This window comes from Hypanus sabinus, chromosome 25 (assembly GCF_030144855.1).
Source record: "Hypanus sabinus isolate sHypSab1 chromosome 25, sHypSab1.hap1, whole genome shotgun sequence".
In the NCBI taxonomy this organism is placed as follows: domain Eukaryota; kingdom Metazoa; phylum Chordata; class Chondrichthyes; order Myliobatiformes; family Dasyatidae; genus Hypanus; species Hypanus sabinus.
In genome coordinates, this window is record NC_082730.1 from 6,314,590 (window position 1) to 6,568,242 (window position 253,653).

Consider the following 253,653-nt stretch of genomic DNA (forward strand, 5'->3'; position numbering starts at 1 on the left):
TTCCGCTGCAAAACAAGTTTCGTGACATATGCCAGTGATGCTAAACCCAATTCTAAAAAAATGGAATATCACAACCATGTAAATTCATTTATTATCATGGCATGTACCGAGAACAAGGGATAGATCTGTATGGAAAACCATGGTCACCAACGTCCGCATCGGATATGGTACCTAGACAGTACTGAGATATGAAAACCTTTGTTTTGTATGCTATCCATACAGATCATTTCATTACAACAGTGCACTGAGAGAAAACAATAAGAGAGTGCAGAATAAAGTGTCACAGTTAGAGAGGAACTGCAGAGCAAGGCCACTACAGGTAGTTTGAGGTCACGGGTCCATTCTGTCAGTCAATAGTCAGTAACAATGGGGTAGTCGTTCTTGATGGAGGCACGTGCTTTCAGGCTTCTGTATATACTGACCGATGCAAGTGGGGGGAGAAGAGAGAATGTGGGTAGGGTCTTTGAATACAAGGCAGCGAGAAGTGTCGACAGAGTCCATGGAGGGGAGGCCAGTTTCTGTGTTGGACTGAGCTGTGCCCAGAGGTCTCTGCAGTTTGTTGTGTTTGCCATACCAAACCATGGTGTATCTGGATAGGAAAAGCTTTCTCCGGTCATCTTCTTCTTGGAAGTCCGTCAGTAATGACAACGGCGTCTCTGAGGAGACCAAAGCCCGAACTGGGAAGCGCAGATACATCCGCAGGTCGGGCGCGTTACAGTCATTGAAGGATTGGGTCATCCCTCCTGGTGGTCCTGGCGTTTTTGATTGAGGTCCTTCAGCCACTGCTCTTTGAATGTGCTGGTGCCTTTGTAGACTGCCAGGCACCAGGCGTTTCAGTCTTCGGCCAAGGCCTCCCAACCAGTCACAGGGATATTGCATGCCTTGAAGGACACTTTCACACAGTCTTTTTAGTACTTTGTGGGGCCTTCCTGCTTTCTAGTGCCATGTGCCAGCACAGAAAAGAACACCATGTTTGGAAGGCGGTTGTCTTCCATCTGGACAACATGTCAAGCACTTCGAAGTTGAACTTTCATAATCAGCACCTCCGTGCCGGGGCTCTCGGTCCTTCGTAGCACTTCTGTGGTGAGGGCTCTGTCTTACCACAAGATGCCCATGATCTTGCGAAGGCATTGCAGGTGGAACTGGTCAAGCATCTCGATGTCCACGTTTCACAGACGTACAGCAGAGAAGTCAAGGTGATTGTTCTGTAGACTGCCGTCTTGGGTCTTCAGCCAGATGCCATGTTCTCCCCACTCATGTGTTCATAGCCTGCCAAAGGATGCTCCAGCATTTGCAAGTCTGTTTGAGATCTCTCAATCTAAATTGCAGGAGGAGGTGAGGCAGATTCCCAGGTAGGTGAAGGCGTCAACATTGTTGAGCTGTGTGCCTTCAATCTCAATTCGTGGTTCCGCAGGGTTGGTATGAGGTGTAGGCTGAAGTAGAATTTCTGTCTTCTACAGGCTGATGGTTAGGCTGAATTTTCCTGCTGCCTTGCTTTCACTGTGCGCTGGAAGAGCACAGTCATCTGCCAAGAGGTCTCGTTCTATTGCTTCCAGCACTTTGGTCTTGGCTGTGAGGTGTCACAGATCAAAGAAGCATTCATCAGCCCTGTAGCGAATTGCTATTCCTGTTTCAGTCTGTGAGAGACCAGCAAACAGCAGACTGAACAGAGTAGGGACAAGGACACAGCCCTGCTTGACACCATTAGTTACTAGGAAGGGGTCAGAGGTGCAGCCGTTTTCAATGACCTTGGTCATTGGTCATCATACCTTTGTGGAATGACCTGACAATGCTGACCCGCCTTGGGTGGGGGGGGGGGGGGGTGGAGGCAGTCTAACTTGGTAAGGATGCGTCCAAAGGTCTATGCAGCTGACCGTATCAAATGCCTTTGACAAGTCCACAAGGAGGATGTAGAGATTCTGGTTCTGTTCCTGGCACTTCTCCTGCATCTGTCTCCTCATCATGGCCACTCTCCCTCTGTTGGATCTGAAACCACATTGGCTCTTGAGACAACGTTGCCAAGGAGGTGAGAGGTGACCCTGTTCAGTATGATATGGGCCATGATCTTCCCCACTATGCTCAGGGAAGTTATGCCTCTGTGGTTGTCAGAGGATGCCCTGTCTCTCTTGTTCCTGTACAGGTGGATGACGTTTGCATCCCTAAAGACCTGTGGTACACAGGCTTTCTCCCAGAACTGCTGCATGAGCTCTGAAGAAGGGTTTTGCCACCCTCTTTGCAGACTTCTGGTTTACCAATGTGGAAGTCATCAAGGGCCTCCAAGACTGGGCACTCGGGCATGTTTTCTATAGCCTGGTCCTCTATCTGGGATGGGCTGTTCAGCAGCTGGTTGAAATGGTCTGCCCAGTGTTGGACAATGTCTCCTTTGTCAGTGAGCAGCACTCAATCCAAGGAGCAGACTGGTGCCACGATGTTGCAGGAAGGTCCGTACACTGCCGTTAGACCATCAGAAACTTCTTTGTGTTGTTCTGATCAGCGTATTGCTGAAGTTCTACTGCTTTAGCTTCCCACCACTCATCTTTCATCTTCCACAGCTCAGCCTGGACCTTACCACGGAGGTGCTTCAAGCGGTCATGTTTGGAGGGTGACTGCATGTCATAGAGCCAGCTTGCAAAGGCTTCTTGCCTCTGCTTGATAAGGGTGATGACATCAGAGTTGCTCTCATCAAACCAACTCTGATGTTTATTCTTAGGGTGCCTGAGAATGCCACTTGCTGTGCTGTACAGGGCATCTCTGAAGACAGTTCTCGCTGGTTCTAGGTCTGCTTCCCCAGGCAGTTGCTCAAGTTGTTCCTCCAGTTTGCTGATCAGCTCTTTGTTGCTGGGGTCAGCGAGCCGTTGAATATTCAGCTTCCGCTTAGTGCCAGTCTGCTGATGCCTGTGCACCCTGGTTATCTGAAATGTCAGCTTGCTTCTCAGCAGCCTGCACCCCTCATCACTCTGGTGATGATCACATCCCTGATGTCCTGGCACCTTGTCATCACATAATCAATCTGGTGACAGTTCTTGGAGCACGGGTGTATCCACGTTGCTTAGGGGATGTTTGGAAACTGAAAGAGGGGGAGGGTGGTGATTGTCAGCCCATTTTCTGCACAGGGGAGTAGTAACTGCCCACTTGAATTCTCCTTTCCAAGGCCATGCTTGCCAATTATTTCTGGCCAAGACAGGTCACTGCCTCCTCGGGCATTATAGTTGCCAAGTAGCATGATCTAGTCAACTTTGGGGACAGAGTGTAGTAGCTAGCCGAGTTCAGGTAGGACAGTTCCTTCTGTTCACAGGTGCAGGTCATGTGGATGCATAGGCACTAATCAGAATCAGATGAGTCTTGGCTTTCAGAGGCACCTCATTACCATGAGGCGATCGTTGATGCCTCTGGGGAGGGACTCCAGGTTCCTGACTATTGTGGTCTGGACGGCAAAGCCAATTCCGGCTTCTCAAGCCTCATCCTTTCCCTTGGCACTCCAGAAAAACATGTAGCCAGCCCCTACTTCAGTGATTTCACCAGTCTCGGCCAGGTGTGCCTCACTGAGCTCTGCAATATCTACGTACTTCTGAAGCACGTGCCCTACAAGAGTAGTTCACCTCTCTGGTCTGTTACTGATCTTGTTCCCCATGAATGTCCTGACGTTCCAGGCTCCAACACAGAGTTTGCTCAGCTTTCTGGACGTTCTTTTTTTGTGGTTTTTGAGGTAGTTCAACCGCAAAATAGATGTCTAGTCAGCTGCGGTATGATAATGGGCCCCACCTGCCCAAAGCAACTGGTTTTAAGGCCTTCGTCCCTTCTCCTGTCAGTGTAAAGAGTTCCGCCACGTGAAGGCCAGTTGTTGGATTTGGTTATCAGAGGCTAATTTGATGCACACTATTGGGTGCACTTTATAGGTAGTGGGAGCTTCTTCCCACTACCACTCTGGCCATGACAACCATTTGGAACTATTTTTATGAATCATCAATAGACAATGGCAATGACCATAAGGGACACATTAATTTCTTTAGCCCAGGTAGAGGCTTTGGTGAACTTCCTTGGCCATGGCATCTACATTGTTGGACCAGAACAGGGTATTGATGATGTTCATTCTTCAGATCTTGAAGCTCTCCACCCTCTTGACCTCAACACCATTGATATAGACAGGAGTCTATTCATCAAGCTCCTTCCTGAGATCAATGACCAGTTTCTTTGTTTTGCTGACAATGAGGGAAACTTTATTGGCATACTGCCTTGTCACTGAGCTATCTCCTTCCTGTTCTCAGACTTATTGTTATCTGAGATTTGTCCCACTATAGTGGTGTCACCAACATAACATTAAGTCAAACTCACAACAGAGACACAGGCCTTTCTGCACTACCAGTCCACCTTAGTGTTTATGCTGTATTCACGCCTCTCCCCTATTTAAATCTGGAGAATATCTCATCAATTTCCCTCCCACAGCCTGCCCCTAAATCTCCCTGTGTTCTTCATGGCACTCCCTTCAACTTTCACACTTGTTTCTTCTTCCATATCCCACCACCCTCTGTGTGCTAAAGCTTGTTCCTTCAGTTCTCCTTCCTGTGCCCCTCTCACCACAAAAACCCAATTGTGGTGTCGTCCACAAACTGACGAACCGTGCCAACCCTCCAAACGAGAGAGGACCCAGCACCATTCCCTGCAGCATAACACTGGTCTCAGGCCTACAGTCCAAGAAGCAGCCTTCCTCTACCTTCCTGATAATCCTACCTCCACCTTCCATGCCAATTTTGTACCTAGAAGGCTGGCTCAAATTTGATCCCACGTGATCCAACTTTCCAGATCAGCCTATCACAGGGACCTTGCCAAAGTCCATGCATGTAACATCTACTGCCCTGCCTGCATCAATCCTCTTGGTCACCTGTTTAAATAAAGAAAATTATTGACATAATTTCCCATGCACAGATAGGCTGACTATCCCTAACCATCTTCCCAAATGCCAATAGATTCTGCATTCATTCCACATTGCTCAGTGATATTTTCTTTTAAGTCCCCATGCAGATACTTTAAGTCTTGCTACTGCTTCTGCCTCCACAACCTCCTCTGGTAGCTCATCCCAAACGATGGCTGTGTTAGTATTTTATCCATCAGGTCTTTGGTAACCTCTTCACTCTCACTTTAAACCCATTTCCTCTTGTTTTAGACATCCCTAGCATGGGAATTTGGACATACACCTTTTGGCCTAATTTCCCTCTAATGTACCTTTACACTTGAGAGTGGCAGGGTAGTTTAGTGGTCAGTGCAACACAATGCCAGTGATCGGGGTTCAATTTCTGCCTGTCAGTAAGCCTTACCATTTTACCCATAGAAACATAGAAGCTCTACAGCATAATACAGGCCCTTCAGCCCACAAAGCTGTGTCGAACATGTCCCTACCTTAGAACTACCTAGGCTTTACCCTTAGCCCTCTATTTTTCTAAGCTCCATGTAGCCATACAAGAGTCTCTTAAAAGGCCCTATTGTATAGGCCTCCACCACCATTGCCGGTAACCCATTCCATGCACTCACCACTCTGCGTAAAAAAACTTATCTGACATCTCCTCTGTACCTGCAAAGTTGTACTTCCAAGCACCTTAAAACTATGCTCTCTCATGCTAGCCAATTCAGCTCTGGGGAAAAGCCTTTTGACTATCCACATGATCAATGCCTCTCATTATCTTGTACACCTCTATCAGATCACCTCTCATCCTCCTTCACTCCAAGGAGAAAAGGCCAAGTTCACTCAACCTGTTTTCATAAGACATGCTCCCCAATCCAGGCAACAGACTTGTAAATCTCCTCTGCACCCTTTCTATAGTTTCCAAGTCCTTCCTATAATGAGGCGACCGGAGTACAGTACTCCAAGTCCTATCAGGGTCCTACATAGCTGCAACATTATCTCTCAGCTCTTAAACCAGAGTCAGCTTTGAGCGTCCTATGGGTTTGGACCCCAAGATCCCTCTGATCCTCCATACTGCCAAGATTCTTACCATTAATACTATATTCTGCCATCATATTTGACCTACCAAAAAGAACCACCTCACACTTATCTGGGTTGAACTCCATCTGCCACTTCTCAGCCCAGTTTTGCATCCTACCAATGTCTCGTTGTAAACTCTGACAGCCCTCCACACTATCCAGAACACACCCAACCTTTGTGTCATCAGCAAATTTACCAACCCAACCCTCCACTTCCTCATCCAGGTCATTTATAAAAGCCACAAAGAGTAGGGGTCCCAGAACAGATCCCTGAGGCACACCACTGGTCACTGGCCTCCTTGCAGAATATGACCCGTCTACAACCACTCTTTGCCTTCTGTGGGAAAGCCAGTTCTGGATCCACAAGGCAATGTCCCCTTGGATCCCATGCCTCCTTACTTTCTCAATAAGGGTAACTTATGAAATGCCTTGCTAAAATTCATATACATTGCATCTACTGCTCTTCCTTCATCAATGTGCTTAGTCACATCCTCAAAAAATTCAATCAGGCTCATAAGGCCTTTGACAAAATCATGTTGACTATTCCTAATCATATTATGTCTCTTCAGATGTTCATAAATCTGCCTCTCAGGATCTTCTCCATCAACTTACCAACCACCAAATTAAGACTCACTGGGCTATAATTTCCTGAGGTATCTCTACTCCCTTTCTTGAATAAGGGAACAACATTCGCAACACTCCAATCCTCCGGAACCTCTCCAGTCCTCATTGATGATGCAAAGATCATTGCCAGAGGCTCAGCAATCTCCTCCCTCACCTCCCACCATAGCCTGGGGTACATCCCATCTGGTCCTGGTGACTTACCCAACTTGATGCTTTCCAAAACCTCCTGCACATCCTTTCTTAATATCTACATTCTCAGGCTTTTCAGTCCACTGCAAGTCATCCATACAATTGCCAAGATCCTTTTCCAAAGTGCATACTGAAGCAAAGTATTCATTAAGTACCTCTGCTATTTCCTCCAGTTCCATACATACTTTTCCATTGTTGCACTTGATTGGCCCTATTCTCTTGTCTTATCCTCTTGCTCTTCACATACTTGTAGAATGCCTTGGGATTTTCCTTAATCCTGTCTGCCAAGGCCTTCTCATGGCTCCTTCTGGCTCTCCTAATTTCATTCTTAAACTCCTTCCTGCAAGCCTTATAATCTTCTAGATTCATATCATTACCTAGTTTTTTAAACCTTTCGTAAGCTCTTCTTCTTGACTAGATTTACAACAGCCTTCGTGCACCTTGGATCTTGTACCATACATCCTTTCCACATCTCATTGGAATGTACCTACTCAGAAACCCATGCAAATATCCCCTTGAACATTTACCACATTTCTTTGGTACATTTCCCTGAGAACATCAGTTTCCAAATTATGCTTCCAAGTTCCTGCCTGATAGCCTCATAGTTCCCCTTACACCAATTAAACGTTTCCCTAATTTGTTTGTTCCTATCCCTCTCCAATGCAATGGTAAAGGAGGTAGAATTGTGATCACTATTTCCAAAATGCTCTCCCACTGAGAGACCTGACACCTGACCAGGTTCATTTCCCAATACCAGATCAAGTACAGCCTCTCCTCTTGTAGTCTTACCTACATATTGTGCCAAGAAACCTTCCTGAAGACATCTAACAAACTCTCCCCTCTATCTAAACCCCTCACTCTAGGGAGATGCTAATCAATATTTGGGAAATTAAAATCTCCCACCACAACAACCCTATTATTATTACTCCTATGCAGAATCTGTCTCCCTATCTGCTCTTCAATATCCCTGTTACTATTGGGTGGTCTATAAAAAACATCCAGTAGAGTTATTGACCCATTCCTGTTCCTAATTTCCACCCACAGAGACTCCGTAGACAACCCCTCCATGATTTCCTCCTTTTCTGCAGCCGTGATGCCATCTCTGATCAAGAGTGCCACGTCCCCACCTCTTTTGCCTCCCTCACTATCCTTTCTGAAATATCTAAAGCCTGGCACTTGAAGCAGCCATTCCTACTCCTGCACCATCCAAACCTCTGTAATGGCCACAACATCATAGCTCTAAGTGCTGATCCACGCTCCAAGGTCATCCGCTTTATTCATGGTAATACTGACATTAAAATAGACACATCATTGAACAGCATGTCTTCCTCTGGGTGCTCCAGTTTCCCACATTCCAAAGACACATGAGTTATGATTCATAAGTTGGAGCAGGGCAACACTTGTGGGCTGCACATGACAATCCTCAGACTGTGTCAGTTATCAACATAAACAATACATTTCAGTTCAGTTTCCGCTACTCCAGAAGAAAACCTAACTTTATCCAACTTCTCTTTATAGCACATGCTCTCTCATTCAGGCAGTGTCCTGAATGAGTCTCTTCCACACCCTCTCCAAAGCCTCCACATTTTTTCTACAATGGGATATCTCCTTTTTCCTGACAACACCCTCAATATTCTTTGTTCACCAAAATTCCCCAATCTTGGCAGCCTTATCCTCCACTATAACAACAGCATGCTGAGCTTAAACACTCCCTAATCCCATGACTGTGTGGCTAGGTACAGTTTAAATGCCATCTATAAAATTTGCAGATGATACAACCATTGTTGGTAGAATCTCAGACAGTGATGAGAGGGCACACAGGAGCCAGATATGCCTATTAGTATAATGATGCCGCAGAAACAACTTAGCACTCAACGCCAGTAAGACGAAAGAGCTGATGGTGGACTTCAGGAAGGGTAAGATGAAGAAACACATACCAATCCTCATAGAGGGATCATAACCAGACAGAGTGAGCAGTTTCAAGTTCCTGGGTGTCAAGATCTCTGAGCACCTAACCTGAACCCAACAAATTGATGCAGCTATAAAGAAGGCAAGATAGCAGCTATACTTCATTAGGAGTTTTCTGAGATTTGGTACGTCAACAAATGCACTCAAAAACTTCTATAGATATAAGCATATAACAATAACAGCATGGAAACAGGACATCTTGGCCCTTCTAGTCCGTGCCGAACGCTTACTCTCATCTATTCCCATCGACCTGCACTCAGCCCAAAACCCTCCATTCCTTTCCTGTCCATATACCTATCCAATTATTTTTAATGACAATATCGAACCTGCCTCTACCAGCTACCACTCCGAGTAAAGAAGTTCCCCCTCGCGTTACCCCAAACACTTAAACTTTTGCCCCCTAACTCTCAACTCATGTCCTCTTGTTTGAATCTCCCCTTCTCTCAATGGAAAAACCCTATCCATGTCAACTCTATCTATCCCCCTCATAATTTTAACCACCTCTACCAAGTCCCCCCTCAACCTTCTATGCTCCAAAGAATAAAGACCCAACTTGTTCAACCTTTCTCTGTAACTTAGGTGCTGAAACCCAGGTAACATTCTAGTAAATCTCCTCTGTACTCTATTTTGTTGACACCTTTCCTATAATTCGGTGACCAGAACTGTACACAATACTCCAAATTCGGCCTTACCAATGCCTTGTACAATTTTAACATTACATCCCAACTCCTATACTCAATGCTCTGATTTATAAAGGCCAGCATACCAAAAGCTTTCTTCACCATCCTATCCACATTAGATTCCACCTTCAGGGAACTATGCACCATTATTCCTAGATCACTCTGTTATACTGCAATCCTCAATGCCCTACCATTTACCATGTATGTCCTATTCCGATTAGTCCTACTGAAATGCACCTCACACTTATCAGCATTAAACTCCATCTGCCATCTTCCAGCCCACTCTTCTAACTGGTCTAAATCTCTCTGCAAGCTTTGAAAACCTATTTCATTATCCACAACGCCAACTATCTTAGTATCATCTGCATACTTACTAATCCAATTTACCACCCCATCATTCAGATCATTAATGTATATGACAAACAACATTGGACCCAGTACAGATCCCTGAAGCACACCACTAGTCACCAGCCTCCAACCTGACAAACAATTATCCATCATTACTCCACCAGATGCCAGAATCTCCCATCCAGCCACTGTTGAATCCATTTTACTACTTCAATATTAATACCTAACGATTGAACCTTCCTAACATTCCGTGCGAAACCTTGTCAAAGGCCTTACTGAAGTCCATATAGACAACATCCACTGCTTTACCCTTGTCAACTTTCCTAGTAACCTCTTCAAAAAATTCAATAAGATTTGTCAAATATGACCTTCCACGCACAAATCCATGTTGACTGTTCCTAATCAGACCCTGTCTATCCAGATAATTATATATACCATCTCTAAGAATACTTTCCATTAATTTACCCACCACTGACATCAAACTTACAGACTGATAATTGCTAGATTTACTCTTAGAACCCTTTTTTAAACAATGGAACCACATGAGCAATATGCCAATCCTCTGACACCATCCCTGTTTCTAAAGACATTTGAAATATTTCTGTCAGAGCCCCTGCTACTTCTACACTAATTTCCCTCAAGGTCCAAGGGAATATTCTGTCAGGACCGTAGACTTATCCACTTTTATATATTTTTTTAAAGCGCCAGTACTTCCTCTTCTTTAATCATCATAGTTTCCATAACTATCCTACTTGTTTCCCTTACCTTACACAATTCAATATCCTTCTCCTTAGTATTTATTTTCATTCAATATCCTTCTCCTTGGATTTATTTTCACCTTACTTGCCAAAGCAACCTCGTATCTTCTTTTAGCTTTTCTAATTTCTTTCTTCAGATTCATTTTACATTCTTTATATTCCTCGAGCACCTCATTTACTCCATGCTGCCTAATTTATTGTAGATCTCTCTTTTTCTGAACCAAGTTTCCAATATCCCTTGAAAACCATGCCTCTCTCAAACTTCTAACCTTTCCTTTCAACCTAACAAGAACATAAAAATTCTGTACCTTCAAAATTTCACCTTTAAATGACATCCATTTCTCTATTACATCCTTCCCATAAAACAAATTGTCCCAATCCACTCTTTCTAAATCCTTTCCCATCTCCTCAAAGTTAGCCTTTCTCCAATCAAAAATCTCAACCCTGGGTCTAGTCCTATCCTTCTCCATAATTATGTTGAAACTAATGGCATTGTGATCACTGGACCTGAAGTGCTCCCCCACACATACCTCTGTCACCTGACCTATCTCATTCCCTAACAGGAGATCCAACACTGCCCCTTCTCTAGTTGGTACCTCTATGTATTGCTGCAAAAAACTATCCTGCACACATTTTACAAACTCCAAACCGTCCAGCCCTTTTACAGAATGGGTTTCCCAGTCTATGTGTGGAAAACTAAAATCTCCCACAATCACAACCTTATGCTTACTACAAATATCTACTATATCCTTACAAATTTGCTCCTCCAATTCTCGCTCCCCATTAGGTGGTCTATAATACACCCCTATAAGTGTTACTACATTTTTCCCATTCCTCAATTCCACCCAAATAGCCTCCCTAGACGAGCCCTCTGATCTATCCTGCCAGAGCACCGCTGTAATATTTTCTCTTGACAAGCAATGCAATACCTCTGCCTCTTGCCCTTCCGATTCTATCACACCTGAAGCAACGAAATCCAGGAATATTTAGTTGCCAATCACACCACTCCTGCAACCATGTTTCACTAATAGCTAAATCATCATATTTCCAAGTAGCAATCCATGCTCTAAGCTCATCCACCTTTCTTACAGTGCTCCTAGCATTAAAATAAATGCATTTAAGAAATTCTCCACCTTACTCTCTGTTTATCCCTAATGGTGCAAACAACTTTACTATCTTTTTCTTTCTTCTCCCCTATATCTTCGGTTTGAGCGCTCCCCTTCTCTATCACCTGCCTATCCTCCCTCACACACTGTCTACTAGCTTTCTCTATTTGTGAACTAACCTTCTCTCTCCTAGTCTCCTAGGGGATTGCCACCCCCCAACCATTCTAGTTTAAAGTCTCCCCAGCAGCCTTAGCAAATCTCCCCGCCAGGATATTGGTCCCCCTAGGATTCAAGTGCAACCCGTCCCTTTTGTACAGGTCACACCTGCCCCAAAATTAGTCCCAATGATCCAGAAACTTGAATCTCTGCCCCTTGCTCCAATCCCTCAGCCATGCATTTATCCTCCACCTCATTCCATTCCTACTCTCACTGTCGTGTGGCACAGACAGAAATCCCGAGATTACTACCTTTATGGTCCTTCTTCTCAACTGCCTTCCTAACTCCCTATATTCTCCTTTCAGGACTTCTTCCCTTTTCCTACCTATGTCATTGGTACCTATATGTACCACGATTTCTGGCTCCTCACCCTCCCATTTCAGGATATTGTGGATGCGAAACATCCCGGACTCTGGCACCAGGGAGGCAAACTACCATCCGGGTCTCCTGACTGTGTCCACAGAATCACCTATCTGACCCCTAACTATTGAGTCCCCTATTACTACTGCCTTCCTCTTCCTTTCCCTACCCTTCGGAGCTACAGGACAGACTGTGCTGGAGGCATGGCAACTGTTGCTTTCCCCAGGTAGCCTGTCCACCCCAACAGTGCTGAAACAGGAGTACTTATTGTCAAGGGGTACAGCCACTGGGGTACTCTCTAGTATCTTACTCTTCCCCTTCCCCCTCCTAACTGTGACCCACCTGTCTGCCTCCCGTGGTCCTGGTGTGACCACCTGCCTGTAACTCCTCTCGATCAACTCCTCACTCTCCCTGACCAGACAAAGGTCATCGAGCTAAAGCTCCAGTTCCCTAACACGGTCCCTTAGGAGCTGCAGATTGGTGCACCTGGTGCAGATGTGGACGTCCAGGAGGCTATGAGACTCCAGGACCTCCCACATCCGACACTGAGAACAACAAGCTGCCCTCACACTCATAATTCCCTTTCCTCAAATAACAGGAAAAATTGAAAACTAAACCTACCTTGCCTCTTCACTGCTTCTGGCTCACTCCGCTGCTCGCTGTATTAGGTTGTGTTCCTTTTAAATCTTCCGCACTTCACTGCCCAACGTCACACGCCTGCACAGTCCCGCCTCTCTTAACCCCGATGAGAAGAAAAAATCAAAATGGCTCCTGCATCACTCCTGTTCTGATTCTCAGACTTACTTCTCCATGTACCGTGGAGAACATATTGACAGGCTGCATCACTGTTTGGTATGGCGGGAGGGGCTACTGCACAGGACCGAAAGAATCTGCATTGGGTAGTAAATCTAGTTAGCTACATCTTGGGTACTAGCCTACAAAGTACCCATGACATCATCAGGGAGCAATGTCTCAGAAAGTGTCCATTATTAAGGATCTCCAGCACCCAGGGCATGCCCTTTTCTATTACCATCAGGAAGGAGGTCCCGAAGCCTGAAGGCACACACTCAGCGATTCAGGAACAGCTTCTTGCCTTCTGCCATCTGATTCTTAAATGGACATTGAACCCTTGGGCACTGCCTCACTTTTTAAAAATATATAGTATTTCTGTTTTTGCATGTTTTTAATCTATTCAATATGCATATTCTGTAATTGATTTATGTATTTATTTTTATCTTCTATACTATATATTGCATTGAACTGCTGTTGCTAACAAACTTCATGACACCTGTTGGTAATAATAAACCTGATTCCCCATCTCACCTTTAAAATTCTCTCAACTTGTATACAACATCCACTATTTACTTAATAACTATACAGCTTGGGAGGCCACAGAACCATTGCTAAAAGATTCCCAAATAAGTAAATATTTAGAGTCCTCATTAGGATACATCTAGAGCATTGATTTAATTTCTGATAATCCCATTGTAGGAAAGATGTGGAGACTTCAGAGAGGGTGCAGTAGAGATTTACCAGGATGCTGCCTGGTTTAGAGGGCATGTACTATAAAGATGCTGGAAGAACTCAGCAGGTCAGGCAGCACTAGGGAAGAGAGTGAACAGTCAACGGTTCCGGCTGACCCCCTTCTCCGATGACATCTTGTTGCCCATTAGAGCCAATGAACTGGCATTATAATCCTCTGAATTCGAGCTAGACACCATCACACTTTCAACAGTGAAGGTTTCTAGGATCTGGCCATAAGGGTGAGATCCCAATTAGAACAGTGACGACCGGTTTATTGTTCAAATGAACAGCCTGCAACAAAGGTATTCATTGGGCAGCATATAAGGTGGAAGAAAGAGAGAAATTAATTAGTGCAATGATTTTATTAACATGAGCAGTTGAGATAACAGCACTTGGAAACTATATTTAATGCTTGGACATTAGATCCAAAGCTGAACGGGCTCGTTTAGACAAAAACAAGTTAATCAACTTTCACTGTACTTTAAAAGTTAAACTGACAACTGGGTGGTACTTTGAGATTCAGAACTTACTAAGTCTTTGACATTAGGTCTATTTTATAATATACATGACCTTGATAAGCACTGCAAAATAAACAAGTAAACACCATATTCCAAAGTGAAGAAGAGCAACAGGATGAGCCCTGCCCATCAAAAACAAAAATGTTGTAACAACAGTGGATACAGGATGCATGCTATATCTTTCCCACTGGGAACGTGAACTTTGTGAACAGATGTGTTGAGTACATTCAAAAGTATATGGTAACTTCAACCATGATTTTACTAATAAATATCATCGGGCATATAACAAAAACACCAAATTTTAGGTATAAGGTGCCAATACTGTAACTTAAGTGCAAGAATTCTTCAGCACTTTATTTGGTTTACAATTATAAAGTGAAAAATTAAATCACAAGCCAAGAGCAATTCTATTGCACCTTGGAACTTCTAAATAAATAAGGCCACAATGTGCACTATTCGCACAATAAACGCGATCCTTAATACACTATGGACAAAACTTACTTGCTCATGTTATCTGTGCGACTCCCATCCGCTCAACAACTAAAATCGACAGGACTTCTCACCCAAGCTCTGGTTTCATCTGAAATTTTCCCTCCAGCTTAGTGTAATGTCTAGTCTGGCTTCAACCCTCTTCCCAGCAGGAGTCCCCTTATTGGATGTTTAGCTGTGTCTCAAGCTTTGCCTCTAAACTCCCACTCTGTTCCAGCTTCCTCACAACTCTCCATCTTCAGTTCTCTCTGACCCTCAGCTTCTACAAATCCCTAGCAACCCCTTCCCATAAAAACCCAGATCAACAGAAGCACCACCAGAAGCTACAAGGGCCTCATCCCTGGGAGAGCGAGGATCTTCGCCTAGAAGACGGGCCATACCTGGGGACAATTAGAAAGACGTGCGCAGGACAGAGGACTCTGGCGAGAAGCTGTCAGAGGCCTAGGTCCCAGTAGGGGTGAAGGGTTTAAGTAAGAATAGTGGTCTCACATCGGGTGACATGGGAAGATTCTGGCCTCTTCTGCAAAGGAGAGCGGTTCAGTTGCACCCCTCAAGCAACCACCTACTTGCTTGCGTTGTTCAGAACTGCATGCCTTTGGAGGGGTAATCCTACCCCAACTTTAGAAGAGGTATAAAGACTAACAACGCTTTGCCAGGAGCATCCTGAAAGCAGCACACAAGGAAAGAGAAACAAATCTACCTTTTGAGCTAAATTAGCAAAGAGCAAGTTACATTTCTGCTGTGCAGGACTTCAGTGAAATTAACCAGAAGTTCTAATTAGGTTTTAAAAACACAAGTTGACTTCTTTTGAAGCATTTGTTTTTTTTTGCATCTTCGATGGTGGAATGGTTTCGAACAAAATGTAATTAACCTCAGTAAGGTGGTTTATTACCAATGTCACTATCATCTGTCCAGATGTTTAAAACAGGTTACTGAAACAAAATGAGATCCTCTGAACAAGAATACTCTGGCACTGGTTTTGCTGATTTCAAAAGCACTCACAAATCAAAAAATCAGATTTAAATATTAAATAGCACTCAAACAGGCCCAATAATTATCTTCTCCTGGAAAAATCCTTATCAATTATTAATTTAGAAATACCAAGAAACAATCATACAACTTGTATCCTCCAGCAGAAACTGGGATCAGGTACTCCTTAGCTTCCAAATGGGAAATATTTTCAGGGAAATATTACAAAATATAAAGACGATCTTTGTTGTAATTTCTTTGCATCTGATCTGAAGTTTCATAAACATTCCTTTGCAAGAATGGGAACATTTCCAATTGTTCTGCTGCTTAGCAACTTTGTGAGCTGGCACACAAGTTCAAATGAGTTTCAATGACTGTGTATCCTCATCCATTTTTTTTTCAAAAGCACTATTAGGGAAATGCAGAGGATTTAGCAGGATTTGCTTAACCGAATGTCTATACGGGATACACTTGTTCGACACAGCAGGAGAAGCTCCAGTTCCACACCTCTGCCATGATTAACCAAATTCAAAATGATAACTTCATAGTACTGATCTGTAGAAGGAAAGAAAAAAAATTAGAAGTGTGTAATGTAGTGTAGAAAGAGTTTAGTTAAGAATGCAAACATGAAGAGATCTGCAGATGCTGGAAATTCAAGCAACACAAAATGCTGATGGAACGCAGCAGGCCAGGCACCAGTTATGGAAAGAAGTACAGGCGACATTTCGGGCCGAGACCCTTCGCCAGGACTAACTGAAAGAAGAGATAGTAAGAGATTTGAAAGTGGGAGGGGGAGGGGGAGATCCAAAATGATAGGAGAAGACTGGAGGGGGAGGGACAAAGCTAAGAGCTGGCTATAGTAATGGGTCTGGGTCAAATGTGGTAGAAAAGTTGAAGAGCCATAGAAATTATAGATGGGGAGCAGTGAGAGAGGGTTTCACAAAACTTCTTAAGAAAAGATTTAAACTTCTTCAGTGCATTTAATGGAATTTAATGTGTGATTCCACTAAGGAGCACCAGGCCACTGTCTCCCACACCATCACCAACCTTATCAGCTCTGGGGATCTCCCATCCACTGCCACCATCCTCACAGCTCCCACACTCTGCACTTCCCATTTCTACCTCTTACCCAATATCCACAAATATGCCTGTCCAGGTAGACAGACCCACTGTTTCAGCTTGCTCCTGCCCCACCGATCTCATTTCTGCATACCTCAACACTGTTTTATCCCCCTTGTTCAATCCTTTCCCACCTATGTTCATTACACTTCTCACACTTTGAATTTTTTCAATGATTTTAAGTTCCCTGGCCCCCACTATCTAATTTTCACCATGGATGTCCAGTCCCTATATACCTCCATCCCCCACCAGGAAGATCGCAAAGCTCTCCGCTTCTTTTTGGATTCCAGTCCTAACCAGTTCCCTTCTACCACCACTCTCCTCCATCTAGCGGAATTAGCCCTCACTCTTAATAACTTCTCCTTTGGCTCCTCCCACTTCCTCCAAACCAAAGGTGTAGCCATGGGCACCCGTATGGGTCCCAGCTATGTCTGCCTTTTTGTTGGCTTTTGTGGAACAGTCCATGTTCCAAGCCTATACTGGTATCCGACCCCCACTTTTCCTTCGCTACATCAACGGCTATATTGATGCCGTTTCCTGTACCCATGCTGCGCTCGTTGACTTTATTAACTTTGCCTCCAACTTTCACCCTACCATCAAATTTACCTGGTTCATTTTCAACACCCCTCTCCCCTTTCTTGATCTTTCTGTCTCTGGAGACGGCTTATTCAGATTCAGATTCAAATTCAGTTTATTGTCATTTATAAACCACAAATACAATGCAGTTAAAAAATTAGACAATGTTCTCCGGAATAATATCACGAAAAAGCACAAAACAGACCACACAAGAAAAACCACATAACATTTGGTAATCTCCAATCCAGAGTCCGGAGAGGCTGCTGTGTATTGGTAACGCGCTACCGCCTTAGCATGTTCTCCAGAAAGGAACTAAAAACCCATCAAATAAAACTAAAGCTACAAGACCGACACAAAACCACATAGTTACATATAGTTATAGTTAACATATAGTTTCAACAGTGAAGACAATAGCATAATTGATAAAAGACTAACTGACAAAGACCACATAATTATAACATAGTTTCAACAGTGCAAAGCAATACCGTAATCTGATAAAGAGCAGTCCATGGCACGGTTTAAAAGAAAGTTTCAAAGTCCCAACAGCCCATCATCTCACGCAGATGGTAGAAGGAAGAAAAACTCTTCCTGCCATGAACCTCCAGCGCCACAGCTTGCCGATACAGCACTTTGGGAGCTCTGACCACAGCCAACTCTGAGTCCGTCCGAAAACTTCGAGCCTCTGACACCGAGCACCATCTCTGCCAAGCGCTTCAACCCCGGCCCCGGCCGCCAAGCAACAGGCAAAGCCGAGGCGTCGGGGCCTTCCTCCCAGAGATTTTTCCGATCGCACAGTAGCAGCGGCAGCGAAACAGGCATTTCAAAAGTTTCACCAGATGTTCCTCCGTGCTTCACACGTCCACCTCCATCAAATCAGGATTGTACATGGCATCCTACATGCCAGATTACAGATATTCATTCCAAAGTGGCCGCTGCGCCGCGCCGCCATCTTGCAGATATCTACAAACCCCATTTCCAGAAAAGTTGGGATATTTTCCAAAATGCAATAAAATCAAAAATCTGCGATATGTTAATTCACGTGAACCTTTATTTAACTGACAAAACTACAAAGAAAAGATTTTCAATAGTTTTACTGACCAACTTAATTGTATTTTGTAAATATACACAAATTTAGAATTTGATGGCTGCAACACACTCAACAAAAGTTGGAACAGAGTTAAAATAAGATTGAAAAGTGCACAGAATATTCAATTAATACCGGTTTGGAAGACTCCACATCAAGCAGGCTAATTGGTAGCAGGTGAGATATCATGACTGGGTATAAAAGTAGCATCCATCAAAGGCTCAGTCTTTGCGAGCAAGGATGGGTCGTGGCTCACCCCTTTGTGCCAAAATTCGTGAGAGAATTGTTAGTCAGTTCAAAAGGAACATTTCCCAACGCAAGATTGCAGAGAATTTAGGTCTTTCAACATCTACAGTACATAATATTGTGAAAAGATTCAGAGAATTCAGAGACATCTTAGTGTGTAAAGGGCAAGGTCGGAAACCACTGTTGAATGCGCATGATCTTCGAGCCCTCAGGTGGCACTGCCTAAGAAACCGTCATGCTTCTGAGACAATTATAGCCACCTGGGCTTGGGAGTACTTCAGAAAACGATTGCCACTTAACACAGTCCGTCGCTGCATTCAGAAATGCAACTTGAAACTTTATTATGCAAGGAGGAAGCCATACATCAACTCTATGCAGAAACGCCGGCAAGTTCTCTGGGCTCGAGCTCATCTCAGATGGACCGAAAGACCGTGGAACCGTGTGCTGTGGTCAGATGAGTCCACATATCAGCTAGTTTTCGGAAAAACCGGGCATCGAGTTCTCCATGCCAAAGATGAAAATGATCATCCTGATTGTTATCAGCGAAAGGTGCAAAAGCCAGCATCTGTGATGGTATGGGGGTGCATCAGTGCCCACGGCATGGCTGAGTTGCATGTATGTGAAGGTACCATTGATTCTGAGGCGTGTATTAGGATTTTAGAGAGACATACGTTGCCATCAAGACGATGTCTGTTCCCGGGATGTCCAAGCTTATTTCAGCAGGACAATGCCAGACCACATTCTGCACGGGCTACAACAGCGTGGCTTTGTAGACACAGTGTGCATGTGCTTGACTGGCTTGCTGCCAGTCCAGATCTATCTCCTATTGAAAATGTATGGTGCATCATGAAGAGGAGAATCAGACAACGGAGACCATGGACTGTTGAGCAGCTGAAGTCTTATATCAAGCAAGAATGGACAAAATTTCCAATTGCAAATCTACTACAATTAGTATCCTCAGTTCCAAAACGATTAAAAAGTGTTATTAAAAGGAGAGGTGATGTAACATAATGAATGGTAAACATGCCTCTGTCCCAACTTTTATTGTGTTGCAGCCATCAAATTCTAAATTTGTGTATATTTACAAAATACAATTAAATTGGTCAGTAAAACTATTGAAAATCTTTTCTTTGTACTTTTGTCAGTTAAATAAAGGTTCACATGAATTAACATATCACAGATTTCTGTTTTTATTGCATTTTGGAAAATATCCCAACTTTTCTGGAAATGGGGTTTGTACTATAAGCCTACTGACTCTCACAGCTACCTGACTCCCTCCCTGTCTCTTGCAAAAATGCCATCCCCTTCTCATAATTCCTCCGCCTCTGCCACATCTGCTCTCAGGATAAGGTTTTTTATCCCAGGACAAAGATGTCTTCCTTTTTTAAAAGAAAGGGGCTTCCCTTCCTCCACCATCAACTCTGCTCTCACCCCACTAGGGATAGGGTTCCCCTTGTCCTCACCTACCACCTCACCAGCCTCCGGGTCCAACATATAATTCTCCATAATTTCCTCCAATGCCAACGGGATCCCACTACCAAGCACATCTTTCCCTCTCCCCCCTTTCTGCTTTCCGCAGGGATCGCTCCCTACGCGACTCCGTTGTCCATTTGTCCCCCCCATCCCTTCCCACCGATCTCCCTCCCAGCACTTACCCTTGTAAGCGGAACAAGTGCTACATCTGCCCTTACACTTCCTCCCTCACCACCATTCAAGGCCCCAGACAGTCCTTCCAGGTGAGGCGGCACTTCACCTGTGAGTCTGCTGGTGTGATATACTGTGTCCAGTGCTCCAAGTGTGGCCTTCTATATATTGGTGAAACCTGATGCAGACTGGGAGACTGTTTCGCTGAACATCTATGCTCTTGTCCGCCAGAGAAAGCAGGATCTCCCAGTGGCCGCACATTTTAATTCCACGTCCCATTCTGATATGTCTATCCATGGCCTGCTCTACTGTCAAGATGAAGCCACACTCAGGTTGGAGGAACACCACCTTATATTCCATCTAGGTAGCCTCCAACCTGATGGCATGAACATTGATTTATCTAACTTCTGTTAATACCCCCTCCCCTTCTCCCATCCCTTATTTATTAACCCCCCCTTTTCTCTTCTTTTCTCTCTCTGCCCCTCTCACAATCACTCCTTGCCTGCTATCCATCTCCCTCCGGTGCTCCCCTCCCCCTTTCTTTCTCCCTAGGCCTCCTATCCCATGATCCTTTCCCTTCTCCAGCTGTGTATCCCTTTTGTCAATCAACTTATCAGTTCTAGACTTCATCCCTCCCCTCCTGTCTTCTCCTATCATTTCAGAACTCCCCCTCCCACTTTTAAATCTCTTACTATCTCTTCTTTCAGTTAGTCCTGACGAAAGGTCTCAGGCCGAAACGTACACTGTACTTCTTCCTATAGATGCTGCCTGGCCTGCTGCATTCAACAGACAATAGGTGCAGGAGTAGGCCATTTGGCCCTTCTAGCCAGCACCGCCATTCACTGTGATCATGGCCGATCATACACAATCAGTACCCCGTTCCTGCCCTCTCCCCATATCCCTTCACTATCTATAAGAGCTCTATCTAACTCTGTCTTGAATGCATCCAGAGACTTGGCCTCCACTGCCTTCTGGAGCACAGCATTCCACATATCCACCACTCCCTGGGTGAAAAAGTTTTTCCGCATCTCAGTTCTAAACGGCCTACCCCTTATTCTTAAACTGTGGCCTCTAGTTCTGGACTCACCCATCAGCGGGAACATGCCTCCAGCATGTTCAATCCCTTAATAATCTTATATGTCTCAATCAGATCCCCTCTCATCCTAAATTCCAGTGTATACAAGCCGAGTCACTCCAATCTTTCAACATATGACAGTCCCGCCATTCCGGGAATTAACCTTGTGAACCTACGCTGCACTCCCTCAATAGCAAGAATGTCCTTCCTCAAATTTGGAGACCAAAACTGCACACAATACTCCAGGTGGGGTCTCACCAGGGCCCTGTACAGCTGCAGAAGGACCTCTTTACTCCTATACGCAATTCCTCTTGTTCTAAAAGCCAGCATGCCATTAGCTTTCTTCACTGCCTGCTGTACCTGCATGCTTGCTTTCATTGACTGATGTACAAGAACACCTGGATCTCGTTGTACTTCCCCTTTTCCTAACTTGACTCCATTTAGGTAGTAATCTGCCTTCCTGTTCTTGCCACCAAAGTGGATAACCTCACATTTATCCACATTAAACTGCATCTGCCATACATCTGCCCACCCACCCAACCTGTCCAAGGCACCCTGCATTCTCATAACATCTTCCTGACATTTCACACTGCCACCCAGCTTTGTGTCATCAGCAAATTTGCTAATATTACTTTTAATCCCTTCATCTAAATCATTAATGTATATTGTAAACAGCTGCAGTCCCAGCACCAAACCTTGTGGTATCCCACTGGTCACAGCCTGCCATTCCGAAAGGGACCCGTTAATCACTACTCTTTGTTTCCTGTCAGCCAGCCAATTTTCAATCCATGTCAGTACTCTGCCCCCAATACCACGTGGCCTAATTTTGCCCACTAATCTCCTATGTGGGACTTTATCAAAAGCTTTCTGGAAGTCCAGGTACACTATATTCCACCAGTATTTTGTGTGTGCTTAGTTAAGTAGCTTTCAAAAGTCTAAGCGGTGCTCTGATAGGGATTTATAAGATTATGCGAGACAAAAATAGAGTAGACAGACAGCATCTTTTCCCCAGGGTTGAAATGTCTAATACCAGAAAGTATACATTTATGCCATAGACCCCAGGTTGTGAACCTCTGATTTAGGGTGAGAGAGTCATTTCAAAGGAGGTGTGTGGGACAAGTTTCATTTAAAAACACACTGCTGAGCGCCTAGAATGTGCTACCTGTGATGGTGGTAGTGGCAGAAACTTTTAAGAGACATTTAGAAGGCACACGAATGTGAGGACAATGGAGGGATATCAAAATTGTGCAGGCAGGAGGGAGTAATTTAGTTGACCATTGACTATTAATTTAATTGGTTCAACACAACATTGTGAGCCAAAGGGCCTGTTCCTGTGCTGTACTGCACCGAGTTCTAAGTCACAGAGTCAACTAAAACTGGTAAAGCTAAGGAGTAATATCACTCATTTTCCACTAGGAAAATCAACTCTGCAAACCTAAATTATTTTAAATAAAAAGCAGAAATTCAACAATGACACTCCACAGTTGCAGTCTCAAGAGTTAAGTTTAATGTAATCTGTGAAATCCTGAAGTTGGTGAGGACTTCATTCCTTAGGACACAAGAAAATGAGGGGTGAGTTATAGAATTGTGATAGTCATAGATGAGGAGGATAGCAAGTCTTTTCCCCACACATATAGTTACTGTAATTTACAGTTTTTTATCATCATGTATTGTATTGTACTACTGGAGCATAACAACAAATTTCCTACTGTACGTTGGTGATATTAAACCTGACTCTGATGGAGTGGCAAGTATTTTGTTTAAATACACACAATGGTAGGTGCTGAAACCCATTTCCACGAGTGGTGGTAGGAGCAGATACAATAGATACAATGTTTAAGAGGCATTTAGTCACATGAGCAGACAGGGAATGGAAGGATATGGGCCATGTGCAGGCAGGTGGCATTAGATTAGTATCATGGTTGGCATAACTATTGTTCCACCTTCTAAACTTCTTATTTAACTAATTATCCAGTTCATAACCACCTTATGTTGCCTGCGACTTGAGCCAGAGAAAGGGTACTTTGCTACTGAGTCTGTGCCAGAAAGGGCTTCCCAGTGTTAACCCACCTTCCAACACTGGGCTCACATCACTTCAGGATACACTTTCTCACATATACATCCAAGTCCTGTTTAGGTACGGCAGGTGCTTCTTCCTATTACCCCTCCTGATCACTACTACCCTTTCAATGAAACTGGTTTTCCTTTGTCTCCCCCTTTATGCTTGGCCGATTGGCCACTCTACCCCGACCCAATGTCATTTTGTGCAATTCAATCAAATATTCTCTCCATCTTCTTCATTCCAAGGAAATTAACCATAAAAGGGAGAATTAGATTATTCAACCCATCGAATCTACTCCGCCATGTGATTGTGGATGATTTACTATCCCCTCAATCCTATTTTCCTGCCTTTTGACACCCTTACTAATCAAGAACCTATCAACCTCCTCTTAAAGTACACCAAACAACTTAGCCTGTACCGTCACCTGTGGCAATTTGATAAGATCCCTCCTTAATCTTCTAAACTCCAGCGAGTACAGGCCCATAGCCACCAAACTCTCTCCATATGTTAATCCTTTTAATCCTAGGATCATTCTTGTGAACTACATCTGGATCTTCTCCAATGCCAGCATGTCCTTTCTCAGATAAAGGGTGCAAAACTGCTCATAGCACTGCAAGAGCAGTCTGATCAATACCTTGAAGCATCAGCATACATCCTTGCTATAACATACTAGTCCTCTTGAATTGAATGCTAACACTGCATTTGCCTTCTTCACTACATACTCAACCTGCAACTTAACCTTTAGGGAATCCTGCACGAGGACCCACCAGTCTATCTTTATGTGCATCAGAAAAGGTTTTCCAGTACTGGCAATATTTCACTTTCACAACTCCAAATGTTTTTTAAAATATAAAAAAGGACCCAAGACCTCAACACATCAGAATGTTTCCTGTTGCCTTGAGGCATTGGCCCTAGTGTACTATCCTCAACCTCTGGATTAAATTCTCTTTCTGACCAGCAGGAAGGTGATCAGTATCTCACAAAGGAGGTGCAAGGTGCTCCCTCCTTTCCACTAGCTTGCAGGTCACCATTAAGCAAGGTGTAACACCTTCCTAGACCCTGATCAGTGTCACATGAAGCCATGGGTGCAGGAAGTGTATGATCGTATAAGCAGCTGGTGCAGATCACAAGTCCTGGTTCTGCGAATACTGACACCAGGCAGAGAATCTCTGAAGAGTACTGATAATGGCTGTGGCCACCTATCTTGTAAAAACACTGACTAGAAGGCAGCAGTGGCAAACCACTTCTGAGAAAAACTTTGCCAAGAACAATCATAGTCAAAGACCACGATCGCACAGTTGCTACATGATAACGATGATGATGATCAGACTTCTAGCCTTCTAGCCTGACTAACCTTCTTTGAACAAGTGCTTTTAAATTATTAAATTTTTCCCAAATCACTGATGGAGATATAAAATCAATACCTTTTAAAAAAAAAGTGTATTACTTTGCCCCTTCAGCAGCTGCAAGGGGCTTCATCTGATTGGAATGTGCCTCTCCACTTTCAGGGTCTCCTTTCTTGTTTTTTGTCAGGCAAGGAAAAACACTGCCGCTGTTAAGAATAGATGGAGAAGTGAGTCAGTTTATGAAAATTAAGAGAGGCGTAGACAAGGATGTGTTTTCTCCCTTGATTTGTTTAATGTGTACAGTCAATATTACAAAATAATAAGAGACATCTTGGGAATCAATGTTGGCGATGAAAACATCAATAATTTCAGATATGTGGATGACACTGTTAATTGCAAGTGCGGAGGAAAAACTACAAAACTTAATTTATACAATTGTTGAAGAAAGTGCAAAAATAGGTCTACAGGTGGCTGCCATTTTTCGAACATTCACTTTACGACAGCTTGCTGTTACAAAAGACCTACATTAGTACCCGTTTTCGCTAACCAAAGCTGATTTTCGCTTTTACGAAAAAAAGATGTCTGCTTTATACGTGTGTTTACCCTGAGAAAGACTACCATGACTGTGAAGCCTCGTGCGGGGAGTTGTGTGCGGATGCGTGTATGTGCTGATTTCTTTTTCTCCAAATCAATTTTGGCTCGCTGTCTTCCCTATCTGATAAGTGAAACTACACCGTACATACAATATTTCTACTTTATATAGGCTGTATATTTATCATATCATTCCTGCCTTTACTATATGTTTGTGTTATTTTAGGTTTTATGTGTTATTTGGAATGATTTGGTAGGTTATTTTTTGTGTCTGGGAACGCTCAAAAAATTTCCCCATATAAATTAATGGTAATTGCTTCTTCGCTTTACAACATTTCAGCTTACAAACGGTTTCATAGAAACGCTCTACCTTTGGATAGCGGGGGAAACCTGTATCTATCAATCGCAAAAGGACAGAATGTATGGTGATATCCAAGAAGGAAAATCCTCTCTGCAGGCTGAGAATAAACGGGGAAGACATAAAACAAGTACAGAACTTTTGCTACTTAGGAAGCTGGGTGACATCAGATGGCAGGTGCGACATGGACATCAAAAGAAGAATAGGGATGGTAAAAGATACCTTTACGACAATGAAGAGTACACTGACCAACACTAAACTAGGCATGAAAACCCGCCTCAGAGTTCTGAAATGTTGTGGTTATCCAGTTGTGTAATATGGCTCAAAATGTTGGACAATACCTAATAACATGAGGAAATGAATTGAAGCAGCAGAGATGTGGTTTTTGAGGAGGATGCAAAGGATATCATGGACTAAACAACTATCTAACAAGGATGTCATGAACAGAGCAAGCACAAAAAGAGAAATAATGTATGAGATCATGAAAAGTAACTTCACTGGACATGTGATTAGGAAAGAGGAGTTAGAATGCATGGTAATTATGGGAGAGACTTAAGGGAAGAAAGCAAGTGGAAGGCAAAGACAAATGATAATGGAGACAGCAGCCAGAGAACCTGAAATGAATACCAACAAATAGATCCACTGACCTGAAACAGGAGTGTGTGGGTCATGGCAGTCAGAGCTCAAACTGGGCATGGCACTTGATGATGATGAGAAAGAACTCAAGACAGACAGACATACTTTATTGATCCCAAGGGAAATTGGGTTTTGTTACAGTCGCACCAACAAAGAATAGTGTAGAAATATAGCAATATAAAACCATAAATAATTAAATAATAATAAGTAAATAATGCCAAGTGGAAATTAGTCCAGGACCAGACTATTGGTTCAGGGTGTCTGACACTCTGAAGGAGGAGTTGCAAAGTTTGATGGCCACAGGCAGGAATGACTTCCTATGACGCTCAATGTTGCATCTCGGTGGAATGAGTCTCTGGCTGAATGTACTCCTGTACCTAACCAGTACATTATGGAGTGGATGGGAGACATTGTCCAAGATAGCATGCAACTTGGACAGCATCCTCTTTTCAGACACCACCATCAGAGAGTCCAGTTCCACCCCTCAACATCACTGGCCTTACGAATGAGTTTGTTGATTCTGTTGGCGTCTGCTACCCTCAGCCTGCTGCCCCAGCACACAACAGCAAACATGATAGCACTGGTTACCAGACTCGTAGAACATCCTCAGCATCGTCCGGCAGATGTTAAAGGACCTCAGTCTCCTCAGGAAATACAGACGACTCTGACGCTTCTTGTAGACAGCCTCAGTGTTTTTTGACCAGTCCAGTTTATTGTCAATTCATATCCCCAGGTATTTGTAATCCTCCACCATGTCCACACTGACCCCTTGGATGGAAACTGGGGTCACCAGTGCCTAGGTCCTCCTCAGGTCCACCATCAGCTCCTTAGTCTTTTTCACATTAAGCTGCAGATGATTCTGCTCACACCATGTGACAAAGTTTCCCCATCTTAGCCCTGTACTCAGCCTCATCTCCCTTGCTGATGCATCCAACTATGGCAGAGTCATCAGAAAACTTCTGAAGATGGCAAGACTCTGCAGTAGTTGAAGAACCAAGGAACATGAGAAATCCACATTCAACCTTTCAAACATGCTCTGCCAAAAATGATATAGTGTTGTCCCAGCATATATGATGAATAAACTCTTCTCGGGCTTCCACTCGTTGTCTGTTCCTCCTGATTGGTTTGTCCTCATCCAAACAGGTTTCCTCTGTCCCACCTTGTTTACAATCAAATTATAATCCTTGCTTAGGGCAACACCTTTGTCTTTGTTAAAATTATTTTTCTCCAGTTTTACTTCAATGGCTTGCTTCACCAGGCGGTTCCAAAAGCCATTAGTGTGGCACAGTGGTATTGTGCAGTCAATTGTGAATACAGTGTTCCTCTACCGCCGATTTCTCTAGTTTACCTCCTGTGCTCCTTAATATGGGTTTCTACCGTGTGTCCTGTCTGGCAGATATACTCTGTTCTGTATTCAAGGAAATCCTGTAAATGTTCTGCCACTTGCACGCATTACTGCTGAATATTTGTCTCAAATACGTTTCCCTATATTGGGAGAGCCGAGGACCAGAGAGCACAGCCTTCGAATACAAGGCCTCCTCATCTTTGTCTCTTTAGAACAGAGATGGAGGATTCTTTAGTCAGAGTGGCGAATCTGTGGAATTCATTGTCACAGGCACCTATAGAGGTGAAGTCATTGGTTAATATTTAAAACGGAGGCTGATAATTCCTTGATCAGTGTGTGTAGGCCTCCGTTAGTCTCATGAGACCATGGATTTGCGCCTTGGAAAGTTTGAGTAGTAAAAGAGCATCAAAGGTTACAAGGAGAATGGGGCTGAGAGGGAAGATCATCAGCCATGATCAAGTGCAGAATAGACTAGATGGGCCAAATGGCTTTATTCTGCTCCTATGTCTTTGATCTTATGTTCCTTGATTCCGTTAATGGGCATTTCCAGCTAACTAAGCAGGTAGTGTCACAGAACCCCACAGTACTTTGGCCCATCTAGTCCATGACCGTCTGTTTCCTCCTAGCACCTGGACCACAGCCCGCCATGGCTCTCTCATCCATGTACCTACCAAATCTCCCTTAAATGTTGTAACTGAGTCTGCATCCATCATTTCCACTGGCAGCTCATTCCACACTCCCACTACTGAGTGAAGAATTTCCCCCTCAGGTTCCTCTTAAATATTCCACATTTCACCATAAAACTATGACCTCTAGCTCTGGTCTCACTCAACCTCAGCATTAATTCTGCCCTTCATATTTTTTGTAATTTTCTATCAAATCTTCTCTCATTCTTACACTCTGGGAAATAAAGTCCTACTAACCTATTCAGCCTTTCCCTATAACTCATGTCAAGTCCCAGCAAAGTTCTTGTAAATTTTCTCTCAAATGCCTCAATCCTATTGACATTTTTCCTGTTGGTAGGTGACCAAAACTACACAAAATAATCCAAATTTAGCCTCACCAGTATTTTATATAACTTCAACATCCCAACTTCTGCACTCAATACTTTAATTCAAAAAGCTGTCTTTATGGCCCTATGCAGCATTTTGAAGAAATTATGGATCAGTATTTCCAGATCCCCTGTCTTACTGCATAGCTCAGTGTCCCACCATTCACTGTGCAATGTCTACCCTTGTTTGCCTTCGTCAAGTGCAATAAATTATAATAAGTAAAAAACCGTGAACAAGGCATGAGCTGGCCGATGGGTATCCCTAATGCTGGACACTGCCTTTTTGAGGGGTCACTCCTTAAGATGTCCTGGATACAATGGAGGCTAGTGCCACTGATGGAGCTGGCTAAGTTTACAGATCTCTGCAGATTACTTTGATCCTGTGTAGTGGCTCCCCCCATACTAAACAATGACACAGTCAGTTAGAATTCTCTCCATGGTACAACTATAGAAATTTGCAAGAGTTTTAGATGACATACCAAATCTCCTCGAACTCCAAATAAAAAGTAGTCACATCAATTTGTTGGGTCCAGGCTAGATCCTCAGAGATACTGACATCCAGGAACTTGAAACTGCTCACTCTTCCCGCTCCTGATCCCTCTATGCAGACTGGTGTGTGTTCCCTTGCCTTACACTTTCTGAAGTCTACAATCAGTCCTTTGGCCTTACTGATATTGAGATTAAGATGCATGGGCTCCATGGTGCATTGGCCATTTGGATTCAAAATTTAGTCCACAGAAGGCAAAGTGTAGCAGTCAATAGGGCTTATTCTGGCTGGAGTCCTATAACTAATGGTGTTCTAGAGGGATCTGTACTGGGACAGATTTATTAGATATATCCCATCAGGTCCTAGGAACTTAATCAACAATGTTCTTGTATATGACCTGGATTTAAAGACATATGGGTGGATTTGTAAGTTTGCAAATGACTTGAAGTTTGGTTGTGCGGACAGTGTAGAAGACTGCTAAATGATATAATGGGATATAGATCAACTGTAGATATGGATTGAGAAATAGCAGATGAAGTTTAGCCCAGACAAATGTGAAGTGTTTCACTTTGGGAGATCAAATGTAAAGAATAATTTACATTTAATAATGGCAAGGCCATTATTGAGGAGTAGAGGGACATTAGGTTCATAACTCCCTGAAAGTGGCGACACAGGTTCATACAGTGATGAAGAAAGCACACAGCAAGCTTGTTTTTATTAATCAAGGAATGGAATTAGGAAGTTATGTTGCAGCCTTATTGAACTCATAAGGCTGCACCTGGAGTATTGCATTCAGTTCTGGTCGCCCCACAATATGACGTCGAGGCTTTGGAAAGGGTGCCGAAGAAGCTCACCAGGATGCAGCCTGGATTAGAGGGCATGTGCTACAAGGAGAGTTTGGACAAACTTTGTTTTTTTTCCCCTGGAGCAGCATGGCAGAGGGGATGTTGTCTACATGGACTTCAGTAAGGCCTTTGACAAGGTCCCACATGGGAGGTTAGTTAGGAAGATTCAGTCGCTAAGTATACATGGAGAGGTAGTAAACTGGATTAGACATTGGCTCAAAGGGAGAAGTCAGAGAGTGGTAGTGGAGGATTGCTTCTCTGAGTGGAGGCCTGTGACTAGTGGTGTGCCACAGGGATCAGTGCTGGGTCCATTGTTATTTGCCATCTATATCAATGATCTAGATGATAATGTGGTAAATTGGATCAGCAAATTTGCTGATGATACAAAGATTGGAGGTGTAGTGGACAGTGAGGAAGGTTTTCAAAGTTTGCAGAGGGATTTGGACCAGCTGGAAAAGTCAGCTGAAAAATGGCAGATGGAGTTTAATGCAGACAAGTGTGAGGTATTGCACTTTGGAAGGAAAAACCAAGGTAGGGCATACAAGGTAATGGTAGGGCACTGAGGAGTGCAGTAGAACAGAGGGATCTAGGAATACAGATACAAAATTCCCTAAAAGTGGCGTCACAGGTAGATAGGGTAGTAAAGAGAGCTTTTGGTACATTGACCTTTATATATCGAAGTATTGAGCATAAGAGTTGGAATGTTATGGTGAGGTTGTATAAGGCATTGGCAAGGCTGAATTTGAAGTATTGTGTGCGGTTTTGGTCACCAAATTACAGGAAGGATATTAATAAGGTTGAAAGAGTGCAGAGAAGGTCTACAAGGATGTTGCAGGGACTTGAGAAACTGAGTTACAGAGAAAAGTTGAATAGGTTAGGACTTCATTCCCTGGAGCGTAGAAGAATGAGGGGAGATTTGATAGAGGTGTATAAAATTATGATGGGTATAGATAGAGCGAATGCAAGCAGGCTTTTTCCACTGAGGCTAGGACAGAAGAAAGCCAGAGGACATGGATTAAGGATGAAGGGGGAAAAGTTTAAAGGGAACATTAGGGGGAGCTTCTTCACACAGAGAGTGGTGGGAGTGTGGAATGAGCTGCCAGATGAAGTGGTAAATGCGAGCTCACTTTTAACATTTAAGAAAAACTTGGACAGGTACATGGATGAGATATGGGCCAGGAGCAGATCAGTGGGACTAGGCAGAAAAATGGTTCGGCACAGCCAAGGAGGGCCAAAAGGCCTGTTTCTGTGATGTAATGTTCTATGGTTCTAAGGAGATCTCATAGAGGGATATAAGATGAAGCATATATAGAAAAGATAAGACAATATCTTTCGCTGAGGGTCAACAGCTCTAATACTAGAAGGCATACTTTTAAAGTGAGAAGGGACAAGGGGAAAGGACATGTGCAGGGGCAATTTTTTTTACTACCCAGATAGTTGGTACGGGCCTGGGATGGAGGTGAGGTGAATATGGTGGAGGCCATCAAGAGGCTCCAGATTGGCACATGAACATGCAGGAAAAAGAAAGAACGTGGACATTGCAGTAGACCGGAGGGTTTGTTCCTGTGCCCATGTTAGATGTAACCCAGGGCTATAGACTCAAAGGGAAGGTAATTCAGCAGGAAAAATGTTTAACCCAGAGAGTGGCAGATAACCCAAATGAAAGTCTTTACTCAAGAGGACTGCAGAGTCTCAATCTCCGAACCTGCCCATGTCCATCATGAACATTTTTGGATGTTAGGAGCCTCATTTCCTGCAGAAGATATTCTCCAACTACTCCTTTTTCAAATGGGGTCGCTTTACACAAAGAGAGGGGAGTGGCTTGCACGTCCACATACAATTCACTGTCTAAGGACACTGAACATTGTAGCCAGGGTTGACTTTGGCCCTATACAGAATCAAGGGGGTGATGGTGCTGAGCTTTAATATGATAAATGATGGGAGAACACAAGGTTACATCACAGCTTAAGGAAGTTAATCACGTCTGCAAGATGTCCTGTTATGTTGAGCAGAGTGCATAACAATGTGTGAACAATCACATCAATTCAAAGATTTTTCAAATATCAAAACCAGTTCAGACTCCCATTTCCAATTCTCCTTTCTGTAAATCTGAATGGAATTTTCAGCAGACAATTAAATCATTAAAAGGAGTGGACTGTGGTGAAATTAGAGCACAAGATAGAATTCAGCATCTAATATATAAATCAATAAAATATAAAACACAACTTACCTTCCACCTGAGCTATATCTTTTGTATAAACAGCCTATCACGAGTAGTATAATAATAACAACAACTACAGCAAGTACCCCTATAAAAGAAGATTAAACACAATGTTAGATTGGCATTATCAGTAAAGACTTGGACAAAATTCAACTCTCACCTTAGTAGCTGTGAGAGGTAATTAGAGTTTCTGCCAAGTCTGACAACAAACATAACTCTCCTTTCTCTTTGCTTGAAGGGGAACCACCGATTTCTCTCGTTAACCACGTTAGCCAAAAGTGCCTTGTCCATGAATCTCATTGCAATCGCTATACGACACAGAAACGGGTCCTCAGCCCCACCTGTCGGTGCCGAACAAAGTGCCAACCTCAGCTAATCCCATTTGCCAAAGTGAGGCCCATAGCAATACAAACCTATCATGTATGCAGATGTTCAAAGGTAATTGTAGCTGCCTCAATCAGGTATAATCCTCTAGCAGTTCAGCCCATATACCCACAGGCCTCTTAAGTATACCCACGGACTTGGCCTCCACCACAATCTGTTGCAGACCACTCAACAGATTCACTGCTCTGGACAAAAAAAAAATTCTCCTTACTTCTGTTCTAAAAGATAGCTCCTCAATTTTGAAGCTAAGACGTCCATTTCTGGATATACCCACCAAAGGAAACATCCACCCTATCCAGTCCTTTCAATATTTGATAGGACTCAATGAGAACACACACCCCCACCCTGGTATTCTTCTTTAAAACTTAACCCACTCATTTTAAATGCATGCCTTCTGGTATTAGGCATTTCAACACTGGGAAAAAGATACTGACTGGCTACTCCATCTATGCCTCTCCTAACCTTACAAACTTCTGTCAGATCTCCCCTCAACCTCTGCTGCTCTAGAGAAAACAGTCCAAGTTTGTCTAACTTCTCATTTCAGCTCAAACTTTCTAATCCAAGCAGCATCCTGGTAAATCTCTTCTGCTCCCTCTCAAACCTCAACATTCTTCCAAGAATCAGGTGTCCAGAACTGTATGCAGCACCCTGGCCGAACCAGTGTTTTCTGAAGCTGCAACACAACTTCCTGACTTTTGAACTGAATGCCTCGACTAATAAAGGCAAGCATGTTCATGTGCTTTCTTAACCATCCTACCAACCTGGACAGCCACTGTCAGAGAGCTATGAACTTGGATCCCGAGATCCTGATATGGTATCAGAATGTAAACTGTAGAGTATAGCAAAGATGTGGATCCTTTGGAGGTGAAGAGAATTTAGAGAATATTAGCTACAAGAGGTTGGACACACCTGGATTGCTTTCTCTGGAGCAGCAATGGTTTGGTTTGTAATGATGGTTTTGGGTAGAGAGAGGGGAGTTAGGGGTCAGGTTAGAGTTTAGAGGCCAGATTAAGTTTTGGGACAGGAATGTGAAGAGGTTAGAGGCCAAGCCTCCACAATGTTTGAAGGCCAGCAATATGGACATGGGATGAAAGACATTCAGAGTCCAGCAACATGATGGACGACGAAGGACATCTGTGGATGTTGGGCTGTCTCAGATCACCGAGACCAGATGTCTATGTGAGTAGAAGGGACGAGGAGGAACAAGGGACGGTCATCAGAATAAAATACTCACATTTATCACCAGAGCCCTCGATTCAAAAATACTCTCATTTACCACTACCCTCCCTTCTTCTTCTAGTCCCCACTTTGGCCACTTACCTCTTCTCACCTGCCTATCACCTCCCCCTTTCTCCTTTCCTTTCACCTATGGTCCACTCTCCTCTCCCATCAGATCCCTCCCTCTCCATCCCTTTACCTTTCCCACTCACCTGGCTTTACCTATTATCTCCTAGCTTGCCTGCCTTCCACTCCTCCCCACTTGTTTTATTCTGGTATCTTCCCCCTTCCTTTCCAGTCCTGATGATGGGTCTTGGCTCAAAGTGTCAACTATTTACTCCTCTCCATCAATGCTGCCTGACCCGCTGAGTTCCCCCAGCATTTTGTGTGTGTTGCTCAATTACTGCCATTGCCCTCTTCACAAAAAAAACCTCTCATTTACACCCTTAAAGGGTTTCAATTGTCATCATTTTCTGTAAATATTAGTGCATGTTTATTGCTGTCAATAAAAATGCACATAAGATAAAAGCATGAATTATTCAATTTTCTGACTTACCATAGAGTATTTTTTGATATAGAGGAATGGATTCAGGAGCTGTAAAGGAATAGTATTAAGGTTAACAAAACAGCAGTCAAAAAACACAAGAAAGTGAAAAATACAAAAAACTGCAGAAGCTGGAAATCTAAAATAAAAACAAGAAGTGCAGCATCTGTGGGAAGAGGATTACAGCTTGACATTTCAGATCTATGACACTTTGTCAGTACCCAGTCACCCTGGCATGCAAGACACAAAAAAAAAGCACAAGGCGTACAGACCATGTCTAGACGGGCCTGCAGAGAATGCTCTGCATTTTTCCTTTCTGAAGTTCTTTTGACTATTCCGTCATTGCCTCTCGAGTAATGCAATTCCAGCAAGGCAGTGAGATGACCGACCGTAAAGTATCTTGCAAAGGGATGAAAGATGCTATAAACATGCAGAATTAACCTTGTTGAAAGCACAGAATCGGAAGAGACGATGTACAGTAGCAGAGATCAGTGGAAAAGCTTTGGTATGTGAACAAAAACATTCAAAAACTTCTAAAGATATACCATGAAGAGCATTCTAACAGGCTGCATCACGATTTGGTATGAGGGGGGTGGTGCTACTATAAGCCTACAAAGTACCCAGGATATCTTTAGGAAGCGGTGTCTCAGAAAGGCAGCGTCCATTGTTAAGAACCTCCAGCACCCAGTACATGCCCTTTTCTCACTGGTTACATCAGGAAGGAAGTATAGAAATCTGAAGGCGCACACACAGCGATTAAGGAACAGCTTTTTCCCCTCTGCCATCCGATTCCTAAATGGACATTCAACCCGTGAACACTACCTCACATTTTAAAATATATATTCTGTTTTTGCATGAGTTTTAATCCATTCAGTATACACACACTGTAATTGATTTATTTACTTATTATATTATTTTTTCTTCATCTATTTTATGTATTGCATTGAACTGCTGCTGCTAAGTTAACAAATTTCATGACACATGCTGGTGATAATAAACATGATTCTGATTCTGAAGAGCAGGAAGTCAGCTTGAAGACGCAGTTGCAATATGCCGAGCAAACAGGTTCACTCCACTAAATGAACTGAGATGCTGGTGGAAAAACTACAAGGGACATTCAGGGAAAATAATGGTTCAAGGTGGTGGTGCAGGGGGTGTACAGGAAGGGGGAGCCGGGTAGTGATGCAGAAGTTGGGGGAGAATAAATACGACAAATGCCACATAGTCAATGTGTTAGGAACAACTTCTTCCCCACCAACTTAAAATTTCTGAATGACCACTACAGTTTTGTTCAAAAGTCTTAAGCAGGTAAAAAATTCTTTACAGTAAAAGCTGCTTTCAAAAATGATGAAATCAAAAAAATTACTATAAAGAACAGTAAATAGTTTACAAAAACTAAACTCTTTTAATGATAGCGGAATCGAGGGATATGGGGAGAAGGCAGGAACCGGGCACAGATTGTGGATGATCAGCCACAATCCCAGTGAATGGTGGTGCTGGCTCAAAAACCCAAATGGCCTACTCCCTACTCCTGCACCTATTGTCTAGAGTAAATCAAATCAATATTTGGTGTGACCACCCATTGCCTTTAAAACTGCATCAATTCTCCTAGGTACATGTTGTGCAGTTTTAGAAGAAAGTGGGCCGGTAGGTTGTTCCAAACATCTTGAGGAACTTGCCACAGTTCTTCTGCAGACTTTGGTTGCCTCACTCGGTAATCCCACAGAGATGATAGACCACAAGACAATGGAGCAGTTAAGCCTTTCAGCCCATCAACTCTGCTCTGCCATTTCATGATGACTGATCCATTTCCCTCTCAACCCCAATCTCCAGCCTTCTCCCCATAACCTTTCACACCCTGTCTTTATGTATATTTAATACAGAGGTTGATAGATTCTTGATTGGTCAGGGCATGAAGGGATACGGGGACAAAGGTAGGAGATTGGGGCCAAGAGGAAAATTGGATCAGTCATGATGAAATGGTGGAGCAGACTCAATGGGCCAAATGGCCCAATTCTGCTCCTGTATCTTGTGGACTCAGTTCAATTCTGATTGCCTCGTTATGGGAAGAATGCAGAGGAGCTTTCCCAAAACACTGCCTGGATTGGAGAACATGTCGTATGAATATAGGTTGAGGGAGCTAGGGCTTCTCTTCAGAAGATATGTCGATGAGAGCAACTTGATCAACACGTACAAGATGATTCATGCCTCTTATAGAGTGAATAGCCAGAGACTTTACTCAGAATGAAATGGCTAAAATTATACCAAGGTCATAATTTTTGAAGTGAGTGGACGCATCTTAAAACTAAATATCTGAGTGGCAAGAGATGGAGTTAAAAGTTCCCTACTGCAACATGCATCCTCTGTACGCTCTCCCAAAGTGGAAATCCTCACCCAATCTCAGTGGAAAAATCCTGCTTTCATTTATCCTATATATATGAGGGGAGATATATATATATATCTCCCCTCCTGCTCTCCAGTGCCGAAAGTCCTAACCAATTCCAACTTTTCCTGTAACTCAAATCCCCTATGAATTGCTAAATGCTGAAGTTTTGGCTAGATCCCCGTGACATATCACTATTTACACCTTGGTTACACGCTGCAAAACCTTGGTATTTCTTTCTTCACAGATACCACATGTATTTTGGATTTCCAGCATCTGTGGAACTTTCGTTATCAGTCTGCATTTTTGTGACATAAAAGCAATAATAGGTTTCATTTTGAAACATAACCTACTCATTTTATTCTTGAATCTCAGAAGCTGAATTTTTCAGTTTGTAGGAGTGAAGAGTAGCAGGTAAACTGTCACCAAAACACAATTGTTTAAAATCACACTGACTCTCAATTTTCATCCAGTTTTACCCACTGTTTTTGGACATGTGTACTCACGTTTTGTGCAGGTGGGTGGTGGGGGTGAAAAATTGCCGTCCTCTCCACATACAATGACATTATTGCCATTCAGCTCATAACCTTCTTTACACTGGAAACTGATTTGTTCCTTATAATTGTAAGTTAGGTTGCGTGTCGATACCAATTCAACATTGTCAGGAATATCCGGTAGTGGACATTTAACACCTGAAAAAATAAAGAACTTGTTGCAGTTAGGCATCCATATGCATTCAAAAGCATGTACAACATGAATAAAATAATAACATTAAAGTATTAATTTTAAATTCAAAGCACTTAAAGGCACAAAAACACTTTGGTAAACTAAAACAGATGAAAAAGCAGCATCTCATGCAGATGCAGACCGTTCAAGCAGAATGCCCACTGTAACTTTGTGCTCTGCTGCTGGACCTCACTGGCAGTCCTCAGAGCTGCTGAGAGGAAGTGCCACCCTTCCTCAGTCACGGACATGCTGCCTTTTCCCAAAAACCTAACCTGCTTCTAGTCAGTTCAATCTTCACCTCAACTACTCAGTGTATTGCCCTGACAATCAGATGCTCACCTTTCACCACTAATGTAAGACCATATGATATAGGAGCAGAAATAGGTTGAGTCTGCTCCAGCATTCCTGGCTGATTTAACATTTCTCTCTCAACTCCATTCTCATGCCTACTCCCCACAATCTGTGATGCCCTTACTAATCAAGAACCGATCAATCTCTGCTTTAAATATGCTCAGTGACTTGGCCTCCACTGCTGTCTGTGGCAACAAATTCCAGATTCACCGCTCCATAAGGAAATTCCTCCACACCTCTGTTCTAAAGGGATGTCTTTCTATTCTGTAGTTGTGCCCTCTGGTTGAATACCTCCCCATTTAAGAAACACCCTCTCCACAGCCACTCTTTCATTATAACCTGATAAGTGTCACCCTTCCCACTGATGTCTGACACAGGTTGTTTCTAGTTCTATTTCAGATTCCTAGCAACTGCAGTTCCTTCCTCTGATGGGGAAGTGGATATTAAACTAGTCAGAACTACATGAAACAGTAATACATACCACCTGGGAGATAGATCAGACTCCGGATGAGTGGGAAATCCACTCACTATAAAGGTGCGTGGATACATATTAAAACTAAACATCCGAGTGGCAAGAGAAAAAGTTCTGCACTGTAACATGCATCAACTGGTTTTAAGTTTTTATGGGGCTGTTTCATTGGTAAGAGGGGCAGCCTTCATACCCACATTCACCAACAGAAGAGTGCATTTTTAGAGCATTATCAATAATCTAAAGATCTGACCAATGATCAGAAAATGCTCAAATACCACTTGTCATCTTGAATAATTCATCACCATGAAACATTCTTAACTATGATAAATATGAAAAGAGAAGACTGTTCGCAAACAAAAGTACTGGTAATGAATATGTTTCCTTTATTTTGGAGTACTATCAGTTAATTTTGTCTGTAAATCAGAAAATACACAAAAATTATCAATAAGGAACCACACCTCCACTATATTGTAATGAATGGCAACACACAAGTCAGCTAAGAGCAATTACTTCAAGTGGAAACTAGTTCAACCATTGTAGGAATGAACACATATCGGAATATACTATATAATGGGTGCTCATATGAATGTAGAGGTCTCTGGATTCGGAAGTTTGTGATGTGTGCTGATTTTCAATGAAAGTACAATCTTACTTTCCTTTACAGATGTCCCTGAACAATCAAATACTATTATATTACAGCAACCACCAACTATTACAGGCAGTCCCCGAGTTACGAACATCTGACTGACGAACAACTCGTACTTATGGACGAAGGGAGGAGAACGCCGCCCATTTTAAGTCGGATCACAATGCCATCCGCCATTTTAAGTCGTTGCCGTTAACACAGTATTGAGTGTGTATTAGGCTTAAAAATTTCTCAGCAAGATTCTCCCTGACACCCCCTTTCCAGTCAGCACCGCCCCTACTCGTCCCATTTAACCTGTTGCAGTGCGGGTGGACTTTAGGACCCGGGGGAGCAGAGGACCCACCGTCCGCGGCTGCTGCTGAACCTGCAGTTTTCTGTTCCGTTGATGGAAAACGATCGCGATTGAAAATAAAGTGGAAATAATAAAGCGATCGGAAAGAGTTGAAACGCCATCAGTCATTGGAACAATGTTAGACTACAGTTGGTCAACGATTGGAACAATTTTAAAGGAAAAGGATAAAGTGAGAATAACAGAGCATGTGAAAGGCCCTGGCCCAATGAAAGCTACAATTATTACTAAGCAATGCAGTGGTTTAATTACTGAAATACATATGTTTCTTTAGTGTTTTATGTACATAGAAAGGTAAAATATATACTATATACTAAGACAGACATCTGACTGACGCTAAATAATACCAGATGTACCTGTTCTGACTTACGTACAAATCCATCTTAAAGATGGAATGGAACTCGCTTGTAACCTGGGGACTGCCTGTATTCCATAAGGACCACATACCTACCAGTTGTTGTGGTGGTAGTAACTTTGCTTATTGCGGAAGAATGGGAAAACTTCAGCTGAAATTAACATCTTTATCATAACATCACTTTAAAGAATTTAACTATTTAATTTTATTCTCCAGAAAATACTTTGTGAAACATTTCTCACTTGTGTGTCTCAAAATAATTATGACAATGAACTTTTTTTTTGCTGAACACCATGTTTCAGACACTACCGTTTCCAGTGTTAACAATACAACTTCATAGTCGGGTGACAGTTACCCTGCCACAGTCAACACAAACCACAAGAGGATTCCACATCAGGGTCATTGACACAAAACAAGCCCTTCAGCCCATCTAGTTCATGGTGAACTATTATTCTGCATAGTCTCATCAACCTGCACCTGGACCACAGATAGCTCTCCGTACACTACACATCCATGTACTTATCCAAACTTCTCTAAATGTTGAAATCAAACCCACATCCACCACTTCCACTGGGAGTTCATTACAAACCTCACCACCCTCTGAATGAAGAAGTTCCCCTGAGCTATTTCACTTTTCACCCTTAATCTACGACCTGTTCTGGTCTCATAGAACAGTACACCAGAGGAACGGAACTAACGCCATTTGTCCATATCCCTCATATTCATGCACCCATCTACACATCTCTTAAAGGCCCCTAATGTTTTTTCCTCTGCCAACACTCCAGACACCCACAACTGTGTAAAAATTGAAAAAACTTGACACTCACATCTCCTTTAAAATCAGCCCCTCTTGATCTAAATGTATGCTCTCTCATATCAGACATTTCAATCCTGGGAAAAAGATACTGTAACTGTGCCTCTCATAAACTTGTATATGTCTACCAGTCTCCGCCACTCCAAGAAAAAAAAACAATCCAAGATGATCCAACCTCTCATTATTTCAGATGCCCTCTATTCCAGGCAGTATTCTGTTACACCTCCACTGTATGCCCTCTCAAAGTAGAAAACCTTACTCAATCTCAGCAGAAAAATCCTGTTTTCATTTACCCTATCTATATCCTAGTCATTGTTTTATATATCTCTATCTCCCCTCATTCTCCTGGTCTCCAGTGTCGAAAGTCCTAACCGATTCAAACTTTTCTTGTAACTCAAATCCTCTATGAATTGCTAAATGCTGAAGTTCTGGCTAGATCCCTATGACATATCACTATTTAAAGCTTGGTTACAAGCTGCAAAACCTTGGTATTTCCTTCTTCACAGACACCACATGTATTTAGGATTTCCAGCATCTGTGGAACTTTGTTATCAGTCTGCATTTTTGTGACATAAAAGCAATAATAGGTTTCATTTTGAAAGATAACCTACACTCATTTTATTCTTTAATTTCAGAATCTGAATCTTTAAAAGTTTGTTGGAGTGAAGAGTAGCAGGTAAACTGTCACCAAATCACCTTTTTTTAAAATCATACTGCCTCTCAATTCAGATTCAGTTTTACCCACTATTTCTGGAAATGTTTACTCACGTTGTGTGCAGGTGGGTGGTGGGCGTGAAAAATTGCTGTCCTCTCCACATACAATGTGACCATCGCCCTTCATCACATAACCTTCTTCACACCGGAAACTGATTTGCTCCTGATATTTATAAGTAGGTTTGTATATCGATGTCATGTAGACATTGTTAGGAACATCAGGAGCCAGACACTTAACATCTGGTAAAATAAAGAACTTGTTGCTGTTAGGTATCCTAATGAATTCACAACACAAATAAAATAGTAAGAAAAGTTTTAATTTTAAATTCAAAGCACTTAAAGGCACAAAAACACTTTGCTAAACTAAAACAGACGAAAAAGCAGCATCTCATGCAGATGCAAACCGTTCAAGCAGAATGCCCACTGTAACTTTGTGCTCTGCTGCTGGACCTCACTGGCAGTCCTCAGAGCTGCTGAGAGGAAGTGTCACCCTTCCACATTCATGGACATGCTGCCCTTTCCCAAAAACCTAACCTGCTTCTAGTCAATTCAATCTTCACCTCAACTACTCAGTGCATTGCCCTGACAATCAGATGCTCACCTTTCACCACTAATGTAAGACCATATGATATAGGAGCAGAAATAGGTCGAGTCTGCTCTAGTACTCCTGGCTGATTTATTATCTCTCTCAACTCCATTCTCATGCCTACTCCCCATAACCTGTGTTGCCCTTACTAATCAAGAACCAATCAATCTCTGCTTTAAATATGCTCAGTGACTTGGCCTCCACTGCTGTCTGTGGCAACGAATTCCACAGATTCACCGCTCCGTAAGGAAATTCCTCCACACCTCTGTTCTAAAGGGATGTCTTTCTATTCTGTAGTCGTGCCCTCTGGTTGAATACTCCCCCTTTTAAGAAACACCCTCTCCACAGCCACTCTTTCATTATAACCTGATAAGTGTCACCCTTCCCACTGAAGCCTGACACAGGTTGTTTCTAGTTCTATTTCAGATTCCTAGCAACTGCAGTTCCTACCTCTGATGGGGAAGTCAGAACTACATGAAACAGTAACACATACTATGTGGGAGATAGATCAGAGTCCAGATGGGTGGGAAATCCACTCACTAAAAACCACTGAAGAAAACCACTCTAGAAACTCAGATTGTTGAAAGGTTGACCGAGCTAGTCTCCCTTCCTTTAGCCATGTGGTAACTTAATCTAACAGTGTAATGTGATGGGTTAGTTTACTTGTCAGTCAGAAGCTGCTTCTATCGCGCCAATCACTGGCCTGTTTGAAGGATGCAGCAGCTCTTTCCCATTGGTTGCCTTGTGTGACATGGCACTGGTGTCTGGTTTTGGGAACCTCTGCGGCTTTCCTTTGTCTCCAGGCACCATTCTTCACACTGAGGTCATACTCAGTGCTGAAGAACCACTGAGAAATTATGCTGTAGATAGAGAATTGCCTTGCCCACAGAAGACAAAGTGTGGTTGTAGATGGTTCATATTCTGCATGGAGGATAGTGAACAGTGGAGGTCTGCAAGAATGTGTTTTGGGACCCCTCTTCTTTTTGTGAGTTTTACAAATGACCCGAATGAGGAAGTAGAAGGGTGGGTTAGTAAGTTTGCTAATGACACAGTTGGGAGTGTTGTGGATAGTGTGGAAGGTTGTCATAGGTTACAGCAGGACATCGATAGGATGAACTGGGCTGAGAAGCGGCAGATGAAGTTCAACCCAGATATGTATGAAATCATTCATTTCAGTAGGTCTTATTTGAAGACAGAATATAATATTAACGGTAAAACTCTCGGCAGTGTGGAGGATCTGAGAGATCTTGGGGTCCATGTCCATAAAACACTCAAAGCTGCTGCACAGGTTGACAATGTTGTTAGGAAGGCACATGGTGTGATGGCCTTCATCAACTGTGCGATTGAGTTCAAGAGCCGTGAAGTAATGTTAAAGTTATTCAAGACTTAGGTAGACCCCACTTGGAGTACTGGGTTCAGTTCAGGTCACCTCACTACAGGAAGGATGTGGAGAGAGTGCACAAAGGAGATTGGAGAGCATGCCTTAGGAGACTAGGTCGGGTGAAGTTGGGCTTTTCTGCTTGGAGTGATGGAGGATGAAAGGATGAGAGGTAACCTGATAGAAGTGTATAAGTTGATGAAAGGCATTGATCATGTGGATAGCCAGAGGCTTTCTCCCAGGACTGAAACTGCTAACACGAGGAGGCATAGTTTTAAGGTGCTTGAAAGTAAGTACAAGGGGGATGACAGTTTTTCCACAAGTTTTTCCAACAGTGGTGGGTGCGTGGAATGCACTGCCAGCGACGGTGGTAGGGACGTTTAAGAGACTCTTAGATGGGTACGGGTAGCTTGGAAAAATATAGGACAACGCAATGGAGCAACTCTAGGCAGTTTCTACAGTAGGTTACATGGTCGGCACAACATTATGGGCCTAAGGGCCTGTAATCTGCTGTAGATTTCTATGTTCTGTGTTTTGTAGTTATGTAACTTGGAGACACTTAATGAAGTACTTGTTGAATTTGAAGTGTTACTGAATGTTTAGTGTCACAGTTTGTGTAGCTTAGGATGCCTTAAATGTTTGGTTGAATGGTTCAATGCTTGTAAATAAACGATTAATGTAATTCTTTGTAATCAGCATCTTCTGTCTCACTCAGCAAACCCATGAACCTACTTCTTCACAATAAACATTAGATTGTATGATGTTAATATCAGGAAAGGTGTGAACAACATGCCACAGTAAAACCAAATCTCAGACTGTCACTGCAACAGTCACCAGGAGATAAGAGGAAATGTGCGTTTGGTCGCAGGGACTACATGACTGTTGATCGAAATGAGATCAAGGTGAAGCAGTACATTCTGCACCTATGTCTTGTGCTCTAACTTTATGCTGGATTAGATGTTGGATAATGGGGGTGGGGTTGGGGGTAGATGGGCAGGGATATAAACTTGAGTACATCCGAATACCAGCACATACTCATTTTGTTTGTATGGCAGGTTCTGCAACCGAACATCGACAACTGTCAGCTCTTTGGAAGATTCTATAACTACCACTTCTCTGGAAATGTCTGCTGCTTGAAGTACAGTACATGGTATTATATCCTCAAAATTCAATTCAACTTTAACTTTGTCCACACTTTGTTTCAAGTTTAGTCTCAGTCCTCAATGAGGACAGTGAAGCTACCTATCACTTTAGTTCTCCACTCTACACCTATCCTGAACTCACTGGCCTCCTGATCCCGCTCAACAAAGATCAAAGAACAGCAAGTTATCTTGATGCAATGAGGCCTTTAGGACAAAAGCAATTTCAATGATTTCAGATAAGTATTCACTCTAGCCTTGTGCATTATCTTCAATATTTCAACTCCCCACCCCCACCAGCACATGCTCCATAGCTACTGCTTGGCCAAATTAATATTTCCAGTGCAACACACAAAATGCTGGAGGAACGCAGCAGGTCAGGCATCATCTATGGAATCAGCTGATCAGCCAAGCTGAGATCCTTCATTAGGACTGGAAATGAAGGGGAAAAATGCCTCAATAAGGAGATGGGGGTGGGGGAAAGGGAAAGAGGACAAGCTAGAAGGTGTTAGGTGAAGCCAGGCAGGTGGGGTGGAGGGATGAAGTAAGCTCTCAGGTGATAGGTGGAAAAGACAAAGCTCTCGAAGAGGGAATCTGATAGGAGACGACAAGATCATGGGAGAAAGACTGGTGCACCAAGGGGTGGAGAAGAGTTAAGAGACCAGAGTGGAGAATAGAAGTGGAAGGGGATATGAAAAAATTGCCAGAAGTTGGAGGAATCAGTGTTGATGCCATCAGGTTGGAGGATACCTTGACGGAATGTGAGATGTTGCTCATCCAGCCTGAGAGTGGCCTCATTGTGGCATGAGACACAACTATGGACTGATATGCTAGAACAGGAATTGGAATTAAAATGGCTCACCCCCAGGAAATGGGCAGGTGTAGCACTTGTGCTGCTTGCAAAGATAAGTGTGAGGAGGGAAATCAGTGGGGAGGGATGAATGGACAAGGAAATCATGGAGGGATTGACCCCTGTGGAGAGCAGCACATTGACTTTATTATTTTAACATGTGATTCACTTGCATTCTGCCCAACCAAAGCCCTTACCCGTCACCCCTGATGTTTTCATTTGAAGCCCGCTTACCTCTAGCTTTTCCCATTCTGGTGAAGCTATCAACCTAAAATGCTCAGATACCACCTGAGTTGCTGGCAATTCTTTTTGAAAATAAAATACTTTTAATATTGGAGATCTATAGAGGGTAACAAACAGTGTTCTTTGCTCCTCTCTGTAGATGCTGCCTCACCTTTTGAATTCCTCCACTATTTTGAGTGCCTTACTTTGGATTTCCAACATCTGCACTCTCATATTAGTGTTCTCTATTTTACTCTGACAGATCTCCAATGTTAACAGTAGCTTGGAGAAAAAGTTGTTTTAAACAAGCCAGAAGAAAACTGACTCGTTACACAGATCGGAAAATCATCATATAATTCCGTCAAGGAAGCAGAACTGACTGCATGCACAAATACAAAACTAAAACACTAAATATGTTTAAAATGGTAATTAAAACAGATTTCATTTTTAGTTCAGTACCTTTGCACTTTGGAAAGGGATGATTCCAATTTCCATCACTTTCACAGATAAGCTTGCGTTCACCGATCAATGAGTAGTCGCCATGGCATGAAACTTTGGCCACCATTCCGTATTCCCATGAGTCTGTAGAAAGCCTTGATATTTCGCCATTCTCAATGGCCGGAATGTCAGGACATTTAACAACTGGCAACAGATGTACTTTAGTTAATGCCCAGAGCAGACCATCACATCACACCTTTAACTTCATGGTTAAAAATCAAACTAGCTCAGTAAAAATTCAACAGCACTCTATTGTCAAGTCACTTTTATTGTCATTTTGACCATAACTGCTGGTACAGTAAATAGTAAAAATGAGACAATGTTTTTCAGGACCATAGTGTTACATGACACGTTACATGACACATTACCAAAACTAGACTGAACTATGTAAAAAACAACACAAAGGGGAAAAAAAACAAACAAACATACATATAACAACTAGACTACAGACCTACCCAGGACTGCATAAAGTGCGCAAAACAGTGCAGGCATTACAATAAATAACAAACAGGACAATAGGGCAAGGTGTCAGACTAGGTGCTGGGTATTGAGGAGTCTGATAGCTTGGGGGAAGAAACTGTTACGTAGTCTGGTTGTGAGAGCCCGAATGTTTCGGTGCCTAATCCCAGACGGCAGGAGGGAGAAGAGATTGTAAGAGGGGTGCATGGGGTCCTTCATAATGCTGTTTGCTTTGCGGATGCAGCATGTAGTGTAAATGTCTGTGATGGCGGGAAGAGAGACCCCGGTGATCTTCTCAGCTGACCTCACTACCCGCTGCAGGGTCTTGCGATCAGAGATAGTGCAATTTCCGAACCAGGCAGTGATGCAGCTGCTCAGGATGCTCTCAATACAGCCCCTGTAGAATGTGATGAGGTTGGGGGGTGGGAGATGGACTTTTCTCAGCCTTCGCAGAAAGTAGAGATGCTGCTGGGCTTTCTTTGCTATGGAGCTGGTGTCGAGGGACCAGGTGAGATTCTCTGCCAAGTGGACACCAAGAAATGAGGTGCTCTTTACAGTCTCTACCGAGGAGCCGCCGATGTTCAGCAGGGAGTGGTCGCTCCGTGCCCTCCCGAAGTCAACAACCATCTCTTTTGTTTTGTTCACATTCAGAGACAGGTTGTTGGCTCTGCACCAGTCCGTTAGCCGCTGCACCTCCTCTCTGTAAGCTGACTCGTCGTTCTTGCTGATGAGACTCACCACAGTCGTGCCATTGGCAAACTTGATGATGTGGTTCAAGCTGTGTGTTGCAGCAGTCGTGGTTCAGCAGAGTGAACACCAGTGGACAGAGCAAACAGCCCTGGGACTGTGTAGCACTTCAGAATAAAAGCAAATCTCATCCTCCCCAATACATATTCAAACCCCCATGACCACATATCCACCTTTCACAATCTAGGCACCCACTTTGAACTTAGACCAACTCATCCCCAGGGGAGAGACACATACACAGCAGCACAGTGCTCAATATAATACTTTACAACGTCAGCAATCGGGATTCAATTCTGACGCCGTCAGTAAAGAATTTGTTACGTTGTTCCTGTGACTGAATGGGTTTCCTCCAGATGTTAGTTTCCTCCCACAGTCCAGACATACAGATGCAAGAATAAGTTTGTGAATTCTTTGCAATTACTTACTTTTCTACATTAATTACTCATAAAACACAGGCGGATCATCTAAGTTACAACAGACAAAATAATCAGCTTAAACTAATAACACAAACAATTCTAATTTTCATGTCTTTATTGAACACATTGTTTAATCATTCAGTCTAGGCTGGAAAAAGTACGTGAACCCTTGTATTTCATAACTGGTAGAATCTCCTTCAGCAGCAATAATCTCCAACAAACTTTGCCTGTAGCTGCTGATAACAATGATGAGGAGGAATTTTACACCATTACACCATACAAAACTGTTTCAGTTCATCAATGTATCTTGAGTACCTTGCATGAACCGCCCTCTTTGTGATTCTCTACAATTCTTCTTCTCAAGTCCTCTGAAAGTTATTTTGATCGAGGCATGGTGCATATAAACAGATCTTTAAGAAGAGCAGGCTGCTGGTAACTTGATTTTGTGTAAGGCAAAACACATCTACAATCCACAGCTCCAATTTCACCTCATTGATGGAACACCTGACTCCAAGTAGCTTTTGTAGAAGGCATTACCCCAGAGGTTCACATACTTCTTTGAACCTTGTCTGTGATTTTTTAAATGGCGTACTTCTTATCAATACTGAGTGCAAGTGTTTTTGTTATTAGTTTAGGCAGATTGTGTTTGTCTATTATTGTGACTTGGATGAAGATCAGACCACATTTTATGAGTACCTAATGCAGGAAGCCAATAATTGCAAAGGCTCACAAACTTTTTCTTCGAACTGTATGTGTTGCATTAATGGCAAACTCAAGAGGTTCTGCAGATGCTGGAAATTCAGCAGAGTAACAGAGACAAAATGCTGGAGGAATTTAGCAGGTAAGACAATATGCATGAAGAGCAATGAACAGTTGACATTTCAGGATGACACCTTTCTTCAGGACTGTTAAAGGCTTCTTGCCCTTTCTTTCTGGTCCCTGATGAAGAATCCCATGAAGAGCCTCAGCTTGAAACATCAACTGTTTATTCCTCTTCATAGATGCTGCCTGACCTGTTGAGTTCCTCCAGCATCTACATTGCCCCGAAAGCATGGCGACATCTGTGGTCTGCTCCCAAGCACATTGGGCATTGTCACAAAATGATGCTTTACACTTTATGTTTCCAAGTCCATGTGACAAATAAAGCTAACCTTTGTTAGGATCTGGGAAAACTCCTTTGAAGTTATCTCAGATTATCACTTTGGTTCTGGATTCTCCCACTCTCCTCAAATCTTTTCTACAGCCAGAAAAGATCAAACTCATGCTGGCATACACTAAGCCCAGGGAAAGCAACCCAGCTACATTCACTGTACAACCACAAAGCCCCAGCAAAGCCTTAACTACAGTAGTGCATGCTTCTGATGATATTGGGTAACAGCAAGTGGGGAAGACATTACTGCCTGGTATGGAGTTCCCAATCACAGTCGGCTTCAGGATTCTGTTAACACACTCAACTGTTAACTTCAGCTTGCGTCTCTTGAGGTAGTCCAGTGGATGTTGAGGTGTGCTTAGGATCATTATCCTGTCGTAGAAGCCATCCTCTTTTCATCTTCAGCTCTTTCCCAGAATTTGCTGGTATTTAATTGAATTCATTCTTCCCTCTACCACTGAAATGTTCCCTGTGCCACTGGCTGCAACACAAGCCCAAAACATGATCAATCCAACCCCATGCTTAACAGATGGAGAGGTGTTCTTTTAACGAAATTCTGCATCCTTTGTTCTCCAAACATACCTTTGCTCATTGCGGCCAAAAAGTTCTATTTTAACTTCATCAGTCCACAGGCCTTGTTTCCAAAATGCATCAGACTTGTTTAGATGTTCCTTTGCAAACTTCTGATGCTGAATTTTGTGGTAAGGATGCAGGAAAGGTTTTCTTCTGATGACTCTTCCATGAAGGTCATATTTGTGCAGGTGTCGCTGCACCGTAGAACAGTGCACCACCACTCCAGAGTCTGCTAAATCTTCCTGAAGGTCTTTTGCAGTCAAACAGGGGTTTTGATTTGCCTTTCTAGCAATCCTACGAGCAGTTCTCTCAGAAAGTTTTCTTGGTCTTCCAGACCTCAACTTGACCTCCGCCGTTCCTGTTAACTGCCATTTCTTAATTACATTACAAACTGAGGAAACCGCTACCTGAAAACATTTTGCTATCTTCTTATAGCCTTCTCCTGCTTTGTGGGCATCATTTATTTTAATTTTCAGAGTGCTAGGCAGCTGCTTAGGGGAGCCCATGGCTGCTGATGGTTGGGACAAGGTTTGGGGTGTAAGGGTATTTATAAAGCTTTGAAATTTGTATCACCTGGCCTTTCCTAATCATGACTGTGAACAAACCATAGCCCTAACAAGCTAATTAAGGTCTGAGATCTTGGTAAAAGTTATCTGAGAGCTCAAATCTCTTGGGGTGCCCAAACTTCTGCATGGTGCTCCTTTCCTTTGTTTCCCCACTCTAAAATCGTACAAAACAAAAATAATACACTAATCTTGCTTAAAATGTTGAAAAGAATGTTTCATCTTTAACTTTAAGACTTTTGGAGATCAGTTCATCTTCTACTCACTTAACTATTCATAGTAACAGAAATTTTGACCAGAGTACTCAAACTTTTGCATGCATACATATATATTTCTTGCTATAATTAACATTTTAAACTAAGTATTACAATTTACTGTTACTGAAAAACATATTTCATGTCACATGCCGGTGACATTAAACCTGATTCTGAATCTCAGCTCACCTTCACATGTAGGTACCTGGCCACTCCATCCATCAACTTCACACAACCGGTAATTTCTACCCACCATCATATATCTAAAGAGGTGACAAAATTTTAAAAATTATCTCAGAGAAGTTAAAGTTAGAGCAATGATATCAGGAAGAGACTTGCAAATACATTCCATTAATTTGAAATTATTCATCACAGGACTTTATAAGAGGAAAATATGTAGCTACATTGCTAGATGGAAAAACATTAAATAAGTGATCTGCAACACTGCCATCCAAGATCAGAATTAATATTTCTCCTAATGTAGGAAAAATATAAGCATGAACTAAATGCTAACTTTTCATTTGTATTTTAAGGGACCATGTGACAAAACAAATTCAGATTAACATGGAACATGCTGGAGCAATTTCGCTAGCATCCGAGTAGATAAAAGCACTCCATTAGATCGAATAAAAAGACTCAGCCCAAAAGATCAACTGTTTGAATCAGACAACCAACTTCCCAATGGTAACAAATCCATGACATTTAAAAGCGTGGAGTGACCAAGATGGACAAATGTCACAAAGTGCAAGTGGAGACTCTCACACCGAGGTGCTCAACACTAAAGTGGAGAATGTCATTTATTTATTAATTTTATTTAAAGACACAGCACTGTAATGAGCCCTTGCCACTCAATTACAGCCATCTGTCCAATCAACCTACTAACCCGTACATCGTTGGAACACGGGAGGAAATCAGAACACCCGGAAGACATCCATGCAGTCCTGGGGAGAATGTACAAACTCCTTACAGACAGCAGTGAGAATTGAACCCAGGTTACCGATGTTTTAAGTATTACGCCAACCACAATTTCCCAATTATTGGACATTAGCAACTCTGGGAAGGTCAGTGTTTATTGCTTTTCTCCATTGTCTTTGAGAAAGTGATGGAGTTGTCATCCTTCAGGTGAAATTGTTCCCACAGCAGCACTGAATGGGGAGATAGGCCCAAGGAGTAAGGCCGATCAAAAACTCCCCTAACTAGACCACTCCACCAAACACCACTGCTTTATCATTTCCTGCCTGTCAGCTGATGTGCAGACACTGCTGTGCCTGCCATCACTCTACAGACACACTATCTACTTACATTTATTGTACTTTTTATTTTTGGGCTCTTAACATGTAATTTTTCATGCTGCTTCGGATCCGGAGAAACAACTATTTTGTTCTCCTTTACACTTGTACGCTGGAAATGACATTAAAAAACCTGGAATGCAGGCCCTTGGGCATAACTGGCTGATGCTGTTCAAGGTATCCAACTAATTTAATGTGTTTAGCCCATATCACTCTAAACCAAGGCTTCACAACCTTTATATCCCTTGGAAGAGGAATTCTTCTAAGAGGAATTTACCCATGAGGCAGTGCGGCACGGCAGCAGCGGCCTTTCAGACCTGGTGTTACTTTAATTTAATTTTCTATTTTAAATTTGATACACAATTTTCGATTAGGGCACATGGATAACAGAGTGGCTATCTACCATCGCCAGACACTACTATAATACAGAGATCGTCCAAAAACAAACCTCCACAAAGATCTGCTGGCTGAATTACGCGACGTCGGCTTGCTGAGGGGAACGGGCCTACAATCCTCAGACTTGCCTGATGTTGGGAGCCAGAGATGGTGTCATCAAAAGCGATGTGCGAGGAAGCAGAAGCGAGGCAAACAGGCAAGGGTCCGTGCCAGGCTAAAAGCAAACCCTAACCAGCCAGCTCTCCCGTCCATTCTGCTCTCCAATGTCCGCTCCCTGGACAATAAAATGGACTACATCCGACTCCAACGTAATACTCGGCGGGAGTACAGAGTTTGCTCCGCGTTTGACTTCACAGAGACGTGGCGCACTGATGGGATTTCGGACGCTGCCATCCAGCTAGACGGGCTAGCGTTTTTTCGTTCGGACAGAGATGCAGCTCTCTCCGGTAAGGTTCGCGGTGGCGGTGTCTGTATTTATATTGACATGGAATGGCGCTGCTGGTTTCCAGACACTGCTCATCACTAGTGGAGTTTGTGGCAATTCGATGCAGACCATTTAATTTGAAACGGGAATTCACCTCTGTCCTTATATTTGGCGTCTACATCCCCCCCAGCGCTAATGCTAAGGAGGCGCTCTGTGAACTGTACGTGGCTATTAGCGAACTGCAGAACGCACATCCTGATGATCTGTTTATTGTTGCCAGTGATTTTAACCATGCAAACCGTAAGTCAGTGCTCCCCAAATTCCATCAGTATGTGGACTTTGCAACAAGGGGGGAAAACGCATTGGACCTGGTTCACACAAACATCCCCGATGCGTACCGGGCAGAGCCTCGGTTACTCAGACCACATCTCTGTTATGCTAATCCCAGCATACAAACCGCTCGTCAGGCGCTCCAGACCAGTTCAGAAGCAGGTGAAAACCTGGCCAGCAGGAGCCATCTCTGCTCTTCAAGACAGCTTTGAGCACGCTGGCTGGCACATGTCAGGGAGGCTGCAACCGATGGCGGCTCTACCAGCTTAGAGGAGTACACAGCATCAGTGACCAGCTACATCAGCAAGTGCATTGATGATGTTACTCTGTCCAAGACCATCACTATGCGTGCCAACCAGAAGCCGTGGATGACCGTAGAGGTGCGTGCCCTGCTGAGGTCCCGCGACTCCACCTTCAAAGCAGGCGACAATGCAGCTTTAACAACAGCGAGGGCCAAACTGTCCCGAGCCATCAGAGAGGCAAAGCGTGCACACGCCCAGCTAATCCACAGTTACTTCCAGGACAGCGGCGACACACAGCACATGTGGAAGGGCATCCAGGACATCACCAATTACAAGACAATATCACCTGACTGTACAGGTGATGCCTCCCTCCCAAATGCGCTTAATAACTACTACGCCTGGTTTGAGGCGGAAAATGACATGGCGGTGAGGAAGTCCACCCCTCCTGCGACTGACCAGGTGTTGTGTCTCTCTGTGGCCAACGTGAGAAGAACCCTGTGCAGGGTCAACCCACGGAAGGCTGCTGGACCAGACAACATCCCTGGTAGAGTGCTGACGATGTGCAGACCAGCTAGCAGATGTTCTCACTGACATCTTCAACATCTCCCTGAGCAGTGCCACCATTCCAACGTGCTTCAAAGCCGCCACCATCCCTGCTGCCCCCTTCACTGGACCCCCTGCAGTTTGTATACCGTCCCAACCGCTCAACAGATGACGCCATTGTCACTACCCTACACCTGGACAAAAAAGACACATATGTTCAGATGCTGTTCATAGACTTTAGTTCAGCATTCAACACAATCATCCCTCAGGAACTGATTGGAAAGCTGAGCCTATTGGGCCTGAACACCTCCCTCTACAACTGGATCCTAGACTTCCTGACTGGGAGATCTCAGTCAGTCCGGATTGGGAGCAGCATCTCCAACACCATCGCACTGAGCACAGGGGCTCCCCAGGGTTGTGTATTCAGTCCACTGCTGTTCACTCTGCTGACCCACGACTGTGCTGCAACACACAGCTCGAACCACATCATCAAGTTCGCCGATGACACCATCGTGGTGGGTCTCATCAGCAAGAACGACGAGTCAGCTTACAGAGAGGAGGTGCAGCGGCTAATGGACTGGTGCAGAGCCAACAACCTGTCTCTTAATGTGAACAAAACAAAAGAGATGGTTGTTGACTTCAGGAGGGCATGGAGCGACCACTCCCTGCTGAACATCGACGGCTCCTCGGTACAGATCGTAAAGAACACCAAATTTCTTGGTGTTCACCTGATGGAGAATCTCACCTGGTCCCTCAGCACCAGCTGCATAGCAAAGAAAGCCCAGCAACGTCTCTACTTTCTGCGAAGGCTGAGGAAAGTCCATCTCTTACCCCTCATCCTCATCACATTTCTACAGGGGTTGTATTGAGAGCGTCCTGAGCAACCGTATAACTGCCTGGTTCGGAAATTGCACCATCTCGGATCGCAAGACCCTGCAGCGGATAGTGAGGTCAGCTGAGAAGATCATCGGGGGTCTCTCTTCCCGCCATCACGGACATCTACACTACATGCTGCATCCAAAAAGGAAACAGCATTATGAAGGACCCCATGCTCCCCTCATACAATCTCTTCTCCCTCCTGCCGTCTGGGAAAAGGCTCTGAAGCATTCAGGCTCTTACGACCAGATGATATAACAATTTCTTCCCCCAAGATATCAGACTCCTTAATATCCAAAGCCTGGTCTGACACCTTGCCCCACTGTCCTGTTTATTATTTATTGTAATGCCGGTACTGTTTTTGTGCACTTTATGCAGTCCAGTGTACGTCTGTAGTCTAGTGTAGCTTTCTCTGTGTTGTTATTTTATTACGTAGTTCAGTCTAGTTTTTTGTACTGTGTCATGTAAACCATGGTCCTGAAAAACACTCTTATTTTTACGATGCACTGTACCAGCAGTTATGGTCGAAATGACAATAAAAGTTGACTTGACTTGACTTGAAGAAGAAGAAGAATAGCCCTTAACTCGGCAATGGAGTTATCGGGGCACCGTCATGACAGTGATTGTTTAGCAAGCTATTCTTGTTTTTACGAGGCCGAGTTGCTAGTTCGACGCTCAACCCGACTCCTGCTCTTATCACGTAGCTGTCCAAGTACTCCCGTTATTGTACCACCCTTACCTACCCCTTTCCGACAGCTAATCCCATATGCTGTCCAGCTTCTCGGTTTTTCCACCACCTTCTCTTCTGTTCTGATGCTGACACTATTGCAATAATTTGTAAAACTGAAATATTAACTCAACTCTTTTCTTTCAGTCAAATATGTGAATACTCACCCTTCATTACAATAAAATGTAATCTTACTTCCAAAAGTATTGTCACCCTGGTAATACCCATTCATAATATCCCCTGGACTTCCACAGCTCTTTGCTGAATGAAAAAAGGAGAAAAAAAAAATCGGAATGTTACAAAATGTTGGTATGCCTTTCCAATACAATTCACTGAAATGTAAGAAAAACACTATACTGATGCACACTTTTTCCAGATCGTACTAAATATTAATTAATTTCAAAGTTCAGGGTGAGCAAGGTAATTTATTCAAGACATTAAACTCCTCAGGAAATTACAGTGGCATTTTACCCTTCATTAAATTAATCTTGACATTACTGTTCGTAAAATAAGCTCGTCCTTAAATTTCAGTTTGCTTTTTCTCACTGAGGCTCAGATTAGCAGATTTTCACTCGTGTCTAAAAGGCAGAGCAGTACACTGGAGAATCAGATTTGCGTCAGGAAGCGTCTGACTCCCATGAACCACACTCCAGCTAACTTACTTCAGACCTGGAGAGAATGGGGACTGAGAAAAGATGCAGATTGCAGAATGGGAGAAGTTATTGAGTGAGAAAGGATTAGTTATTCAGTACTTACGTGTACAGGTGGCTTGTAATGGTTCCCAAACACCTTCATTACAAGTAATAGATCTGCGATCGTTTTGAGAAAAAGTATAACCAGGGTTACATAGGTAAGAGACCCTGGATCCACTTGCAAATGATTCCGTCCCACGATACCTATCTTCTAGCATGCCATTTTCCAATTTTGGTGGCTTGCTACATTCCCCTTAAAAAAAAGAAAAGAATTAGTCTTTTTAATTTGCAACTAGCACAAGAGATGCATGCCTCGAAAAGACTCTCTTAAGCTATTTTGCTTCCATCCAGTTCAAAGCTTTTTGACAATGTTTTTGCCTTGGTGACGCCAAATATTGAAATGTACAATATGGGAAATTAAGTAAAATTAAACATAAATACAAGTACAGAAGCAACTAACAGTGTTTTCTCTGCAAACTCTGAGTTATCATTGATGTTAGGTCCATCACTGACTATAAAGTCCTCCTCCTCTACAACCAGCAACACCACACTAGCTGAGCAGCTAAACTTCTTTGCTCAGTTTGACAGGGACGACAACGAACCAGTCATGAAGACCTTCATACCGGAGGACACAGTGCTGAAACTGAACGTTAGGCTACACAAGCTGGACTCAATATATCAATTTGTAACTGCATTCTGGACTTTCCTACCAATCACACCAGTGAGACAAGGCAAGGATGCAAAATCTCCCTGACCCTGAACACCGGTGCACCACAGGAATGTGTACTAAGCATTCCTCTTTACATTCTTTTCACCCACTCCATCCTTAACTTCGCAGGCAACACCTAGTTGACTGGATTAATTACAAACAACAATGACACAGCATACAGAGAGGAGGGACAGAAACTGTTGGAGTGGTGCAATAACTATAACATTTCACTCAAAGTAAAAAACAAAAAGAAATGATTATTGATCTCAGGAAATCAAGAAGGTATGAGCAAGCTCCACTACTCATAAGCAGCGAAACAGTAGAAAGGGACTCCAGTTTTAAGTTCTTGGGAATGAACACCACAGAGCAGCTCCCTTGAACCACCAACATCTCCTTGATAATCAGAAAGGCTCAGCAATGCCTATACAGTCGGCCCTCCTTATCTGCTGATTCCGCATGCACGAATTCAACCAACCGCGAATCGCGAGAACCTGGAAGTGCTCTTCCAGCACTTGTTGTTCGAGCATGTGCAGACTTTTTTCCCTTGTTATTTTTCCCTAAACAATGCAGTATAACAACCACTTTACATAGCATTTGTATTATGAATGATCTAGAGATGATCTAAAGTACACGGGAGGATGGGTTATCGTGCATCTGGATCAAAAAAGATCGGAAGTTCTCTTACTAAGCAAGTCGGAACAGGTACATCTGGTATTATTTAGCATCAGTTAGTCAAACGTTTGTCTTAGTATATAGTATATATTTTACCTTTCTATGCATATAAAACACTTGTTTCAGCGCCGGGCTCGGGAACGGAATTTTTTGAGTTTGATCCAGTGACAGGCCACTTCTGAGTGCACTCTCCATCCATGGCAGGTTGATGTGGAGGATAAAAAACCCAAAACCCAATAATTAAACCACTGCGTTGCTTAGTAATAATTGTAGCTTTCATCGGGGCAGAGCCTTTCTCACTTTCTCCTTTAAAATTGTTCCGATCGTTGACCGACGTAGCCATGACCGATGGTGTTTCACTTCTTTCTGATCGCTTTATTATTTCCACTTTATTTTCAATTGTGATAGTGATTATATTCGTGAACAGAAATACTGTGCATTCAGAGTTCTGGCGCCGGGTCCTAATGTCCACCGCACTGAGACAGGGTAAATAAAGTCTGTGGTTCTGCTAGGTCCTAAGATCCACCGCACTGAGACAGGTTGAAAAAGGGACTTTGAGCATCCGTGAAGGGTCCCAGAACCAATCCCTTGCGGATAAGGAGGGCCGACTGTATTACCTTTCAGTTTAAAGTAGTGGTCACCAACCAGTCGATCATGATCGACCGGTCAATCTTTGAGACTTTCCTGGTAGATCCTGGAAATAAATGAAAAATGCGCACCAGGCAGAAAAGACGGGAAGTAAAACCCCGCAACCTGGAACCAACCTCTCCCCACAGACAGCTCTCCGCAGCGGGAGCACCGCTATATCACCATTATTCTAATCAGCATCGACCTCGCTTTACAATGCAGACATCCCACCTCTCCCGGAAATTGATAGCGGCTCCCTGTCACCCGCAAATTATATACAATATCCTGGAAGTCGATTTTTTTGAGAGAGCGAGAGACAGAAAGAGACAGCGAGTGCGCAAGAGGGCAACAGAGAGAGGGCGCGTGCGAAATAGAGCACCATGGCAGATTGTAGCAAGAAAAAAATATAAAACGCACTTCACACCAGATGGCACTAAAGTGTACCCCTGCTTAATAGGGGTAAAAAATAATGACAGTGTTGCTCACTGCTCTGTTTGCAACAGTGACTTTTCTATTGCCCTTGGTGGGTTAAAATGGAAAATACATGCTGAGGTGAGTTTTACAGGTGTCAGTCCTTCATTAGCATAGCTAATGTTATTTAAACTAGCTTGGAGCTGCTCTATTGCAGACATCCCACCTCTCCCGGGAGTCTCCCACAAATTGATTGTGCTACCTCCCTGAATTGAGTTTTTGCAGGGTGGGATGTCTGATAATGTTCACATTACAACACTTCTTCCCCCTTTAAATTCCAACATTCCCCAGATGTAAAAGAACTGGGAAACAAAAAAAAAGTGGTATCATTATCTTGCGTTCCTCTGAAACTTATACTAGCGTCTCAGTAACAGTTTACCAATACAAAACACCTGAAAAACGTGGCAGGTTCAACATTCAGTCTAACAAAGGAAACTGTCCATTCAAATATTCAGTCTGTGAGGAGGTTTGCCAGGGCACTGTGCTGCAACATATTAAAATTATGAAATCTAAGTACAGGAGCTGTCTTACTGACAGACACCTCAGAATGTCTCAGACTGGCTGTCTAGTCATGAGACAAATTTCAGTGATCTAGCAGAAAGTATTCAGCCCCAGTCATCACACTGAGTGCAACAGTCAATTTTTATTCATTTATTTTTTTATGTTGAAATATATTAAATAATGAAACATAGAATTAAAGGTATTGTAATGTGAGCATTATAAAAAACAAGTAATACCAATTTACAGAAAGCTGGCTGTAAAGAGAGACCGCTTCCAGAGCAACGGGGCTCCACTTCTGGTCCCTTCTGCCCGGTGCACATGCGTGTGTCTGAACAATTTAGTAGGTCGATCTTGCCTGTAATTCATTTGCTTATTTATTATTTATTATTTATTATTTAGATTACGTATTGCATTGAACTTCTGCTAAGTTAACAAATTTCACGTCACATGCCAGTGATGATAAACCTGATTCTGATCGTGTCGTTGAGAGTACATTGACCTACTTACTGCATGATAGTACAGCACACCAGCTGCAACAGGTTCGACCAAAAAGCACTTCAATGAGTCATCAGGACTAAACAGAACATCACTGGGACACAACTACCCGATATGGAAACCATCTACAAATAACGATATCTACGCTGTCATACAAAATCGTGATGGATTCGTCCCACCCCAGTACATCCTGCAGGAGATACAGAAACATCTCTGAGTGGACATTCAGACTGAAAAACAATTTTCCCCCTAGGGCTGTCATACAACTAAACAATGACACACCCACACATTGTCCACAGACACTATGGACAACCTTCAAGTGAAGTGGATGGGCATAATACTTGACCTGACTTTATACTTAGTCATTGTGTTTTGTAGGATGGGCATGTGCAAAACTTGAATGTGGCAGCCACTGATCCTCTTAATTTTAGAGTGGTTTGTTTTTATTTGCTAGTGGTTTGACTAGCTGGTAGAACAAAGAGATCTCGGAATACAGGTCCATAATTCATTGGAAGATACAGCACAGGTTTGTAAAGGAAGCTTTTGGCACAGTTTGCCATCATAAGTCAATGTACAAGTACAGGAGATGGGATGTTATGTTGAAGTTTTATAAGATGATGGTGAGGCCTAATTTGGAGTATTGTGTGCAGTTCTGGTCCCCTACATACAGTTAAGATGTAAATTATACCGAAAGCGTACAGAGAAAATTTCCAAGGATGTTGCTGGGCCTGGAGGATCTGGTTATACCGATTGACTAGGTTAGGACTTTGTTCCCTAGAATTCCCTGGAATGTAGAAGATTGAGAGGAGATTTGAAAGGTATAAAATATTACAAGGGGCACAGATAGTATTTTAAAATCTGAAGTTTGTAATGCAATAAATAAGAAGAAAGGAAAGGCAGCAGGTCCTGATGAATTAGCAATAGAACAAATTATCAACTTTACACATACTAGAACAGGTTACTAAGAACGGGACAGAGACAATTGTAGTGGGATTAGATGCCAAGAAAGCTTTTGATTCAATTAGATCGGGATCACCAACTTTTTTTTGCACCGCGGACTGGTTTAATATTGACAATATTCTTGCAGACTGGCTGACTGGGGGGGGGGCGGGGAGGAGAGATATTAATCATGACTGGAATATAGATAAGTCAACAATAAGTTACTTATAAGTGGCTAATACCTAAACCCTTTTAGAAACAAAATTGAGTGTAACAAATTTAATATTAAACACAGCACATATTTTCCTCGCATGAATATAGAGACGACAATTATAAGTCACTTATAAATCAATAGCATCATAACATTTTAAGTAACATTTGGATATTAAACACAGTGCATATTTTCCTCCCATAAATATATAAAACCATTGCAACACACCAATATCGCTGAATCAGTGGGAGACCTGGGCTTTTTTCCCCCTGCAACAAGACATCACCATTGAGGGGTGATGGGAGATAGCGATACTCGAAGGGGGTTCCTTATGTCCAGTCTATTCTGCAATTTAGTTTTCATTGCATTCATTGCAGAAAACCCCGCCTCACAGAGATATGATGTGGAAATGGAAGCAACGTTTTCAGTGCTTTTGCGGCTATCTCAGGATATTCAGTCTTGACTTTGATCCAGAATACCGGCAGAGATGTTATGTCAAACATATTTTTCATCCCACCATCATTTGCAAGCTCAAGGAGTTGATCTTCTGCCCGCACTGACATGGATGATTCACCGGGGACATTCACAAACGAGTCATGCACCCATTCCTTTGCAATTCTTGGGTAATTTGCGGTTGGGAAGTAACGCTCGAATTCTGTCGACAGCAAAGATAGGTGATTGCACACCAGCTGTGAGAAGGACAATGCAGCCTCAGTCTCTCCCAAAATCCCAACTAATGTTGGGAACATGTCAAATATACCCTTGTCCACTCGCAGTCCCCACAGTTCCAGTTTGGCTTTGAAAGCAGACACTTCATCTGCCAACTTGAAGACAGCTGTCATTCTCCCCTGAAGTGACAAATTAAGTTCACTGAACAGGCTGAAGATGTCACACAGATAAGCAAGTATTGCTATCAGACTTCAGATACACATTCAGACTACACATCAGACTTCCAATTTAACTCGGAGTCCTGCCATGTGCAGAAGTTCGCTGATGACATGGCCATAGTGGGGTGTGTCAGGAATGGTCAGGAGGAAGAGTATAGGAAACTGATACAGGACTTTGTGATATGGTGCAACTCAAACTACCTGCGTCTCAATATCACCAAGACCAAGGAGATGGTGGTGGACTTTAGAAAACCTAGGCCTCATATGGAGCCAATGATCATTAATGGAGAATGTGTGGAGCAGGTTAAGACATACAAGTATCTGGGAGTGCAGTTAGACGAGAAGCTAGACCGGACTGCCAACACAGATGCCCTGTGCAGGAAAGCACAGAGTCGACTGTACTTTCTCAGAAGGCTGGCGTCATTCAATGTTTGTAGTGAGATGCTGAAGATGTTCTATCGGTCAGTTGTGGAGAGTGCCCTCTTCTTTGTGGTGGTGTGCTGGGGAGGCAGCATTAAAAAGAGGGACGCCTCACGTCTTAATAAGCTGGTAAGGAAGGCGGGCTCTGTCGTGGGCACAGAACTCGAGAATATGACATCGGTGGCAGAGAGGAGGGCGCTGAGTAGGCTACGGTCAATCTTGGAAAACCCTGAACATCCTCTGCACAGCACCATCCAGAGACAGAGAAGCGGCTTCAGCGGCAGGTTGCTGTCAATGCAATGCTCCTCAGACAGGATGAAGAGATCATTACTCCCCAACGTCACTCGGCTCTACAATTCAACCACCAGGGGCAAGACATGTTAAAGTGCCGGGGTTAGGACTGAGCTTAAGTTACCACTCAATGCACTTTAGTAAACTATTTAAGAACTTTTTAAAAGCTATTTATTAATGCTTTTTGGGAGGGTGATTTTAGATGCATATCATATTTATACTGAGTTAAATACTGTATGTAATTAGTTTTGCTACAATAAGTGTATGGGACACTGGAAAAATGTTGAATTTCCCTTTGGGGATGAATAAAGTATCTATCTATCTATCATCTATCACTCCTTGTCACTGAAATGCACTGCCAGTGGTGACTTTTTTCCTGAAAGAAATCTCTGTAGCGGCTCTCTTAACTCAAAAACCCTGGCCAGGGCTCTCCCCCTTGATAGCCACCTGACTTCAGTGTGTAAGAGAAGCATTTGTGCTCTGCATCCATTTCCTCGCAAAGCTGCTCAAACAGACGTGAGTTAAGGGCTTCAATTTGATTGATAACTTCAACAATGTCACTCAATACGCTGTTAAGATCAGGTGACATTTTTTGGCTAGTCAGCATTTCCCTGTGTATGACACAGTGTGTAGACTGGCATTCAGGGGCAACCTCTTTGACTCAGGTAGTGAAACCAGACGGCCGTCCAGTCATAGCTGCAGCCCCGTCTGCGCACATTTCAACACAGAGTGACCAGTCCAATTTGCCTGACATGTAGTCATTTAAAAACTGGAATAGTTCTGCCCCAGTTGTGTTAGTTGGCAGCAGCAGTGCACAAACATATCCTCTTGCACATCGTTTTGAAATGTATTATCGCACATAAACCAGCAGTATTGCCTTGTTGTCGACATCGGTAGACTCGTTGACCTGGATAGCATATCATGGTGACATGTTAAGCCGTTCCAACAGCTGTGCTTCGATGTCCTCCGCTATGTCACCGACTCTCCTTGAAACTGTGGTAGCTGAAAGAGAAACCTGTGCCATCTTGTTAACTGCAGCTTCTTCCAACAGTTCACGGCACATGTCCTTGGCAGCAGGCCGAATCAATTCTTCACCAACAGTGAAAGGCTTCTTAGCCTTAGCAATACGGCTAGCCACTGAGTACGACGCTCTCAGAGCAGCAGCATTTGTGGAGGTGGTGGCTCTCAGCACTTGCTTCTGTCTCGCTTGCCCACATTTTTTCCACTCAAAAAAACTCAATGGGTTTGTCTTTAAGTGCAGGGTGCTTGGACTCAGGGTGCCATAGTAGTTTTGAGGGCTTCATTGCCTCATTAGACAGCTTGTCTCCACATATCAGACACAGGGGCTTGGAGCGTGCGAGTCACCAGTCGCATTAAAGCCATATTTTATGTATGACTCGTCTTATTTTCTGTTGAAGGAAGCTTTCCTTTTTTTTGCAGTCTCGGCCTGAGCTGTCTCTGTGTTATCATCATTGTTAGGCCCTTTATGTCCCTACCACCTCTTCCAAAGAAACTCTCAAGTGACATTTGTTTTTTAACTCATCAAGTAGTTGTCGGTCAATGACCGACTGATGACCTTGCATGCGTTCAAGTTCAACAGTGGGCGTGACAGGGAATGAGGAAAGGTGCAACTGACTCATATCGCCAAATCATATCGTTGCCTCGCGGCCTGGTAGCACATGCTTTGCGGCCCAGTGGTTGGGGCCCACTGAGTTAGATGGGTTAGATCCTATACAAGGTGTTAGGAAGATTCGGCTTTCAAGAAAAGTTTATTAAAGTAATCCAGACTTTATATGCCAGGCCTATAGCTCAAATTAAGATAAACAGGGACCTCTCTGACTTTTTTTTAATTTTAGAGAGAGGAATTAGACAGGGATGCCCAATTTCCCCTCTCCTCTTTGCAATATACATTAAACTTTTAGCCCAACCAGTAAGACAGAGTGAAATTGTAAAAGGTATCAAGGTGGCAGGGATTGACCAGAAGGTGGCGCTATTTGCAGAAGACATCTTAGTCTATTTGAGCGAACCAGAAAAACCATGCATCGGATTGTTTACACTATTGGACGAGTTCCAGAAAATATCAGGTTATAAAATTAATGTGAAGAAAATGCAGGTTATGTCCCTAAATTATACAGCATCCAAAAAACTGCAGGATACGTATGATCTTAAATGGGAAGCTAAATCATTAAAATATTTAGGAATAACACTACCAAAAGATCTTTCAACATTGTTACAGATAAATTATGGGCCATTAATTTCAGAGATAAAAACAGATATACATAGATGGAATCTTATCCCCTTTTTAAGTTTAAATTCAAGGATAAATACCATAAAAATGAATATTGTCCCTCGGTTACTTTACTTTTTCCAGACTTTACCTGTGGAGGTAGGTGATAATCAATTCAGGGAACGGGGCAATTGGATTTCCTGCTTTATCTGGCAAGGGAAGAAACCTAGAATCTGATTTAACACCTTACAGTTAGGAAAGGAAAGAGAAGGCATGGTACTTCCTTGCTTAAGAAACTATGTTTAGCTTCACAGATAACCCCTTTGTTGTATTGGTGTAACGGGCAATACAAGGCTAGATGGAAGGAAACAGAATTTGGATTGATTAAGTTTTCCTCCACAGGCCTCAACTGTGGACAAAGGATTGATGGCCCAGTTGGAAAAGATTAAAAACAGCTAGATAAATCTCACACTAAAAGCATGGCAGAAGGTGGCTAATTCATGTGGAATCTACAACATGCTAAAACTTTTCAGATGGTGTGCTTAAGATACCGAATTCCTGCCCAACAGAGGAGATTAAAAAACTTGAATTATGGACAAAGAAAGGCCTTACAACCTCTCATTCACACACAAAAGTGCATTACCAAGGTTTCAATACCTGAAGGACAAACACAGCCTAGAACACAACGACTTTTTTTTAAGGTACCTTCAAGTATGACACTACTTTAACCAGAATTGTAGTTATACAGACTTATCAACAGCAGAATTAGAATTTTTCAAGATTCTGAAATTGGCTGACAGCTCAATACTAAGTCAATCAATTTCTCAATTATATAATGCCCTCTCTCATGCCAAAAAGGAAAACACGTTTTATATTAAAGAGAAGTGGGAGAAAGAAGCTGGGTTGATACTCTAAGACTGTGGTTTTGTGAAAGACAAAGGTACAAGAAACACGATATTGATGTTAAGGATTCTATCAGAACGAGCTATTCAAGTGCAGAAAGATTAGTTTGTTTTATTGACTGCACAAAAGCATTTGATAAAGTGAAGCACAGTAAGTTATTTGAAATATTACAGGGAACTCTAGATCTAGATTCGAAAGACCTCCGCCTAATCAGAAATCTGTACTGGGAACAAACTGCCGCTGTAAGAATAGATGGAGAAGTGAGGCAGTCCCAAAAGAGGCGTTAGACAAGGGTGTGTTTTTTCCCTACTTGTTTAATGAGTACATTGAAACAATATTACAAAAAATAACAGACATCTTGGGAATCACAGTTGGTGGTGAAAACATCAATAATTTCAGATATATAGATAACACTGTGTTAATTGCAAGTATAGAGGAAGAACTACAAAACTGAATTGATACGGTTGTTGAAGAAAAGTGCAAAAATGGGTCTATCTATCAATTGCAAAAAGACAATGTATGGTGATATCCAAAAAGAAGGAGAATCCTATCTGCAGGCTGAGAACAAACAGGGAAGGCATAAAACAAGTACAGAACTTTTGCTACTTAGGAGGCTGGGTGACATCAGATGGCAGGTACGACATGGACATCAAGAGAAGAATAGGGATGGCAAAAGACACCTTTATGAGAATGAAGAGTATACTGACCAACTGACAACACTAGGCATGACAACCTGTCTCAGAGAACTAAAATGTTATGGTTATCCAGTTGTGTAATATAGCTCTGAATGTTGGACAATATCTAGTAACATGAGGAAACGAATTAAAGCAGCAGAGATGTGGTTTTTTGAGGAGGATGCAAAGAATATCATTGACGAAACAACTATCCAACAAGGATGAATGGAGCAAGCACAGAAAGAGAAATAATGTATCAGATCATGAAAAGGCAAAGCAACTTCATTGGACATGTGATTAGGAAAGAGGAATTAGAACGCATGGTAATTATGGGAAAGATTGAAGGGAAGAAAGCAAGTGGAAGACAAAGACAAATGATGATGGAGATAGCAGCCAGAGAACTGGAAATGAATACCAATGAATTGATCCATTTAACCCAAAACAGTAGTGTGTGTGCCATGGCAGTCAAAGCTCAAACTGGGCATGGCACCTCAAGTCGTCACTTTTTATTGTCATTTCGACCATAACTGCTGGTACAGTACACAGCAAAAACGAGACGTTTTTCAGGACCATGGTGCTACATGAAACGATACAAAAACTACAAAGAAACAAAGTAAAACAGCACAAAATAACTACACTAGACTGCAGACCTACCTAGGACTGCATAAAGTGCACAAAACAATGCAGGCATTACAATAAATAATAAACATAAGCACGGTAGAAGGCCGTAAGTTGGTGTCAGTGCAGACTCTTGGTATCGAGGAGCCTAATGATGATGATGATGACAGATAGGGTAAATGCAAGCAGGATTTTTCCACTGAGGCTGGGTGGGATTACAACTGGGTGAAAGGTGAAAAGTCTAATGGGAACATGAGGGCAATCTTCTTCACTCAAAGGGTTGTGAGAGTGTGGAATGAGCTGCCAGCACAAGTGGTCCATGCGAGCTCGATTTCAACATTTAAGTGAAGTTCGAATAGATTCGTGGATGGAGGGCTAATGGTCCCGTGCACATCGATGGGATTAGGCAGGTTAAATATGTAGGCACGGACTAGATGGGCCAAAGGGCCTGTTTTGGTGCTCTGACAAGAGGGTGAAGCAACCTATGGCACATTTGTGTTAATCAGCCGGTGGACTGAGCACTAGAGTTGGCACGTCGTGTTACAGCCGCCCAAAACGTTAGCATCTCCTCTCCAGACCCCGTAGGGAACAAGACGCGAGAAAGCGGCTGAGTGAATCAAAGCAAGATCACAGCGGGAATGCTGAGAGATTGTCGGCAACCTTACACAGCCAACACAGGAACGGTGCAGATCTCTCAGAGCCGACCGGATAGCAGTGAGCCCAATCCCTAACGACAAACACTCCCCTCGTCACTCCGGCCCGGATACCCAGGCCCCGTCCCCGTCCCCGTCCCGACCGAGCCCCGGCGCGCTCACCTGCCCCCGAGGCCCTCGCCACGATCGCCCAGAGCAAAGCAAACAACAACGCAACCGCCATAGTCGCCACCGGAAATTACCGCAGCCTGCGTGACGGCAACGCCGGAAGGGCGACTCCAGTAGGAGCGCCTGCGCTCCGGGGTGAAGCCGAGACATGGTGCCGCCATGCTTTATACTGGCGCTCTGAACCTCGGGACTGCCAGGCAGACGTGACTGAGCCCAGGGCAAATGCTGGAGGACTCCCCAGGCCAGGAAGCATCTGTGGAAAAGTCGATGTTTCGGGCTGAGACCCTTCATTAAGACTAGGCAAGAAGGGGAGAGGTCAGATAAAGAAGGTGCGGATATAGAAGAAAGATGTAGAAGGTAATCGGTGAAACCGGGAGAAGAGGAGGAGGAGGAGGAGGTGGTGGGGGTAATTACAGGAGGTTCGAGAAATTGATATTCATGCACTCGGTTGGAGGCTGCCCAGACGGAATACAAGGTGTCGCTCCTTCAACCTGAGTGTGGCCTAAAGGCTGATTTATACTAATACATAGTAGCCTATGCCGTTGTGAGCATGTACACCTGTGCGTTGGTGTGTGAGCGTCGCTCTGCAATTCCCCGCCAAAACGCTAGTCGGCGGTAGGGTTTCCATGCCACTCCATAGAGTTTCAAGTCGTCACTTTTTATTGTCATTTCGACCATAACAGCTGGTACAGTGCACAGTAAAATCGAGACAATGTTTTTCAGGACCATGCTGTTACATAACACTGTACAAAAACCAGACTACCGACCTACCCTGGACTGCATAAAGTGCACAAAACAGTGCAGGCATAAATAATAAACAAGACAATACTTCGTGTAGTTCAAACAATGGCAACTGAGCGCATCACTTCGGAGTTGGAGCTAATAAGTGTTGAACAAGGGTTACTTTTATTGAAATTACTGCAACACCGAAAAGAGAGAAGATGTCGGAGGAGATGGTATATACGACCATTGAACGAATTGAGACAGAAGGAGGGTGAATTTTCTGTGCTTGTCTGGCCACTGAGAGGCATGGACGAGGAAATGCATTTCAAATACTTTCGGATGTCGGCAGGTAGATTTGACTCATCGTCTCCAACCATTTATTTCGCATCAGTGTACGTACAGTATGCCTATAGACAGGAGGAAATGCGATGTTACCAAGTAGACCAATCACAGTTGTTGCTGTCTGCATGACCGCGATGCACAATTACACTTTTGGAGAGGTGCGCGTCAGGCTATGGCGTAGGTTACACGGCCTCGCCATACTTATGACGTTCATTTGGCACAGAAGAATAAATCAGCCTTAAAGCGTAGGTTACGCAGCTATGTCGTACTTACGGCGTTCACGTCAGTATGCAGTGCTCATTATACTGTTTACCTGCCCCTCGACCCGTTTCCACTCACACCAGGCGCGCTCCTGGTCCGCGACCCACATCAGTCCCGGAGTGCCCCCAATCCCCCACCACTCACCCTGAACTATTAAGAATTAAATTGAGCCACTGAGCCAAATTGCTGCCAGGCAGGGCAGCGGGGTGAGGGAGAATGAGAGAGGCTGGAACGAGAGAGGAAAGTCTGAGAATTCAGTGGAGACACGAAACAGACTACAGAGTGCAGGTGCTGGAATGTGGAGCCCATTTGCTGAATGAACCCAGCGGTGTGTGGGGAGGGGGTACGAAATAGGTAGTCGACTTTTCCAGTCTTGAAATCAGAGGAGAGGGCTTGACCCAAAACGGTGAAGGAGAGCTTCTATCAATACTGTTGACATTGGTTTATTATTTTTATTAACAAAACAAGAATAAACTGCTCCATAACTTTTTATTCTCCACACCGGTGGTCATCCTGTTGTGCACTACCTCCCCTCATGTGGCACCCTAAGGTTTTTATTAAATACTACAGTAATTCAGGACTTCTTTCCCCAACCTGGCCCCTCCCTCTCTGGAAGATAGACCCTAAACCGACAGCGCGTACTCCAGCAGCCTGGAACGTGCTAGTTGGCAGCATTATTCCGCCGACATCTCGACGGCTTTCGGCCCGACCATAGAGCATCTTTCACCGGTTTGATGATCAGCCAGCAGCCCCGGATGTTTGTCTCTGTGGTCGTCCCGAGAACAGCCCGTAGATCAGAGAGTCCTCTGTTATGTGGCAGCTCAGGGTGAAATGTGACACGGGGCCTTTCATCTTCCTCCATAGCTTCTACCCAAACCCACCGTGCGTAAGGAGGTGAGTCACTGTCTCTCCCCCACTTCAGGCAGCGGGAGCAAGACCTGACTGGGAATGCCTCTCTCACCGCCAATCAGGCTGGGTCCTGGTCCATAAACTTAATCATGGTGACCCAGCTGACCCACTCCATCCTGGATCCCCAGATGAAAATGAAGACAGTTTGGATGATTCCCAAATTGGAGGAGCAGGGAGTGGCCACACCTGCACCACGTACAGCCCTGAGAGTAGTTCACGCCAGATGACCGAAAGGGAGCGCCCTTTCCACAGTCCCAATTTCTGCTTTACACTGCCAGTCCACTCCAGCCAATTTTTGTTGCATGCCTCAGCCCCTCTGAATCGGATCCCCAGCACCTTCACCTGATCGGACCTGCGGCCAAGGGGACTTCGGATCGGTCGGGCCAGTTGCTGAAGAGCATGGCCTCGCTCTTCGTGCGGTTGACCCTGGCCCCTGATGCCAGCTCAAACTGGTTGCAGATGCTGATTAAACTGTGAACTGACCTCAGATCAGAGCAGAAGATGGTGACGTCGTCCACGTACATGGAGGTTTTCACGTGGGTCCCTCCACTGCCTGGCAGTGTCACCCCTCTTGTGCTCTCGTCCCTCCTGATGGCTTCGGCAAAGGATTCTATGCAGCACACGAACAAGACGGGAGAGGGAGCAGCCTTGCCTGACCCCAGAACTGATGGGGAAGCTATCTGTATCCTACCCGTTGACCTGGACTGCACTACAGATGTCTGTGTAGAGCAGTTGGATCCAATTCCTGATTCCTTCCACAGATCCCATTTTGGAGAGTATGTCCATCATGTGTGATATCCTGTCAAAGGTTTACTCCTGGTTCAAGCTGACCAAGCAGGTGTCCACCCCATCCCGTCCAAGGGTGATGGCGTCCCTCAGCGGCACAAGGCTGTCAAAGATCTTCCTGCCAGGTACAGCAAAGGTTTAGTCACCTGACCCCGAACAGACTTGACTGTGTTGGCGGTGGTGGCCAGGATCTTATAGTCCACACTCAAGAGTGAAATGGGTCTCCACTTCCTGATGACATCTCTTTTCCCCTTCTGCCTGGAGATGAGGGCATAGATGCCCCTCCTCATGGAGTCTGACATGAAGCCAGCTAGAAGCATAGCATTGTACACTTCCAGCAGATCAGGGCCCATCCAGTCTCACGGAGCCAAGTACAATTCAACTGGGAAGTCAGTAAGCTTCCAGGAGTTTTACTCGAGTCAAAGGAAAGGATGGAGCCAGTCAGCTCGTCCAGGGTCAGTGACTGGTCCAGACTCTCTTGCTGCCATCTAAAACCTGTGTGAGAGAAGGCAGGAAGTTCTAGGACACTGTGGCCTTCCTGTCACACAGACTGGCACAGAAGGACCCACAGATCCTCATATGGCCTTCTTTGAGTATGCTACTGAGCTGTCCTCCTCCTCAAGTCTGTGGATCACAAAGCTCCCCTGTGAACCATTCTGGTCTTCCTGTAGGTGACCACAGGCTCGCAGAAGGCAGCAGTCAGAGAAGGACACCAGCGTGACGTCGGTGGACATGCTCTGATAGGAAGAGGAATTCGATCCGTGAGTGGTCTGGGCCACCTGATTGTGACCAGGTGGGTCGCAGCTGTGCTCCACCTTTGGTGGTGGGGGGGGGGGGGGGGTGCCAGAGGCATCGAGCAGCGTGGCTATTTTCAGCGTTTCCTCCAGGAACCTGGAGGTGCTATCCAGCCTGCTGTCAGTGCTGCCAGATCGACCAGCCGCATCAGTTGAAGTCTCCGGCCAAATGACTGGCTGGGACATTGCCGGAAGCAATGGGAGCTGATCAAGGGCGGCCAGTCGCTCACTGCACGTGGCTGTGGTGTACAGGTTGATTAGGTGGAGCGGACTGCTTCGGTACTTTACGTCTGCCACCATGAGGGGGTGATTGAGCAGAATCCCCAGGCCAGAAGTATTGCAATCATTGCCCCCCAACCACTCAGACAAAGGCCGGGGCCACCGTCTCAACCGCCTTTGTCACTCAGCCTTGAGCCATCGTGCCCACAGCTTTAGTAAACCGGTGTGCCTTTGTGGGCTTGGGTACTGAAGATAATCCTCCCCGGATGTTGGTGATGTGAGTGGTGGGAATATTGTTCACAGTTTCTTTCTCCTGCACTGGCTGAGTTACATTCTTCACCTCTCTCAGCTGGTGAGTGCCAGACGAGGTTCTGCTCCCAGACAACCAGAGTTGTGGGTTGGTGGCTCCTGTTCTGTTCCCAGTCTCCCAGAGATGGAGGCCAGAGGCTTCTGCGCTACTTCCGGTTTCACAGAGCTGGGTTGACTGGGCGTCATGCTGCTCGCAGCCTCCTGGATCTGTAGGGTGGTCAGCAGAATTCCTTTCCCATCCATCCACTACATGCTTCCTCTACTTAAACCGGTTTCCTCCCTCGATGGGGGATAGGTTGCTGGTGGCTGTATGTTGCCCTGCCCTTTTCTTCAGCCCATTGTGTCTTGGCTGATGTCTTCAGCACCCATCATTCTGCTTCACCCTGTGCCCTCCCCTCCTCCTCGTCTTTTGGAGGGGCCCGGGGATTTTGAGTGGGGATGTGGAGCTCAAGGTGGTTGGCCTTTGCTCCGTGCCAGGCTTCAGACCTGTGCAGATTATTGCCTCTACGCATTGACGTTTGCCAGGGCTGTTTCGGTGCCAGCACCTCCTCTTGTGCCCATACGTAGGTGCCGGCACATTTTGGACAGGCTTTGTAGAGGGGGCCGGCCTTTCCACAAAGGTTGCAGTATTAACTTTCTGTGCAATCCTTTGCTTGCAGTTCTTGCAAATTACTGCACTGCATTGGGCCACAGCATGTCCTGACGTATCGCAGTTCCGGCATACCCTGGGTTTCCCAGTGTACACTGTTACGAACCCCGTAACTGGGTCACTTACCAGCAAAGATAGAGAGGTCCGTTGAAGTCTGATGGTACTATTTTTAACAGTATTTATTGATAAAGGGGCACAAAAATAAGATCAATGCAAACATACAGATAATATACGTCGTCAGTACTAAATTTAAAAGTACGGGTATAATAATAAGAAATAGCTCTATCGTTGTCTAGGAGATAATGTATTGTCTGATGGAAATAAAAAAGTCACTGTTAGTTCGTTCAAGCTGCAGCGTTTTGGGGTTGAGAGAGAGACGGGTTAAACTTGCCCAGTTCTTTGATGATGCTAATCCTTCGAGTCTTTTGGGAGTTGGTTTCCCCGTTGTTAGCTAAAAGCCGTTTTTCCATGGTAAGGGCACCAGCTTCCGGGCAAATGGAACCGAATGCACGTGGCCTCCCCACCAGCTTCCGCTATTACGGGATCGCTAGCGTTTCTTCTGGTGCGTCTGAGGGGCTGTTCCCACAGACCCTCTTTTATCCTGACTCACAGGGTCTCAGATGTCAATCAGGTTGGAGTGATGCAATCCCTCCCTCAACCAGCCCACTTTGCCTGAGGGCTTCCACGTAGCACAGTATTGCAATACACAAGTTCGTCTTCAAGACACAATGGCCGTGTCCCGTAGCTTTATATCGCCGGGGGAACGAGACATTCTGCAGGTCTCTCTCTCATTTCCTGGGTCTCCTGACCTAAATCAATAGCGATCTTGCGATTCTCACAAAGGAGGGGGCTACCCCGCACCCTTCGGCCCCTCAAGGCTGTGGTAGATACACAACACCCCCTTTCTTCAAAGCGTTTTCACCAGCGGTGAAACACAATACAAAAGCTTTTCCTTTTCACTACAGAGTAATAGTTATACATTCAATTCGGCATCTAAACAGTTAACAATTACAGTGTCACTTCCTTTAATATCTTAACATCTTGTACCTTACTAAAGTCTTGTAGCATCAGACTTCAATTGAATAACCACCTATTTTTATTTCTTTCCTTCAGCAAACAAAAACTAAGGAGTTGTGATCTTAGCTTACGTGTATCTACAAAAGTTCATGCAAATACTAATCTTTTTGTTGCTTTCAAACTTTAATAGGCAGGCTTCCATGGGGGTTGTCTTTATTATTCACATGCTTTGTCGAAATCCCGTAAAACCTGCTTTTGCTATTTAAAAATGGCGTCCTCATTAACCCTCGCCTCTTTTCCGGTTAGTTCCCACGTGGGGAGCTTGGGTACCCTGGCAAAATAAGCTCTCGCCCGCTTCTTTCATAGGAGTTATTTTATCAACACCGTGTCTCAAACTAAGACCATCTTCTGAATTTCCACCCAATTCTTTAATTTTACACAGGTTACTAGTCCTCTCTTCAGGACCCTTCAGGCTATTAGCTTTCAGTTCGAACTCTTGGTTCAAGCAGCATTTCAAATTCTGCCTTTTCACACCACACTCTGGAATAACAATAGCATGGGAGGCCCCGTCATCTTCCAACTTAATCTGTAAGCGATCGGCAGGTTTTCAAATTTTCTTCATTCGATTTGGGAACAACATATTTCGCGTTTCCTTCAATAATAATATTTATCTCCCCACTTTTGATTTTCGCATTAACTTTTAACACACTGTGGAGCACAAACACCTGGGAACTCTCACTTCCCACTATTACCAAGGTTAACCCTTTCTTCACTGAACCAAGTCTATCTGACCCACAAGGACGGCCGTCCCTTTCAACTGAATCAGGTACCTCAGACATTTTCTGAGCTCCGTTACTAGGTTCAGTACCACGTGCATCCCCATCTTGGACACACTCAAATGGGACATTGGCCTCTTTCAGGCTTTCAATACCCGTACCCGGTCCAAATTCTAAATTCCCCTGATTCTCCCAGCTACTCTCTGGGCAACTCCCTTCCGGAGTAAACTCAACCCCGCAGGCTGAAACAACCTCATCTGCCAACCCAGCAGACTTCTTCAAGGTAAAGGCACCCTTTTCAGCTAGGACTGCCCTCATTTCATTATCGGGAACACCTCTAGCATTTTCAACTTCTTCAAACAGTTCTGCCAACCCAGACAGATCATCCAGGTCCAACCCTGGACCTTCTGACAGCTCTAGCTGTTTCTCATCTTTATCCTCTGCCTCTAAAACTTTTCTCCTCGCTAAGGGCAGGTCGACCTCCTCTCCCTTACCCTCTTTCACTTTTCTACTCTTTGTTTTACCATCCTCTAAACCCTCGTGGTACAGGGTCAGTAAAAACGTCTCGACTGAATCGAAACTGGCCGGATTTAAACTGCTCCCTTTCTCAGCTGCCTTTCTCAACATGCTGCGAGTGATTGCGCATGCGGGATAGATCTTGGAATCTAGGGGCGGGGCCGCAATACTCACTGGCCGGCTTGTCATCGTCATTGCTGCCCAAACCTTACCACCTGCTAAATCGTTACTGAGAAGGACGTCCGCGTCAGTTCTCGGGAATTCTGATTGCACCCCTATTTCAACTGGTCCAGACACCAGCTCACAATCCATAATGACCTTATGTACAGGCACCATTTCTGTCCCTTTGCTTATTCCTTTCACAGCTACCATTCTCGTCTTGTGACCAAAATCCAGTACCTTACTGCTGATCCAATGACAGCTCAGCCCCCGTGTCTCTCCAGATCCGTACTGGAACTGGTGTGTCTCCCTCCATCACAGACACGGTTCCGTTTGACAGACATGTCTCAGACCCTTCTCGTACCCTGTCTACCCGGGGCTCTCTTGTTGATTTACTGATTACCATGGCACATCCAATAGGGACTGCTGCTTTCCCTTTTTCTGTCTCTTTCCTCGGAGCAAAGCACTAAGATGCAATATGCCCCCCCTTTCCACAAATAAAACAGGTCAAGCCCGGAAATCTCTGGCTGTCTGGCCTTTCCCCCTCAACCTTACCACTAGCTCCCGGCGGGACCTCTGCCTCAGCCGGCGGACTTTCTCGATCGTTCCCACAGTCTCTCTGGGAACTTTTATTCGAGGAAAACTTTGTCTTGTGGGTTAGGGCATATTCATCTGCGAACCTAGCAAATTCTGAGATGGACTTATTCAGCTTCTCATTCAAATACATCCGGATATCCTCCGAAACACAACTTTTAAATTCCTCAATCAGAATTAACTCCCTGAGATGCCAATAATCCTCCCCCACTATCTCTGCTGTGCACCAACGGTCCAAGAGCACACCCTTCTCATAGGCAAACTCGGTATACGTCTGATTCCACCCTTTCTTTAAAGTTCTGAACTTTTGTCTATATGCTTCCGGTACTAGCTCATAACTCTGGAGAATGGCTGCCTTTACTTTGTCATAACTCTCCTCCTCTCCCTCCTCCATGGCCAACGCCATATATGTCCGCTGTGCCTTCCCTTTTAACACACTTTGTAACAGCGCCACCCACTGATCTCTGGCCACTTCTGATTCACTGCCACCTTTTCAAAAAGCAAGAAATAACTATCAACATCCGTCTCCTCGAACGGAGATACTAACCTCAACTCTCGACTCACATTGAACCGCTCCTCTCGGTCTGACCCCTTAACTCGTGGCTCTTGCCGTAACTTCTCCATCTCCAAGTAATGTTTCCTCTGTTTCTCTGCCTCCCTCTCCTTCTCAGCTTTCTTTCTCTTTCTCAGCTGCTTCCAGTTGTTTTAACCGAATTTCATGCTCTCTTTGTTTCTCAGCTTTCCAGCTCCCATTTCACCTCTAACTCCTTTAGCTGGAGCGCCTGCTCCCTCTCTCTCTCGGCTCTTTCATTCTCCTTCTCAGCTGCCTCTAGCTGCTTTAACTTAATTGCATGTTCCAATTTTAATTTCTCCAACTCTAACTGAGCCGTCCCACTAGTTGGTACCTTTTCAGGGACATATTCCAATACCCCAGCTGCAAACACATTCTTCCTGATATAATACCGAGTTATTGCCCTTTGCACCTCCCGCTTTTTCATTGACAACCTCACCTCTGTGAGGTTTAACCCCTTCGCCAAATTTATCAAGTCTGATTTGATGGCCGCCTCTAGTGCCTCCAGATTCGGGTTTTCTATAAATTCACCCACGTCCATCTTTGCTGGTTTCCCGTCTGGCTACCCGCGTAACCAGATCCAAGTTTGGACTTACAAGCCCGATTCACTGGCCTCCCAATTTGGTGTCAAATCCCGAGACAAGAACCCCAATTTTGTTACGAACCCCGTAACTAGGTCACTTACCAGCAAAGATAGAGAGGTACGTTGAAGTCTGATGGTACTATTTTTAACAGTATTTATTGATAAAGGGGCACAAAAATAAGATCAATGCAAACATACAGATAACATATGTCGTCAAAACTAAATCTAAAAGTGCGGGTATAATAATAATGAATAAGAAATAGCTCTATTGTTGTCTAGGGGTTAATGTATTGTCCGCTGGAAATATAAAAGTCACTGTTAGTTCCTTCAAGCTGCAGCGTTTTGGGGTTGAGAGAGAGACAGGTTAAACTTGCCCAGTTCTTTGATGATGCCAATCCTTCGAGTCTTTTGAGAGTTGGTTTCCCCTTGAAAGCTAAAAGCAGTTTTTCCATGGTAAGGGCACCGGTTTCTGGGGCAAATGGAACCGAACTCACGTGGCCTCTCCACCGGCTTCTGCTATTACGGGGTCGCTAGTGTTTCTTCTGGTGCGTCTGAGGGGCTGTTCCCCAGACCCTCTTTTATCCTGACTCACAGGGTCTCAGATGTCAATTAGGTTGGGGTGATGCAATCCCTCCCTCAACCAGCCCACTTTGCCTGAGGGCTTCCACGTAGCACAGTATTGCAATACACAAGTTTGTCTTCAAGACACAATGGCCGTGTCCCGTTGCTTTATATCGCCGGGGGAATGAGACATTCTGCAGGTCTCTCTCTCATTTCCTGGGTCTCCTGACCGAAATCAATAGCGATCTTGCGATTCTCACAAAGGAGGGGGCTACCCTGCACCCTTCGGCCCCTCAGAGCTGTGGTGCATGCATAACAACACCATGTGCTCACGGTTCCCTCCAATGGCGAAGACTGAGGAAAGGTGGATGGTGGGGACAGTGGCATCCAGCCTTGACTTGACCTTGGCTTGTCACCTGCTTGTCCAGATCCCAAATAAGTCCTTTATGTCCTTCACCCTCAGCATAATGGGCAAGAACAGTGAGGAGGCCCACAATGGGCTCATGTGTGCACCATTATCACCCGCTCCTGGGTGGGGTTACTGAAAAGGGGCTGTTCCTTCAGCAGTGACAGAGTTGCCTCGTTCTTCTCATAAAAATCTCGCAGGAGCTTCTGCTATCCTTTCACGTACTTGAAAGTTGCGTCAAAGAATCAGTTGAATTCCTGAATGCAGTAGATGTCTTCTGCCTTGAACTTGCAGGATTAAATTTCAAATGAAGCGGTGCCTATCGAATGGGCTTCCTTCACTGCCACCCTTAACAGCGTTTTGGATCTCAGGTCCTTCACTCAGTGTGCGGGTCAAAGAGGCCATTCTGGCCGTGCGTCAATTGCTGGAAAGCGGTGTTAGATTGGTTACCCAATCAGTATGAGGACCCACCCCTACATCAGCAAATTATCCTCTCCTCAGCCTCCTGATCATAGTAGTCTGCAACAAAACTACACTTGATCTTAGCCTAAAGTCCAAGAAGCCATTTAATATTGTCAAGTACAGTGAGAATCTCATCTTGCATGCTGTTCATACAGAACAGTAAGTTCAAGATGGGGTGGTATGGTTCCATAGTGGTTAGCACAACACTTTACTGCACCAGAAACCCCGGTTCAATTCCCACCGCTGCCTGTAATATTCTCCCTGTGACCATGTGAGTTTCCTCCGGGTGGTTGGTTTCCTCCCACAGTCCAAATATGTACTGGATGGGAGGTTAATTGGTCACTGTAAATTGTCCTGTGATTTGACTAGGGTTAAATCCGGGATTGCTGGTCGGTGTGGCTTGAAGTGCAGAATTAGCCCTTCTGCACTATTTCAATAAATAAATAAGTAATAAAAGATATGATTGTCTCTAATATCATAAAATGGACTCTTGACCTCACAATCCATCAGGTTATCATCTTGCAGCTTATTTTCTGCCCTGTTTCTTTAGCTGTTACAGAATAGTACATGCCCTTTAACCTATTCCAAGATCAATATGACCCTTCCTTCCCGCAGACTTAGAACAATTTTCTGCAGCCTGATGCCATCTTGGTGACCAACTAGTTGATGAGTTCAAGGAAATCTTAAACCTTTCACTTCAGTGTTGTGTGGTACCCTTGTGCTTTGATCAGGCTTCAATCATACCAGAGCCCAAGAACAGCGTGGTTATCTGCCTAAGTGACTTTTTCCCCCAGTTACACTTACATCCACAGTGAAGAATTTTGAGAGGCTGGTGATGAAACAAATCAGCTCCCGTCCAAGTGACAACTTGAATCCGTTCCAGTTTACCTAGCAGAGCAACAGGTCCACAGCAGATGCCATCTCATTGATTCTTCACACAATCCTGGAACATCTAAACAGCAAACACGCATATATCAGGATGCTCTCTGTCAGTTACAGCTGAGCATCTAATACTCCTTGTGCAATGGGATCTCAGGTTTCGTCACTTTCAGACCCAAGTCAATTTGTATTGGCAAAAACATCTCCACCACAAACTCCATCAGCACAGGTGCACCACAGGTGTGTGCTTAGCCCACTGCTCCACTCACTTTACACTGATGACTGTGTGGCTAAGTACACCTCCAACACCATATTCAAGTTTGTTGGTGACACCACACTTGTGAGCCATATCAAAGGTGGTGTCATAACAACAACCTGTCACTTAATGTCAGCAAGGCCAAGGAACTGATTGTAGACTGCAGGGGAGGGAAAGCAGAGGTCCATGAGGCAGTCCTCGTTGGAAGATCAGGGGTGGAAAAAATCAATAACTTTAAATTCCTGGGTGTAGCCATCTTAGAGGACCTGAACTGGACCCATCATATAAATGTAATTGCAAAGAAAGCACAACAGTGCCTTTACTTCCTTAAGACTCTGCAGAGATTTGGTATGGCACTAAAAACTTTGACAAACTTCCATAGATGTGTAGTGGAGAGTGTATTGACTGGCTGCATTAAGGCTTGGTATGGGAACACCGAAGCCTTTGAGTGGAAAATCTACAAAGGATTCAGGCCAGTATATCATGGATAAATTCCTCCAAACCATTCGGCACATCTACATGAAATGCTGTTGAAAGCAGCATCCATCATTAAAGACCCTGACCCAAGCCATGCTCTTTTCTCGCTGCTGCCATCAAGTAGAAAGAACAAGTGCCTCAGGCTGAGATGGAGAGAGGGACAGTGGGGTGGGAGGAGAGAGGGAGTGGGAAGGACAGGGACAGGCTGCATGGAAGCATCCTGCAGATCAGCTCATTTAGAAGATATGTATTTTGATTTCTGAACTGCTGCTAGAGAGAACCGTTTCTAGTTTCGTATTGCAGGTTTGCTAGTTTTAATAGTGTTCCCTTGTGCCCTTGAACATGTTGTCCTCTTAAGTTTGTGAATACCCTAAGCTGAAACAAGAACACAGAACAGTTTTTAAAATAATTTCTGTTACATATACTATATATAGTTTTATTGTAACATAGTAATTTTTATTTCACTGTACTGCAACTGCAATGTACAGGTACATCAGAGAAAATAAACCTGATACTGATTCAGCCGAACATGTACAGTTGCAAGCAAAAGTTTGTGAACCCTTTGCAGTTACCTGGTTTTCTGTATTAATTATTCATAAAATGTGATCTGATTGTCATCCAAGTCACAATAATAAACACAATCTGCCTAAACTAGTAATGCACAATTGCACTTTTTCTTGTCAATATTGAGTACTCCATTTAAACAATCACAGTCCAAGTTGAAAAAGTATGTGAACCTCTTGTGTAATGCCTTCTAAAAAAAAAGCTACTTGGAGCTTGGTGTTCCAATCAATGAGATGAAGTTGGAAGTGTGGGTTGTAGAGGTGCCCTGCCCTATTGAAAGAGACACACAAAGTCAGATTACTGACAGAGCCTGCTCTTCTCCAGAAAGATCTGTATATGTGCACCATGCCTTGATTGATCCAAACAACTTTCAGAGTACATTAGTGGAATTATAGAGATGAGTGAAGCTGGAGAAGGCAGCAAAAGAACTCCTAAAGACCTGTGTGTTCATCATTCCAAAGCAAGAGAAATTGTCAGCAAATGGAGGAAATTCAGTACTGTTGATATTCTCCCTAACAGTGGGCATCCTGCAAAGATCACACCAAGAGCACATCGAGGAATGCCGAAGGAGGTGAGAACGAACCCCAGGGTAACAAGTAAAAGACCTACAGAAATCTCTAATACTTGCTAACATCTCTGTTCATGAGTCCACTATAAGAAAAAACAATGAACAAGAATGCTGTTGTACATCTCAAGTTTGCAAAAGACCACCTGGATGTTCCACAATGCTTTTAGGACAATAAGACAAAAGTTGAACCTTTTGGGAGAAATGCACACAGCTACATTTGTAGGGAAAAGGGCACTGCACACCAACACCAAAGCTTCATCCCAACTGTGAAGCACGGTGGAAGGAGATCATGGTTTGGGGCTGCTTTGCTGCCGCAGGGTCTGGACAGCTTGCAATCATTGAGGGAACAATGAATATAAAATTGCATCAAGACAGTTTTCTGAAGAATGTCAGCGTAGGAGTCTGTCAACTGAAGCTAAATAGAAGTTGGATGATACAAGACAATGATCTGAATCACGAGAGAAAATCAACAACAGGATGGTTTAAAAAAAACTTTGGGTGTTGGAATGTTTAAGTCAGAGTCCAGACCTTACCCAAATGAGACGCTGTGGCACGACTTGAAGAGGACTGTTAATGCGAGGTATCCCAGAAATATTGATGAACTAAAATGGTTTTATATGGAGGAATAGTCTAAAATTCCTCCTCACCGTTGTCGAACTCAGACCAACAGCTGCAGGAAACATTTGGTGGAGGTTATTGCTGCTCAAGTAGGTTCTATCAGTTATTAAGTTGGAGGGTTTACACACTTTTTCCAGCCTGGACTGTGAATGATTAAACAAGGTGTTCAATAAAGACATGAAAAGTACAATTGTTTGTGTGTTATTAGTCTAGGCATATTGTGTTTGTCCATTATTGTGACTTATAAGATACAGTCTGATCTTCATCTTCAGTAATTAATGCAGAAAACCAGACAATTACAAAAGGTTCACAAACCGTACGCTGGTGGTTCTGTGGTTAATTACTGACTCTGCTAGAGACCATGGCTCAAACCATCCATGGCTACCGTGGAATGTGAATTCAATTCATGGTGCGGATTTAGTGAAAATTGGTCACAGTGGCACAGACCACAATTGCACTTGAACCAATTAGCTTCAATAATATCCTTCATGGATGAAGTATTTTATAGATCTGGTCAAGATGGCACCAGCAAATGATTCCTTGGGCAATGTCTTCCAGAGAGCCAATCTCTCAATTATTGCTATTTTTCTACACTTTGTGCTTGTTCTTTTTGTCTTGTATGTGTTACAGAAACTGCCGGAGCCTGCGCCATGCAATTTGGAATTCGATCAAGCAATCAGACACCGTTGAGCACGAGGAGAGTTGCCTTATGGAGAAGACCAGAGGCAGATTCCCAAACAGGACCAGAACACGAGCTGACTCGTGGAAAAGATGTGGAGGCTTCGGAGAGGGTGCGGTAGAGATTTACCAGGATGCTGCCTGGTTTACAGGGCATGTACTATAAAGAGGCACACACAAAATGCTGGAAGAATTCAGCAGGTCAGGCAGCACTATGGAAGAGTGAACAGTCAATGTTTCAGGCTGAGACCCTTCTCCGAAGATGTCTTTTATGAGAAGATAAATATCACAGTTGTATCATACACACATACTTCGACAATAAAATGAACCTTTTTGAAGCATGCTGTCCATACCCAGCCTGACGAACGCAAGTCTCTAAATTCAGCCTGTGTGGTTGCCCATTAGAGCCAATGAACTGCCATTGTAATCCCCTGAATTATAGCTAGACACCATCTCACCTTCAACAGTGAAGGCTACCTCAGGTTTCGAGGACTTGGCCACAAGAACAAGATCCCAATTAGAACAGTGACGACTGGTTTACTGTTCAAATGAACAGCCTGCAACAAGGGTAATCATTGGGCAGCATAAAAGATGGAAGAAAGAGAAATTAATTAGTGCAATGATTTTATTAACATGAGCAGTTGAGATAACAGCACTTGGAAACTATATTTAATGCTTGGACATTAGATCCAAAGCTGAACGGGCTCGTTTAGACAAAAACAAGTTAATCAACTTTCACTGTACTTTAAAAGTTAAACTGACAACTGGGTGGTACTTTCAGATTCAGGACGTACTAAGTCTTTGACATTAGGTCTGTTTTATAATATACATGACCTTGATAAGCACTGCAAAATAAACAAGTAAACACCATATTCCAAAGTGAAGAAGAGCAACAGGATGAGCCCTGCCCATCAAAAACAAAAATGTTGTAACAACAGTGGATACAGGATGCATGCTATATCTTTCCCACTGGGAACGTGAACTTTGTGAACAGATGTGTTGAGTACATTCAGAAGTATATGGTAACTTCAACCATAAATTTACTAATAAATATCATCGGGCATATAATAAAAACACCAAAGTTTAGGTATAAGGTGCCAATACTGTAACTTAAGTGCAAGAATTCTTTAGCACTTTATTTCACTTAAAATTATAAAGTGAAAAATTAAATCACAAGCCAAGAGCAATTCTATTGCACCTTGGAACTTCTAAATAAATAAGGCCACAATGTGCACTATTCGCACAATAAACGAGATCCTTGATCCACTATGGACAAAATTTTACATGCTCTTGTTATCTGTGTGACTCCCATCCGCTCAACAACTAAAATCGACAGGACTTCTCACCCAAGCTCTGGTTTCATCTGAAGTTTTCCCTCCAGCTTAGTGTAATGTCTAGTCTGGCCTCAACCCTCTTCCCGGCAGGTGTTCCCTTATTGAATGTTTAGCTGTGTCTCAAGCTTTGCCTCTAAACTCCCACTCTGTTCCAGCTTCCTCACAACTCTCCATCTTCAGTTCTCTCCAACCCTCAGCTTCTACAAGTTTACGCTGCCTTACTGTGTAGTCAATTGGCAAGAATTTCGAGCATCATCACAATTTTACAATTTACCTAAAAAAAAAAGCCAGTCAGCATAAAGAGTAAACAGTAAGTCTCTAAAATTAGTGTTCTTCATTTCGACATCATTAAGGTGCTGCCTAGTGGCTCTTTGAAGCTCCTAACACAGAAAAGCCCCACAGGTGCTTGCACCAATTTCAGATTTCTTAATCTCATTCAAAATCAGAACATAAACATCTATTCAGCAAAGATACAAGTGCCAATTAATAATAATGGTGAGCAAACAGTGGTATCAACTCTTCCACGGGCAGACCCAACCCCGGCTTCGAAGGTCGGTGGGTTGGGCATGGGCTAGCAACCCCTTCCCATAAAAACCCAGATCAACAGAAACACCACTAGAAGCTACAAGGGCCTCATCCCCGGGAGAGCGAGGATCTTCGCCTTGAAGACGGGCCATACCTGGGGACAATTAGAAAGACGTGCGCAGGACAGAGGATCCTGGCGAGCAGCTGTCAGAGGCCTAGGTCCCAGTAGGGGTGAAGGGTTTAAGTAAGAATGGTGGTCTCACATCGGGTGACATGGGAAGATTCTGGCCTCTTCTGCAAAGGAGAGCGGTTCAGTTGCACCCCTCAAGCAACCACCTACTTGCTCGCGTTGTTCAGAACTGCATGCCTTTGGAGGGGTAATCCTAGCCCAGCTTTAGAAGAGGTATAAAGACTAACAACGCTTTGCCAGGAGCATCTTGAAAGCAGCACACAAGGAAAGAGAAACAAATCCACCTTTTGTGCTGAATTAGCAAAGAGCAAGTTACATTTCTGCTGTGCAGGACTTCAGTGAAATTAATCAGAAGTTCTAATTAAGTTTTAAAAACACAAGTTGACTTCTTTTGAAGCACCCGTTTTTTATGCATCTTCGAATTTGGTTTTGAACAAAATGTAATTAACCTCAGTAAGCTGGTTTATTACCAATGTCACTATCATCTGTCCAGATGTTTAAAACAGGTTGTTGGAACAAACTGAGACCCTCTGAACAAGAATACTCTGGCACTGGTTTTGCTGATTTCAAAAGCACCCACAAATTGAAACATCAGATTTAAATATTAAATAGCACTCAAACAAAATTAACAGACTCAATAAGTATCTTCACCTGGAATAATCTATATCAATTATGAATTTAGAAATAGCATGAAACAATCATACAACTTGGATCCTCTAGTAGATACTGGGATCAGCTACTCCGGAGCTTCCAAATGGGATATTTTTTCAGGGTAATATAAATGTCTATATAATTCTTTACAATTGATCTGAAGTTTCATAAACATTCCTTTGCAAGCATGAGAACATTTCCATTTAATCTGCTGCTTTGCAACTTCATTGAGCTGGCACATAATTTTGACTGAGTATTCTCATCCTTTTCTTTTAAAAACACCGCTAAGGAAATGCAGGATTTGCTTAATCGAATGTCTATACTCGATACACTTGTTCGACACAGCAGGAGAAGTTCCAGTTCCACACCTCTGCCATAATTAATCAAATTCAAAATGATAACTTCATAGTACCGATCTGTAGAAGGAAAGAAAAAAAAGTTGTGTAATATAGTGTAGAAAGAGTTAAGAAGTAGCTTTCAAAAGTCTACGAAGAGATCTGATAGGGATTTATAAGATTGTGAGAGACAAAAATAAAGTAGACAGACAGCATCTTTTCCCCAGGGTTGAAATGTCTAATACCAGAAAGTATACATTTATGCCATAGACCCCAGGTTGTGAACCTCTGATTTAGGGTGAGAGAGTCATTTCAAAGGAGGTGTGTGGGACAAGTTTCATTTAAAAACACACTGGTGAGTGCCTAGAATGTGCTACCTGTGATGGTGGTAGTGGCAGATACTTTTAAGAGGCGTTCAGAAGGCACATGACTGTGAGGACAATGGAGGGATCTCAAAATAGTGCAGGCAGACGGGATTAATTTAGTTGACCACTGATTACTAATTCAATCGGTTGACACAACATCGTGAGCCAAAAGGCCTGTTCCTGTGTACTGCCCTCAGTTCTAAGTCATAGAGTCACACTAACGGTAAAGCCAGAAAGTAATATCGCTCATTTTCCAGCAGGAAAGACGTCTCTGCAAACCTAAATTATTTGAAATAAAAAGCAGAAATTCAACAATGACACTCCACAGTTGCAGTCTCGAGAGTTAAGTTTAATGTAATCTGTGAAATCCTGAAGTTGGAGAGGACTTCATTCCTTAGGACACAAGAAAATGAGGGGTTATAGAATTATGAGAGGCATAGAAGAGGTATGGGCAAGTCTTTTCCCCATCCATATAGTTAATGTCATTTACAGTTTTTTATCATGTATTGTAATTTCAGAATCAGGTTTATTGTCACCAGCATGTGTTGTGAAATTTGTTAACTTAGCAGCAGCAGTTCAATGCAATACGTAAGAAAGAAGGAAATAAAATAAAATAATGATAATAATAAATAAATAAATTAGAGTTATATATACATTGAACAGATCAAAAACTATGCAAAAACAGAAATATATATTTAAAAAGTGATGTAGTGTTCAAGGGTTCAATATCCATCAAGGAATGAAAACATATGTTGGTGATATTAAACCTGACTCTGATGGAGTGGCAAGTATTTTGTTTAAATACACACAATGGTAGGTGCTGAAACCCATTTCCATGAGTGGTGGTAGGAGCAGATACAATAGAAACAAAGTTTAAGAGGCATTTAGTCGCATGAACAGACAGGGAATGGAAGGATATGGGCCATGTGCAGGCAGGTGGCATTAGATTCGTATCATGGTTGGCATAGCTATTGTTCCATCTTCTAAACTTCTTATTTAACTAATTATCCAGTTCATAACCACCTTATGTTGCCTGCAACTTGAGCCAGAGAAAGGCTACTTTGCTACTGAGTCTGTGCCAGAAAGGGCTTCCCAGTGTAAACCCACCTTCCAACACTGAGCTCACATCACTTCAGGATACACTTCCTCACATATATATCCAAGTCCTGTTTAGGTGCAGCAGCTGCTTCTTCCTATTACCTCTCCTGGTCACTACCACCCTTTCAATGAAACTGGTTTTCCTTCGTCTCCCCCTTTATGCTTGGTCGATTGGCCACTCTACTCCGACCCAATGTCATTTTGTGCACTTCAATCAAATATTCTCTCCATCTTCTTCATTCCAAGAAAATTAACCATAAGACAAGGGAGAATTAGATTATTCAACCCATCGAGTCTACTCTGCCATGCGATCATGGCTGAATTATTATTCCCTAAATCCTATTCTCCTGCCTTTGACACCCTTACCAATCAAGAACCTATCAAACTCCTCTTAAAATATACCAAACAACTTAGGCTGCACTGCCATCTGAGGCAATGAATTCTACAGATTCACCACCCTCTTACTGAAGAATCTCCTCCTCATCTCTGCTCTAATGGGCTGTTCTTGTATTCTGAGGCTGTGCCTTTGGTCCTGAACTTCACCACTATAGGAAATATCCTCTCCATGCCCACTCTCTTCAGGCTTTTCAATATTCGATCGCTCTTCTTCTAAATTCCAGTGAGTACAGGCCCAGCCCTATCAAATTCTCCTCATATGTAAACCCTTTCATTCCCAGGAACATTCTTGTGAACCACCTCTGGATTCCCTCCAATACCAGCATGCCCCTTCTTAGATAATGGACCCAATGCTGATGGCAATACTCCAACTGCGGTCTGATCAATACCTTATAAAACCTCAGCATTACATCCTTGCTTTAATATACTAGTCCTCTTGAAATGAATGCAAACGCTGCATTTGCATTCCTCACCACAGTACCTATCTGCAAGTTAAACTTTAGGGAACCCTGCACAGGACCCACCAGCCTATCCAAACGTTTAGAGAAGTTTTTCCAGTGGTGGCAATATTCTACTTTTCACAACCCCAAAGCAGGGTTTTTTTTAAAGGACCCAAGACCTCAGCACATCAGAGTGTTTCCTGTGGCCTTGGGGCATTGGTCCTAGTGTACTATCCTCAACCTCTGGATTAAATTAGCTGCCGGGGAGGAAATCAGTATTTACCAAAGGAGAAGTAAGGTGCTCCTTCCTTGGGCAAGGTGTAGCACCTGCTTAGCCTCCGATCAATACCATGTGAAGCCATGGGAGGTTGTATGAGCAGCTGGTGTATATCACAAGTCCTGGTTCTGCATCCACTGACACCAGACAGACAGTCTCTGAAGAGTTTTGATAATGACTGGGGTCACCTGTCTTGTAAAGACGCTACCCAGGAGAAGGCAATGACTTCTGAGAAAAAAATTTCCAAGAACAATCACAGTCAAAGACCATGAGTGACCAGTCGCTACATAATGATGATAATGATCAGACTTCTAACTCTACACTAACTGACCTTCTTTGAACAGGTACTTTTAAATGCTTAAACTTTTCCCCAAGCATTGCTGGAGATATAAAATTAAATACCTTTTTTAAAATTGAAGTCCATTACTTTGTCGCTTTAGCAGATGCAAGGCGCTCCATCTGATTGGAAAGTGCCTCTCCGTTCTCGAGGTCTCTTTTCCTGTTTCTCATCAGCCTAGAAAGAACACAAGAACCTAGGGAAATGAGAAATCCACATTCAACTTTTCAAACATGCTCTGCTAAAAATGATATAGTGTTGTCCTAGCGTATATGATGAATAAACATTTCTCGGGTTTCATCTCGTTGTTTGTTCCTCCTGATTGGTTTGTCTTCATCCAAACAGGTTTCCTCTGTCCCACCTTGTTTACAATCAAATTACAGTCCTTACTTAGAGCGAGACCTTTGTTGAAATTCTTGTTCTCCAGTTTTATTTCACTGGCTTCCTTCACCAGATGGTCCCAAAAGTCACCGTCATGACACAATAGTCTTGTGCTGAAATCAATCCTGCAGACATTGCGAATATAGTGTTCTGCTACCACCGATTTCTCTGGCTAATCCAAACAGATACACCTCCCAGTGCTCCTTAATATGGGCTTCCATCGACTGGATGAAATACACTGCTCCACATTCTCAGGAAATCCTATAAACACTCTGTCACTTGCACACATTACTGCTGAACATTTGCCTCAATGACGTTTCCCTATATTGGGAGAGCCGAGGACCAGAGAGCACAGCCTTCGAATACAAGGACTCCTCATCTTTGTCTCTTTAGGACAGAGATGGAGGATTCTTTACTCAGAGTGGCGAATCTGTGGATTTCATTGTCACAGGCACCTATAGAGGTGAAGTTATTGGTTAATATTTAAAATGGAGGCTGATAATTCCTTGATTAGTAAAATAGCATGAAAGGTTACAGGGAGAATGGGGTTGAGAGGGAAGATCATCAGCCATGATCAAGTGCAGATTAGACTGGATGGGCCGTATGGCATTATTCTGCTCCTATGTCTTTGATCTTATGTTCCTTGATTCCGTTAATGGGCATTTCAAGCTAACTAAGCAGGTAGTGTCATGGAGCTCCACAGTACTTTGGCCCATCTAGTCCATGACCGCCTGTTTTCTACCTAGCTCCATATACCTGCACCTGGACCACAGCCCTCCATGGCTCTCTCATCCATGTACCTACCCAACCTCCCTTAAATGTTGTAACTGAGTCTGCATCCATCATTTCCACTGGCAGCTCATTCCACACTCCCACTACTGAGTGAAGAATATCCCCCTCAGGTTCCTCTTAAATATTCCACATTTCACCCTTAAACTATGACGTCTATTTCTCGTCTCACTCAACCTCAGCATTTACCCTCGTTCTACCCTTCATACTTTTTGTAAGCATCTATTAAATCTCCCCTCATTCTCTTACAGTCCGAGAAATAAAGTCCTGCTAACCTATTCAGCCTTTCCCTCAACTCATGTCAAGTCCCAGCAATGTTCTTTTTTTTAAACTTTTTTTATTGCATTTTTAAATGGTTACAAAGTATGAAAAAACAATGTATATAACCCTTACCCCCTCCCCTTAACCCCTCCCCCCTAACTGCCCTATAGAAAAAAAAGAAAGAAAGAAAGAATGCCTGGTTGTTGGAAGATCTCCACATGCTCCATGGAATTCGTAATAACTTTAATATGTATATTTATTTCTTTCCCTTAATAACCAATTGTTTCATCTTCAGAGCATCTATATATTTAATCCTGTCTTTTGTAAATAAGGGCTCCAAATTTTCAGAAATGTTTCATATTTATCCAGCAATGTTCTTGTAAATTTTCTCTCAACTGCTTCAATCCTATTGACATTTTTCCCATTTTTCTGAAACTGCACAAAATACTCTAAATTTGGCCTCACCAATATTTTATATAACTTCAATATAACATCCCAACTTCTGCACTCAATACTTTATAAAGCCCAATGTGCCATAAAGCTGTCTTTATGGCCCTATGCAGCACTTTGAAGAAATTATGGATCTGTATTTCCAGATCCCCTGTCTTACTGCATAGCTCAGTGTCCCACCATTCACTGTGCAATGTCTACCCTGGTTTTTCCTCATCAGGTGCAACACCTCATACCTGCCCGCATTAAATGCCATCTGCCATCTTTCAGATCATTTTTCAAGCTGGTATTGATCCCACTCCAAGCTTTAATGACCTTCCTTCCTGTCCACTACACCCGCAAATGTGGAGTTATCGCAAATTTGCTAATTCAGTTTATCACATCATCTATATTATTACCGTAGATGATAAAAAGGACCTAGAACTGAATCCTGCCATGTTGACTATCCCTAATCATGCCTTGTCTATTCATATACTTAGATATCCTGTCCCCTAGAATATTTTCCAATACTTTACCCACAACTGACGTCAGGCTCATGTATTGGGTCTCTTAAAGAACATTAAGGTGGATAAGACCCCTCACATCTGATGGGATATATCCCAGGATATTGAGAAGGGCAAGAGATAAGATTGTTGGGGCCTTGACCAATATTCTCCTGTACTCTCCAGCCACCGGTGAGGTCCCAGAAGACTGTTAAGTAGCTAATGTTGTTTCATTATTCAAGAAATAGTTATGATCCTGAAAACTATATACTCTCGTTAGCAGTAGGGAAGTTACTGGAGAGCATTTTTAGAGATAGGATTTGTGAGAATTTGGAAAACCATTGCCTAATTAGGACAAGGTCTTACTAACTTGATAGGGTTTTTGAGGAGATAACAAGAGTGATTGATGAAGGTAGAATTGTGGATACTATTTAAGCGGAGTTTGGTAAGGTGTTTGCACATTTTTACCAACAGACACATTTCTTTGACAACAAGGCTTAGGCTACTAAAATGTTCCATCTGGTCAATCTTGCTGTATGCTTCTGAAGCATGGCCTAGAATAGCAGAACTCCAAAGACACTTAGAAGCAACAGAAATGTGGTTTTTTAGAAGAATGATGAAAATATCATATAAAGATAGGGTATCTAATGAGACAGTACTCCAACGTGCCCATATGAAAAGATATTTAATGAGAACATTAAATGAGAGGAAACTTAAATTCCTGGACCATGTTATCAGAAAGGGAGAAACAGAATGCTTTACATTACAAGGCCGTATGCCTGGAAAATGCGGAAGAGGAAGACAAAGAAGAAAATATATGGACACTGTGAAAGAACTAACAGATCTGAGTGTGGAAGATATCATTGAAGCTGCAAAGGATCATTTGCTGTGGAGAGCCATGATCGCCCAAGCGTGTAACGCGCAAGGCACATGAAGAAGTTTGCACAAGGTCCCTTATGAGACGCTCTTTCAGGATCAGAATATCACTGGCATATATTGTGAAATTTGTTGACTTCGCAACAGAAATAAATAATAATAGTAAAAAACCATCAATTAAAGTGTGTATGTATGAATGTTCTTGGATATGAACTGGATGAAAACACAGGTGGGTATGTAAGTTTGCAAATGATTTGAAGATTGGTTGTATGGACAGTGTAGAAGACTATCAAATGATATAGTGAGATATAGATCAGCTGCAGATATGGGCAGAGGAATAGCAGGAAAATGTAAAGTGTCTTCCCTTGGGAGATTAAATGTAAAGAATAGTTTACATTTAATAATGGCAAAGCCATTATTGAGGAGTAGAGGGATATTAAGTTCATAACTCCCTGAAAGTGGCTACACAGATTCATACAGGGATGAAGAAAGCACACGGCAAGCTTGTTTTTAATAATCAAGGAATGGAATCAGGAAGTTATGTTGCAGCCTTATTGAACTCATAAGGCTGCATCCGGAGTATTGCATTCAGTTCTGGTCGTTCCATTATAGATGTCGAGGCTTTGGAGAGGGTGCAGAAGACGCTCACCAGGATGCAGCCTGGATTAGAGGGCATGTGCTATAAGGAGAGTTTGGACAAACTTTGCTTGTTTTCTCTGGAGCAGCATGGGTGAGGGGAGATCTCATAGAGCGTTATAAAATGAAGCATAGATAGAAAAGATAAAACAATATTTTTCAGTCAGAGTCAACAGCTGTAATACTAGAGGGCATACTTTTAAAGTGAGAAGGGACAAGTGGAAAGGACACGTGCAGGGGGCAATTCTATTTATTACCCAGATAGTCGGTACGGGCCTGGGACGGAGGTGAGGTGAATACGGTGGAGGCCATCAAGAGACTCTAGATTGGCATATGAACATGCAGGAAAAGAAAGAACGTGGACATTGTAGTAGACAGGAGGGTTTGTTCCTGTGCCCATGTTAGATGTAACTCCCAGGGCTATAGACTCAAAGGGAAGGTAATTCAGCAGGGAAAATGTTTAACCCAGAGAGTGGCAGGTAACCCAAATGAAAGTCTTTACCCAAGAGGACAGCGGAGTCTCAATCTCCGAACCTGCCCATGTCCATCATGAACATTTTTGGATGTTAGGAGCCTCATTTCCTGCAGAAGATATTCTCCAACTACTCCTTTTTCAAATGGGGTCGCTTTACACAAAGAGAGGGGAGTGGCTTGCACGTCCACATACAATTCACTGTCTAAGGACACTGAACATTGTAGCCAGGGTTGACTTTGGCCCTATACAGAATCAAGGGGGTGATGGTGCTGAGCTTTAATATGATAAATGATGGGAGAACACAAGGTTACATCACAGCTTAAGGAAGTTAATCACGTCTGCAAGATGTCCTGTTATGTTGAGCAGAGTGCACAACAATGTGGGGACAATCACATCAATTCAAATATTTTTCAAATATCAAAACAGGTTCAGACTCCCAGATCCAATTCTCCTTTCTCAATGGAATTTTCAGCAGAAGATTGAATCATTAAAAAGAGTGGATTGTGGAGAAATTAAGGCATGAAATAGAATTCAGCATTGACAAAATAAATTGAAAATGAATATAAAACACTACTTACATTCTAGATATGTCATGTCTTTTCCATATTACTATCCCGATTATAGGAATAATAACTACTGCATAAAAGAAGATTAAACACAATGTTAGATTGGCATTATCAGTAAAGACTTGGACAAAATTCAACTCTCATCTTAGTAGCTGTGAGAGGTAATTAGAGCTTCTGCCAAGTCTGACAACAAATCATAACTCTCCTTTCTCTTTGCTTGGAGGAGAACCACCGATTTCTCTCGTTAACCACATTAGCCAAAGTGCCTTGTCCATGAATCTCATTGCAATCACTATACGACACAAAAACGGGTCCTCAGCCCCACCTGTCGGTACTGAACAAAGTGCCAACCTCAGCTAATCCCATTTGCCAAAGTGAGGCCCATAGCAATACAAACCTATCATGTATGCAGATGTTCAAAGGTAATTGTAGCTGCCTCAGTCAGGTATAATCCTCTAGCAGTTCAGCCCATACATCTCAGGCCTCTGTGTATAAAAGTTGCCTCTCAGATCCCCTTGAAAACTTTCTCCTCTCATCGTAAAGCTATGTCCTCTAGTTTTAGACTCGTCAGTATAAATTGGGACCCTATCTACGTGCCTCTTGATTTTATAAATTTCTGCCCATCTTCTCCAGGGAAAACAGTCCCAGCCTATCCAGTGTCTCCTTATTACTGAACTTCTTCAGTTCATGGAACACACTTGCAAATATTTCCTTCACCTTCTCTAGGTTAATCACATCTTTCCTATGGTAGGATGACGAGAACTGCACACAATACTCCAGGTGTGATCTCACCAACATCCCCGTATAGCTGTAACATGATATCCCAGATCTTGTACATAATGCCCCTATCGATGAAGGCAAGAATGCCATATGCCCTCTTCCAATTATATCACAGAACTTTGCAGTTGTACTCCTCAAAATCCACAGCAAGGGGACAGGGTGGTGAAGGCAGCATGTGGCATGCTTACCTTCAGCTGTTGAGTCATTTGAGTACAAAAAAAGGTCATGTTTCACCTGTCTAAAACTTACGGTTAGGCCATATTTTGAGTATAGAACAGAGAACAGTACAGCACAAGAACAGGCCCTTTGGCCCATAATTTTGTGATGAACCAAATAAATTAGTAATCAAACTAATCGCTTCGGCATACACTATAACCATATACCACAATTTCTTCACATTCATGTGCTTACCTAAATTCCTAATGTGTCTGCCTCCACCACCACCAAAGGCAGCCAACAAAAATCTTGTGTAAAAGACTTGCCTCTCACATCTCCTTTAAAATTTACCCCTCTCGTCTTAAAAGCATGCCCTCTGGTATCCGGCGTTTCATCCCAGGGAAAAAGATATTGATTGTCTACTCTGGCTATGTCTCTCATAACCTTATAAACCTCTTTCTGATCTCCCCTTCGACCTCCACCACCTCAAACAAAACAGCCCAAGCTTGCCCAACCTCTCATTTCAGCTCAAACCTTCTAGTCCAAGCAGCATCCTGGTAAATCTCTTCTTCCCCCTCCCAAACCTCGACATCCTTCCTGTAATCGGGTGTCCAGAACTGTATGCAATATTCCAGAGGCGGCCTAACTAGTTTTCCGAAGCTGCAAAATAACTTCCTGATTTTTGAACTGAATGCCTCGACTAATAAAGGCAAGCATGTCATGTGCTTTCTTAACCATCCTACCAACCTGCACAGCCACTGTCAGAGAGCTATGAACTTGACAGGAGGTCCTGATGGAATACCTGGTAAGGCTTTGAAAACCTGTGCCAACCAAATGGCAGGAGGATTCAACCTCTGACTGCTCAGGGTGGAAGTTCCCACTTGCTTCAAAAAGGCAACAATTATACCAGTGCCGATGAAAAATAACGTGAGCTGCCTTAATGACTATCGCCCAGTAGCACTCACATCTGCAGTGATGAAATGCTTTGAGAGGCTGGTCATGATTAGACTGAACTCCTGCCTCAGCAAGGAGCTGGACGCATTGCAGTTTTCCTTTTGTCAAAATAGGTCAACGGCACATGCAATCTGAATGGCTCTTCACACAGCTTGAGACCACCTGGACAATGCAAACACCTATGTCAAGATTCTGTTGATTGACTTTTGCTCAGCATATAATACTATCATTCCCACAATCCTGATTGAGAAGTTAAAGAACCTGGGAGTTTGTACCTCCCTCTGCAATTGGATCCTCAACTTCCTAACCGGAAGACCACAATCTGTGCAGATTGGTGACAACATCTCCTCCTCACTGACGATCAACACTGGTGCACCTCAGGGGTGAGTGCTTAGCCCACTGCTCTACTCTCTATATACCCATGATTGTGTGGCTAGGCTTAGCTCAAATGCCATCTATAAATATGTTGATGATACATCCATTGTTGGGAGAATCTTAGGTGGTGACGACAGGGCATACAGTGGAATGGGCCAACTAGTGGAATGGTGCCGCAGCAACAACCTGGCACTCAGTAAGACAAAAAAGTTGATTGTGGACTTCCAGAAGGGTAAGATGAAGAAACACATACCAATCCTCATAGAGGGATCAGAAGTGGAGAGAGTGAGCAGCTTCAAGTTCTTGGGCGTCAAGATCTCTGAGGATCTAACCTGGTCCCAACATAGGTAGTTATAAAGAAGGCAAGACAGCAGCTATACTTCATTGGGAGTGTGAAGAGATTTGGTACATCAACAAATACACTCAAAAATTTCTATCGATGTACTGCAGAGAACATTCTGACAGGCTGCATCACTGTCTGGTGGGGGGAGGGGGCTACTGCACAGGACTGAAAGAAGCTGCAGAGGGTTGGAAATTTAGTCAGCTCCTTCTTGGGTACTAGCCTACAATGTACCCAGGACATCTTTAGGGAGCGGTTTGTCAGAAAGGCAATGTCCATCGTTAAGCACCTCTAGCACAAAGGGCATGCCCTTTTCCCACTGTTACCATCAGGTAGAGGCACAGAAGCCTGAAGGAATAGCTTCTTCGCCTCCTCCATCTGATTTCTAAATGGACATTGATCCCGAAAACACCACCTCACTTTTTTTTAAGATATAGTATTTCTGATTTTTGCACAACTTTTAATCTATTCAATACACATACATTGTAAATGATTTACTTACTTATTTATTATTATTTTATTTTGTGCTTTTGTCTTTTATATTATGTATTGCATTGATTACTGCAGCTAAGTTAACAAATTTCACGTCACTTGCCAGTGATAATAAACCTGATTCTGATTCCTGAGATCCTTATATTATATGGGAATGTAAATTGTAACGTATAGACCCAGACAGACAGACATACTTTATTGATCCCGAGGGAAATTGGGTTTTGTTACAGTCACACCAACCAAGAATAGTGTAGAAATATAGCAATATAAAACCACAAACAATAATAAGTAAATTATGCCAGGACTTGCACACCCTACAATCCATTCCCCTCCCCCCGCCCCATCGCCACATGACTGCAGTGCTTAGTGCAACATGTCTGGCAATTTCTCACCTGGGGTATTAGACAGCAACTCCAAACCAGCCATCTCTGCCACTCAGCAGGACAAAGGCAGTGGTTTTGAGAGTTCCCCTCCAACACCCACTCCATCCTAACCAAGAAATATTATCACCAGTCCTTCTTCATGGCTGGGTTTCAGTCCTGGTATGGTCCCTCCCCAAGTGCAGTAAGTGGCAGCACTTCCACCACACAAATACCAGCAGGTCAGATGTCTGATTCAGTTTTATTAAAGAGCATAAATTGAAACATACAGTGAAACATGTCACTTGTGTGAATAACCAACACACCCGGGGATGTGCTAAGGGTCTTCAATAAGTGGTGCCATACATTTCGACTTCAACAGAGTATGCTAACAATGCTCAGCAGACGAACACAGAACACAGCAAGCAACAGTGAGTGACACCCTGTTCGTCACCACCCTCCGCATCTGCCATGCACATACACACACCTCTAATAGAAGACAGGCCGTCTTCAACCCCAGTATTCATGGGTGCAGACACTGGGCCTGGCCTTCAGCGGCATTCATGGATGGAAAATGAATACTGAACTTACCACTGAATCCCTCATCAGAATAAAATATTCTCATTCATCACCAGAGCCCAGGATCCAAAAATATTCTCGTTTACCACTCCCGTTTCACTCCCCAATTGGTCGTTTACCTCTTCTCACCTCCCCATTACCTCCCCCGGTGCTCCTTCTCCTTCCCTTCCACTCTCCTCTCCTATCAGATCCCTCCCTCTCCATCATTTTACCTTTCCCACTCACCTGGCTTTACCTATCATCTTCTAGCATGCCTGCCTTCCACTCCTCCCAACCTTTTATTCTGGTATCTTCCCCCTTACTTTCCAGTCCTGGTGAAGGATCTTGGCTCAAAGTGTCAACTATTTACTCCTCTCCATCAATGCTGTCTGACCTGCTGAGTTCCCCCAGCATTTTGTATGTGTTGCTCAATTACCACTGTTGCCCTCTTCACAAAGAAAACTCTTATTTACGTCCTTAAAGGATTTCAACTGTCATCATTTCCTGTAAATATTAGTGCATGTTTATTGCTGTCAATAAAATTATACACGGTAAAAGCATCAATTATCCAATTTTTTGACTTACCAAGTATTATTAGATATAGATGAGAGCGTTTTGAAGCTGTAAAGGAATAATATTGAAGTTAACATAATAGCAGTCAAAAAACACAAGAAAGTGAAAACTACAAAAAACTGCAGAAGCTGGAAATCTAAAATAAAAACAAGAAGTGCAGCATCTGTGGGAAGAGAACTATTGCTGACATTTCAGATCTATGACACTTTATCAGAACCCAGTCACCCTGACATGTAGACACAAGGCGTAGAGACCATGTCCAGACGGGCCTGCAGAGAACGTCCTGCTGCCCTGCATTTTACATCTCCTACATTCCTTTCTGGTGTTCTTTTGTCTATTTTTGCCACAGCATTACATCCTTTTTTTAATATTCTAGTCCATTCAAAATGTATGCTAACATTGCACTTGCCTTTCTTACCACTGACTCAATCAGGAAGATTACTTTGAGGAAATCCTGTACAAATTCCTTTGCACCTTGGATTTTTTTGAATTTTCTCCCTGTTTAGAAAATAGTCTACACTTTTATTCCTTCTAGCAAAGTGCATGACCGTATAATTTCAGACACTGAATTCCATCTGCCACTTCTATCAACCACCACTTTAAACACACCCAATCACCTGATTTGCACTGCCACCTATGGCAACAAATTGCATGGATTTAACACCTGCTGGCTAAAGAAATTCCTGCTCATGCCTGTTCTAAATAGATGTGCCTCTATTCTGAGTCTGTGCCCTCTGTCCTGGAGTTCCCCACTATGGGAAACATCCTCTCCACATCCACTCTCCAATGTTCTTATTTAGATAAGGAGCCCAAAATAGCTGTTGCTATTTTCTGTCTGCTTAGAAAATAGTCTGCGCTTTTCTTCCTACTACCAAAGTGCATAACCTTACATTTCCTGACACAGTATTCTATCTGCCATTCTTCTAATCTGTCCAAGTCCTTCTGCAGCCTCCTGCTTCCTCAGTACTACCTGCCCTCCACCTATCTTCTTATTGTTAGCAAACTTGGCCCAAGAGCCATCAATTCTGTCATCCATATCACTAACATAAAATGTAAAAAGAAGTGGTCCCGACACTGACCCTTGTGGAACACCACTAGTCACCGACAGCCCATCAGAAAAGGTACCCTTCATTCCCACTCTTTGTTTCTCGACAACCAGCCAATGCTCTATCCATTCTGGTACCTTTCCTGTGATACCCTACTCTTATAAACAGCCTCATACGTGGCACCTTATCAAAGGCCTTCTGAAAATCCAAGCACACAACATTCACCAGTTCTTTGTCAATCCCGCTTGTAATACCTTTATTACATCATGATTATTTAAGTTTCAGAGTTATTGGACACATCAGAAGAAACACTCAAAATATAGAGCACAGAACAGTACAGCACAGGAATAGGCCATTTGGCCCAAAATTTTGTGTTGAACCAGCTAAAAAGCAAATCAAAACACCCTGAACATTAATCCCTTCGACCTACATCATGTCCCTATCCCTCCATCTTCCTTACACCCATGTGCCATTCTAAATATCTCTTAAAAGACTCAAATGTGTTTGCCTCTACCCCCAGACCCAGCACAACATTCCAGGCATCCACCATTCTCTGAGTAAAAAAAACTTACCCCTCACATCCCCTTTGAACCTACCCCATTTCATCTTCAGTGCATGCCTTTCATCCATGTCATTTCCATACATCACAAGCAGCCGAGATTCCTGCAGAGATTCTTTAATTACAGACGCCCAGCTCAACCACTACCATCTTTTACGTACAAGGCAGTTCTGAATTCTAACAGCCAGCTCGCCGCAAATCCCATGCATCTTATTCTGGATTAGCTCCCGTGAAAGACTTTGTCAAACACCTTACTAAAATGCACGTAGTCAACATCCACTGCCCTACCCTCATCACCTTGTCAAAAAACTCAAATCAAGTTGGTAAGTTTCTTTCATTCTCCAAATCCAAATGAATCATATTTTATTTGAAAGTAAACATAAAAGCATAACTCATTCCATTGATCAGATCTTTGGCCATTCACTTATCAATAGTTCTTCATAGCCAGGACACTATAGTAGGAACAGGACTGAACCTGCGGTTGCTCATGTCTGCTCCTCCAGCCCTCCAACTATGGCTGACAATTTCACTTCCATTTTGCATGGGAACTGTGGGATGTGCATGTAAACCTGCACAGATGACAAGGGAGGAAATAGGCAAACTCCAACTCTTAACAACTAATTTTGGTACAACATGTTGCAATCGTTCCTCCTCTTCCCTCATCTAAACCATACACAGTACTGCGTCAGGGCCATAGACACAAACAGGCCCTTCAGCCCATCTAGTTATATAGAAACATAGAAAACCTACAGCATAATACAGGCCCTTCGGCCCACAAAGTTGTGCTGATCATGTCGCTACCTTAGAAATTATTAGGCTTCCCATAGCCTCTATTTTTCTAAGCTCTATGTACCTATCTAAAAGTCTCTTAAGAGACCTTATCATATCAACCTCCACCACCTTTGCCGGCAGCCCATTCCACACACTCACCACTTTCTGCATAAAAAACTTACCCCTGACATCTCCTCTGTAACTACGCCCCAGCACCTTAAACCTGTGTCCTCTTGTGGCAACCATTTCAGCCCTGGGAAAAAGCCTCTGACTATCCACATGATCAATGCCTCTCAACATCTTATACACCTCTGTCAGGTCACCTCTTATCCGCCGTCGCTCCAAGCAGAAAAGGCCGAGTTCACTCAACCTATTCTCATACCGCATGCTCCCAAATCCAGGCAATATCCTTGTAAGTCTCCTCTGCACCCTTTCTATGGTTTCCACGTCCTTCCTGTAGTGAGGCGACCAGAACTGAGCACAGTACTCTAAGTGGGGTCTGACCAGGATCCTATATAACTGCTGGTCTTAAACTCAATCCCACGATTGATGAAGGCCAATGTACCGTATGCCTTCTTAACCACAGAGTCAACCTGTACAGCTGCTTTGAGCGTCCTATGGACTCGGACCCCAAGATCCCTCTGATCCTCCACACTGCCAAGAGTCTTAGCATTAATACTATATTCTGCCATCATATTTGACCTACCAAAATGAACCACTTCACACTTATCTGTGTTGAACTCCATCTGCCACTTCTCAGCCCAGTTTTGCAACCTATTAATGTCCCGCTGTAACCTCTGACAGCTTTCCACACTATCCACAACACCCACAATCTTTGTGTCATCAGTAAACTTACCAACCCATCCCTCCACTTCCTCATCCAGGTCGTTTATAAAAATCACAAAGACTAAGGGTCCCAGCACAGATCCCTGCAGAACTCCATTCAAATAAGTCCCTTCAAACACTACCCTTTGTCTTCTCTGAACAAACTAGTTCAGAATGCAAACAGTCAATGTGCCACGGACCCTACTAATCTTCTGGATTAACCTCCCATGAGGGGCTTTGTTAAAACACTTTACTAAAATCCATGTAGACAACATCCACTGCCCGACACCCACCCCCCCCCCCAAAAAAAAACTATCCGGTCCAGTGCCATTTTGACAAGTGCTGGGATCAGGCAGGCCCAAGAAATTCGGGCCTAATGTCAACAAATGGGATTAGTGTAGAGTCCCACAGTGGGGTTGGTCCAGGTATGCTACAGAGACTTTCCTTACTGTACAAAGCCATGATGATCGCCTGTACAGATTGGAGGGCAGTAACTCCAGGTCCCGGTTTCCGTGTAATGAATGGTCTCTTGACCAGTCAATGTATGGCCCTCCTTGCAAGAATAATTCGCCTTGGCACCATACGTCCACTCCTCTCCCTCGGTCACCGTGCCTTTGCTGATTGGTGGCAGAGTGCCACACCATTGATTCATTATAAAGCCTAATGGCTGAGGGGAATTAGCTCATACAGTGCTCCTTGGAGCAGCGCAGTTGTCTTAGTTCTTCTACATTCTGGGGATAAAGTGCTAACCTATTCAATCTTCTGTAACTCAAATCATCAATGAATCATCACGTGATAAAGTTCTTCACGGATGCAGCATGTATTTTAAATTTCCAACATCTGCGTTCTTTTGTTTTCAATCTGCATTTCTGTGATATAAATGTAATGATAGGTCTCATTTTGAAACATAACCTATATTCATTTTACTCTTTAATCTCAGAAGCTGAATTTTTTAAAGTTTGTAGGGGTGAAGAGCAAGAGGTAAACAGTCACCAGAACACGTACTGCCTCTCAATATTCATCCAGTTTTACCCACTATTTTTGGAAATGTTTACTCACTTTCTGTGCAGCTGGGTGGTGAGGATGAAAAATTGCCGTCCTCTCCACATACAATGACACTATTGCCGCCCATCGCATAACCTTCTTTACACTGGAAAATGACTTCATCCTGATATTTGTAAGTATGTTTGTATGTCGATACCACGCGAACATTGTCAGGAAAATCCGGAAGCAAACATTTAACATCTGGTAAAATAAAGAACTTGTTGCTTTTAGGCATCCATATGCATTAAAAAACATTTACAACATGAATAAAATAGTAAGAAAAGTTTTAATTTTAAATTCAAAGCACTTAAAGGCACAAAAACACTTTGCTAAACTAAAACAGATGAAAAAGCAGCATCTCATGCAGATGCAGACCGTTCAAGCAGAATGCCCACTGTAACTTTGTGCTCTGCTGCTGGACCTCACTGGCAGTCCTCAGAGCTGCTGAGAGGAAGTGCCATCCTTCCTCATTCACGGACATGCTGCCCTTTCCCAAAAACCTAACCTGCTTCTAGTCAGTTCAATCTTCACCTCAACTACTCAGTGCATTGCCCTGACAATCAGATGCTCACCTTTCACCACTAATGGAAGACCATATGATATAGGAGCCGAAATAGGTCGAGTCTGCTCCAGCATTCCTGGCTGATTTAACATCTCTCTCTCAACTCCATTCTCATGCCTACTCCCCACAACCTGTGATGCCCTTACTAATCAAGAATCGATCAATCTCTGCTTTAAATATGCTTAGTGACTTGGCCTCCACTGCCACCTGTGGCAACGAATTCCATAAAACCATCACAACAAAGGAAATTCCTCCTCACCCCTGTTCTAAAGGGATGTCTTTCTACTTTGTAGCTGTGTCCTCTGATCCTATACTCCCCCATTATAAGAAACACCCGCTCTATACTCATTCTATAACTGTCACCCTTCCCTGGGTGTGTTGAACATTTACTAGTTTTATTTCAGATTCTTAGCAACTGCAGATCCTACTTCTGATAGGGAAGTGGATATTAAACTAGTCAGAACTACATGAAACAGTAACACATCTAACCTGGGAGACACTGTCTCTGACTCCAGGTGAGCGGGAAACACTTCACACACTCGAAAGTGAAGCAGCTTGTAATGACTAGTAGACCACTAGTGGTACTTAGCTAAGTATCTGTTGATCGTTGAATTTTGTAGTTGTGCAACTCTGGGAGACTTAATGAAGTACATGTTGAGTTTGAAGTGTTACTGAATGTTTAGTGTCGCAGTTTGTGTAAATAAAGGTGGCTTAAATGTTTATTTGAATGGTTCACTGCTTGTAAATAAACAATTAGTGTACTTATTTGTAATCAGCATCTTCTGTCTCACTCAGCAAACCCATGAACCTGCTTCCTCATCACAAACATTAGATTGTATGATATTAATATTATATCAGGAAAGATGTGAACACCATGCCACAGTAAACCAAATCTCAGACTGTCACTGCAACAGTCACCAGGAGATAAGAGGAAATGTGCGTTTAGTCGCAGGGACTACATGACTGTTGATCGAAATGAGATCAAGGTGAAGCAGTACATTCTGCTCCTATGTCTTGTGCTCTAACTTTATGCTGGATTAGATGTTGGATAATGGGGGTGGGGTTGGGGGTAGACGGGCAGGGATATAAACTTGAGTACATCTGAATACCAGCACATACTCGTTTTGTTTGTATGGCAGGTTCTGCAACCGAACATCGACAATTGTGCCTACTTCTGCCAGCTCTTCGGAAGATTCTATAACTACCACTTCTCTGGAAATGTCTGCTGCTTCAAATACACGGTGTTAGATCCTCAGAATTCATTTTAACTTTAACTTTGTCCACACTTTGTTATAAGTTTAGTTGCAGTCTTCAATGAGGACACTGAAATTAACCTATTACTGTAGTTCTCCACTCTAAACCTATCCTGGACTCATCACTGGCCTCCTAATTCCTCTCAACAGAGATCAAGGAATAGGAATTTATCTTGGTGCAATGGAGCCTTCAAGACTCAAAATTAATCCAACAATTTCAGGTAAGTATTCATTCTAGCCTTGTGCATCATTTTCAGTATTTTGACTCCCCAACAGAACAAACTGAAAGATTAACTCTTGCTTCGCGCTCCACAATTGCGATGTGGCCAGATTTCCAGTGCAACACACACAAGATGCTGGAGGAACTCAAAAGGTCAAGCAGCATCTATGCAAATGAAGAAACAATTGATGTTGAGCTGTGACACTCCATCAGGACCGGAAATTAAGGCAGAAAATGCCAGGAGGAGGAGGTGGGAGTGGGGGGGAGAAGAAGGAGGACAAGCTAGAAGGTGATAGGTGAAGCCAGGCAATAGGGGAGGGGGCTGAAGTAAGCTATGAGGCAATTTGTAGAAAAGACAAATGACTCAAGAAGGAGAAATCTGATAGGAGAGAACAAGATCATGGGAGAAAAGGGAAATGGGGGGGGGAGGGTAGGTGGGAATCACACCAGGGGGTGGAGGTTAGCAGATGAGAAGTAGTAAGGGGATAGAGTGCAGAACAGTAGCGTAAAGAGATAGGAAAAAATTGCCAGAAGTCGGAGAAATCGATGTTCATGCCATCAGGTTGGAGGCTACCTCGAAGGAATAGGAGGTGTTGCTACTCTAACCTGAGAGTGGCCTCATTGTGGCATGAGACACAACTATGGATTGATATGCCAGAATGGGAATTGGAATTAAAATGGCTGGCCCCCTGGGAAATCCTGCCTTTTGCAAATAGAGCAGAGGTGCTCGACAGAGCAGTCCGCAATCTATGCCAGGACTCACCAGTTCAGAGGAGACCACATCAGGAGCACTCATACAGTAGACAAACTTAATACATTCACAGGTGAAGTATGGACTCAGCTGGAAGGACTGTTTGAGGCCTGGAATGGGCAGATGGAGCACGTGGGCCGCTTACAGGGATAAGTGTGAGGAGGGAAGTTGTTGGGAAGGGATGAATGGACAAGGGAATCACAGAGGGAGCAACTGATGTGGAGAGTGGCACATCACTTACATTCTGCCCAACCAAAGCCCTTCCCCATCACCCCTGATGCTTGCAATTGAAGTCCGCTTACCTCTAGCTTTTCCCATTCTGATGTTCAGATGCCACCTGTGTTGCTGGCATTTGTCTTTGGTTGAAAATAAAGTACTTTTAATATTAGAGATCTATAGAGAGTAACAACAAAGTGTTCTTTGTTCCTCTCCGTAGATGCTGCCTCACCTTCTGAGTTCCAGCACCATTTTGAGTGTGTTACTCTGGATTTCCAGCATCTGCACAATCTCTCATGTTTAGACTGTTTTGTTTTACTATGACAGATCTCCAACATTAACAGAAGCTTGTTTTAGGGGATTCGTTTTAAACAAGCCAAAAGATGAACATAGTGCTAGAAAACTGACCCATTTCACCCACTGGAAAATCATTGTATATTTCCATCAAGGAAGCAGAACTGACTGCATGCCGAAATACAAAACAAAAACACTAAGTATGTTTAAAATGGTAATTAAAACAGGTTTCACTTTTAGTTCAGTACCTTTGCACTTTGGAAAGGGATGATTCCAATTTCCATCAGTTTCACACCTAAGCTTGCGTTCACCGATCAATGAGTAGTCGCCATGGCATGAAACTTCAGCCACCATTCCGTATTCCCATGAGTCTGTAGAGAGCCTTGAAATTTCTCCATTCTCAATGGCCGGAATGTCAGGACATTTAACAACTGGCAACAAATGTACTTTAGTTAATGCCCAGAGCAGATCATCACATCATGGTTAAAGGTCAAACCAGCTCAGTAAAAGTTCAACAGCGCTCTATCGCAATGTAGCATTCAGAATACAGGGAAATAATCTCCCCAATTCACATTCAAACCCCCATGACCACATATCCACCTTTCACAATCTAGGCACCCACTCTGAACTTAGACCAACTCATCCCCAGGGGAGAGACACATACACAGCAGCACAGTGCTCAATATAATACTTTACAATGTCAGCAATCAGGATTCAATTCTGCCACTGTCAGTAAAGAATTTGTTACATTGTCCATGTGAATGAGTGGGTTTCCTCTAGATGTTCCAGTTTCCTCCCACAGTCCAAAGACATACAGATGCAAGAAAAAGTTTGTAAACCCTTTGCAATTCCCTGTTTCTTTGCATTAATGACTCATAAAACGTAGTCTGATCTTCATCTGTTATCATAAGAGACAAAACAATCTTCCTCAACTAATAACACACAAACAATTCTACTTTTCATGTCTTTATTGAACACATTGTTTAATCATTCAGTCTAGGCTGGAAAAAGTACTTGAACCCTTGTATTTCATAACTGGTAGAACCTCAATGAACAGCAATAATGTCCACCAAGCGTTTCCTGAAGCTGCTGATCAGACTTGCACAATGAGAAGGAGGAATTTTAGTATGAAACTGATTCATACCCAAAATAACTGTCAAAGTATTTCTCAATAACAAACCTTGGATCACAAAGAAATAGAAAAACACACTGAACCTGAAAAAACATAGCCTTTACCCCGGTAACAGAACTGAGGCTAAACTTACTAAACAAAGTAATAAAACAAGCCAAATAAATCTATAAAGAAAAAGTGGAAAAGCTCTTCCAAGAGGGCAAAGCTAGAGATGCCTGGAAAGGTGTCAAAATACTGGCCAGCTCCGTAATCACCAGCCTCCATCCTCCCCAAGTTGTGAAGAATGCTGGAGTTTGCAGAAGGACTGAACAGCTTTTACTGCAGGTTTGATCAGTACAATTTCACACTGGGGATGGATGAGCCCACCACCTTTCTTCTCTCAGATGCACTAGGCGGCACCAATATAGAGTTTCATCTGAGAGAGGACTCAGGAGAACAAACCCTAGTGAAGCACCAGGTATAAACAACATCAGTGGATGGCTACTGAAACTCTGCTGTAGACAGCTGTCAGAAGTTCTCTGTCAACTCTCAACTGCGCTCTGTCTGAACATTCCATACCGACCATTCATAAAACCTCCATCATATGCCCAATTGCCAAGATGAGCAATCCCACTGTCAATAATGACGATTGTCCTGTAGCTCTAACATCACTGAGAATGAAGTCCTTTGAAAGACTCCTCCTACCACAGCTACAGGTGGGGGTAAGTGGGCTCATTGACCCACTCCAGTTTGCTTACAGGCCAAAAAGAGGTGTGGATGATACTGAGGGTATGATTCTGTAGTTTCAGCCCATCATCTCCACCATCATTCAGTTTCTAAATGGGCAAAGAAGCCATGTACACTACCTAACATTTATTTCTTTTTACACTACTTATTTAATGTAGTTATCTTTATACATATATAGTTTTTGTTGTAATTAATCTTTTTTTTAATCAAGTATGCAATTTAGTGCTGCTGAAAAACATACTTCATGTCATATGCCGGTGATATTAAACCGGTTTCTGAATCTCAGCTCACCTTCACATGTAGGTACCTGGCCTCCCCATCCATCAACTTCACACAACCGGTAATTTCTACCCACCAGAGTATATCTAAAGAGGTGACAAAATTTTAAAAATTATCTTAGAGAAGCTTAAAGAGCAATGTCATCAGGAAGAGACTCAGCAATTATATTCCATTAAATTAACTTTAATAAGTACAAGACTTTAAAAGGAAAGAGGAAGATGTGTAGCTACATTGCTAGATGGAAAAACATTAAATGAGTGATCTACAACACTGCCATCCAAGATAGGAGTCAATATTTTTCCTGTTGTGGAAAAAATATTGGATTGAATTAAATGCTAACTTTAAATTCATATTTTAAGAAACCATGTAATAGACAGACAGACAGACAGACATACTTTATTGATCCCGAAGGAAATTGGGTTGTGTAACAGCTGCACCAACCAAGAATAGTGTAGAAATATAGCAATATAAAACCATAAATAATTAAATAATAATAAGTTAATCATGCTAAGTGGAAATGTCCAGGACCAGACTATTGGCTCAGGGTGTCTGACACTCCAGGGGAGGAGTTGTAAAGTTTGATGGCCACAGGCAGGAATGACTTCCCATGACGTTCAGTGTTGCATCTCGGTGGAATGAGTCTCTGGCTGAATGTACGTTGCTCTAGAATTTCAGCTTCTGCAGAATCTCATGATCTTGATTCAGATTAACTACGAAGGGACTAACGTCCACAAGCAGGTGTAAAATTTGTCTGAATCATGGCAACAGATCCATGAAACTTACAAGAGTGTGGTGGCCAAGATGGACAAATGTCACAGCATGCAAGTGGAGACTCTCACACCAAGGTGCTCAACACTAAAGTGGAGAATGTCATTTATTTATTAATTTTATTTAAAGACACAGCACAGTTAACGATCCCTTGCTGCTCAATAACAACCATCTGTCCAATCAACCTACTAACCCGTACATCTTTGGAACACGGGAGGAAATCAGAACACCTGGAGGAGATCCATGCAGTCCTGGGGAGAATGTACAAACTCCTTATAGATATCAGTGAGAATTGAACCAAGGTTACCGATGTTTTAAAGTATTTTGACAAAACACAAATTCCCAATTATTAGATATTTTTAACTTTGGGAAGGTCAGCGTTTGTTACTTTTCTCCAATTTTTTTTGAGAAATTGCCTTTGAGTAACAACTATTTTGTTCCCCTTTACACTTGTATACTGGAAATGACATTAGATGATCTTGAATCTGGAATGCAGGCCTCTTGGCCTAACTGGTCAATGCTGGGCAAGGTGCCATTCTAAGCTCATGTGTTTGACCCATATCACTCTAAACCAATGCCTTACAAACTTTTTTTAAGCCATGAACCACTACCATTAACCGAGGGGTCCATGGACTGCAGACTGGGAACCCCTGCTCTATCCGTGTACCTGTCCATTCACCCGCTGTTAGTGTACCACCCTTACTCACTCCTTCTGACTACTCATCTCATAATAGGTGCAACAAAACCTCCATTCCCCCCCCCCACCAAAAAAGACATCAACGCATAATAATCCCATAAAATCAGCTTTTCTCAGTTTTGGCACCACCTCCTGCTCTGATGCTGATATGGAACACTATTGCAATAATTTGTAAACTGAAATATTAACTCAACTCTTTTCTTTCAGTCAAGTATGTGAATACTCACCCTTCATTACAATAAAATGTAATCTTACTTCCAAAAGTAACATCACCCCGGTAATACCCATTCATAATTTCCCCTGGACTTCCACAGCTCTTTGCTGAACAAAAAATGGGAAAAAAGCCAGGATGTTAATAAGTGTTGATAAGCTTTTCCAATACAATTCACAGAAATGTAAGAGAAACATTAAATTGATGCACACTTTTTCCAGATCGTACTAAATATTATTTAATTTCAAAGTTCTGGGTGAGCAAGGTAATTTATTCAAGACACAAAACTCAAGAAATTACATTGGCATTTTACCCCTCATTAATCTTGACATTACTGTTCATAAAATGAGCTCTTCCAAAATTTCAGTTTGCTTTTTCTCACTGAGGCTCAGGTTAGCAGATTTTCACTCTTGTGTCTAAAAGGCAGAGCAGCACACTGGAGAATCAGATTTGCGTCAGGAAGCGTCTGACTCCCATGAACCACACTCCAGCTAACTTACTTCAGTCCTGGAGAGGATGGGGACTGAGACAAGATGCAGATTGCAGAATGGGAGAAGTTATTGAGTGAGAAAGGATTAGTTATTCAGTACTTACGTGTACAGGTGGCTCGTAATGGTTCCCAAACACCTTCATTACAAGAAATAGATCTGCGATCGTTTTGAGAAAAAGTGTAACCAGTGTTACATACGTAAGAGACCCTGGATCCACTTGCAAATGTTTCCTTCCCACGATACTGATCTTCTAGTAAGCCATTTTCCAATTCTGGTGGCCTGTTACATTTCCCTTGGAAAAAAAAAATTAGCCTTTTTAATTTACCACAACTAGCATAAGAGATGCATGCCTGGAAAAGACTCAGTTAAGCTATTTTCCTTGCATCCAGTTCAATGGGAGGTGAGGACTTTGACAAAATCACTGTCACCAAAGAGACAGTGATGAGCAAACTAGAGGGCCTGAAGGTAGATAAGTCCCCTGGTCCTGATGGGTGCTGAGGGAATTGGCGGAGGTTATAGTAGATGTGTTGGTAATCATTTACCAAAATTCTCCAGACTCTGGGCAGGTCCCGGCGGATTGGAAGACAGCAAATGTCATGCCACTGTTTAAAAAAGGATGTAGGCAAAAGATAGCAACTATAGGCCAGTTAGCTTAACATCTTTAGTTGGGAAAATGCTTGAAGCTGTCATTAAGGAAGAAATAGCGAAACATTTAGAAAGGAGTGGTTCCATTTGCATGGATTTGGAAAAGGCAGGTCCTGTTTGACAAACTTACTGGAGTTCTTTGAGGACATAATGAGTGCAGTGGATAGAGGGGAACAGGTGGATGTCGTATACTTAGATTTGCAGAAGGCGTTTGATAAGCTGCCGCACAAGAGACTTATAAGTAAGATAAGGAGTCGGAGGAAGTGTATTGGCATGGATAGTGGATTGGTTAACCAATAGAAGGCAGAGAGTTGGTATAAATGGGTGTTTCACCGAATGGCAGTCAGTGGTGAGTGAGGTGCCGCAGGGGTCGGTGCTGGGCCCACATCTACTTACCATTGATATTGATGATTTGGAAGAGGGGACCGAGTGTAGCAAAATTTGCTGATGCCACTAAACTGAGCGGAAAAGCAAATTGTACAGAGGATGTGGAGAGTCTGCAGAGGGATATAGATAGGTTAAGTGAGTGGGCCAAGGTCTGGCAGATGGAATACAATATTGGTAAATGTTAGATCATCCACTTCGGAAGGAATAATAGAAGAAGGGATCATTATTTAAATGGTGAAAGATTGCAGCATGCTGTTGTGCAGAGGCACTTGGGAGTGCTTGTTCATGAATTGCAAAAAGTTGGCTTGCAGGTGCAACAGGTTATTGCGAAGGCAAACGGAATGTTGGTCTTCATTGCTCGAATTTTCAAGAGCAGGGAGGTCATGCTGCAACTATACAGGGTACTGGCGAGGCTGGAGTACTGTGTGCAGTTATGGTCTCCTTACTTGAGGAAGGATCTACCGGCTTTGGAGGCAGTGCAGAGGAGGTTCACCTGGTTGATTCCAAAGATGAAGGGGTTAACCTGTGAGCAGAGACTGAGTCGCCTGGGACTATACCGGGGGTCGGCAACCCGCGGCTCCGGAGCCACATGTGGCTCTTTTACGTCTGTGCTGCGGCTCCCTGTTGCTTTGGGAAATAATTGGTTGTGGCGACCCTTTTCCTGGCACATCCGAACCGACTCACAATAAGATAGCCTACGGGGGTTTGCGAGCACAGAGCTTTGGAGCCTCTGCGCCATGGGGGGGGGGGGGGGGCAGGTTGAGGGAGGCTTAAAAGTGAGGCTGAAGATTTCGAATAAAGTTTTTTTCCTTCGACTGCAGTTACCGACTCCGTGTCGTAATTTTAGCGCTGATTGTGGCACACCGCTACATGGTCAGTATTTAATTAATATGTATTTTATGTTAGTTTGTTAGTTTTTGAAATGTAAATCTAAATTTGAAGATTATGGTGATCTTGTACAATCTAAATAAGACGTTGTGGCGACGCATTTCCTGACACATCCGAACCGGCTCACAATTAGCCAGCGCTCAGGCTAAGGGAGATAGCCTACGGGGGTTTGTGAGTACGTGTCTTTTGCAGCATCCGCGCCCATGGGGGGCGGGTTGAGGGAGGCTTAAAAGCAAGGCTGTTTAGTTCGAATAAAGCTATCTTTGACTGCAGTTTACTGACTGCGTGTAGCAACCGCTACAACGTGATTTTATCGCTGGCTGTCCAGAGGGGAGGTGCTGAAACGCTTTGTCGCGCGTCTGGAAGAAGTGAAAACTTTCCTGGGCAGCAAAGGGCTCAACTTTCCTGAGCTGGAACAGCCAGAGTGGCTGGAAAAGCTACACTTCATGGTAGACATGACAGCGCACCTGAACACGCTGAACACAGCTCTTCAACGGGGTAAGGACGTACAGCCCTGCACATGTTGGAGGATGTTTTGCATTCGAGCGCAAGTTGACGTTGCTTGCCAGAGATTTACAGAAAGGCACATTGTCTCACTTCCCCAATTTGAGAGAGTTCAAACAATGTCACGACATGATAAATTCGGAGTATTTACATTCTGCAATCATCGCAATGCAAACATCGTTTGGGAAACGCTTCTGTGAGTTCTGAGAGGAAAAAAACACATTATCCTTCCCGGTCACTCCCCTAAGCATCGAGCCATCCCTACTGAATACGACTGCATTGTCAGGTGTGAGTCAACCTGAAGAAGTATGATAAATATTTTAATTGCGTATTATTTTACGTATATTCATATGTTTTCATTGTTCAGTGAAATAGTCCTTTTATTTTTCAGGTTGACAGCTGGCTGACGTTATTTTTGGTTTGCTGCTGGCGGCAAATTTAAGTTTGGCGTTTTTCATAAATACAAGAAGGACTCAAATAGACGTTGAGTATTTTACTTAAAAGTAACCTTCAACCCAACGTCTTTTTTTCGGAGTTCAAAATGTTTTTGTTGCATGCAGAAATGTAATTTCGTTTTCTCTGCAGGAGTTCATCAATTTCATAAATGCAACACATTATAGTTTATTTATACATAGCATAAAGGCAAAACAAAACGTTGTATGCAGTGTTATTTCATTTTAAATGTCAAACGGGTTTTGCGGCTCCCAGTGTTTTCTTTTCTGTGGGAAACGGGTCCAAGTGGCTCTTTCAGTGGTAAAGGTTGCTGACCCCTGGACTATACTCTCTGGAATTCAGAAGAATGAGAGGTGATCTTATAGAAACATACAAAATATTGAAAGGGATAGAAGTAGGGAAGTTGTTTCCATTGGTAGGTGAGACTAGAACAAGGGGAAATTGCCTCAAGATTCAGGGGAGAAGATTTGGGACAGAGATGATGAGAAACTGTTTTTCCCAGAAAGTGGTGAATCTGTGGAATTCTCTGCCAGCAGTTGAGGCTTCTTCACTAAATATATTTAAGATAAAGTTACGTAGATTTTTACATAGTAGGGGAATTAAGAGTTATGGGGAAAAGGCGGGTAGATGGAGCTGAGTTATGGACAGATCAGCCATGATCTTATTTAATGGCGGGGCAGGCTCGATGGGCCGGATGGCCTACTCCTGCTCCTATTTCTTATGTTCTTATTAATGATTTTTGGCAATTTTTTGTGTTGGCAATGCCAAGTATTGAAATGTACAATATGGGAGATAAAATCAAATTAAGCATGAATACAAGTACAGAAGCAAATAACAGTGTTTTCTCTGCAAACTCAGTTATCACTGTTATTAGACATTAGGTCCATCACTGACTATGAAGGAAAGTCCTCCTCCTCTACAACCAGCGACACCACACTCGCTGAGAAGCTAAACCTCTTTGCTCAGTTTGACAGGGACAACAACGAACCAGTCACGAAGACCTTGATACCAGAGGACACAGTCCTAACACCGAGCACACAATACGCGAGACTTACCATCCACAGTATCAAGACACACATAACAGATGGACCAGACGTCGTACCTGGGCAGGTCCTTGAAAACTGTGCTGACCAGCTGGCAGGTTTTTACTGAAATCTATAACATTTCTCTGTTCCTTGCTGTTGGTCTTGAATGCTTCAAAACATCAAACATCATACCAGTTAGTGATAACATGTCTCAACGACTAGTTGCACTCATTCCCATAGACGCCAAGTACCTGCTGAGTCTGGTTATGTTCACACATTAAGAACACCATCCCTACTACTCTGGACAGACAGGCAAACAGATCAACTGAGGATCCTATCTCTATCGCTCTCCACATCGTATTGGAACAACTGGAGCACAAGGATACCACTGACAGAATGCTTTTTGCATAGAGAGTGGTGCAGAAAGCCTGTAGTTCACATCTGTAGTTGTGAACTTCCCATAATTCAGGACATTTATAAAGACCAGTGGGTAAAAAGGATCATTGGTGACCCAAGTCATCCCTACCACAATCTATACCAGCTGGGAAACAGTACCATAGCATAGAAGCCAGGACCAACAGCCTCCAGGACAGTTTCTTCCACCAGGCCTTCAGAATAATTAACTCATGCTGATTTGAGTGTACTTCTATGTTACATTGACTGTTCTATTTATTATAAATTACCGTGATTGCACACTGCACATTTGAACAGAGACGTAATGTAAAGACTTTTCCTCCTCATGTATGTGAAGGATGTAAGAAAAAAAGTCAATTCAATTCAATTTTCTTTGCACCTCAGATTTTTGAATTCTCTGCCTGCTTAGAACAGTCTTCGCTTTTGTTTCTTCTGCCAAAGTGCAGGACCATACACTTCCCGACACAGTATTCCACCTGCCACTTTGCCATTCTCCTGACTTGCCCAAGTCCTCCGGCTTTCCCAGTGTTACCTGTCCTTCCACCCATCTACATATTGTGCATAATCTTGGCCTCAAAGCCGTCAATTCTGTCATCCAAAGACATAAAAAGCAGTGGGCCTGATACTGACCCCGTGGAACACCACCAGTCACTGCACCCATCAGAAAAAGCACACTTCATTCCCACTCTTTGCCTCTCACCAATCAGCCAATGCTCTATACAGTCCGTGATACCTTGGGCTCTTAACAGCAGCCTCATGTGTGGACCTTGTCAAAGGCCTGCTGAACATCCAAGTGCACAACATCCACCGATTCTCCTCTGACTATCCTACTCGTTATTTCCTTATTACATCAGGAGTATTTAAGAATTTCTGAGTTATTCAGAAGAGAAACTCAAACTTCCATTTTATCCCCCAAATTCAACTGAATTGTAATTTATTTGAAAGTAAACATAAAAAAAAACTTGACTCATTCCATGGATCAGCTCTTTGCCTATTCACTTATCAATAGCTTTTTACAGCAGGAGACTACAAGTAGGAAGAAGAATAAACCGTACAGTTGCTCATGTCTGCCCGCCCACTCTAACTCTAGCTGACAATTTGTCTACACTACTTTCACTTCCATCTTGCAAAGGAACTGGGGTATGTGCATGTAAACCTGCAAAAGTGACAGGGGAGGAAATATGCAGATTCTAGCATGGTACAACATGGTGCAATCATTCCTTCACTTCCCTCATCCAAACGATACACAGTATAGCGTCAGGGTCATAGATGCAAACAGGCCCTTCAGCCCATCTAGTTCACAGTGAACTAATCTTCTACGTATTTCCATCGACCTGCACCTGAACCATAGCCTCTATGGTTATACTTGCCCAAAATTCTCTTAACTGTCAAAATCAAACCCACATCCACCATTTGTGCTGGCAGCTTGTTACCAACCCTGACCACCCTCTGAGTGGAAAAAAGACTTCCTAAAATATTTCACGTTTCATCCTTAAACTACGATCACCCGTTCTGATCCCATAGAACAGAGAACAGTAAAGGAACTGTCCCATCAGTGCAATTAAACTAATCCCATCTGTCCATGTCTCTCCAATTTCCTCATATTAATGTTCCTATCTCAACATCTCTTAAAAATCCCTCATGTTTCTTCCTCTACCAATAACACAGACAGCCAACAGTCACATTGGCCCTCACATCTCCCTTGAAAACACTTCCTTTCGATTTAAGTGCATGCCCTCTCATATCAGCCCTGGGTGAAGAGATACTGAATATCTACTCTCTCTGTCATTCTCATAATCTTACACATCTCTATCAACATCTGCCGCTCCAAGAAAAAAACAAACCGCTTCTCCAATCTCTCATTATAGCAGATGCCCTCTAATCCAGACAGTATCCTGGTACACTTCCTCTGCACACTCTCCCAAAGTGAAAAGCCTTATCCAACCTCAGGTGAAATATCCTGCTTGCATTTACCCTATCTATAACTTATTATTTTATATATAGTTGGCCCTCCTTATCCACGAGGGATTGGTTCCAGGACCCCTCACGGATACCAAAAAGCGCGGATGCTCAAGTGCCTTATTCAACCTGTCTCAATACGGTGGACCTTAGGATCCAGTGGAACCCCAGACCGTATTTAATCCGTCTCAGTACGGTGGACATTAGGACCTGGTGGCGGAGCTCTGAATCCGCAGTGTTTCTGTTCACGAAAATAATCATGATCACAATTGAAAATAAAGTGGAAATAATAAAGCGATCGGAAAAAGGTGAAACACCATCGGTCATTGTAAAAGTGTTAGGCTACTTCGGTCAACGATCAGAACAATTTTAAAGGATAAGGTGAGAAAGGCCCTACCCTGATGAAAGCTACAATTATTACTAAGCAATGCAGTGGTTTAATTTTTGGGTTTTAGAGTTTTGAGTTTTTGATCCTCCACATCAACCCGGCATGGATGGAGAGCGCACTCGAAAGCGGTCTGTCACTGGCTCCCGTGCCCAGCGCTGAAACATACATTCTTAAATGTTTTATATGCATACAAAGGTAAAATATATACTATATAATAAGACAAACGTTTGACTAACTGACACTAAATAATACCGCATGTACCTGTTCCGACTTACTTAGTAAGAGAACTCACGATTTTTTTGATCCGGATCCATGATAACCCATGCACATCCTCCCGTATACTTTAAGTCATCTCTAGACTACTTATGATACCTAATACAATGTAAATGCTATGTAAAATATTTGATATACTGCATCGTTCAGGGAATAATGACAAGAAAAAAAAGTCTGTACATGCTCAAACAACAAGTGCTGGAAGACCACTTTTGGGTTTTCTCGATTTGCAGTTGGTTGAATTCGCGGATGCGGAACTCGCAGATAAGGAGGGCCGACTGTACCTCTCTCTCCCCTCATTTTCTGCTCCCCAGTGTCTAAAGTCCTAACCAGTTCAAAATTTCCCCTTAACTAAAATCCTCTATGAACTGCTAAATGCTGAAGTTCTGGCTAGATCCCTGTGACATATCACTGTTTACAGGCCCAAAGCTTTGCTAATTCTTCCTTCACAGATGCCGTGTGTTTTTTGGACTTCCAGCATCTGTGGTATTTTGTTTTCAATCTGCAGTTTTGTGACATAAAAGCAAAGATAGGTCTCATTTTGAAACATAACCTATAACCATTTTATTCTTTAATCTCAGAAGCTGAATCTTTATAAGTACGTTTGAGTGAACAGCAGCAGGTAAACAGTCACCAAATCACATTTTTTTTAAATCATACTGCCTCTCAATTCAGATTCAGTTTCACCCACTATTTCTGGAAATGTATACTCACGTGGTGTGCAGGTGGGTGGTGGGCGTGAAAAATTGCCGTCCTCTCCACATACAATGTGACCATCGCCCTCTGTCTCATAACCTTTTTCACACCGGAAACTGATTTGCTCCTGATATTTATAAGTCGGTTTGTATGTCGATACCATGAGGACATTGTTCGGAATATCAGGAGCCGGACACTTAACATCTGGTAAAATAAAGAACTTGTTGCTGTTAGGTATCCTAATGAATTCACAACACAAATAAAATAGTAAGAAAAGTTTTAATTTTAAATTCAAAGCACTTAAAGGCACAAAAACACTTTGCTAAACTAAAACAGCTGAAAAAGCAGCATCTCATGCAGATGCAGACCGTTCAAGCAGAATGCCCACTGTAACTTTGTGCTCTGCTGCTGGACCTCACTGGCAGTCCTCAGAGCTGCTGAGAGGAAGTGTCACCCTTCCACAATCATGGACATGCTGCCTTTTCCCAAAAACCTAACCTGCTTCTAGTCAGTTCAATCTTCACCTCAACTACTCAGTGTATTGCCCTGACAATCAGATGCTCACCTTTCACCACTAATGTAAGACCATATGATATAGGAGCAGAAATAGGTCGAGTCTGCTCCAGCACTCCTGGCTGATTTATTATCTCTCTCAACTCCATTCTCATGCCTACTCCCCATAACCTGTGTTGCCCTTACTAATCAAGAACCGATATCAATCTCTGCTTTAAATATGCTCAGTGACTTGGCCTCCACTGCTGTCTGTGGCAACGAATTCCACAGATTCACCGCTCCATAAGGAAATTCCTCCACACCTCTGTTCTAAAGGGATGACTTTCTATTCTGTAGTCGTGCCCTCTGGTTGAATATTCCCCCTTTTAAGAAACACCCTCTCCACAGCCACTCTTTCATTATAACCTGATAAGTGTCACCCTTCCCACTGATGTCTGACACAGGTTGTTTCTAGTTCTATTTCAGATTCCTAGCAACTGCAGTTCCTTCCTCTGATGGGGAAGTCAGAACTACATGAAACAGTAAAACATACTATGTGGGAGATAGATCAGAGTCCAGATGGGTGGGAAATCCACTCACTAAAAACCACTGAAGAAAACCACTCTAGAAACTCAGATTGTTGAAAGGTTGACCGAGCTAGTCTCCCTTCCTTTAGCCATGTGGTAACTTAATCTAACAGTGTAATGTGATGGGTTAGTTTACTTGTCAGTCAGAAGCTGCTTCTATCGCGCCAATCACTGGCCTGTTTGAAGGATGCAGCAGCTCTTTCCCATTGGTTGCCTTGTGTGACATGGCACTGGTGTCTGGTTTTGGGAACCTCTGCGGCTTTCCTTTGTCTCCAGGCACCATTCTTCATACTGAGGTCATACTCAGTGCTGAAGAACCACTGAGAAATTATGCTGTAGATAGAGAATTGCCTTGCCCACAGAAGACAAAGTGTGGTTGTAGATGGTTCATATTCTGCATGGAGGATAGTGAACAGTGGTGGTCTGCAAGAATGTGTTTTGGGACCCCTCTTCTTTTTGTGATTTTTACAAATGGCCTGAATGAGGAAGTAGAAGGGTGGGTTAGTAAGTTTGCTGATGACACAGTTGGGAGTGTTGTGGATAGTGTGGAAGGTTGTCATAGGTTACAGCAGGACATCGATAGGATGAACTGGGCTGAGAAGCGGCAGATGAAGTTCAACCCAGATATGTATGAAATCATTCATTTCAGTAGGTCTTATTTGAAGACAGAATATAATATTAACGGTAAAACTCTTGGCAGTGTGGAGGATCTGAGAGATCTTGGGGTCCATGTCCATAAAACACTCAAAGCTGCTGCACAGGTTGACAATATTGTTAGGAAGGAACGTGGTGTGATGGCCTTCATCAGCTGTGCGATTGAGTTCAAGAGCCGTGAAGTAATGTTAAAAGTTATTCAAGACTTAGGTAGACCCCACTTGGAGTACTGGGTTCAGTTCAGGTCACCTCACTACAGGAAGGACGTGGAGAGAGTGCACAAAGGAGATTGGAGAGCATGCCTTAGGAGACTAGGTCGGGTGAAGTTGGCCTTTTCTGCTTGGAGTAATGAAGGATGAGAGGGTGAGAGGTAACCTGATAGAAGTGTATAAGTTGATGAAAGGCATTGATCATGTGGATAGCCAGAGGCTTTCTCCCAGGGCTGAAACTGCTAACACGAGGAGGCATAGTTTTAAGGTGCTTGAAAGTAAGTACAAGGGGGATGACACTTTTCCCAACAGTTTTTCCGAAAGTGGTGGGTGCGTGGAATGCACTGCCAGTGACGGTGGTAGGGACTTTTAAGAGACTCTTAGATGGGTACGGGTAGCTTGGAAAAATAGAGGACAACGCAATGGAGCAACTCTAGGCAGTTTCTACAGTAGGTTACATGGTCGGCACAACATTATGGGCCTAAGGGCCTGTAATCTGCTGTAGATTTCTATGTTCTGTGTTTTGTAGTTATGTAACTTGGAGACACTTAATGAGGTACTTGTTGAATTTGAAGTGTTACTGAATGTTTAGTGTCAGTTTGTGTAACTTAGGGTGCCTTAAATGTTTGGTTGAATGGTTCACTGCTTGTAAATAAATGATTAACGTTCTTATTTGTAATCAGCATCTTCTGTCTCACTCAGCAAACCCATGAACCTACTTCTTCATAATAAACATTAGATTGTATGATGTTAATATCAGGAAAGGTGTGAACAACATGCCACAGTAAAACCAAATCTCAGACTGTCACTGCAACAGTCACCAGGAGATAAGAGGAAATGTGCGTTTGGTCACAGGGACTACATGACTGTTGGTCGAAATGAGATCAAGGTGAAGCAGTACATTCTGCACCTATGTCTTGTGCTCTAACTTTATGCTGGATTAGATGTTGGATAATGGGGGTGGGGTTGGGGGTAGACGGGCAGGGATATAAACTTGAGTACATCCGAATACCAGCACATACTCGTTTTGTTTGTATGGCAGGTTCTGCAACCGAACATCGACAACTGTCAGCTCTTTGGAAGATTCTATAACTACCACTTCTCTGGAAATGTCTGCTGCTTGAAGTACAGTACATGGTATTATATCCTCAAAATTCAATTCAACTTTAACTTTGTCCACACTTTGTTACAAGTTTAGTGTCAGTCCTCAATGAGGACAGTGAAGCTACCTATCACCTTAGTTCTCCACTCTACACCTATCCTGAACTCACTGGTCTCCTGATCCTGCTCAACAAAGATCAAAGAACAGCAAGTTATCTTGATGCAATGAAGCCTTTAGGACAAAAGCAATTTCAACAATTTCAGATAAGTATTCACTCTAGCCTTGTGCATTATCTTCAATATTTCAACTCCCCACCCCCACCAGCACATGCTCCATAGCTACTGCTTGGCCAAATTAATATTTCCAGTGCAACACACAAAATGCTGGAGGAACTCAACAGGTCAGGCATCATCTATGGAATCAGCTGACCAGTCGAGCTGAGACCCTTCATTAGGACTGGAAATGAAGGGGAAAAATGCCTCAATAAGGAGATGGGGGTGGGGGAAAGGGAAAGAGGACAAGCTAGAAGGTGATAGGTGAAGCCAGGCAGGTGGGGAAGAGGGATGAACCAAGCCCTCAGGTGATAGGTGGAAAAGACAAAACACTCGAAGAGGGAATCTGATAGGTGTTATGAATGTACCACAGCTCTGAGGGGCCGAAGGGGCGGGAGCAGCCCCCTCCTTCCGGAGAATTGCAAAAATCGCTATTAATTTGGGTCTCGGAAGTGAGAGACAATGCAACGGTTTTGGCCATTGTTCTTAGAGGCACCTGTGTGACGTGCATGTCCCTGCTACGTGACAGCTCCCATGGATATGGACACCCTCGGGCAATGTGGGGGTGGGGATTGCATCACCCTACTTTGATGGACATCTACAACTCTGCAAGTCAAGATAAAAGGGGACTGCAGGAGGCAGTACCCCAGCGACGCACCAGAAGGACTCCATCGCTCAGTGCTCCCGTGGCTGGAAGCCACTCAATGCCACGTGCGCTCCTAACTCCTTTGCCTGGGGAGCGGGTGGCTGATAATACCGAGAAGGACTTCAAATTAACAACGGGGAAACAACGTTCCCCTGATTTTACGGAGTGGCTTCATAAAGACCCGGGCAAGTTTTTTTTTCATTTTTCACCGATCCCTCTAAAACACGTGAAACTCAGCGATTCCCCGAAAGGCTAAAGTCTGCAGACTTCTAAGTGACTTTTATATTTCCAACCGATAAAATATTATCCCCTAGACAACAGCCGAGATTACTTCTTAATGATGATTATTACTATACCCGCGCTTTCGATTGAGTATTGATGATGTGCATTATCTGAATGTTTGTATTAACCTTACTTTTGTGCCCCTTTATAAATAAAAACGTTTGAAAATAGTGACATCAGACTTCAACGGACCTCTCTATCTTTGCTGGTAAGTTATCCAGTTATGGGATACGTAACATAGGAGACGACAAGATCATGGGAGAAAGACTGGTGCATCAAGGGGTGGAGAAGAGTTAAGAGACCAGAGTGGAGAATAGAAGTGGAAGGGGATAGGAAAAAATTGCCAGAAGTTGGAGGAATCAGTGTTGATGCCATCAGGTTGGAGGATACCTTGACGGAATGTGAGATGTTGCTCATCCAGCCTGAGAGTGGCCTCATTGTGGCATGAGACACAACTATGGACTGATATGCTAGAACAGGAATTGGAATTAAAATGGCTCACCCCCGGGAAATCCTGCTTTTTGAAGATAGAGTAAAGCTGCTTAACAAAGCACCATTCTGTGCCGGATCTCACCAGTTTAGAGGAGACCACATCAGGGGCACTCAATACATTCACAGGTGAAGTGCTGCCTCAGCTGGAAACATGTTTGGGGCCTGGAATGGGCAGGTGTAGCACTTGCGCTGCTTGCAAAGATAAGTGTGAGGAGGGAAATCAGCAGGGAGGGATGAATGGACAAGGAAATCATGGAGGGATTGACCCCTGTGGAGAGCAGCACATTGACTTTATTATTTTAACTTGATTCACTTGCATTCTGCCCAACCAAAGCCCTTACCCGTCACCCCTGATGTTTTCATTTGAAGCCCGCTTACCTCTAGCTTTTCCCATTCTGGTGAAGCTATCAACCTAAAATGGTCAGATACCACCTGAGCTGCTGGCAATTCTTTTTGAAAATAAAATACTTTTAATATTGGAGATCTATAGAGGGTAACAAACAGTGTTCTTTGCTCCTCTCCGTAGATGCTGCCTCACCTTCTGAATTCCTCCACTATTTTGAGTGCCTTACTTTGGATTTCCAACATCTGCACTCTCTCATATTAGTGTTCTCTATTTTACTCTGACAGATCTCCAACATTAACAGTAGCTTGGAGAAAGACTTGTTTTAAACAAGCCAGAAGAACATAGTGCTAGAAAACTGACTCATTACACAGATTGGAAAATCATCATATAATTCCGTCGAAGCAGAACTGACTGCATGCAGAAATACAAAACTAAAACTCTAAATATGTTTAGAATGGTAATTAAAACAGGTTTCATTTTTAGTTCAGTACCTTTGCACTTTGGAAAGGGATGATTCCAATTTCCATCACTTTCACAGATAAGCTTGCGTTCACCGATCAATGAGTAGTCGCCATGGCATGAAACTTTGGCCACCATTCCGTATTCCCATGACTCTGTAGAAGGCTTTGATATATCTCCATTCTCAATGGCCGGAATGTCAGGACATTTAACAACTGGCAACAGATGTACTTCAGTTAATGCCCAGAGCAGACCATCACATCACACCTTTAACTTCATGGTTAAAAATCAAACCAGCTCAGTAAAAGTTCAACAGCGCTCTATTGTCAAGTCACTTTGTCATTTCGACCATAACTGCTGGTACAGTAAATAGTAAAAATGAGACATTGTTTTTCAGGACCGTAGTGTTACATGACACATTACAAAAACTAGACTGAACTACGTAAAAAACAACACAAAGGGAAAAAAAACAAACATACATACAACAACTAAACTACAGACCTACCCAGAACTGCATAAAGTGCGCAAAACAGTGCAGGCATTACAATAAATAATAAACAGGACAACAAGGCAAGGTGTCAGTCCAGTCTCTGGGTATTGAGGAGTCTGATAGCTTGGGGGAAGAAACTGTTACGTAGTCTGGTTGTGAGAGCCCGAATGCTTCGGTGCCTTTTCCCAGACGGCAAGAGGGAGAAGAGATTGTAAGAGGGGTGCATGGGGTCCTTCATAATGCTGTTTGCTTTGTGGATGCAGCGTGTAGTATAAATGTCTGTGATGGCGGGAAGAGAGACCCCGGTGATCTTCTCAGCTGACCTCACTACCTGCTGCAGGGTCTTGCGATCAGAGATGGTGCAATTTCCGAACCAGGCAGTGATGCAGCTGCTCAGGATACTCTCAATACAGCCCCAGTAGAATGTGATGAGGTTGGGGGGTGGGAGATGGACTTTTCTCAGCCTTCGCAGAAAGTAGAGATGCTGCTGGGCTTTCTTTGCTATGGAGCTGGTGTCGAGGGACCAGGTGAGATTCTCCGCCAAGTGGACACCAAGAAATGAGGTGCTCTTTACAGTCTCTACCGAGGAGCCGCCAATGTTCAGCAGGGAGTGGTCGCTCCGTGCCCTCCCGAAGTCAACAACCATCTCTTTTGTTTTGTTCACATTCAGAGACAGGTTGTTGGCTCTGCACCAGTCCGTTAGCCGCTGCACCTCCTCTCTGTAAGCTGACTCGTCGTTCTTGCTGATGAGACCCACCACGGTCGTGTCATTGGCGAACTTGATGATGTGGTTCAAGCTGTGTGTTGCAGCAGTCGTGGGTCAGCAGAGTGAACAGCAGTGGACAGAGCAAACAGACCTGGGACTGTGTAGCACTTCAGAATAAAGGCAAATCTCATCCTCTCCAATACATATTCAAACCCCATGACCACATATCCACCTTTCACAATCTAGGCACCCACTTTGAACTTAGACCAACTCATCCCCAGGGGAGAGACACATACACAGCAGCACAGTGGTCAATATAATACTTTACAACGTCAGCAATCGGGATTCAATTCTGCCACTGTGAGAATTTGTTACGTTGTTCCTGTGACTGAGTGGGTTTCCTCCAGATGTTAGTTTGCTCCCACAGTCCAGACATACAGATGCAAGAAAAAGTTTGTGAATCTTTTGCAATTACCTACTTTTCTACATTAACTACTCATAAAACATATGCGGATCTTCATCTAAGTTACAACAGACCAAATATTCTGCTTCAACTAATAACACAATTCTAATTTTCATGTCTTTATTGAACACATTGTTTAATCATTCAGTCTAGGCTGGAAAAAGTACGTGAACCCTGTATTTCATAACTGGTAGAATCTCCTTCAGCAGCAATAATCTCCAACAAACTTTGCCTGTAGCTGCTGATAACAATGATGAGGAGGAATTTTAGACCATTACACCATACAAAACTGTTTCAGTTCATACCAATGTATCTTGAATATAACAGGATTTGACAAAACATGTTTTTGAGGGAATTTGACAAAGCATGTAAATAATAAAGACAACACCATGGAAGATTGACTGTTAAGTTTAAAAGTAAAATAAAGATTAGTATTTGCACAAACTTCTGTAATGTACCACAATATAATCACATATGTATTAGTTCACATTTTGTAATATACCTTTAAGCTAAGATCACAACCCTTTAGTTTTTTTTGCTGACGAAAAGGAATAAAAACAGGAGATTATTAAATTGGAGTCTGATGCTACAAGAGTTTGATATTTAGATACAACATATTAAAGGAAGTGACAATGTAATCGCTGACTGTTTATCGAGATGCTAAGTGAAGGTATATCTGTATTGCTTTATAGTTAAGGACACTTCTGTATTTTTTTTTGCTCAACTCTGTAATCCTGTAAAACGCTGTAGTAGTTAATTTTCCCCTATGGTGAAAATTCCTAGAAGGATGAACAGCTCTGAAGGGCAGAAGGGTGCAAGGTTGCCCATGCCCCTGGGAGAATTACAAACCGTTACTGTTGCCAGGCTGTTAATGAGAGAGAAAGAGATGTAACAAAAACATACTGGGACTGGAACATTTGCTTCAGACAAGGGCGAGATAACACCGGGGGAGAGAGACCATATTATGACTCCTGTAAGACTCACAGCTCCGGAGAGGGCTGTTTACTTGGTATTATTCTGGTCGTTAAAATTCCTCAGTGGACAGCCGGAGTGGGCTGGTTTGATGGGCTAAGCCATTCAAAACTGATTGACACCTGAGACCCCGTGAGTAGGGATAAAAGTGAGGTCTGGGGAGACACCCCTCAGATGCACCAAGAGACACACTAGTGAGCACTGTTTAAGTGTTGGAACCCACGAGAAGAGTGCGGGGCATTGGAGACCGAACGAAGGATCGGTCAATTTGAACTCACAGTGTTTATAGTGAGGCCGGTGGGGGCTTGTGTGTGTGTCCATCCTTGCCTGGGTGACGAGTCCACCATAGAAGAACGGTCTAGCTAAAGGACAGTGGGGTCATACCTGAATGGCCACAACAACACATCGACGGATCAAGATCGTAAAGGAAGGTTTGCAAGACAATAGCTGTTACTGTTTGCTCGCTCTCTCTCGCTCTCTCCCCAACAATTACAACAAAAGAATCAACAACTACCTCAGTCTACATGAACTGAACTTTATACTTTCCCATAATAATTCTTTATCCCCTAGACAATGAGAGAGCTTATTTATTATTGATTATTATTACACCCACACTTTTAGGTTTAGTATTGCTAATGTGTATTATCTGTATACTTGCATTGTTGATATTGATTTGTATATTTTACTAATAAACACTGTTTTGAAAATAGTACCAGACTGCAATGGATACTTCTATCTTTGCTGGTAAGACATCTAGTTACGGGGTACGTAACAAACTGGGGGCTCGTCCGGGATTTGACTCCTGACCTCTCTGTGCATCTCTACAATTCTTCTTCTCAAGTCCTCTGAAAGTTGTTTTGATCGCGGCATGGTGCATATAAACAGATCTTTAAGAAGAGCAGGCTGTTGGTAACTTGATTTTGTGTAAGGCAAAACACATCTACAATCCACAGCTCCAATTTCACCTCATTGATGGAACACCTGACTCCAAGTAGCTTTTGTAGAAGGCATTACCCCAGAGGTTCACATATTTCTTTGAACCTTGACTGTGATTCTTTAAATGGTGTACTTCTTATCAATACTGAGTGCAAGTGTTTCTGTTATTAGTTTAGGCAGATTGTATGTATCTATTATTGTGACTTGGATGAAGATCAGACCACATTTTATGAGTAACTAATGCAGGAAACCAATAATTGCAAAGGCTCATAAACTTTTTCTTCGAACTGTATGTGGTGCATTAATGGCAAACTCAAGAGATTCTGCAGATGCTGGAAATTCAGCAGAGTAACAGACAAAATGCTGGAGGAATTTAGCAGGTAGGACAACATGCATGAAGAGCAATGAACAGTTGACATTTCAGGATGACACCTTTCTTCAGGACTGTTAAAGGCTTCTTCCCTTTCTTTCTGGTCCCTGATGAAGAATCCCATGAAGAGCCTCAGCTTGAAACATCAACTGTTTATTCCTCTTCATAGATGCTGCCTGACCTGTTGAGTTCCTCCAGCATCTACGTTGCCCCGAAAGCATGGCGACATCTGTGGTCTGCTCCCAAGCACATTGGGCATTGTCACAAAATGATGCTTTACACTTTATGTTTCCAAGTCCATGTGACAAATAAAGCTAACCTTTGTTAGAATCTGGGTAAACTCCTTTGAAGTTATCTCAGATTATCACTTTGGTTCTGGATTCTCCCACTCTCCTCAAATCTTTTCTACAGCCAGAAAAGATCAAACTCGTGCTGGCATACACTAAGCCCAGGGAAAGCAACCCAGCTACATTCACTGCACAACCACAAAACCCCAGCAAAGCCTTAACTACAGTAGTGCATGCTTCTGATGATAGTGGGTAGCAGCAAGTGGGGAAGACATTACTGTCTGGTATGGAGTTCCCAATCACAGTCGGCTTCAGGATTCTGTTAACACACTCAGCTCCATAATGGACACAACCCTTCCCACCACCAAAGACATCTGCAAAAGAGGATGCCTCAAGAAGGTGGCATCAATCGTGAAGAACCTGCTCCACCCAGGACATAGCCTCTTCTCATTACCACCATCAGGTAGAAGGTACGGACACCTGATGCCACACACTCAAAGTTCTAGGAACAGCTTCTTCCCCTTCAACAGATTTCTTAACAGACCATAAACTCACACAACCTCACTATTCCTATTTTCTATTTTTTTATATTTAATACTTTGAAACAGTGCAAAGAATGCAACAAAGAGCAAAAAGATACTGTCAATGGGAATAACAACAGAATAGGAAGCGAGAAATAAAGGCAACCACTAAAAGAATATCAATCACTCCAAACAAAATCCAAAAGTCAATGAGAAAGCAATAATAATCAAGGTAGCAAAGTTAGATGGCTGATTGCCTCAGTTTGCAGATTAGTACTCAGGACATGATACTGTACTCCAAGTCCATCATCTCCATCGCCACTGGCTTTCTGAATGGACAATGAACCCATGTACACTACTTCACTCATTTCTTTTTACACTACTTATTTAATGTAGCTATATTTATGATGTACATACAGTGGCATGCAAATGTTTGGGTACCCCTTCATCAAAATTTCTGTTACTGTGAATAGCTAAGTAAAAGATGATCTGATTTTCAAAAGGCATAAAGTTAAAGATGACACATTACTTTAATATTTTAAGCAAGATTATTTCCATCTTTTACAGTTTCAAGAAACCAAACAAGAAAAAGGGCCTGATGCAAAAGTTTGGGCACCCTGTATGGTCAGTACTTAGTAACAACCCCTTTGGCAAGTATCACAGCTAGTAAGCGCTTTCTGTAGCCAGCTAAGAGTCTTTCAATTCTTGTTTGGGGGATTTTTGCCCGTTCTTCCTTGCAAGAGGTTTCTAGTTCTGTGAGATTCTTGGGCCATCTTGCATGCACTGTTCTTTTGAGGTCTATCCAGATTTTCGATGATGTTTAGGTCGGGGGACTGTGAAGGCCATGGCAAAACCTTCAGCTTGCACCTCTTGAGGTAGTTCAGTGGATTTTGAGGTGTGCTGAGGATCATTATCCTGTCGTAGAAGCCATCCTCTTTTCATCTTCAGCTCTTTCCCAGAATTTGCTGGTATTTAATTGAATTCATTCTTCCCTCTACCAGTGAAATGTTCCCTGTGCCACTGGCTGCAACACAAGCCCAAAACATGATCCATCCAACCCCGTGCTTAACAGATGGAGAGGTGTTCTTTTAATGAAATTCTGCATCCTTTGTTCTCCAAACATACCTTTGCTGATTGCAGCCAAAAAGTTCTATTTTAACTTCATCAGTCCACAGGCCTTGTTTCCAAAATGCATAAGGCTTGTTTAGATGTTCCTTTGCAAACTTCTGATGCTGAATTTTGTGGTAAGGATGCAGGAAAGGTTTTCTTCTGATGACTCTTCCATGAAGGTCATATTTGTGCAGGTGTCACTGCACAGTAGAACAGTGCACCACCACTCCAGAGTCTGCTAAATCTTCCTGAAGGTCTTTTGCAGTCAAACAGGGGTTTTGATTTGCCTTTCTAGCAATCCTACGAGCAGTTCTCTCAGAAAGTTTTCTTGGTCTTCCAGACCTCAACTTGACCTCCGCCGTTCCTGTTAACTGCCATTTCTTAATTACATTACAAACTGAGGAAACCGCTACCTGAAAACATTTTGCTATCTTCTTATAGCCTTCTCCTGCTTTGTGGGCATCATTTATTTTAATTTTCAGAGTGCTAGGCAGCTGCTTAGGGGAGCCCATGGCTGCTGATGGTTGGGACGTTTGGGGTGTAAGGATATTTATAAAGCTTTGAAATTTGTATCACCTGGCCTTTCCTAATCATGACTGTGAACAAACCATAGCCCTAACAAGCTAATTAAGGTCTGAGATCTTGGTAAAAGTTATCTGAGAGCTCAAATCTCTTGGGGTGCCCAAACTTCTGCATGGTGCTCCTTTCCTTTGTTTCCCCACTCTAAAATCGTACAAAACAAAAATAATACACTAATCTTGCTTAAAATGTTGAAAAGAATGTTTCATCTTTAACTTTAAGACTTTTGGAGATCAGTTCATCTTCTACTCACTTAACTATTCATAGTAACAGAAATTTTGACCAGAGTACTCAAACTTTTGCATGCATACATATATATTTCTTGCTATAATTAACATTTTAAACTAAGTATTACAATTTACTGTTACTGAAAAACATATTTCATGTCACATGCCGGTGACATTAAACCTGATTCTGAATCTCAGCTCACCTTCACATGTAGGTACCTGGCCACTCCATCCATCAACTTCACACAACCGGTAATTTCTACCCACCAACATATATCTAAAGAGGTGACAAAATTTTAAAAATTATCTCAGAGAAGTTAAAGTTAGAGCAATGATATCAGGAAGACTCTTAACAAATATATTCCATTAATTTGAAATTAATCATCACAGGACGTTATAAGAGGAAAATATGTAGCTACATTGCCAGATGGAAAAACATTAAATAAGTGATCTGCAACACTGCCATCCAAGATCAGAATTAATATTTCTCCTAATGTAGGAAAAATATAAGCATGAATTCAATGCTAACTTTTCATTTGTATTTTAAGGGACCATGTGACAAAACAAATTCAGATTAACATGGAACATGCTGGAGCAATTTCGTTAGCATCCGAGTAGATAAAAGCACTCCATTAGATCGAATCAAAGGTCTCAGCCCAAAAGATCAACTGTTTGAATCAGACAACCAACTTCCCAATGGTAACAAATCCATGACATTTAAAAGCTTGGAGTGGCCAAGATGGACAAATGTCACAAAGTGCAAGTGGAGACTCTCACACCGAGGTGCTCAACACTAAAGTGGAGAATGTCATTTATTTATTAATTTTATTTAAAGACACAGCACTGTAATGAGCCCTTGCCACTCAATTACAGCCATCTGTCCAATCAACCTACTAACCCGTACATCGTTGGAACACGGGAGGAAATCAGAACACCCGGAAGACATCCATGCAGTCCTGGGGAGAATGTACAAACTCCTTACAGACAGCAGTGAGAATTGAACCCAGGTTACCGATGTTTTAAGTATTACGCCAACCACAATTTCCCAATTATTGGACATTAGCAACTCTGGGAAGGTCAGTGTTTATTGCTTTTCTCCATTGTCTTTGAGAAAGTGATGGAGTTGTCATCCTTCAGGTGAAATTGTTCCCACAGCAGCACTGAATGGGGAGATAGGCCCAAGGAGTAAGGCCGATCAAAAACTCCCCTAACTAGACCACTCCACCAAACACCACTGCTTTATCATTTCCTGCCTGTCAGCTGATGTGCAGACATTGCTGTGCCTGCCATCACTCTACAGACACACTATCTACTTACATTTATTGTACTTTTTATTTTTGGGCTCTTAACATGTAATTTTTCGTGCTGCAAAGGATCCGGAGAAACAACTATTTTGTTCTCCTTTACACTTGTACACTGGAAATGACATTAAAAAACCTGGAATGCAGGCCCTTGGGCATAACTGGCCGATGCTGTTCAAGGTATCTAACTAATTTAATGTGTTTAGCCCATATCACTCTAAACCAAGGCTTCACAACCTTTATATCCCTTGGAAGAGGAATTCTTCTAAGAGGAATTTACCCATGAGGCAGTGCGGCACGGCAGCAGCGGCCTTTCAGACCTGGTGTTACTTTAATTTAATTTTCTATTTTAAGTTTGATACACAATTTTCGATTAGGGTACATGGATAACAGAGCGGCTATCTACCATCGCCAGACACTACTACAATACAGAGATCGCCCAAAAACAGACCTCCACAAAGATCTGCTGGCTGAATTACGCGACGTCAGCTTGCTGAGGGGAACGGGCCTACAATCCTCGGACTTGCCTGATGTTGGGAGCCGGAGATGGAGATGGAGACATCAAAAGCGATGTGCGAGGAAGCAGAAGCGAGGCAAACAGGCAGGGGTCCGTGCCAGGTTAAAAGCAAACCCTAACCAGCCGGCTCTCCCGACCATTCTGCTCTCCAATGTCCGCTCCCTGGACAATAAAATGGACTACATCCGACTCCAACATAATACTCGGCGGGAGTACAGAGTTTGCTCCATGTTTGTCTTCACAGAGACGTGGCTCACTGATGGGATTTCGGACGCTGCTTTGTTTCGTTCGGACAGAGATGCAGCTGACTCCACTAAGGTTCACAGTGGCGGTGTCTGTATTTATATCGACACGGAATGGCGTAAGAACTCTGTGCTGGTTTCCAGACACTGCTCATCACTAGTGGAGTTTGTGGCAATTCGATGCGGACTATTTTATTTGCCACGGGAATTCACCTCTGTCCTTATATTCAGTGTCTACATTCCCCCAGCGCTAATGCTAAGGAGGCGCTCTGTGAACAGTATGGGGCTATTAGCGAACTGCAGAACGCATATCCTGATGATCTGTTTATTGTCGCCGGTGATTTTAACCACGCAAACCTTAAGTCAGTGCTCCCCAAATTCCATCAGTATGTGGACTTTGCAACGAAGGGGGAGAACGCATTGGACCTGGTTTACACAAACATTCCCAACGTGTACCGGGCAGAGGCCCGCCCCCACCTCGGACACTCAGACCACATCTCTGTTATGCTAATCCCAGCATACAGACTGCTCGTCAGGCGCTCCAGAACAGTTCAGAAGCAGGTGAAAACCTGGCCAGCAGGAGCCACCTCTGCTCCTCAAGACGGCTTTGAGCACACTGGCTGGCACATGTTCAGGGAGGCTGCAACCGATGGCGACTCTACAAACTTAGAGCAGTACACGTCATCAATGACCAGCTACATCAGCAAGTGCATTGATGATGTTACTCTGTCCAAGACCATCACTATACGTGCCAACCAGAAGCCGTGGATGACCGCAGAGGTGCGTGCCCTGCTGAGGTCCCGCAACTCCACCTTCAGAGTAGGCGACAAGGCAGCACGAACAATAGCAAGGGCCAAACTATCCCGAGCCATCAGAGGGGCAAAGCGTGCACACGCCCAGCTAATCCAGTTACTTCCAGGACAGCGGTGACACGCGGCACATGTGGAAGGGCATCCAGGACATCACCAATTACAAGACAATATCACCTGACTGTACAGGTGATGCCTCCCTCCCAACAGTGCTGGATAACTTCTACGCCCAGTTTGAGGTGGAAAATTACATGGCGGTGAGGAAGTCCACCCCTCCTGTGACTGACCAGGTGTTGTGTCTCTCTGTGGCCGACGTGAGAAGAACCCTGTGCAGGGTCAACCCACGGAAGGCTGCTGGACCAGACAACATTCCTGGTAGAGTGCTCAGAGGATGTGCAGACCAGCTAGCAGATGTTCTCACTGACATCTTCAACATCTCCCTGAGCAGTGCCACCATTCCAACGTGCTTCAAGGCCGCCACCATCGTCCCCGTGCCGAAGAAGTGTTCAGAGTCCTGCCTAAATGACTACCGTCCCATTGCACTTACATCCATCATCATGAAGTGTTTCGAGAGGCTTGTCATGAGGCATATCAAGACCCTGCTGCCCCCCTCACTGGACACCCTGCAGTTTGCGTACCGTCCCAACCGCGCAACAGATGATGCTATTGCCACCACCCTCCACCTGGCCCTAACCCACCTGGATAAAAAAGACACATACATTCGGATGCTGTTCATGGACTTTAGTTCAGCATTCAACACAATCATCCCTCAGAAACTGATTGGAAAGCTGAGCCTATTGGGCCTGAACACCTCCCTCTGCAACTGGATCCTAGACTTCCTGACTGGGAGATCTCCGTCAGTCCGGATCGGGAGCAGCAGCTCCAACACCATCACACTGAGCACAGGGGCTCCCCAGGGTTGCGTATTCAGTCCACTGCTGTTCACTCTGCTGGCCCACGACTGTGCTGCAACACACAGCTGGAACCACATCATCAAGTTCGCCAATGAAAACACCGTGGTAGGTCTCATTAGCAAGAACGACAAGTCAGCTTACAGAGAAGAGGTGCAGCAGCTAACGGACTGGTGCAGAGCCAACAACTTGTCTCTTAATGTGAACAAAACAAAAGAGATGGTTGTTGACTTCAGGAGGGTACAGAGCGACCACTCCCCGCTGAACATCGATGGCTCTTCGGTAGAGATCATAAAGAGCACCAAATTTCTTGGTGTTCACCTGACGGAGAATCTCACCTGGTCCCTCAACACCAGCTCCATCACAAAGAAGGCCCAGCAACTGTATGCGAAGGCTGAGAGAAGTCCACCTCCCACCCCCCATCCTCATCACATTCTATAGGGGTTGTATTGAGAGCGTCCTGAGCAACTGTATAACTGCCTGGTTCGGAAACTGCACCATCTCGGATCGCAAGACCCTGCAGCGGATAGTGAGGTCAGCTGAGAAGATCATCGGGATCTCTCTTCCCGCCATCACGGACATTTACACTACATGCTGCATCCGAAAAGGAAACAGCATTATGAAGGACCCCATGCACCCCTCATACAATCTCTTCTCCCTCCTGCTGTCTGGGAAAAGACTCCGAAGCATTCAGGCTCTTACGACCAGACGATATAACAATTTCTTCCCCCAAGATATCAGACTCCTTAATACCCAAAGCCTGGTCTGACACCTTGCCCCACTGTCCTGTTTATTATTTATTAATAATGCCGGTACTGTTTTTGTGCACTTTATGCAGTCCAGTGTACGTCTGTAGTCTAGTGTAGCTTTCTCTGTGTTGTTATTTTATTACGTAGTTCAGTCTAGTTTTTTGTACTGTGTCATGTAAACCATGGTCCTGAAAAACACTCTTATTTTTACGATGCACTGTACCAGCAGTTATGGTCGAAATGACAATAAAAGTTGACTTGACTTGACTTGAAAAAGAAGAAGAATAGCCCTTAACTCGGCAATGGAGTTATCAGGGCACCGTCATGACAGTGATTGTTTAGCAAGCTATTCTTGTTTTTACGAGGCCGAGTTGCTAGTTCGACGCTCAACCCGACTCCTGCTCTTATCACGTAGCTGTCCAAGTACTCCCGTTATTGTACCACCCTTACCTACCCCTTTCCGACAGCTAATCCCATATGCTGTCCAGCTTCTCGGTTTTTCCACCACCTTCTCTTCTGTTCTGATGCTGACACTATTGCAATAATTTGTAAACTGAAATATTAACTCAACTCTTTTCTTTCAGTCAAGCATGTGAATACTCACCCTTCATTACAATGAAATGTAATCTTACTTCCAAAAGTATTGTCACCCCGGTAATACCCATTCATAATTTCCCCTGGACTTCCACAGCTCTTTGCTGAATGAAAAAAGGAGAAAAAAAAATCGGAATGTTACAAAATGTTGGTATGCCTTTCCAATACAATTCACTGAAATGTAAGAAAAACACTAAACTGATGCACACTTTTTCCAGATCGTACTAAATATTAATTAATTTCATAGTTCATTAATTTATTCAATACATTAAACTCCTCAGGAAATTACAGTGGCATTTTACCCTTCATTAAATTAATCTTGACATTACTGTTCGTAAAATAAGCTCGTCCTTAAATTTCAGTTTGCTTTTTCTCACTGAGGCTCAGATTAGCAGATTTTCACTCGTGTCTAAAAGGCAGAGCAGCACACTGGAGAATCAGATTTGCGTCAGGAAGCGTCTGACTCCCATGAACCACACTCCAGCTAACTTACTTCAGTCCTGGAGAGGATGGGGACTGAGAAAAGATGCAGATTGCAGAATGGGAGAAGTTATTGAGTGAGAAAGGATTAGTTATTCAGTACTTACGTGTACAGGTGGCTCGTAATGATTTCCAAACACCTTCATTACAAGTAATAGATCTGCGATCGTTTTGAGAAAAAATGTAACCAGGGTTACATACGTAAGAGACCCTGGATCCACTTGCAAATGATTCCGTCCCACGATACCTATCTTCTAGCATGCCATTTTCCAATTTTGGTGGCTTGCTACATTCCCCTTAAAAAAAAGAAAAGAATTAGTCTTTTTAATTTGCAACTAACACAAGAGATGCATGCCTCGAAAAGACTCTCTTAAGCTATTTTGCTTCCATCCAGTTCAAAGCTTTTTGACAATGTTTTTGCCTTGGTGACGCCAAATATTGAAATGTACAATATGGGAAATGAAGTAAAATTAAACATAAATACAAGTACAGAAGCAACCAACAGTGTTTTCTCTGCAAACTCTGAGTTATCATTGATGTTAGGTCCATCACTGACTATAAAGTCCTCTTCCTCTACAACCAGCAACACCACACTAGCTGAGCAGCTAAACTTCTTTGCTCAGTTTGACAGGGACGACAACGAACCAGTCATGAAGACCTTCATACCGGAGGACACAGTGCTGAAACTGAACGTTAGGCTACACAAGCTGGACTCAATATATCAATTTGTAACTGCATTCTGGACTTTCCTACTAATCACACCAGTGAGACAAGGCAAGGATGCAAAATCTCCCTGACCCTGAACACCGGTGCACCACAGGAATGTGTACTAAGCATTCCTCTTTACATTCTTTTCACCCACTCCATCCTTAACTTCGCAGGCAACACCTAGTTGACTGGATTAATTACAAACAACAATGACACAGCATACAGAGAGGAGGGACAGAAACTGTTGGAGTGGTGCAATAACCATAACATTTCACCCAAAGTAAAAAACAAAAAGAAATGATTATTGATCTCAGGAAATCAAGAAGGTATGAGCAAGCTCCACTACTCATAAGCAGCGAAACAGTAGAAAGGGACTCCAGTTTTAAGTTCTTGGGAATGAACACCACAGAGCAGCTCCCTTGAACCACCAACATCTCCTTGATAATCAGAAAGGCTCAGCAATGCCTATACAGTCGGCCCTCCTTATCTGCTGATTCCGCATGCACGAATTCAACCAACCGCGAATCGCGAGAACCTGGAAGTGCTCTTCCAGCACTTGTTGTTCGAGCATGTGCAGACTTTTTTCCCTTGTTATTTTTCCCTAAACAATGCAGTATAACAACCATTTTACATAGCATTTGCATTGTATTAGGTATTATGAATGATCTAGAGATGACTTGAAGTACATGAGAGGATGTGCATGGGTTATCGTGCATCGGGATCAAAAAAGATCGGAAGTTCTCTTACTAAGCAAGTCGGAACAGGTACATCTGGTATTATTTAGCATCAGTTAGTCAAATGTTTGTCTTATTATATAGTATATATTTTACCTTTCTATGCATATAAAACACTTGTTTCAGCGCCGGGCTCGGGAACGGAATTTTTTGAGTTTGATCCAGTGACAGGCCACTTCTGAGTGCACTCTCCATCCATGGCAGGTTGATGTGGAGGATAAAAAACCCAAAACCCAATAATTAAACCACTGCGTTGCTTAGTAATAATTGGAGCTTTCATCGGGGCAGAGCCTTTCTCACTTTCTCCTTTAAAATTGTTCCGATCATTGACCGACGTAGCCATGACCGATGGTGTTTCACTTCTTTCTGATCGCTTTATTATTTCCACTTTATTTTCAATTGTGATAGTGATTATATTCGTGAACAGAAACACTGTGCATTCAGAGTTCTGGTGCCGGGTCCTAATGTCCACCGCACTGAGACAGGGTAAATAAAATCTCTGGTTCCGCTAGGTCCTAAGATCCACCGCACTGAGACAGGTCGAAAAATGGACTTGAGCATCCGTGAAGGGTCCCAGAACCAATCCCTTGCAGATTTTTCAGGACCATGGTGCTACATGAAACAATACAAAAACTACGAAGAAACAAAGTAAAACAGCACAAAATAATTACACTAGACTGCAGCCCTACCTAGGACTGCATAAAGTGCACAAAACAATGCAGGCATTACAATAAATAATAAACATAAGCACAGTAGAAGGCCGTAAGTTGGTGTCAGTCCAGACTCTTGGTATCGAGGAGCCTAATGATGATGATGATGACAGATAGGGTAAATGCAAGCAGGATTTTTCCACTGAGGCTGGGTGGGATTACAACTAGAGGTCATGGGTGAAAGGTGAAAAGTCTAATGGGAACATGAGGGCAATCTTCTTCACTCAAAGGGTTGTGAGAGTGTGGAATGAGCTGCCAGCACAAGTGGTCCATGCGAGCTCGATTTCAACATTTAAGTGAAGTTCGAATAGATTCGTGGATGGAGGGCTAATGGTCCCGTGCACATCGATGGGATTAGGCAGTTTAAATATGTAGGCACGGACTAGATGGGCCAAAGGGCCTGTTTTGGTGCTCTGACAAGAGGGTGAAGCAACCTATGGCACATTTGTGTTAATCAGCCGGTGGACTGAGCACTAGAGTTGGCACGTCGTGTTACAGCCGCCCAAAACGTTAGCATCTCCTCTCCAGACCCCGTAGGGAACAAGACGCGAGAAAGCGGCTGAGTGAATCAAAGCAAGATCACAGCGGGAATGCTGAGAGATTGTCGGCAACCTTACACAGCCAACACAGGAACGGTGCAGATCTCTCAGAGCCGACCGGATAGCAGTGAGCCCAATCCCTAACGACAAACACTCCCCTCGTCACTCCGGCCCGGATACCCAGGCCCCGTCCCCGTCCCCGTCCCGACCGAGCCCCGGCGCGCTCACCTGCCCCCGAGGCCCTCGCCACGATCGCCCAGAGCAAAGCAAACAACAACGCAACCGCCATAGTCGCCACCGGAAATTACCGCAGCCTGCGTGACGGCAACGCCGGAAGGGCGACTCCAGTAGGAGCGCCTGCGCTCCGGGGTGAAGCCGAGACATGGTGCCGCCATGCTTTATACTGGCGCTCTGAACCTCGGGACTGCCAGGCAGACGTGACTGAGCCCAGGGCAAATGCTGGAGGACTCCCCAGGCCAGGAAGCATCTGTGGAAAAGTCGATGTTTCGGGCTGAGACCCTTCATTAAGACTAGGCAAGAAGGGGAGAGGTCAGATAAAGAAGGTGCGGATATAGAAGAAAGATGTAGAAGGTAATCGGTGAAACCGGGAGAAGAGGAGGAGGAGGAGGAGGTGGTGGGGGTAATTACAGGAGGTTCGAGAAATTGATATTCATGCACTCGGTTGGAGGCTGCCCAGACGGAATGCAAGGTGACGCTCCTTCAACCTGAGTGTGGCCTAAAGGCTGATTTATACTAATGCATAGTAGCCTATGCCGTTGTGAGCATGTACACCTGTGCGTTGGTGTGTGAGCGTCGCTCTGCAATTCCCCGCCAAAACGCTAGTCGGCGGTAGGGTTTCCATGCCACTCCATAGAGTTTCAAGTCGTCACTTTTTATTGTCATTTCGACCATAACAGCTGGTACAGTGCACAGTAAAATCGAGACAGTGTTTTTCAGGACCATGCTGTTACATAACACTGTACAAAAACCAGACTACCGACCTACCCTGGACTGCATAAAGTGCACAAAACAGTGCAGGCATAAATAATAAACAAGACAATACTTCGTGTAGTTCAAACAATGGCAACTGAGCGCATCACTTCGGAGTTGGAGCTAATAAGTGTTGAACAAGGGTTACTTTTATTGAAATTACTGCAACACCGAAAAGAGAGAAGATGTCGGAGGAGATGGTATATACGACCATTGAACGAATTGAGACAGAAGGAGGGTGAATTTTCTGTGCTTGTCTGGCCACTGAGAGGCATGGACGAGGAAATGCATTTCAAATACTTTCGGATGTCGGCAGGTAGATTTGACTCATCGTCTCCAACCATTTATTTCGCATCAGTGTACGTACAGTATGCCTATAGACAGGAGGAAATGCGATGTTACCAAGTAGACCAATCACAGTTGTTGCTGTCTGCGTGACCGCGACGTGCAATTACATTTTTTGAGAGGTGCGCGTCAGGCTATGGCGTAGGTTACACGGCCTCGCCATACTTATGACGTTCATTTGGCACAGAAGAATAAATCAGCCTTAAAGCGTAGGTTACGCAGCTATGTCGTACTTACGGCGTTCACGTCAGTATGCAGTGCTCATTATACTGTTTACCTGCCCCTCGACCCGTTTCCACTCACACCAGGCGCGCTCCTGGTCCGCGACCCACATCAGTCCCGGAGTGCCCCCAATCCCCCACCACTCACCCTGAACTATTAAGAATTAAATTGAGCCACTGAGCCAAATTGCTGCCAGGCAGGGCAGCGGGGTGAGGGAGAATGAGAGAGGCTGGAACGAGTGAGGAAAGTCTGAGAATTCAGTGGAGACACGAAACAGAGTGCAGGCGCTGGAATGTGGAGCCCATTTGCTGAATGAACCCAGCGGTGTGTGGGGAGGGGGTACGAAATAGGTAGTCGACTTTTCCAGTCTTGAAATCAGTGGAGAGGGCTTGACCCAAAACGGTGAAGGAGAGCTTCTATCAATACTGTTGACATTGGTTTATTATTTTTATTAACAAAACAAGAATAAACTGCTCCATAACTTTTTATTCTCCACACCGGTGGTCATCCTGTTGTGCACTACCTCCCCTCATGTGGCACCCTAAGGTTTTTATTAAATACTACAGTAATTCAGGACTTCTTTCCCCAACCTGGCCCCTCCCTCTCTGGAAGATAGACCCTAAACCGACAGCGCGTACTCCAGCAGCCTGGAACGTGCTAGTTGGCAGCATTATTCCGCCGACATCTCGACGGCTTTTGGCCCGACCATAGAGCATCTTTCACCGGTTTGATGATCAGCCAGCAGCCCCGGATGTTTGTCTCTGTGGTCGTCCCGAGAACAGCACGTAGATCAGAGAGTCCTCTGTTATGTGGCAGCGCAGGGTGAAATGTGACACGGGGCCTTTCATCTTCCTCCATAGCTTCTACCCAAACCCACCGTGCGTAAGGAGGTGAGTCACTGTCTCTCCCCCACTTCAGGCAGTGGGAGCAAGACCTGACTGGGAATGCCTCTCTCACCGCCAACCAGGCTGGGTCCTGGTCCATAAACTTAATCATGGTGACCCAGCTGACCCACTCCATCCTGGATCCCCAGATGAAAATGAAGACAGTTTGGATGATTCCCAAATTGGAGGAGCAGGGAGTGGCCACACCTGCGCCAAGTACAGCCCTGAGAGTAGTTCACGCCAGATGACCGAAAGGGAGCGCCCTTTCCACGGTCCCAATTTCTGCTTTACACTGCCAGTCCACTCCAGCCAATTTTTGTTGCATGCCTCAGCCCCTCTGAATCGGATCCCCAGCACCTTCACCTGATCGGACCTGCGGCCAAGGGGACTTCGGATCGGTCGGGCCAGTTGCTGAAGAGCATGGCCTCGCTCTTCGTGCGGTTGACCCTGGCCCCTGATGCCAGCTCAAACTGGTTGCAGATGCTGATTAAACTGTGAACTGACCTCAGATCAGAGCAGAAGATGGTGACGTCGTCCACGTACATGGAGGTTTTCACGTGGGTCCCTCCACTGCCTGGCAGTGTCACCCCTCTTGTGCTCTCGTCCCTCCTGATGGCTTCGGCAAAGGATTCTATGCAGCACACGAACAAGATGGGAGAGGGAGCAGCCTTGCCTGACCCCAGAACTGATGGGGAAGCTATCTGTATCCTACCCGTTGACCTGGACTGCACTACAGATGTCTGTGTAGAGCAGTTGGATCCAATTCCTGATTCCTTCCACAGATCCCATTTTGGAGAGTATGTCCATCATGTGTGATATCCTGTCAAAGGTTTACTCCTGGTTCAAGCTGACCAAGCAGGTGTCCACCCCATCCCGTCCAAGGGTGATGGCGTCCCTCAGCGGCACAAGGCTGTCAAAGATCTTCCTGCCAGGTACAGCAAAGGTTTAGTCACCTGACCCCGAACAGACTTGACCGTGTTGGCGGTGGTGGCCAGGATCTTATAGTCCACACTCAAGAGTGAAATGGGTCTCCACTTCCTGATGACATCTCTTTTCCCCTTCTGCCTGGAGATGAGGGCATAGATGCCCCTCCTCATGGAGTCTGACATGTTGCCAGCTAGAAGCATAGCATTGTACACTTCCAGCAGATCAGGGCCCATCCAGTCTCACGGAGCCAAGTACAATTCAACTGGGAAGTCAGTAAGCTTCCAGGAGTTTTACTCGAGTCAAAGGAAAGGATGGAGCCAGTCAGCTCGTCCAGGGTCAGTGACTGGTCCAGACTCTCTTGCTGCCATCTAAAACCTGTGTGAGAGAAGGCAGGAAGTTCTAGGACACTGTGGCCTTCCTGTCACACAGACTGGCACAGAAGGACCCACAGATCCTCATATGGCCTTCTTTGAGTATGCTACTGAGCTGTCCTCCTCCTCAAGTCTGTGGATCACAAAGCTCCCCTGTGAACCATTCTGGTCTTCCTGTAGGTGACCACAGGCTCGCAGAAGGCAGCAGTCAGAGAAGGACACCAGCGTGACGTCGGTGGACATGCTCTGATAGGAAGAGAAATTCGATCCGTGAGTGGTCTGGGCCACCCGATTGTGACCAGGTGGGTCGCAGCTGTGCTCCACCTTTGGTGGTGGGGGGGGGGGGGGGGTGCCAGAGGCATCGAGCAGCGTGGCTATTTTCAGCATTTCCTTCAGGAACCTGGAGGTGCTATCCAGCCTGCTGTCAGTGCTGCCAGATCGACCAGCCTCATCAGTTGAAGTCTCCGGCCAAATGACTGGCTGGGACATTGCCGGAAGCAATGGGAGCTGATCAAGGGCGGCCAGTCGCTCACTGCACGTGGCTGTGGTGTACAGGTTGATTAGGTGGAGCGGACTGCTTCGGTACTTTATGTCTGCCACCATGAGGGGGTGATTGAGCAGAATCCCCAGGCCAGAAGTATTGCAATCATTGCCCCCCAACCACTCAGACAAAGGCCGGGGCCACCGTCTCAACCGCCTTTGTCACTCAGCCTTGAGCCATCGTGCCCACAGCTTTAGTAAACCGGTGTGCCTTTGTGGGCTTGGGTACTGAAGATAATCCTCCCCGGATGTTGGTGATGTGAGTGGTGGGAATATTGTTCACAGTTTCTTTCTCCTGCACTGGCTGATTACATTCTTCACCTCTCTCAGCTTGTGAGTGCCAGACGAGGTTCTGCTCCCAGACAACCAGAGTTGTGGGTTGGTGGCTCCTATACTGTTCCCAGTCTCCCAGAGTTGGTGGCCAGAGGCTTCTGCGCTACTTCCGGTTTCCCAGAGCTGGGTTGACTGGGCGTCATGCTGCTCGCAGCCTCCTGGATCTGTAGGGTGGTCAGCAGAATTCCTTTCCCATCCATCCACTACATGCTTCCTCTACTTAAACCGGTTTCCTCCCTCGATGGGGGATAGGTTGCTGGTGGCTGTATGCTGCCCTGCCCTTTTCTTCAGCCCATTGTGTCTTGGCTGATGTCTTCAGCACCCGTCATTCTGCTTCACCCTGTGCCCTCCCCTCCTCCTCGTCTTTTGGAGGGGCCTGGGGATTTTGATTGGGGATGTGGAGCTCAAGGTGGTTGGCCTTTGCTCCGTGCCAGGCTTCAGACCTGTGCAGATTATTGCCTCTACGCATTGACGTTTGCCAGGGCTGTTTCCGGTGCCAGCACCTCCTCTTGTGCCCATACGTAGGTGCCGGCACATTTTGGACAGGCTTTGTAGAGGGGGCCGGCCTTTCCACAAAGGTTGCAGTATTAACTTTCTGTGCAATCCTTTGCTTACAGTTCTTGCAAATCACTGCACTGCATTGGGCCACGTATGTCCTGACGTATTGCAGTTCCGGCATACCCTGAGTTTCCCAGTGTACACCACGTGCCCACGGTTCCCTCCAATGGCGAAGACTGAGGAAAGGTGGATGGTGGGGACAGTGGCATCCAGCCTTGACTTGACCTTGGCTTGTCACCTGCTTGTCCAGATCCCAAATAAGTCCTTTATGTCCTTCACCCTCAGCATAATGGGCAAGAACAGTGAGGAGGCCCACAATGGGCTCATGTGTGCACCATTATCACCCGCTCCTGGGTGGGGTTACTGAAAAGGGGCTGTTCCTTCAGCAGTGACAGAGTTGCTCGTTCTTCTCATAAAAATCTCGCTGGAGCTTCTGCTATCCTTTCACGTACTTGAAAGTTGCGTCAAAGAATCAGTTGAATTCCTGAATGCAGTAGATGTCTTCTGCCTTGAACTTGCAGGATTAAATTTCAAATGAAGCGGTGCCTATCGAATGGGCTTCCTTCACTGCCACCCTTAACAGCGTTTCGGATCTCAGGTCCTTCACTCAGTGTGCGGGTCAAAGAGGCCATTCTGGCCGTGCGTCAATTGCTGGAAAGCGGTGTTAGATTGGTTACCCAATCAGTACGAGGACCCACCCCTACATCAGCAAATTATCCTCTCCTCAGCCTCCTGATCATAGTAGACTGCAACAAAACTACACTTGATCTTAGCCTGAAGTCCAAGAAGCCATTTAATATTGTCAAGTACAGTGAGAATCTCATCTTGCATGCTGTTCATACAGAACAGTAAGTTCAAGATGGGGTGGCATGGTTCCATAGTGGTTAGCACAACACTTTACTGTACCAGAAACCCCGGTTCAATTCCAACCGCTGCCTGTAATATTCTTCCTGTGACCATGTGAGTTTCCTCCGGGTGGTTGGTTTCCTCCCACAGTCCAAAGATGTACTGGATGGGAGGTTAATTGGTCACTGTAAATAGTCCTGTGATTTGACTAGGGTTAAATCCGGGATTGCTGGTCGGTGTGGCTTGAAGTGCAGAATTAGCCCTTCTGCACTATTTCAATAAATAAATAAATAAGTAATAAAAGATATGAATGTCCCTAATATCATAAAATGGACTCTTGACCTCACAATCCATCTGGTTATCATCTTGCAGCTTATTGTCTGCCCTGTTTCTTTAGCTGTTACAGAATAGTACATGCCCTTTAACCTATTCCAAGATCAATATGACCCTTCCTTCCCGTAGACTTCGAACAATTTTCTGCAGCCTGATGCCATCTTGGTGACAAACTAGTTGATGATGTAAAGGGGGTTTCTTCTTTTTTCTTTGTTACTGTTGGGAAAGGGTTTCTTTGTTTTGTTAAAAGCAGGAATGTACACCATAAGCGATTAAATGAGTACAATGAGTTCAAGGAAATCTTAAACCTTTCACTTCAGTGTGTGTGGTACCCATGTGCTTCGAGCAGGCTTCAATCATACCAGAGCCCAAGAACAGCGTGGTTATCTGCCTAAATGACTTTTTCCCCCAGTTGCACTAACATCCACAGTGAAGAATTTTGAGAGGCTGGTGATGAAACAAATCAGTTCCCGTCCAAGTGACAACTTGAATCCGTTCCAGTTTACCTAGCAGAGCAACAGGTCACAGCAGATGCCATCTCATTGATTCTTCACACAATCCTGGAACATCTAAACAGCAAAGATGCATATATCAGGATGCTCTCTGTCAGTTACAGCTGAGCATCTAATTCTCCTTGTGCAATGGGATCTCAGGTTTCGTCACTTTCAGACCCAAGTCAATTTGTATTGGCAAAAACATCTCCACCACAAACTCCATCAGCACAGGTGCACCACAGGTGTGTGCTTAGCCCACTGCTCCACTCACTTTACACTGATGACTGTGTGGCTAAGTACACCTCCAACACCATATTCAAGTTTGTTGGTGACACCACACTTGTGAGCCATATCAAAGGTGGTGTCATAACAATAACCTGTCACTTAATGTCAGCAAGGCCAAGGAACTGATTGTAGACTGCAGGGGAGGGAAAGCAGAGGTCCATGAGGCAGTCCTCGTTGGAAGATCAGGGGTGGAGAAGATCAATAACTTTAAATTCCTGGGTGTAGCCATCTTAAGAGGACCTGTCCTGGACCCATCATATAAATGTAATTGCAAAGAAAGCACAACAGTGCTTTTACTTCCTTAAGACTCTGCAGAGATTTGATATGGCACCAAAAACTTTGACAAACTTCTATAGATGTGTAGTGGAGAGTGTATTGACTGGCTGCATTAAGGCTTGGTATGGGAACACCAAAGCCTTTGAGTGGAAAATCTACAAAGAATTCAGGCCAGTATATCATGGATAAATTCCTCCAAACCATTCGGCACATCTACATGAAATGCTGTTGAAAGCAGCATCCATCATTAAAGACCCTGACCCAAGCCATGCTCTTTTCTCGCTGCTGCCATCAAGTAGAAAGAACAAGTGCCTCAGGCTGAGATGGAGAGAGGGACAGTGGGGTGGGAGGAGAGAGGGAGTGGGAAGGACAGGGACAGGCTGCATGGAAGCATCCTGCAGATCAGCTCATTTAGAAGATATGTATTTTGATTTCTGAACTGCTGCTAGAGAGAACCGTTTCTAGTTTCGTATTGCAGGTTTGCTAGTTTTAATAGTGTTCCCTTGTGCCCTTGAACATGTTGTCCTCTTAAGTTTGTGAATACCCTAAGCTGAACCAAGAACACAGTACAGTTTTTAAAATAATTTCTGTTACATATACTATATATAGTTTTATTGCAACATAGTAATTTTTATTTCACTGTACTGCAACTGCAATGTACAGGTACATCAGAGAAAATAAACCTGATACTGATTCAGCCGAACATGTACAGTTGCAAGCAAAAGTTTGTGAACCCTTTGCAGTTACCTGGTTTTCTGTATTAATTATTCATAAAATGTGATCTGATTGTCATCCAAGTCACAATAATAAACACAATCTGCCTAAACTAGTAACGCACAATTGCACTTTTCTTGTCAATATTGAGTACTCCATTTAAACAATCACAGTCCAAGTTGAAAAAGTATGTGAACCTCTTGTATAATACCTTCTAATAAAAGCTACTTGGAGCTTGGTGTTCCAATCAATGAGATGAAATTGGAGGTGTGGGTTGTAGAGGTGCCCTGCCCTATTGAAAGAGACACACAAAGTCAGATTACTGACAGAGCCTGCTCTTCTCCAGAATGATCTGTTTATGTGCACCATGCCTTGATTGATCCAAACAACTTTCAGAGTACATTAGAGGAATTATAGAGATGAGTGGAGCTGGAGAAGGCAGCAAAAGAACTCCTAAAGACCTGTGTGTTCATCATTCCAAAGCAAGAGAAATTGTCAGCAAATGGAGGAAATTCAGTACTGTTGATATTCTCCCTAACAGTGGGCATCCTGCAAAGATCACACCAAGAGCACATCGAGGAATGCCGAAGGAGGTGAGAACGAACCCCAGGGTAACAAGTAAAAGACCTACAGAAATCTCTAATACTTGCTAACATCTCTGTTCATGAGTCCACTATAAGAAAAAACAGTGAACAAGAATGCTGTTGTACATCTCAAGTTTGCAAAAGACCACCTGGATGTTCCACAATGCTTTTAGGACAATAAGACAAAAGTTGAACCTTTTGGGAGAAATGCACACAGCTACATTTGCAGGGAAAAGGGCACTGCACACCAACACCAAAGCTTCATCCCAACTGTGAAGCACGGTGGAAGGAGATCATGGTTTGGGGCTGCTTTGCTGCCGCAGGGTCTGGACAGCTTGCAATCATTGAGGGAACAATGAATATAAAATTGCATCAAGACAGTTTTCTGAAGAATGTCAGCGTAGGAGTCTGTCAACTGAAGCTAAATAGAAGTTGGATGATACAACAAGACAATGATCTGAATCACGAGAGAAAATCAACAACAGGATGGTTTAAAAAAAACTTTGGGTGTTGGAATGTTTAAGTCAGAGTCCAGACCTTACCCAAATGAGACGCTGTGGCACGACTTGAAGAGGACTGTTAATGCGAGGTATCCCAGAAATATTGATGAACTAAAATGGTTTTATATGGAGGAATAGTCTAAAATTCCTCCTCACCGTTGTCGAACTCAGACCAACAGCTGCAGGAAACATTTGGTGGAGGTTATTGCTGCTCAAGTAGGTTCTATCAGTTATTAAGTTGGAGGGTTTACACACTTTTTCCAGCCTGGACTGTGAATGATTAAACAAGGTGTTCAATAAAGACATGAAAAGTACAATTGTTTGTGTGTTATTAGTCTAGGCATATTGTGTTTGTCCATTATTGTGACTTATAAGATACAGTCTGATCTTCATCTTCAGTAATTAATGCAGAAAACCAGACAATTACAAAAGGTTCACAAACCGTATGCTGGTGGTTCTGTGGTTAATTACTGACTCTGCTAGAAACCATGGCTCAAACCATCCATGGCTACCGTGGAATGTGAATTCAATTCATGGTGCGGATTTAGTAAAAATTGATCACAGTGGCACAGACCACAATTGCACTTGAACCAATTAGCTTCAATAATATCCTTCAGGGATGAAGTATTTTATTGATCTGGTCAAGATGGCACCAGCAAATGATTCCTTGGGCAATGTCTTCCAGAGAGCCAATCTCACAATTATTGCACTTTTTCTACACTTTGTGCCTGTTCTTTTTGTCTTGTATGTGTTACGGAAACTGCGGAGCCTGCGCCATACAGTTTGGAATTCGATCACGCAATCAGACACCGTTGAGCACGAGAAGAGCTGCCTTATGGAGAAGACCAGAGGCAGATTCCCAAACAGGACCAGAACACGAGCTGACTCGTGGAAAAGATGTGGAGGCTTCGGAGAGGGTGCGGTAGAGATTTACCAGGATGCTGCCTGGTTTACAGGGCATGTACTATAAAGAGGCACACACAAAATGCTGGAAGAATTCAGCAGGTCAGGCAGCACTATGGAAGAGTGAACAGTCAATGTTTCAGGCTGAGACCCTTCTCCGAAGATGTCTTTTATGAGAAGATAAATATCACAGTTGTATCATACACACATACTTCGACAATAAAATGAACCTTTTTGAAGCATGCTGTCCATACCCAGCCTGACGAACGCAAGTCTCTAAATTCAGCCTGTGTGGTTGCCCATTAGAGCCAATGAACTGCCATTGTAATCCCCTGAATTATAGCTAGACACCATCTCACCTTCAACAGTGAAGGCTACCTCAGGTTTCGAGGACTTGGCCACAAGAACAAGATCCCAATTAGAACAGTGACGACTGGTTTACTGTTCAAATGAACAGCCTGCAACAAGGGTAATCATTGGGCAGCATAAAAGATGGAAGAAAGAGAAATTAATTAGTGCAATGATTTTATTAACATGAGCAGTTGAGATAACAGCACTTGGAAACTATATTTAATGCTTGGACATTAGATCCAAAGCTGAACGGGCTCGTTTAGACAAAAACAAGTTAATCAACTTTCACTGTACTTTAAAAGTTAAACTGACAACTGGGTGGTACTTTCAGATTCAGGACGTACTAAGTCTTTGACATTAGGTCTGTTTTATAATATACATGACCTTGATAAGCACTGCAAAATAAACAAGTAAACACCATATTCCAAAGTGAAGAAGAGCAACAGGATGAGCCCTGCCCATCAAAAACAAAAATGTTGTAACAACAGTGGATACAGGATGCATGCTATATCTTTCCCACTGGGAACGTGAACTTTGTGAACAGATGTGTTGAGTACATTCAGAAGTATATGGTAACTTCAACCATAAATTTACTAATAAATATCATCGGGCATATAATAAAAACACCAAAGTTTAGGTATAAGGTGCCAATACTGTAACTTAAGTGCAAGAATTCTTTAGCACTTTATTTCACTTAAAATTATAAAGTGAAAAATTAAATCACAAGCCAAGAGCAATTCTATTGCACCTTGGAACTTCTAAATAAATAAGGCCACAATGTGCACTATTCGCACAATAAACGAGATCCTTGATCCACTATGGACAAAATTTTACATGCTCTTGTTATCTGTGTGACTCCCATCCGCTCAACAACTAAAATCGACAGGACTTCTCACCCAAGCTCTGGTTTCATCTGAAATTTTCCCTCCAGCTTAGTGTAATATCTAGTCTGGCCTCAACCCTCTTCCCGGAAGGTGTTTCCTTATTGGATGTTTAGCTGTGTCTCAAGCTTTGCCTCTAAACTCCCACTCTGTTCCAGCTTCCTCACAACTCTCCATCTTCAGTTCTCTCTGACCCTCAGCTTCTACAAATCCAGAAGTTAACCTGCACCCAGTGTTAGCAATCAATAAAACCAATTGAAACAGCCAGAATGATATAAAGGCAGATGATTTTAGGGAGCACTACATTCTGCACTTGCAGCTTATAAAAGACATAATTATATATACAACACAAATTAGTTTACGCTGCCTTACTGGGTAGTCAATTGGCAAGAATTTCGAGCATCATTACAATTTTACAATTTACCTAAAAAAAAGCCACAGCATAAAGAGTAAACAGTAAGTCTCTAAAATTATTTTTGATAAGTGCTCTTCATTTTGACATCATTAAGGTGCTGCCTAGTGGCCCTTTGAAGCTCCTAACACAGAAAAACCCCGCAGGTGCTTGCACCAATTTCAGATTTCTTAATCTCATTCAAAATCAGAACATAAACATCTATTCAGCAAAGATACAAGTGCCAATTAATAATAATAGTGAGGAAACGGTGGTATCAACTCTTCCACGGGCAGACCCAACCCCGGCTGCGAAGGTTGGTAGGTTGGGCATGGGCTAGCAACTGCTTCCCATAAAAACCCAGATCAACAGAAGCACCACCAGAAGCTACAAGGGCCTCATCCCCGGGAGAGCGAGGATCTTCGCCTAGAAGACGGGCCATACCTGGGGACAATTAGAAAGACGTGCGCAGGACAGAGGATCCTGGCAAGCAGCTGTCAGAGGCCTAGGTCCCAGTAGGGGTGAAGGGTTTAAGTAAGAATGGTGGTCTCACATCGGGTGACATGGGAAGATTCTGGCCTCTTCTGCAAAGGAGAGCGGTTCAGTTGCACCCCTCAAGTAACCACCTACTTGCTCGCGTTGTTCAGAACTGCATGCCTTTGGAGGGGTAATCCTAGCCCAGCTTTAGAAGAGGTATAAAGACTAACAATGCTTTGCCAGGAGCATCTTGAAAGCAGCACACAAGGAAAGAGAAACAAATCTTTTGTGCTGAATTAGCAAAGAGCAAGTTACATTTCTGCTGTGCAGGACTTCAGTGAAATTAATCAGAAGTTCTAATTAAGTTTTAAAAACACAAGTTGACTTCTTTTGAAGCACCCGTTTTTTATGCATCTTTGACTTTGGTTTAGAACAAAATGTAATTAACCTCAGTAAGCTGGTTTATTACCAATGTCACTATCATCTGTCCAGATGTTTAAAACAGGTTGTTGGAACAAACTGAGACCCTCTGAACAAGAATACTCTGGCACTGGTTTTGCTGATTTCAAAAGCACCCACAAATTGAAACATCAGATTTAAATATTAAATAGCACTCAAACAAAATTAACAGACTCAATAAGTATCTTCACCTGGAATAATCTATATCAATTATGAATTTAGAAATAGCATGAAACAATCATACAACTTGGATCCTCTAGTAGATATTGGGATCAGCTACTCCGGAGCTTCCAAATGGGATATGTTTTCAGGGTAATATAAATGTCTATATAATTCTTTACAATTGATCTGAAGTTTCATAAACATTCCTTTGCAAGCATGAGAACATTTCCATTTAATCTGCTGCTTTGCAACTTCATTGAGCTGGCACATAATTTTGACTGAGTATTCTCATCCTTTTCTTTTAAAAACACCGCTAAGGAAATGCAGGATTTGCTTAATCGAATGTCTATACTCGATACACTTGTTCGACACAGCAGAAGTTCCAGTTCCACACCTCTGCCATAATTAATCAAATTCAAAATGATAACTTCATAGTACCGATCTGTAGAAGGAAAGAAAAAAAAGTTGTGTAATATAGTGTAGAAAGAGTTAAGAAGTAGCTTTCAAAAGTCTACGAAGAGATCTGATAGGGATTTATAAGATTGTGAGAGACAAAAATAGAGTAGACAGACAGCATCTTTTCCCCAGGGTTGAAATGTCTAATACCAGAAAGTATACATTTATGCCATAGACCCCAGGTTGTGAACCTCTGATTTAGGGTGAGAGAGTCATTTCAAAGGAGGTGTGTGGGACAAGTTTCATTTAAAAACACACAGCTGGGTGCCTAGAATGTGCTACCTGTGATGGTGGTAGTGGCAGAAACTTTTAAGAGACATTTAGAAGGCACATGACTGTGAGGACAATGGAGGGATCTCAAAATAGTGCAGGCAGACGGGATTAATTTAGTTGACCACTGATTACTAGTTCAATCGGTTGACACAACATCGTGAGCCGAAGGGCCTGTTCCTGTGTACTGCCCTCAGTTCTAAGTCATAGAGTCACACTAATGGTAAAGCCAGAAAGTAATATCGCTCATTTTCCAGCAGGAAAGACGTCTCTGCAAACCTAAATTATTTGAAATAAAAAGCAGAAATTCAACAATGACACTCCACAGGTGCAGTCTCGAGAGTTAAGTTTAATGTAATCTGTGAAATCCTGAAGTTGGTGAGGACTTCATTCCTTAGGACACAAGAAAATGAGGGGTGAGTTATAGAATTATGAGAGGCATAGAAGAGGTATGGGCAAGTCTTTTCCCCATCCATATAGTTAATGTCATTTACAGTTTTTTATCATGTATTGTAATTTCAGAATCAGGTTTATTATCACCAGCATGTGTTGTGAAATTTGTTAACTTAGCAGCAGCAGTTCAATGCAATACGTAAGAAAGAAGGAATTAAAATAAAATAATGATAATAATAAATAAATAAATAAGAGTTATATATACATTGAACAGATCAAAAACTATGCAAAAACAGAAATATATATTTAAAAAGTGATGTAGTGTTCAAGGGTTCAATATCCATCAAGAAATGAAAACATATGTTGGTGATATTAAACCTGACTCTGATGGAGTGGCAAGTATTTTGTTTAAATACACACAATAGTAGGTGCTGAAACCCATTTCCATGATTGGTGGAAGGAGCAGATACAATAGAAACAATGTTTAAGAGGCATTTAGTCGCATGAACAGACAGGGAATGGAAGGATATGGGCCATGTGCAGGCAGGTGGCATTAGATTAGTATCATGGTTGGCATAGCTATTGTTCCATCTTCTAAACTTCTTATTTAACTAATTATCCAGTTCATAACCACCTTATATTGCCTGCAACTTGAGCCAGAGAAAGGCTACTTTGCTAGTGAGTCTGTGCCAGAAAGGGCTTCCCAGTGTAAACCCACCTTCCAACACTGAGCTCACATCACTTCAGGATACACTTCCTCACATATACATCCAAGTCCTGTTTAGGTGCAGCAGCTGCTTCTTCCTATTACCTCTCCTGGTCACTACCACCCTTTCAATGAAACTGGTTTTCCTTCGTCTCCCCCTTTATGCTTGGTTGATTGGCCACTCTACTCTGACCCAATGTCATTTTGTGCACTTCAATCAAATATTCTCTCCATCTTCTTCATTCCAAGAAAATTAACCATAAGACAAGGGAGAATTAGATTATTCAACCCATCGAGTCTACTCTGCCATGCGATCATGGCTGAATTATTATTCCCTAAATCCTATTCTCCTGCCTTTGACACCCTTACCAATCAAGAACCTATCAACCTCCTCTTAAAATATACCAAACAACTTAGGCTGCACTGCCATCTGAGGCAATGAATTCTACAGATTCACCACCCTCTTACTGAAGAATCTCCTCCTCATCTCTGCTCTAATGGGCTGTTCTTGTATTCTGAGGCTGTGCCTTTGGTCCTGAACTTCACCACTATAGGAAATATCCTCTCCATGCCCACTCTCTTCAGGCTTTTCAATATTCGATCGCTCTTCTTCTAAATTCCAGTGAGTACAGGCCCAGCCCTATCAAATTCTCCTCATATGTAAACCCTTTCATTCCCAGGAATATTCTTGTGAACCACCTCTGGATTCCCTCCAATACCAGCATGCCCCTTCTTAGATAATGGACCCAATGCTGATGGCAATACTCCAACTGCGGTCTGATCAATACCTTATAAAACCTCAGCATTACATCCTTGCTTTAATATACTAGTCCTCTTGAAATGAATGCAAACGCTGCATTTGCATTCCTCACCACAGTACCTATCTGCAAGTTAAACTTTAGGGAACCCTGCACAGGACCCACCAGCCTATCCAAACTTTTAGAGAAGTTTTTCCAGTGGGGGCAATATTCTAGTTTTCACAACCCCAAAGCAGGGTTTTTTTAAAGGACCCAAGACCTCAGCACATCAGAGTGTTTCCTGTGGCCTTGGGGCATTGGTCCTAGTGTACTATCCTCAACCTCTGGATTAAATTAGCTGCCGGGGAGGAAATCAGTATTTACCAAAGGAGAAGTAAGGTGCTCCTTCCTTGGGCAAGGTGTAGCACTGCTTAGCCTCCGATCAATACCATGTGAAGCCATGGGAGGTTGTATGAGCAGCTGGTGTATATCACAAGTCCTGGTTCTGCATCCACTGACACCAGACAGACAGTCTCTGAAGAGTTTTGATAATGACTGGGGTCACCTGTCTTGTAAAGACGCTACCCAGGAGAAGGCAATGACTTCTGAGAAAAAAATTTCCAAGAACAATCACAGTCAAAGACCACGATCGACCAGTCGCTACATAATGATGATAATGACCAGGCTTCTAACTCTACACTGACTGACCTTCTTTGAACAAGTACTTTTAAATGCTTAAACTTTTCCCCAAAAACTGCTGGAGATATAAAACTAAATACCTCTTTAAAAATTGAAGTCCATTACTTTGTCTCTTCAGCAGGTGCAAGGCGCTCCATCTGATGGGAAAGCACCTCTCCGTTCTCAAGTTCTCTTTTCTTGTTTCTCATCAGGCTAGAAAGAACACAAGAACCAAGGGACATGAGAAATCCACCATTCAACTTTTCAAACATGGTCTGCCAGAAATGATATAGTGTTGTCCCAGCATATATGATGAATAAACTCTTCTCGGGCTTCCTCTTGTCACCTGTTCCTCCTGATTGGTTTGACCTCATCCAAAAAATTTCCCCTGTCCCACCTTGTTTACAATCAAATTACAGTCCTTACCTAGAGCGCGACCTTTGTTAAAATTCTTGTTCTCCAGTTTTATTTCACTGGCTTCCTTCACCAGATGGTCCCAAAAGTCACCGTCGTGACACAATAGTTTTTTGCTGAAATCAATCCTGTAGACATTGCGAATATAGTGTTCTGCTACCACCGATTTCTCTAGCTAACCCAAACAGATACACCTCCAAGTGCCCCTTAATATGGGTTTCCATCGTCTGGATGAAATACACTGCTCCATGTTCACAGGAAATCCTGTAAACGTTCTGCCACTTGCACACATTACTGCTGAACATTTGCCTCAATGACGTTTCCCTATACTGGGACTGCCGAGGACCACAAAGCACAGCCTTCGAATACAAGGACTCCTCATCTTTGTCTCTTTAGGACAGAGATGGAGGATTCTTTACTCAGAGTGGCGAATCTGTGGAATTCATTGTCACAGGCACCTATAGAGGTGAAGTCATTGGTTAATATTTAAAATGGAGGCTGATAATTCCTTGATCAGTGTGTGTAGGCCTCTGTTAGTCTCTTCAGATTTACGCCTTGGAAAGTTTGATTAGTAAAAGAGCATCAAAGGTTACAGGGAGGATGGGGTTGAGAAGGAAGATCATCAGCCATGATCAAGTGCAGAATAGACTGGATGGGCCGAATGGCTTTATTCTGCTCCTATGTCTTTGATCTTATGTTCCTTAATCCATTAATGGGCATTTCACGCTAACTAAAGAGGCAGTGTCATAGAGCACCACTGTACTTTGGCCCATCTCGCCTATAGTTCCATCTACCTGCACCTGGACCACAGCCCTCCATGGCTCTCTCATCCATGTACCTACCCAACCTCCCTTAAATGTTGTAACTGAGTCTGCATCCATCATTTCCACTGGCAGCTCATTCCACACTCCCACTATTGAGTGAAGAGCTTTCCCTTCAGGTTCCTCTTAAATATTCCACATTTCACCCTTAAACTATGAATTCTATTTCTCGTCTCACTCAACCTCAGCATTTACCCTAGTTTTACCCTTCATACTTCTTGTAAGTTTCTATCAAATCTCCCCTCTTTCTCTTACACTCTTGGAAGTAAAGTCCTGCTAACCTATTCAACTTTTCCCTCTAACTCATGTCAAGTCCCAGCAATGTTCTTGTAAATTTTCTATCAACTCCTTCAGTCCTATGGACATTTTTCCTGTTTTTTCGAAACTGCACAAAATACTCTAAATTTAGCCTCACCAATATTTGATAATAACTTCAACATAACATCCCAACTTTTGCACTCAATATTTTATAAAGCCCAATGTGCCATAAAGCTGTCTTTATGGCCTTATGCAGCACTTTGAAGGAATTATGGATCTGTATTTCCAGATCCCCTGTCTTACTGCATAGCTCAGTGTCCCACCATTCACTGTGCAATGTCTACCCTGGTTTGTCCTCATCAGGTGCAACACCTCATACCTGCCCGCATTAAATGCCATCTGCCATCTTTCAGATCATTTTTCAAGCTGGTATTGATCCCACTCCAAGCTTTAATGACCTTCCTTCCTGTCCATTACACCCGCAAATGTGTTGTTGCAAATTTGCTAACTCAGTTTATCACATCATCTAAATTATTAACATAGATGATAAACAAGAGGACCTAAAACTGAATCCTGCCATGTTGACTATCCCTAATCATGCCTTGTCTATCCATGTACAAACGTACTTAGAATTCCTGTCCCCTAGAATATTTTCCAATAATTTACCCACAACTGACGTCAGGCTCATGTATTGGGTCTCTTAAAAACATTAAGGTGGATAAGACCCCTCGCATCTGATGGGATATATCCCAGGATATTGAGAAGGGCAAGAGATAAGATTGTTGGGGCCTTGACCAATATTCTCCTGTACTCTCCAGCCACCAGTGAGGTCCCAGAAAACTGTTAAGTAGCTAATGGTGTTTCATTATTCGAGAAATAGTTACGATCCTGAAAACTATAGTCTCTCGTTAGCGGTAGGGAAGTTACTGGAAAGCATTTTTAGAGATAGGATTTGTGAGAATTTAGAAAACCATTGCCTAATTAGGACAAGGTCCTACTAACTTTACTTTATTACTTTATTGTCGCCAAACAATTGATACTAGAGCGTACAATCATCATAGTGATATTTGATTCTGCGCTTCATGCTCCCTGGAGTACAAATCAATAGTAAATATAATAAAAATTTAAATTATAAATCATAATTTTAAAATATAGAAAAGGGAAAGTAAGTTAGTGCAAATCAGGTCCGGATATTTGGAAGGTACGGCCCAGATCCGGGTCAGGATCCATTCAGCAGTCTTATCACAGTTGGAAAGAAGCTGTTCCCAAATCTGACTGTACAAGTCTTCAAGCTCCTGAACCTTCTCCCGGAGGGAAGAGGGACAAAAAGTGTGTTGGCTGATTGATTATCCTGGCAGCACTGCTCCGACAGCATGCAGTGTAAAGTGAGTCCAAGGGTGGAAGATTGGTTTGTGTGATGTACTGGGCTGTGTTAGATGGAGCTCTTATAGATAGTGGGGTCAAGGGATTTGGGGAGAGGGCAGGAATGGGGTACTGATTGTGTATGATCAGCCATGATCACAGTGAATGGTGGTGCTGGCTAGAAGGGCCAAATGGCCTACTCCTGTACCTATTGTCTAATGTCTATTCACGATCTTCTCCAGCTTCTTTTGGTCTTGGACAGGACAACTTCCATACCAGGTTGTGATGCTCCCTATCTACGGTGCATCTATAAAAATTAGTGAGGGTTTTAGGGGACAGGCCAAATTTCCTCAGCTTTCTCAGGAAGTAAAGGCGTTTGTGGGCCTTCTTGGCAGTGGACTCTGCTTGGTTAGACCAAGTCAGGTCATTCGTGATATTCACCCAGAGGAAGTTAAAGCTTTTGACCTGTTCCACCTGCGCACCACCGATGTAGACGGGGTCGTGCGGTCAGCTACTCCTTCTGAAGTCAACAACCAATTCCTTCGTCTTGCTGATGTTGAGGGATAGGTTATTGTCTTCGCACCATGCCAACTTGATAGTGTTTTTGAGGAGGTTATGAGAGTGATTGATGAAGGTAGAATTGTGGATGCTATTTAAGTGGGGTTTGGTAAGGTGTTTGCACATTTTTACCAACAGACACATTTTTTAGGCTGAGGCTACTAAAATGTTCCATCTGGTCAATCTTGCTGTATGCTTCTGAAACATGGCCTATAACAGCAGAACTCCAAAGAAACTTAGAAGCAACAGAAATGTGGTTTCCTAGAAGAATGATGAAAATATCATATAGAGACAGGGTGACTGATGAGACAGTACACTAATGTGCCCATACAAAAAGATCTTTAATTAGAACATTAAATGAGAGGAAACTTAAATTCCTGGGCCATGTAATCGGAAAGGGAGAAACAGAATGCTTTAGATTACAAGGCCGTATGCCTGGGAAATGCAGAAGCGGAAGACAAAGAAGAAAATAGATGGACACTGTGAAAGAACCATTGACGCTGTGAGGGATCGTTTGCTGTGGAGAGCCATGATTGCCCAAGCATGTAACGCGCAAGGCACATGAAGAAGTTTGCACAAGGTCCCTCATGACAGGCTCATTCAGAATCAGAATATCACTGGTATATATTGTGAAATTTGTTGACTTTGCAGCAGCAATAAATTGCAATAAATAATAATAGTAAAAAAACCATCAATTAAAGTGTGTATGTATGAATGTTCTTGTATTCAAGCTGGATGAAAACACACATGGATGGGTATGTAAGTTTGCAAATGATTTGGAGAAGGAAGCCGGAGGATCAGAACAGGAGTGCAGCGGGAGCCATCTTGAATTTTTCTTATTCTCATCGGAGTTAAGAGAGGCGGGACTGCACTGGCATGTGACGGCGGGCAGTGAAGTGGGGAAGATTTAAAAAGGACACGGCCTTATACAGCGGGCAGCGTCATTTGCATGCAGCGGAGTGAGCTGGAAGCAGAGTGAAGGCTTAAGGGCTTGGGCTCAACGGGCTGAGGTGGAAATGGGCGAGGCAAGGTAGGTTTAATTTTCAGTTTTTCCTGTTATTTGAGGAAAGGGGAAGTATGAGTGTGAGGGCAGCTTGTTGTTCTCGGTGTGGGATGTGGGAGGTCCTGGAGACTCCTAGCCTCCCAGACGTCCACATCTGCGCCAGGTGCGCTGAGCTGCAGCTCCTAAGGGACTGTGTTAGGGAACTGGAGCTCGATGACCTTCTTCTGGTCAGGAAGAGTGAGGAGTTGATAGAGAGGAGTTACAGGCAGGTGGTCACACCGGGGCCACGGGAGGTGGGTCACGGTTAGGAGGGGGAAGGGGAAGAGTCAGATACTAGAGAGTACTCCAGTCGCTGTACCCCTTGACAATAAGTACTCCGGTTTGAGTACTGTTGGGGGGGACAGCCTACCTGGGGGAAGCAACAGTGGCTGTGCCTCTGGCACAGAGTCCGGCCCTGTAGCTCAGAAGGGTAGGGAAAGGAAGAGGAAGGCAGTAATAGGGGACTCGACAGTTAGGGGATCAGATAGGCGATTCTATGGATGCAATCAAGAGACCCGGATGGTAATTTGCCTCCTTGGTGCCAGGGTTCGGTATGTTACAGATCGCGTCCAAGATATCCTGAAGTGGGAAGGTGAGGAGCCAGAGGTCGTGGTACATATAGGTACCAATGACATTGGTAGGAAAAGGGAAGAGGTCCTGAAAGGAGAATACAGGGAGTTAGAAAGGCAGTTGAGAAGCAGGACCGCAAAGGTGGTAATCTCGGGATTACTGCCTGTGCCACGTGACAGTGAGAGTAGGAATGGAATGAGGTGGAGGATAAATGCATGGCTGAGGGATTGGAGCAGGGGGCAGGGATTCAAGTTTCTGGATCATTGGGACCTCTTTTGGGGCAGGTGTGACCTGTACAAAAAGGACAGGTTACACTTGAATCCCAGGGGGACTAATATCTTGGTGGGGAGATTTGCTAAGGCTACTGGGGAGACTTCAAACTAGAATGGTTGGGGGGGGGTGGGAGTCAATTTGAAGAGACTAAGGGAGAGGAGGTTAGTTCACAAATAGAGAAAGCTAGTAGACAGTGTGTGAGGGAGAATAGGCAGGTGATAGAGAAGGGGAGCGCTCAGACCGAAGATGTAGGGGAGAAGGAAGAAAAAGATAATAAAGTTGATCCCATTGTTAGGGATAAACAGAGAGGAAGAGGTGGAGAGTTTCTTAAATGCATCTATTTTAATGCTAGGAGCATTGTAAGAAAGGTGGATGAGCTTAGAGCATGGATTGATACCTGGAAATATGATGTTGTAGCTATTAGTGAAACATGGTTGCAGGAGGGGTGTGATTGGCAACTAAAAATTCCTGGATTTCATTGCTTCAGGTGTGAGAGAATCGGAGGGGCAAGAGGAGGAGGTGTTGCATTGCTTGTCGGAGAAAATATTACAGCGGTGCTTTGGCAGGATAGATTAGAGGGTTCATCTAGGGAGGCTATTTGGATTAAATTGAGGAATGGGAAAGGTGTAGTAACATTTATAGGGGTGTATTATAGACCACCTAATGGGGAGCGAGAATTGGAGGAGCAAATTTGTAAGGAGATAGCAGATACTTGTAGCAAGCACAAGGTTGTGATTGTGGGAGATTTTAATTTTCCACACATAGACTGGGAAACCCATTCTGTAAAAGGGCTGGATGGTTTGGAGTTTGTAAAATGTGTGCAGGATAGTTTTTTGCAGCAATACATAGAGGTACCGACTAGAGAAGGGGCAGTGTTGGATCTCCTGTTAAGGAATTAGATGGGTCAGGTGATGGAGGTATGTGTGGGGGAGCACTTCGGGTCCAGTGATCACAATACCATTAGTTTCAATATAATTATGGAGAAGGATAGGACTGGACCCAGGGTTGAGATTTTTGATTGGAGAAAGGCTAACTTTGAGGAGGTGCAAAAGGATTTAGATGGAGTGGATTGGGACAATTTGTTTTATGGGAAGGATGTAATAGAGAAATGGAGGTCATTTAAAGGTGAAATTTTGAAGGTACAGAATTTTTATGTTCTTGTTAGGTTGAAAGGAAAGGTTAAAAGTTTGAGAGCGTCATGGTTTTCAAAGGATATTGGAAACTTGGTTCGGAAAAAGAGGGAGCTCTATAATAAATAAAGGCAGCATGGAGTAAATGAGGTGCTCAAGGAATATAAATAACGTAAAAAGAATCTTAAAAAAGAAAATTAGAAAAGCTAAAAGAAGTTATGAGGTTGCTTTGGCAAGTAAGGTGAAAATAAATCCGAAGGGTCTCTACAGTTAAATTAATAGCAAAAGGATAGTGAGGGATAAAATTGGTCCCTTAGAGAATCAGAGTGGACAGCTATGTGTGGAGCCGAAAGAGATGGCGGAGATTTTGAACTATTTCTTTTCTTCGGTATTCACTAAGGAGAAGGATATTGAATTGTGTAAGGTAAGGGAAACAAGTAGGGTAGTTATGGAAACTATGATGATTAAAGAAGGGGAAGTACTGGCGCTTGAAAAAAATATAAAATTGGATAAGTCTACGGTCCTGACAGGATATTCCCTTGGACCTTGAGGGAAGTTAGTGTAGAAGTAGCAGGGGCTCTGACAGAAATATTTCAAATGTCTTTAGAAACAGGGATGATGCCAGAGGATTGGCATATTGCTCATGTGGTTCCATTGTTTAAAAAAGGGTTCTAAGAGTAAATCTAGCAATTATCGGCCTGTAAGTTTGATGTCAGTGGTGGGTAAATTAATGGAAAGTATTCTTAGAGATGGTATATATAATTATCTGGATAGACAGGGTCTGATTAGGAACAGTCAACATGGATTTGTGCGTGGAAGGTCATATTTGACAAATTTTATTGAATTTTTTGAAGAGGTTACTAGGAAAGTTGACAAGGTTAAAGCACTGGATGTTGTCTATATGTACTTCAGTAAGGCCTTTGACAAGGTTCCACACAGAAGGTTAGTTAGGAAGGTTCAATCGTTAGGTATTAATATTGAAGTAGTAAAATGGATTCAACAGTGGCTGGATGGGAGATGCCAGAGAGCAGTGGTGGATAATTGTTTGTCAGGTTGGAGGCTGGTGACTAGTGGGGTGCCTCAGGGATCTGTACTGGGTCCAATGTTGTTTGTCATATACATCAATGACCTGGATGAGGGGGTGGTAAATTGGATTAGTAAGTATGCAGATGATACTAAGATAGGTGGCGTTGTGGATAATGAAATAGGTTTTCAAAGCTTGCAGAGAGATTTAGGCCAGTTAGAAGAGTGGGCTGAAAGATGGCAGATGGGGTTTTAATGCTGATAAATGTGAGGTGCTACATTTAGGTAGGAATAATCCAAATAGGACATACATCATAAATGGTAGGGCATTGAAGAATGCAGTCGAACAGAGTGATCTAGGAATAATGGTGCATAGTTCCCTGAAGGTGGAATCTCATGTGGATAGGGTGATGAAGAAAGCTTTTGGTATGCTGGCCTTTATAAATCAGAGCATTGAGTATAGAAGTTGGGATGCAATGTTAAAATTGTACGGACTTCCGGTAAGATGGCGATTGTTTAGCTGCTCCGAACTTTTGCTCCGTCATTCTTCCTATCTTTGCACTATACGTCTCCATTCTTAAACCTTAGTTAGGTATTTTATTAGGTTTCTTTTACTTGCCTGCGAACACATCTAATAATGTCTACCAAAAGTACGAAAACTGGGAAAAAGGAAACTTCTACGACTTTGCCAGCTGACATTCTTGCTGCTTTGGAGCAACATCAACAAGATATTTTAAAGGAATTAGAACTTCTTTCAACCAGCTGGATGTCAAATTGGATCGGAGCAACGCTAAAGTGGACGAACATGCTGAACATTTATCTCGCATCGACTCAACTTCTGAAGATTTAAAACGCCGTGTTCAATACCTTGAGACCCTCTGCTCAAGCCTAGAGGAGTTGAATTGTAAACTTTTTTCCAAAATGGTGGATCTTGAAAACCAGAGCAGACGTTGCAATCTACAAATTCTTGGTTTGCCAGAGGCCACCGAACAGGGCTCTCCCGTGGAATTCTTTTCCGATTTTCTCTGTGAGATTTTGGGAATTTCTTCCGAATCCACCTGAGCTCGAATGGGCACACAGGATCTACGTTCCCCCCGCAATTCTGGGTTCCCGCCCATGACTGGCAATTTTGTGCTTTCATCAATACCAGGTGAAAAACCGTTTGATTATGGAGGCACGCCGCAGAGGTACTTTTGCTTTTCAAAATACAGTCATTCGTTTTGTGGAGGATTTTGCCCCCCAGGTTCTGAAGATGCGTGCTGAGTTTAAAGGTGTAATGAAAGTGCTTTTTGATCGTGGTTTTAGACCCTCCCTTCGAAACCCAGCCGATCTCCGAATTACGCTTACTACTGGAGAATATAAGTGGTTTAAATCAGTGAAGGAGGCTGAGGCATTTGTTGGAAGTCTTCCGGTCATCTCGTCTTCTTCGGAACCCGGTCTGACCTTCTAAAATGGTGGATAAGTACCTCTTGTAGTAAAGTTATTTTTTCCGGACTCAGACTTTACTTAAATAATTCAGACATTATCTATTGAAACTCTAAGGGCGGTAGACAATCTCTCCCTGGACTTGGTGCGTTTAATGTTTCCCTGCGGACGTTTAGATTGTACTTGTGTAATCTATTTTTTTGCATAACTTTATCGATAGAGTTCTACAATTGACTCTAACTTGTTTTGGAGGTTTGGAGTTTTTATTGAAGGCCTCTCTGTTGGTTGATTCACATTTTAAGTTTTGCCTTTTTTTCTGTAAATGGTTGATAAGTACTCTCCTCGAATCGATAATTTTCCCCTTTTCTCCTTTTTTTTTCTTTTAATCTAAAATTTTTCATGGGTAGGTTAGTTTTGGTTTTCTTTTGATTTTCTTTGTATTAAGTTTTATACTTCCGTTGAAGCTGTTCCTATTTGTAATTATGTTTTCCAGTGCATAAACTAGTTTCCATTTGCTATAGTGTTTATACGGAACTGTTGTCAACGACACGGAACTGGAAGTCACATTTGGGTTAATTTTTTTGGTAGCCGTCTAGTTTTGGGTTGCGAGAGTGGGGTGGGATCTCCAGCTCTAACACTACTTACTGTTTCTTTTGCTTTCTTTTGTTACTCAGGACATGTTTCTGTTTTGATTCTACAAATCTGTGTTTACATTTTTGCTCCCAGACTGTTATTGTACTGCTTGACTTTTTATATGCCTGCTGCCTTTTATGCACTAACAATTGATAATGGTTAATACACTTAAATTTGTGGGCTGGAATGCAAAGGGATTGAATCACCCGGTTAAAAGAAGGAAAGTCTTCTCACATATTAAACAACTCAAAGCTGACATTGCTTTCCTTCAAGAAACTCATATTCGTTGTTTTGATAACTCACAGCTTTTGTCAAAGTGGGCAGGTCAACATTTTCATTCATCCTTTGTCGCCAAAGCTAGGGGGGGGGGGGGTCTCCATCCTTATTAACTCAAATATTCCTTTTGAATTCCACAATAAGATATCTGATACAAATGGCCATTTTATTATTGTTTCTGGTAAACTATATAATACTAAAGTTGTACTAGCAAACCTGTATGCCCCCAATTTTGATGATGTTAATTTTTTTGAACGTTTTTTCTCCTCACTACCAGACTTAAACTCATACTCTCTTATACTGGGTGGTGATTTCAATTGTTGGTTAGATCCTAATTTGGATCGATCATCCTCTGTTACTAGACCACCTACTAAATCTGCCTTAGCTATTCAATCGTTTCTCTCTAATTATGGGATCTCTGATATATGGTGTTTCCTTCATCCTACTGAGAGAGATTATTCTTTTTTTTCACATGTTCACCATACCTTTACTAGAACTGACTACTTCTTACTCGATAATCAACTCATTCCATTTGTCTATTCTTGTGATTATCAGAGTATACTGATTTCTGACCATGCCCCAATTACTCTGTCTTTAAATTTTCCTGGTCTCCCTTAAAGGATTAAACACTGGCGGTTTGATTTGACTTTATTATCAGATGATGATTTTCTAAAATTTATTAAGGATCAGATAACCTTTTATTTTAACACCAATACATCACCTGAAGTGTCATCCCAGATTGTCTGGGATGCCATGAAAGCATATTTGAGGGGCCAAATAATCTCCTATACAGCAAATCTTAATAGAAAGTCCTGTGCAGATTGATTAGACCTCATCAATCAGATTAAAGAATTGGATCAACTGTATGCTCAAACTAAGAATCCTGAACTATACAAGAAGCGTGTAGAACTTCAAACTAAATTTAATCTTCTGTCTACTCAACCTGTCAAACGTCAACTTCTTGAAAGTAAGAGTCGCTTTTATATTCATGGTGACAAATCTGGTAAATGTCCAGCCAATCAGCTGAGGTGTTCCAAAGCCAAACAACATACGACAAAGATCCGGAAGGAGAATGGAGACCTTACATCGGACCTTACATTAGAAATCAATGACCCATTTAAAAATTTCTATTCTCAACTTTATTCCTCTGAATCTTTGAATGACAATATCTCTGTTGATCATTTTTTAAATAATCTGAATATTCCTTCGCTTTCATCTGATTTTAAAGCCAAACTTAATGTGCCTATATCATCAGAAGAAATATCTTTTGCAATTTCTGCATGGTCCTCAGGGAAATCTCCCAGACCTGATGGGTTCCCCGTAGAATTTTATAAATCATTCTCTTCACTTATTTCTCCTCAGTTATTCTCAGTATTATCTGACTCGTTTAATTACTGCAAATTGCCACCCTCTTTTAATGAGGCATCTATTATCCTTTTATTAAAAAAGGGTAAAGACCCAACAGAGTGCTCCTCGTATAAGCCAATTTCTTTGCTTAATGTTGATGATAAAATCTTGGCCAAAGTTTTGGCTTATAGATTAGAAACTGTTATTCCCCCTATTATTTCTGATGATCAAACTGGTTTTATTAAAAACCGTCTTCCCTTTTTTAACATTCGGCGTTTATTTAACATTTTATATTCACCTCCAACTGGGATTCCTGAATGTGTTATTTCCCTCGATGCGGAGAAAGCATTTGATTATATAGAGTGGAACTACCTTTTTGCAGTTTTAGAAAAATTTGACTTCCGTCAAAGTTTTATCTCTTGGATCAAATTGCTGTATTTGTGTCCTACTGCCTCTGTTTTAATTAATTTTCAGAAATCCCAGTTATTTAACCTCAAACGTGGCACCCGTCAGGGATGCCCTTTAAGTCCCTTTCTCTTTGATTTGGCTATGGAACCTTTGGCGATAGCATTTCGAAATTGTCCTGAATTGACCAGGATTTGGAGAGGGGGTGTTGAGTATAAAGTTTCTCTTCATGCTGATGACTTATTACTTTTTCTTTCAAATCCGTCTACATCCTTACCGCCAATGTTTTCACTTAATTTACATAAGAGCGAACTTTTCCCAATTAATAAAGAAGCACAAGAATTAACATTTCGTGATCTCCCTTTCAAAGTAGTTCACAATCAATTTACTTATCTTGGGATTACAGTCACAAGGAAGTTTAAAGATCTCTTTGTGAAAATTTTGCCAATCTTTCATATACTATAAAACAAAGTCTGTTACAATGGTCACCTCTATCTATGTCTTTGGTAGGCCATATTAATGTTGTTGAAATGTATGTTCTCCCTAAACTTTTATATTTATTTCAATCAATCCCATTTTTTATTCCTAAATCTTTTTTTGATTCCTTAGACTCTATTATTTTGTCATATCTGTGGAAGAATAAGCGCTCTAGAATTAATAAAGTTTATCTCCAAAAATCTAAAAAAGAGGGTGGCATGGCTCTACCTAACTTTTGTTTATATTATTGGGCAGCCAATATACGTTGTGCTACCTTTTGGTCTTTTTTTCATGGCCAACCCGAGTGCCCTAACTGGGTGGCAATGGAGTTGAGCTCCACTAAAGAATTATCTATCTCTGCACTTCTTGGCTCTGTACTCCCTAGTAGTTTGTCCAAATTAATAGTTCATCCTCTTGTTAGACACACCTTGCGTATATGGGCTCAGTTTAGGAAATTTTATGGTTGCCACGGTTTTCCTGTTTCTAGCCCGATCTTACATAATCACCTTTTTTAACCTACTACGTATGACTCAGCATTCCATGATTGGTATAGGAAGGGCATTAGACATTTTGAAGATCTTTTTATTGATAATCGCTTTGTTTCTTTTCAACAGCTCTCTGCTGTTCATTCTGCGCAATGCTCATTTTTTTAGATATCTCCAAATTAGACACTTTAATTCCTAACTTCCCTGAAATGCCTGAGAAAAAAGTCATGGACTTATTTCTTTCCATTAATCCACTAGGTAAAGGCTTAATATCATTTATTCAAGATAAATTAGCAGCCTTACGACGTGCCCCTGTGGATAAAATTAAAATGGCATGGGAGCATGATTTAAATATCTCCTTATCTGATGAGACTTGGGACTCGATTCTCAAATCGGTCAATTCAACCTCTCTTTGTGCTCGCCATTGCCTTTTACAGTTTAAGATTGTTCAAAGAGCCCATATGTCTAAATCTAAATTATCTCGATTTTACCCTAACATTAGTCCGCTTTGTGATAAATGCAAAAGGGGCGAGGCCTCTCTCATTCATATGTACTGGTTTTGTCCTAGCTTGGAGAGATTTTGGAAAGATGTCTTCATAACGTTATTGTATATTCTGAATCACCACCTAGAACCTAACCCTTTAATTGCTTTGTTCGGTTTTTGGGGTGAGACAGATTTATGTCTGAGTTCGACCAGGTGTCGAATACTATCTTTTGCCTCTCTCCTGGCTAGACGTTTAATCCTCCTTAGATGGAGAGATGTTGTCCCGCACACACATGCTCAATAGCTTAACGATATTATGGCCTGCTTAGGCCTTGAAAAAATTCATTATTCAGTCCTTAATTCGGATTTAAAGTTCCATAAGGTCTGGGGACCTTTTATCGAGTACTTTCACAACCTTCCTCTTGACTAGGGTTTTTTTTTTCGGTCCCTTGCTTCCAGCTCCTTTTTTTTTGGTAGTAGGCATTAATATCTCCTGTTGCTAAGTGTATTTACAGTTTTGGGGGTTTGATTGTCCTGATTTATATTCTCTATATTGTGTTGTGGTTGGTCCGGAGTTTTTTTTGTTGCGGGGCTTGGGGAGGATACTAATTTTTACATGTCTTCAATTTGGGTGCTTTCTCAATTATCTTTCTTTGTATCATATTATTATTGTATGTTTATTTTTGCACTGTATCATTGTTCTTTATTTTGATCTGGGTTTTTTTTATCTGTAGCTATGTAGAAAATTGTATAAAAAAACTAATAAAAAAAAATTGTACAAGGCATTGGTGAGGCCAAATTTGGAGTCTTGTGTACAGTTCTGGTCACCGAGCTATAGGAAAGATATAAACAAAATAGAAAGAGTACACAGAAGATTTACTAGAATGTTACCTGGGTTTCAGCACCTAAGTTACAGGGAAAGGCTGAACAAGTTAGGTCTTTTTTCTTTGGAGCGTAGAAGGTTGAGGGGGGACTTGATAGAAGTATTTAAAATAATGAGGGGGAGAGATCGAGTTGACGTGGATAGATTTTTCCATTGAGAGTAGGGGAGATTCAAACAAGAGGACATGATTTGATAATTAGGGGGCTAAAGTTTAAGGGTAACATGAGGGGGAATATCTTTACTCAGAGAGTGGTAGCTATGTGGAATGAGCTTCCAGTAGAAGTGGTAGAGGCAGGTTCGGTATTGTCACTTAAAGTATAATTGGATAGGCATATGGACAGGAAAGGAATGGAGGGTTATGGGCTGAGTACGGGCCACTGGGACTAGGTGAATGTAAGCGTTCAGCTCAGACTAAAAGGGCCGAGATGGCCTGTTTCCGTGCTGTAATTAATATATGGTTATATTTGAAGATTGGTTGTGCGGATAGTGTGGACAACTATCAAGTGAAACAGTGAGATATTGATCAGCTGCAAATATGGGCAGAGAAATAGCAGGCAAATGTGATGTGTTTTCCCTTGGGAGATCAAATGTTTACATTTAATAATGGCAAGGCCATTATTGAGGAGTAGAGCGATATTAGGTTCATAACTCCCTGAAAGTGGCTACACAGATTCATAGAGTTTTTAATAATTAAGGAATGGAAACAGGAAGTTATGTTGCAGCCTTATGCCTTATTGAACTCATAAGGCTGCATCCGGAGTATTGCATTCGGTTCTGGTCGTTCCATTATAGATGTCGAGGCTTTGGAGAGGGTGCAGAAGAGGCTCACCAGGATGCAGCCTGGATTAGAGGGCATGTGCTACAAGGAGAGTTTGGACAAACTTTGCTTGTTTTCTCTGGAGCAGCATGGGTGAGGGGAGATCTTATAGAGCGTTATAAAATGAAGCATAGATAGAAATGACAAGACAGTATCTCTCACTGAGGGTCAACAGCTCTAATACTAGAGGGCATACTTTTAGTGAGAAGGGCCAAGGGTAAAGGGCATGTTCAGGGGACAATTTTTTTTACTACCAAGATAGTCGGTACTGGCCTGGGATGGAGGTGAGGTGAATATGGTGGAGGCCATCAAGAGGCTCCAGATTGGCACATGAACATGCAGGAAAAGAAAGAACATGGACATTGTAGATAGGAGGGTTTGTTCCTGTGCCCATGTTAGATATAACCCAGGGCTATATACTCAAAGGGGAGGTAATTCAGCAGGGAAAATGTTTAACCCAGAGAATGGCAGATAACCCAAATGAAAGTCTTTAATCAAGAGAACTGCAGAGTCTCAATCTCCAAATATGCCCATGTCCATCATGAACATTTTTTATGTTAGGAGCCACATTTCCTGCAGAAGATATTCTCAAACTACTCCTTTTTCAAATGGGGTTGCTTTACACAAAGAGAGGGGAGTGGCTTGCACGCCCACAGTACAATTCACTGTCTAAGGACACTGAACGTTGTAGCCAGGGTTGACTTTGGCCCAATACAGAATCAAGGGGATGATGGCACTGAGCTTTAATATGTCAAATAATGGGAGAACACAAGGTTCCTTCATAGCTTAAGGAAACTAACACGTGTGCAAGATGTCCTGTTATATTGAGCAGTGTGCACAACAACGTGGGGACAATCACATCAATTCAAAGATTTTTCAAATATCAAAACAGGTTCAGACTCCCAGATCCAATTCTCCTTTCGGTAAATCTGAATGGAATTTTCAGCAGACAATTAAATTGTTAAAAAGATTGGACTGTGGTGAAATTAGACCATGAGATAGAATTCAGCATCTAAAATATAAATCAATAAAATATAAAACACAACTTACCTTCCACATGAGCTATATCTTTTGTATAAAAAGCCTATCACGAGTAGTATAATAATAACTACCCCTATAAAAGAAGATTAAACACAATGTTAGATTGGCATTATCAGTAAAGACTTGGACAAAATTCAACTCTCATCTTAGTAGCTGTGAGAGGTAATTAGAGCTTCTGCCAAGTCTGACAACAAATCATAACTCTCCTTTCTCTTTGCTTGAAGGAGAACCACCGATTTCTCTCATTAACCACATTAGCCAAAGTGCCTTGTCCATGAATCTCATTGCAATTGCTATACGACACAGAAACGGGTCCTCAGCCCCACCTGTCGGTACTGAACAAAGTGCCAACCTCAGCTAATCCCATTTGCCAAAGTGAGGCCCATAGCAATACAAACCTATCATGTATGCAGATGTTCAAAGGTAATTGTAGCTGCCTCAGTCAGGTATAATCCTCTAGCAGTTCAGCCCATACACCTCAGGCCTCTGTGTATAAAAGTTGCCTCTCAGGTCCCCTTGAAAACTTTCTCCTCTCATCGTAAAGCTATGTCCTCTAGTTTTAGACTCGTCAGTATAAATTGGGACCCTATCTACGTGCCTCTTGATTTTATAAATTTCTGCCCATCTTCTCCAGGGAAAACAGTCCCAGCCTACCCAGTGTCTCCTTATTACTGAACTTCTTCAGTTCATGGAACACACTTGCAAATATTTCCTTCACCTTCTCTAGGTTAATCACATCTTTCCTATGGTAGGATGACGAGAACTGCACACAATACTCCAGGTGTGATCTCACCAACATCCCCGTATAGCTGTAACATGATATCCCAGATCTTGTACATAATGCCCCTATCGATGAAGGCAAGAATGCCATATGCCCTCTTCCAATTATATCACAGAACTTTGCAGTTGTACTCCTCAAAATCCACAGCAAGGGGACAGGGTGGTGAAGGCAGCATGTGGCATGCTTACCTTCAGCTGTTGAGTCATTTGAGTACAAAAAAAGGTCATGTTTCACCTGTCTAAAACTTACGGTTAGGCCATATTTTGAGTATAGAACAGAGAACAGTACAGCACAAGAACAGGCCCTTTGGCCCATAATTTTGTGATGAACCAAATAAATTAGTAATCAAACTAATCGCTTCGGCATACACTATAACCATATACCACAATTTCTTCACATTCATGTGCTTACCTAAATTCCTAATGTGTCTGCCTCCACCACCACCAAAGGCAGCCAACAAAAATCTTGTGTAAAAGACTTGCGTCTCACATCTCCTTTAAAATTTACCCCTCTCGTCTTAAAAGCATGCCCTCTGGTATCCGGCGTTTCATCCCAGGGAAAAAGATATTGACTGTCTACTCTGGCTATGCCTCTCATAACCTTATAAACCTCTATCTGATCTCCCCTTCGACCTCCACCACCTCAAACAAAACAGCCCAAGCTTGCCCAACCTCTCATTTCAGCTCAAACCTTCTAGTCCAAGCAGCATCCTGGTAAATCTCTTCTTCCCCCTCCCAAACCTCGACATCCTTCCTGTAATCGGGTGTCCAGAACTGTATGCAATATTCCAGAGGCGGCCTAACTAGTTTTCCGAAGCTGCAAAATAACTTCCTGATTTTTGAACTGAATGCCTCGACTAATAAAGGCAAGCATGTCATGTGCTTTCTTAACCATCCTACCAACCTGCACAGCCACTGTCAGAGAGCTATGAACTTGACAGGAGGTCCTGATGGAATACCTGGTAAGGCTTTGAAAACCTGTGCCAACCAAATGGCAGGAGGATTCAACCTCTGACTGCTCAGGGTGGAAGTTCCCACTTGCTTCAAAAAGGCAACAATTATACCAGTGCCGATGAAAAATAATGTGAGCTGCCTTAATGACTATCGCCCAGTAGCACTCACATCTGCAGTGATGAAATGCTTTGAGAGGCTGGTCATGATTAGACTGAACTCCTGCCTCAGCAAGGAGCTGGACGCATTGCAGTTTTCCTTTTGTCAAAATAGGTCAACGGCACATGCAATCTGAATGGCTCTTCACACAGCTTGAGACCACCTGGACAATGCAAACACCTATGTCAAGATTCTGTTGATTGACTTTTGCTCAGCATATAATACTATCATTCCCACAATCCTGATTGAGAAGTTAAAGAACCTGGGAGTTTGTACCTCCCTCTGCAATTGGATCCTCAACTTCCTAACCGGAAGACCACAATCTGTGCAGATTGGTGACAACATATCCTCCTCACTGACGATCAACACTGGTGCACCTCAGGGGTGAGTGCTTAGCCCACTGCTCTACTCTCTATATACCCATGATTGTGTGGCTAGGCTTAGCTCAAATGCCATCTATAAATATGTTGATGATACATCCATTGTTGGGAGAATCTTAGGTGGTGACGACAGGGCATACAGTGGAATGGGCCAACTAGTGGAATGGTGCCGCAGCAACAACCTGGCACTCAGTAAGACAAAAAAGTTGATTGTGGACTTCCAGAAGGGTAAGATGAAGAAACACATACCAATCCTCATAGAGGGATCAGAAGTGGAGAGAGTGAGCAGCTTCAAGTTCTTGGGCGTCAAGATCTCTGAGGATCTAACCTGGTCCCAACATAGGTAGTTATAAAGAAGGCAAGACAGCAGCTATACTTCATTGGGAGTGTGAAGAGATTTGGTACATCAACAAATACACTCAAAAATTTCTATCGATGTACTGCAGAGAACATTCTGACAGGCTGCATCACTGTCTGGTGGGGGGAGGGGGCTACTGCACAGGACTGAAAGAAGCTGCAGAGGGTTGGAAATTTAGTCAGCTCCTTCTTGGGTACTAGCCTACAATGTACCCAGGACATCTTTAGGGAGCAGTGTCTCAGAAAGGCAATGTCCATCGTTAAGCACCTCTAGCACAAAGGGCATGCCCTTTTCCCACTGTTACCATCAGGTAGAGGCACAGAAGCCTGAAGGAATAGCTTCTTCGCCTCCTCCATCTGATTCCTAAATGGACATTGAACCCGAAAACACCACCTCACTTTTTTTTAAGATATAGTATTTCTGATTTTTGCACAACTTTTAATCTATTCAATACACATACATTGTAAATGATTTACTTACTTATTTATTATTATTTTATTTTGTGCTTTTGTCTTTTATATTATGTATTGCATTGATTACTGCAGCTAAGTTAACAAATTTCACGTCACTTGCCGGTGATAATAAACCTGATTCTGATTCCTGAGATCCTTATATTATATGGGAATGTAAATTGTAACGTATAGACCCAGACAGACAGACATACTTTATTGATCCCGAGGGAAATTGGGTTTTGTTACAGTCACACCAACCAAGAATAGTGTAGAAATATAGCAATATAAAACCACAAACAATAATAAGTAAATTATGCCAGGACTTGCACACCCTACAATCCATTCCCCTCCCCCCGCCCCATCGCCACATGACTGCAGTGCTTAGTGCAACATGTCTGGCAATTTCTCACCTGGGGTATTAGACAGCAACTCCAAACCAGCCATCTCTGCCACTCAGCAGGACAAAGGCAGTGGTTTTGAGAGTTCCCCTCCAACACCCACTCCATCCTAACCAAGAAATATTATCACCAGTCCTTCTTCATGGCTGGGTTTCAGTCCTGGTATGGTCCCTCCCCAAGTGCAGTAAGTGGCAGCACTTCCACCACACAAATACCAGCAGGTCAGATGTCTGATTCAGTTTTATTAAAGAGCATAAATTGAAACATACAGTGAAACATGTCACTTGTGTGAATAACCAACACACCCGGGGATGTGCTAAGGGTCTTCAATAAGTGGTGCCATACATTTCGACTTCAACAGAGTATGCTAACAATGCTCAGCAGACGAACACAGAACACAGCAAGCAACAGTGAGTGACACCCTGTTCGTCACCACCCTCCGCATCTGCCATGCACATACACACACCTCTAATAGAAGACAGGCCGTCTTCAACCCCAGTATTCATGGGTGCAGACACTGGGCCTGGCCTTCAGCGGCATTCATGGATGGAAAATGAATACTGAACTTACCACTGAATCCCTCATCAGAATAAAATATTCTCATTCATCACCAGAGCCCAGGATCCAAAAATATTCTCGTTTACCACTCCCGTTTCACTCCCCAATTGGTCGTTTACCTCTTCTCACCTCCCCATTACCTCCCCCGGTGCTCCTTCTCCTTCCCTTCCACTCTCCTCTCCTATCAGATCCCTCCCTCTCCATCATTTTACCTTTCCCACTCACCTGGCTTTACCTATCATCTTCTAGCATGCCTGCCTTCCACTCCTCCCAACCTTTTATTCTGGTATCTTCCCCCTTACTTTCCAGTCCTGGTGAAGGATCTTGGCTCAAAGTGTCAACTATTTACTCCTCTCCATCAATGCTGTCTGACCTGCTGAGTTCCCCCAGCATTTTGTATGTGTTGCTCAATTACCACTGTTGCCCTCTTCACAAAGAAAACTCTTATTTACGTCCTTAAAGGATTTCAACTGTCATCATTTCCTGTAAATATTAGTGCATGTTTATTGCTGTCAATAAAATTATACACGGTAAAAGCATCAATTATCCAATTTTTTGACTTACCAAGTATTATTAGATATAGATGAGAGCGTTTTGAAGCTGTAAAGGAATAATATTGAAGTTAACATAATAGCAGTCAAAAAACACAAGAAAGTGAAAACTACAAAAAACTGCAGAAGCTGGAAATCTAAAATAAAAACAAGAAGTGCAGCATCTGTGGGAAGAGAACTATTGCTGACATTTCAGATCTATGACACTTTATCAGAACCCAGTCACCCTGACATGTAGACACAAGGCGTAGAGACCATGTCCAGACGGGCCTGCAGAGAACGTCCTGCTGCCCTGCATTTTACATCTCCTACATTCCTTTCTGGTGTTCTTTTGTCTATTTTTGCCACAGCATTACATCCTTTTTTTAATATTCTAGTCCATTCAAAATGTATGCTAACATTGCACTTGCCTTTCTTACCACTGACTCAATCAGGAAGATTACTTTGAGGAAATCCTGTACAAATTCCTTTGCACCTTGGATTTTTTTGAATTTTCTCCCTGTTTAGAAAATAGTCTACACTTTTATTCCTTCTAGCAAAGTGTATGACCGTATAATTTCAGACACTGAATTCCATCTGCCACTTCTATCAACCACCACTTTAAACACACCCAATCACCTGATTTGCACTGCCACCTGTGGCAACAAATTGCATGGATTTAACACCTGCTGGCTAAAGAAATTCCTGCTCATGCCTGTTCTAAATAGATGTGCCTCTATTCTGAGTCTGTGCCCTCTGTCCTGGAGTTCCCCACTATGGGAAACATCCTCTCCACATCCACTCTCCAATGTTCTTATTTAGATAAGGAGCCCAAAATAGCTGTTGCTATTTTCTGTCTGCTTAGAAAATAGTCTGCGCTTTTCTTCCTACTACCAAAGTGCATAACCTTACATTTCCTGACACAGTATTCTATCTGCCATTCTTCTAATCTGTCCAAGTCCTTCTGCAGCCTCCTGCTTCCTCAGTACTACCTGCCCTCCACCTATCTTCTTATTGTTAGCAAACTTGGCCCAAGAGCCATCAATTCTGTCATCCATATCACTAACATAAAATGTAAAAAGAAGTGGTCCCGACACTAACCCTTGTGGAACACCACTAGTCACCGACAGCCCATCAGAAAAGGTACCCTTCATTCCCACTCTTTGTTTCTCGACAACCAGCCAATGCTCTATCCATTCTGGTACCTTTCCTGTGATACCCTACTCTTATAAACAGCCTCATACGTGGCACCTTATCAAAGGCCTTCTGAAAATCCAAGCACACAACATTCACCAGTTCTTTGTCAATCCCGCTTGTAATACCTTTATTACATCATGATTATTTAAGTTTCAGAGTTATTGGACACATCAGAAGAAACACTCAAAATATAGAGCACAGAACAGTACAGCACAGGAATAGGCCATTTGGCCCAAAATTTTGTGTTGAACCAGCTAAAAAGCAAATCAAAACACCCTGAACATTAATCCCTTCGACCTACATCATGTCCCTATCCCTCCATCTTCCTTACACCCATGTGCCATTCTAAATATCTCTTAAAAGACTCAAATGTGTTTGCCTCTACCCCCAGACCCAGCACAACATTCCAGGCATCCACCATTCTCTGAGTAAAAAAAACTTACCCCTCACATCCCCTTTGAACCTACCCCATTTCATCTTCATTGCATGCCTTTCATCCATGTCATTTCCATACATCACAAGCAGCCGAGATTCCTGCAGAGATTCTTTAATTACAGACGCCCAGCTCAACCACTACCATCTTTTACGTACAAGGCAGTTCTGAATTCTAACAGCCAGCTCGCCGCAAATCCCATGCATCTTATTCTGGATTAGCTCCCGTGAAAGACTTTGTCAAACACCTTACTAAAATGCACGTAGTCAACATCCACTGCCCTACCCTCATCACCTTGTCAAAAAACTCAAATCAAGTTGGTAAGTTTCTTTCATTCTCCAAATCCAAATGAATCATATTTTATTTGAAAGTAAACATAAAAGCATAACTCATTCCATTGATCAGATCTTTGGCCATTCACTTATCAATAGTTCTTCATAGCCAGGACACTATAGTAGGAACAGGACTGAACCTGCGGTTGCTCATGTCTGCTCCTCCAGCCCTCCAACTATGGCTGACAATTTCACTTCCATTTTGCATGGGAACTGTGGGATGTGCATGTAAACCTGCACAGATGACAAGGGAGGAAATAGGCAAACTCCAACTCTTAACAACTAATTTTGGTACAACATGTTGCAATCGTTCCTCCTCTTCCCTCATCTAAACCATACACAGTACTGCTTCAGGGCCATAGACACAAACAGGCCCTTCAGCCCATCTAGTTATATAGAAACATAGAAAACCTACAGCATAATACAGGCCCTTCGGCCCACAAAGTTGTGCTGATCATGTCGCGACCTTAGAAATTACTAGGCTTCCCATAGCCTCTATTTTTCTAAGCTCTATGTACCTACCTAAAAGTCTCTTAAGAGACCTTATCATATCAACCTCCACCACCGTTGCCGGCAGCCCATTCCACACACTCACCACTTTCTGCATAAAAAACTTACCCCTGACATCTCCTCTATAACTACGCCCCAGCACCTTAAACCTGTGTCCTCCTGTGGCAACCATTTCAGCACTGGGAAAAAGCCTCTGACTATCCACATGATCAATGCCTCTCAACATCTTATACACCTCTGTCAGGTCACCTCTTATCCGCCGTCGCTCCAAGCAGAAAAGGCCGAGTTCACTCAACCTATTCTCATACCGCATGCTCCCAAATCCAGGCAATATCCTTGTAAGTCTCCTCTGCACCCTTTCTATGGTTTTCACGTCCTTCCTGTAGTGAGGCGACCAGAACTGAGCACAGTACTCTAAGTGGGGTCTGACCAGGATCCTATATAACTGCTGGTCTTAAACTCAATCCCACGATTGATGAAGGCCAATGTACCGTATGCCTTCTTAACCACAGAGTCAACCTGTACAGCTGCTTTGAGCGTCCTATGGACTCGGACCCCAAGATCCCTCTGATCCTCCACACTGCCAAGAGCATTAATACTAGATTCTGCCATCATATTTGACCTACCAAAATGAACCACTTCACACTTATCTGTGTTGAACTCCATCTGCCACTTCTCAGCCTATTAATTTTTGCAACCTATTAATGTCCCGCTGTAACCTCTGACAGCTTTCCACACTATCCACAACACCCACAATCTTTGTGTCATCAGTAAACTTACCAACCCATCCCTCCACTTCCTCATCCAGGTCGTTTATAAAAATCACAAAGACTAAGGGTCCCAGCACAGATCCCTGCGGAACTCCATTCAAATAAGTCCCTTCAAACACTACCCTTTGTCTTCTCTGAACAAACTAGTTCAGAATGCAAACAGTCAATGTGCCGCGGACCCTACTAATCTTCTGGATTAACCTCCCATGAGGGGCTTTGTTAAAACACTTTACTAAAATCCATGTAGACAACATCCACTGCCCGACACCCACCCCCCCCCCCCCAAAAAAAACTATCCGGTCCAGTGCCATTTTGACAAGTGCTGGGATCAGGCAGGCCCAAGAAATTCGGGCCTAATGTCAACAAATGGGATTAGTGTAGAGTCCCACAGTGGGGTTGGTCCAGGTATGCTACAGAGACTTTCCTTACTGTACAAAGCCATGATGATCGCCTGTACAGATTGGAGGGCAGTAACTCCAGGTCCCGGTTTCCGTGTAATGAATGGTCTCTTGACCAGTCAATGTATGGCCCTCCTTGCAAGAATAATTCGCCTTGGCACCATACGTCCACTCCTCTCCCTCGGTCACCGTGCCTTTGCTGATTGGTGGCAGAGTGCCACACCATTGATTCATTATAAAGCCTAATGGCTGAGGGGAATTAGCTCATACAGTGCTCCTTGGAGCAGCGCAGTTGTCTTAGTTCTTCTACATTCTGGGGATAAAGTGCTAACCTATTCAATCTTCTGTAACTCAAATCATCAATGAATCATCACGTGATAAAGTTCTTCACGGATGCAGCATGTATTTTAAATTTCCAACATCTGCGTTCTTTTGTTTTCAATCTGCATTTCTGTGATATAAAAGTAATGATAGGTCTCATTTTGAAACATAACCTATATTCATTTTACTCTTTAATCTCAGAAGCTGAATTTTTTAAAGTTTGTAGGGGTGAAGAGCAAGAGGTAAACAGTCACCAGAACACGTACTGCCTCTCAATATTCATCCAGTTTTACCCACTATTTTTGGAAATGTTTACTCACTTTCTGTGCAGCTGGGTGGTGAGGATGAAAAATTGCCGTCCTCTCCACATACAATGACACTATTGCCGCCCATCGCATAACCTTCTTTACACTGGAAAATGACTTCATCCTGATATTTGTAAGTATGTTTGTATGTCGATACCACGCGAACATTGTCAGGAAAATCCGGAAGCAAACATTTAACATCTGGTAAAATAAAGAACTTGTTGCTTTTAGGCATCCATATGCATTAAAAAACATTTACAACATGAATAAAATAGTAAGAAAAGTTTTAATTTTAAATTCAAAGCACTTAAAGGCACAAAAACACTTTGCTAAACTAAAACAGATGAAAAAGCAGCATCTCATGCAGATGCAGACCGTTCAAGCAGAATGCCCACTGTAACTTTGTGCTCTGCTGCTGGACCTCACTGGCAGTCCTCAGAGCTGCTGAGAGGAAGTGCCATCCTTCCTCATTCACGGACATGCTGCCCTTTCCCAAAAACCTAACCTGCTTCTAGTCAGTTCAATCTTCACCTCAACTACTCAGTGCATTGCCCTGACAATCAGATGCTCACCTTTCACCACTAATGGAAGACCATATGATATAGGAGCCGAAATAGGTCGAGTCTGCTCCAGCATTCCTGGCTGATTTAACATCTCTCTCTCAACTCCATTCTCATGCCTACTCCCCACAACCTGTGATGCCCTTACTAATCAAGAATCGATCAATCTCTGCTTTAAATATGCTCAGTGACTTGGCCTCCACTGCCACCTGTGGCAACGAATTCCATAAAACCATCACAACAAAGGAAATTCCTCCTCACCCCTGTTCTAAAGGGATGTCTTTCTACTTTGTAGCTGTGTCCTCTGATCCTATACTCCCCCATTATAAGAAACACCCGCTCTATACTCATTCTATAACTGTCACCCTTCCCTGGGTGTGTTGAACATTTACTAGTTTTATTTCAGATTCTTAGCAACTGCAGATCCTACTTCTGATAGGGAAGTGGATATTAAACTAGTCAGAACTACATGAAACAGTAACACATCTAACCTGGGAGACACTGTCTCTGACTCCAGGTGAGCGGGAAACACTTCACACACTCGAAAGTGAAGCAGCTTGTAATGACTAGTAGACCACTAGTGGTACTTAGCTAAGTATCTGTTGATCGTTGAATTTTGTAGTTGTGCAACTCTGGGAGACTTAATGAAGTACATGTTGAGTTTGAAGTGTTACTGAATGTTTAGTGTCGCAGTTTGTGTAAATAAAGGTGGCTTAAATGTTTATTTGAATGGTTCACTGCTTGTAAATAAACAATTAGTGTACTTATTTGTAATCAGCATCTTCTGTCTCACTCAGCAAACCCATGAACCTGCTTCCTCATCACAAACATTAGATTGTATGATATTAATATTATATCAGGAAAGATGTGAACACCATGCCACAGTAAACCAAATCTCAGACTGTCACTGCAACAGTCACCAGGAGATAAGAGGAAATGTGCGTTTAGTCGCAGGGACTACATGACTGTTGATCGAAATGAGATCAAGGTGAAGCAGTACATTCTGCTCCTATGTCTTGTGCTCTAACTTTATGCTGGATTAGATGTTGGATAATGGGGGTGGGGTTGGGGGTAGACGGGCAGGGATATAAACTTGAGTACATCTGAATACCAGCACATACTCGTTTTGTTTGTATGGCAGGTTCTGCAACCGAACATCGACAATTGTGCCTACTTCTGCCAGCTCTTCGGAAGATTCTATAACTACCACTTCTCTGGAAATGTCTGCTGCTTCAAATACACGGTGTTAGATCCTCAGAATTCATTTTAACTTTAACTTTGTCCACACTTTGTTATAAGTTTAGTTGCAGTCTTCAATGAGGACACTGAAATTAACCTATTACTGTAGTTCTCCACTCTAAACCTATCCTGGACTCATCACTGGCCTCCTAATTCCTCTCAACAGAGATCAAGGAATAGGAATTTATCTTGGTGCAATGGAGCCTTCAAGACTCAAAATTAATCCAACAATTTCAGGTAAGTATTCATTCTAGCCTTGTGCATCATTTTCAGTATTTTGACTCCCCAACAGAACAAACTGAAAGATTAACTCTTGCTTCGCGCTCCACAATTGCGATGTGGCCAGATTTCCAGTGCAACACACACAAGATGCTGGAGGAACTCAAAAGGTCAAGCAGCATCTATGCAAATGAAGAAACAATTGATGTTGAGCTGTGACACTCCATCAGGACCGGAAATTAAGGCAGAAAATGCCAGGAGGAGGAGGTGGGAGTGGGGGGGGGGGGGGGGGGGGGCGGAGAAGAAGGAGGACAAGCTAGAAGGTGATAGGTGAAGCCAGGCAATAGGGGAGGGGGCTGAAGTAAGCTATGAGGCAATTTGTAGAAAAGACAAATGACTCAAGAAGGAGAAATCTGATAGGAGAGAACAAGATCATGGGAGAAAAGGGAAATGGGGGGGGGAGGGTAGGTGGGAATCACACCAGGGGGTGGAGGTTAGCAGATGAGAAGTAGTAAGGGGATAGAGTGCAGAACAGTAGCGTAAAGAGATAGGAAAAAATTGCCAGAAGTCGGAGAAATCGATGTTCATGCCATCAGGTTGGAGGCTACCTCGAAGGAATAGGAGGTGTTGCTACTCTAACCTGAGAGTGGCCTCATTGTGGCATGAGACACAACTATGGATTGATATGCCAGAATGGGAATTGGAATTAAAATGGCTGGCCCCCTGGGAAATCCTGCCTTTTGCAAATAGAGCAGAGGTGCTCGACAGAGCAGTCCGCAATCTATGCCAGGACTCACCAGTTCAGAGGAGACCACATCAGGAGCACTCATACAGTAGACAAACTTAATACATTCACAGGTGAAGTATGGACTCAGCTGGAAGGACTGTTTGAGGCCTGGAATGGGCAGATGGAGCACGTGGGCCGCTTACAGGGATAAGTGTGAGGAGGGAAGTTGTTGGGAAGGGATGAATGGACAAGGGAATCACAGAGGGAGCAACTGATGTGGAGAGTGGCACATCACTTACATTCTGCCCAACCAAAGCCCTTCCCCATCACCCCTGATGCTTGCAATTGAAGTCCGCTTACCTCTAGCTTTTCCCATTCTGATGTTCAGATGCCACCTGTGTTGCTGGCATTTGTCTTTGGTTGAAAATAAAGTACTTTTAATATTAGAGATCTATAGAGAGTAACAACAAAGTGTTCTTTGTTCCTCTCCGTAGATGCTGCCTCACCTTCTGAGTTCCAGCACCATTTTGAGTGTGTTACTCTGGATTTCCAGCATCTGCACAATCTCTCATGTTTAGACTGTTTTGTTTTACTATGACAGATCTCCAACATTAACAGAAGCTTGTTTTAGGGGATTCGTTTTAAACAAGCCAAAAGATGAACATAGTGCTAGAAAACTGACCCATTTCACCCACTGGAAAATCATTGTATATTTCCATCAAGGAAGCAGAACTGACTGCATGCCGAAATACAAAACAAAAACACTAAGTATGTTTAAAATGGTAATTAAAACAGGTTTCACTTTTAGTTCAGTACCTTTGCACTTTGGAAAGGGATGATTCCAATTTCCATCAGTTTCACACCTAAGCTTGCGTTCACCGATCAATGAGTAGTCGCCATGGCATGAAACTTCAGCCACCATTCCGTATTCCCATGAGTCTGTAGAGAGCCTTGAAATTTCTCCATTCTCAATGGCCGGAATGTCAGGACATTTAACAACTGGCAACAAATGTACTTTAGTTAATGCCCAGAGCAGATCATCACATCATGGTTAAAGGTCAAACCAGCTCAGTAAAAGTTCAACAGCGCTCTATCGCAATGTAGCATTCAGAATACAGGGAAATCTCAATCTCCCCAATTCACATTCAAACCCCCATGACCACATATCCACCTTTCACAATCTAGGCACCCACTCTGAACTTAGACCAACTCATCCCCAGGGGAGAGACACATACACAGCAGCACAGTGCTCAATATAATACTTTACAATGTCAGCAATCGGGATTCAATTCTGCCACTGTCAGTAAAGAATTTGTTACATTGTCCATGTGAATGAGTGGGTTTCCTCTAGATGTTCCAGTTTCCTCCCACAGTCCAAAGACATACAGATGCAAGAAAAAGTTTGTAAACCCTTTGCAATTCCCTGTTTCTTTGCATTAATGACTCATAAAATGTAGTCTGATCTTCATCTAAGTTATCATAAGAGACAAAACAATCTTCCTCAACTAATAACACACAAACAATTCTACTTTTCATGTCTTTATTGAACACATTGTTTAATCATTTAGTCTAGGCTGGAAAAAGTACTTGAACCCTTGTATTTCATAACTGGTAGAACCTCAATGAACAGCAATAATGTCCACCAAGCGTTTCCTGAAGCTGCTGATCAGACTTGCACAATGACAAGGAGGAATTTTAGTATGAAACTGATTCATACCCAAAATAACTGTCAAAGTATTTTTCAATAACAAACCTTGGATCACAAAGAAATAGAAAAACACACTTAACCTGAAAAAACATAGCCTTTACCCCGGTAACAGAACTGAGGCTAAACTTACTAAACAAAGTAATAAAACAAGCCAAATAAATCTATAAAGAAAAAGTGGAAAAGCTCTTCCAAGAGGGCAAAGCTAGAGATGCCTGGAAAGGTGTCAAAATACTGGCCAGCTCTGTAATCACCAGCCTCCATCCTCCCCAAGTTGTGAAGAATGCTGGAGTTTGCAGAAGGACTGAACAGCTTTTACTGCAGGTTTGATCAGTACAATTTCACACTGGGGATGGATGAGCCCACCACCTTTCTTCTCTCAGATGCACTAGGCGGCACCAATATAGAGTTTCATCTGAGAGAGGACTCAGGAGAACAAACACTAGTGAAGCACCAGGTATAAACAACATCAGTGGATGGCTACTGAAACTCTGCTGTAGACAGCTGTCAGAAGTTCTCTGTCAACTCTCAACCGCGCTGTCTGAACATTCCATACTGACCATTCGGAAAACCTCCATCATATGCCCAATTGCCAAGATGAGCAATCCCACTGTCAATAATGACGATTGTCCTGTAGCTCTAACATCACTGGGAATGAAGTCCTTTGAAAGACTCCTCCTACCACAGCTACAGGTGGGGGTAAGTGGGCTCATTGACCCACTCCAGTTTGCTTACAGGCCAAAAAGAGGTGTGGATGATACTGAGGGTATGATTCTGTAGTTTCAGCCCATCATCTCCACCATCATTCAGTTTCTAAATGGGCAAAGAAGCCATGTACACTACCTAACATTTATTTCTTTTTACACTACCTATTTAATGTAGTTATCTTTATACATATATAGTTTTTGTTGTAATTAATCTTTTTTTTAATCAAGTATGCAATTTAGTGCTGCTGAAAAACATACTTCATGTCATATGCCGGTGATATTAAACCGGTTTCTGAATCTCAGCTCACCTTCACATGTAGGTACCTGGCCAACCCATCCATCAACTTCACACAACCGGTAATTTCTACCCACCAGAGTATATCTAAAGAGGTGACAAAATTTTAAAAATTATCTTAGAGAAGCTTAAAGAGCAATGTCATCAGGAAGAGACTCAGCAATTATATTCCATTAAATTAACTTTAATAAATACAAGACTTTAAAAGGAAAGAGGAAGATGTGTAGCTACATTGCTAGATGGAAAAACATTAAATGAGTGATCTACAACACTGCCATCCAAGATAGGAGTCAATATTTTTCCTGTTGTGGAAAAAATATTGGATTGAATTAAATGCTAACTTTAAATTCATATTTTAAGAAACCATGTAATAGACAGACAGACTTTATTGATCCCGAAGGAAATTGGGTTGTGTAATAGCTGCACCAACCAAGAATAGTGTAGAAATATAGCAATATAAAACCATAAATAATTAAATAATAATAAGTTAATCATGCTAAGTGGAAATGTCCAGGACCAGACTATTGGCTCAGGGTGTCTGACACTCCAGGGGAGGAGTTGTAAAGTTTGATGGCCACAGGCAGGAATGACTTCCTATGACCCTCAGTGTTGCATCTTGGTGGAATGAGTCTCTGGCTGAATGTACTCCTGTGCCTAAACAGTACATTATGGAGTGGATGGGAGTCATTGCCCAAGATGGCATGCAACTTGGACAGCATCCTCTTTTCAGACACCAGCATCAGAGAGTCCAGTTCCAGTTCCAGTCCAGTTCCCTCAGTTCCACCCCAACATCATCACTGGCCTTATGAATGGGTTTGTTGATTCTGTTGGTGTCTGCTACCCTCAGCCCCATCACACAACAGCAAACATGATAGCACTGGCCACCACAAACTCGTAGAACATCCTCAGCATCGTCCGGCAGATGCTAGAGGACCTCAGTCTCCTCAGGAAATACAGATTTCTAACAAATTCAGATTAACATAGAAAACGCTGGCACAGCTTAGGTCAGCTAGCATCTACAAGGAGACAAAAAACTTCATTAAATCTGAAAAACGGTCTCGGTCTGAAGAGTTGACTCTTTATCCCTTAATAGATGCTGCCTGATCTGCTGAGTTCCTCCACCATTTTCTGTACGTTGCTCTAAAATTTCAGCTTCTGCAGAATCTCATGATCTTGATTCAGACTAACTACGAAGGGACTAACATCCACAAGCAGGTGTAAAATTTGTCTGAATTATGGTAACAGATCCATGAAACTTACAAGAGTCGGATGGCCAAGATGGACAAGTGTCACAGCGTGTAAGTGGAGACTCTCACACCAAAGTGCTCAACAACACTAAAGTGGAGAATGTCATTTACTTATTAATTTTACTTAGAAACACAGCACAGTAACGATCCCTTGCTGCTCAATAACAACCATCTGTCCAATCAACCTACTAACCCGTACATCTTTGGAACACGGGAGGAAATGAGAACACCCGGAGGAGATCCATGCAGTCCTGGGGAGAATGTACAAACTCCTTATAGATATCAGTGAGAATTGAACCAAGGTTACCGATGTTTTAAAGTATTTTGACAAAACACAAATTCCCAATTATTAGATATTTTTAACTTTGGGAAGGTCAGCGTTTGTTACTTTTCTCCAATTGCTTTTGAGAAATTGCCTTTGAGTAACAACTATTTTGTTCTCCTTTACACTTGTATACTGGAAATGACATTAGATGATCTTGAATCTGGAATGCAGGCCTCTTGGCCTAACTGGTCCATGCTGGGCAAGGTGCCATTCTAAGCTCATGTGTTTGACCCATATCACTCTAAACCAATGCCTTACAAACTGTTTTTAAGCCATGAACCACTACCATTAACCGAGGAGTCCATGGACTGCAGACTGGGAACCCCTGCTCTATCCGTGTACCTGTCCATTCACCCGCTGTTAGTGTACCACCCTTACTCACTCCTTCTGACTACTCATCTCATAATAGGTGCAACAAAACCTCCATTCCCCCCCCCCACCAAAAAAGACATCAACGCATAATAATCCCATAAAATCAGCTTTTCTCAGTTTTGGCACCACCTCCTGCTCTGTTGCTGATATGGAACGCTATTGCAATAATTTGTAAACTGAAATATTAACTCAACTCTTTTCTTTCAGTCAAGTATGTGAATACTCACCCTTCATTACAATAAAATGTAATCTGACTTCCAAAAGTAACGTCACCTCGGTAATACCCATTCATAATTTCCCCTGGACTTCCACAGCTCTTTGCTGAACAAAAAAGGAGAAAAAAGCCAGGATGTTAATAAGTGTTGATAAGCTTTTCCAATACAATTCACAGAAATGTAAGAGAAACATTAAATTGATGCACACTTTTTCCAGATCATACTAAATATTATTTAAGTTCAAAGTTCTGGGTGAGCAAGGTAATTTATTCAAGACATTAAACTCAAGAAATTATATTGGCATTTTACCCCTCATTAATCTTGACATTATTGTTCATAAAATAAGCTCTTCCAAAATTTCAGTTTGCTTTTTCTCACTGAGGCTCAGATTAGCAGATTTTCACTCTTGTGTCTAAAAGGCAGAGCAGTACACTGGAGAATCAGATTTGCGTCAGGAAGCGTCTGACTCCCATGAACCACACTCCAGCTAACTTACTTCAGTCCTGGAGAGAATGGGGACTGAGAAAAGATGCAGATTGCAGAATGGGAGAAGTTATTGAGTGAGAAAGGATTAGTTATTCAGTACTTACGTGTACAGGTGGCTCGTAATAGTTCCCAAACACCTTCATTACAAGTAATAGATCTGCGATCGTTTTGAGAAAAAGTGTAACCAGGGTTACATACGTAAGAGACCCTGGATCCACTTGCAAATGTTTCCTTCCCACGATACTGATCTTCTAGTAAGCCATTTTCCAATTCTGGTGGCCTGTTACATTTCCCTTGGAAAAAAAAAATTAGCCTTTTTAATTTACCACAACTAGCATAAGAGATGCATGCCTGGAAAAGACTCAGTTAAGCTATTTTCCTTGCATCCAGTTCAATGGGAGGTGAGGACTTTGACAAAATCACTGTCACCAAAGAGACAGTGATGAGCAAACTAGAGGGCCTGAAGGTAGATAAGTCCCCTGGTCCTGATGGGTGCTGAGGGAATTGGCGGAGGTTATAGTAGATGTGTTGGTAATCATTTACCAAAATTCTCCAGACTCTGGGCAGGTCCCGGCGGATTGGAAGACAGCAAATGTCATGCCACTGTTTAAAAAAGGATGTAGGCAAAAGATAGCAACTATAGGCCAGTTAGCTTAACATCTTTAGTCGGGAAAATGCTTGAAGCTGTCATTAAGGAAGAAATAGCGAAACATTTAGAAAGGAGTGGTTCCATTTGCATGGATTTGGAAAAGGCAGGTCCTGTTTGACAAACTTACTGGAGTTCTTTGAGGACATAATGAGTGCAGTGGATAGAGGGGAACAGGTGGATGTCGTATACTTAGATTTGCAGAAGGCGTTTGATAAGCTGCCGCACAAGAGACTTATAAGTAAGATAAGGAGTCGGAGGAAGTGTATTGGCATGGATAGTGGATTGGTTAACCAATAGAAGGCAGAGAGTTGGTATAAATGGGTGTTTCACCGAATGGCAGTCAGTGGTGAGTGAGGTGCCGCAGGGGTCGGTGCTGGGCCCACATCTACTTACCATTGATATTGATGATTTGGAAGAGGGGACCGAGTGTAGCAAAATTTGCTGATGCCACTAAACTGAGCGGAAAAGCAAATTGTACAGAGGATGTGGAGAGTCTGCAGAGGGATATAGATAGGTTAAGTGAGTGGGCCAAGGTCTGGCAGATGGAATACAATATTGGTAAATGTTAGATCATCCACTTCGGAAGGAATAATAGAAGAAGGGATCATTATTTAAATGGTGAAAGATTGCAGCATGCTGTTGTGCAGAGGCACTTGGGAGTGCTTGTTCATGAATTGCAAAAAGTTGGCTTGCAGGTGCAACAGGTTATTGCGAAGGCAAACGGAATGTTGGTCTTCATTGCTCGAATTTTCAAGAGCAGGGAGGTCATGCTGCAACTATACAGGGTACTGGCGAGGCTGGAGTACTGTGTGCAGTTATGGTCTCCTTACTTGAGGAAGGATCTACCGGCTTTGGAGGCAGTGCAGAGGAGGTTCACCTGGTTGATTCCAAAGATGAAGGGGTTAACCTGTGAGGAGAGACTGAGTCGCCTGGGACTATACTCTCTGGAATTCAGAAGAATGAGAGGTGATCTTATAGAAACATACAAAATATTGAAAGGGATAGAAGTAGGGAAGTTGTTTCCATTGGTAGGTGAGACTAGAACAAGGGGAAATTGCCTCAAGATTCAGGGGAGAAGATTTGGGACAGAGATGATGAGAAACCGTTTTTCCCAGAGAGTGGTGAATCTGTGGAATTCTCTGCCAGCAGTTGAGGCTGCTTCACTAAATATATTTAAGATAAAGTTACGTAGATTTTTACATAGTAGGGGAATTAAGAGTTATGGGGAAAAGGCGGGTAGATGGAGCTGAGTTATGGACAGATCAGCCATGATCTTATTTAATGGCGGGGCAGGCTCGATGGGCCGGATGGCCGACTCCTGCTCCTATTTCTTATGTTCTTATTAATGATTTTTGGCAATTTTTTGTGTTGGCAATGCCAAGTATTGAAATGTACAACATGGGAGATAAAATCAAATTAAGCATGAATACAAGTACAGAAGCAAATAACAGTGTTTTCTCTGCAAACTCAGAGTTATCACTGTTATTAGACATTAGGTCCATCACTGACTATGAAGGAAAGTCCTCCTCCTCTACAACCAGCGACACCACACTCGCTGAGAAGCTAAACCTCTTTGCTCAGTTTGACAGGGACAACAACGAACCAGTCACGAAGACCTTGATACCAGAGGACACAGTCCTGACACCGAGCACACAATACGCGAGACTTACCATCCACAGTATCAAGACACACATAACAGATGGACCAGACGTCGTACCTGGGCAGGTCCTTGAAAACTGTGCTGACCAGCTGGCAGGTTTTTACTGAAATCTATAACATTTCTCTGTTCCTTGCTGTTGGTCTTGAATGCTTCAAAACATCAAACATCATACCAGTCAGTGATAACATGTCTCAACGACTGGTTGCACTCATTCCCATAGGCGCCAAGTACCTGCTGAGTCTGGTTATGTTCACACATTAAGAACACCATCCCTACTACTCTGGACAGACAGGCAAACAGATCAACTGAGGATCCTATCTCTATCGCTCTCCACATCGTATTGGAACAACTGGAGCACAAGGATACCACTGACAGAATGCTTTTTGCATAGAGAGTGGTGCAGAAAGCCTGTAGTTCACATCTGTAGTTGTGAACTTCCCATGATTCAGGACATTTATAAAGACCGGTGTGTAAAAAGGGCCCATAGGATCATTGGTGACCCAAGTCATCCCTCCCACAATCTATCCCACCTGGGAAACAGTACCACAGCATAGAAGCCAGGACCAAAAGCCTCCAGGACAGTTTCTTCCACCAGGCCTTCAGAATAATTAACTCATGCTGATTTGAGTGTACTTCTATGTTACACTGACTGTTCTATTTATTATAAATTACCGTGATTGCACATTGCACATTTGAACAGAGACGTAATGTAAAGACTTTTCCTCCTCATGTATGTGAAGGATGTAAGAAAAAAAGTCAATTCAATTCAATTTTCTTTGCACCTCAGATTTTTGAATTCTCTGCCTGCTTAGAACAGTCTTCGCTTTTGCTTCTTCTGCCAAAGTGCAGGACCATACACTTCCCGACACAGTATTCCACCTGCCACTTTGCCATTCTCCTGACTTGCCCAAGTCCTCCGGCTTTCCCAGTGTTACCTGTCCTTCCACCCATCTACATATTGTACATAATCTTGGCCTCAAAGCCGTCAATTCTGTCATCCAAAGACATAAAAAGCAGTGGGCCTGATACTGACCCCGTGGAACACCACCAGTCACTGCACCCATCAGAAAAAGCACACTTCATTCCCACTCTTTGCCTCTCACCAATCAGCCAATGCTCTATACACTCCATGATACCTTGGGCTCTTAACAGCAGCCTCATGTGTGGACCTTGTCAAAGGCCTGCTGAACATCCAAGTGCACAACATCCACCGATTCTCCTCTGACTATCCTACTCGTTATTTCCTTATTACATCAGGAGTATTTAAGAATTTCTGAGTTATTCAGAAGAGAAACTCAAACTTCCATTTTATCCCACAAATTCAACTGAATTGTAATTTATTTGAAAGTAAACATAAAAAAAACTTGACTCATTCCATGGATCAGCTCTTTGCCTATTCACTTATCAATAGCTTTTTACAGCAGGAGACTACAAGTAGGAAGAAGAATAAACCGTCCAGTTGCTCATGTCTGCCCGCCCACTCTAACTCTAGCTGACAATTTGTCTACAGTACTTTCACTTCCATCTTGCAAAGGAACTGGGGTATGTGCATGTAAACCTGCAAAAGTGACAGGGGAGGAAATATGCAGACTCCAGCATGGTACAACATGGTGCAATCATTCCTTCACTTCCCTCATCCAAACCATACACAGTATAGCGTTAGGGTCATAGATGCAAACAGGCCCTTCAGCCCATCTAGTTCACAGTGAACTAATCTTCTACGTATTTCCATCGACCTGCACCTGAACCATAGCCTCTATGGTTATACCTGCCCAAAATTCTCTTAACTGTCAAAATCAAACCCACATCCACCATTTCTGCTGGCAGCTTGTTACCAACCCTGACCACTCTCTGAGTGGAAAAAAGACTTCCTAAAATATTTCACGTTTCATCTTTAAACTACGATCACCCGTTCTGATCCCATAGAACAGAGAACAGTAAAGGAACTGTCCCATCAGTGCAATTAAACTAATCCCATCTGTCCATGTCTCTCCAATTTCCTCATATTAATGTTCCTATCTTAACATCTCTTAAAAATCCCTCATGTTTCTTCCTCTACCAATAACACAGACAGCCAACAGTCACATTGACCCTCACATCTCCCTTGAAAACACTTCCTTTCGATTTAAGTGCATGCCCTCTCATATCAGCCCTGGGTGAAGAGATACTGAATATCTACTCTCTCTGTCATTCTCATAATCTTACACGTCTCTATCAACATCTGCCGCTCCAAGAAAAAAACAAACCGCTTCTCCAATCTCTCATTATAGCAGACGCCCTCTAATCCAGACAGTATCCTGGTACACTTCCTCTGCACACTCTCCCAAAGTGAAAAGCCTTATCCAACCTCAGGTGAAATATCCTGCTTGCATTTACCCTATCTATAACTTATTATTTTATATACAGTCGGCCCTCCTTATCCACGAGGGATTGGTTCCAGGACCCCTCACGGATACCAAAAAACGCGGATGCTCAAGTGCCTTATTCAACCTGTCTCAATACGGTGGACCTTAGGATCCAGTGGAACCCCAGACCGTATTTAATCCGTCTCAGTACGGTGGACATTAGGACCTGGTGGCGGAGCTCTGAATCCGCAGTGTTTCTGTTCACGAAAATAATCACGAGCACGATTGAAAATAAAGTGGAAATAATAAAGCGATCGGAAAAAGGTGAAACACCATCGGTCATTGTAAAAGTGTTAGGCTACGTCGGTCAACGATCAGAACAATTTTAAAGGATAAGGTGAGAAAGGCCCTGCCCCGATGAATGCTACAATTATTACTAAGCAATGCAGTGGTTTAATTTTTGGATTTTAGGGTTTTGAGCTTTTGATCCTCCACATCAACCCGGCATGGATGGAGAGCGCACTCGAAAGCGGTCTGTCACTGGCTCCCGAGTCCAGCTCTGAAACATACATTCTTAAGTGTTTTATATACATACAAAGGTAAAATATATACTATATAATAAGACAAACGTTTGACTAACTGACACTAAATAATACCGCATGTACCTGTTCCGACTTACTTAGTAAGAGAACTCACGATTTTTTCGACCCGGATCCATGATAACCCACGCACATCCTCCAGTATACTTTAAATCATCTCTAGACTACTTATAATACCTAATACAATGTAAATGCTATGTAAAATATTTGATATACTGCATCGTTCAGGGAATAATGACAAGAAAAAAAAGTCTGTACATACTCAAACAACAAGTGCTGGAAGACCACTTCCGGGTTTTCTCGATTCGCGGTTGGTTGAATTCGCGGATGCAGAACTCGCGGATAAGGAGGGCCGACTGTACCTCTATCTCCCCTCATTTTCTGCTCCCCAGTGTCTAAAGTCCTAATCAATTCAAAATTTCCCCTTAACTAAAATCCTCTATGAACTGCTAAATGCTGAAGTTCTGGCTAGATCCCTGTGACATATCACTGTTTACAGGCCCAAAGCTTTGCTAATTCTTTCTTCACAGATGCCGTGTGTTTTTTGGATTTCCAGCATCTGTGGTATTTTGTTTTCAATCTGCAGTTTTGTGACATAAAAGCAAAGATAGGTCTCATTTTGAAACAACCTATAACCATATTATTCTTTAATTTCAGAAGCTGAATCTTTAAAAGTTTGTAGGAGTGAAGAGTAGCAGGTAAACTGTCACCAAATCACATTTTTTTAAAATCATACTGCCTCTCAATTCAGATTCAGTTTCACCCACTATTTCTGGAAATGTTTACTCACGTGGTGTGCAGGTGGGTGGTGGGGGTGAAAAATTGCCGTCCTCTCCACATACAATGTGACCATCGCCCTCCATCTCATAACCTTCTTCACACCGGAAACTGATTTGCTCCTGATATTTGTAAGTAGGTTTGTATGTCGATACCATGTGGACATTGTTAGGAATATCAGGAACCGGACATTTAACAACTGGTAAAATAAAGAACTTGTTGCTGTTAGGTATCCTAACGAATTTACAACATGAATAAAATAGTAAGAAAAGTTTTAATTTTAAATTCAAAGCACTTAAAGGCACTTTGCTGAACTAAAACATGATGAAAAAACAGCATCTCATGCAGATGCAGACCGTTCAAGCAGAATGCATTGTATATTTCCATTAAGGAACTACATGAAGAATCGACTCCATGAAGAATTAACTGACTGCATGCCGAAATACAAAACTAAAACACTAAGTATGTTTAAAATGGTAATTAAAACAGGTTTCAGTTTTAATTTATAACTTAAAATAAAGAACTTGTTGCTTTTAGGGATCCATATGCATTAAAAAACATTTACAACATGAATAAAATAGTAAGAAAAGTTTAATTTTAAATTTAAAGTGCATAAAGGCACAAAAACACTTTGGTAAACTAAAACAGATGAAAAAGCAGCATCTCATGCAGATGCAGACCGTTCAAGCAGAATGCCCACTGTAACTTTGTGCTCTGCTGCTGGACCTCACTGGCAGTCCTCAGAGCTGCTGAGAGGAAGTGCCACCCGTCCTCATTCACAGACATGCTGCCCTTTCCCAAAAACCTAACCTGCTTCTAGTCAGTTCAATCTTCACCTCAACTACTCAGTGCATTGCCCTGACAATCAGATGCTCACCTTTCACCACTAATATAAGACCATATGATATAGGAGCAGAATTAGGTTGAGTCTGCTCCAGCATTCCTGGCTGATTTATTATCTCTCCGCGACTGCCTGGTCCACAAATCCCTCCCCACAGATCTCCAACCTGACACTTATCCCTGCAAGCATAAATGCTACACTTGTTCCCACACCTCCTCTCTTACCACCATTCAGGACCCCAAACAGTCCTTCCAGGTGAGGCAACACTTCACTTGTGAGTCTGTTGGGGTCATCTATTGCATCCGGTGCTCCCGGTGTGGCCTCCTCTACATTAGCGAGACCCGACGTAGATTGGGGGACCGCTTCGTCAAGCACCTATGCACCGTCCACCACAACAGACAGGATCTCCCGGTTGCCACCCGCTTCAACTCTGCTTCACGTTCCCATTCGGATATGTCCATACATGGCCTCCTCTACTGTGTGATGAGGCCAAACTCAGGCCAACACCTCATTTACCGTCTGGGTGGTCTCCAGCCCCTTGGCATGAACATCGAATTCTCCAACTTCCAGTAATTCCCTCCCTCTCCCTTCCCCCATCCCCGTTTCACTCTGCCGCCTCCTCCAGCTGCCTATCACCTCTCTCATGAATCTGCCTTCTTCTACTATACAGTGCTTTCCCCTTACATTCCTTCTTCTCCTTCCCTGCCTATCCCCTCCCTGCGTCCCCCTCTCCACCCTTTGATCTTTCCTCTGACTGGCTTTTCAACCAGAGGAAAGTACCTACCAGCCTTCTCCTTCTCACCCCTCCCTCCACCTTCTTTAGCGGGCCCCTGCTCCCTCCCTCTTCAGTCCTGATGAAGGGTCTCGGCCCGAAACGTTGACTGCTCGTTTCCACGGATGCTGCCCGACCTGCTTAGTTCCTCCAGCGTGATGTAGGTGTTGCTCTGACCCCAGCATCTGCAGTGTACTTCTGAGTTTTGGAAAATCATTGTATATTTCCACTAAGGAAGCAGAATTGACTGCATGAAGAAAAGCAAAACTAAAACACTAAATATGTTTAGAATGGTAATTAAAACAGGTTTCATTTTTAGTTCAGTACCTTTGCACTTTGGAAAGGGATGATTCCAATTTCCATCACTTTCACAGATAAGCTTGCGTTCACCGATCAATGAGTAGTCGCCATGGCATGAAACTTCAGCCACCATTCCGTATTCCCATGACTCTGTAGAGAGCCTTGATATTTCTCCATTCTCAATGGCCGGAATGTCAGGACATTTAACAACTGGCAACAAATGTACTTTAGTTAATTCCCAGAGCAGATCATCACATCACACCTTTCACTTCATGGTTAAAAATCAAACCAGCTCAGTAAAAGTTCAACAGCACTCTATCGCAATATAGCGTGCAGAATACAGGGAACTCTCATCCTCCCCAATTCACATTCAAACCCCCATGACCACATATCCACCTTTCACAATCTAGGCACCCACTCTAAACTTAGACCAACTCATCCCCGGGGGAGAGACACATACACAGCAGCACAGTGCTCAATATAATACTTTACAACATCAGCAATCGGGATTCAATTCTGACGCTGTCAGTAAAGAGTTTGTTACGTTGTTCCTGTGACTGAGTGGGTTTCCTTCAGGAACTCCAGTCTCCTTCCACAGTCCAAAGATGTCTGTATTATGCCAGTAACAAACAGAAGAGATTCTGCTGATACTGGAAATTTAGAGCGACACACAGAAAATTCTGGAGGAGGTCAGCAGGTCAGGGAGCATCCACGGAGAGGAATAAACAGTTGATGTTTTGGGCTTAGACCCTTCATCAGGACTAGGTACAGGCGTCTTCATACTCTCCAATACACAATCAAACTCTCATGACCAAATGTATCTACCTTTCAAAATCTTGGCATTCACTCTGACCTTAGAGAAACTGACTATAAAGATGTTGTCAAGACTGGAGAACTTTAGTTATGGGATTAGATTGGACAGGCTGGGCTTTTTCCCCTGGAGTTAAGAAAGCATAAAGTGTGACCCAAGAGGTGTGTCTAAGATTATAGGAGGCATAGATAGGCTGAATAGACCCTAGTCCTGAGGAAGGGTCTCGGCCCGAAACGTCAACTGTACTTCTTCCTATAGACGCTGCCTGGCCTGCTGCGTTCCACCAGCATTTTGTGTGTGTTGCTTGAATTTCCAGCATCTGCAGATTTCCTCGTGGCTGGACAGTCAGCTCTTTTTCCCATGGTAGTGGCATAAAAAATATGAGGGCACGGGTTTAAGGTAAGAGGACGGAGATCCGTCAGGGAGTTTTGACTTTTACACAGAGAATGGCTTGTATCTGGAACTCAGAGCACGGCAGCGGAATCACTGCAGTCACTACTTTGAAGAGCTATTTCGACAAGATACAACCATGCAAGACACAGGTGATAAATTATTGGAATTCATTGCTACGGATGGCTGTGGAGGCCAAGTCACTGGGTATTTTTAAAGCTGAGGTTGATAGTTTGCTTCTAAACCAGAGAGAAAGAGGCACTCTGAAGGGGAATAATAACAGAACAGAAATAAAGGCAACCAGTAAAAGAATATCAGTCACAGTTAGATGGCTAATGGCCTCAGATTGTTGACCAGTACTGAGGGTATAATACTGTAGCCTTAGCCCATCATCTTCACCACCATTAGATTTCTGAATGGACAATACACCCATGTACACAATGTCATTTTATTTCATTTTACACTACTTATTTGGTGTAGTTATATATATTAAACCTGATTCTGAATCTCAGCTCACCTTCACATGTAGGTACCTGGCCTCCCCATCCATCATCTTCACACAACCGGTAATTTCTACCCACCAGCTTATATCTAAAGAGGTGACAAAATTATAAAAATTATCGCAGAGAAGGTTAAAGTTAGAGCAGTGTTATCAGGAAGAGACTTAGCAATTATATTCCATTAATTTGAAATTTATTAGGATAGGATTGTAATAGAAAAGAGGAAAATGTGTAGTTCCATTCTTAGACGGAAGAGCATCAATTGAGCGAATTGCAACACTCCCAATCAAGATCAGTTCCAATATTTCTCCTAATGTAGGAAAAATATTGGCATCATTTAAATGCTAACTTTTCCTTTATATTTTAAGAGACCATGGGACAGAAAAAATTCAAATTAACACAGAAAATGCTGGAGAAAGTCAGCAGGTCAGCTAGCAGCTGAGTAGATACAAACCCTTTATTAAACCTAATAAAATGTCAAAGCCCAAAACATCAACTGCTTATCCTTCAATAGATACTCCCTGACCTGCTGAGTTCCTCCAGCTTCTTCTGTGTGTCGCTCAGGAATTTCAGCATCTGCAGAATCTCATGATCCTGATTCAGTTTAACTGACGGGACTAACGTCCACAAGCAGGTGTAAAATGTGTCTGAATCAGACAACCAATTTCCCAATGGTAATAAATCCATGACACTTACAAAAACAGAGTGGCCAAGATGGACAAATGTCCCAAAGTGCAAGTGGAGACACTCACACTGAGGCATACAACAGCAGCAAAGCAGGGGATGTCATTTATTTATTAATTTTATTTCGAAATACAGTACAGTAACAAGCCCTGGCCACTAAATTACAGCCATTTGTCCAATCAACCTACTGACCCGCACATCTTTGGAACATGGGAGGAAATCGGAGACCCTGAAGACATCCATGCAGTCCTGGGGGGAATGTACAAACTCCTTATAGACAGCAGTGAGAATTGAACCCAGGTTACCAATGTTTTAAGGTATTACGCCAATCACAATTTCCCAATTATTGGATATTAGCAGGTCTGAGAAGGTCAGTGTTTATTGCTTTTCTCCATTGCCTTTGAGAAAGTGATGGAGTTGTCATCCTTCAGCTGAAGTTGTTCAACAGCAGCATGAGATGGGGAGATAGGCCCACGGAGCAGTAAGGCTGATCAACAACTCCCCTAACAAGACCACCCCACCACACCTCCAAACACCACTGCTTCATCATTTACTGTCAGTCAGCTGATGTACACACACTGCTGTACCATCATTCTACGGACACACAATCTATGCATAGAAACTATCTTACATATTTACATTTATTGTAATTTTTTATTATTGGATTCTTTATCTCAGTGTTTTTATTTGGTGCTGCTTTGGATCTGGAGGAACAATTATTTCATTCTCCTTTACACTTGTGTACTGGAAATGACACTAAATAATCTTGAATCTTGAATGCATCACTGGCCCATGCTGGTCAAGGTGCCCATCTGAGCTCATCCCATTTTCCTGCATTTAGCCCATATCCCTCTAAACCAGGGGTTCCCAACCCTTTTTATGCCATGCAACCCTGCCATTAACCAAGGGGTCCATGAACCCAAGACTGGCAGCCTCTGCTTTATCATGTAGCTGTCCAAGTACTGCTGTTAACGTACCACCCTTACCCACCCCTTTCCGACAGCTAATCCTTTATACTGTCCAGCTTCAGTTTTTCCACCACCTTCAGTTCTGATGCTGACACTATTGCAATAAGTTGTAAACTGAACTATTAACTCAACTCTTTTCTTTCAATCAAGTATGTGAATACTCACCCTTCATTGCAATAAAATGTAACACTACTTCCAAAAGTATTGTCACCCTGGTAATACCCATTCATAATTTCCCCTGGACTTCCACAGCTCTTTGCTGAACAAAAAAGGAGAAAAAAGCCAGGATGTTACTAAGTGTTGATAAGCCTTTCCAATACAATTCACTGAAATGTAAGAGAAACACTAAACTGATGCACACTTTTTCCCAGATTTTTCTAAATATTATTTAATTTTAAAGTAAATTTAAAATTACTTTTATTTTAAAGTGAGCAAGTTAATTTATTCAAGACATTAAACTTCTCAGCAAGTTGCAGTGGAATTTTACCACTCATTAGATAAATATTTGTTATTGCTGACGAAATAAGCTCTTCCAAAATTTCAGTTTGCTTTTTCTCACTGAGGCTCAGATTAGCAGATTTTCACTCTTGTGTCTGAAAGGCAGAGCAGCACACTGGAGAATCAGATTTGCGTCAGGAAGCGTCTGACTCCCATGAACCACACTCCAGCTAACTTACTTCAGTCCTGGAGAGGATGGGGACTGAGAAAAGATGCAGATTGCAGAATGGGAGAAGTTATTGAGTGAGAAAGGATTAGTTATTCAGTACTTACGTGTACAGGTGGCTCGTAATGGTTCCCAAACACCTTCATTACAAGTAATAGATCTGCGATCGTTTTGAGAAAAAGTGTAACCAGGGTTACATAGGTAAGAGACCCTGGATCCACTTGCAAATGTTTCCTTCCCACGATACTTATCTTCTAGTAAGCCATTTTCCAATTCTGGTGGCCTGTTACATTTCCCTTGAAAAAAAAGAATTAGCCTTTTCAATTTAAACAACTAGCACAAGAGATGCATGCCTGGAAAAGATTCTCTTAAGCTATTTTCCCTCCATCCAGTTCAATGATTTTTGGCATTTTTTTTGGCTTGGTCACACCAAATATTGAAATGTACTATTCGGGAAATAAAGTCAAGTTAAACATGAATACAAGTACAGAGGCAAATAACAGTGTTTTATAGACAATAGACAGTAGGTGCAGGAGTAGGCCATTCAGCTCTTCTAGCCAGCACTGCCATTCACTATGATCATGGCTGATCATACACAATCAGTACCCCGTTCCTGCCCTCTCCCCAGATCCCTTGACCCCATCGGTAAGAACTCTACCTAACTTTCTCTTGAATGCATCCAGAGACTTGGTCTCCACTGCCTTCTGGGGCAGAGCATTCCACATATCCACCACTCTTAATTAATTACAAATAATAATGCAACAACATACAGAAAGAAGGGGTGTCCAAATGGTGTCATAACCATAACCTTTCACTCAATATATATAAAAAAGAAATTAATTTCAGGAAACCATGAAGATATGAACATGTTCCACTACTCAAAGTGGCAAAGCAGTGAAAACGGTCTCCAGCTTTAAATTCTTGGGAATGAACACCACAGAGGAGCTCTCTTGGTCCAACAACACCTCCTTGATAGTAGGGAAGGCTCAGCAATGCCAGTTCTCACTTAGGAGTTTAAAGAGAGCAAATCTGTCCCTAAAGCTGCTTGTTCAACCCTTATCAGGTGTCATTGAGAGTACATCAACCTGCTGCATGATAGTGTGGCACACTAGTTGCAGCAGGATTGACCAAAAAGCACTTCAGAGAGTGATCAGGGCTAAACAGAACATCACTGGAATACAACAATCGATATGGAAACCATCTCCGAATGACAAGATCTATGCTGTCACACAAAATTGTGATGGACTCACCCCACCCCAATACGTCCTGCAAGAGATACAGAAATACCCCTGCACAGACGTTCGGACTGAAAAACGGTTTTTTCCCCAGGGCTGTCATACAACTGAACAATGATACATCCACACATTGTCCAGAGGCACCATGAAGTGAGTGAAGTGGATGGGCATAATACTTGACGTGAGTTTATGCTTAATCATTGTGTTTTGTAGGATGGGCATGTGCAACGCTTGAATGGGGCAGCCACTGTTTCTTTTAATTTTAAAGTGGTTTGTTTTTAGTTCAGTTGTAACTTAGAAGTCATTCTAAATAACTCAGACGTTAATTTAAATTTCGTCATTGTGTTTTCAGTAATTGAATTCCCAGTATGTTGTTTTGCACTGAATGGAGTGGCACTGTAATTTCATTGTCCTCACAATAATGCTCTAACTAACTCTCACAGGACCAAATATACAGCAGTCACTTTACTATCCAAATTGAATTGCTGGTAGAACAACAAGTCCTGGAAATATAGCTCCATAATTCATTGAAAGTCACAGAACAGGTATGTAGGGTTGTAAAGAAAGCTTTTGGCACATTGCTGCTCACAGATCAAAGTACTGGGTACAGGAAATGGGATGTTATGTTGAAGTTGTATAGAGGCCCAACTTGGAATACCGCGTGCAGTTTTAGCTCCATAATTCATTGAAAGTCACAGAACAGGTATGTAGGGTTGTAAAGAAAGCTTTTGGCACATTGCTGCTCACAGATCAAAGTACTGGGTACAGGAAATGGGATGTTATGTTGAAGTTGCTGAGGCCCAACTTGGAATACCGCGTGCAGTTTTGGTCACCTACATACAGTTGCGGTGTAAATAAGGTTAAAGGAGTACAGAGAAAATTTACAAGGATGTTTCCAAGTCCGGTGGATCTGGATGTCACAATTAAATAAATACGGATTTTATTTTGTAGAATGTAGAACACTGAGAGGAGATTGATAGATATATAATATTACAAGGGGTACAGATCTGGTAAATGCAAGCAAGCTTTTTCTGCTGAAGCTGGGTGGGACTACAACCATAGGTCATGGGTTAAAGGTGAAAAGTGAGAAGAACATGAGGGCAAACTTCTGCATTCAGAAGGTTTGAGAGTGTGGAACGAGCTGCCAGCACAAGTGGAGCACACGGGCTCCATTTCAATGCTTAAGAGAAGTTTGGACAGGTATATTGTTGGGAGGGCATGAACTGAATTGATTTGACTTTATTTCTTACATCCTTCACATACACGAGGAGACTTTACGTTACGTCGCCATCTAAATGTGCAATGTGCAATCATAGTAACTTATATTAATTTATAATAAATAGAACAGTCAATGTAGTATAGAGAACACTCAAGTAGCGTGAGATTATCAGTCTGATGGCCTGATGGAAGAAGCTGTCCCGGAGCCTGTTGGTCCTGGCTTTTATGCTGCGGTACCGCTTCCCGGATGGTAGCAGCTGGAATAGATTGTGGTCGGGATGGCTTGAGTTCCCAATGATCCTATGGGCCCTTTTTACACACCTGTCCTTGTAAATGTCCTGAATCATGGAAAGTTCACATCTACAGATACACTGGTCTGCCTGCACCACTCTCTGCAGAGGCCTGCGATTGAGGGAAGTACAGTTCCCATTCCAGGCAGTGATGCAGCCAGTCAGGATACTCTCAATTGTGCCCCTGCAGAAAGTTCTTTGGTGGCCCATAACAAACTTCCTCAACCGTCTTCCGGTGAAAGAGGCGCTGTTGTGCCTTTTTCACCACACAGCTGGTGCACACAAACTATGTGGATGCCAAGGAACTTGAACCTGGTTACCATCTCAACCCCAGATCCATTAACGTCAATAGGGGTTAGCCCGTCTCCATTCCTCCTGTAATCCACAACCAGTTCCTTTGTTTTTGCAACATTGAGGGAGAGGTTGTTTTCTTGACACCACTGTGTCAGAGAGGTGACTTCTTCCCTGTAGACCACCTCGTTTTTGTTTGAGATAAGGCAAATCACTGTAGTGTTGTTGGCAAGTTTAATTAACAGATTGGAGCTTTTGGTGGCAACACAGTCATGGCTATACAGGGAGTAAATGATGGGACTCAGAATGCAGCCCTGAGGGGTTCCTGAATTGAGAGTCAGAGGGTCAGAGGTGAGGGAGCCCACTCTTACCACCTGCTGGCGATCTGACAGGAAGTCCAGGATCCAGCTGCACAAGGCAGGGTCAAGGCCGAGGTCTCTGAGCTTCTTGTCGAGCCGGGATGGAACTATGGTGTTAAATGCTGAACTGTAGTCTAATGACAGCATTCCCACATAAGCATCCTTCTTCTCCAGATGTGTAGGGACGGTATGTAGAGCAGTGGTTATTGGGAGAGAGATCGCGATGTTGGCGGCACCGCTACGTTTGGAGAACAATGGTCCCAGTGCAGGTCGATGGGAGTAGGCAGTATGGCACGGACTGGATGGGCTAAAGGGTCTGTATCTGTGCTGTACTTTTCAATGACTCTAAGGCATATGACACAAGATGACAAGGGTGTTAAGCAACCTATGACACATTTGTGTTAATCAGACAGTGGACTGAGTATTAGAGCTGGCACGTGGTGTTATAGCTGCCCAACATGTCAAAACCTCCTCTCCAGACAGAGTCAGACATCACACGTGGTGGGGAACAGATGCAAGGAAGTGACAACCACAGAACTCAGGCTCAGCTCAGTGAAGCTTTAGCAAGATCACAACAGGGCTTCTCAGCAACCTCACACAACCAATACAGCAACTTTGCAATGGACAGACAGATCTTTTGGAACAGAATACTAATGTTTCACTACTGCAGGGCAACAGAGAGCTCAACACGAACCCACCCATATCTCCATTACCCAGACTAGCCTTGAGATTCATCCTGCCCCATTCCCAATCGACAGAGACGTTCCCACCCCACTCCTTTACCTCAAACACCTACTGCCTCATGACAGCCCCTCTTCCAGCACCCTCCCGCTCTCTCACTCACCTGCGCCTGCCAGGCAGACGTGACTGAGCCCAGGGCAAAAGCTGGTGGAACTCAGCATGCCAAATAGTATCCATGGAGAAGAATCAACAGTCGACGTTTCAGGCTGAAACCCTTCATTAGGACTGGACAGGAAGGGGAGAAGTCAGATTAAGAGGATAGGGTAGAGAAGAAAGAAGCAGAAGGTAACAGGTGAATCTGGGAGAAGAGAAGGGGAGAGTGAAGTAAAGAGCTGGGAAGCTGATTTCTGACACAGATAAGGGCTGGAGATGGGAGAATCTCATACGAAAGGGTAGAAGAACATGGAAAAAAAGGAAGGAGGAGCAGCATCAGAGGGAGGTAATGGACGGGTAAGGAGTTAAGGCGAGAGTGGGAAATGGAAACGTACATGGAGCGTAGGTGCTCGGCAAAGCGGTCTCTGAATCTACGCCAGGTATCACTGACATACGGGAGGCCACTCCAGGAGCACCAGATACAGTCAATGACACCAACAGACTCACAGGTGAAGTGTCACCTCACCTGCAAGGGCTGGTATGCTGGGGCCAGCCCACACGGGTTGCCTCACTTTTCGGTGCCAATATAGCATGCCCCACAATGTCCAGGACAAAACAGGCAACACAGAACCAACCTGCAACAAGCCCCCATTCCACCCCAACTCCATTTACCCGTGCGCACATACAACCACAAGACACAGCAACAGAATCAGGCCATCCTGCCTGTTGAATCTGCTCTGTTATTTCATCATGGCCGATCCATTTCCCTCTCAGTCCCATTCTCCTGCCTTCTCTCCATAACCCTTCACACCCTGACTTATCAAGAATCTATCAACCTCCACCTTAAATACTCCCAATAACCTGGACTCCACAGCCACCGGTGGCAACAAAATCCACAGATTCACCACCCTCTGGCTAAAGAAATTCCCCCTAATCTCCATTTTAAATGGATGTGCCTCATTTCCGAGGATGTGGCCTCTGTCCTAGATTCACATCCTCTCTCCAATGTCAGCACATCCTTCTTCACAAAACCCCAAGTGAGGCCTCACCAGTGCCTTATGCAGCCTCAGCATTAATTCCTTGTTTTAATATTCTAGTCCTCTTGCAATGCCTGCGAACATTCCTTACCACCGACCCAACCTACAAGGTGGCCTCTCGGGAATCCTGTCCGAGGCCTCCCAATTACCTTTGCATCTCAGATTTTTGAATTCTCTGCCTGCTTAGAAGAGTCTTCACTTTAGTTCCTTCTGTCAAAGTGTATGGCTGTACACTTCCTGGCACCGTAACAGCTTTATTTCCATCTTTAATATCTCTATTTTTCCCTTTCAGGGTTCCTTTGAAGAGCCTGACCTGGAGTTACACGCTGACCTCGGTTCTTTGCGGGAATGGGACCTGCTCTCGGGGTTTCAAGACTGGCTGTTGTTCGATATGCCAAGGATGCAGCCAAAGACGTTAGCTTGCCTTCGGAGGTCCAAGATCTCGTGGATCTGGAGACAGGTGGATCACTGGAGTCCGAAGATCCACGCTCTGTGCCCAGAGACTTGAGATCCTTGGGCACAGAGCACGGAAAAAGCGATGCTATGGACTTTAAACATCGTAAAACAGCCAGTTGTTTGCTATGTCTCCCCTCTCACTGTGAAACAGACACCTCTTTTTCCTTTATTCGGGAGAGAGAGAGCCCGTGGTATGTCAAATGCCAGGTGAACAAGTAGCCTTTGGGGTACTGAAAGCCTGTGCCTTCGCTGTTGCTTTGCTGCTCGCATGAGTGCTCGGTGGTGGGTGCTGATGCTTTTTTTTGGTGGGGGGAAGGGGAATTGTTGCTTGCTGCCGCTTATGTGCGGGAGGGAAAGGAGTTGAGGGGGACTTTGAGGTTCTAACATTTAACTGTCGTTCTTCTTTGTTGTTACTCCACTGTTTTCATGAATGGTTGCGAAGAAAAAGCATTTCAGGATGTATATTGTATACATTTCTCTGACATTAAATGTACCTTTGACACGGTATTCCACCTGCCACTTCTTTGCCATTCTCCTGACCTGCCCAAGTCCTTCTGCAGCCTTTGGCTTCCCCAGTATTGCCTGTCCTTCCACCCATCTTCATATTGTGCATAAACTTGGCCTCAAAGCCATCAATTCTGTCATCCAAAGACATAAAAAGCAGTGGACCTGACCCTGACCCCTTGGAACACCACCAGTCACTAGCACCCATCAGAAAAAACACACTTCATTCCAACTCTGCCTCTCGCTAGTCAGCCAATGCTCTATCCAGTCTGTGATACCTTGGGCTCTTAACAGCAGCCTCATGTGTGGACCCTGTCAAAGGCCTGCTGAACATCCAAGTGCACAACATCCACCGATTCTCCTCTGACTATCCTACTCGTTATTTCCTGATTACATCAGGAGTATTTAAGAATTTCTGAGTTATTCAGAAGAGAAACTCAAACTTCCATTTTATCCCACAAATTCAACTGAATTGTAATTTATTTGAAAGTAAACATAAAAAAAACTTGACTCATTCCATGGATCAGCTCTTTGCCTATTCACTTATCAATAGCTTTTTACAGCAGGAGACTACAAGTAGGAAGAAGAATAAACCGTCCAGTTGCTCATGTCTGCCCGCCCACTCTAATTCTAGCTGACAATTTGTCTACAGTACTTTCACTTCCATCTTGCAAAGGAACTGGGGTATGTGCATGTAAACCTGCAAAAGTGACAGGGGAGGAAATATGCAGACTCCAGCATGGTACAACATGGTGCAATCATTCCTTCACTTCCCTCATCCAAACGATACACAGTATAGCGTTAGGGTCATAGATGCAAACAGGCCCTTCAGCCCATCTAGTTCACAGAGAACTAATCTTCTACGTATTTCCATCGACCTGCACCTGAACCATAGCCTCTATGGCTATACTTGCCCAAAATTCTCTTAACTGTCAAAATCAAACCCACATCCACCATTTCTGCTGGCAGCTTGTTACCAACCCTGACCACCCTCTGAGTGGAAAAAAGACTTCCTAAAATATTTCACGTTTCATCCTTAAACTACGATCACCCGTTCTGATCCCATAGTACAGAGAACAGTACAGTACAGGAACTGTCCCATCAGTGCAATTAAACTAATCCCATCTGTCCATGTCTCTCCAATTTCCTCATATTAATGTTCCTATCTTAACATCTCTTAAAAATCCCTCATGTTTCTTCCTCTACCAATAACACAGACAGCCAACAGTCACATTGGCCCTCACATCTCCCTTGAAAACACTTCCTTTCGATTTAAGTGCATGCCCTCTCATATCAGCCCTGGGTGAAGAGATACTGAATATCTACTCTCTCTGTCATTCTCATAATCTTACACATCTCTATCAACATCTGCCGCTCCAAGAAAAAAACAAACCGCTTCTCCAATCTCTCATTATAGCAGATGCCCTCTAATCCAGACAGTATCCTGGTACACTTCCTCTGCACACTCTCCCAAAGTGAAAAGCCTTATCCAACCTCAGGTGAAATATCCTGCTTGCATTTACCCTATCTATAACTTATTATTTTATATATAGTCGGCCCTCCTTATCCACGAGGGATTGGTTCCAGGACCCCTCACGGATACCAAAAAACGCGGATGCTCAAGTGCCTTATTCAACCTGTCTCAATACGGTGGACCTTAGGATCCAGTGGAACCCCAGACCGTCGTTGCGGGCAGTGGAGTGAGCCGGGAGTAGAGTGGAGACCTAAGGGCTTTGGCTCAACGGGCTTCGGCGGAACTGGTTGAGGCGAGGAAGACCGGAGTGCAGAGCTCTCACAGCTAGTTGCTTGGTGAGTATTGGTAAGTAGTCCTGCTTCCTTTTACACTTATAACTTTAAAAGTATTGTTAAATAGTGTGATAGTTAGCTGTATTAGGGCAAAGGGTTCTTGCATAACTAATACTAGTACATTAAATTAACTATATAGCATGGAGCAGGTGATGTGTCACTGCTGCGAGATGTGGGAACCGGTAGACCCCATTGAGGGACACGGCGACTACATTTGCAACAAGTGTTTGTTGCTCGAGGAACTCCAGCTTCATATTGATGAGCTGCAGTCCGAGCTTCAGACACTGCGACACATCAGGGAGGGGGAGAGTTACCTGGACTCTGTGTACCAGGAGATAGCCACACCTAATGGATTAACTAATGTAGATTGCAGTCAAGCACAGGATGGTGTGGCTATGAGTGAGGAAAGTAGGGGAATCCAGGAGGTAGGGCTGGAGGAGATGCAGGTCTTGCTCTTGTCCAACAGATTCGAGGCTTTAACTCCCTGTGAGGGCAGGAGCGGAGACTGTGGGGAGGATGAGCAACCTCCCCATAGCACCATGGAGTGGGGGGCCATTCCAGAGGGGGGAGTCAATAGAAGTGTTGTAGTAATAGGGGACAGTATCGTCAGGGGGATAGATAGGGTTCTCTGCAACCGAGAGCGGGAGTCCCGAAGGCTATGTTGCCTGCCTGGTGCCAGGGTTAAGGGCATCTCTTCTGGGCTGGAGAGAAACTTGCAGTGGGAGGGCGAGGATCCAGTTGTCTTAGTACACGTCGGTACTAATGACATAGATAGGACAAGGAAGAAGGTTCTGTTACAGGAATATGAGCAGCTAGGGGTCAAATTAAAAAACAGAACCTCAAGGGTAATAATTTCTGGATTATTACCTGAGCCACGAGCAAATTTGGCTAGGTTAAATAAAACTAGGGAGTTAAACGCATGGCTCAAAGACTGGTGTGGGAGAAGTGGGTTTTGCTTCTTGGGACACTGGCACCAGTACTGGGACAGGACAGAACTGTTCCGGAGGGACGGGCTTCACCTGAACCGGGCTGGGGTTAGTGTCCTGGCGAATCATATAACTAGGGCTGCAGAGAGGTCTTTAAACTAACTAGTGGGGGGGAGGATTCTAGAGAGCAAATAATTAAAAAGACAATGAAGAAGGTAATGGATGTAGGTAAAAGTGGAGGAATAAAAAGACAGAGTGTGTCAGGAGGGGAAAGAATGTACAGAGATAAGTGTAAAGTTGTACAAAAGGAAAAGGTAGGAAATAAGTGTCAAACATATTTGAAAGTCCTTTATTTGAATGCACGTAGTATTAGGAATAAAATTGATGAGTTGACGGTACAAATAATTACGTATGGTTATGATATTGTGGCAATTACAGAAACATGGCTGCAGGGTGACCAGGACTGGGAATTAAACATACAAGGGTATTCGACAATTAGGAGAGACAGGCAAGAAGGAAAAGGAGGTGGGGTGGCTATGTTAATAAAGCAAGAAATCACTGCAAAAAAGTGAAATGATATTGGCTCAAAGGATCAGGATAACAAAACAATTTGGGTAGAAATAAGAAATAGTAAAGGGAAAAAAGCAGTGGTGGGAGTAGTCTATAGGCCTCCAAACAGCTGTAACTCAGTTGGTCGGAGCATAAATCAGGAAATAGTTGGGGCTTGTCATAAGGGAACAGCTATAATTATGGGGGATTTTAACTTTCATATTGACTGGACTAATCAAGTCGGACACGGCAGCCTTGAAGAAGAGTTTATTGAGTGTATTCGGGATGGGTTCCTTGAACAATACGTTACTGAGCCGACAAGGGGACAAGCAGCCTTAGATCTGGTCCTGTGTAATGAGACAGGACTAATAAAAAATGTCCTAGTAAAGGATCCCCTTGGAATGAGTGACCATAACATGGTCGAATTCCATATTCAATTAGAGGATGAGAGGGTTGGATCTCAAACAAGCGTACTGAGCTTAAATAAAGGAGACTATGATGGTATGAGAGCGGAATTGCTTAAAATGGATTGGAAAAATATTTTAAAGGGTAGATCGGTACTTGATCAGTGGTGTATATTTAAGGAGTTATTTTACAACTATCAAGAAAAATATATTCCACTGAAGAAAAAAGGGTGTAAAAGAAAAAATAGTTATCCGTGTCTAAGTAAAGAAATAAAGCAAAGTATACGACTAAACAGAAAGTTATACAAGGTAGCTAAATCTAGTGGGAAGATTGAAGAGTGAGAAGCTTTTAAAGATCAGCAGCAAATAACAAAAAGATTGATTAAGAAGGGGAAGATAGATTATGAAAGTAAATTGGCAAAAAACATAAAAGCAGATAGTAAGAGTTTTTATAGTTACATAAAAAGAAAAAGGGTGGCTAAAGTAAATGTTGGTCCCCTAGAAGATGAGACCGGGAAATTAATGGTAGGGGACATGGAGATGGCGGAAACGCTGAACAAATATTTTGTATCAGTTTTTACAGTAGAGGACACTCAAAATATCCCAACGCTGGATAAACAGGGGGCTCTAGGGGGAGAGAAGCTAACTACGATTCAAATCACCAAGGAAATAGTACTTGATAAACTAATGGGACTGAAGGTGGGACCTTTGGACCGGATGGCTTGCATCCTAGGGTCTTAAGGGAAGTGGCAGTCGGGATTGTGGATGCATTAGTGATAATTTTTCAAAACTCGCTGGACTCGGCAATGGTCCCGGCAGATTGGAAAAATGTTAATGTAACTCCTTTATTTAAAAAGGGCAATAGACAGAAGGCTGGGAATTATAGGCCAGTAAGCCTAACATCTGTGGTTGACAAAATGTTGGAATCGATAATTAAGGAAACGGTAACAGGACATTTGGATAAACATAGCTTAATAGGACAAAGTCAGCATGGCTTTACAAAAGGGAAGTCATGTTTGACAAATTTGTTGGAGTTCTTTGAGGACATAACATATAGGGTAGATAAAGGGGAACCAGTGGATGTGGTGTATTTGGACTTCCAAAAGGCATTTGACAAGGTGCCACACCAAAGATAATTACTTAAAGTAAAAAATCATGGGATTGGGGATAATATTCTGGCATGGGTGGAGGATTGGCTTTCTAACAGAAAACAGAGAGTTGGGATAAATGATTTATTCTCAGACTGGTAGTTGGTGACTAGTGGTGTTTCGCAGGGGTCAGTGTTGGGACCCCAACCCTTTACAATCTATATTAATGATTTGGAGAAAGGGACTAAGTGCAACGTATCAAAGTTTGCTGATGACACAAAGATGGGAGGGAGTGTAATGAGTGCAGAGGACATTGAAACCCTGCAGGGGGACATAGATAGGCTGAGTGATTGGGCAGAGATTTGGCAGATGAAATATAATACTGACAAGGTCTTGCACTTTGGCAGGAAAAATAATAGAGCAAGTTATTATCTAAATGGAGAGAAACTGGAAAGTGCTTCTGTGCAAAGGGATCTGGGGGTCCGGGTACAGGAAACACAAAAAGTTAGTATGCAAGTGCAGCAAGTGGTCAAGAAGGCCAATGGAATGCTGGCTTTTATTGCTAGGGGGATGGAGTATAAGAACAGGGAGGTCTTACTGCAGTTGTACCAGGTATTGGTGAGACCACACCTGGAGTACTGTGTGCAGTTCTGGTCTCCATATTTAAGAAAGAACATACTGGCTCTTGAGGCAGTGCAGAGAAGGTTCACTAGGTTAATTCCGGGGATGGGTGGGTTGATGTATGATGAGAGGCTGAGTAGATTGGGACTCTACTCATTGGAGTTCCGAAGAATGAGATGCGATCTTATTGAAACATATAAGATTGTGAAGGGGCTTGATCGGGTGGATGCGGGGAGAATGTTCCCAATGGTGGGTGAAACTAGGACTAGGGGGCATAATCTTAAAATAAGGGGATGCCGTTCCAGGACTGAGATGAGGAGAAATTTCTTCACTCAGAGGGTAGTGGGGCTGTGGAATATACTGCCCCAGAGAGCTGTGGAAGCAATAAATTCAAAACGGAGATAGACATTTTCCTGGATAAAATGGCATTAGGGGATACGGTGAGCGAGCAGGTAAGTGGACATGAGGCTAGGGTTAGATCAGTCATGTCACCTCCTGGGCTAGTTTTCGATAGCCTGGATGGGTCGGAGAAGAATTTTCCAGATTTTTTCTCCTCAATTGGCAAATCATTTTTTTTTTACCCCGGGTGATCACGTAGACTTGGGCGGGATGAATAATAAAATAAAATGGGCGGCATGGTGCCCCGTTGGTTGGCACTGTTGCCTTGTGGGATTCGGTGATAACTAGAGTTAAGATTGGATCAGCCATAATCTTGTCGAATGGTGGAGCAGGCTTGAGGGGCCGATTGGGCTACTCCTGCTCCTATCTCTTATGTCCTTATGTTAATCTGTCTCAGTCTGGTGGACATTAGGACCTGGCGGTGGAGCTCTGAATCCGCAGTGTTTCTGTTCACGAAAATAATCACGAGCACGATTGAAAATAAAGTGGAAATAATAAAGCGATCGGAAAAAGGTGAAACACCATCGGTCATTGTAAAAGTGTTAGGCTACGTCGGTCAACGATCAGAACAATTTTAAAGGATAAACTGAGAAAGGCTCTGCCCCAATGAAAGCTACAATTATTACTAAGCAATGCAGTGGTTTAATTTTTGGATTTTAGGGTTTTGAGCTTTTGATCCTCCACATCAACCCGGCATGGATGGAGAGCGCACTCGAAAGCGGTCTGTCACTGGCTCCCGAGTCCAGCTCTGAAACATACATTCTTAAGTGTTTTATATACATACAAAGGTAAAATATATACTATATAATAAGACAAACGTTTGACTAACTGACACTAAATAATACCGCATGTACCTGTTCCGACTTACTTAGTAAGAGAACTCACGATTTTTTCGATCCGGATCCATGATAACCCACGCACATCCTCCTGTATACTTTAAATCATCTCTAGACTACTTATGATACCTAATACAATGTAAATGCTATGTAAAATATTTGATATACTGCATCGTTCAGGGAATAATGACAAGAAAAAAAAGTCTGTACATGCTCAAACAACAAGTGCTGGAAGACCACTTCCGGGTTTTCTCGATTCGCGGTTGGTTGAATTCGCGGATGTGGAACTCGCGGATAAGGAGGGCCGACTGTACCTCTATCTCCCATCATTTTCTGCTCCCCAGTGTCTAAAGTCCTAATCAATTCAAAATTTCCCCTTAACTAAAATCCTCTATGAACTGCTAAATGCTGAAGTTCTGGCTAGATCCCTGTGACATATCACTGTTTACAGGCCCAAAGCTTTGCTAATTCTTCCTTCACAGATGCCATGTGTTTTTTGGATTTCCAGCATCTGTGGTATTTTGTTTTCAATCTGCAGTTTTGTGACATAAAAGCAAAGATAGGTCTCATTTTGAAACATAACCTATAACCATTTTATTCTTTAATCTCAGAAGCTGAATCTTTAAAAGTTTGTAGGAGTGAAGAGTAGCAGGTAAACTGTCACCAAATCACATTTTTTTAAAATCATACTGCCTCTCAATTCAGATTCAGTTTTACCCACTATTTCTGGAAATGTTTACTCACGTGGTGTGCAGGTGGGTGGTGGGGGTGAAAAATTGCCGTCCTCTCCACATACAATGTGACCATCGCCCTCCATCTCATAACCTTCTTCACACCGGAAACTGATTTGCTCCTGATATTTGTAAGTAGGTTTGTATGTCGATACCATGTGGACATTGTTAGGAATATCAGGAGCCGGACATTTAACAACTGGTAAAATAAAGAACTTTTGCTGTTAGGTATCCTAACGAATTTACAACATGAATAAAATAGTAAGAAAAGTTTTAATTTTAAATTCAAAGCACTTAAAAGCACTTTGCTGAACTAAAACATGATGAAAAAACAGCATCTCATGCAGATGCAGACCGTTCAAGCAGAATGCATTGTATATTTCCATTAAGGAACTACACGAAGAATTGACTCCATGAAGAATTAACAAACTGCATGCCGAAATACAAAAATAAAACACTAAGTATGTTTAAAATGGTAATTAAGACAGGTTTCATTTTTAATTTAGTACCTTTGCACTTTGGAAAGGGATGATTCCAATTTCCATCACTTTCACAGATAAGCTTGCGTTCACCGATCAATGAGTAGTCGCCATGGCATGAAAATTCAGCCACCATTCCGTATTCCCATGACTCTGTAGAGAGCCTTGATATTTCTCCATTCTCAATGGCCGGAATGTCAGGACATTTAACAGCTGGCAACAAATGTACTTCAGTTAATTCCCAGAGCAGATCATCACATCACACCTTTCACTTCATGGTTAAAAATCAAACCAGCTCAGTAAAAGTTCAACAGCGCTCTATCGCAATATAGCGTGCAGAATACAGGGAACTCTCATCCTCCCCAATTCACATTCAAACCCCCATGACCACATATCCACCTTTCACAATCTAGGCACCCACTCTAAACTTAGACCAACTCATCCCCGGGGGAGAGACACATACACAGCAGCACAGTGCTCAATATAATACTTTACAACATCAGCAATCGGGATTCAATTCTGACGCTGTCAGTAAAGAGTTTGTTACGTTGTTCCTGTGACTGAGTGGGTTTCCTTCAGGAACTCCAGTCTCCTTCCACAGTCCAAAGATGTCTGTATTATGCCAGTAACAAACAGAAGAGATTCTGCTGATACTGGAAATTTAGAGCGACACACAGAAAATTCTGGAGGAGGTCAGCAGGTCAGGGAGCATCCACGGAGAGGAATAAACAGTTGATGTTTTGGGCTTAGACCCTTCATCAGGACTAGGTACAGGCGTCTTCATACTCTCCAATACACAATCAAACTCTCATGACCAAATGTATCTACCTTTCAAAATCTTGGCATTCACTCTGACCTTAGAGAAACTGACTATAAAGATGTTGTCAAGACTGGAGAACTTTAGTTATGGGATTAGATTGGACAGGCTGGGCTTTTTCCCCTGGAGTTAAGAAAGCATAAAGTGTGACCCAAGAGGTGTGTCTAAGATTATAGGAGGCATAGATAGGCTGAATAGACCCTAGTCCTGAGGAAGGGTCTCGGCCCGAAACGTCAACTGTACTTCTTCCTATAGACGCTGCCTGGCCTGCTGCGTTCCACCAGCATTTTGTGTGTGTTGCTTGAATTTCCAGCATCTGCAGATTTCCTCGTGGCTGGACAGTCAGCTCTTTTTCCCATGGTAGTGGCATAAAAAATATGAGGGCACGGGTTTAAGGTAAGAGGACGGAGATCCGTCAGGGAGTTTTGACTTTTACACAGAGAATGGCTTGTATCTGGAACTCAGAGCACGGCAGCGGAATCACTGCAGTCACTACTTTGAAGAGCTATTTCGACAAGATACAACCATGCAAGACACAGGTGATAAATTATTGGAATTCATTGCTACGGATGGCTGTGGAGGCCAAGTCACTGGGTATTTTTAAAGCTGAGGTTGATAGTTTGCTTCTAAACCAGAGAGAAAGAGGCACTCTGAAGGGGAATAATAACAGAACAGAAATAAAGGCAACCAGTAAAAGAATATCAGTCACAGTTAGATGGCTAATGGCCTCAGATTGTTGACCAGTACTGAGGGTATAATACTGTAGCCTTAGCCCATCATCTTCACCACCATTAGATTTCTGAATGGACAATACACCCATGTACACAATGTCATTTTATTTCATTTTACACTACTTATTTGGTGTAGTTATATATATTAAACCTGATTCTGAATCTCAGCTCACCTTCACATGTAGGTACCTGGCCTCCCCATCCATCATCTTCACACAACCGGTAATTTCTACCCACCAGCTTATATCTAAAGAGGTAACAAAATTATAAAAATTATCTCAGAGAAGCTTAAAGTTAGAGCAGTGTTATCAGGAAGAGACTTAGCAATTATATTCCATTAATTTGAAATTTATTAGGATAGGATTGTAATAGAAAAGAGGAAAATATGTAGTTCCATTCTTAGACGGAAGAGCATCAATTGAGCGAATTGCAACACTCCCAATCAAGATCAGTTCCAATATTTCTCCTAATGTAGGAAAAATATTGGCATCATTTAAATGCTAACTTTTCCTTTATATTTTAAGAGACCATGGGACAGAAAAAATTCAGATTAACACAGAAAATGCTGGAGGAAGTCAGCAGGTCAGCTAGCAGCTGAGTAGATACAAACCCTTTATTAAACCTAATAAAATGTCAAAGCCCAAAACATCAACTGCTTATCCTTCAATAGATACTCCCTGACCTGCTGAGTTCCTCCAACTTTTTCTGTGTGTCGCTCAGGAATTTCAGCATCTGCAGAATCTCATGATCCTGATTCAGTTTAACTGACGGGACTAACGTCCACAAGCAGGTGTAAAATGTGTCTGAATCAGACAACCAATTTCCCAATGGTAATAAATCCATGGCACTTACAAAAACAGATTGGCCAAGATGGACAAATGTCCCAAAGTACAAGTGGAGACACTCACACTGAGGCATACAACAGCAGCAAAGCAGGGGATGTCATTTATTTATTAATTTTATTTCGAAATACAGCACAGTAACAAGCCCTGGCCACTAAATTACAGCCATTTGTCCAATCAACCTACTGACCCGCACATCTTTGGAACATGGGAGGAAATCGGAGACCCTGAAGACATCCATGCAGTCCTGGGGGGAATGCACAAACTCCTTATAGACAGCAGTGAGAATTGAACCCAGGTTACCAATGTTTTAAGGTATTACGCCAATCACAATTTCCCAATTATTGGATATTAGCAGGTCTGAGAAGGTCAGTGTTTATTGCTTTTCTCCATTGCCTTTGAGAAAGTGATGGAGTTGTCATCCTTCAGCTGAAGTTGTTCAACAGCAGCATGAGATGGGGAGATAGGCCCACGGAGCAGTAAGGCTGATCAACAACTCCCCTAACAAGACCACCCCACCACACCTCCAAACACCACTGCTTCATCATTTACTGTCAGTCAGCTGATGTACACACACTGTTGTACCATCATTCTACGGACACACAATCTATGCATAGAAACTATCTTACATATTTACATTTATTGTAATTTTTTATTATTGGATTCTTTATCTCAGTGTTTTTATTTGGTGCTGCTTTGGATCTGGAGGAACAATTATTTCATTCTCCTTTACACTTGTGTACTGGAAATGACACTAAATAATCTTGAATCTTGAATGCATCACTGGCCCATGCTGGTCAAGGTGCCCATCTGAGCTCATCCCATTTTCCTGCATTTAGCCCATATCCCTCTAAACCAGGGGTTCCCAACCCTTTTTATGCCATGCAACCCTGCCATTAACCAAGGGGTCCATGAACCCGAGACTAGCAGCCTCTGCTTTATCATGTAGCTGTCCAAGTACTGCTGTTAACGTACCACCCTTACCCACCCCTTTCCGACAGCTAATCCTTTATACTGTCCAGCTTCAGTTTTTCCACCACCTTCAGTTCTGATGCTGACACTATTGCAATAAGTTGTAAACTGAACTATTAACTCAACTCTTTTCTTTCAATCAAGTATGTGAATACTCACCCTTCATTGCAATAAAATGTAACACTACTTCCAAAAGTATTGTCACCCTGGTAATACCCATTCATAATTTCCCCTGGACTTCCACAGCTCTTTGCTGAACAAAAAATGGGAAAAAAGCCAGGATGTTAATAAGTGTTGATAAGCCTTTCCAATACAATTCACTGAAATGTAAGAGAAACACTAAACTGATGCACACTTTTTCCCAGATTTTTCTAAATATTATTTCATTTTAAAGTAAAATTAAAATTACTTTTATTTTAAAGTGAGCAAGTTAATTTATTCAAGACATTAAACTTCTCAGCAAGTTGCAGTGGAATTTTACCACTCATTAGATTAATAATTGTTATTGCTGAAGAAATAAGCTCTTCCAAAATTTCAGTTTGCTTTTTCTCACAGAGGCTCAGGTTAGCAGATTTTCACTCTTGTGTCTAAAAGGCAGAGCAGCACACTGGAGAATCAGATTTGCGTCAGGAAGCGTCTGACTCCCATGAACCACACTCCAGCTAACTTACTTCAGTCCTGGAGAGGATGGGGACTGAGAAAAGATGCAGATTGCAGAATGGGAGAAGTTATTGAGTGAGAAAGGATTAGTTATTCAGTACTTACGTGTACAGGTGGCTTGTAATGGTTCCCAAACACCTTCATTACAAGTAATAGACCTGCGACTATATGGTGGAAAAGTGTAACCAGGGTTACATACGTAAGAAACCTTGGATCCACTTGCAAACGTCTTTTTCTGGAGATACTTATCGTGTAGTAAGCCATTTTCCAACTTTGGTGGCCGGTTACATTCCCCTTAAAAAAGAAAGAATTGCCCTTTTTAATTTGCAACAACCAACACAAGAGACGCACGCCAGAAAAATACTCGAAGTTATTTTCCTTGTACCCAGTTCAATGATTTTTGGCAATTTTTTTTATAGTTTGTCAATGCCAAATATTGAAATGTATGACACAGGAAACAAAGTCAAGTTAAACACGAATACAAATACAGAAACAAGTAAGTGTTTTCTCTGCAAACTCAGAGCTAACACTGTTATTTGGCATGAAGTCCATCACCGACTCTAAAGGAAAGACCTCCTCTCCTGCAAACAGTGTCGCTACACTAGCTGAGCTAAACAACTTATTTGCTCAGTTTGACAGGGACAACAACAGGGATCAAGGCCTTGGCACACACAGAGCATATGGACCAGATGGCCGGTCTAGAAGGACTGTTCCTACTGAAATCTGTAACACCTCCCTGTCTCTTGCTGTTGTCCTTGCATGCTTCAAATCATCAACCATTATACTAGTCAGAAGCAACATGCCTCAATGACGACAGACTGGTTATGCCTCACATTAAAAACACCATCCCTGCTTACTCTGGACCAGCACCAGTTTGTCTAGAAAGCAAACAAATCAACAGCAGGCTCCATCACTCTCCACACTGCACTGGAACACCTGGAGCATAAGGACACCCACACAAGAATACTTTTTAATCAACAACAATTCTGCCTTCAACACCACACTCCCCCAACAAGCTGACTGTTAGCTTACACAGCAGTATAGTAGGGAAAGCTCAGTAATGCCTGTACTATTTTCAGAGTTTAAAGATAGCAAATCTACTCCAAACGCTGCCAGTAAACCTTTATTGAAGTATACTGACCTACTGCATGACAATATGCAAGTCTGTAAAATTTGTAACTCTATAGTATTTATGAATTTATTACTTCTGTAAAATGTGATGTGACAAAATGCAACCTGTGTGATCCCAGAGTGCTTTGCTGGTTTGGCTGGACGCTTACAAGAAGATTGCTTGTTTTTAATAGCATGGGGTGTTTATGGTAGGGAATGTTCTGACAAAAGAGTAAAACAGGACACAGCTCTCATGGGAGGGGGTGGGGGAAAAAGCCTCAAATTACAAATGGACTGATTAAAAACATACATGAAGGATGCAGATAAGAAAGGGTTAGAACTTTGGGATGAAACAACCTCAATGACATGATGAATCACTGGACTTTATAAATGTATAAAAGTGATTTGCTTTGAGCTGCAAGATTGAAGCTACCTTCTAATGACAAAGTATGTTGGTAGACTTTCCCTTGCAAGTAATAAACATGGTTATAATTTAATGAACTCTGAATTTGTAGTTTGCTACTATATAATAGAAGATGTACCTGAACAGTACATGACGTATGGTATACTAGCTGCAACAAGATCGTCCAAAAAGCCCTTCAATAAGTGATCAGGACTGCACAGAACATTCCTGGGGCAGAATTACCTGATATGGAAACCATCTGCAACTCACAATGTCCACGGCGGGCTTGCAAAATTGTGATCAACTCATCCCACCCCAGTAATAATCTGTTCAAACTCATACCATGCAAGGAATATTGAGAAAGTAAGGAGGCATGGGATCCAAGGGGACATTGCTTTGTGGATCCAGAACTGGCTTGCCCGCAGAAGGCAAAGAGCGGTTGTAGACAGGTCATATTCTGCATGGAGGTCGGTCACCAGTGGTGTGCTTCAGGGATCTGTTCTGGGACCCCTACTCTTTGAGATTTTTATAAATGACCTGGATGAGGAAGTGGAGGGATGGGTTAGTAAATTTGCTGATGACACAAAGGTTGGGGGTGTTGTGGATTGTGTGGAGGGCTGTCAGAAGTTACAAAGAGACATTGATAGGATGCAAAACTGGGCTGAGAAGTGGCAGATGGCGTTCAACTCAGCTAAGTGGGAGGCGGTTCATTTTGATAGGTCAAATATTACGGCGGAATATAGCATTAATGGTAAGACTCTCGGCAATGTGGAGGATCAGAGGGATTTTGGGGTCCGAGTCCATAGGACACTCAAAGCTGCTATGTAGGTTGAATTTGTTGTTAAGAAGGCATATGGTGCATTGGCTTTCATCAGTTGTGGGATTGAATTTAAGAGCCGAGAAGTAATGTTGCAGCTATATAGGACCCTGGTCAGACAGCACTTGGAGTACTGTGCTCAATTTTGGTCGCCTCACTACAGGAAGGATGTGGAAATCATAGAAAGGGTGCAGAGGAGATTTACAAGGATGTTGCCTGGATTGGGGAGCATGCCTTATGAGAATAAGTTGAGTGAACTTGGCCTTTTCTCCTTGGAGGCAGAAACAATAAGAGACTCCTGGATGGCTACTACATGGAGCTTAGAAAAACAGAGGGCTATGGGTAAAGCCTAGGTAGTTCTAAGATAGAGACATGTTCAGCACCGCTTTGTGGGCCGAAGGGCCTGTATTGTGCTGTATGTTTTCTATGGCCTGGAGTATTGTGTGCAGTTTTGGTCTCCAAATTTAAGGAAGGACATTCTTGCTATTGAGGAAGTGCAGCGTAGGTTCACAAGGCTAATTCCCAGGATGGCAGGACTGTCATATGTTGAAAGATTGGAGCGACTGGGCTTGTATACACTGGAATTTGGAAGGATGAGAGGGGATCTGATTGAAACATTTAACATTATTAAGGGATTGGACACACCAGAGGCAGGAAACATGTTCCCGAAGTTGAGGGAGTCCGGAACCAGAGGCTACAGTTTAAGAATAAGGGGTAGGCCATTTAGAATGGAGTTCAGGAAAAACTTTTTCAGCTAGAGTTGTGGATCTATGGAATGCTCTGCCTCAGAAGGCAGTGGAGACCAAGTCTCTGGACGCTTTCAAGATAGAGTAAGATAGAGCTCTTAAAGATAGCAGAGTCGAGGGATATGGGGAGAGGGCAGGAATGGGGTACTGATTGTGGATGATCAGCCATGATCACAGTGAATGGCGGTGCTGGCTCAAAGGGCCAAATGGCCTACTCCTGCACCTACTGTCTATGGCCGGAGATACAGAAACATCTCTGCATGGACACACAGACTGAAAAATGGCTTTTCCCCCAGGGCTGTCGCGCAACTGAACAATGACTCCCCCACCCCTCACCACTCACCCTTTCTTCCTTAGGCATTATGGATAATCTCAAAATGCAATACATGGCCATAATTCTTGAAGCAATTTTATATATAATGAATGCATTTTATAAGATGGGCATGTGCAACGCTGAATGGGGCAGCCACTGTTTCTTTTAATTTTAGAGTGGTTTGTTTTTACTTCAGTTGTAACTTAGATGTTATTTCAAACTCAAGACATTAATTTAAATGTAGTCATTGTGTTTTCAGTAATTGAATAGCTAGTGTTTTACAGTGAATGGAGCAGCATGGCAATCTCGTCATCCTCAGCAACGACAATAAGTCTCTAACTCTACATGATCGAAAGCTACAGGAGTCATAAGGGATGCCTTGAAGACATCCTGGATACTGCACAGGCTCCCTCACATGATGGATCTGACTAAGTTTACAACTCCAATCCTGAGCAATAGCAACCACCACTCCCACCACCACCCACCCCACCACCCCCCGCCAATACAAGACGGTGATTGAGAAGTTGCAGAACCTGGGCCTCTGTACTTCTCTCTGCAACTGGATCCTCGACTTCCTTACCAGAAGATCACAATTTGTACAGATCGGTGATAACATATCCTCCTCGCTGACGATCAAGTCTGGCCACTGGCGAACCTCAGGGGTGTGTGCTTAGCCCACTGCTCTACTCTCTATATACACAGGACTGTGTGGCCAGGCACAGCTCAAATACCATCTATAAATATGAGGACGATATAACCATTGTTGGTAGAATCTTAGGTGGTGACAAGAGGGCATACAGGAGATATGCCAACTAGTGGAGTGGTGCCACAGCAACAACCTGGCACTCAACGTCAGTAAGATGAAAGAGCTGATAGCAGACTTCAGGAAGGGTAAGACGAAGGAACACATGCCAATCCTCATAGAGAGATCAGAAGTGGAGAGAGTGAGCAGTTTCTTTTTTTAATTAATGATTTTTCATTGAAACACCAACAAATTACATTCAATACAACCAATTGACAATTACATTTTGACTATTTAACGCGACCACCCCCCAACCTTCCTCACCATCCCCCCTCTAACCTCCACGAACCAACTGAATAGTAGTGCAAACACAGACAAAGCATTCCTATTTTAACAAAATATCTTTTAAGTTATCAAATTTGTCCACATTCAGATTGTGTTTGGTCGTGCATCATTTACTCTTGCTGATGAAAGTTCCAAGTAAGAAATGTCCAAAAATCTTCGGAGCCAGTGAGTACTTGAAATATCATGGGGAGGTTTCTAACGCTGGACTACAATCTTCTTAGCTGCAGTCAGGCCTGCCAGCCAGACTTTGCGTGTTTTTTCCGTAAGGGAAAGGTGGGAGTCATCATTTAGAAGGTGTACAGTGGGTCCATTGGTAATTGTACCCCCGTTAGTTCTGTAAAAGTACTGATAACCTTCCCCGAGAAACCAAAAACCCCTGGACATTCCCATACAACATGTATAAAAGAGCCAACAGTTCCGTGGGGGCAAAATGAGCAAAATGGGTCAGGAACCAGTCCCATTTGATGTCTAATTCTCGGTGTTAAATATGCTCTATGACAAAATTTCAAGTGTATATACCGATGATTTGGGTTTTTTGAAGCATTGGCAGCATTATCCCAAATCGCATCCCAGTCTAAGATTTGTCCCAATTCAGGTATGTCCCTATCCCAGGCTTTCATTCCTGATGTGGGCATATAATTCTGGGAGTTTAATTTATCATAGATATATGACATTATCTGTCTTGGAGCACCCTGTATCCAACTTAAAATGGGATGGTCCTTTAAATCTGACCCCCAGGGAATGCCGTAGGCTTTACAAGCTGATCTTGCTCTAAAGCAGAAGAAAAGAGAATGTTTATTAATATTATATCGAGATATCAGTTCTTGAAAGCTAAGGATATTACTTGCCCCATTAATATCTTGAAGAGTAGCAATACCTTTATCCTCCCAAGTTCTGTTAGTGAATGGTTTCCCCCAGGTAGAAAATGATTATTGTTCCATAATGGAGATGATTTGCACCATATGCTTTTAAATTTTAGGAATTTTTCTGCTGCTCCAAACACTTGTAGCATATGGGTTAAAATTGGACCGTAATACAAATCACATTCTTTGATAGACATACCTATAAGGAGAAGGTCCTTCAACCTTATTGGTGCTATTAGCTCTTGTTCTATATTTTTCCATAATGAAGCTTTATCCTCCTCCATCCAATAGCTAAGACTTTTTAATACAAATGCCCAGTGATACAGTTTAAAATTTGGACATGCCAATCCCCCATCCAGCTTTTTGAATTGTAGAGCTGGCCACTTTATATTAGGTCGTTTACCATTCCAAACATAGCATCGTAGTAAGGAGTCCAGTTTTGGCCAATATCCTGTTGGAGGTGCAAGTGGGATCATTGAGCTGATAAAATTAATGCGGGGTAAGATGTTCATTTTAATGACTGATATACGGGCTGGGACTGATGCTGGCAGGTGTCTCAATCTATTAATATCTATTTTTTTTTAAATTAAAGAGTAATTTGTTTTAGCCACAGATGATAGGGAAGTAGTGGACCTCATTTGTAACTGTAATCTGGGGAGGGAGAGACACCTTACTTATATCCGTAGTAATCAGCATCAGTGCTGATTTTGACAAATTAACTTTGTATCCTGAAAGAAATCCAAATTGCTCCAGTGTTTTTAAAACATAGGGGAGAGTTTGTTGAACATTTGCCATATAAACTAGCGTGTCGTCCGCGTAAAGTGATATCGAATGTGATGTTGTACCTATTGTTATAGGGGAGATCTGAGGAGAGTTTTTAATTAACTGTGCAAGCGGTTCAATAGATATAGTAAAAACTAAAGGAGACAAAGGGTCTCAGTCGTATTTCAAATAACTCTGAGAAACCTCCTCCCACAAATACCTGGGCTGAAGGATTAGCATACAATGTTTGAATCATATTGATAAATTTATCACCGAACTTGAATTCTTTAAGAACTCTCCAGAGATATGATCATTCAAGACGATCGAACGCTTTTTCAGCATCCAGAAACAGCAAGCCACAGGCAGGCAGGATTTTATGTGTTGCACTCAGTATGTGTAAGAGCCAGCGAATATTATCAGATGTGAGACACCCCTTGATAAAGCCCGTTTGATCTGGGCTAATTATTTTCCCAACTACTGTCTCAAGTCTACTGGCTAAGACTTTGGAAAATATCTTGAGGTCGGCATTTATCAAGGAGATTGGACTGTAATTGGCTCACTCCAAGGGGGTCCTTACCGGGCTTGGGTATAACTGTGATCAGGGCTGTGTTTAGATCTCTATGGAAAGCACCATTTTCAAAAGCATAATTTAATGTTTCTAACCATAATGGTCCCAGAATATCCCAAAGTGCTACGTAAAGTTCCACAGGTATGCCATCTATACCTGGCATACGGCCTCTATTTGTAGCTTTGACTGCTTTAAGTAGCTCATCTAGTGTAATAGGAGAGTCTAGAGTTTTGGTGTCCTCTAATGACAACATAGGGAGGTCCACTCCACTAAAAAAATCGGTGAAGTCATTCTCAGAAGGAACTGAGTCACTTGTATACAATTCTTTAAAGTAATTCTTGAATGTCAAGTTTATTTCCTCTGTTGAAGATACTACTCCACGTTTAGCACATCTAATCATTGGTATAGACCTCTTAGCTTCTTGTTTGAGCGTTAGTGCCAAAAGATGGCTCAGTCTGCTGCCTTCTGCATAATACATATTTGCTTATATAGATCATATATTCTGCTCTGCTTCTTAATAAATCATTTAACTCTGCTTGTTTTGTTTTGAGCTGGTTTTCTTTTGTTATGGCATATCTCCTTTTGAGATCATTCTCCAAAACCTTACATTGTTCTTCTTGGATGGAAATCTTTTGAAGCCGGCTTTTATGTAGATGGGCACTGAACCATATACCGTTATTTCGTAAGAAACCCTTGATGGAGGCTCAAATCACTGTCACATCTGAGACACTATTTTTATTTAAATTTATAAATTCTGTCAGTTTTGTTCTCAGTTGTCTTAGAAATTCGTTGTTTTTTAGAAGGGTGGAGTTAAACCTCTACCTAGTAGCCTTATTTTTAATTTTGCCATAATTAAAAGTAGTTATGACTGGGTTGTGATCAGATAGATGTCTGGGCAAAAATTCTATAGAGTATACTAAAGGCAGCAGACCAGAGGATACAAGAATGTAATATATCCGAGAGAAAGTTTTATGTCTTGTGGAGAAGAAGGTATAGTCTTTAGCAGATGGATTATGCACCCTCCACACATCAGTTAAATTTAAATCCGTTAGGAAAGAGTTATGTGCTTTGGAAGCAGATTCTTGAGAGCTTGATATAGTTGAGGAAGATTTATCGAGGTTAATGTTTACCAAAGCATTCATGTCCGAACCAACATACAGTTGGTAGTCACTTAACTTCAGTAATTGTGAGGTAATTGAGAGAAAATATTCAACCTTGAATATAGTTGGGGCATATAGGCTAATGAATGCAACTTTTTTACCCTCAATAGATGTACAGCAAAAAGCCGGACGTCCTTTATTGTCGGCGCCAGACCTTTCAATTGCTACATTGATATTACATCTCATTAATATCATAACTCCTTTGGTCCGGGTACCATCAGCTGATGCCACAATGGGTTTATAAATGTGGTTTTGAACCCTGGGAATGTCATTAGGTTTAAGATGTGTTTCCTGTAACAGCATGATATCTATTTTCTTCCTGCGTAAGAAATCTAAAACCTTTGAACGCTTGAGTGGAGAGTTTAATCCTCTAACGTGAAATGATACAATAGTAAGATATTCTAATTTATCTTTGTTGCACATCGTCCCCTGGATCTGTTGTTGTAAGTTGGTGTTCGAGCCCTTCCCACCCCCCCCCCACCATCCCTCACATATAACCCTTTACTTTGTAATATCTGTGAGTGTCACTTAGCAACGTCAGACACCGAACACTGACCCCCTCTCACAACAAAAAAATCAGAAAGGTAAAGCAGTTCTCATAGACAATCATATCAAAGAGACAAGAGAAAAAAAAACCTGGACAGACCCGTTAACCTATATAATTAAAACCATTTCCGTCTCAAAAATAGTGTAACACATAATCAAGACCCCAACAGCTCTGCTGCAAGAAACTGTCGCTTTAACAGATCATCCCTTGGCGATGGCGCCAGTGCCGTCTTATCTGGTGCCCAGGAATGTAAACAAGTCTACTGGAGACATAACACTGTAAAGTTATTCAGAACAAACTGCTGTTTTTCAGCTTCATTCCTGATGAAGTATGACATTTGGGTATATTGAATATCACCTTAAAACTCTGACCTGCAATACTCAGAAACAAATTGGCCTCGTAATTAACTAAATACAAAAGTGCAACGAATGACTTTTCAATAAAAGAATAACCACAGAACTTCGCATCTATAACGTTAACTTGCCCGTGCCTGTTAGATTGTGCATACAAGCTGGTCCAAGCTCTTAATGCAGTTCCATCTCCTCCCGAGGAGCGTGTGGTCTTTGCCCAGGGTCTTCTTCCATATCGCCCAGCACCAACGATTGCAGAGCTTCTTTTGCTTCCTCTGCCGAGTTAAACAACATCTTCATGCCCTTGATATTCACTCTCAAAATCGCTGGGTATATGAGGAATGAGTCGATCCCCTTCTGTCAAAGCTTAGCGCGGATCTCCTTGTATCCCTGCTGTTCTTGCCTTGTGCCGGGGCTGTAGTCGGCGAAGAACTGCAGCTGGGTGCCGTCAGGGAGAGTAGGTTTGGCTTTCCTCACGCCCTCCAGAATAGCCTGCCGGTCGGTGTATTGTAGAAGCCTAAAAATCATGGTCTGCGGTCTTGTTGGAAAAGATCCTATGTGCTCTATCGATCTCCAGTGGAGTTCTGTGGGAATTCTTGAGCGCTGGAATCCAATTAGGCAGCATCTTCTGGAGGCGGCCTCTGGGATCGTCGCTCTCAGCGCCTGTCAGTAGGTGCACATTGTTTCTCCTGGATCTGCCCTCCAAGTTGTTTAGCTTCTTCCATATCTTAGTCACCTCTGAGAGACAGGAATTAGTAACTTTCTCATTCTTGCATAAGCAAACCTGAATGTTGTCTATTTTGTTGGAAGACCGTGCTAAATTTTTTAGCATGAACATCCGCTTGCTCCTTTAACGACCGGAGAATGTTGCCATTCTCTGCCATACGCTTCTGTATGGGGTCGAGAGCCTTTTCTGGCGACTCCGGCATGTGGGCTACTGTTTCTTGCAGTGATTCCATCTCCGTTGCCATTGTTTGCTTAATTAGCATAGCTATTTCCTCAGATGAATCGCTAGCTTGGTGTCGTCTGCTGGTATCTTGTTTCCTGGTTGAGTTTGAATCTTTTTTTGAGGTCATGTCTTTTGTTAGATCTTTCTCCAACTCAACCTTGTAGTAAGACCGTTTATAAGCCCTAAAGAACTTGAAAAAGGAGGGTTATATGTCAGCGCTCAGTGCCATGCTGCCATCTTGCCTTGTGCCTCACCGAAAGTCCCCCAGAGTGAGCAGTTTCCAAGTTCCTGAGTGTCAAGATCTCTGAGGATCTAACCTGGTCCCAACATATTGATGTACAGTAGTTATAAAGAAGGCAAGACAGCGGCTATACTTCATTAGGAGTTTGAAGAGATTTGGCACGTCAACAAATACACTCAAAAACATCTATAGTTGTACCGTGGAGAGCATTCTGACAGGCTGCATCACTGTCTGGTATGGGGGGGGGGGGGGGGGGGTGGTGCTACTGCCAATGACCGAAAGAAGCTGCAGAGGGTTGTAAATCTAGTCAGCTCCATCTTGGGCACTAGTCTACAGAGTACCCAGGACATCTTCAAGGAGTGGTGTCTCAGAAAGGCAATTTCCATTATTAAGGACCTCCAGCACCCAGGACATGCCCTTTTCTCACTGTTACCATCAGGTGGGAGATACAGAAGCCTGAAGGCACACACTCAGCGATTCAGGATCAGCTTCTTCCCTTCTGCCATCCGATTCCTGAATGGACATTGAATCTTTGGACACTACCCCACTTTTTCAATATACAGTATTACTGTTTTTTGCATACTTTTAAAATCTATTCAATATATATAGTAATTAATTGACTTATTTTTTTTCTTCTATATTATGTATTGCATTGAACTGCTGATGATGATGGAATTTTAAGGGAATTGGGGACATAAGAAGTGATTCTCTTATTCTGGTAAATAGTGGGTTAAAATTAAGTGCCAGCTTGTGTATGCTCTGTTGTGAAAACTTGCAGACACTATCCTTGACTGAAAAAACTGTCTATTTGTTTAGATTAACAGTTCACAGCTGTCCCTTTAAGAACGACCTGTGGCCGGTATTCATATAGGTTGCATACATCATGCCCCATGATGTCACATCACTGATCTATGTTCCCACCTTTGTGTATTCATGTTTTACTGATAAGGCAAGAATTAATGAATTGCTCATTAATTAGATAAGAGAGTACACTAAATCACGGGTTTTAATTGCAGACAAATTCTTGCCTTATCAGTAAAACATGAATACACAAAGGTGGGAACATAGATCAGTGATGTGACATCATGGGGCATGATGTATGCAACCTATATGAATACCGGCCACAGGTCGTTCTTAAAGGGACAGCTATGAATATCATGGTAACTGAGTGTCTGCTGTTCCTATAAATTGTAGCGTTTCTGCCTGTCAAGTCAGAGGCTCGTTGAGGGGGGAGGGGGGAGGGAGGGAGAGGGAGAGAGACTGTCTCTTTGATGATTGGCTCCCAGTTTCTCGCCGGCTGAGCTCAAGCAAATAAACTGGTGAAAAGGATAAAGAACTGTATGGTGTGATTATTGGTCTGGCAAATTTAAGTTTACACTGCAGAGTTAATAAATTTCACATTACAGGCCAGTGATAATAAACCTGATTCTGATGCAGCTATTTAAAATGCTGTCCAGGGTACATCTATAGAATGGTACATCCCAATCTGATATGTCTATCCATGGCCTCCTCTATTGTCAAAATGAATCCAAACTCAGGTTGGAGGAACAACACCTTATATACCGGTTGGGTAGCCTCCAACCTGATGGCATGAACATTGACTTCTCTAACTTCCGTTAATGCCCCTCCTCCCCTTCTTACCCCATCCCTGACATATTTAGTTGTTTGCCTTTTCTCCATCTCCCTCTGGTGCTCCCCTCCCCCTTTCTTTCTCCTGAGGCCTCCCGTCCCATGATCCTTTCCCTTCTCCAGCTCTGTATCACTTTCGCCAATCACCTTTCCAGCTCTTAGCTTCATCCCACCCCCTCTGGTCTTCTCCCATCATTTCGCATTTCCCCCTCCCCCCACTACTTTCAAATCTCTTACTATCTTTCCTTTCCGTTAGTCCTGACGAAGGGTCTTGGCCCGAAACGTCTACAGCGCTTCTCCCTATAGATGCTGCCTGGCTTGCTGTGTGTGGTTCCAGCATTTTGTGTGTGTTGTTGTTTGAATTTCCAGCTTCTGCAGATTTCCTAATGTTTGCTCTATAGAAATTTGTGTCTGGATACCAAATCTCCTAATGAAATATAGCCACTGTCATACCTTCATTGTAACTGCTTCAATGTTGGGTCCACAACAGATCCTCAAGAGATATTGACACCCAGAAACTTGAAATTTCTCACTCTGGTTCTGATCCCTCTATGATGAATGGTGTGTGCTCCCTCATTTTACTCTTTCTGAGGTCCAAAATCAGTTCTTTGTGTTAATCAGACAGGGGGTCTGACTACCAGAGAAGGCACTTCATGTTACAGCTGCTCAACATCCACTCCTGGAATGTTGAATTCAGATCTGAACACAGTGGCATCGTGTGGATGTGGTTACCTGAGAGAGGGTGAAGAAAAGATTCAGGAGGATGTTGCCAAGTCCTGACCAGGTGTCTGGGAAATTTCAGCTGACCTGATACAGCATCTTAATCTGAAATACCCTCCAGGCTCCAATACAGCATCTTAATCTGAAATACCCTCCAGGCTCCAATACAGCCTCATCAACTGAGTTATTCCAGCACTTTGAAGTTGGTTCATAAATGATACTTTTTTTGTCATCAGCAGCAAAATAATAACAACAGACAAAAGGGATCCAGTGTCACTGAACTGAATATCTAAACCAGACTGAGTCAGTCATCACATCCGCTGGGAAAGAGATGCGAGAGAGTCACACCACAAAACTCAGACTCAGCTCAACAAAGAAACGTCATGACACCCGCTAACTTCAGACAGATCATTCGGAACCGACCGCTCATGCTCCACTTCTGCCAGGTAGCAGCGAGCTCAACACGCAACCCGTCCCGTTCCACTCCCTAACCGCAAACACCCCGGCCCGGACACCCAATGGCACCCCCATTGCTCTGCCGCGCGCTCCCGCTGCCCTCGGGGGTGTTCGCCGCGCACGATGGACTTTGGCACCCGGGGAGCGCAGGAAGCGCCGTCCGCGGCTGCTGCCGAATCCGCCGCATTTCTGTCCCGTCGACGGTTCGATCATTCTCAAATCGTGTTTATTTCACCCTCCGCAAATTCAGATTTACACCGCCTTACTCCTGATTCAACACTCAGCAGTGAGCGGTGGTTCCGGGGCTGCCCGGGTCCTAAAAGTCCATCTTGACTCAGATTTTTCACCCAATTCTGGCGTGGGAACTTAGTCGCCCGTTTCCCCAGCCCGGCGCGCTCCCGCTCCCACCTGCCTCCGCAGCCCTCGCCCAGAGCAAAACGAGCAGTAGCACCGCCGCCATCCTCACTGCCGGAAGTGGGTGCGCCCTGTGACGAGATGAGAAACTCTGCACAGGCCGCCAATCCAAATGACACTCACAAGGTGCTGGATGAGCTCTGCAGGCCGGGCAGCATATATGGCAAGGAATCGACTTTTCAGGGCCAGGACCCTTCATCAGGACCTCACAGGAAGAGAAGGGGAAGGAGTACATGGTGGCAGATGATAAATGAAACCGGAGCAAGGGGGGGGGGGAGGGGAGTAAAAAGCTGGGAAGTTGCTGAGTGAAGGAGATAAAGGACTGGAGAAGGGGATGGGAGGAAATCCGATCAGTGGGGTTAGAAGGCCATGGAAGAAAGACGAGGTGGAGTACCAGGGGGAGGTGATCGGTAAGGAAATAAGGTGGAAGAGGGAAACAGGAATGGGGGAGGGGCAATTATAAGTTTGAGAAATCGGTGTTCGTGCCATCAGGTTGGAGGCTACCCAGACAGAATTTAAGGTGTTGCTCCTCCAACCTGAGTGTGGTCTTGTTGCACCTTACATGTCAGAATGGAAAGTCAAGTTGAAATGGGTGACTACCGGGAGATCCTGGCGTTTCTGGCAGACAGAGTGGAGATGCTCGGTGAAGTGGTTTCCCAGTCTATGTCAGGTCTCACCGATATACAGGACACCACCCCAACAGATGCACAGGCAAAGTGTCGCCTCACCTGGGAGGACTGTCTGGGGCCCTGAATGGTAAGGAGGAGATATAGGGGGACTCATAAGAGGACTGTAAGAGTGCGTGTGCACTAAGGTAAACCCAGGACCTGCTTTGTACAGGTGGATGTGGCTGAGCCCAGAGAAAGCGGGATATCTCTGCTCTGAGACCTGTCGTACAGCAACGTGATATGATCATCATGGGGAGGCTAATCTGCTAAAGCGCATCGCTACTCCCAGGCTGCAAAGAGTGCCCACATCCGTCGCAAAATCCAGACCCAAATACACCCCACTCACAACCCAGACCCAAACAACTCCCTCCCAGGCTCCTCCCGACTGTGTCCCGCTCCCGAACTTTGACCCCACATTCCCCGAGGACTCAGAATGGGCAATGAAAACATAGAATATAAAAAACATAAGCCTGAAAATGTCCACAGTCCTTAAATGCAGTAGTCCAATCCATAAGGGTAGAACCACAATACCATCCTACGACATCATTGACATTGATTGAAAGAGAGAGACCCCACATGAGGCAGAGAGGCCTCCCTGCCTGCTACATCAGTAGGCTGCTCAAAGACCCATTCTTTGGCAGTAATCCGGCGCTGAAACTCTCGCTCGCCTTCTTCAATCACCTCGACATCTCAGTCTTTGATGCTTTAACTGGTGAAATGGAGCTGAACTCTTGCGCCCCATCTTGAAGTTTCTTCGCATCGAGGCCGTCCCAGTACGCTCTCACTTCCTAGAATCTTCTTGGAGACAGCCAAGTGCTGGGACATTCATAAGAACTCCAAACTGTAAATTGCAGGCTCTAACAGTCCCAGAAACACATTTAAGGTGAAAACAGGTGTAAAAGAAAGAAAGAAAGGCATTTTCATTAGCCATCTGGAAGATGTCGACTGAGAGAGCATTGTATACTGGCGCCATCTTGGCCATAAAATGGACTCTTGGCTTCACAATCCACCTCATTATGATCTTGCACCGTATTGTTTGCCTGCACTGCCCTATTTCTGTAGCTGTTGCAGTACAGTACAGGCCCTTCAGTCCACATTATTGTGTCGACCCTTTAACCTACTCCAAGATCAATCTAACCCTTCCTTCCCACATCGACCTCCATTTTTCTTTCATCCATGTGCCTATATAAGAGTCTTTTATATGTTTATTCATTTATTTAGAGATTCAGTCCAGACTATGCCTTTCTGGCTCAACCCTGTGCCACCCAGCTACCAAATATTTAACACTAGCCTAGCCTTAGGACCAATTAACTTACTAATCAGTACGTCTTTGAACTGTGGGAAGAAACTGGAGCTTCAGGAGGAAACCATGTGATCATGGGGACTGCATTCAAACTCCTTAGAGATGGTACAGGGAATGAACTCAGAACTCCGATGCCCTAACCTGTAATTGTCACAAGTGGCCAATTTTTTTTCAAGACCAGACCAGACTTAAGTTTCTTTCTCAGTTAGTATGTGGATTGTATTTTCTTGGTGTCACCTCATGGGTATGTGGTGTTCCTCGGATTGTTTACTGTTTACATCTAATTGTCTTTCAACTCACTCTGGGTTTTTGCTTTGTTTTACAGGTGTCTCATTTGGTATGAGAATTGTTAAACTCCCTTTGTATTTATCACTTTTATTCAATTTGGGATAATTTAATTAGCATGGGATTTTCAATGTCTTACACTGTAGTTGTTGTCTTTGGGGATTATTACTTTGTCTTGACACTGGGGCTGTCTGATTAGGCCTGAATTCCCACAGGCTCCAGGGTATATGTTGGGGGGGGGGGGGGGTGTGCTTGCCAACCCCCTTTGCTCAGTCATTGTGGATCCTTGTCTGGTGAAACTGACCAAGTTCTTCTGTGAGACCCGAATGATTTTGGTCCTTCAAGATTCTATATAGTTTGTCTGAGTTCTTGTTAGTTCTGTTGGTTAATTTCTGTAATAAATATTTTGTTTGAATTGCTGAAGTCTCTGGGATTCCTGCATTTGAGTTCACTAGTGACCCTGGCAGTAATGGTGTCACGCTAACCGAGTCATTCAAGATGAGGTAGTAAATTGGAGAAAACATTAGTTTTGTGGGAGAAGCCAGAGTGGTAGTAGATGCAAACATGAGGAAATCTGCAGATGCTGGAAATTCAAACAACACACACAAAATGCTGGTGGAACACAGCAGACCAGGCAGCATCTATAAGGAGAAGCACTGTCGACGTTTCGGGCCGAGACCCTTCCAAAGGCAGCTTCTCCTTATAGATGCTGCCTGGCCTGCTGTGTTCCACCAGCATCGGACTGGAGGCCTGTGACTAGTGGAGTGCCACAGGGATCGATGCTGGGTCCATTGTTGTTTGTCATCTAAATCAATGATCTGGATGACAATGTGGTTAACTGGATCAGCAAGATTGCAGATGACAACAAGATCGGGGGTGTAGTGGACACCAAGGAAAACTGTGATGGCTTGCAACAGGATCTTGACCAGCTGGAAAAATGGCAGATGGTGCAGACAAGTCTGTGGCGTTGCACTTTGGATGAACCTTGGTCTAACACAGTGAACGGTAGGGCACTGAGTGCGGTAGAACAGAGATCTGGGAATACAGGTCCATAATTCATTGAAAGTGGCATCACAGATTGATCATAAAGAAAACTTTTGGCTCACTGGCCTTCATAAGTCAAAATATTGAGTACAGGAGATGGGATGTTATGTTGAAATTGTATAAGACGTTGTTGAAGCTTAATTTGGAGTATTGTCTGAAGTTTTAGTCACTTACCTACAGGAAAGATGTAAACAAGGATGAAAGAGTACAGAAAAAATTTATAAGGATGTTGCCAGGTCTGGAGGACCTGAGTTATAAGAGAAAAGGCTCCAAAGCATTCGGGCTCTCACGGCCAGACTATGTAACAGTTTCTTCCCCCAAGCTATCACACTCAATACCTGAAGCCTGGACTAATAACTTGCCCTATTGTCCCGTTTATTATTTATTGTAATGCCTGCACTGTTTTTGTGCACTTTATGCAGTCCAGTGTAGGTCTGTAGTCTAGTGTAGCTTTCTCTGTTGTTTTTTTTTTACGTAGTTCAGTCTAGTTTTTGTACTGTGTCATGTAACACCATGGTCCTAAAAAATGTTGTCTCATTTTTACTATGTACTGTACCATCAGTAATGGTCGAAATGACAATAAAAGTGAATTGAATTGACTTTACTTGAAGATTGAAAAGGTTAGGACTTTATTCCTTGGATCATAGGAGATTGAGAGAAGATTTGATAGAGGTATGCATCATTATATAGTTATAATAAATGCAAGAAGACTTTTCCCACTGAGATTGTATGGGACTGCAACGAGAGGTCACGGATTAAGGGTGAAAGGTGAAAAGTTTAAGGGGAACATGAGGGGAAACTTCATCAATCAAAGGGACGTGAGAGTGTGGAATGAGCTGTCAGTGCTAGTGGTGCATGCAAACTGAACTTCAACATTTAAGAGAAGTTTGGATAGGTACATAGATGGTAGGGATATGGAAGGTCATGGTCCCGGTGCACATTGGTGGGAATAGGCAGTTGAAATGGTTTGGCATGGACTAGATGGGCTGAAGAGCCTGTTTGTGTGCAGCATTTTTCTATGGCTCTTTGACCATTGTGGCACCCAAATGTCCCTAATGTATCTGCTTCCACCACCACCCCTGGCAGAACATTTCATGCACCAACCACTTTCTGTGTGTGTAAAAAAAATACTGCCTCTAAAATTCCCCTCCCCCCTATATTTCCCTCCCAAAATGGTAAGGTTATGCCCCCTTATTTTGTATTCTTCGTGTTTTCCCTTGTACTGTCTCAATGCACTTTGATCTGTTTAGATGGTATGGAAGTTAAGTTTTTCCACTGTATCTCAATACATGTGATATAATAAACCAATTTACTTTCCATAAAAGCTGCCTGACATGTTGAATTCAAAGGTTCAAAGTATAAATTATACAACCTTTATATTTGCAAACATGAAGAAATCTACAGATGCTGGAAATTCAAGCACACAAAATGCTGGTGGAACGCAGCAGGCCAGGCAGCATCTATAGGGAGAAGCGCTGTCGACATTTTGGGCTGAGACCCTTCGTCAGGACTTTAGATTTGTTTGCTTTCAGGTAGCCACAAAACAAGAAACCCGAAAGAACCCAATTAAAGAAAAAAAAGACCAACATCTGATGCACAAGAGAAAGGGGAAAAACATAAATCATGCAAACAGTTGAAGTGAGCAACTACATTCTGAAGCAAATTGAGTCCTCAGACCCAAATGCCGGAGCAGTCTGGAGTTGGCCCAAAGTCTCGCTTATCAGTTTATCATATTAGAGGGCTCGGAACACAGCAGCCGGGGCAGGACTTATAGCCTCAGCACCATGGAGAGAGGAGTGACCATCATGGAGAGTGAGTGAAATGGGCTCTCGCCTTGGACCCTGACACCTTGTCTTTTCAGTCTATCTGTGCCAATGTTTAAATTGACCAAACAACTGAACAGCAAAGGGCTCCAGCGTCCTGGAGAGACGAGTGAAGATCACAGTAAGGAAGCGAAATTGGCTCTTGCCTCAAACCTGAGCTGGTGTTTAAATTATCTAAGCAGTAGATTGTACCTTGCACTAGGACCTGGCTACTGTGAAGAGCTCAGGGCCTAGACCACTCCACCCAGCAACTCGTTCCGGGCCCAAGATTTTGTTGCCCAGCCCAAAGCCGCTCTCAAGTTCTTCAAGTCAGCTCAGAGCCCAGAGCGATGCAACTTCACACCTGGGGCAGTTGTACGGGCATCAAATCTCCTCTGCCCCAACTTCCCCTCTCTGAATAGTGCACTCTCTCTGCATCGATTCTGCAGCGCACAATCTCAGCTCATTCCCTGAACTGACCTCGCCACATTTGCTGTAATTTAACACAATTTACAATTTACTCAGAAGTTGTGTTTTTAGTCATATTTGACTTTTTAACTACCAGTGAGCTCTCATACACATTTGGTAGCGCCACCTTCAAGTACCTTGTGTGTGGTTTGGAAAATTCAGTATTGAGTTCTTTAGACTGCCCTGGCCTCACTTCAACAGTGCAGGAGACTGTGGGTCAGTGGGACCAGAGGTGGAAAGCAATGGGAAACTCTCTGGGTCTCTCTTACAGACTGTGGGCAGGTTCTTAGTGAAGCGCTCACCATATCTGTGTTTGTTTTCTCCAGTGATTAAAGATGAGTTTCTATTTCTACACTGAAATATACAATGAAATGCATAACTTGTGTCAGCAACCAGCACACCTGAAGATGTACTGTGGGCAGTTGTTAAGTGCTATTATGCTTCAGGTGGCAACACAACATGCCTACAATGTTCAGCAGAACACACAGCCAACATACAACAAGACCGACAAATCAGCAAAACAAACCCCTTCCTACACCTTCCCCACCCCTACCATGTTGGAATATTCTAACCTTCAGACCTGTCAACCTCAGGACACATGGACCTCTGACCCTGGGATTTGCCAATCTTGGGAGTCAATCTGGCTCTCATTCTCAGTTATTGACTATCCTCAGTGCTTGCTGACCCAACTTCCACGGTAGGGGATCACTAGTCTTTGACCCCAGACTGCTCCAAGTAGGACTCCGACCTCTGGCTCCCATCCCTCACTCTTCATTTACTGCACCTAACCTGTAACTCTCCCTCATTCCTGTCCCTAAACCCTAACCTTACCCCTTCCTCCTGGCGCTGTCCCCCAAAACATCACTACAAACCTGAGAAAACAACTCTGAACCACAACCTTGGCTGACATCACAGCTCAGCACCATCTGACATGAACTCAATTTTTTTCATCACCTCCCCATTGAGCTTCAGTTGAGTGTCTGTTCAGCATCAGATCCTTGAGCAGAAATGGTAACTCATTTGAAATCTCAATCAGCAACATTACAATGCTCCATCTTAGAACATAGAATGGTACAGCAGAAGAACAAGCCCTTCAGCCCAAAATGTTGTGATGAACCAATTAAATTCGCAATCAAGTGGCCAACTCAATTAATTTCCTCTGTCTTCACAATGTCCATGTCTTTCCATTTTTCTCACATTCATGTCCCCATTTAAACATCTCTAACATTATCTACCTCTACCACATCCCAGGCAGCACATTCAAGGCAACCACCACTCTGTATTAAAAAATACAGTCCCTCACATCTCCTTTGAAATTACCCCCACTCACCTTAGGCATTTCAACCCTGGGAAAAAGATACTACCTGATTATTCTTATCTTTGCCTCTCATAACCTTATAAACATCTATCAGATCTCCCCCTCAAGCTCCACCTCTCCAAAGAAAACAAACCAAGTTTGTCCAACATCTCGTTATAGCACATGCATTCTAATCCAGGCAGCATCCTGGTAAATCTCTTCTGCATCCTCATCAAAGCTTTGCCATCCTTCCTATAATGAGATGACCAGAACTGTACGCAATACTCCAGATATGGCCTAACTAGAGTTCCATGAAGCGAAAACATAACTTCCTGATTTATGAACTCAATGCCTCCACGAACAAAGGCAAGCATGTCATGTGCTTTCTTAACTACCCTATCAACCTGTGTAGCCACTTTCAGAGAGCCATGAACTTGGACCCCAGTGTTCATCAACACTGTCAGTCTTGCCCTTAACAGTGTATTATCTCTTTACATCTGACCTATCCAGGTGCAACAGTTCACATTTGGATGGATTAAACTCCATCTGCCATATTTCCACCCAGATCTGCAATTGAGCTATATCCTACTGTATTTTTTGCCAGTCATCTCTGCTATCCACAACACTACCAATTTTGATACCACCTACAAACTTACTAACCTGTCCATCTACATTTTCATCCAGGTAATTTATAAACATAAAACACATAACGAGGTCTCAACGCAGATCCCTGCAGAACACCACTAATCATAGTTCTTCAGCTAGAATAAGTCCTTTCAATGTCTACATTCTTTCTTCTATAGGCAAGCCCATTCTTAATCCAAACAACCAATGCATTTGAATCGTCTGGATGATCCTCCCATGAGGGACCTTATGTGAGATCCTATTAAATTTCCTAGAGCTACTTTTGCTCTCTGTGCATTGTTGTGGTGAGACCTGAAGGGGCTGATGAGTTACTTAACTGAGTTTGAATTCTGCATACTTGGACAAATGTGCTGCCACTTGTCCCAAATGTGTCAAATATTAAACTTAATATTTGTCAAGGCCAGGGAATTTTTTTCCAAACATTCCCAATGAAAAAGCAGCCATAACAATGGCTCCACCATTTAAAGTAATGAATTCTTGAGTTTTGATAAGTTAAGAAATGCCATTGAGCATTTGTGAATGTGAACACAACTGATAACAAAAAGGCTGAAATTACAGCAACTGAAAAATCTTTTACATTGCTGCCATTTTGAGATGTTAATTCATTGAGGGTTTTGCTGAATTAAAATGGATTGCAAATTACTTTGCCTGGCCCTTCAAATCAGTGCAATTTTTATTCACAAATACAGTACAGCAGAGTAACAGGCCATTTTGGCCCATTGAGTGCATTCTCCCAATTACACCCATGTGACCAACTAACCCATTCCTCTTTGGAATGTTGGAAGAAACTATAACATCTCTTGTGATTTTGCCTCATCTTATCTGTAAGATCCTTCTCGTATTCTCTCTTTGCTCACCTATCTTCCCTGTTGTGCATTCAAACATTTATTGTAGTCATTACGAGATTCACTGGTTGCCAATTGCTGATCTGCAGAGCATGCCTCATTCCTTTTCTTAGCCAAAGCCTCAATCTCTCTCCAAAATCAAGGTCACGCAAGCCCAGAACTCTTGACATCACACTTTAAAGGGCCTTCAATTTGGCAGAGGCTTCTTTTCCTGTGAACAATTTTCCCCAATCAACCACTGCAAGATGATGCCTAAAGCCCCTAAAGTTTGTTTTGCCCCATTTGTACCTGAATGTAGTAACTGGTCTTGTTCTCCATAACTATTTTAAAACTAATAGAATAATGGTCACTGCATCCCAAGTGCTCATCAATACTTCCAACTGCTCTCATTTCCCGGAGCAGGTCCAGTGTTTGCACCCTCAGAATCAGAATTAATATCATCAACATAAGTTGTGAAATTTGTTAACTTTACAGCAGCAGTACAATGAAATGCATGAGAAATAAATAGAGAAAAATGAGTTACATTAAGTATATACATGTTTATTAAATAGTAAATTAAAATTAGTGCAAAATAACAGAAATAAAAAAAGTAGTGAGCTAGTGTTCATACAGTTGATGTACATTTTGAAATTGGATGGCTGAGGGGAAGAAGCTATTCCTGAATCACTGAGTGTGTGCCTTCAGGCTTCTGTACCTCCTTCCTGATGGTCACAATGAGAAGGGGGAACATACTGGGTGGTAGGGATCCTTAATGATGGATGCCACCTTCCTAATGCACCACTCCTTGAAGATGTCTTGGATACTATGGAGGCTGGTACCCATGATATAGCTCATTTTACAAGTTTCTGCAACGTATTTTGATCTTGTGCAGTAGCCCCCCCCCCACCACCCGCCCATTACTAGATGGTGATGTAGCCAGTCATAATGATTTTCATGGCACATTTGTAGAAGTTTGAGTGTCTTAGTTGACAAAGCAAATTTCCTCAAACTCCAAATGAAATATGGCTGCTGTCTTCCCTTCTTTATAGCTGCATCAATATGTTGTGTCCAGGTTAGGTCCTCAGAGATACTGACACCCAGGAACTTGAAACTCTTCACTCTCCACTTGTGACTCCTCTATGAGGATTGGTTTGTGTTCCCTTGTCTTACCCTTCCTGCAGTCTACAATCAGCTCTTTGGTTTTGCTGACGATAAGTGCAAGATTGTTGCTGGGACATCACTCAACTAACTGGTATATCTCACTGCTGTCCACGCTTTTGTCACCATCTCAAATTCTGCCAACAATGGTTATATCATCAGCAAATTTATAGATGCTATGCCTAGCCACACAGCTAGTGGTTCCCTCTATAAATGATCAAGGAAACTTTCTTAGATACTTTTCACAAATTCCACCTAAGCATTTTACACTATGGTTCAGTGTGTGTGGTCTCCGTTGGTTGTTTTCGACCATGGGTAGTGCGCCTCTGGTAGTCACTGGTTTGTCGAGCAGCATCGACTGTGGCTATTGAGGCCGATCCTGGAAGGGCAGACTCTGCCAAGTTGCTACATGTCTAGGGCATTGTGGAATTGTTGTCCGCTGTGCTCTCTGCTCCTCAAGCTGACTCAGGATCACACAATTCGCCTTGCTCTAGGTTTTACTGAAGAGTGTCTCGCCATTTGTTGCTGTCATCTGCTGTATCCTCCCAGCACTCTGTGTTGATCTTTAAGGGTTCCATGTTGCGCTTCCAGAGGTCCTTCAAGCAAAGCTGGGGTCTACCAATGTTCCTCTTGCCTGGTGCTAGTTCTCTGTAGAGGATGTCCTTTGGCAGTCCACCATCCTTCATACGACGGAAATGGCCCAGCCAGCACAGTGTGTGTTGTTTTAAAAGCGTGAACACTGTGGGAAGTCCAGTGCGGGAGAGGACCTCTCTCCAGGTGATGCTGAGGATGCGGTGAAGGCTTCGCAGGTGAAAACCTATTGCGTTTCCTCTCCTGTTGGAGCAGATGGGGGTCCAAGTCTTGCTACCATACAGGAGGGTGCTGAATACGCATGCATTGTACACAGCAGTCTTGGTCTTTGTAGCAAGTTTTGTATTCTCCCAGACCAGCAGGGAGTCGAGCAAGGATCAATGCTGCTTTGCCGATATGCCTATTGATTTCAGCATCAAGGGATAGAATGTCGCTAATGGTTGACCCCAAGTATGTGAACTCGTGGACTACTTCTAGATCATATAAGTTCTCACAGAGTACAAGTGCACACCATCCGACCAAACACTCCAGGCACTTCGAGCTGCTAGAAGCAAAGTGCAACAGACTGCAATGCAGTGCGCAAGTGAGTACTGGCTCCAGCTCAGTGAGGACATTCAGACAGCAGCTGTGACAGACAACATCAGATCAACGTATGATGGGATCATGAAGGCCCTTGACCAATCTCAGAGCAAGAAGCACCCCTGAAGTCATCCAGCAGTAAAATAATCACTGATAAAAGCAAGCAGATGGAACACTGGTAGAACACTACTCTGAGCTTTACTCGAGGGAAAACGTTGTTGTTAGCTCAGCCATCGATGCCATTGATTGTCTACCAGTCATGGATGAACTCGACTCCAAACCAACCATTGAGGACCTCAGCAAGGCAATTGACAGTCTGGCCCCAGGGAAAGCTCCTGGCAATGATGGGATTCCTCCAGACCTGATCAAACACTACAAGAGCTCACTCCTCCAACCTTTACATGAGGTCCACCGTCAGTGCTGGAAGGAAGGAGCCAGACCACATATGTGCGACTCCAAAATCGTCACTTTGTACAAGAACAAGGGTGATAGGAGTGACTGCAACAACTACAGGGGTATCTCCCTCCTGAGTATTGTCGGCCAAATCTTTGCTCGTGTAACTCTGGCACATCTACAAACTCTGGCAGAACGGGTCTACACTGAACCCCAATGTGGTTCTTGTGCAAGGAGATCAACTGTCGAGATGATTTTCTCACTCCGTCAACTCCAGGAGAAGTGCAGGGAACAACAGAAACCCCTCTATGTCGCTTTCACTGACTTGATCAAGACATTCAACCTTGTCAGCAGGGATGGACTCTTTCAGATTCTCCTTAAGATCGGCTGTCCCCCAAAACTCCAAAGTATCATCAAGTCATTCCATGGCGACATGAGGGCTACTGTTCAGTACGACAGCAGCTCATCAGAACCCTTCACTATTCAGAGTCAAACAAAGATGCGTATTGGCCCCAAAATTATTCAGCATCTTCTTCTCTTTGCTATTGAAGCACGTGTTTGGGACGTCGACGGAAGGCATCTACATGCACACTAGGTCTGATGGGTGGCTGTTCAACCCTGCGCGCCTGAGAGCAAGAACAAAGGTGTGAAAGATCTTAATACGTGACATGCACTTTGCTGATGACGCTGCTATAACCTTACACACCAAACAGCAACTACAAACTCTCATGGACCGCTTCTCTAAGGCATGTAAGGACTTTGGGTTTACCATCATCCTAAAGAAAACATATGTCCTTGCCCAGAACATAGTGGAGACACCAGTCATTACCATCGATACTATGGTTGATCCAGTCAATATTAGGGAAGTTAAAATCTCCCATTAGTACTACCTTATTACACTTACAGCTGGCTGCAATCATTCTACATAACTGCTCCTCCAATTCTTGCTGACTACTGGGGGTGGGGGGGAAAACTATTATACAACACTGTCAGTGCCCATCCCATCTTGTTTCTTAGCACTACCTGTGTGGGACCACTGGACAATCCCTCAGGAATATCCTTGTGATAGTTACGTCCTCTTTCTTCATGAAAACAACCCCCACCTCTCTTTCCTGTATCTCTCATGACTGTTAGTGTCCATATTCTGAAACACAGTCCTATTCTTCCCTCAACCATGTTTCTGTAAGGGCTGTAATATCCCTATTCCCAGATCCAATGCATGCCCCAAAGTTATCTGCCTCCCAAGCTTCTAAAATTCATTGACTGTAAATATTAACTCTAGTACTCTCTCCACTAATGCTACCTGACTTGCCAAGTCTTTCTTTTATTTTCTTTTACCTATTTGACATTTATAAAATTATCAGTCCAATTACTTTGATGGTTTGTAAACACCCAAGTTGTTTCTTTATTCTTTATATCCGTACTAAAGTTTCTTAGCATCACAATCTTCCATTGTGAAAATGTCAGTAGAAAAATAAAACACAAAGCAAGTAAGATATAAACCTTAAATTAAAATTTAAGCATGAAATACCATCAGTATGCAACTCTGCTGATCCAAATTACGAACTAAATCTATCAGCAGGTAAATATATTAAAACTGTCCAGTACAAATGCACAAGAAGATAATTGGTTGGCCTGACCACTTAACTTACAAATTATGTTCATATTCCCAGGGACTTGAAAGGAAAGTAGCAATGTTGGGCTATTTAGATTATTCATTCAGAAACAAATGTTTAAAAATCATATGAAGGAAAATAAACATTCATAGTCCTTCAGTTTCCTCTTCTAAATCAAATTTGAAGCCAGTTACACTTAAAACAGTAAAATAGATAATAATATTTCTGTTAAGAGAGCCAGGCTAGAGTACACTGAAACTACTTGTGTCAAGCTACATCTTATTCATAGTTGTCTTACTGTAACTGTTGATCTGCTGCAACTGTGATCCCGTGAAGGAACATAGCAATGGGGCTGTGTTGCAGAGCCATTTACTAAGGATGCTGGCATACAATCTCACAATATATCTTGTGATATTTCATTGTAAACTGCAATTAAAATGCAATGAGGGAAACAAACTGCAATTCCATCCTGAACAGTCCCAAGCTTGGCTACAAAAGGAGGAGGAGGGTTGCGCATGGGGCTAGCAACCCCATCCCATAAAAACCCACTGCTATGTAAACACCAACAGAAGACCTTGGCCCTGGGAGAGGAAGGATACACCAAGAAATTGGACTACACCTGGTGACAAATAGAAAGACTGGCCAAAGACAGAGGATTCTGGCGAGTTGTTGTCGGCGACCTATGCCCCAGTAGGGGTGATGGGCTGAAGAAGAAGAGAAACAAAATGCTCATCAGTTTGAGATTAAGGATAAATAAATAATTCCACATTATTCACAACATCATATAGGAAAAAAATCCTTTATTTCTAACATGAGGGAATACCACACAGAACTTGACTGGGTCAAATTCATATTTAAATTACTTGCACTGTTCTTGTGTTTCGCATCTCAACAATGCTTCATATTAAAAAAACTCTATATAACAGCTTTTAAGTAAAAATTAAACCAAAATTAGGATTTTATTTCTGCAGGAAAACTCTTCAAAAACAACTTCTTTATCTGAAAATGTATCCACATCGTTAATGGCTTGAGGTGGTAAGCAGAGCCCAACACAGAAATGGCACCTTTCAGCGCTGGTCTTCAACTAGATCTCTGTTGCTTGCAATTCATTGTGTGTTTATATACACTATATGCACAGAAAAAAACATCACTTCTTAATTAACCTTTAGCTAAGCTAGTTACCAGCAAATTAGACATTTTCTTCAAAAAAAAAATACAGAAAAGATACAGAGTCGTACCTAATTGCTTCATTTTTGCATATATTCCAAGATCAACATCATATAAGCTGAGTAATCAACAGTAAAGTTATTTGACTATTTTTATAATTTAATTCAAATAAGACTTCTTGCATCCTCTCATAATAGCAAGCAAGAATAAAAGGTCTGGGGATATCAAACGGGTGGCATGTTAACATTATGGTTAGCATGCTTTATGGTACAAATGACTCAGGTTCAATTCCTGCTGCTACCTGTAAAGAGTTTGTATGTACTCCCCTTGACCATGTGGGTTTCCTCTAGGTGCTCCAGTTTCCTCCCACAGTCTAAAGGTGTACCAGTTGGTAGGTTAATTACATTGTCCTGTAATTAGGTTAGGTTTAAATCAGGAATTGTTGGGTGGTGTGGCTCAAGGGGCTGGAAGGGCCTGTTCTGCGCTGTGTTTAATAATTAACCAATTAAGATTCTAAGAGCAGTTAGGTGTCAAAGAAATGTGACCCCTTAATGATGGTTACAGATAACAGAACTAAAATCTGTAAACTTCTAGACATTATTTAACTTTACTGTTTTATGAGGGGCATAGATAGGGAGATAATCAGTCTTCTTTGGGGGAGTCTAAACCCAGGGATATAGGTTTAAGATGACAGGAGAAATATTTAAGGGTTATCAGAGGGGCAAGTTCATCACACCATGGATGGTAAATTTATGGAACAAGCTGTCAGAAGATGTGGTTGAGTCATACATGCATATCAGTAAGATATTTGATAAAGTCTCTCATGGTAGGTTGATCAGGAAAATGAAGGTATAGTGAATTGATGGTTTGCATTCAGAACTGACTTGCCCATGAAAGGCAGAGAGTAATGGTGGAAGGGAGTTATTATGGCTGGAAGTCCATAGAACATTACAGCACAGAAACAGATCTTTTGGCCCTTCTTGGCTGTGCCGAACCATTTTTCTGCCTAGTCCCACTGACCTGCACCTGGGCCATATCCCTCCAAACTCCTCTCATCCATATACCTGTCCAAGTTTTTCTTAAATGTCAAAAGTGAGCTCGCATTCACCACTTCATCTGGCAGCTCATTCCACACTCCCACCACTCTCTGCGTGAAGAAGCCCCCTCCCCATGTTCCCTTTAAACTTTTCCCCCCTTCACACTTTACCCATGACCTCTGTTTTTTTTCTCCCCTGGTCTCAGTGGAAAAAGCCTGCTTGCATTCACTCTATCTATACCCATCATAATTTTATACACCTCTATCAAATCACCCCTCATTCTTCTACGCTCCAGGGAATAAAATCCTAACCTATTCAACCTTTCTCTGTAACTCGGTTTCTCAAGTCCTGGCAACATCCTTGTAAACCTTCTCTGCATTCTTTCAACCTTATTAATATCCTTCCTGTAATTAGGTGACCGAAACTGCACCAAAAGTTGTTAAAGGATACAGCAGGAATATAAATCAGCTACAGATATGGGCGGAGAAATAGCAGATGGAGTTTAATCTAGACAAAAGTGAAGTGTTGTATTAGTCATACAGCAAATAAAAGGCCCATGGCCCAACATCCACAATAACCAGGATGCTCAACCAAGATAGTTTCATGTGCCCAAGTTTGTCTTGTATCCTTCTAAAGCAGTGGTTCCCAACCCGAGCTCCACAGACCCTTTGGTTCATGGTAGGAGTCCATTGCATAAAAAAAGTTGAGAACCCCTGTAAAGCTTTCCTATCCATGTACAATACCTGCCCAACTGTTATTGCACCTACCCTAACTTCTTCCCTCAGCACGGGAATTCCCAACCCTTTTTTATGCCATGGACCAATACTATTATGCAAGGTATTGACCCTCAAATTCTCATTAAATCTCCTCTCATCTAAAGCCTACATACTCTTGTTCTTGATTCCCCAACCATCATGCTATTTATGCCCCACATTTTATACACCTCTATAAGATCACCCAGCAGTTTCCTTTGCACCAAGGAAAGAAAATCTTAGCCTGTCCAATCTTTCCATACAAGTCAACAGTCAAGAGTAAAGAGGAAGAATCCTTTTTGAAGCAGACACTTAACAACACTAATGTACAGAAGGATTTTGGGGTCCCAGTCCCAACTTCCCAAAGACGGCAACACAAGTAGATGCAGTAGTAAAGGCGGCGTATAATATGCTTGTCATCATCACCAGAGGAATGTATGGATCTGGAAGTTATACTGCAAATGTATAAAACTTTGATTAGGTTGCACTTGGTTGTAAACTTATACAATTCTGGTTGTAAGAAGGGTGTGAAGGCTTTGTACAGGTTTTAGAAAAGCTGGTGTGCTCCATTGGTGGCGGTGTGGCACGTTGTCCAGACTGAAGTGAGTGCTACCCCCCAATGTTTGCACAGCAGAAGACAAGCTAAATTGTGGTCAACTGCAGATTTCTATGGCATTCATGGATTCAGGGCCTCAAGCTGTGGTGTTGCCTGTTTACAACTTCCAGGAGAGAGGCATCGGAGCCGGTATGCTCCACTGGGAGCAGTATGGCACAGCATACTGGCTGCCCCCTGTGTTTGCTCAGCTGAAGACATGCTGGATTGTAGTCAATGGCAGATTTCTGCGGCATTCACGGATTCAGGGTCCAGACCATGTTTTGAATGGCTGTATTTTACTGCTATCTTACATGTGGCTGCTATATTGTATGTGCTATGTGTGCTTTGTGCTGTTTGTGACTGTTGGTACTATGTTTTGCACCTTGGCCCCAGAGTGACACTGTCTCATTTGGCTGTATTTATGTATGGCTGAATGACAATTAAACTTGAATTGAATTTACCAGGGTGTTAGCTACAAGGGGGGGTTGGACAAATTTGGATTATTTTCTCTGGTGTGTCAGAGGCTGAGAAGCAACCTGATAAAGTTTATAAAATTATGAGTGGAAGAGATAGACTAGACCAGGGATTCTCAACCTGGTTAATGGTAAGGCACGAGCACATAAAGAAGGTTTGGAAGTCTTGGAGTGGACAGGCAGAATCTTTACTGAGAGTCAAAATGTCTAGTACTACAGAATATAGATTTAAGGTGAGGGGGGAAATTTGAAGGGGCTGTGCAGGGCAAGTCCTTTTATACAGGGAATGATAGGTGTCAGGAATGGGCTGGGTAAATGGTAGTGAAAGCAGATATGATAGTGGTATTTAAGAGGTGTTTAGATAGGCATATGAAATTACTGGATATATGGATCATGTGCATATAAAGGTTTAGTTTTATTTGGCATCATGCTCGCTAGATATCGTAGGCCAAGGAGCCCGTTCCTGTGTTGTACTGTTTTACATTTAATGTAAAGTACCAGTCTTCTTTATCTATACTTCTTCATCATTCAGGAAGCACTTTGCTCTATCCTTTTAAGTTGCCAAAAGATAGTTTCTCCTTGCTTACTCTGAAACAAGTAATTTGTTTACTTATTGTATTGAATATCCTGTGGCACCAACTCTGCTCAGTTCTGAAGTAAAAGTTTATTAAGGTAAAGGACATTTAATAATAAAGATTGTTCATAAAAAACAAACTGGTATATAAATCACCTTCAGAAATCAGCTGGTACATAAATGACCTTCTGCAAACCTAGGGCATGTTCCCATTTGTCCATGTGTGGTGTGAACACATTTAATACAGATTCCTGTATTAGAAATATGGCAAAAGTCTGCATGTGCAGATAGAATTCATTTGTGTACAAACAATGACTACAAACTAAGAGAAGAAATTGTTTCCCCCAGCCATGCTACAGACAGAATTAAATAGAATATATCTGAATTGTCGTACCTAGGATGATGAGTACTCCATACTGCTGACCTAAAAGAGGGGAAATGTGGACACTTACATTAATGTACAGCTTTGCTTATACTGTACAGTATTAAAGTGGCTCTACACAGACATGAGATCACAGAAACAAAGATGATAAATATAAGTTATTTGATCCTTTTAGCTTGATCAGTTGGCTGATCATTCAGATTCACTATCCTGCTCCAACTTTCCTCCCCAAAATCCCTTGCTCAAACTAGTTTTAAAAACAATTCCTGGATCTTTTATAACTATCTGGGAAATGTGTTTTCCTCTCATTCTTAAATGGCTTTTATCTTCATACTTTGATGCTTTCTCCTGGATATTCCCAGCCAACAGGAATATCCATCCTGCATCTTGCCTGTGCAGCCTTGGCAGAATTCTGTAGGGTTTTATGAGATCCCCTAACCTCTAGTGAATGCAAGCTGCTTCATGGGATGAAAGGCCTGTGTTGTGCTGTAATGTTCTATGTTCTACATGTCAGTCCTGCCATCCAGAAACTAAGTTTGGTGAACCTTTTCTGAAATCCTTCCATAACAAGATTATTCTTCTTTAGATGAGGAGACAAAGAGTGTTGACACCTGTCAATGCGTGGTCTCACCGTACATTGTAGCAAGCATTAATTAGTGCAGAGAGCAACACTTGTGTGGCCCAGTTTTCCTACTTACCAACATTCCTTCCTACTTGACTACCTGGTGCTGAAACAAGAAAAAAGAAACTGTTTAGGCTCATCATACTACAACCTACTTGGGTATAATTCATGGAATTTTCTACCCAGTAGCACTGTGGGAAAACATTAAGTTTGCAACAAAATCTTCAGCCCTTTGTTATTTCCTCCTAAAACTACTATCTTCTGAAGAACAATTAAGGGTCAGCAATAAATGTTGAGGCACCAAAATTAATTTCAATATGGGCATTGAAATACTCAGAGGGTAGTAAAAGAGTGGAAACAAGCTGTCAGTGGAAGTGGTGAATGTAGGTTTGATTTCAGCATTTAAGAGAAATTTGAATAGGTACATGGATGGGAGGGGTGTGGTCTAGGTGCAGGTTGATAGGACAAGGCAGATTAAGAGTTCAACACAGACCAGATGGGCTGAAGGACCTGTTTTAGAATGGGTTGGCTGTACTTGAGTAACACGTAGGCCAGATGGGATGTACCCTAGCTCTAGAAGGGGAGAAGTAGCAGAGATACTAGCAATAATTTTCTGAACATTTGTGCTTGCTGAGTACCAGGGAGATGCAAGTACAAGCCAATCCATTTAACCTCAGTGGTGAGAAATCAAGGTCAGAATTCAGACACTTGGTTATGGAAATGTAAGGGAAGAGTTAAATTTGGTTGTTTGGTATAATAAAATAAAATGTAAGTTTAAAAGACAGAATGGAGTAAACCTAGAAAATGGGAATGTTCTGTGAAAGTAAAAGGAGTACAAGTCTACAGCCTTGTGGGCAGATAATGAGAAATACATGTTTGTCTAGGGAGAGTGAGATCATTGTGCAAGCACAGGTACCAAATGGTACCTTATCTTGGGAAAGTACTGGGGTAATGGGCATTGAAGGGTATTAAAAGGGCATCTTTTGATACAAATCAGAATGGAGGGGAGTGGAGGATAGCAGAGGAAACCATGTTGACTGTGCAAAATTATCTTGAATTTCCATTGTCTATCAGTTTTCTTTGTTACTAAGACTAAGAATGCAAAACTACTTACAAGTAGTGGTAATTGCAGTTGTAGGAGTAATCTCAGATGCTGTAAATGAGGGAAGATTATAAATTACTCACTACTTTAATGAAAACGTAAACATAAAAGGAATCATGACTACAAAATTGTGCATCTGAAAATTTGCAAGGATAAATGAGAAGGACAGTTCACCTCAGGCCTACATTTATGTACTGTACAACACATGATGCAACCTGAAAGTCAAATGATAAATATGCGAGATTCTCCAGGTGCTGGAAATCCAGAGCAACACCCACAAAATGATGGAGGAACTCAGCAGTCAGGCAACATCTGAGAACTGGTTCAAATGAAGTTTACTGTCATTTAACTATATACATGTATAGAGGTGTCCCCCCACTTTACGAATGTTCGCTTTACGCCACTTCGCTTTTACAAAAGATTCAGATTCAGATTCAGTTTATTGTCATTTAGAAACCACAAATACAATGCAGTTAAAAAATGAGACAATGTTCCCCCAGAATGATATCACAAAAGCATATGACAAAACAGACTACACCAGAAAATCCACGTAACATTTGGCAATCCGCAATCCAGAGTCTGGAGAGGCCGCTGCATATTAAAATCGCGCTACCGTCTAGCACTTTCCCCAGAAAGGAGCTCCAAATCCACCAAAAACTAAAAACAAGACCAAAAACTAAAGCTACAAGACCTGCACAAAACCACATAATTACAACATATAGTTACAACAGTGCAAACAATAGCATAATTGATTAAAAAAATCAGACTAAGTGCACAGTAAAAATAGTCCCAGATGTTAAAGGACTGTAAGTTCAAAAGAAATCACCACAGTTTCCACAAGTCCCCAGGGTCCCGACAGACTCGCCATCCCACGCCGGTGGCAAAAGGGAATACCCCCGCTATGGACTTCCAAGGCGCTGCCCGACTCAGCCTCGCAGACGCAGCACACAACGAAAGCGACCTGAGTCTGTCGAATCTCCGAGCCAACGACCATCCCCTCCGGCACAGCTTCTCCAAGCATCATTCTCTGCCGAGCGTATTAAGACGGCCTTGCCAACGGCCATCGGCAACGCGACCCTGAGAACTGGGGGCCTGTTCTTCCCAGCAGAGTCCCGGACCTCACAGCAGCAGCAGCAATGAAGAAGGTATTCCTGGAGATTTCCCTATGTTTCTCCGTGCTTCCACGTCCGTTTTCAATCGATTATGATTGCGCACGGCACCCCACTTCACAAATAACAGATAATCATTTCCAGAGTGGCCGCTGCAAGCTGTGTCACGCCGCCATTTTGGAGTGAAAGACCTACATTAGTAATCTTTTCTCGCATTACAAAGAGGATTTTCGCTTTTACAAACAATTTTTCCATATAAATTAATGGTTCTTTGCTTTAAGTCATTTCAGCTTAAGAAAGGTTTCATAGGAATGCTCTACCTTTGTAAATGGGGGGGGGGGGAGGGAGAGAGACACCTGTACCATCAAATGAGACGTTTCTCTCAAGCAGGGTGTAACAATGTGACAGACATGGATTGGAGAGAGAGACAGGGAAAGAGAGAGAGAGAGAGACAGAGAGAGAGAGAGAGAGAGAGAGAGCGACAGACACACACACACACGGACCGACTGCTGCCTGTTTCTGGGTTGCTATGGGGAGAGAGAGGTAGAGTTATGTGATGGATAGTTCGATGTTTACATGAGCTTACAGCATGTTTGGACTTATACAAGGACGTTTTTGTTCACAGTCAGAGTCGCAGCTGGAATCAACCATGGAAGGACACCAGTGGCAGAAGAGTCACTGGATAGAACTTTCGAGTGCCCACAAGGGTGGGTTGAGGATTGATCAGGAGAATCGATCAGTAGCTATCATGGTGTGTAGAAGGGCTGACCCTGTGGAGGCTACCAGTGTGTTTACCCTTGCCTGGGTGGTAGTTTTCCCTTTGTGATAAGCTATGTTTGGCTAACTCAAGAGTGGATTCGGAGTCCGATGATGGAAGACCAATAGCACCTGTTTATTTGTAATTCTGCTATTGTAGATTTCACTTTGGTTTACAAATACTTCTCTCACCCCCATCAACTCCGTGTATTGAACTGAACTTTCTTACAGTACCATCGTAAGACTTTAAACCTTGCCACCTGAGCTTAAATGAGTTTGGGAATTAGATTTACACACATATGTATGCATAACACTGCTAACTTTTGATTTACCTGGTTTAAGTTACTATATTAAGTAGTTACTAATAAACAGTGGTTTTAACATCAAAACCAGACTTCAGGTGTGGTCTATTTCTGCTGGTTCATTTAAACTGTTGCGTGTACATAACAACAACATGAAAGTTAGGATAAAATCTACAGAAGAATTATGCATAAGTAAACAAAATAAAGTGCATTAATTAAATATTGTAAGATACATAGCAGATTAACCGGTGACACTTCAAATGCGATGTGGCAGGGAGTTCAGAAGCCTAACGGCCTGAGGTAAAAAACTGTTTTTCATTCTAATCTGCCTGATGTAGAAAGTCAAAATGAATGCTGGATGGATGGGTGGGATCCTTGATAATACTAAGGGCCCTGCGTATGCAGCACTTCTGATAACTGCCCCTGATAGATGGTAGGGAAACACCTATGATCCTCTTAGCCATTCCCACAGTCCTTTGTAGGGACTTTCGGTCCAATGCTCAGCTGTTCCCATACCAGATGGAGACACAACTTGTCAGGATGCTCCCAGTGGTGCTCCTATATATAAAAAAAATTCAGCCCTGGATTTCTCTCCATAGATGTTGCTTGACCTGCTGAATTTCTACGGCATTTTGTGTGTGTAGTTCCACAAGTTAGTTTTCCTGGTCCAAAATACATTATCATTTCCTGCCAAAATAGGAATTCCTCAGTGAATGGACCAAAATGCTCATATTCATATCCCTGAACAATCCCAAGACTGCACTAACCCCTTCCCTAACTACTGACTTGGAACCCCCACTCTACCTCAATTCAATTCAAGTTTAATTGTCATTCAACCATACATGAATACTCATGAAAACAGCCAAACAAGACAGTGTTACTCCAGGGTTATGTTGCAAAACACAGTACTGTATCAATAGTCATACAGAGCACAAAGAACACATAAGATAGCAAGCTCAAATACTTTCACAATCACACAACAAGAGTCCCAAAACTCGTGCTATCAATCCACAGTTGACCACAATGGAGCCTGTCTCTCACCAAGTGAACATTGGGTGGAGATGGCAGCACCAACTCCAACCTGGACGATATTGTGCCACACCACCACTGTGGAACACATTAGACCCACTTGCTGCTCTCCACCCAACCCCACGGTGCACTGCAGCCTCAGGCCCAATCCTATCCATTTTAAAACTCTTACATGACTTAAAATACATATAAAAATGATGGTAAAATATTTAATTAAAATACATTATTACTATGAATTAATAAAAACACTGAAATTAAATTTGAACAAAAATTACATTGAAAGTTTGCCTTCTGGTAAGGCTGTGTTGCCAGTGTACTCAATGAGGTCACAGATTTGATAAACATTGGGGGGGGGGGGAAGGTTAATTGTCCCTACTGAACTCAGTGTGCCTCAACATTACACAGCTAATTATACTGTAAATGTACTGTGATTGAATGATTTTAAAAATTAGTTTTGATATTAGTGGATGAGAATATTGAACTTGACAAAATTAATGTGACCTAGCAACACAATTAAGAACATAATGACACTAAAGAGTTTATGAAATGTACTCTATAAATAAGTTATCATTAACCCATTCATGCAAACCACAGTGCCATCAAGTTAGTCTTATTTGTACAGGTTTGGCCCCTGTCCCTCCAAGCTCTGTTATGGAGGGGTTTGGAGGGACAGGGAAGATTGTCTCTTTTAAATGTTGCCAGTATACACAAGTTTTCAAAGTAGATTAAGAACATTTCATAAACTCTAATTATAATTTTACAAATCACATATCTGACACATTAGCTCTGGTTTTCTCTCTCTTTCCCTCTAAGCATGCTAACTGACTTCGATACTTTCTGTTTTTAGCTTCTTTCCAAAGTTTTTTTCAATTAAGGAATTGTGTTAGATAAGAATATTATTCAGCTATTTCAGAGAGTGGCACATTTGTTGTATCTGGTAGAATTGCTGCTACATTGTTCCAGTGACCTCGGTTTTATCATGACCTCCAGTACTGTGTGGCATTTGCTCATTCTCTCTGTGACTGTGTTAGTGAACTGGTTTCTTCTCAAATCCCCAAAGACATGCAGGATTGAAGATTAATTAGCCACTGTAATATTGCCTCTAGTGTTTTGGTGTCATTGAGTCATAGGGCACAGTTTACCCTGGCCAACTTTCTTGCACTCTTTCAAGCTTATCAATATCTTTGCTGCAGGTAGGTGACCAGAACTGCACACAGTCCTCCTAAATGAGCCATACCAATGTCTCTTATATAACATCCCAACTATTGTACTCAATGTAATACACACAAAATGCTGGAAGAACTCAGCAGGTCAGGCAATATTTGTGGAAATGACAGTCAATGTTTCAGGGCCAAGACCCTTCTTCAGGACAATACTGAAATCAATACTCTGATTCATGAAGACCAATGTGCTAAAAGTTCTCTTGACCCTATCTACACATGATGCCATTTTCAAGGAATTATGTATCGATATGCCCAGGTTCCTTTGTTCTACCACACTCCTTGGTTCCCTACTAAGTCTTACTCTGCCTGGTTTGTCCTACCAAAGTGTAGCACTCTCCTTCTCCAACGGATAAAGTCCATATGAAAACACACAAAACATTCAATATTTACATATTTTATCAGATGTTATAAACATAATATGCATTAAAAATATCCTCAGGATAAGAAATGATAACTCACCATTCCTGCATATAGGTGGTGATGGCTCAAAATTGCTATTTTCCGTACAATAAATTGTAGAATCTCCAATCAATACAAATCCTGGATTACATTTGTAGATAACTGCATCACCAAATTTGTGTACAACTGGAAATCCTGCATGTATCTGGCCATTTTCTGGCGTTTCTGGACGAAAACACCTAACAACTGATAAGCATTGCATTAGACACCA

General features: G+C 43.0%; 3 protein-coding genes and 2 long non-coding RNA genes across 15 annotated transcripts; 1 reads left to right on the top strand and 4 right to left on the bottom strand.

Moving 5' to 3' along the window:
- Positions 1 to 14,096: 14,096 nt before the first annotated feature.
- On the bottom strand, positions 14,097 to 67,295 carry LOC132380951 (membrane cofactor protein-like). Of its 4 annotated transcripts, none has more exons than XM_059949970.1 (11): positions 67,182 to 67,295; positions 55,786 to 55,974; positions 55,197 to 55,290; positions 50,392 to 50,465; positions 46,002 to 46,184; positions 41,422 to 41,607; positions 37,447 to 37,632; positions 34,570 to 34,608; positions 32,421 to 32,499; positions 24,956 to 25,083; positions 14,097 to 16,280 (listed from the first exon to the last, which is right to left on the bottom strand). In XM_059949970.1, exons 1-10 carry the CDS (start codon positions 67,240 to 67,242, stop codon positions 24,975 to 24,977), a joined length of 1,200 nt encoding a protein of 399 aa, XP_059805953.1. In that variant the 5' UTR covers positions 67,243 to 67,295; the 3' UTR covers positions 14,097 to 16,280; positions 24,956 to 24,974. The 4 variants fall into 4 exon arrangements, with proteins under 4 accessions (XP_059805953.1, XP_059805956.1, XP_059805954.1 ...); XM_059949973.1 differs by lacking the exon at positions 67,182 to 67,295 and adding an exon at positions 57,199 to 57,360; XM_059949971.1 differs by lacking the exon at positions 67,182 to 67,295 and adding an exon at positions 56,182 to 56,336.
- A 7-nt stretch (positions 67,296 to 67,302) lies between these two features.
- On the top strand, positions 67,303 to 84,611 carry LOC132380952 (uncharacterized). Its single transcript, XR_009507882.1, has 2 exons — positions 67,303 to 67,544; positions 81,817 to 84,611. It is a non-coding gene; the product is annotated as an uncharacterized LOC132380952 (long non-coding RNA).
- Positions 82,476 to 137,625, bottom strand: LOC132380950 (C4b-binding protein alpha chain-like). Of its 5 annotated transcripts, none has more exons than XM_059949968.1 (16): positions 137,517 to 137,605; positions 136,136 to 136,672; positions 134,705 to 134,893; positions 134,128 to 134,221; positions 129,198 to 129,271; positions 122,366 to 122,548; positions 116,811 to 116,996; positions 109,264 to 109,452; positions 108,686 to 108,779; positions 107,006 to 107,079; positions 105,105 to 105,287; positions 101,576 to 101,761; positions 97,328 to 97,363; positions 92,741 to 92,798; positions 87,878 to 87,989; positions 82,476 to 84,980 (listed from the first exon to the last, which is right to left on the bottom strand). In XM_059949968.1, exons 3-15 carry the CDS (start codon positions 134,856 to 134,858, stop codon positions 87,899 to 87,901), a joined length of 1,602 nt encoding a protein of 533 aa, XP_059805951.1. In that variant the 5' UTR covers positions 134,859 to 134,893; positions 136,136 to 136,672; positions 137,517 to 137,605; the 3' UTR covers positions 82,476 to 84,980; positions 87,878 to 87,898. The 5 variants fall into 5 exon arrangements, with proteins under 5 accessions (XP_059805951.1, XP_059805952.1, XP_059805948.1 ...); XM_059949969.1 differs by having other exon boundaries at positions 136,136 to 136,651; positions 137,517 to 137,573; XM_059949965.1 differs by lacking the exon at positions 136,136 to 136,672 and having other exon boundaries at positions 137,517 to 137,624.
- A 156-nt stretch (positions 137,626 to 137,781) lies between these two features.
- On the bottom strand, positions 137,782 to 229,408 carry LOC132380949 (C4b-binding protein alpha chain-like). 4 transcript variants are annotated; one of them, XM_059949962.1, is made up of 20 exons: positions 229,182 to 229,382; positions 216,158 to 216,346; positions 215,552 to 215,645; positions 213,752 to 213,825; positions 212,061 to 212,243; positions 211,565 to 211,750; positions 198,075 to 198,263; positions 197,469 to 197,562; positions 195,669 to 195,742; positions 193,978 to 194,160; positions 192,051 to 192,236; positions 186,112 to 186,300; positions 185,534 to 185,627; positions 183,376 to 183,449; positions 181,472 to 181,654; positions 177,926 to 178,111; positions 173,679 to 173,714; positions 169,088 to 169,151; positions 153,456 to 153,567; positions 137,782 to 138,652 (listed from the first exon to the last, which is right to left on the bottom strand). In XM_059949962.1, the coding sequence occupies exons 1-19, from the start codon at positions 229,231 to 229,233 to the stop codon at positions 153,477 to 153,479; spliced, it is 2,421 nt and encodes an 806-aa protein (XP_059805945.1). In that variant the 5' UTR covers positions 229,234 to 229,382; the 3' UTR covers positions 137,782 to 138,652; positions 153,456 to 153,476. The 4 variants fall into 4 exon arrangements, with proteins under 4 accessions (XP_059805945.1, XP_059805943.1, XP_059805944.1 ...); XM_059949960.1 differs by lacking the exon at positions 137,782 to 138,652 and adding an exon at positions 147,906 to 150,556 and having other exon boundaries at positions 229,182 to 229,380; XM_059949961.1 differs by lacking the exon at positions 137,782 to 138,652 and adding an exon at positions 151,540 to 153,281.
- Positions 229,409 to 247,555: 18,147 nt separating this feature from the next.
- Positions 247,556 to 253,612, bottom strand: LOC132380953 (uncharacterized). The gene is made up of 3 exons (XR_009507883.1): positions 253,443 to 253,612; positions 248,577 to 248,615; positions 247,556 to 247,568 (listed from the first exon to the last, which is right to left on the bottom strand). It is a non-coding gene; the product is annotated as an uncharacterized LOC132380953 (long non-coding RNA).
- Between the last annotated feature and the right edge of the window lie 41 nt (positions 253,613 to 253,653).

What these genes read in the sequence shown, in the direction of transcription:
- LOC132380951 (XM_059949970.1), bottom strand. Translation starts at nt 67,242, where the DNA reads ATGGCGGTTGCGTTGTTGTTTGCTTTGCTCTGGGCGATCGTGGCGAGG. An exon ending in CCAGGTACCTACATGTGAAG is followed by an intron (nt 46,185 to 50,391) that starts GTGAGCTGAGAT and finishes ATCTGTTGCCAG; the next exon opens with TTGTTAAATGTCCTGACATT. An exon ending in ACCACCCACCTGCACAAAAC is followed by an intron (nt 34,609 to 37,446) that starts GTGAGTACACAT and finishes ATTCCTTTACAG; the next exon opens with CTCCTGAATCCATTCCTCTA.
- LOC132380950 (XM_059949965.1), bottom strand. Translation starts at nt 137,577, where the DNA reads ATGGCGGTTGCGTTGTTGTTTGCTTTGCTCTGGGCGATCGTGGCGAGG. An exon ending in CCAGGTACCTACATGTGAAG is followed by an intron (nt 105,288 to 107,005) that starts GTGAGCTGAGAT and finishes ATTTGTTGCCAG; the next exon opens with TTGTTAAATGTCCTGACATT. An exon ending in TCTATATCTAATAATACTTG is followed by an intron (nt 92,799 to 97,327) that starts GTAAGTCAAAAA and finishes TCTTTTATGCAG; the next exon opens with TAGTTATTATTCCTATAATC.
- LOC132380949 (XM_059949962.1), bottom strand. Translation starts at nt 229,233, where the DNA reads ATGGCGGCGGTGCTACTGCTCGTTTTGCTCTGGGCGAGGGCTGCGGAG. An exon ending in GGCGAGGGCTGCGGAGGCAG is followed by an intron (nt 216,347 to 229,181) that starts GTGGGAGCGGGA and finishes TTCTTTTTTAAG; the next exon opens with GGGAATGTAACCGGCCACCA. An exon ending in TCCCTTTCCAAAGTGCAAAG is followed by an intron (nt 178,112 to 181,471) that starts GTACTGAACTAA and finishes TTATTTTACCAG; the next exon opens with ATGTTAAATGTTTGCTTCCG.